Source organism: Meles meles, chromosome 6, assembly GCF_922984935.1.
Source record: "Meles meles chromosome 6, mMelMel3.1 paternal haplotype, whole genome shotgun sequence".
Lineage (NCBI taxonomy): Eukaryota > Metazoa > Chordata > Mammalia > Carnivora > Mustelidae > Meles > Meles meles.
In genome coordinates this window covers 142,353,276-142,637,889 of record NC_060071.1, presented here as the reverse complement: position 1 = coordinate 142,637,889, position 284,614 = coordinate 142,353,276, and the positions used below count along the sequence as shown (strand labels likewise).

General features: G+C 52.0%; 3 protein-coding genes, 1 long non-coding RNA gene and 1 other non-coding gene across 8 annotated transcripts; 3 read left to right on the top strand and 2 right to left on the bottom strand.

Annotated features, from left to right (window-relative positions):
• Positions 1 to 4,239: 4,239 nt before the first annotated feature.
• Positions 4,240 to 7,149, bottom strand: TCL1B (TCL1 family AKT coactivator B). Its single transcript, XM_046007900.1, has 3 exons — positions 6,988 to 7,149; positions 4,472 to 4,642; positions 4,240 to 4,290 (listed from the first exon to the last, which is right to left on the bottom strand). Exons 1-3 carry the CDS (start codon positions 7,147 to 7,149, stop codon positions 4,240 to 4,242), a joined length of 384 nt encoding a protein of 127 aa, XP_045863856.1.
• A 90,238-nt stretch (positions 7,150 to 97,387) lies between these two features.
• Positions 97,388 to 107,121, bottom strand: GLRX5 (glutaredoxin 5). Its single transcript, XM_046007088.1, has 2 exons — positions 106,763 to 107,121; positions 97,388 to 98,035 (listed from the first exon to the last, which is right to left on the bottom strand). The coding sequence occupies exons 1-2, from the start codon at positions 107,055 to 107,057 to the stop codon at positions 97,857 to 97,859; spliced, it is 474 nt and encodes a 157-aa protein (XP_045863044.1). The 5' UTR covers positions 107,058 to 107,121; the 3' UTR covers positions 97,388 to 97,856.
• A 1,218-nt stretch (positions 107,122 to 108,339) lies between these two features.
• LOC123945197 lies at positions 108,340 to 108,613 on the top strand. The gene has a single exon (XR_006819103.1). It is a non-coding gene; the product is annotated as a small Cajal body-specific RNA 13 (non-coding RNA).
• A 14,837-nt stretch (positions 108,614 to 123,450) lies between these two features.
• On the top strand, positions 123,451 to 216,776 carry SYNE3 (spectrin repeat containing nuclear envelope family member 3). Of its 4 annotated transcripts, none has more exons than XM_046007434.1 (18): positions 123,451 to 123,772; positions 157,926 to 158,083; positions 167,997 to 168,169; positions 169,043 to 169,352; positions 177,037 to 177,198; positions 178,799 to 179,146; positions 182,791 to 182,927; positions 184,061 to 184,235; positions 190,118 to 190,300; positions 190,834 to 190,977; positions 192,136 to 192,270; positions 195,205 to 195,366; positions 195,499 to 195,671; positions 196,084 to 196,213; positions 197,345 to 197,503; positions 200,471 to 200,620; positions 204,919 to 204,957; positions 212,224 to 216,776. In XM_046007434.1, the coding sequence occupies exons 2-18, from the start codon at positions 157,940 to 157,942 to the stop codon at positions 212,434 to 212,436; spliced, it is 2,937 nt and encodes a 978-aa protein (XP_045863390.1). In that variant the 5' UTR covers positions 123,451 to 123,772; positions 157,926 to 157,939; the 3' UTR covers positions 212,437 to 216,776. The 4 variants fall into 4 exon arrangements, with proteins under 4 accessions (XP_045863390.1, XP_045863389.1, XP_045863388.1 ...); XM_046007433.1 differs by lacking the exon at positions 212,224 to 216,776 and adding an exon at positions 209,208 to 211,076 and having other exon boundaries at positions 123,658 to 123,772; XM_046007432.1 differs by lacking the exon at positions 212,224 to 216,776 and adding an exon at positions 205,955 to 208,772 and having other exon boundaries at positions 123,658 to 123,772.
• Positions 216,777 to 266,803: 50,027 nt separating this feature from the next.
• LOC123944158 lies at positions 266,804 to 270,492 on the top strand. Its single transcript, XR_006818748.1, has 3 exons — positions 266,804 to 267,099; positions 267,829 to 268,024; positions 268,947 to 270,492. It is a non-coding gene; the product is annotated as an uncharacterized LOC123944158 (long non-coding RNA).
• The last annotated feature ends 14,122 nt before the right edge of the window (positions 270,493 to 284,614 follow it).

Below are 284,614 nucleotides of genomic sequence, written 5' to 3'. Positions count from 1 at the left end.
TTCTCTCTTCTCCTCTGGCTGCAGTGACCACTGCTCTGCTGACTCCGCAGTCTGTGAATTCAGCCCAGATCTTTCTCTGGACCCGGACAACACCTGCTTACAGGAGGCCTCCCCTTGGATGCTCCACTTGCATCCAGAACTCAACAGTCAACATCAAACTGATCACTTCATTGACCCTCGCTCTCAGCTTCCCTGCATGCTCCCCGCTCAGGACCGTCTGGCCACACCAAGACTCTGAGAGGCACCCTTGACCCCCCGCCTCCCACCTGCCAACTTCTGCTCATCTCCAAGCTCTGTCTGTTCTCTCTCCCCAGCCACTCTCACATCTGTTCATTTCTCCCACCCCCACAGCCTCCGCCTGGCCGTGCAGAGGAGGGGAGCAGGGACAGGGACCCTGGGGACAGAGGCTCTGGCCCCCAGGGCTACCACTTCTGACTATAGACCAGTGCTCATGGCTGGGGCTCAGCTTCCTCACCCAGAGTGACAGAGACAGCAGTCTCCCACCTGCCCTTCTCCTTGCTTGCTGTTGGGGTCAAAGTTTTACATCACATTGTGTATTTCATTTACAACCTGTGGTGTAAGGTGCTGTGAAGATGGCAGAGCATCATGTAAAGGTGAGGATTCTGCTACCCTGCTTCTTCCTCCTGGAAGCCTCCCTGGATCACCCCACTGCAGGACCACCACCCCCTCCTTTAGCTGCATTCAGCCCTGAGGCCACAGTCCCTGACTCTGCAGTCAGACTGAGCCCCGTGAAGGTAGAGACTGATTCCTACTCACTTCTCTTCCCCTGATGCTCGGCTTTGGGCCTGGCACAAAGTTGAGGTTCTGTAAATGTTTGCAGAACCTGGCCATGTGCCCACAGGAAGCTCCTATTTTGAGGAAGAACAAATACACAGATGAGCGATCTGGCTCAGGCAGAGACCCGGCACCTGAAGTCTCAAACGGCTCCCACGGAAGAAGACATCCAGTGGGGTGACTCGTTCTGGAAAGAGACAGAGCAGGCCTCACCCAGGATGCAGACCTCCAGGGATGTGTGACCCATGTCTAGAAGCCCGCTGTGGCCCAGGGGGAGCCATCACGGGCACAGGACACGTGCGGTGACACACAGACTTCGGCAGTGCGGGCCACGCAGGCGTGCAGACCCCAGGCAGTGCCTAGAAGGCAGCAGACCCCCAGGGTGCATCCTCAGGGACCAGCCTAAGCCCGGGGACCCTCCCCCCATGCCATCAGACAAGTATAGGCTCTGGGATGCAAGCTGCAGAGCCTTCCTGCAGGGGGCTGGGACCGGAGGCCATTTGTCAGGGGAGAGGCTGCACCCAAGTCCAGCTACCCACAGGACTACTGTCTTCCTCCCCCATCCTGGGGGCCTGTCCAGGTGCTGGACAGCTGGCATTCCCAGACATCGCTAAGTAGCTGGCACCCCAAAGCCAGCCTGCCTGGCACCCGAGAGGTGCGTATATTTCTTGATCGTGACACTGGTTTCGTGGCTGCTGGGCAAGGAGGCGAACGGGAGCAGAGTCCCCTGCCATGGATCACACATGCACTGGGGTCCGCAGAGCCCCCCACCCTGATGTGCCTCCTTTCTCTACCATCCCTGGCTCCACAGACCTCCCCCTGAACTAAAAGGACGGTTTCCTCACTCTTTCCCTGTGAGTCATCATGCAGTCATGCCTGGTTTGTGCCCGGGATATGGGCTGCCTGGCACCCCCCCCCCCAAACCCACACCCAGGGTCCCATCTCAGCCCAGGGGAAAGGGAAGGCTTGCTGAGGGCAGGATGCTTTTCTAAAGAGCCTATTTCTCAGAGCATAGAAGCCCTTAACTGGAAGGGGCTCAGCCCAGCCGCAGCCCATGGGGTCTCCTTTTCCTCAACCCTCCTCCACGGTGGACCTCAGCTATGACCACGATGCTCCCTCCCCTAACCTCTTGTGCCCCTGTGCAAGTGACTTCTCCCCCAGGGGACATTTGGCAACTCCTGGAGACACTTGTCAAAACTTCGAAGGGGCAGAGGGGAGGTGGCGGCATGAAGAGGGCAGGGACCAGCGGTGCTGACGAGCACCCTACAACGTGCAGGGCAGCTCCCCGCCGTAAGGAATTACCCCGTCCCCGAAGCCCGCAGTGCTGAGCTTGGCCCGGGTGCTGTAGGGAACTCTCTGTTCCTGCTGTTTCAGGAACCACCCTCCAGGCCTGCAAAGTGGCTGTGAGAATGGACACGCCCACCAGGCAATCCCAATCAAGCCTTGTCTTCTACCAACACCGAGGATATAGATTTCTGAGTTCTGAAATCTGTACTTCTCCCCTCCAACACCTGGGCGTCTCCTGTTCTGTAAGTTGCTAGTTCCTGGCATGTGCCTCTTTCTCTTAGAGACTTCTAGAAGTTTTCTTACATTCTGCACCCTAGGGTCTTAGTATCCAGTCCCAATGTCCTCCGCCTTTGCCTTCTGGGATGCTGTCCTACAGAAAACGTGTAACTTGAACAACCATCTACACGGTCTTTGGCTTTCTGTGTCTCCCTTAAGGTTTCTTGGACCCCAAGATCATGACCATATTTTCCTGTACTTTCAGGATTCATTTTTAAGATTAGGACTTCAATCCCCCGGTGATCGCTTCTTACGACTGGTGTAAGGAAAGGAGCGCCCTCTTCTTTCCTTGTGGCCTTGGCCAGCGCCTCGGACTTGGCCTCATGCTCCAGTCAGATGGTTCCCTTCACCATCCCGCAGAGACACACGGGCAGGGGTGTCGTCTGTCTCTGAGAGCCAGGGTTCGCCTGCCTTCTCAGAGCTTCACACAGAACCCCCGGGGGAGGCTCACCTCCCGCCTGTCCCCTGACATCCTGTGCCTGAAACGGGCCAGCACAGGAAACACTCAACGGGAAATTAAAATTCACCTCAACCTTAAGTGCCCCTGCTTTTCTGCACTAGAAACAGTTGAAGAGAAGCTCTGATTCAGCACCAAGGTGGACCCCAAGCAATCAAGTTTAATTAACCAGCCCTGGGAGGAGCCCTTAAGGACCAGCATCACGTCCACCAGCATAAGGACAGAAGACGCCGGAGAACCACCGTCCAAGTCCGTCCCTCCACGCGCCCCTGGTACGGGTGGGCCGCCTGGGATTCCTCCTCCTCCGGCCCAGCAGGTCAGCAGAACCCAAGCCCCAAGTCCAGACCTAGCTCCCTCTGGGGCCGTCTCTTAAATTGAGACGCTCCCCACCTGATGGGAGCAAGTTGAGGGCAAGCTCCAATCACGGGTGGGACTGGAGGCCATGGGTCTGGCTGGAGCCCGGCCTGGGGGCCTCGGAGGGAAGATAGCATCAGAGGCACAAAAGGGAAGGAGAAACCATGGCTCGCAGCCAGTGGGGGAGCTGGGCCCAGCACTCAGATGGGGCCCATCCAGGCAGGTCACGCTGAGTGCAGAGCTGAGCAGAGCGGGACTACTGAGGGAAACAAGAAAACCAAAGTCCGCAAAGGCACTGCTGCCTCCCTCCCTCCAGGGAAGCCGTGCTAGGTGCAAACAGAAGAGCAGGTACAGAAAGATCCTCCCGGATGATCCACGGGGCCTTCTGGGAGAAGACAGAAGGAGGCAGAGCATCATGGAGGAATGGGGTCCCCAGGCCAAGCAGGACCAAAGACTGGGAGGGCGAGGACCCGGCTCCAGTTCCTCCAGTGCACGGGGTCCTGCTCCACTCAGTCTCATGGAGAAGGTGTCTGCGGGTGGAGGCGGGGTCCTTGAAGGCCACTGCCAGTGACCAGTGCCATGGTCAGGTCTAGGTAGAGGGCCATGCTCACTGGACGTGAGCTTGATCGCCACTGTTTCCGGGCTCCGGGCCTTGGGGCAATCCTTCCCACCCACAGAGCCTCAGCTTTCTCATCTGTAAAGTGGGACATTAATACATGCACCTTACAGAATTCTTGCAAAAATTAAATGATGACTATTACCTGGTGAGATCTCTTGCGTTGTGAAGGTGGGGGCTGGTTCACAGCGACAATGAGAGACCGGGAGCTGGGGGGGGGTGGGGTGTGTGTGTGTGTGTGTGTGTGTGTGTGTGTGTGTGTGTATGTATGTATGTGTGGTGGGTTGGCTTTGTGAGATGAGCTCAGGGAGCAGCAGGAGGGAAAGGAAACCAGCACCATCTTCCAGTAAAGAGAAGAGGCCTCCTTGCTTTTGTCGGCTCTCCACACGGCGGGACATGGACCCTGCCCGTACCAGCTCGTGAGCATCAGCCCAGAGCAGCTCTCCGCCATCAGTCACTCCCCGGGGGGCAGCTGTGCCAGGATCAGCTGCTCTGTGGAGGCAATCTGCAGGAGAGGGGCCGCGGTCAGAGCCCCCCGGGGAATGCTTGTCCAGCCACCTGAAGCAGAGGGGAACCTGGGTTTGTGGATTTCAGCAGCCCGGCCCCTCCCTCCCGGGGCCCACTTTGCACGCATGCAATCAGCACCCGCTCCTGCTCACCCTCTCCTGGGGCCACCACACACTTGCCTGGCCGTGGTCCACCAATTCCCAGAGCCGGGAGTCCATTGCTCTGTACCTTCTTCCAGGGTAGAGCTGCCACATGAGGGGCAGCTGGGAGAGGGTCAGCCGGCTGGGGGACATGGGCTCCTGGGGGTGCACGGGCATCTGCCACATGTGCACTGTGATGCTGGGTTCATGCTAAAGGGACCCGAGAGGAGGTGTCGCATCAGGGCCTGGGCTCCCGACAGCTGGGCCACACGAAAACACACTCAGTCCCGGATGCCTGGCCCAGCTCGTGAGCTGCCCCTTGTGATGCAAATGTTTTCAGAATCCCAGACCGAAACCCATGGTACCATCTCTTGGAGGTTTGGTCTAGACCTGGGATGACGGGTTCTCTCTTGGCTCCCTCCCAAGTATGGTCCTCCCACCGACGTGCACCCTGCCTTGCCCCACTGTACCCCTGAAAAGTTAGCCACTCTTCCTACCCATCAGCAACCTTGGGTCTGCACTGATTATGCCTTGGGCCTCTGTCTCGGCCATTTCTAGAGATGTTTTAACCTTCTTTTTTTAAAAGTAAGGTGTCCGTACACCTTAGGACTGAGAAGTGATGGGTTTCCCCAAAATATATGTTGTAGTTTTGATCCTGACCTTCATAGACTTATTATAAACACAAAAAATGAAATCTGGCCAACACAGAAAGGTATAAAAGTGAGTAAGCACTCGGCGAAACCCCCACCAACCATAACCAAGCTGCCTTGGTTATGCAAAACAGAATGGAAATTTCTCTACAGCAGCTTTATCTGAGTATCTGTCTTTCTGATGAGCATACTAGCCTTTTATCAATCGTCCATAGGGCAAATAAGTTTTCTCAGTTTGCTGCCTTAACTTTCGCTACCGGCTCTTTTTGCAGAAGAAATGCTTTCAACTACATGGCAAAATCTGCTTCCCTTTGGATTGTGGCTCTAGATAGGGTGTTGGCGACAAAGTATAGGCCCAAGCTGGCCTGTGAGCTCTTTTTGTCAATAAAGCTTTATTGCAGATAAACAGATGCTCATTCCTTTACAAGCTGTCTTTGGCTGGTTGTGCCCAAGGGCACAGTCCAGGAGTCACCATAGGGTCCTTTGGGCCTGCAACACGGAAAATATTTACTATCAGACCCTTTACAGAAAGTTTATAGAAACCACCTTGGGTTCACTCAGGCTCAGAAAGCTGCTTCCTGGGGCACCTGGGTGGCTCAGTGGGTTAAGCCTCTGCCTTTGGCTCAGGTCATGATCCCAGGGTCCTGGGATTGAGCCCTGCATCGGGCTCTCTGCTCAGCGGGGAGCCTGCTTCCCTTCTCCTCTCTCTCTAACTACTTGTAATCTCTGTCAAATCAATAATTAAAATCTTTAAAAAAAAAAAAAAAAGAAAGCTGATTTCCATCCCAAGATTATATGTGAAATCCAGGTCTACTACTAAGAAGTAAGTATTCTCAATAAGGGGAAATGCTCATTCTCCAGATACCCCCCTGCATACCCTGCTACCTGATTTGAATCCACTTTTCCTACTGGGAAAAGTGGATTTTAAAAAAAAACTATTTTTATGCTTCTAAAAAAACAAACCAAACCAAACCAAAACAACTACCAAAATATTTTGTCCAGAATTTTTTTGCATGCTTTATTTGGGGTAGGTGTGGAAAAGACTTTTCAGGGCTCTCCACCAAAAATGTTCTGGATAACCTCTATGAAGAGTGCTAGAAGTGTTCTGTATTGTTTAAAATGTCAGCGAATCGTTTATAATGACCTAAATGGCATTTTCAAGACTTTGACAAGCTTTTACCATATCACACAGAGCTATTTATTGTACACCTCTCCGATGGCTCTAAACCCCTCACCTGGGGCCACTGTTTCCAACCTCAGTGATTACCTTTAACACCTGGGGATCTTTTGAGCCGCAAAGGGTGTTAGACTCTACCCTAGCTTCCGGATCCGGGATCCGTTTCCCAGATGGGATTCCGGAAGGTGATTATCTGTCAGATGCCCCCAAGGCTTTTCAGCTGTGGTCTGTGACTCACCTGTCACAGAGGTATATTATTCCTGTTTTGCTGATAAGGAACCCGAAGCTGAGGTTTCTTTTACCCCTGTGGGCTCACCCGCTGCCTCTAGGTTGCAATGCCTCCTGCCCGGGCCTGGAAAACTCCTACTCATGCTGCAGGGCCCAGGTGATTAGCGACCCCATCTGTGAAGCTTACCCAGCATGCACTGGGAGCAGTACTGGGCCCTGACCTATGGAGCTTCCTCGGCCTCCCAATGAGGGTTGCATCCTCTGATGCTCATAAGCTCACGCTACTGGGGTTCCCGGGGTCTGTGTCACGCACAGACATCACTGCACTTGGACCCTGCATGAGCTGAGTTTTTCAGGACAAGCGAGAATGGTCTCCTCTTGCCTCTGTCCCGGGCTCCCATATTGCTGAAAGAGCCAGGTCCGCCCAGACTGAGGTCCTTGCGCAGGCCTCCCACTTCCCACCCACCCCGCACCCCGCACCCCCGTGCCTGGCAACTCACTGTGCTGCCGGGGTACCCCCTGCCCCGAGCTCTCTGGGAGGGACTGAGCCGCACGACCACGGTCACCCAGGTCCTCCCCTTCTCGTCCTCGTAGATGCCAGGCCTCACGGCCCACAGACGGTGCGGGGGCACCCCAAGCCACGGAGAAGCCCCAGAGGCCATGGCAACACCGCAGCCCACCGGGGGCCTAGAGGCACAAGTGAGGCCTCCCAGGTGCTGAGCCGCCTTAAGTGGAGCGGTTCCCGCGCGGGGCGGGGCCAGAGGGCGGGGCCACACTGGGGAGCAGGGCCTGGGCCACAGCAAGGGTCCACCCAGGGGTGGGGAAGGCAGCTCATCGCAGGGGGCAGGCAGAGGCGGAGCCGAAGGGCGGGGGCTGGAGGAACTGGCCAGTTCCAGATGGCTGGGACAGGACCTTGAGCTAAAGGAGGTGGGAAGCCCCTCCCTGGGTACCGGGACAGACAGACAGACAGACAGACAGACAGACACACACACACACACACACACACACACACACACACCCACACACACCCCTCCCCCCCCCCCCACCAGCCTCTGCGCCCAGGACAGTGGTGTCTCCCTAACACTCTACTTGCCTCCCAAGATCCCTCCGCAGCCTCCTCCCCGCACACCCCCTCCCCGCACACCCCCTCCCCAGTCACCTCCTACTCCCCACCCCTGCCTTAGGGCATGTGCCCAGCCCTCAGGGAAACCTCCCCGCCCCAGGTCCCGGGCTAGCACAGACAGCTTGTCTTCCACCCCTGGGACCATTCCTTCCATGGGACTCCGTGTCAGGACCCTTCTCTGAGCTTAGAAGCCTCCCTCTAAGCAAAGCGCCCTCAAGCACAGTGGGCTCTTTCCCCTGGGGGTATCTGGCCAACGTGCAGAGCACAAATCAAACCCTCCCATCAGAGAATGAGCCAGTGCCCCAGGGACATTTGAGATCAGAATCATGCGGTGACAGAAACCAGGCCTGGGGAGAGAGGGTGTGTGGCCGTCTTGCCCACCCATCTTTGGCCACGGGGTCCGAAGTGTCCACCTGGCCTCGCCGTGAGGCCACAGAAGCAAGAGACGGGCCATTTGGCGGGCACGCAGGCTTTGTTTGAATGCACCACGAAGGGATCATTTTCTTTTTGAAAAGCAGAGGTATGAGTCTTCTAGTTCACATTGCAATAATTATGCAGATGATCTCATTCCTCTGGGAAGACTGAAAAATGATTTCTGGCCGGGTTCCTGATCTGGTATAAATGGCAGGAAGAGCGAGCACCTTTGAAGAAATCACCGGGCGGCTTCTGTAGAGGCCGGAGCCTTTTTCATAGCAATTCCACCGCCTCCCCCGGCGTCTTCCCATCTGGCCTGGGATCGGGGTGGTCCTAAGAGAAAGGACATTATGGTCTTGATAAAGTGACCACATATGTGGGTTACATCTGTTACCGTATTCCATTGGTTGGAGCAGGCCCCACCCACATCCGGAGGGGACCCATCACCCACCCTGGAGGGGACCAGGAGCCAGGAATCATGGGAACCCCCCAGAGCCTGTCTGCTGCAAGAACCAGCCCCCAAGTTGCTATGAGGATCGGACGAATGTGTGTAAAGTGCAGTGCCTGGTACATCGCGGGTCTTCAAGAACTGATGTCGGATAGTTATGTTTGCACGCTGGTCCCTTCCCCAAGGGCAATCCATCAGTCTTGCCCTTGGAACGCAGTTGTAACTAGTACTTACCTCTGTGTCTCCTCTGGTAGTGATATTCTCAGCCTCGCTCCCTGATGAGCAGGTGTGTGGCTGTAGAGCGGCTAGGGGCAGAGTTCGTCCATAGGTACAGAGCACGGTGCCAAGCAAGACAGTTGACCTGTGTCGTCTTATTTATGTCCTCCCAACAGCTCCATGAGCTAGAGATTGTCATCCGCATCTCATAAACCAAGAAATGGAGGCTTGAGCAGTTTCAAAGCCTAAGCATGGTGGGCAGTAGGGGAAGAGGGTGAACCCACGTGCTCCTGGCTTAAGACTCCTATGCACGCAGGCAGGGAACATGGTGGCAGAACCGGAAGTAAAGAGATTTCCCCCGACTGCAGCCAAAATGGCAGCAGGGTCTGCAGTGAGACGAAAAACACCTCCCCATGCGTATGGGGACAAGACGTAAGTAGAGGCTTCCATGAGCAACCGAACAAAATCAGCAGAGGGTATAGGGACCCCGAAGGAACAGACTGCTTCACTGACTGCCCTTCTCCTGCCATGTCCCCTCATCCCTTGGACCTGCCCTAAAGAAAGACCAGGGCTGGCAGGCAATGAGAACAAAAGTTTGGACCTTGTCCTGCAGCTGACTTTTGAGCAGATCATGTCTGAGACATGGCAATGTCTCCGAGCCAGGCTGTCCATCTTTGGGACCGACAACTTGGAGTATTTACGCTCTGGAGTGGATGTCCCCAAAGTCTTAAGACTTTGAGACACAGACCTGTCCAGGATTGCTCTCTGGTCAAGCCCGGTAATAACTGTGTAGCCTTGCCTGGACCCTTTGCTGTCCTCCTCCAGCAGGGGAAGCCCTTCAGAAGCCTCCCCAAGCCCTGTGTCCCAGCACGAGGACCACCCAACCTGGGGGGATGATTCCAGACCCTGAGTAAAGGGAGCACAGAGCAGAGTTCGGAAGGCTGTTAAGAGTCACTGAGATCTCCATATGATCTGCTCAGTTTCTCCCACATGCTGAGCCCAAAACACCCAAGGCAGGCAGGACACCAGAGGCAGATGGCCTGGAAACAGCATGGCACAGAAGGGCTTGTTCCACTGGGAAAGCAGCAGGAATGGACTTGGAAGAGAGAAAATTCAGGGTGCATTGGAAGACCAGGAAATAATGAGGACTAGCCAGGGCTGAGGACACGGGCTCATAAGATGAAGGATGAGAAATGGGACAGTGTAAGCAAGAAGAGGATGTCCATCGTCTACTATATGGATCTAAAGGGCTGCCAGACCAGTTGGTTTCAGCTGAGTTGGTCAGGGGCACTGATGATGCTGGACAAAGGGAATGGTGTCTGAACACACTTGGTAAATGTCTGAACTAATGGTAAGACAAACGAGGGACACGCTAATCAGCCACTACTAGGAAAGGCCTGAGTGGTGATGGCTCAGTTAACAACACACACAAGAACATCTAAATTCCAGCTCTGCTCATGTCCATTGGTGAACAGAATAAATTCTCAGGTTGTTAAAAGAAACTCAACCTCTTGGGGTGCCTGGATGGCTCAGTCTGTGAAGCATCTGCTTTCAGCTCAGGTCATGATTTCAGGGTCTAGGGATCGAGCCCCACATCAGGATCCCTGCTGGGCAGGGAGTCTGCTTCCACCTCTCCTGCTCTCTCTGCTTGTGCTCTGTCTCTCTCAAATAAATAAATAAAATCTTAAAATATAAAATAAAATAAACCCAATCATGGAACCAAAGAAGGATGAGGACAGCTTTGCTGATTCCCCAGCATTGAAGATGTCCTCTGCTTTCTTCCAAGGTTATATTCTTTTACTTACCATAATTAGGTAGGATTGATTTTTGTGTCTGATGTAAGGAAAGGATCCAGATTAATTTTTTTCCATATTGATATCCGACTAACTTAACATCATCTGATAAAAAACTGTTCTCTCTCTCCCTTACGGTATTGTCACCTCTGACATAGCATTGGGACCAAATATGCATGGGTCTGTTTCTGGATTCCCTTTGCTCTTCTGTTATCCTACTTTTCCATCCTTGTGTCAACAACACATTGTTAATTACCATAGCTTTCAAATAGGTATTGATATCTTAGAGCGTAAGTCCCTTAGCCTTGTTCTTTTTCTATAGTGCCTTAGCTATTGTGATGGCTAATTTCGCGTGTGGACTTAATGGTGTTTGAAGATGAAATTAATATTTAAATTGGTGAACCTTGACTGAAGCAGATTGCTCTCCACAATATGGATGGGCCTCATCTAATCAGTCAAAGGCCTGAAAAGAACACAAATACAGATTCCCTCAAGAGAGGGAATTCTCCAACAGACTGGTTTTGGACCTCATCTGATTATTTAGAATCAGACTCTCCTGAGTCTCCAGCCTGCAAGCCTTCAGACTGGAACTCCACTGTTTGTTCTCTTGGGTCTCAAGCCTGCTGGTTCACGCTTGACCCAGATTTTGGACTCACCAGACTCCCAAAATCATGTGAACTAATTCATTATAATAAATCTCTTCCTATTCTACACACGTGCACACACACACACACACACATCCTATTGGTTGTTTTTCTAGAGAACCCTGACTAATTTAACTATTCTCTACCCTCTGCATTTCCATATGAATTTTAGAATCAGTGTGTCAATCCTAGAAAGCCCTGAGAGGATTCTGATTTGGATTGTGTTGCATCTGTAGGTGTATTTGAAGAAAGTCAAACATTGTATATCTCTCCATAATTTAGGTCATCTTTCATTTTTCCTATGTTTTCATTAGATTTATCCTTGGATATTTAATGCCAGTTTCAGTTGTGTCATTTTAAATTCTGTACCAGATTTGTTGCTGGTACATGGAAATGCACCTGGGTTTTGCACGTTGACCTATGTCAAAAGATCTGGATAAAGTCACTGAACACTAATAGCTTTCCTGATACTTTGGGAAATTCTCAGCCATCGTATCTCCAGTTATTCCTACCTTGTTCTCTCCCCTTTCTCTAGGACTCCAGATCTACCTCGTTAGACCTTTTAAACTATGTGCCATGTCTCCTATGCCCTTTTCTGCTTCTTAAAATTATTATTATTATTATTTGTCTCTCTGAACTTTGATTTTGGTGTTTTATAGTGGCTTACCTTACTGGTTATTAATCCTGTGGTTAATTAATCTTACTGGTTATCATTTGCTGTGTCTGATCTGCTCTTAAACCAATTAGATTTCTTAATGGCAGATATTGTATTTATCAGAGCCAGAAAGCCCATTTGATGCTTTTTTATAGATTCATACTTTCTCTGATAATCTGTACCCTTTTAACCACTTGTTCCTTATTCTTTCTATATCCTTGGACATACTAATCAGTTCTTTTCAAGTTCTTTTCTGACATCTCTGGCTTGCCGGGGGGGTCTTCTTCTATTATCAGCTTTTTCTCTTGGAGTAGTTTTTTTTTTTTAATTCTTTTTTTTTTTAAGATTTTATTTATTTGACAGACAGAGATCACAAGTAGGCAGAGAGGTAGGCAGAGAGAGAGAAGGAAGCAGGCTCCCTGCTGAGCAGAGAGCCCGATGGGGGACTCAATCCCAGGACCCTGAGATCATGACCTGAGCTGAAGGCAGAGGCTTTAACCCACTGAGCCACCCAGGCGCCCCAATCTCTTGGAGTAGTTTTTAAAAGAATACCAAATATTACACATAAAAGCCCAGAAAGGTCCTAGATAATGTAATCACCCAGAGGGAGTTAACCCTTTCCTCTGCTGGGCAGGTGGAGTGAGGAATGAGGTATTGAACAGCCTAATTCCAGAAGGACAGAACAGAGGCAAGGTTTGGTTCCAATAATTATCAGCTGATTTACCTCCCATCTGCCCTGTGCCCCTAGTGGGACTTCCGATCGGGGCATGGTAGGTCTTGGTCTCAGCATAGAGAGACTACAGAGGATTCGGTTTTGTGTTGGGGAGGAGGGTGTGTCTCTCTGCTCTTTAGCGTCCTGTCCCAAGCTGCGTCCATTTGTAAAAGACCTTTAGGGATGGGACAGCAGCCTCGTCTTTGAGGCCCCTTCAGGCTCCACATTTGCCCAGCTGCACACAGAATCAGCAGGTGCTCCCGGGAAACAAGCAGCTACAGGTGGCCTATGGTTAATGGGTGATGGCTGGTGTCAGGTCCCTCCCCCCTCCAGGGCCTCCGCTCTTCTCACCGTTGTCTCCATTTTTATGCGGAGGGACAAAGAAGGGTGCAGCTAAACACATTTCATTTTCAATTTGGAAAAACAGGGAGAGCCTCAAATAAATTCACAGAAAAGGAAACGCCAACGGCCAGCCACCATGTGAGAACACACTGAGCCTCACAACCAAGAAAAGGCAAACTTACATAATTGTGCATTTTAAACAGGAATAGTATCGGCACACACCCACACACGAAAGCGCTCAGTAATACAGAACATTGCCAAGTGCACAGTCCACCTCCTTGGCCACTCCCATTCTCGGCGAGGAGGAGGCGAAATGGAACCCCCTATCAGTTTCTACAAAATTAGCTAGGAACTTAGGCCTTCCCAAGGAGAGATCCCCCAGTGGCTTGTTCCTCCAGCCCCTTCTCCCGCCGCCCGACGTGGGATAGCTTCTCACCTTGTGGGCATCCACTTCTCCAGTCTCCCCCTAGATAGACTCCACCCCTGTCCACGGGTGAGCCCTCCCTGCCCATGCCCCTCCTCCCCTGCAGAGTGTCCGCCTGGTCTGGCCCTTGCTCTAGATCACGGTGCAGGCTTTGGCCAGGTGGGAATTCTCAGGTGGGCACTGCCGGGTCTTACAAGCCTGGGGGAGGGGAGGAGCAGTTAGTCTGATGGGCTCTAGCCTGTGGACCCAGGGTGGGCCTGGCCTCTCTGATTTAAGCTTCCTTATCCGCAAGAACTAAGCTGCCAGCCATTTCATTAATAAATCTATAAAGTTGGCATTTCTCCCAAGGACAAACACGTTTCCCGGAGCATAGGACAGTCTAAAGCCAAATCGAAGAAACATTTTCTTCGTTAGCGGGGGCCTGTCTCGCCCTTGCAAATTTGGTCTCTATTATTGTCAGAGAGACTTTGGATTTCTTCTCTGCTCCAGGGGAAGGAGTATGGAGTGGAGAGCGGCTTTCAGCTTTTTTAGGGTGAATGTGTTTAGCCCCACCTTCTCTGTCCCTCCCCATAAAAATGGAGAGAAAGGGAGCCATGGGTGCTGATCCCTCCAGACACAGTAATAGTTTCCATCTGCCAGGGAGCCAGAAAACCAGGGGAACACGGGGTGCAGCCTGGGGGCAGGGACTCCTTCCTGCCTCCTCTTTGATCAGAACAAATGGCTCACACCGTCTTGTCAGACTTCTGTGATGCCCTCCTGCTTCCTTGGCCTTAACTTACAGCATGTGGGTTTATCGTGTCAGGCTAGTATTTAAGGCTTTATATCTTGGTCTCCCCCTTGACTCTGGCTCCCTGAGAGAAAAGGAGCTCAGAGTACTTGAAAGCACGTGGGGTTTGCTGTCAAACATCCCTGAATCCAAAGCTCCATTCCAGCCTTTCTACTTGTGTGACCTTGAGCTGATGCCTTAACCCTCGTGAGCCTAAAGCCTGTCTGGCTTGTGACATGGCTTCAGTCAATAGCAATTTTCCAACTGAGTGTAAGATCTCATTTCTCCTTCATCTCTGTGTTGCAGCATGGAAGCCGGTGCCAGAAACATGGGAAGGCCGCAGCAAATATTTGTTGGACTGAAATGTCCTTTAATCAGATTATTACCTGGTTCAAAACAGCCCCGGGGAGTGACCGGGTGGCTCTGTCCGTTAAGTGCTTTCGGCTCAGGTCAGGATCCTAAGACCCTGGGATCGAGCCCAGTATCTGGCTTCCTGCTCAGCTGGGAACCTGCTTCTCCCTCTGCCTCTGCTGCTCCCCCTGGTTGTGCTCTCTCTCTCTGTCAAATAAATAAAATCTTTTTAAAACAAACAGAAAACCAGCCCCAGTCACGTCCTACAGGAACCTAGAGGTGTGTTGAAACATAACTCAGAGACTCTCTTCCTGCAAATGCCTTGACGCAAGCGCACTCAGAAATGAAAGTCTTCTCTGTACAGCAGAGACCCTGGGTATTGTGAGATTGCAGTGAAACAGAGTTTGGAGGGGTCTGGTAGATGGAGCAGCATGGGGCTCCCATGGCCCCTGGGTCCCTGTAATTGCCAGGGCTTACAGAGGGCTCGCTCTGTGACTGGCCTAGTTAGGTGAGCCCAATTGCAAGGTAGGTCATGCCATCTGATGGGCGGTGGGGCAGCCCTACGGCACCAGGAGCTCTTCCCCACTGCGGTACAAAGCTTCCTCGCGCATGCGTGGGACTCCACCAGCATCGCCTCTCTGCAGCCTCTCCTCTGGCTCGTTGGACTGTGCTTTTAAATGGTTCTTCATTTAATCCGTCAGAACGACCCAGAAGGAAGCAATTGGCTGTAAGTGGGTCATCCCCTGAAGCCCAGTGGCAGCATCTGATGATGGAGAAATTGGGTCTTTGCAAAGAGCAAGCATCTCACCAAAGGCTAGGATGGGGGGGTGCCCCATGGGACCTCTGCTGCTTGGGCTCTTCTCATTTTGGAGATGAGGACCCGAGGCTGAGAAAGTGACCATCACTTGGCCAAGACCCAGAGCTGATTAGCGAGAGAGCTAGAACCTGAACCCCGATTCAGAAGCCCAAAGGGCATGGGGGACACTCTGCAAACTTGATACTTCAATTGATGGAAACCAGGCTGCTATGGACAAGCTGGGCACCTGCAACCCCCAAGAACTCAGCAAACCTCTCTGATTACATTGCCAAATGCTAACCCCTCCCATATTCCTGCGGGACACCTGAGGCCCCGTCTCAGGCTGCACTGCCCTCACGAAGGGCATCATCTTATTGAAATTCGGGACCCATAAGTTCCGGCTTCTCTAGAAGATGTTCCAGGGATGGAGTGGAGAGCACATCCCAGGAATGTAATGGTATGCGAGACTGCCCGGTATGCGAGGCTGTGGTCATGGTTACGGTTGCTTGGAGATTTCAGGTCCTGGGGATTCTGGCCTATGGGTGACTTTCAGGAGGGCAGACGGATTAAGCTATCTCTCCCTCCCCCTTGTTCATATAAACATCATGAGGACCCTCCCACTCTTTAGAATGAGCCTCCCCCACCATGTTTCTGTGTTGGAAAAGAGCAGACTAGGTGGATTTTGAACTCTCTCTGGAGCCACGTCGCCTGGCTCAAATCCCAGGGTTCAAATCCCAGCCCTGCTATTTACTAGCCACGTGACCTTCAGCAAGTACTTTGACCAAGAGGTATAACGAGAACCCTGATCATCTTGTGACCGCCACACCCCTCACCCGCCAGGCCTCCCCATCCTCTACTGAAAATGCTCTCTGGAGGGTCCCCAGGGGCCACCCTCCTAATGGTCAGGGGCGATGGCTTCATTCGGCAGACACAGTCCTGCCTCTCTGCCCCGGCTCACACCACCGCCCCTCCTGCCTTCTTGGAACACTCTGGTTGTCCCTTCGGTTTCCACATCTTGACACTGGCGAGTCTCACCTTTGACAGGGGGAGGCTTAAAGCATTAGGTGGAGACGTAACCTGCCATCGTTCATCTCCCAGAAGTTCCTCCGAAACTTCTGACGGCAGCAGGCATTTGTCCCTTACCGTTCCCCTTTCTCATCGAAGAAATCTGCGCATTTTGATCCGTGATGGGGGATCTGGCTAATGGAGGCTTTGCTCGACCCAGAGCAAAAGATGTCATCCCTCAACAGTTGTGCAAGCCTCCTCCCCCACACTGGGTTCCTGGGCGACCAGGAGAAGGGTGATTTCCCAGAGTTCCGTCATTATCTTGCTACGGGGACCTGCTCCAGGAGATGGGCAGGCACAGGGGCAACGCAGAAGTGAGGAACAACCCCTCAATGTTCCCAGATGCGCAGTGTGCAGCCAAGCCCACTGTGTCATGACCCACAGGGTCCAGTTCTGTCCCCATGGCTTCTTTCTCAGTACTGAGAGTCATTCATCCCCCGCAAGCTCAGCCCAGGCTTGGAGCAGCTCTGTGCCTAGGTGTACCGTGATTTAGAGAAGGGAGTGTAAGGAGAGGCCTGGCCCAGCTACTGTGAGGGAGTATGTCCAGGCTGTCGGCCATAATGGGTCAGAAATGAGGGTCTGAACTCCTGCCCCACCCCCCGTCCTTGCATCCCAGGAGATCTGCCTTAATATTGATAGTGCAGGAAGTACCTTCCAACCCCAATCCTGACCCCCAACACGTATGCACACAACACACGCTCATCTTTTGCAGAAACTGGGGTCCTGCCTCTGATCTAGGGCTTTGCCTGGAGCCCCGCTTCCTGATAACAATTTCCTTGACACTGAGTGGATAAGAGTCTATGAGCTACATCTGTCTGGTGTTTGGAGCTGGCCTGGCACATATTAGGTGCCCAATAAACATCTCAGCTACACTCTGGCTGCCAACGGCCTCCTCCCTGCTGCAAGTCATAAAGAGTATGACCTTAGGACTAAGACAACGAGGCTTGAGTTTGCTTTCTGAAACTTAGCAGCTTTGGGATGGCCAACATGCCGCTCAACCTCTTTCCTCCAGCTGGTAAGGATTAGAGCTGACAAATGGAAATGTGAGCCTGGCCGGGGTCATTCTTAAGGAATGGTGTTATGAAGACCTACTATTGTAACTCCCCAAACCACAAGTGCTTCAAGAAGGGAAATAAGCCCGAAATAGACATTTTCCTTTAGGAGAAGCAGTAGCTGGGATTAAGAAAAACGAGGAAGCAATCACTTGGACCTCTGTCCGGTGCAAAAAAAAAGTCTCTGCTCTGAAATATTTGTGGGACCCTTTGGGTTACAAAGCTTGTGAGCTGGAGTGCTAAGATAAAAGTCTCCATTCAGATCTTTCGTACACTCGGATCTTTCTTCTGGGTGTTCTGCTCCCTAAGCTTCCTGATTCTTGGTTCAGGAATGCGGATTTCTTGGCTGCAAATAGGGTTTGTCTTTATCTATTTTTAAAATACAAATCAGTACTGGGGCACCTGGGTGGCTCAGTGGGTTAAAGTCTCTGCCTTCGGCTCAGGTCATGATCCCAGGGTCCTAGGATCAAGCCCCCAAGCCCCACATCGCATCGGGCTCTCTGCTCGGGGAGCCTGCTTCCCCCTCTCTCTCTGCTTGCCTCTCTGCCTGCTTGTGATCTCTGTCTGTCAAATAAATAAATAAAATCTTTAAAATGGAAATCAGTACTGTATTCTGTATAGACTTCAAGGTTCATGAAACACACTTTCCGTTATAGGAGCTGGTCTGTAAGCATGGCCAGTGTACGAGAGGACTGTTTGTTAAATTAAGATGTGAACATTCAGGATTTGTTTTTGTTTGTATTGTCTTTAAATCCCTTTCCTGCAGTGCCTGGGTGGCTCAGTTGTTTAAGCGCCAGCCTTCAGCTCAGGCCATGATCTCAGCATCCTGGGATTGAGCGCCGCATCAGGCTCCTGGCTCAACCGGGAGCCTGCTTCCCCCTTGGCCTCTGCCCCTCTCCCTGCTCATGCTCTCTCTCACTTTCTCTCTCTCAAATAAATAAAATCTTGAAAAAAAAAATCTGTTTCCTCTTGTCCCTCTTTCCCTGGGTCCTGTGTTCTCCAGCAGCAAGGGTAACTCGTTCTGCCTTCAGGTCTTGGTGAGGGAGGACAGCTTCCTCTGTTGATTCTGCCTGTCATACTGATGGATCACCAGCCTCTATGGATAATTTCAGAACCTTAAACACAACCCAACACACAAGAGGAGCCGTTGCAATTATTGCTATTAATTCCCCGCATACAGAAATGCATCTACTTAGGTGCCGAATTCACCCCTTGGCTGGCTCTGCGTCCCTTGGCCTTCTGTCGCCTGGCTTTCATTAATTCCTTCAGTGAGGATTTATCCAGCCCTGGCTTTGTGCAGGGCATGATCCTGGGTGCTGCAGGTGTAGCAAAGAATGAGACAGACGTATAAGAAAGCAACTGATTTCTGTACATTGATTTTGTATCCTGCCACATTACTGAATTGCTGAGTGAGTTCTAGTAGTTTGGGGGTGGAGTCTTTTGGGTTTTCCATATAAAGTATCATGTCATCTGTGAAGAGAGAGAGTTTGACTTCTTCACTGCCAGTTTGAATACATTTTGTTTCTTTTTGTTGTCTGATTGCCGTTGCTAGGACTTCTAGTACTATGTTGAACAAGAGTGGCAAGGGTGGGCATTCCCTGATCTCAAAGGGAAGGCTGGCAGCTTTCCCCCATTGAGGATGATAATCGCTGTGGGTTTTTCATAGATCGATTTTATGAAGTTGAGGAGTGTTCCCTCTATCCCTATACTTTGAATCGTTTTAATCAGGAACAGATGCTGTATCTTGTCAAATGCTTTTTCTTTGTCAAAAAACGGGCAGAAGACATGAACAGACACTTCGCCAAAGAAGACATACAAATGGCTATCAGACACATGAAAAAATGCTCATCGTTAATGCCATCAGGGAGATTCAAATCAAAACCACATTGACATACCACCTTACACCAATTAGAATGGCCAAAATTAACAAGACAATAAACAACGTGTGTTGGAGAGGATGTGGAGAAAGGGGAACCCTCTTACGCTGTTGGTGGGAATGCAAGTTTGTGCAGCCACTTTGGAAAACATTGTGGAGATTCCTTAAGAAATTAGAAATAGAGCTTCCCTATGACCTTGCAATTGCACTATGGGTATTTACCCCAAAGATACAGATGTAGTGAAAAGAAGGACCATCTGTACCCCAATGTTTATTGCAGCAATGGCCACGGTCGCCAAACTGTGGAAAGAACCAAGATGCCCTTCAATGGACGAATGGATAAAGAAGATGTGGTCCATATATACAATGGGGTATTATGCCTCCATCAGAAAGGACTTTTGTATCAACATGGATGGGACTGGAGGAGATTATGTTGAATGAAATAAGTCAAGCAGAGAGAGTCAGTTATCATATGGTTTCACTTACTTGTGGAGCATAAGGAATAACACAAAGGACATTAGGAGATAGAGAGGAGAAGTGAGTTGGGGGAAATCGGAGGGAGAGACAAAGCATGAGAGACTGTGGACTCTAAGAAACAAACTGAGGGTTTTGGAGGGGAGAAGGGTGAGGGGTTGGGTGAGCCCAGTGGTGGGTATTAAGGAGGGCACGGATGGCATGGAGCACCAGGTGTGGTGCGTAAACAATAATTCTGGAACACTGAAAAGAAATAAATTTTTTTTAAAAAGGAATGAGACAGACTTGGGTCTCCCTGTTCTTATCTGTGGCCATTCTATTGCATAGAGACAGCTGATGTACTTCTGAATGGTGCGGACATAAAGCATGGTAATGGGCTAAACAAGGCCCTAGGTCAGATCCTGTGGTCCAGGCAGAGGTGGGGAGGGGTGCATGCGAGCCGGTGGCCCCTGTGGAGGAGGAGCTGGCTGTGTGATTGGGGAAACACGCTCCCGGAAGACAGATGTGCGGTGTGAAGGAGCAGGAGCAGGACGAGCCGGGACCTGTTTGAGGACCAGAAGGGCCAGTGCGAAGAAGGGAGAGAGAGCTCAACTGAGATTAGGAGGTCGGTGAACAGCAGGCGTCTAGGGCCATGGAGGCTGGGATGCATTCCAGGCAGTGAGAGATGGAAAAGAGCTGGCTCTGTCCACCTGCTGTGTGAAGACGCGAGGGCCGAAACCCGAGAGCCCAGAGAGAGCACAGAGGTGGGTGGAGAAACCCCCATGAGAGACACGATGGCCTGGACTGGAACGGAAGCCAGGCTGGCTTGGGGATATATTTTGGAGGTCAGGGTCAGAGGGCCAGCTGGCCGACTGAGGTGTGGTGCAAGAGGAGGAAAGGAGGGACAGCCGCCCAAATGCCTGCTCTGCCAGCCTTCCTGGCCTTCTCCCAAGTGGGGGAGGGCGGCCCGCCTCCCTGCTTGGGCCCCCTCCTAGCTCCATCCTCCCTGCCTGGACATTCCAGAACCCCTGCCCCTCTGCCCCCCACCGACACCGCCCCACCTTCTCTTCTGACCAACCCCAAGAAGGACAGCGGGATGAGGGGAGCTTGGGGCCGGATTCCACAGTGACAGCTGCTCCTGGCCCAGCGTGAATGTGCCCAGGATGTAAATCTGTTGTCTCCATGGATAATACGGGAAACAATTACTCATGCAGATGAAACCCTTTCATTCCTCTCCTTGACAGCTAGCAGCTCAAGGAGCCTTTACTATGTCAGCCCTCTGCTGGGATAGAAGCTAATATTTTCGATCTGTGGTCTCTGGAATAATATAAGGCAGCGCCTGGTTTAATAATGAGCCTCCAGTTTTTGGCAGGGCCCCGGAGCTCCAATCAGGGGCAGGAGAGAGGCAAAGAAGGGCGAGAGAGTTTCCAGGAAAGAGCATCTGACCGCTGCAGGGGAAGACTTACTTCAAAGTCAGGGGAAGTCAGACAAGGCACCGGCCTGGCCACTGAGATGACAAAGGGGCTCCAGGGAGAGATGGCGCAGCAGAGGGCCGGAGCAAGGGGCGGGGCCCAGAGCTGGGAGCCAGGGCCCGGGGTTCCAAGCCAGCGCCTCGTTACCTCTTCTAGCCAGTCGTTCTAGCGGCAAGCGTCTAGTGCGCATGCACCGCCTCCTGGGTCCTGCGCCCATTCTAGTTGGGCCGGAGCAGGGGTGAGTGAAGAGGGCTGAGCTAAGTAAACAGAGAAATTACAGTGCAGGGTGATCCTCGGGATGGGAAGCCCACACGGATGTGGGTCCTGCCCGCAAGAGCCCAGAGGAAATAACGTCTAAACAAAGGCTTCAGGACAAGGTGGGCGCAGGTAGAGGGGCGGGAATGCCAGGCAGAGGGAACGGCATAGGCAAAAGCAGACGGCAGGGTTCAGGGTGTCACTCGGAGCACCGGGGTAGCTGCAACAGTGATTGTGAGGTGTGGTCGGCAGCGGTAATGCCCCAATACCCGCACCTTTGCCAGATCCCCGCCCCTTGACCGCGGCAGTGAGATTCAGCGTTCACTCTGCAAACGCTGCCACGAGCGGGCCTCTTGACTTTGCGCACCTCGGCCTCCATCTCTGAAAAACCGAGAACGGATACCTTCCCTACTCAGCATGCGTCCATGCAGTGCCTGCTGAGCACCGGTGACCAGCTGGGGCCCTTCCTGTTGCAGGATCCAAATGAGCTGCCGAGTGTGGCTAATAAGCGTACTGACAACATTAGGACAGATTAGGTAGTCATGCTCTGTTACGTAATCCTAGAATAGAGCTTCATTTATCGGGGGTGTCTTCTAGACCAGGTCCTGAACTGAATGGTTTATATCCAGTGTCCTATTATATCCCCAGCCCAGGGGGAGGTAGTATTGCCCTTAGCATGGGAGGAAGGGAAGTCTCAGGAGGGGACTCTGCCCCTGGAAAGTTCTGGGCAAATGCTTAGGATTAGCCCCGGTGGCCGCCCCCTTTGCACGTGGGGCTGGTCATGCTGTGGGTGCCTCCGGCTGGCCAGGAATGACTGGAGGAGGGTGGATAAGTCAGAAAGCCTGCCCCCTACCTGGCAGTGGGACCTTGACCAAGTCACTCCCGGTCTGGGTGTGGGCGTTAGAGAGAGGACAGATGCTAAACATCTCGGGCGAGTTCTCAGAGTGCTGATCAAATTTAAGAAGTGGGTATCTGGGGGAGAGAACTGTCAGGACTCAGAGCCCAGGCCAGCCATGCTCTAGCTGTGTGACCTCGAGTGAGTCACTCCACCTCTCTAAGCCTCAGTTCGACTCCGTTTTCCAGTCTGCACAACAGGGTTGCTCCGAGGGTAAAGGAGACAGTGCAGGCAGAATGCCAAAGCACGGTGCCAGGTGCCTGCTGGTGTGTGATGAATGACGGTGTGATGGAGGAGCAGGTAGGTGTTAGCCCCATTTGCCTGCCTTCTGCTGGCCCCGGGCACAGGAATATGGCCCGGGGAAGAACCTGTGGAATTGAATGAAATCGACCAGCCCCAGGTAACAGCATGTGTGTGGTCGTGACATGAACCCCCGTGCCGTTAGGATAAAACCCAAAGGCAAGAGACTGTGCTTTGCCCACTTGAAGGCAGGAAGCCTAGTGGTGAGCAGGGTGCCACTTGGGGCAGAATCTGTTCTCTTTCCCTCCAGACGAGAGGCAAGCCACATGGAGGAAGCTCTCAATCTGGGGAGGTCACAGACTGGGTCTACAGGGGAGGGGCTGTAGCAGGGAAAAGACCCACCAGGGGTCAGAAGACCCTGGTGACCTCTGGCACTTCACCTCTCCAGACCTCAGCCTCCCCATGTGTCCATCCAGGACCCCATGTCCCCAACCTCCTCCTGTGTGCCCCTCTGAATCCCATCCTGTCAGTGGCTTTGGAGTCAGATAGAACCTGACTTCAAATTCTGGCTCTGCCACTTAGAAACCACAGGAACTGGGGTGAACTCCCTGACCTCTGTGGGCCTCAGTCTCCTCCTCTGTGCAATGGGGTGATGCCGCTTCCCTGGCATCATTTTTTGTGGGAATAGAGTGGGACACTGATGCCTTGGTGGGCAAATATGCCACGGACATAGAAGTTATCATTTTTTACCTTTTGTATTTTCAATCTAGAGCTGAGTTTAATAGGTCACACCAGCTGGGAGGAGCTCTCTCCCCTGAGTCCACCCTAAAGGGTGGGTTAATTAGTATCGAAGGCTGAGTAATGGCCCCCAAGATGTCTCTACCCTAATCCCTGGAATCCCTGAATACGTTAATTTCATGTGTTAAAAGAGACTGTGTAGGTGTAATTACTTGAGGGATCTTGGGATGAGAAATTATCCCAGATTAGGGGAATGGGGCCAGTGTAACCATAAGGATCCTTCTAGAAGAAAGGTAAGGTGGTCAGAGTCAGAGAAGATGTGAAGGAAGGAAGAAGCCACAAGGCAAGGAATGTGGGCACCTCACGAATCTGGAGAAGGCAAGCAAAAAGATTCTCGCCTGAATCCTCCAGAAGGAACTGGCCTTGCCAGCGCCTTAATTTTAGCCTGGTGAGACTCATTTCAGACCTGTGACTTCCAGAACAGTAAGAGAATAAATTTGTTGTTTTAAACCCAGAAGTGTATGCATGGAAGCTCGTTATAGCAGTGACAGGAAACTGAGATGATCAGTATTCATCCAGAGATGGGTACCACTGCCTGAGGTGTGCCTCTGCGGACTACAAGGTCCCATGAATGCCACTGCCTCTCCCCTCGTGGCTCATGTTGGTGTTAGAAGGACAGGGAGCATTAACTAATGATCAAGTGAATGGGACAATCAGAAATGAGGTGAGGAGTCAGAAACAATTCTGTCATACAGAGTGGGAAGCTAAGAGCCGTGGTGTTGAGTAGGACAGAGTTAATGGCAGAGAAGCACCTGTCGTCCGGGTTCTGAACTCCTGGCCCAGAGATTGTCTCCATCACCCACCATCCTCCATCCATCAACCCCACACCTGAGACCAGAGGGATGAGTCAGTTCCAGCCGAGAGAGAAGAGAAGGGAGAGAGAAGACACTGTAGTGTAGGGATGCTCCAAACCCAGCGAGACAGGTGTCATCATTACTCCCATTTGACAAACAAGGAACCAGCACAGAGAGGCTAAGTTACCCCATCCAAAGTCACTCGGGCAATATGGTAGACTGCAGTAATGACCTCACTTAGCGACCGCCTGCATCCACCATTTCTCCCTAACTCTGCAGACCCCTTCCAACTCCATTCTGGGCTTTGGCCAAAGTGATGGGATGTAAGCAGAGGCATGGAAGCAAGTCCACGTCTCTGCTGGCCCGTATCCGTGATGGAGCTGGTTCCCTCTTGGATTCCTGCCGTCACCATGGAAACACGCTCTCACTAACCCATTGGAGGTATGTGAGAGGCATTTGAAAGGAGAACCAAATCAGCCTGCCCTAAACCAGCTAGCCCCAGGCGAGCTGCCAGCTGACCCTGGACACGGGCGCAAACCCAGCCAACGTCCGCCGAGCCGGGCCCATTTGGGCAGAACCACACAACGGACCTAAGGACTTTCAAGTAAGAATCAGTGGCTATTACTTGAGGCCACTGCATCGTAGAGTGGCTTGTTATACAGCAGTAGCTGACTGATACAACCAACAAACAGCAGACTGGTGTCTTTGGGAAATAGAGTAGCCCCACTTGGGAGGAACTTGTAGTACAAGTCAAGAAGAAGCATCAGGAGAACCAACGGCTTAGGAGAAGGGTGGGTGTGAGGTCTGGTGCTGTGGGGCTCGCTTTGTTACCCCGAGAGAAGCCAGCCTGAGGACACAGCAGATGCGGTCAGGAGGAAGAACCAGAGGGCTGGTGGAGACCCCGCTTTCCCACCTGCCCCCTTCTGGGCTTGCGAGTGGCACAGATATTTGCCACCCCGACCTGCATCAGCCATCTTACAGATGTGAAGGAAAGGAGAAATGGGCCACAGAACATCAGCTCAGCACCCTGGCTCGACACGCCAACACTGGCAGCTTCTGTGAAGACCCTATTTCAGAGACATCGGCCAGGTTTTCTCTTACCCGCAGCTGAAGATGCTCCTGGATGACGCTCTGTGGTCACGTGGGCCCCACAACTGTCCAGTGTCTGCAAGGCTGGCCCAGCACAGCGAGGCTCACATTCAGTCTCCACGCCAGAGGTCGGTGCCTCGCTGGTGCATTTCAGATTTGGTGCTCAGCCCAGATGTGGGACAGACATTCTGATTCCATTTTATTTTTTCTCAACTGGTGTTTTTATAAAAAGTTCTTGGCTGGCTGTGTCTTGTCAATTACCCTGTGTCATCTCCCCAGAACAGCACAACCTAATAAGGACTGGAACAACTCCAAATCACTCTCCGCTCAAGGCTCATTAAAAAGTCCAAAAAGAATGTGGGGGAGATAAGCCCCAGGACACAAAATCTACTGCTGCCCCCCCCCACCTTCCTTGGCTCCGCAGACACACCCAGAACCTCCCATTTCTGATTTCAGATGCCTCGCCAGAAAGTGAACAGACATTGAGTATGAAAACAGGGAGCACGGGGTACGGGAAGAGCGTGGAAGCAGAAGCCAGGGCCGTCCAGCATCACGTGACCATGTGACCTTGGACAGGGCAATCCTCCACCGGGGGCTTCAGTCTTCAGCCCCCACCTGCTGCTACAGACATGCTGGGGTCGGGGAGGGGGGTGGAGGGCAGTAGGGCTGGGGATGTTCGGGAGACAGGCAGACCTGAGTGTTAATTCCAACTCTCCTTTCTTACTAAATGTTACATTAATTTTGGACAACTCCTTCATCAGGCTGATCTTCGATGTGTCATTCATAAAAGGGGAATAATGATACAACTTTAATCATTAGCCATCACCCACGGGAGGTTGATGCCCAGAGCAGGTGTTCCATGGATGGCAAATGTTCCTCGGTATTATTAGTGTCTGGGTCGCAATCTCCTGTTATACGGCTGTCATGGAAGGCAGATGGGCGTTTGCCTAGAGGAGGGGCAGGTGGAGCCCATGAGCTCGAGAGACTGAAGCGGCTAGAATGGCAATGGGAAATTAGCGGCCCCATATGCCATAACTCACTCTTGGCTGGAAGTGGTACAGACCTCGGCTGGGAGCATCATTAAAAACTTGGAAAGGACTGGAGATGACGGGCACGGGTGTCCAACCTGACCTCCCTGCACTCGCCCTTGTGCTCCTGACAGATAGAGAGCCGGCGCTCCGGGAGCCCAAGATGTGAGTTACACACGCTTACTCCGTGTGTTGCCATCATAGAGTGATCTCCCAGGCTGCTTGCTACGAGGGGCAGAGACTTTCCAGTCGCCGGGTCTGCTGGGATAACCCCGAAGGACTATCGACTTACGACCTGAGATTAGAGTGTTTGCTGTAGAAGCCCCATTTGTCAGAGGTTTGTGGTAGGAAACCAGGTGTGTTCACTATACGTGGAAAACCACATTTTGTCGTAGGTGGCTGGTCCCACTCGACATTCTTGGGGATCATGAGCTCCCCTCAACCTGCCACCTCCAGCTTTCATCCACTTGCCCTGTAGAAAGGGAGCCTGTGGGTACTGGTAAAATTAGGAACACAGCTAATGGCAATTTTCTCCATCTAAGTCTTCATTTTACAAATAAGAATCAAGGGGCTTAAACAAATGTAGAATAATGATTTGTTTCAACTGCAATAAAGCCCCAGAGAAGCAGCAGACATATAGCCTTCAAGTTCAGGGGCTGTGGCCGCTGGGACTTTTGGTTTCTGAGCCCTGGAAGCCTCTCCTTTCCCCAGCCAGAAAGCCGGGCCCACTGACTTTGGGTGGGTTTGTGCCGTGTCAACTTAGCCACGCTGGAAACATCCTTCAGAAGCTCCTTCCCGGCACAGTCCCTGGTCAGCATGGCCCCATGACATGGAGAGAGACATGGAGCAGGAGATTTGCAAGCGGAAGTGGCAGCCGTACCCGAGCACTCGGAAGGCCGGTGCAGGGCTGGAGGAGCTGAGGGGGCTCGGACTTGTTGGTGCCTCGCTGGCTCCTGGCATGCACGTGGGGCCGCTTGTCCAGCGTGGGCCTCCTCCAATCGGTCAGTCCCTCTGCACACAGCCCTCGGCCGCTGGCTGGGGTCCATCTGGCTCACAGACATAAAATTCTGGAACCATGGGTGCTGTCTTGTTCATTTTCTGCATTGGTTGCTCTTACCAATCATCAATTCATTCATTTCTTTAACAAGATCATAGTGTCCACTCATGTGGAGCTAGCCTGGTCCCAGGTCTGGAGGTGAAGGGGGACTAGGTCAAGTTCACCGGCCTTGCCCTCAAGCTGCCTGCAGTCTCGGGGGCATTCTGGCCTGGGCACAGTCACCCCGACAGACACACACAGGGGAAAGAGCAGAGAGGGGCTGAAAGCCGGCAGGGGTCACACTCACCGCCAGCTGGGCAGCCGAACGCTGCTGCCCTGAGGATACCCAGGATCTTGTCCCTCGGACCTGAGACCTTCAGCTTAGGTGGCAAAATGGAGGTCACAGGTGTGAGTAGACCCTCAAGTTCAAACTTCTGACATCAGACTGATCAGAAAATGGACGAATATCCTTTGCGGGTGCTGGTCTGACTTGTCACAGCAGCTGTAGGAACCGGGCTCAGTGGGTCTGGGTTCCAGGTCCTCCCCCGCCGTGGGGAGCAGGCGCGATCCAGGAGCTGCCTCCCTCTTGCACAGTCATGTTCAGGAAACTCAAGGGAAGCCTTTGGCCAAAGGTGAGCTTTCAGACGCGGGATGTCAAGTGACCTGTCATACAACAGAGCAGGGGAGTCCATGCGTGCGCTAACCAGGACGTCACAAAGCATTTTCAAGATGTAGGGCAACGTTCAGGATGCGGCATGAAATCAGGAGAAGGAAGACTTTCCCAAAGTACATACAGCAGGTGCACTACCGTGTTGGTAAAAAACAACCTGGAGAAGTGGAGCTTACTTACAAGGAAGAAAGCAGCACCTTGCGGGATGTAGACGGCGGTCTCTGGGTGGGGGTCCCCAACTGCTGTTTTCTTTATGCTTCCTGGGGCCTCCTGGGGTGTGGCCAACCTCCTCCTGACTCTGTACCTGAGCTGGAACTCTTCATGCCTGGACGCAGGTGACGCTTCCCTCCAAAAGAACGGCTCCTTCTCCATGTAGTTTTGGTTGAAAAAGCCCGGGACCCAAGGGAGACAGGACAGTGCCTGGGGACGCTGGATACTGCAGTGTTCATCCTGGGCTGACCAGCTGACACCAGGACAGTTGGACCGAGGCACAGGCCTCGTCTGATGGATGAGGAGTAGACGTGTCTCCCACGGTAGGCTCAGAGTAAGAAGGTTGAGGGGTGGGGAGGACAGGCTTTCCCCGCCCAGGTTCTGGGGCCTTACCCCCCACCCCCCGCGACTGAGAAAGGCTTTCCAATCTAGCAGAGCTGTGGCTGAAGGCCCGGAGCAGTGGGATTGTCTTTGGCACTAAAAATTAATAACACGGAAAGCCGAGAAAGAATGAGGCTGTGAGCCGGCCCACCAGGTGCCTGGGCAGCAGGAGATCGGTTCTATTTTTATCTCGAAATGCCACGTTCTATTACACGATTCTCTAAAGGAGATGCTCACTGTAACATGGCAAGGAGGTCTGGGGCAGGGCCGGCTCTGCAGGAAAGGTCCAAGCTGCGGCGTGTTTATGTGTGTGTGCACACACGTGCACGCGGATATGAGTGCCCGCGTATGTGTGCACGGGCATGTGTGTACATGTGCACACGTGCATGTGAGCATTCACAGGGGCTGTTCAGAGAAGCCAGAAAATGTTACTGCGGTGATTTCTAGCACCTGCTGCCAGGTGAGGTGGGAGGCCCTCCCCTGCCGGCGGATTCTCCCAGGCTAGAAAGACAGCCCAGGGTGCTCCCGGGTGCCTGCGTGTTTGCTCCGAACTCCGGAGAAACCCAGCTGAGTCCCTCTCATCCCGGCCCCAGCCTGCCAGTCCTGTGAGTCAGTGCCCATTCAGTCCTACCCCCTGCCAGGGCACGTGCTAGACTCAGGCTTCCTCCTACTCTGCATCCGGACCTAGGCGCAGCCCTCCCAACTCAGTCCTGAGCTCCCTCTTTCCAGCCACCATCAAATACACCCCGCTCCGGTCTGCCACCCTCTCTCCCTCGCTGCACATGGGAGCATGCTCTACCTTCCTACTTTTTCTCACATCCCTGGGTCCAAACAGCCAGCAGGCCGTTTCATCTCTGCCCCTGATGCCCCACAACTGGGGCAGGCTCTGGCCAAACATGGTAGGATGCCAACCACATCCGTCTCCTCTCTGCTCCATAAGCCCCACAGCATGGGGGAAAGTAAAAGCTGCCAAGCCACAGGGAGCAGGAGATGGGGGCTCAGGCCATCACTGACAAGATCCAAGACGTTGGGGAGCAGCCTTAAAAGACAGAGGTGAGGTGTGTGGTAAGGGGAGGTGTGTGGTAAGGTGGGGGCGATGGGTGGGGGCGCCAAGAACAGATTCCCAGAGAGGGTCAGGGTTTGGAAGCACCAGGACCAAGGAGGCCTGGTGCTGAAAGCATGGGTGTAAAGTTAACTTGTCAGACTCCCCCCCCCCCCCATGCCCCTTCCCACACCTGCTATGTTCCACATCTCTCAGGAGACTGGGTGATGCACGGAAAAACCCCAGGTACTGAAGAAGGAAGGGGTGGGTCCCCAGCTGAAAATGAAGCAGCGGGGGATGGGGGCTAGAGAGGTATTAAGTGAAATTTACACCTTCCGGGCAGGCAGGCGCACAAGCCCCTGCCCACAAGAGAGCAGGAAAGATTCATCTCTGGAGCATCTGACAGCACCAGGGAGGAGACGGGATCCCACTGACATCTGGGGGATGTCCCAGCAAGAAGCTCCACTTATCATCCAATTTCCTTCCATTGAAACTCCCAGGTGACTTCCCCACCCACACACAGTGTCTGCTCCTAAAAGTAACAGTCAACCCAGGAGAGGAGAGATTGAGGAACACCTCCTAGAGGAATAAGAAAAGCAAAATTAATTGAAGAAAGTGGAAGGGAGGGAGGGAGGACAGATGAACCTGGAGAAAATTTTAACAAGGAAGAAAAAAACAACTTTCAAAACTTAGAATGAATATCCTCGGAACAAGAAAATAGGAGAGCCCATACACACAGCAAGAACCAGGAGGCCACAAATCAGGAGACAAGGAAGAACTCTCAAATCAAAGGAAAAAAAAAAAATAGGACAACCAGAATGAAAAATTCCTCACCTAGCAAATGAAGAAAATAGCTACCCTATGACCCAGCAATTGCACTACTAGATATTTACCCCAAAGATACAGATGTAGCAAAAAGAAGGGGCACCTGCACATCGATGTTCATAGCAGCAATGTCTACAATAGCCAAACTGTGGAAGGAGCCAAAATGCCCTTCAACAGATGAAGGGATAAAGAATGTGTGGTACCAAAAGAAGAAGAAGGAGAAGGAGGAGGAGGAGGAGGAGGAGGAGGAGAGGTATATAAACACATGGAATGGAATATTACTCAGCCATCAGAAGGTATGAATACCCACCATTGGCATTGACATGGAAGGAACTGGAGGGGATTATGCTGAGTGAAAAAAAGTCAAGCAGAGAAAGACAATTATCATATGGCTTTACTCATATGTGGAACACAAGCAATAGCACAGAGGACCATAGGGGAAGGGAGGGAAATCCAAAGGGAGAGAAATTAGAGAGGAGATGAACCATGGGCGATTATGGACCCCAAGAAACAATCTGGGGGCTTCAGAGGGGAGGAGAGTGGGGGGAGGGTGACAGGATGATGGGTATTGAGGAGGGCATGTGCCGTGATGAGCACTGGGAGTTATACTTAACTAATGAATCACTGAGCACTGCATCAAGGACTAATTATGTACTATAGAGTGGCTAACTGAACATACTAAAAAACAAAAAAGAATTAAAGAATTTTGCACATGCTAAAAAAGACAAAAAAAAAAAAAAAGAAAGAAAGAAAGAATACAAAAGAACCTAGAGAAGGGGAGGGGAAGAAGGGAGACCGGAGACCCAGCCAGGCCCTGCCCAACTCAGCATGGGGAAGTACGTTGTACGTCAAACAACCTAGATGAAATTACAAATTGCTTTCAAAAAACCCCAAACAAACCAGTTTCCTCTTTTCCATTTTCTCTGCTGCTCAGCAGTATAGCCCCTCACTGACTTTCACCTGGATTTTCTCAAGAGCTTCCAGAATCTTCTCCCACACATATGTCCATGCTCTGATCCATTTTAAACATGGTTGCTGCCCAGCTGGCCTCTTAGAATCTAAGACAGGGACGCCTGAGTGACTCAGTCAGTTGCGCATCCAACTTTTGATTTCAGTTCAGCTCATGATCTCAAGGTCGTGGGATCGAGCCCTGTGTCATGCTTCACGCTCAGCACCGAGTCTGCTTGTCCTTCTCCCCTCTCTCTGTGCTCCTCACCCCTGCTTGTGCTCTCTCTCAAATAAAAAAGTAAAATGTTAAAAAAAAAAAAGTCTAGGACGGGTCACTTGAACTCCCCATTGAGACCTGCATCTTGAATGATGTGCAAGTTCCTGAGTCCCAAGCCCCCTTTCTTTGCTTCTGCTCTCCCGGGCTTTTCTCTTGGGTCCTTTAAGAAGCTGACCCCCATTCCCTGGGGTAAGAGGAGGTAGGGAAAATCCATTCCTCAACTGTTTTTGGAGTTGCTGTGTCTGCTGCACTCTACACAGACTCACAATGAAAACAAGAAGCCTTGAGTTCATAGGAAAGGGAAGCCTAACTATCAGGACAGGGTGCTTGCTTTCATGTCCATGGAGGAAGGGACTCTGATGCTGGTAAGAATCGGTGGGGAAAAGCCAGTGGTTAAGGTGGATGGGTAAAGGCAAGTGCTCACAGGACGGGAGCTCACTCACTGCCACTTATCTTATAGGACCGAATGGGAAGGATTTTCCATCGGATTTCCCCCAGTGGACTGTGAGGGTCCTGAGGACAGAGACAATCCCTTTCATTTAACACCGTCAGAAACCAGCCCAGAGTGAGACATCTGGCTGCTGGTGAATACCCAACAAATGAATGAAATGAAATGATTGAATAATGTCTCCAGGTGCCATCTGTGGTGCACCTGCTCTAGTAATACCTGTTCCTGATGCCCAGCTAGCAGTCCCCAGCTGGAGAGCAGGCTAGCATCCTCATTTTCATCTGCCTGAGTTTTCAGCTCTGGAGCCCCTTGTGGGCTGACCCTCCATGATCCAAGACCTGTGGTTCAGAAGTGTTGCTCATCGCTGGGTCCACACGGCATTGATACTACAGGCCATTACTTGGTATTTATGTAGAACTTTGTAGAACCAATGATTCTAGAGATTGATATTCAAGAAGGATCCTACCTGGATGGTAAGTTGCACAGTCCCAATGGAAATCGACTTTTCTGCTCACTATAACTGAGAATTTCCTTATTGTGGCTTCTCCAAAAAGGTCAAGGTGATACTTTCCACCAGGCCTGACCGCCATGGACATGCTCCATATTGGACTCTCCCTCCTGCACTGGAAAGGAAAGACAAAAGCCAAGGATACCACTTACCTATGGCAAGAGAAATGCTAGCCTTACCAGTCTTGCCTTCATCTGGATTGTTTCTAGATATTGGCAGATAGCAAGAGTATCTCTGGGTCTTCTTTGACTGGTCTGTTGTGACACCATCTTGTTTAGAACAGTGTTCTAACAGAAATTCAAAAATCAGCCATGCTTCTGCTCATGAAGTGGGGGTGAACGCTAGAATGCATCCTTTGGAAAGCAATTTGTACTATATATTATGGGCCTTAAAGTGTTTATATTTTTTGATCCCGCTTCTCGTAATTCTGCTTCTGGGAATCCATCCTAGAGAAATGACCTAAGTGCCAAAATTTATGTAAAAAGACATTATAACAACATTATTTATAATACTGAAAAATTAGAAAAAAGTCTAAATAAAAAAAACTTTATGGGATGCTTAAAGAAATTATGGAAAAGCCACCCCATGAAATATTATGTGCCCTTTACAAAAAGATTTTAGTAATATGCATAAATCAGATGATGTATTGGGTTAAAAAAGCAAGACTTAAAGCCACGTGATCGTAACTATGTATAAACATGAATAGGAAAACTACAGTGAAAGAAATATGGCAAAAAGTCAGCATCAATTTTCACCGGGTAGCAGAACTATGAATTTTTCTTTATAATTTTTAAGATTCCCATTTTTACCTAATGACATTTAGTATTTAAAATTATTTTTAAAGAACCAGAACGTCTAGATTTAAAATGGCAACTAGTTGACCGCTTCAGTGCATTATTTCCTAACATCCTCCTACACCAACTCTAGAGGCACAGCAAACATTGGAAATTCAAAATAAAATCCACCCCAATCTAAAGCTGAAAGATGATCTAATGCCAGAAGCTGGGTATCTTCCGGAACCTGGAGACATAAGGGCCTGAGTCCAGACTGCTCTGACCAGGCTTTGCTTCATGACCCAGGAATTGCCTGGGAAAAGTACAGAAGATGGCATCATCCCCACCTCGGAGTCTTCCCCACCCAGAACATCGGCCACTTCTTCTCTCTTGCCTAAGCACGGACTTCCCAGGAGATCAGGAATGTTCTCCTCCCTCCCTTCCGCTCCCTGACAGGATTCTACCACCATTCAGACTCAGCAACCCCGGAAGACAGCTGGGAGGAAGGGACAGGATGTGGCGGGCCTAGCAGTCCACATCCAGGATGTGTTGTCCCCAAGCCAGAAACACGAACAATGCTGGTGGACACTGTTCCCGCTGCACAGGACATTGGAGAAATAGGGGACAGAGGAGAGAGAAGATGTCCCTGATCATCTGAGGGGTAGACCAGAATCAGTCAGGGCGACGGCTTCTAAAATTGGGCTGACAACCATCTGGACCATCCCAGAGGCAATCCACGAGTGGTCGGGATAGAATGTGCCCCACCTGAGAAGGAGTACAGAGAATTTGTTTCTTTTCATTGTTATGGTCTTAATAAAAGTGCTGCAGGAAATGTGGTGAGGAAACATCACCCAAAAGGCTCTGAGAAGGTAGGACCTCTAATCCTCCTCTGAAGGAGCCAGGAGGAAATCTCACAAAACTGACATTCTCAGTGGAATCACAGGCAGAGAACCAGCTGAGACGAGAACAGGTTGAGTAAGATGAAAAGAAAAATGGCAATTTTAGAGAGACATGCAGGGACGTTAAAGCTGCAGGGACAGAAGGATTGCTTACACTGAAGGCAATGAAGATTGGAACTCACGTAGCAGAGACTAACTGTGTCCTGGACAAGTGATGTTGGTATGTTAAAGCTGTCGTCATTTTCAGGGTCATGGGGGCTGAGAAGCCACACCACCTACCTAATGCTACATGAGGAATTATTTGAGGAATTTCTCCAGCCAACCCAGTGAGGAATCACACCTGAGAACTCAAGAAGGTCTAGCAAAATAATGGTTTTCTTCATTCAACATGGACCCCAGTTGTGGAATACAGTTACATTGGGCATTATCTGGTGGATTACGAAGTTCAGGAATCGAGCTTAGATTCCTTGAGAAATGTCATTTATTAGGGTTTTTTTTTTTCACTTATTCACTCATACATCCAGGAACACTTTGCTGAGTGCTTCTGTGGGCTGCTGCTAGATGCTGGAGACACAGAGGAAGAAAATGCTCCTTTACCTTCATGGAGCTTGCAACCTTGTTGGGGAGAGACACATGAACACTCATTCCAGAGCAGGTGATAGAGGCATGGTAGGCACAGGGGCTGCTGATGCACAAAGGATGGGAAAAATATTTAAGAATATTTAAGTAAAGTCTTGAGGTGTGAGCAAGACTCAACCTGGCCAAGGAGGGTGGAAAAGATGGTCAGGGAGGAAGTGAATCAGGGCAATGCTGAGGCGGTGATAGAACGAGGTGCCGTATGTAGCTGGACCATCAGTGTTCCTGCTGGGGTGGACAAGGGAAGGAGCACCTACACATTACGTCGGGCTAAGGAATTTGCAATGTTTCCAAATGGTACTGGGGAGCATTAAAATCTGGGAGAGTGATGTAATCCTGCTTATAATCTGGGAAGATGCCTTTGTTATGAACCATTCACTTACGCAAAAGAGGAAAGGAACCAAAATGTCTTAAGCAACTCTTCTAAGTCAACAATGCCCTTATGATCCTCGTTGCACAGAAAAGAAGCCAAGGTGCAGGGAGATGGAGTTAGAACCCAAAGTTTCCCAGCTAGAAGAAGCTGAAGCAAAGACCTGAGCCCAGTCTGTGGAATTCGGTCATTTCCATGTTGCAAACACAGTCCAGCCATCTTGTCTACCCTTCTCGTTTTCTGAGAATTCTCAAGGAAGAATTCTCCACGGCCTCCTAGTGTCTCGGGTTTCTGATTCTGTGCTTGCAGAACGTGTCTCAGAGATCTATTTCAGTCATTTGGAATTCAGTCCTCAGAGTGACAGCACTCTGAGGCTCTGCCAGGCTGGGAAGTGACTGCAGCCTCCTTGGGGCAGCCCTGTGGGAGGAATCACAAGGGAGAATGGCTCCTGCGCACGTTCTCAGCACGGCACCGGGGGACATCAGCCCTGAGCAGAGGAAGGGGCTATGCCATAGGCATCCAGCCTCTTTCTAAGTTCATGGATCAGGAAGAGGCTCCTCCCATTGGGGAAAGGGAGGAAGAGATGGAGGGTCCTACCAGGAAAATGAGGAGGTGTCCCCATTAATACTCCCTAGCTCTCGTTCTCTGAACACATTGGTCCCCTTCATGAAGCCTGAGGATTTCAGGCTGTGATCAACCCCTCAAAAGTAGAAAGCAGCATTTTATTCAAGAGGCCACTCTCCCAAAACTGACCACCCATCTTTTATGGGTCTTCCTTGAACCAGTTTTGCCAGTTTGGATTTTCCACAAAATGCTCTGAAATGGGTCAAAAGAGCACATTATTTCCATCGACTCTCTGGCTAAAGTTCCATCCCCATTTTTTTAACTTCTTATTTTGAAGTATTTGTAAACGCGCATGTAGTTGGAAGATAGAATTCAGAGAGATCACCTGTCCTCTCTACTCAGCTTCCTTCAGTGGCCACACCTTCCGGAACAAAAATGAAATATCACAACTAGGAAAGGCCACCATACGATCCATCATTTTTATGCCATTCATCTGTTTGTGTGTTCATTTCATTCGATGCGGTTTTACACATGTATACCTTGGTGTGACCACCACAATGCAGGTACAGAACAGCTCATCTGTAGGATCCCCTGTACCACCTGCTTAAAGACAGAGCCACCTTCCCCCCTTCACCTCCCTAACCCCCAGCAAGCACTGTTTAGTTACCATTTCTATAATGTTGTTATTTCAAGAAGACAATAAAGATAGAATCGTAGAGTATGCAATCTTTGGGCACTGACTTGTTTCACTCAGCAAAATTCTCTGGGGAGTCCTCCAAGTTGTTGTGTGTATTAATAATCCATTCCTTTTATTGATAAATTGTATTCCATGGCATGAATGCACTAGTGTGTTTAAGCATTCACCTGGTGAAGGAACTTCAATTGTTTCCAGTTTCTGGTTATTTTGAATCAAGCTACTATGAACATACTTGTGTAGAGGTTTTATGTGAATATAAGTTTTCATTTCTGGGTTGTATGGTGATTGCATGTTTTTTTTGGGTAAGATTTTATTTATTTATTTGAGAGAGAGTGGGTACACAAGCAGGGGGCAGAGGCAGAGAGAGAAGCAAACTCCCCGCTGAGCAGGGATCTGGACTCAGGGGCTCAACCCCAGGACCCCTGGATCACAACCTGAGCTGAAAGGCAGATGCCTAACTGACTAAGCCACCCAGGCACCCCTGCAATATTTTGTTTATTAAGAAACCACCAAACTGTTTTCCACAGAGGCTGTACCATTTCACATCCCCACCCACAATGTTGGAGTGATCAGTGTCTCCACATTCTCACCAGATTTTGGTGGTGTCTCTATTTTTTTTTTTTATCAGAATCATTCTGATGGGTGTGTAGTGATATCTCCTTCTGGCTTTAGTGTGCATTTCCTTCAAGGCTAATGGTGTTGAACATCTTCCATATGCTTATTTGCCATAACTATATCTGTTTGGCGAAATGTCTATTCCTGTCTCTTTCCTATTTTCTAACTGGGTTGTTTGACTTTTTGTACTGCTGAATTTTGAACATTGTTTGTATATTCTAGGTCCTAGCTCTTTCTCAAACATGTGGTGTACAATACCTTCTCCCTGTGTTAATCTGCCTTTCCATCCTCTTCTTGAGGTCTTTCATGGAGAAGAACCTCTCAGGGTTTTTTTAAGTTGTTTTTTTTTTTTAATTTAACAGAGAGAGACAGAGAGAGAGAGATCACAAGTAGGCAGAGCAGCAGGCAGAGGGAGAGGGAGAATCAGGCTCTCTGCTGTGCAGAGAGCCCAGTGTGAGGCTCAATCCTAGGACCCTGGGATCATGACCTGAGCCCAAGGCACCGCTTAACAGAGTGAGATACCCAGGTGCCCCGAACCTCTCAGTTTTGAGAAGGCCCAACTTTCTCAGTTTTTTTCTCCTTAGTGATCATGCCTTTGGTGTCAAGTCTAGGAAATGTTCACCTACCTATAGATTCTAAAGATGTTTTTCCTATTTTCTCTCCTCTGTTTTCCTTACGATTCTGTTTCTTGTGCTAATTCTCTGCCACATTTCTCCTACAAATTATATTCAGCTCCATTTTTTTTTAGTATAGCCCATCAGAAGTTCTGAAAAGAGATAAATGACAACCTAAGGTGCCCGATCATTAAGATGATCACTGCCCCTTCTCATCATTAAGACAATGTGAATGAGGGAAGTTCAAACTCCCAGCTATTGTCCCAATGTCAACGGCATTAGGAACCAGCACAAAGCTCTGGTCCATCCCCTTGGTTGGAAAGGGATCAAGAGTTTGCCTCCTGCACTGACCTGGGTTCATCAAAACAAAGACGAACACATGTAGTTAGCACGTGAATATTTCCATTTCTTAGGACAGAAAACTCTAGACAGTTGGGGGAATATATATGCCTCTCTAGAATTTGCTCATTGGCATTCTCTACAGACTTGAATGACTGGTCAGTGTGTGGGAGAAATCCTTGGGTTTGAACTAAACTGTATGGCTTTGAAGACCTGACTCGACCCTCTGAAATGTTTCCACCTCACCAGAAAAGAAGAAGTGATTACACTTGCCTTGACAGGATTGATGTGAGGATTCAATGAACTCAAAGGCTCATGCTTGGCCCAGGAAATTGGTCTTATAATTATATGGTCAATGAGGAAATGGACAGGCAACTTTCAGGTAAAGGCACAGAGTGGCCACACCTTTCCCAATGAGGGAGGAAGCTGCTGTCCTTTCCAATCAGGCAACTCTGGTTTTCACAAGCTAATCAGAATCTCCAGTGAACTCATGGGTGAATGAACACTGAACTGGAGAAAACAAGTCCTTCCTACAACCCATTAACTTTCTGTCCCTGAGAAAATCTGGTCAAACCTCTTCTGAACTCTGTTGCCATGAGTGTCCCAGTGATCCCACAGACACCCAGTGGTTTTTCCTGCCTATCCCCACATCTGCAACTAACTCACCATTCATCATCCATCCTTACATCCACCCAACCATCCAACCATCCATCCACCATTCACCATCCATCCGTCCTTTCATCCATCCAACCATCCAACAATCCATCCATCCATCCATCTACCCATCCAACCACATACCCATCCACCCATCTCTGCACCCATCAATCTATCCACCTATCCATCCATTCATCCATCCATCCAACCCTCCATCCATCCCTCCATACTGTACACTTTGGTGCCTACTGTGTTTCACGCACTATTGCAGGGCTATGAATGTGGTGGCAAGCATAGAGACCTAAACTCAGCTTTTTGTAGAGTTCACTGTCATTCTAGTGAGACTCAGACAGTGAACTAATAAATAAGAGAATTTAGTGTGGTGAAAGTACTAAGAAGAAGACTCTAGGATGATGGGATACAGAGCTACAGGGGCGATGGAGGGGACCACTGGATGCAGGGTGGTGAGAAAACTCTTCTCTCAAGAGGGCATGAGTGTGAAAGGAGAGGGAGCCAGTCTTGTGAAGATCTGGGGAAGAGCATGTGTGGCAGAGGGAACAGCAACTCCAAAGTCCCTGAGGCAGAAACAGGCAAGGTGAGTCCAGAGCAAACACAGCTGTGTGGGTGAGGCCCAAAGTGGTGTGTGGGGTGGGAGGGGGCTGGGGCCAGCAGCTCACAGAGGGTCTTCTAAGGCATTTGGATTTTAGGCTTCTTATAAACAGAGGTTTTCAAGGGATGTCAAAATTAGATGCAAATTTTGAATGCATCCTTCTGGCTGCTGCATGGTGGAGGAATTGGAGGGGCACAAGCAGAAGCAGAAAACGGGCTGGAGGTGTGGAACAGGCTGGGACAGCAATGACAGGGTTCAGGAGAGAGCACAGCAATGCCCTGAGACCTGGGTCAGCCAGCCTGCAAAGCCCAAGCCTGCACAAAGCTCACCAAATTCCCTTCCTTCGAGCATCTGCTGAGCTTACCACCTTTCATTTTTTAAGGAAGAAGTAATTTGCCATTTTTACGTGTACAATTCAGTGATTTTGAGGATAGTCACAAGATTGTGTGGCCATCACCACTATGTAGTCCCAGAACATTTCATCACCCCAAAAAGAAGCCTCCTTACCTATTAGCAATCACTTTGCTTCTCTCCTCCCCAAGTCCCCCAACCTCCCACCCCTCCCCTGCATACACCACCCCCCCCCCCGCCCCCGCAAGCAACCTGCCACTCTGGACTTACCCGTTCTGGACATCATACACTATGTGGCCTTTTGTATCTCCTTGTTTCACTGCTGATCCCTACTGTAGCAAGTTTAGTGCGTCATTCCCTTTCTGTGGCTGAATGATACTCCCGTGTATGGATGTACCACACTGTGTCTCTCCATTCATCAGGTGATGTCCCTGAATGCCAGGAGACTGATGTTCTTACTGGTGAGCAGGGACTGTAACTGAGACGGACCTACGGGGCTCCTGGAGGGACTAGAGTGGGTACAAACAGATTCATCTTAAAATAATTCACAAAGCGGTACTTTTGTTCTATGCAATTGTCTATGCATTACGTTTTTACACAAATAAGGATTTTTCAGCCCCTTGGCTCATCTACTGAGCCCAGACGTTCCAGGGAGCAGAGCACAGGGAGTGTTGAGACAGGAGCCTGGTTCTCATCCATCAGGTGCCAACAGCCTCGATGATGCAGGGCAGACCCTGACCCATCAACCATCAGCTCGTGACCAGCCCTGATGCCATCCCCCGCTGCCTTCCTTCTTGCACAGGTAATCCTGCCAGGAGTCGCCATTCCAGCCCAAGCACAGAATAATTTATGAGCCGTAGTCCCAAAGCTCAGTTTTGCCAGTGGAATCAGAAATCTGGCTTGAAGGCTGCTGCCGTATTTCATCACCCCACTTCCCTTTGAATGCATTTCAGGGCTGTTAATCTTGAAAGTAAATGACGGACCATGTTCCAAATGAGGCTTGGGGCACTGGGCTACAGAAGAAAGCCATTCTGGGTAGTTCAGACAGCCAGCGCGCCATATGTCTATATACCTGCGTTGTAACACATGTCGCCTGCACTGCGGGGCTGGCCTCCCACCTGGGAGCTCCTCCCCAGTGAGCACAGGACAGCTAATAGAGGCAGAGCACGGACAATGCCACAGCAGGTGTCAGCCAGCTCGGGCTACCACAGAAAAACACAGTCCAGGTGGCTTGCAAACAACAGGAATTTACTCGTCACAGCTCCGGAGGCTAGAAGTCCGAGTTCAGAGTACCTGCGTGACGGGGTTGTGCTGAGGACCCTCCTCTGGGGTGCAGACGGTCATTTTCTGGCCGTGACTCACACGGTAGGAAGAGAGAAGGCAAGCTCTTGTGTCTTTCTCTAAAGGCTCTAAAGTCATCATGAGGCTCCACTTTGGTGACCTCCCCAACTAATATCATCGCCTAGGGGTCTAGGATTTCAACAAGTGAATTTGGGGGGCGGACACAAACATACTTCCCCAGCACCCATGATGCTCCCACATTTCAAATACCACATTGTGGTATCGAATCCAAACACTGCCTTAGAATACAGTGATATCAATCCGTTTGACATTTTGTGCCAACTGGCCTCCATGAGTTTAAGGGAAAGGTTTGCTTGGGGGGTGGGGGGTCAGGCCCCCAAAAGGTATTTCTGATGGGGCCAGGAGGTATCTGTTTCCTTTTCTTTTCCATCAGGACATGTGGTCTGAGCCTGGGTTGGTCTTGACCAAGAACCCGAGAGTGTGGTACTAACCAGGCAGCTTCCCTGCACTTCCAAAGTGGAAGACAGAAGGGAACGGAGCTCCAAGTGGGTGTGTGTCCCAGGCATGGAGAGATGGAGGGAGGCATTGGGGGAACAGGGGAGCCCCAGCCCAGCGAGAGGGCTCTGCGCCTTGCCTGGGAGTTGCCGAGTCCATTCGGCTGCGAAGTAGCGCTGGGATTCCCAGCTGCCCAGAAGGGCATTTCTTATGCCCACAAGATGAGTTTGTTTTTCATAAATAATGTAATATCGCTTTTAAATCAGCATTTTTTTTCTTCTCTAAGAAGCCTCCCAACTGTACCAAAAAAAGAAAAAGAAAAAAAAAGAAAGAAAAGAAATGTTTTCCCAGCGAATGCAGTTTCCAAAAACACTACAAAATCCACAGGAATGGATAAAGCTGCAAGGCAAGGTCTCCAAAATTGGGACCACCGTTGCCTCCTGGGGGGCTTGAGGCAGATGCTCGCCCTGGGGATACCGATCCCCACCCAGTAAGGCTGGTCAGGGCATCCACAGAACCGCACGTGGTGACAGGAAGCTCCCGGCTGGCTTCGGCATCCACAATAAACCTCTTGCCGGAGGGAGGAGAGTCCGACGGTGTGACCTTGGGTCAGTCACCTACCCTATTGTGACCTCAAGTGTCACGCCGGCTGCTGGGGCTCGGTGTAGAAAATAGGGAGCCATGGAAGGATTTTAGGCAGGGAGCAGATAGTCAGGTCCGCATTGTTTAGTTTCCTCCAGGGGTTTTGGCGGGAGCAAAACCACATCAATGGAAAGAACTCTCGGTTTAGAGTCAGAAAGACCTTGGGCTCTCAGGGTGGTGCTTCCCCTACCCCCGCCCCTCCTGCTGGGTGACCTTGGGCAGGTGCTTCAAGTGGGGGATCTTAACATGCAGAGCTGATTCGGCAGGTCTGGGCAAGGCCTGAGATTTGGCATTTCTCAAAGATTTTCCATTTCCTCCCTGGTGGTGCTTCGGCAACCAGAGCCACTGCCCTGCGGGCCACCAGTGAATGACGCTCACCCTTGCTTCCAGGCCACGGACCACACTTTGAGTAGCAAGGCTCTCGGTTTCCTTGCCTGTATGATGGCATCGACCAAACCCTGCCTGCGGGGCTGTGCGGGCATAGATGGGCCCCCCCCGTGTGCCCTGCAGCAGGATCTGTGCCCCCCCTCCCGTTGCCCTGTCTCCCGGAAGATTCTGGTCTGTCCTAGGCTCCGCACCACCAACCTCCTCACTTCCGCTCCCCCCCTCTTGTAATTGGTGTGCCCTGGAAGCTCTTTTGGCGCTAGGTTCACCTTTCAAATGCCCTAGAATCCTTCTTTTGGCTTCTCTCTCTTTTCTATTTAAATTCAAAACTCAATGCTCGCCCCGGGCTCCTACCATCCTGGTGCCATTAGGAGATTAAAATTTCGCAACACCTGCCTCTGCTGCTCCCAGGCCTGGGCTCGGTTTCTGCATGCTCCTAGAGCACCAGAAAGTTGACCTCAGTGTAGCCACAAGCTCCCACCCCACCCCTGGTCATTTACTTTCCCGTCTTCTGTTCCTCATCTCCTCCATTAGACTGTGAAGGGAAAGGTATAAAATAAAAAAGATGAGAGTGTTGATTTAATGAAAGGCAATGTCCAGGGACAAGAGTGGACCCACGTGCCCTTCTTCCGATGGTGCCGCGGATGGAGCAGTGCCCGTTCTGTGACGTCAGTGATCAGGAGGACGATGCTGGTGGCCGGCCCCGGGCCTGGCGCACACCCGGTGCTCCCAGAATGTCTTTGAATTAGAAAGAGAAATGCATGCACGTGGCTGTTGGGTGCGGCCCCACCTGGAGAGCGTCCTGACGGTGGAAGAGTAGGGGTGAGCTGGGCCACATTCAGAATCCTGCCGGGACGGGGCTGGGCAGGCTGGGAGATGACCTTGGTAATGACACATACCCCAGCGGCGGCAGGAGTGAGCCCAGGGAGCTGAGCCATGGGAGCTGGAAAGACAATTCTGGAAAGACCACAGGAAGGGAAGGCCGGGCCCTGCCCTCCTGGGGCACAGAATCTCCAGAGACGGGGACTGGGGAAGCCATGTACCAACCACATGAGGGAAATGAGAAGCCCACTGACGTGGCTGGCCCTGGGGACGGCTTTGAGGGTGACCGTCAGGGGTCAAGCTGCCTACTGAGGACAGAGCTATGTCAAGGCCCAGCACTTGTACTTGAACTTCATGTTAACTCTGCAAGATAGGAATAGGATCCCCACATTGCAGAGGAGGAAACAGAGGGTCACAGGGTCCTGGCCATCTCTAGGAGTCACGAGGATCGAAACAGTTCCAAACCCACCTTTTCCTGCTGTGCAAATCAACAAGTCCACAAGTTCCTGAAAATACGCACAAACAAGGAGGGAAAAGATAACACCCTCCCTACACACACATGCACACACGCATGCACACAACACACGCACACGCACAACCAGGAACCTAGTTGGCTAAGCTAAGAGGCTGGAAGACGTGCCCTCTCTGGGCCACTTCCTGCCAAGCCTCCTGTAGCTGACACACAGTCCAGCCTGCTCCCGTCTGCTGCTTAGCACGTCTCCGACTGCCCCCACCACTCCCACCGCCCAGCCCACCCCCACACACCCCAGGCCAGCCGCATCACCCCCAGCGCCTCCCCACTCAACACCTGTGGCTGCTGCTCAAAGCAGCTGGAAGTCAGAGCATCCCCTGGCCTCGAAGGGGAGCAGACAGGGGATACACAAGCCTGGGGCTCAGGGAGAAGCCTCAGCCTCGAATAGAGAGCAGAGAGGCTGACACCTGGGAGAACAAGGTCCTTTTTATACATGAGAACTTTGTAATAAAAATTATAGGGATAATGACTTTCGGGGTCAAGAGTGATCTTTGGCATGAGCTCCATTGAGCTAATTTAGATCCCTAAGCAATTTTCCACGTAGTCAGAACTGTGTCCAGTTTTTCCTATTTCCATCAGTAATGCTCCAGAATAATTTCACAGGACTTGGGCACGGAGCTGTTGCACGGCACAGCTGAGAGGCCCAGCAGGGTGTGGGTGCGCCATGAAGCTTGGGTTCATCGCCCACATGGTCACCCTATCATGGCTTCACCCCAGCAGGTTTTCTTCAGCAGCCATAATTTTGTTCAAACTCAATGGGGATCTTGCCACACAATGAGGTCAAAGCCGCAGGATCATAACATCCTTGGGGTCAACGATGGTAGAGTCGAAATAGCAGGGAGTTGCCCTTGACCCTGGTTCTGCTCCTAGCACTTCAAACTGCCCTGAGCTGTAGCTCCAAGGTCTTCGGCTTTCCCATGACCCTGGCCTGGTGGGGTGTGTTTGGTAGCCATCGCAGACCTCTGCCCACCTTCTCCTGGCTCCCACCCTTAGCCTCAGCTGTCGCCAACATCACAGTGGGTTCCTCCTCACTGCCATCCCCCAAGGATGCGGGGCATCTTGTCAATGGCCCAACCTGTCCTCGCCTTCCGTGCCCTCTCTTTCCCTCCAACTCAAGGGGTTCCAGCTAACACACACAGTGCAGGTGTCCCCATCCTTGCCCCACCCCCCACCTGCCACCGTGAGGGGATTTCTGCAGACAAGCTTTGCCCAGGGGGACTCGGCCAACGTCCCCTGGCTCCAGGCTGCAACACTGAGTCAGCCAGAGACCCACCACCCTCACGTAGACTCTGTGGCGAACCCTCAGCAGCTTCCCTACCTCCCACCTCAATGTGCGTCCCATGGGACTGCTATCCTAAGTCCTAAGTCCCATCCTAGCACTGTGCCAACCCCCGGGGATGATGGTTGCCCCCTTCCTCCGCACGGAGGCTCCTTCACCGTCTGGTTGCCTCTGCCCTCCCCAGCCTCCCTGCTCACGGATGCCCAGCCCCCCTTCCTGCTCCTGCGTGCTGTTGCAGACGTTCCAAAGCCAGACCTTCCCTGTGGAGCTCTTCCAGGCTCCAAGCCTTGACCCACTTCCTACCCTAGGAATCCTTTCTCCCCTTTGCTCTTCCAAAGCCAGCACAAGGGCACCTCCGCCATCCCTGAGGTCTCCCCGGGCCCCTTCCTCCCCTGCTCCCTGGGGTGGGTGCTAGGGTGGCCACCCAGATCCTCCTCCAAGATGAGGTCCTCAAACCCCAGCCACCAGGGGTATCGATATTGACGGCTCATGGCTGGGGGTTGCCCTAGCGACCTGCCTCTCACAAGGACACACCCTCTCCCCGGTGGTAGCCCAGTCACCATCAGTGTGGGCAGTGGGATCGAGGGCAGAGTCCTGGAGTGGTGGCAAAGGCCCCGCCCCTTGCCTTGATTTGGGAGGACGCTGAAGAGCCATCTAGATCTTCCCCTGTTGCAAATGCATCATAGGCAGCTCTTCCCTTTGCACCGTCCTGCCTCCCTCCCTCCCCCCACACCACACCTCCCGCACACAACCTCCCTTCAGAGCACGCTTGTTGGGAACAGAGCTGCGGCACCCCCTACTTAAGGCAGGGGTGAGGCTTCCTGCCAATCCTGGCCCCCACACCCATTATGCCGCATGGGGACTCTCCAAGGACCTGGTCTCCCCCGACAGGCCCTCGTCTCCTTGCAGTATTTACTCATTCATTTCCACAATGCTCATTGAGGAAACTTGACCCACAGCCTTCCTATCTCCTTCGTTCACGCATCCATTCATTCCACGAATCTTGAATGAGCCCATACTATGCAGTAAGTGTCAGGAGTAAACAACAGGTGTGGCCACTAGAATACACCTTTTCCTCTGTATCCCTTTCTTACGGTTATTGTGACAATGACCACAACCTCAGTGGCTTTGAAACACACAACTCTTGGTTGAAGTCCAGTGTGGGTCTCCTGGGGCTAACATCAGGGGACTGGTGACCACGTTCCTCCTGGAGGTTCTCAAAGGGTATCCCCTCCTTGCCCTGCCAGCTCCAGGACTCTGCCCACCTTCCCTGGCCACAGTCCCGTTCCTGCATCTTCAGAACCCACCAATCTTGCTCTGTCTCTCTTCCCACACCTCTCCCACTGTGGCTAACTCTGCCTTCTTCTTCCCTAAGGACCCTTGTGATTACATTGGGCCCTTTGATAATCCAGAATATGCTCCCTACTTAAAGGTAAACTGATTCACAGGTTTAATTCCCCTTTGCCACTAAGCTAAGGCAGTCGCAGTCTGGGGATTAGACCCTGGGTAGCTCTGCTGAGGCACAGAACAGCCCTCTTTACCCAGCCTGGCACCTGGGGCCGGGGGTGGGGGGCAGGGGGCGTGGCGGTGGGACAGCAAGTACTCGATAAAGATTTCCAAGAAGGGGGATGCCCAGCCCCAAGCTATCTGTCCCAAGAACCACTGCCCTTCCTTCTCTTCCATCCTCTCCCTTGGGCCCGGATGCTCCAGCTCCAGTCTTGTGGTCCACCTCTCACCTTGGCCTCTTTCCTGGGTCTCTAACTGCCCCCCTCGGCCTGAGCCCCAGGAGGTGCTTCCCCTTCTTCTTGGCAGGGAATCCAAGAGGGCTGCCCAGTCTCCTGTGCCTTCCCCTCACTGGCTTCTCTTTCATTACTTCCCCTAGGACAGGGAGGTTGCCACCTTCTCCTGCCCCGAGTCCTTAGCTGTCCACTCTGATCCCAACCCAGTGCTCCTGAGTCTGTCTGCTCATCTGGACCTTCCTCAAGAACTCTGCCTGGTCCCCGTGTCTGGCTACTTGTCGTGCTGCTGTCTCAATGAACAAGCTGTGCCCATCGGCAGGGCTGTGTCCCTTAAAACAACTTAAGATAGCGTGCGTATGTTTTCACGGGGACAAATCCACATCTGTGCCCCAGCTCCCCTTTCCACCATGGCTCTGCAAAATTTACAATCACCTTTTTCAGGAAGAAGGAACCATTGATTCTGTAATGACATTCAATAGTCTACACATTTCCACTCCTGGTAATGTATTGACTCCTTATGCTGTCAAGCCTCAAAGGAAAGCAAAAAATTGCAGTCATCCCCTGGAGAGATTCTGTCTCCTGAGTTACTGACCAGAACTCCTCCAGGACAAAGTTAGAGAGCAGATATCTCTTCTTCACCGGGCGACGCACACCCTCAGCTCCTGCCATGCCCCAGAGAGCGTCACACCTGAGTTGTGTGCACGACAGAACTTCCTTGCTGTCCGGAAAGCAAATATTCTACATAGAATCTATCTGCGGGTTTCGATCTCTGTGCCCTGGAGCTTACGAGATTCCCAGAGGCATCTCAAGGGTGATGTCGACCAGAATTTTCAGGCGCTTGTCAGAACACTAAATTTGCAAAACAGACTCACTGCTGGGGATCATGGGTGGCATGCAACAGCACTCCTTACTTTCTGCCACCTCTGGGGACTGCCCTACAGAAAGGAAGAGAAAAACTAGGGGGAAAAAAGAGCTACTATTTAAGAGCAGCAGCTAGATGCCAGATATGATCTAAATGCTAGCTTGGTTAATCATGGCCACAGTCCTGCAGTGCAGAAACTCTCTCCAGGTTAGAAGTGAGAGAGGCTGAGCAAGGTCAGGTAAACAGCCTGTGGAAGCTCCCCACTGCTGCAATGCTAATTCCTCCCACACTTCAGGACTGAAACAGCAAACCTATGTGTCCTCTCTCCATTTCTAGGTGGCAAGGGTTAGGGAGTCGCTCAGCTGGATGGTTCTGGCTCAGACTTCTCACCAGTTGGCGGGTCAGGCTGTGGGGAGGAGCTGCACTCATCTGAAGGCTTGACCGGGGTTGGAAGATCCACTTTCGAGGGAGGCAGAATGACGGCCCCACGGAGCTGTCCTAGCCTTGATCCCTGCACGCCGTGGATGTGCCAGCTTACACAGCAAAGGGCAACTAAGGTTGCTGCCCAGCCTAGGGGGATAGTCCTGGATTATCCAGGGGAGCCAATGTCATCCCAATAAGAAGGAGGAGACAGGAGAGAAAGGTCAGAGGACGAGAGGTAACAAGAGAAGCAGCATCAGAAGGATGCAACATTGTTGGTTTGGGAGGCAGAGGAGAGGAGGCCACATGCCAAGGAATGTGGACCTTTCCAGAACCTGGAAAAGGCAAGGAAATAGAATCTCCCATGGGGACCCTAGAAAGGAACACAGCCCTGCTGACACCTTGATTTTAGACCAAGGAGACCCCTGTTGGCCTTCAAACCTATAGAAATGTCAGATAAAGCTGCAGTGTTTGAGGCTGCTGGGCTTGTGGTCCATTGTTCCAGCAGCTGTAGGCAATGCACCCAGCTTCCAAGATGGTCCACACACACAGTTGTTGGCAGGCGACGGTAGTTCTTCAGCAGACATTTTCTTCCACAGGCAACTTGAGGTTTCTTCCAATGTGGCAGTGGTCTTCCTCTTGAGCAAGGGGCCCCAGAAAGAGAGCCAGGAGGTGGTCACGATGCCCGTGAGGATCTGGCGTCACCGGCAGGTCCACCACCACCACTTCTTCCGCTACGTCTGGCTCACACTTACGGGGCCGGAGATAGCTCTACCTTCTGAAGGGTGGAGGGTCCAGGCATCTGTGGACTTTGGCACACTGTCCAAGACCACACTCAGTTAAGCAGTAGGCGTGAAATTTTAAAACACAAACACAAACAAAAGCCCAAACCCTCAGGTCTGTGATGTGACAAAGGCTACAGTCTCTCCTGTCACAGAACTGCAGAGCTGGTTCTGAGAGGCAGACGGGCTGGTCTCACCCCATTACCAGGGGACTGAACTCGCATCCCCAGGGGTAGGGATGGACAGAGTGCTTTTCCATATCTGTAAGTTCCAAAGGGAATGTGACACTCCCGGCCAAGAGGAGGTCTCGCCAGCATTTGCATGAAATGACATCAATTCCATTTGCTGATACTGTGACCGGAAGCTCTGGTCGGAAGTTATGGATGTCTTTAATAATACATGGGAAACCTAATGTAATTAGACAAGCTCTAGCTGACAGACAACATCTTTCAAAATTGTGGCCTCACTGGGCAGCCGACAAAGGGTGTCTCCTGTGGGGGTGAGATTGGGAGTCAGCGTTCTGTAGTAGGCTTCTCATTTTACTAATGGGTAAACTGAGGCCCAGAGAGGGGAAGGCCACACCCAGAGGTAACACCCGTAAGAGTTAGATAACTGGGACCGGACCTGGGCATCTTCATTGCCAAGTCTGCTCTCCGCAGCCTGCAAAGGAGACGGTTTTCCTTAAAGGGAGAAGGACAAGCAGAGACATTACTGAAGAATTTCTAAGTGTCCCTCCTGGGCAGCCTTTGGCAGGTTTTAAGGCGGAATGCTGATGAGGAGAGGCCGTTGACGTTCCATGGGAACTGCCACCGGGAGGGAGTTGGATGTGGGGGTTGGAGAAGGAAGAAGGTGGTGAGGTCTGCTGTCTGAACAATTGGGTGGCTCCTGAAAGAGCTGTCCAACAGGCAAGACCTCCCAAAGGCAAGGTGGAGAGTGTCCTCTCTACCCTGGCCAGTCCCTGGAAGAGGACTCAGAAGAATGGATGCTTTGGGTTTCTAGAATAATTCCCAACACTTACCCCTGCACCTGTCGCCAGCCAGGCTCAACCTGCCTGTGTGGATATCTGGGAAGAATCATATACCTGCAAAGATGCTTGTGACTTTCTGACCCTGTCCCCACTCAAATCTCCTCCTCCCGCCTTTCCCCTCTCTCCATGTGGCCACCTGTCCACCCAGCTGCCCAAGCCTGAAGCCTGCAAGTCACCTTGGACTCCTACTGCCCTCCCCACAGCCAACTGAGCCCTGATCAACATCTCCATTAGGAAGGGCATTTTGCTGCAAGCAATGGAAACCTGGCCTGTCTTAGTAAAAGGACGTTGAGCTAAATGAAAGATGGGATCTTGGAAACGATCCTAGAACACAATTAGGTGTATCAACTGGTGGAATCCAGATGAAGCCTACCTACAGTTTAGTCAATGGTAACAGATCAATCTCGGTTCTTAGTTCCAATCAATGCTCCGTGTGGGTATAAGGTGTTAGCAGCAAGGGAGCCAGGTAAGCGGCGTGCGTAGGAACTCAGTACTCTCTTTTCAACTTTCCTAGAAATCAAAATTTATTCCAAAAAAATAGTTCATTTAAACATTTTAAGAATGGGGGCACCTGAGTGGCTCAGTTGGTTAAGCATCTGCCTTCGGCTCAAGTCATGATCTCAGGGTCCTGGGATCGAGTCCCATATAGGGCTCCCTGGTCAGCAGGGGGCTTGCTTCTCCCTGTCCCTCTGCCCCACCCCACCCCACTCATCTGTGCTCTCTCACTCTACTTTCTCTCTTTCAAATAAATAAATAAAATCTTTAAATAAAAAATAAAAATTTAAGAATGAATGAATGAACAAAATGTGGTGTATACAGACAATGATTATTACCCAGCCTTTATTTTTTTTTAAAGATTTTTTTTTTAATTTATTTGACAGAGAGAGCACAAGTAGGCAGAGGGAGAGGGAGAAGCAGGCTCTTTGCTGAGCAAGGAGCCCAATGCAGGACTGGATCCCGGGACCTTGGGATCATGACCTGAGCCAAAGGCAGACGCTTAACCAACTGAACCACAGACACCCCTGCCCAGCCTTTAAAAAACAAGATTCTTACACCTGCTGCAAAATGGGTGAATATTGAAAATCACAATGCTCAGGGAAATAAATCAGAAGGCAGGATGGTGAGGCAAGGGAGGGGAGTGGGGGGTGAGGAGTGTTCAGCAAGTGCAGTTTCATTTGGGGGAGATGACGAGGTTCTGGAGGTCATTGGTGGTGCTGGTTGAAAAACAATGGGTGTGCACTCAAGGCCACTGAACTGTACCCTTAAAAATGGTTTAAATGGTGGGGCGCCTGGGTGGCTCAGTGGGTTAAGCCGCTGCCTTCGGCTCAGGTCATGATCTCGGGGTCCTGGGATTGAGTCCCGCATCGGGCTCTCTGCTCAGCGAGGAGCCTGCTTCCTCCTCTCTCTCTGCCTGCCTCTCTGCCTGCTTGTGATCTCTGTCGTCTGTCAGATAAATAAATAAAATCTTTTAAAAAATGGTTTAAATGGTAAACTTTGTGATGTGTAGTTTACTAAGTTTTTTTTTTTTTTTAAGAAAGACACTGCAGAGGTCAAATCTTGGGGAGGGCTTGGACTGAACCCCAAACTACCCCCACGAAACGGGTTGGGTGCAGATTCGCAGCCAACATTGCCTGGCACAGACCCCCCTGGGCTGGGCCCTGGCTCTGGCCACAGCTGACCCAGAGATCGAGAGGGGCCACCAGCTCCCTTGCCAGCATGTCCCTGCTGCTTCACAAACGTCTGATTCAAAGGGCAGAAGCTTGTTCTTGTGCCCATGGGCTGGATGTGAAAAGAATGTGTGATGTGCATCACTTTCTATTGTGCAAGGTAGTTTCTAGGTCACAGGGCACCAGAGTCTCCCATATAGTTCGGAAATATAGTCTTTCCTTCCATCCACACCCTTCCAGATCAGACCAGCTGTGAATCTTGGCCTAACATTCTTTTTTTTTTTTTAAGATTTTACTTATTTATGTAAGATAGAGTGCATGAGTCAGGGGGAGGGGCAGGAGGAGAGGGAGAAGCAGACTCTCCACTGAGCAGGGAGCCCGATGTGTGGCTTGATCCCAGGACCTTAAGATCATGACCTGAGCTGAACGCAGATGCTTAATTGACTGAGCCACCTAGGCACCCCATTGTCCAAACAGCCTCCCGTGCTCCTGGCTGGTCTGTCTCCAGAGGTGCCCCCTCCCCTTCTGACCTCTCCTGCAGGCTCTGTGTCCCCCTCTTTCTTCCTTGCACACATCTACTGTGTCATCAAGGATGGATAGTTCTGCCCCCATACCTCTTCTCCATGACCTTCTTTCCACTTCTATCTAGAAGCTTCCTGCCAACTCTCATCACTTCCTTGCTGGTCCCAGGGCCAAGCGTGGTCCTGACCACTCTTCACTTGCCCCTGTGATGCTTCTAGAATATAAACCAGACCAAGGCACTCCCCTGGTCCAAACCCATCTACCAATGGCCCTTCCACCGCCTTCACGCTAGAACACCAAGGCCTTAGCCCAACATCTGAGCACCTTTCCCCGCAGCCTCCCCTGCTGCCCTAATAAGAGCGCACCCAGCTGCTGGCTTCATGTCCTCTCTCATGCCCCCAAGGCAGCCATGCTGCATCTTCTAAATGGAACACCCTTCCATCATCTTTGGCCAAGCAAAAGACACCACTCTGGTGTGACCTCATCGCTGAAGACTTCCTCACAATTCAGGGCCAGCCTAGGAGTCTCTGTGTCCCCTGAGCCCCAGCTCATGTACCTCTGGCTCAGCTCTGGCATGGCACCCATCCCTGGACTTGTTCACTTCATGTTACCCTTGACCCTCACTGATCTGGGGGATCCTTGAATATCTGGGGCAGTATCTCGTTCACCACGACATGCTCAGCACCCAGCACAGCAAAGAGTAGGCTCTCAATAATGCTCCATGAATGAATGAGGCAAATGGACTTCTGGACCTTAGAAAACACAACCCCAATATGTGGGGACCAGTCCTGGTGGGACAGACCTGGCCCTTTAAAATGGAGGGATTTTGCTCTAGAATGATGCCACCTCACTTGGCACCTCTTCACCACAAGGGCTCTTCCCTCAAAGCCACCAGGTGGTGGCCTTCTGCCTTCTGTCTGGAACTTCCCGTCTGACTGAGCTCAGCCCAGACTGCTCACAACCAGCCTCCCATCTCCTGAGCGTTAGTCCCGCTCTGTCCAGGCTGGCCTCAGCTCCACGCAGTTGAAATCCAGACCTCCATGATCCACCTCAGAATCTGCCCGGACATCCAACCCCCTGGATTCCCTGTCTTCTTCATCACTCCAGTCCCTTCCTTCCTGCTTCTCTGCCTTCTTTCTCTCCTTTCATTCCTCTCGTCCATCCACAAACATTTCCACATGTGCCTTTAGCCTCTCTGGCAGGAGGAAAATTGATGAATCAATACCTCTTGGGGTAGCCACACTCCTGTGCCAGACACCAAATACAGAGTACCTCCTGCCTCCTCCCCACAAGCTCGGATGTCAGGATTCTGGTGCTCGGCTTACAGAGAGGAACATTTCAACAGGTACAACCATTTGTCCAACCGTACTCATAAGTCACCTGGCCAGAGTCCAAACCCTGATTCCAGAGGACACCCCCTTTTCCTTGCAGCATCAGCTTCTTTGACCCTGAGGTCCACGTCTTTCTGCCGGAGGAGGACAGCCTGATCCTTCCGACCTTGGAGAACTTTCAGCACCACGGCTGGGGGAGAGCTCCCTGCCCTCCAAGATTCAGACAAAACATGGTGGGAAGCCCAGTAGAGGGGAGCATTTGCTTCCAGTGTGGGGAATGGTGGAATTGTGTCTTCAAGAACAGACAGGACTTGGGCTTGGGGGAAGAAAGTTCAAGGGTAGGACAGGCAAGAAGGATGGAGTGAGCTACGCAAACATGCTGACTCCCCAGAACTCAGTGAGGCCTGTGCGTCACAGGGAAGTGATGCCCATCCCTGCAGACCACAGAGGAAATAGCGGCTGTGATAAAAATAGCATCAGGCATGATGTTGACTTTCTTGGAACCACGTGGAAAGTGAGATATGGCTGGAACTCCACTTGGTGAAGTCACTCAGATTGATCAGCTCACTTGCAGTGGACGGGGGTGGGAGGGAGCAGGTGCGGAGGCTTCGCTGCAGAAAGAGGGGAAAAAAAGATCTCCTTTGATATCAAGATATTTTCCCAAGTCATAGCGCCTGGTAATGCCTAAACCTCACCTTTCTGTCTTTAAATACCTGGGGACTTTGCAGCCTCCGAGTGAAAGTCCCTCTGCAGAGAGGGTCATTGAAGGAAATTGATGGTCATTCTTCACATTGTCATGACAGTTAAAAAGAATAATGCAAACCAGGCAGGAGGGCCTTCTCCTGGCAGCCTCTGACAGATGAGGAAGTGCAGGAGGGAAGGCCCAGAGCCAAGTCCGCAGCCAGGAGCCTGCCCCCCTGCAGGAGTTGGGGAGAGGGGTGCTAGCCTTCTCCAGCTTGCTGCAGGCTTTGAGATGTTCCCGAGGTTTTCCTACCAGAGTTCACCTTTTGTGGAGATTCTCAAAGGAAAAGAGAGAATGAGCCCTAGATTAACATGCTAGCCACCCCCTCCATAATTAAATTTATTTTAGTGGACTCCATAGGCTACCACTTGTCAGAAAACAAAAGTAATCTCCCCATGATCCCTTTCCTTGTTGCTTTGGCTGCTGGGACTAAAAATCATATTGGCATCTCCACAAAGGGCATCTGTCGGAGAGGCCCAGCAAAAGCTACGGGGCCCTCTTCCTTTATGCAAATAACCCTAACCACACACAAAAATATGGATACTCCTAAGAATTTTATTCTTCATCCAGCCAATCCTGTGCCTGGCTCTTCTGTGCACTGCCTTCTGTTTAACCCCCAGACAACTCTGGGAGCAGGCACTTTCGTGTTATCCCCATTTTACGGACAAGAAGAGGCACAGAGAAGGTGCGGAGCATTCCCCGAGGCACATGGGCCCTACGTGTCTGCACCAGGATCCGAGTCAGAGTATCAACCCCCGGCTCTTAGACATCATGGTGTATACAACTTGGGAGGGTCTCTGCTTTGATTCTTAAGTCTCTTATTTTGTAAATACCTTAGGCCAAGAGTCCGCAAACGACCCATGTGGCCCCAATCCGGCCCTCCCTCGCCTTTTTTTTTTTTTGTAAATAAAGTTTTATTTAGCCACGCTCATTCATTTACACGCTGTCTGCGGCTGCCTTCGTGCTTCAACAATAGAGCTGAGTACTTGCCACCAAGACTGGCTGGCCTGCAGAGCCTGAAATATTCATTATCTGGCCCTCTGCCAACCCTTGCCTCAGATCGTGGGTCCTCAGGCTTGACTGCACGTTGAAATCACCCTGCAGGGGAGGGAAAGTGAGTTCAAAAAACCAGGCACATCTGAGCCTCACTCCCAGAGATCCTGATTGAACTTGGACGGGGTGCAGCCTGGGCACCTAAATTCTGGAAAAACCCCCCTTCCCCCCAGGGCCCAAGTGATTCCAACAGCAGCCAAGTTCCAGAAACATTGCCTTAGACAGTAAGAGACTTACCTCTTTGAAGTAATTACAAAAGTTTAGTTTGCACATAAGGAACATTTTATGTAGTAATGACGTGTAACCCTGTCTGTCCTTGAAAACGAACAGCAGCCCAGAAGGTACCATGCTTTGACCCAGAGGACATGCCTCCACCGGTGGGCCAGGGAAGGCCAAGTGCCAAGAGCTGTATCACTTGCTCATGTAGACACCAGTGGGGGAACCCTCTTTCTGCTCTCCATGTTTCCACGATGGGGGATAGCAATTTGGGCAACACTCTCGGCTTCCTGCCAACCCTTCACTCACTCTGAACTCTGATCAGAGGAAGGGGTGGTGGGCACACCCCTCTCATTCCCTCCTTCTCTCCCTCTTCTCCAGGACCAAGGTGCATTGGGGTTGCCTTTCTCTGGGTGTTAGGTTAACAGGAGCAGGTGCCCTAGAGGAGGGAGGGCTGCTAGCAGCATTCTGCCCATGCCCAGGCGCAGTGGGTGAGACTTTCTGATAAAGGGTTCCATGTCTCCTTTGTTTCCAAGCACCAAAGCCATGTCTGCACTTAAAGTGTATGATTTCCTTCCTGTCCCTCCCTCCTTGTCCTCGGAATGCTTCACTATGGATGAAACGGCCCCTCTAAGGCTGACCTTGGCCCAGGGATTTGCTTTGGCCAATGAACGTGTGGGAAAGTGTGAGTTCGGGGCAGAGACTTTAAGAGGCATCCCGGGTGACTCTAGCCCCTCGTGCACCTCTGCTTCCTGCCAGGAGAAGAGCATGTGCACCTCTCTTCTGATCCCAGAATCAGAGACACACCGAGCAGAGATGAGCCCTGTCCGCAGCCTGAAACAGGGCTGCCTCCAGGGATCCGGTCCCATCATTAAGAACCACAGGAGCATTTTTGGTCATAAGTCACTGAGATTTGAGGGTTGCCTGATACACAGCAGAAAACGGACACATCGCCCAGCCTAATGTTAGGAGGTGATATTTTGTCCTGTATCCGCAGAACTCAGGCTGGGAAAGAGAGGTGTTATTTAATGACCCGTCAAACCAGACCAAGGTGCAGCATCGTGTGGTCTCTGCTTTGGAGCTACCCCAACCGTGTGCCCACACAACATAAGGTCTGTGATGGAGACCCCAGGGGGTGGGCAGAAATAAACCGATTGGGGAACATCGGACTGCTCTCAGAATGGTAGTTTGGGAAGGAACTCACACCATCCTCTACCTTGTTGGGCCACTGGAGGGCACTTTCGAAGCTTCCAATGTTCTGCAATGCTTATGCCTCCCCTTGGAGTATCTTTCAACCCTGCTTCCCTGCCTGAAGAGCTGTACTGCGATGACCCTTTCATTGGTCCCTCTCCCCTCTGCACGGGGACCTACCTGAGGGTACTGTACCGACCATTGTCTTACTCCCCTTCATATTGCTGGCACCTAGCTCACTGTCTGGCCCTGCCGTGGAGAGTGAGTGACCGAGAGGCTCTCTGACGTTGGCAGGGCAAGCTGGGTGCACGTTGCCGGGCTTGTGAGCGAGGCTTCCTTCGGCGTTCACTTTCCTAGACTGTCACAGTCAAACACAAAGGCTGACAGAAGGACCGAGCCCCAGCTCCCCTCATCTGCTCTACCTGGCATTAAGCAGGAGGTTCCCAGCTAAATGAATGCAGCTGAGCTGCTAGGGACCGTTTGCACCATTTCCTAAAAGGACAGGGCACCGCGATCTAAAATGAATTATTCTTCATGGGAGACACCGTGCTGGCAGCCACTGGAGCCATGTGCCCAAGGCTATGGCAGGCTCTCTTTCAGGGGCAGAAGAGGCATCGAGAATGTGGGCATAGACGTGGCTATTTACCTCTCTCCTCACCGGCCCTGGGACTTTGGGAAAGGAACTGAATCTCTTTGAACCTCTTTCAAGTGACCATCACGCTGCCTGCCTCAGAGTCCTCAGATCATGCATCAGAGATGCAAAATGTCTTGCCCGTAGGCGGCACGCGATAGAATGGAGGGTCTTTTCATTTTTTTTTTTTCCTTACTATTTAGGCAACAGCTGCGCTTCTAGCTGAATGGGCTTTTTATAACCTGTTTGGCCCAGAAGACTTGAAAGGTAATTCTATTTTGTTCCAGTTCATCTTGGATCTGCCTCGTTTGAGGGGATGTGAAGCAGAGAAATGCTGATTTCTATTTTAAGGACTTCTGAGAGCATGACCCATCTTTCGGTAGCAAATGTGAAAGCTTTGCAAATTAGCAATTAAAGGAGTAGCTTTGAACCTGAGTGTCAGCTGGTGCCTGATCTCACTCTGCCTCTCCAGCCTTCTTGACCACTACTGTCCTCTGTCCTTCTCATGTATCTTGGTGGCTGGTGGCCACTCCTGCCCTGAACCACCCTCCCTTTGGGCTGGCAGTTCCTTTTCTCCACTGCAAATAGCATTTCCTCTACGTCATCCCTGACTGTCCATCCCGTGTCCTGTCTTCAAGGTGGTGTGGATGCCACCTCCTCCAGGAAGCCTTCCCTGAAGCCCCAGTGTGTTTACTGTTTCTTCGCGTGTGCTGCAGTGCACAGAGCTTTAGAGGAATATGACCCTGATCCACCTCTCTCTAGTTATGTGACCTTGAGGCGAATAGCCCAACCTGTCTAGCCAGCCCCTTCCTTGTGTGAAAATAGAACAATCACTTTAATTCGTGGAGGGATTGTGAAGATTAAATGACAAAGATCTTTTATATAGAAGTCTCAGTTCATGGGTAGCACTCAGTAAACATTATTCCCTTTCTTCTTCCTTCCCCTGCCTGGCGTTACTTGTCTTCTCTTAGACAGAATGCTCAGGTCTTCTCCTAGGAGTCCCTCGCTTGTCACTCACCCACGAGAAATGACTCACTGATGATCTGTTATTTGCCACGCCAGCATCTGGGTAGATGCGTGAATTATGCAGCCAAAGATCTCTGCCATCGTGGGACTCAACTGCTAGTCTGGGAGACAGGAAGTAAGCAAAACATGTAATAAGCCAGTGCCTTATTTTGTATGTTTGAAGGTCATTAGGTCTCTTGGGGAGGGAGAGACGAGCAGCGAAAGGAGGATCACGAGTGCTGGGGGAGAGCAGCTCGCAGCATTGAGCTGGCGGCCGGGAAAGCCTCTTGGAGAAGGTGCCATCTGAGCACAGACTCTTTGTTGAATGAGTGAATGGAGCAATTAAAGACCCGCAATTCACTTATTTCTAAGGGAAAATGACTCATCGGCAAGAGCTTGAAACCTGACAAGATTTCCACCAGACCCGGATCACATCTAATTAATGGAGGAAAGGAGAATTCTCAAAGTGTTACCCCGAAAAGGCACCACCGCTTTATAAAGAACGGCGTTGTGCTGGGCACGGGGGAGGTTGGGGACAGGAGGGCCTGAGTCAGCCGGGAGAGTTTTAATTGACTTCCTTTTGTAAATGATATTTACAAATTGCATCTGCCAAGAGGAGTCTGTTTGTATAGTGAGTAATTCCTGCAGCTAATTCTAAAATGAGTCTGAGGCCCCTGGGCTGAGCTGCGAGAGCAGCATTCAGGAAAACTCCAGAGCTGGAGGTACATCTGAGAGCCTGGCTGGAATTTTAAAGGTTCTCTTCCTTCGATCGGTTCTGGAGGCCCCATAAAGAGGCTTTAAGCCTGTGACGGTTGCCTCCCGGTGGCCGGCCCAGTACGCGTCTTCATATCTGACATGCGGTAAGACCTCCTAGACCCATCTCCATGAGTCTTCCGGCAAGCCCAGGAGGTGGCAGCCCGGGCTCAGAGAAGGTGAGAATTTCCCCCAAAGTCACACAGCCACTGCCTGCAGGTCTTCTGAGGCCCACTCCAGGGCTCTGTTTGGTCCTACCCACCTCAGGCTGATAGACCCCAGTGTAAGGAGGGGGTGAGATGAGAGGGGGAACATCAGCTTATTCTGCCTCCAAGCCCCCGCTTCCTCCTGCGCCAGACTGGGTGATCACACCGTCATAGGTCATCACTGCCTTGAGCAGCTCCCAAGAGCCACAGGTAGTGTGGCCACTGGGGTCCCCATGGGAATTAGCCCATCTCAGGGGCCAGCTGCCCCATATGTGAGCCTGTGAAGGCAAGGCGGGGCAGGGAGGGCCTCAAGCTGTCAACCTTACTTCGCAAAGTTTTCCAGCAGCAGAAGGAACAGCTTCTTCACCGGTTCAGCTCACGATCTGCAGGGACCAGACATCCGTGCGCAGGAAACTGCAGGATCTTTTCCTCCCCCAGGTCCAGCCACACCAGGAAAACGAAAGACAATACTAAAGCCTCTGTGGGACCTGAAAAGAGCTCACTCCTTTCTTGATGGGACTTGATGCTCATTCATTCATTCATTCACTCACTCATTCCAAACATTTGCGGAGTAACTGCTATGTACTGGGACCTCCCATGGGCATTGGGGACCCAAAGATAACAAGACCCACGGTACCCATGGCCATGTTTGAGGTACTAGGAACAGAGCAAACCCTGAGAATTAAAGGAGTCAGAAGAGGGATATCTAGCTGTGTCTGGGGTGGAAGGAGGTAGTCATGGAAGGCTTCCTGGAGGAGGTGGAGCAAGACTGAGCCAAGCCTAAGGACAGGAGCAGTTATCAGGGTGAAAGAGGTGGAGGGCGAGGGGTGAGTGTGAGCGCATGCCATGAGAGGACGTGAGCGAAGGTCAGAAGAAAAGCCCGGAGTGGCAGGCAGCATGGGGTTTAGATTATTCGAGCCTGAGATTCAGTCATTTCAAGCTGATTGAACCAAGCAATGAAGACCAAGGAAGAAAGGCAGAGAGAGAGAGAGGACCTTGGGAACCGGACTGAAGGAGCTTGGGCTTAATCTCCAAGGAGAGCCGAGAGAGAGCCAATGAAGGGGGTTAAGCAGGAAGAAGCTGGGCCAGACTTGTGTGTTAGGAAGGGCAGGCTGGCTGGCACCCATACCGCGTAGAGAGGAAGGCAGGAAGGAGACAAGGAGACACACAAAAATTCTTTCTCTCCCAGGTCAGCCTCACACACATCCTATGGTTTCCTCCACGCCCTACAAGCTGATGAGCTTGGCGCCGGGAGCAGAATCATCCTGTGGATTCTGGGTTGCAGGACCTGAAGGGACTGGCCAGCACATCGGCTCTCTGCTGCCCCCCGCTGTCTGTAGGGGGCAAACACACCCTCCCTTTGGGCCTTAAAAAGCTTTCTCTTAACCCCTTACATCCTGTCACAGGAGTACCAAAAGTTTTCTGTAAGAGATGGCATAGGAAAATATTTAAGATTTGCAGAACCTACGATCTCGGTCGCAAAACCACGGCAGAGGGTGTGGTGGCACGAAGGCAACCATAGCCAGAATGTAAACCAATCAGCAACTGCTCTGTTCCGATGAAACTTTCATTTATGGACGTTAAAATTTGAATTGCATATAATTTTCATAAGTCACAAAATAGTCTTCTTTTGTTTTCTGTAACCATTTAAAAAAGTAAAATTCTCAACAACAAAAACTCCAGTTTAAAAATGGGCAAAGAACTCAAGACATTTTTTCAGAGATGACACGTGAATGGCCAATAGACACAGGGAAGGATGCTCGACATGTCTAACCATAGAATAGCTACCATCCCAGGAAAAAAAAAAAAAAAAAAGGCGGACAGGAACACGTGTTGACGGGGATGTGCAGAAATTGGACCCTCCATGCACCGTTGGTGGGAATGCAAACTGGGGCAGCCACTCCGGGAAAGTGTATGCAGAAGCTTCAAAAAATTAAAACTAGAATTTTGGTAAGACCCAGAAATCCCACTTCTAGGTATATATCCAAGAGAATTGAAAGCAGGATCTCAAAGAGGTATCTTCATACTTATACCCACGGCAGCGCTATTGACCATAGCCAAGAAGCCAGAGCAACTCGGGTGTCCATCAGTAGACGAACAGATAAACAAAATGTGGTCCATCCAGACAATGGAATAGTATTTCAGCCTTAAGAAGAAAGGAAATTCTTTTCTTTTATTTATTTTAGAGAGAGAGTGTGTGCACACATGAGTCGGGGGAGGGGCAGAGGGAGCGAGAGGATCTCAAGCCAACTCTGTGCTGAGCACAGAGCCCAACCCTGGGCTCGATCTCACCACCCTGAGATCACGACCTGAGCTGAAACCAAGAGTCGATCGCTCAACCAAATGAGCCACCCAGGGGTCGCAAGAAAGAAAATTCTGACGCACGCTACGATATGGACAGCCCTTGCGGACATTGTGCTAAGTGAAATAAGCCAGTCACAGAAAGACAAATACCGTGTGATTCCATTTATATATGAAGTGTCTAGGGTCATGGAACTCAGGGCAGCAGCCAACAGAACTGGGATTGCCAGAGATGGAGGAGGGGAGGGGGAATGCAGAATTGTTTGATGGCCATAGAGCTTCAATGTTGCAAGATACAAAAACTCCGGAGATTGGCCACACAATGCTGTGAATATGCTTGACCCTGGTGACCGTTAAGAGGATCAATTTTATCCTGTGTATATTTTACCACAATTTTTAAAAAATTGTATAAACCATTCTTAACTTGAGGCCTACATGAAAGCAGGCAGCAGGCTGGACTTGGGTCTTTGGGCCGTAGTCTGCTGACTTCTGTTCTAACAGACTAGAAGCTGTTGAATTCTGGAACCCTTCCCCAAGACTCTACTGCACCCCGCCTGAAGTCCTCAGGATGAAGAGTGGTTCCCAATTTCCTACCGGGTATGGGGCAGGGAGGAACCTTTTCTGGCTCTGAGTCATATGTGGCCTGTCAACTGAATCCGGGTCAAGGGCACAGAAGCAGGTCCACGTACCAGCCAGCGAGAGCCGTCAGGTGGAGGCCCAGGGGCCCAGGGTAGGACATCAAGGTTGTGCCGCTGAGGTGGTGACCGGCCGGGCTTCGCCAGCACCCCACAAGGATTAAACAAGCGAGTGGACAGTGCTCAGGACAGTCAGTGTGCTCCTGGCACATCGTAAAGCACTCAACTCACATCATCTGTTACGATTATCCTCCAGGCTTGTGGCTTTAAATCCAAAATCCCACCGAATCTCCTGATTCTGTTGACTTAGCGAATCAGGTGTAAGACATGCCATTATACTATGTACCATTTAGAAGGAAAACGTTTCAGGCTGCTGCCAATTAAACAATGTTGTAATGATTTTTTTGATCATTTGAGTTTGGATTTCTTATGCACAGGAGAGCTCCTTAGACCTATTTTGACACTGACATCAATCACATATCGATCTGGTGCACACATTCCGTGGATATAGACATGCAATAAACCGGGTAAGATGCTCCCCAAATCTTTTTCTATCCAAAGCCCAACTTTTAGGTAAAACCTTACAACTCAGAATAACCTGTGTCCATTTTCTCAGCACAGACTCATCCTCTGGTGCTCCATGAGCATTGGAGAGGCAGAATTTGTTGTTAAGAGTGTTCACGATGGTCCCTGGGACTTTGTGTCTAGCCCTTGACACCCATGACTGAGTGAGGGCAGCTGCATCCCTAAGGCCACCTGACTCAAAGGGACAGTGTGCAGCGTGGTGTTAAAATACGAAAATAGATGCATTTTAGGGTAGGTGAAACATGAGATCATCATCTACCAATGACTCCAAGTGGACACCTCCAGCCCCGATGCCCCACTGAGCCCCAAAGCATCTGCCCACGTAGACGTCTCCACCGGGACGCCCACCAGCGTTCTCAGATGGAGCATTCAGTTCCTCACGCCCCTCCACGCACACACACACTCCGCTCCTCCTCCATGTTACCAAATGGCACCACCAGCTACCGTCGTGGGTAGTCAGAGATTTAAGACCCATCTTTAACTGCTTTCTTCTCTCCGTTGCATCTGCAAGTTTGACTCCTTAGCAAATCTTTGGTTCCACTTCTAAAACATATTCCTGGGGCGCCTGGGTGGCTCAGTGGGTTAAGCCTCTGCCTTCGGCTCAGGTCATGATCTCAGGGTCCTGGGATCGAGCTCCGCATCGGGCTCTCTGCTCAGCAGGGAGCCTGCTTCCCCCTCTTTCTCTGCCTGCCTCTCTGCCTACTTGTGATCTCTCTCTCTGTCAAATAAATAAATAAAATCTTTTAAAAACTAAAATAAAAAATAAAACATATTCCTAAACTGCCTCTTTTCTTTCAGCTGCACAACCTCTGCTCTTCCCTGATCACCATGCCCAGAGTAGTCTGGTTAACACATAAATCAACTCATACCACTGTCTGTTGCTCATCAACCTCCCATCACACTTGAAAGGAAAGCCAAGCTCCTTAACTGATCCTGGGAGGTTATGTAAGCTGGTCTTACCTCTCTGACTTCACCCCCCAACCCACCTGTTTTCTTGTCTCCTTATTGTGTTCCACATACGCTGCTCTTTCTTTCTGCTCTCTAGAAACACCAAACTTATTTCTGCCTCAGTGCCTTTGCACCAGCTGTTTCCCTGCCCAGAATTTTCTGCCTCTCACTCTTCCCTTGACTGGGTCCTTCTCTTTCTTCCATTCCTAGCTTAAATGCCATCTCCTCAGAGAACCTTTCTTCACCACCTTATCAAGGTTTCCTTTTCCACAAACACACATACACGCACACTTGAGTCTCTCTTCATCACATTATCCTGTTCTTTTTTTCCTGATGCTGCTTCATTAATATGTTAATTCCACAGGAATGGGAAACTGTTTCAGCCCCTGGCACATGGGAAGTGCTCAAAACAATTTACTGAACAAATGAATGTTCGATAAATTTTTGTGGTCAAAGATGCAGCCTATATCATGTTATTTCTAAATTACAAAGACAGTGGAGTGGTGGTTTTAAAATATGTCCTTACAGTTTTTGATAATCTTCTCTTCTTCAAAAGGTGCAAACAATTGGCCTCCCCTTGAAATGAAAAACGGAATGTGGTGGAAGTAATATTTTGTGACTTTCAAGTCCAAGTCCTAAACAGGATGGTTTCTGCCAGTTTCCCTCTCTCGCTCTCACTTTCTCTCTCTGTCTCTCTCTCTCTTTCACGTCCTCTGGGAAAAGGCAGCCACCATGTTGTCAAGACACTCAAGCAACTTGAGGCCCATGCAAAGCGAAACTGAGCTTCTCCACCAATATTCAGGATCTGTCCACCAGCCACAGGAATGAGCCCCTTGGAACTGTATCCTCCAGCCACAGTCAAGCCCTCGGATAACACAGCCCCAGTTACAGTCTTGCCTCCAGCCTCATGACAAATACAAGATAAGCCACTTCCAGTCTTCTGACCCACAGAAACTGTGAGTGGTAATAAACAGTGATTGTAGTTTTAAGTTCCCAAAGTGAACTTTGGGACAATCTGTTACATAGCAACAGCTGACAAATACAGTAGGCTTGCAAAGGAGCACATGACATGATTCCTGTATCACAAACCATCAAGGGAGGAAGTTTGTCCAACATGGATTTTCATTCTTGACCAACACATTTTGAGTCCTGATTTCACCACTTCTTTTCATAGTGTTTTGTGATATATTCTAGAACTGTCCTGGAATCAAAATCAAGCTGATGGGTCTATAATTTAATATCACTAAAAAATAATATCTTTCTTCTCTTTTGAGAAGCAGCTCCCTATCCCCCCATCTTCCAAGGATGTCATTCTCGAAAGCAGGCTTCCGCCAAAAACCACGCAGCTGCACCTCAGCCGATGACCCTCAGGTCAAGACCAAGGCTCCTGGTCCCCTCTGCCCTTGCCACACGCCTCTTCTGTGCCCTTGGCCCTGGGTCTTCATTCAGACCTGCCAGCTTGCCGACCCCCATGGTGAATCAGGTCCTCCCCTCGCTTTGTTGTCCTTCCAACCTCACTCCCTGACCTTCCACTCTGAGCCCGGCAAGGGCAGGACCGGTTTTGTTTTTTGACTCTGACATCCCCAGTGCACTGTGGAGTTTGACACACAGTAGGCCCCGGAAATCTAGGGCAGTGACTATATGTGTCTCCATCTTAGCTTTCCTCGCTGTCTCGCAGGCTAGGAACCGATTGTAAAACTCTTCCAGAAAGAGCGGAAGCAGCCTGTGATTTGGGGGCCCCAGGCTCTTGTACAGAATGTGGTAGAGGCAGAATGTGCATTAGGGTCCATCTGGCTCCCAAGGCTAAGAAGGGAGAAGTGTTCACTGGCCCTAAGATCGTGTCTTGCTCCCAGTCCCTAGTGACCCTGGGCAAGCACAAAGCAGGACTTGGCAAACAACTGGGAAGTGGAGCTCCGCTGTGTATGAACACAGAGGCACACGGACACACAACACCCACAGCCCAGGAGATGTTCTGGATTAGCCGAGATGGCTATGATCAGAGGATGGCTTGATGGGGGGTTGGTATATGTGGAGTATTACTGTCATTTATTAGTAATTATTTTGACCTGCCTTTAGCAAGAGGAGAGAAAATCACAGACGACTCTGGCAGTTGGAAGGAAACACAGAGATCACTTTATATTTGTAAGAATCTGCTCTACCAAGGAAGATTCAGTAGCTAAGCTTAGGGCTCTGCTGTTTATTTTTTTTTAAAGATTTATTTATTTGACAGAGATTACAATTAGGCAGAGAGGCAGGCAGAGAGAGAGAGAGGAGGAAGCAGTCTCCCCGCTAAGCAGAGAGCCCGATGCAGGGCTCGATCCCAGGACCCTGGGATCATGACCTGGGTTGAAGGCAGAGGCTTTAACCCGCTGAGCCACCCAGGTGCCCCAGGGCTCTGCTGTTTAAACTGGCGTTTGAACATGGGCCTGTCTGGGGCTCGGCGGACTCTGCCCACCTCTCCAGCCATTCGCAGAGCCCCTCCCAGTTGAGCACCGCTCACCCCAGCCCAGTAAGGAAATCTGATGTTCAAATCATTCTTCCCGGGCCAACCCTCTTTGCCAAATCACTTCTAATTTGACTTTCATCTTTGTCTCTCCCAGTGGAGGGTGGATGGATTCCCCCCGACCCCAAGGCAGGGATGTGTGTCTCATCTGTGCACACCCAACAGACAGGACACTTGCTGGCATGTAGAAGGTGTTCAGAAACATTGCTGAAGGTTTAGCAAGCCATGGGATTCAAGATATCAATGGGAGCCTGACTCACAGCATCCTCAGTACATGGGTCAGGCACTCTCTTTACATTTCAGTATCTCTGAGATCAAGATGCGTCTTACAATCCCTGTGGCCAGTGGCATTTGCCACTCTTGTTTGTGTAGGTCAGAGCTTATGGAATGTGGGTGAGGAGATCAGAAGCAAATCCTTTAGATAACGTGGAGCACTCTTAAGAAATCATGACATATGGTAGACAGAACAATGTTCCACCACCACCACCACCATAACCAAAGTTGTCCACATGTGAATCTCTGGAACGTGAGAATATGTTACCTTCCACGGCAAAAGGAACTTTGCAGTTATGATTAAGCTAAGGATCTTGAGATGGGAAGATTATTTGGATGGTCTGGGTGAGCCCAGCGTAATCACCAGGGTTCATAAGTACGCAAGGGAGGCAGGAAGTTCAGAATGAGAGAAGCAGCTACGACCACAGAAACAGGAGTCAGGGTGTTGTGTTCATGAGCCAAGGAATATGGACGGTTTCTAGAACAGGAAAAAGCAAGATAACAGAGTCCTCCTTAGAGTTACCCGAAGGAACACAGCCCTGCTGACACCTTGTTGCTAGTCCAGCGAGACTGTTTTCAGACTTCTGACCTCCAGTGCTGTGGGATAATAAATTCATTTTGTTTAGGCCACGAAGTTGGTGGTAGTTTGTTATAGCATCTTCAGAAACCAATACGGCGCATCTCATTATTTACCAACCATCACAGTCACAGTGGACTCAGGGAAGGCTCATCAATGGAAGACAAAACTAAGGGGTGAACGTTTGAGGGAAATAGGGTATTTCTACAGCCTCCAAGTATCTGCCCACAAGATGTTTATTAATTACAGAGGGGAACATAATTGCTCGACAGAAGACATCACCTTGACATTTGATCAAAGTTAGCATTACCCCAGGTGGGACAAATGGACATCGTGTATCTCCTGATACAATGCGCTGAGACAAACAAACCATCACGTCCGTGGTATCCACGCCAGAAATGCATAATCTGAATCTAATCATGAAGAAATACCAGACAAATGCGAGTTGAGGGACGTTATACAAAATGAGTAGTCTGTACTCTTCAAAAATATCCAGATGGTGGAAGGAACAGGAAATCTGAGGAATATTCCAGATTATAAATCCAAAGAGGCCCAGCAGCTCAGTGTAGCGCATGGTTCTGAATTGGATTCTGGACCAAAAAATGCATGTTTTTTAAAATAAGTATTTTATTTTATTTTATTTCATATATGTTTTCTTTTGTTACAAAAAACTATTGATAAAATGGGGAAATGTGAGTAAGATCTACAAAATAGGTAATAGAATTGTATCAATGTTAATTCCTTTATTCATTGCGGTAGTCATTGTTCTGTGATGAAAGTAGAAAATATCCTCTCTTTTGGGGGGGATATGTGCTGAAGTCTTTAAAGGTAAAGGGGTGGGAGCCTGAGTGGCTCAGTTGGTTGAGCCGCTGCCTTCCACTTGGGTCATGATCCTGGAGTCCCGGGATCCCACATCGGGCTCCCTGCTTGGTGAGGAGTCTGCTTCTCCCTCTCACCCTCTCCCCTCTCGTGCTCTCTCTCTCTCTCTCTCATTCTCTCTCAGATAAATAAATAAATTCTTTAGAAAAAAAAGGTAAAGGGGTATCATATCTGTGACTTAATCTCAACTGATTCAGAAAAAAATAATGTATGCATCTTCCTCAACTGACAATGCTGTTACCTCCCAATAAACTCATTATAAGTTGAAAATACCATTAAGTCAAACATGCATTTAATACACCTAAGGCTACTGAACATCACAGCCTAGCCTAGCCTACATTACACGTGCTCAGAACACTTACACTAGCCCGCAGCTGGGCAAAATCTTCTCACACAAAGCCTACTTTGTAAGGAAGTGTTGACTATCTCATGTAATGGGCTGAACGCCATACTGAAAGTGAACAACAGAACGGTTGTATGGGTGGAACCGTTGTCAGTAGAGCAGGTTGCTGACTGCGTAATTGCAGGACCCTGCAACGGGGGGCTGTGGCTTGCTGCCCTCACCCAGCACCATGAGAGAGGATTACACCACAAATCCCCAGCCTGGCAAAAGATCAAAATTCAAAATTTGAAGTATGGTTCCCACTGAATATGCACCATCGTAAAGTTGAAAAATCGTTAAGATGAACCGTCAAAATTTGGGGACCTTCTGTACATAGAAAGACACACACACACACACGCACACACTTGTAGGTAATGGTACATAGAATTTGATAAAATGTAAACATTTGAGGATCTGGGCAAAGCACATAAAGGAACTCCTTGTATTATTCTGACAATTTTTCTCTAACTTCGAAATTATTCCAAAATATAAAGTTTCATAAAAAAGGGAATGTTGCATCACTAACATACTTTGCACAGAGGCGATCCACAACTCTGAGATGAAAAGTGACTTAAAGGAATTAGAGCCTGAACGTGAAGACATTTTAGAAGTACTTCACCAATTTATTTCAATTTTATTCAAGAAAATAAATATATTTTCTTCTCTATGTATGCAAAAGAGTAACAAAAGGCCAAAATCTAAACAGTTTAAAATCTAAAATCTAAAACAAGTTTCAAAGAGCTTTTGTGGTAAGTTTACAAAAAAATTCTAAAGGCTGCAGAAATCCTGTGTCACAGTTCAGTTGCTAGCTGTTTTCCTTTCTTTCTTTCTTTTTTTTTTTTTTAAGATTTTATGTATTTATTTGACAGACAGAGATCACAAGCAGGCAGAGAGGCAGGCAGAGAGAGGAAGGGAAGCAGGCTCCCTGCCAAGCAGAGAGCCTGATGCGGGGCTCAATCCCAGGACCCTGATATCATGACCTGAGCCGAAGGCAGAGGCCTTAACCCACTGAGCCACCCAAGCGCCCCTTCCTTTCTTAGTGGTACGTAAAATAATTATAAATCTTTGAATTAAAAAAAAATAAATGTTTTTAACTCTGAGTTTGGTTCAAATGTATGACCTTGGGTAAGTCCATGGGAGCATATTTTCCTTGTTAATATCCACTGCGCAAAGCTGTCAGGAGGATTAATGCATCATTGTAATGATAATGATAATGTCAGTGACAGCGACCTCTAAGCCAGTGTGTCTACCTGTCAGGTGCCGCATTAACTTCCAAAGATTAGCGCAGAGTCCTGCGAAAAATAGTTGCTCAATAAATGGTAGTGTAGGGGAAGAAAAACAATTCTCCCCCTACCTTTCTGAGTTCTTGGCTAAAACCCTTCAGAATATAAAGACAGATTAACAAGAGAAGAATAAACAGAAATTAATTAACAGGTATGCTAATGTGTGTGTGGAAGATACCCAGGGAAACTAATTCCCCAAGATGGCCCAAGCCACCATCTTGAATGCCATCTTCAGCTAAAGACAAAAGACAGATACGAGGGGGCTGGGTGGGGGTGGGGGACAGGTATGGGAGGTAAAGCAAAAGCCGGTAAACACAGGTGAGGCTGTGGAGCCAAGTTCAGGTTCCTTCCTTCTTTACCAATAAGTTTCTCATAATTTAGAGTCATCCTTCTCTTCCAGGTACAGAGAGAGAGAGACACCAACCAGGGGAACTATCTGATTACCTTTAGAGATGCAAACGTCCTTACAAAAGGGTGATTTCTATTCTGTTTCCAGAACATACTCTATGTCTCCTGTTCTCAAAAATAATCCTCTCAAAAAGAAAATCCTTACTTAAGCCAAGGAAGCATATTTTAGGGTGAATTATGCTTCCCTTCAGTAGCAGTCGAATGAGGGTCACAAATGTAATTTGTATTATGATCAGGCTGTGCAGGGGGGAAAAAGTGCTTTGCTTATTTAATGTGGAATAAACTGAATTTTTCTTCTGAGCTCTCCCCACCCCCTGGTTATCAGGCCAAAATACTACTTGGATCCTATTTAGAGTTTTCACAGATCTGAGCCTTCAACCAGTGTCCCAGTCTTTCCTAGGTGCCTGTGCTCTTGGCTGGCCCCTTTCTGCCCCTGCAGGCTCCCTAAGGTAATGTCTGGTGAGTGGGGAAGAGGAGCAGCCAATCCTGGAAGTGTTGCGGGTGCTAGAGACTGAACTCTTGTGTCCCATCAAATTCATATGCTGAAATTTAATCCTCAACATGATGGATTTTGGAGGTGAGGTCTTTGGGGGAGGTCATTAGGTCATTAGGTCATGAGGGTGGAGCTTCAAGAATGAGATTAGTGCCTTAGTGCCATTATGGAAGGGACCCCAGAGAGATCCCTGACCCCTTCTGCCACCTGAGGACACAGCAGGAGGACTGTAGAACTTGAACTGGAATTTGGCTCTCTCTGGATGCCCAACCTGCTGGTACCTTGAACCGTGAGAATCAAACTGTGTCATTCATAAACCCCCTGATATTCTGTTCTAGCAGCCCAGGTGGACTGAGATGGGGGATAGAGGCTCTGACCTGTCCTGAGCCCAGAGAGATGCCCCTGGCATTCATGGATCTCCAAGGTCTCTAACACCAAAGCTTCTGGAGGCCAGGGCTTGTTCAAGGTCAGCGTTGTTCTGCATTGCCCATGGCTGCCCCCCACCAGCCAGCCCACGGACCTGTGTCACCCCTGAGTGCCACCTAGCCTTGCCCAGGATAGGCCCCCTGGCGGTGTCACTCAGGAGAAAGCTAAAACTCAGGGTGCCCTTTAGCTGACCCTCTTGGCTCCTTTCTGAAGGTGAGCACCCAGGGAACAGTGACCAGCTTTCTCTCTCCAATATTCCTCACTGATCCAACATCCTTCCCTCTCTGCCCACCTTGGGCCCAGGAATTATAATCAGAAAAGTGGCTTCTGACCCCTTTACTCTCCACCCGCTCACACCTCCTTTCTTCTCTCCCACAGTCCTCCAGGGCCGGCAGCCTTCTTTGCCCTGTTTCAATGCCCATCCTTTCTCCCTGACTGCATTTGGCCTGCGGGCCTGGCTCCTGGACGCTCTGCCAGCTTTGCCCTTGATGTGCTAATGAAGGAGATAAAGGAATCCTTGCTCATCCTCTCTCCTCAGAGCTTTCAAAACCGAGTTGCAAAGCCTCTCCTGCCTGGGAGCAATAAGCCTTCTGGCTCCCCTGGAGCAAGCAGCTGCCAGGAAACTCTCTGAAAGAGGGAAGTGAAAATGCACTGGTTTAAAAAGTTTACAAAAAGATTATCCTTGGGACGCTTTTATGATAATTCTGGCCCTGGGAGTGGAGGTGAGCTCTCCAGAGCTCAGGAATGAATTTCAGGCAGAGCATTGCATTCACCTGCCACTCATGGTAAAGTCCCGAGGACAGCAAGGTGTGAAGCAAAGTTCGGAGCTGGGGCCTGCCCTGGACTCTCAGGAGCTCCACATCTCCTCTGATTATGAAATTCAAGGTTTTGAAGGGATCACCTGCAGAGGCTTTCAACTCAGAGGTTCTCTGACTAGAGGTTCTAATTCTAGCTCCCAAAGACAATCAAAATTCAAGCAATTTTCAAAATTAAAGGGTTCTTAAGGAGGTGGGCTCCCAGGTTCTGCCCCAGCTGGCTCCCGGCAGGGCTTTGGGATTGCTGATCCATCTGACCCAGAGGAAGAGGGCTGGGCTCAGAGGCAGGAAGCTACCGGACAAGCGGACGTGAGCACGGAACCCAGCGGCAGGGAAACAATGGGAGGTAAGGGAACACGGGCAAGATGAAGGGACTTGAAAAAACCTGTGAGGGTGTTCCAGAAAACCTAGCCCCGCAAGACCTGTACCACCTACTCTGGTCCGTTCCAACCATCAACAGGCCAGGAGCATGGCGGTTCTGCCCCGTCTGCCAAGATGGCCTCCTCCATGGTCTTCCTTCCCCACTCTGGGTTCCTCTACGCCCTCGTTCAGCAGCAGGGAGCCCGCTGCCCTCTGTCTCCCTGCTGACCAGGATAGAGACCAGGCCTGCGTGGTCTGGCCCACTGGTTCTCAGCTCTGACTGCTGTGGAACCTCATGAAACTTCTGGACATGAGGGACTCCATTTTCTGAGAAAAGCTCCATCTCCCTTTCTAAAACCAATGCCTCAGAAACTCTTGAACTGGCAAAAAAGACCTTTGGATGGGGCCAGAAGTGGCAACGGTTTTACAAGCAGCTGCTCATAAGCCAACAGGACTAATGGCAGCCCAACCATACAACTGTTGCCGTGAACTTTGTGAGGACAGAACCGTGAACTCAGGCGTTTGAGGAACGATTCGTGCGCTGCACGGATAGAACAACGGCCAACGTGAAACCAAAGCAGCTCAGCCTCTCAGTACTAACTGACCTCTTTTCCCCTTTCATCCCAGGCATGTGCCTGTACCCCCTTCCTCTTTCTCATCAAGATCCCAAGCTTCTACCCCACAGGCCAGACACTAGTTGAGTTTCTACCTGAATCTGTGCCCTCTTTTTTTTTTTTTTAAGATTTTATTTATACATTTGACAGACAGAGATCACAAGTAGGCAGAGAGGCAGGCAGAGAGAGAGGAGGAAGCAGGCTCCCTGCCAAGCAGAGAGCCCGATGCGGGGCTCGATCCCAGGACCCTGGGATCATGACCTGAGTGAAAGGCAGAGGCTTTAACCCACTGAGCCACCCAGGCGCCCCGAATCTGTGCCCTCTTGATTGCAATTCTTTGATCCCAAATAAACGCTGGTTTGCCTCTCACTGGGGCTCTTTATTTTCGAGTCAACACAGCAGGTAAGACTCCTGGCAGGCCCTATCCCAAGTGATTCTGACTCCGCTAGCCTGGAGTGGTTCGAACACACAGCAAGGATGGAGGAACCTTCATTTGACCTTGCCAACATCTCCAAGCTCATCTCATGCCACTCCCACTCCCTTTCATTGTCTTCGTGGCACTGCACACTGTCCAGGTCCCTAGCACCTCTCATCCGTCCTCGCCTTCCCCTCTGAACACTTGGCCTTGCTCTCTTCTGATGCCCAGAAGTCCTCCTCACTTGTCAGACCTCAGCTTGACCCGTCCCTCCCCAGGGAAGCCTTCCCAACCTACGAGGCTGGATCACATCACCCTCCTTCATGCTGTATCCCTCAAAGTTCACTTAGGAAACAGAGACCACTCCAGGTGTTTCAAATAGAAGGAATTCAAATATGGGAATTGGCTGCACAGGTGGTAGAAATGCTGGGGAGTCCTAACAAGGGGTGGTGTAACAATAGCAGGGAACTGCTACTGTACTTGGGGCCAGAGGGCTAACAGGTGTTCCCCAGGTGCCAGAAGCCAGGGCAGGCTGGCAGGAGCTAGAACGCTGGGAGCGCTGCCTACTGGCATCGAGAACCACAGAGGGAGGATCTGTCTGACAAGAGACGGAGGCAAGGAGGAGATGCTCCTGTTGGAGGAGACGCCACCTGAAACCCAGAGAAAAAGAAAGAAAAGACCCTGGCTCCTCCCCTGCTCCCACCTTCCAGTCTCCCCCAAAGGCCTCCCATGGGCCCAAACTGCCAGGAGCCCAAATGGCAAGAGAGCTTAGGAAATTTAATTTGGTACGAAACAAAGCAGATGTTCTAGTCATCTATTGCTGTATCAAACCACCACAAAACTTCGTGCTTTAAAGCGATTATTCTCACTCATGGTTCAGGGGTTGGTTTGGCTCAGCTGAGTCGCAGTCACTTGGGCTCTCTCACGCAGTTTGAGTCAGATGGTAGCTGGGCTGCAGTGACCTCCACAGGCTGAATCAGGCTAGGCGTCCAAGATGGCTTTGGGGCTGGCTCACGGCATAAGGGCTGGGTTCCCAAAAGGAGTATATCAGGAGCAAGCGTTCCAGGGGTCCCAGCAGCAAGTGTAGACTTCTTATGACCAAGCCCTGGACCCCAACTCTGCCGAACTGATTGGTCAAAGCACAAGTGGGAGTCAAGGGGTTAGAAGAATAGCCTTTATTTACCAATGGGAAAATCGTGTGAGCACACAGGGGCAAAGAGAAGTAACAGTGACCGTCTTTGGAGGCAAGCTCTCACCGTCCAGTCTGCAGTCACAGTTCATGTCCTTCTCACAAGCAAAATGCATTCATCCCCCGCCAAAATGAACTTTCATCTGTTACGAGCCTGGTTGAGGTTCAAGGCCTGTCTAGGACCCCACCATATAAATCAGGTCGAGGTGCAGAGGAGGCTCACTACAGTCTGAATGTTTGTGTCCCTCCAAAATTCAGGTGTTGAAATCTTAACCCCCAAAGATAATATGTGGAGCTGGGGCCTTCGGGAGGTGCCTAAGTCAGGAAGGTAGAACCCTCATGAATGGGACTAGTGCCTTCAAAAAAGCAGCCCCAGACAGATCCATCACCCCTTCCATCATGTGAGGACAAGTGAGAAGTTATCAGCTGTGAACCAAGGAGAGAACCTGCCCCAGAATGTGACCCTGCTGCTGCCTTCATCTTGGACTTCCCAACCTCCAGAGCTGTGAGCAGTCCATTCTGGGTGTTTATAAGCCCCCCAGTCTGTGGTGTCTTGTTCCAGTAGCCCAAGCAGATTGACAAGGCTCCTTTGGTGCCCCTGCTCATAATGATCCTTGCAATCTAAAGGCCTGAAAATTAGAGAGACAATTATGTCTCCCTTCATATTCCCACTCCCAGCAGACAACAGTTAGACAGGCAGAGGATACTTGTAATGATACTCCCAATCAAGAGGGATGGGAAAAGTAAAGCTTTGGGGCGCCTGGGTGGCTCAGTGGGTTAAAGCCTCTGCATTCAGCTCAGGTCATGATCCCAGGGTCCTGGGATCGAGTCCTGCATTGGGCTCTCTACTCAGCAGGGAGCCTGCTTCCTCCTCTCTCTCTCTGCCTGCCTCTCTCTGCCTACTTGTGATCTCTCTCTCTGTCAAATAAATAAAATCTTTAAAAAAAAAAAAAGGTAAGGCTTCGGGGGAGTCGGAAATACATAGGGGTCCCTCATCCGTAGCCATTCTGAAATGCAGCTGTCGGTACACATCCCCAGTTCCTCGATGAAAGCCCAGTCCAGCTCCCTGGGGGTGCTCCTCCATGACTCTGGACCCTTGGCTCAGCTCAGGGTGCTGCCGCCCCACCCCAGTGTGCACAGGGAGTCAGCAGGTGCTGCCAAGGGGCTCCTCACTCAGCCTCACCCCTGCCCACCTCCCCCCATGCCACAACTGGCCCATCCCTGTGTCTTGGAACTGACCTCAGAGAGGAATCTGTACAAGGTCGGCTCTTGGGGGAAGCCAAGTGGGCATATGGCCCCTGTGGAGAGAGGAAAAGGCAAGAAAGTCAAAGGTAGTAATGTCCAAATAAGGACTCCTATTTGCATGTCCCTTACTACCCCACATTGGTTGTCCATTATTTGTCTATCTCTGGGGGCTGGGGGAAACTGGGCATGTCCTGGGTACTCAGAAAGGAGCAGGAAGAGAGCCGTCCCCTATTTCCTGGCTCCTGACATTTATCACTTCGTGCAAACCTACAGCAGCCCGAAGGAAGTGTGTGTGGTCTCTGCCTTTCAAGGAGCCACAGGGAACTCAAGTGACCCATCTGCAGTCACAGAGCGGATTAGTGACAACATTTGGATTTGACTGGCAGCTCCTGCGTCTTACAGGATGAAGAAAGGTGAGAAGCAATGGGAGGCTGCGGAGTTGAGCTCGGGCTTGGGAATTAGTGGGTCCTGGAGTCAAATCCTGAGTCTGCCATTCTGTGCAGCGGAGTGTCTGAAAGAGGAAACGTGCCCAAGCCACCTTGCCTCCAACGTTCCCATATAACTGCAGGGTGGCTAACGAGTGGTAGGCAAAGTGCAGAGTGTGACTTCCGTCAAGTCTTTTAAGATAAGCAGGTGTTCCTTTCTGGGCACCTTCCCCCATCCTCCTGTTGGAAAGTGGATGTGATGAACGGGGCTTTGGGAGCCACTTTGAAACATGAGGAATAGCGTTATACCCAAAAGACTAGAATCAGACAACACTTTGAGGACTTCCCACACAAGCCGTAGACCTTTTTTACACAAGGGAAAAATAAACCTCCATCTTGTTTAAACCACTAATTGTATATTTTTTTTAAAGCAGTTGAATATAATCCTAATACTTCATCTCTCTGATCACCCTCAGAGTGGTGATCTGATCATCCCTCAGTCACCTATCCAGAATATGTGGATCATGTAAGTCATATGAGGGTTAAATGGCAGTTAACCTTTATTGAGCACCTACTACATACCAAGCACTTTTCTAAGCATTTTACATGCGCTGACACATTAAATACTCAAAACAAACCCTCAAGGTGGTGGGAGGGGGATATTGTTGTTATTACTATTGACATACAGGATACCGCAGAGTGCATTAGTTAATTTAGGATCAGCCGTGAGCGACAGAAACCCAGGTAAAGGATGACAATGGTGTTTCTCTCATGTCACAGCATGGCGGTCAGGGGACCAGGACCTGTGTGGAGGCTCTGTTCCAGGAGGTCCTTGTAGCTCACCACATTGTCGTCTCTGCACGGTGGCCTCACCCTCAGGGTCCACACTGGTGGCACCATGACACAGGCAGAATGATGGAAGGGGTTTTTTTTTAAGATCTTATTTATTTGTTTGAGAGAGAGAGAGAGAGTGATAAAGAAAGAGCACAAGCAGGGGGAGCAGCAGGCAGAGGGAGAGGGAGAAGCAGGCTCCCCACTGAGCAGGAAGCCCGATGCAGGGCTTGATCCCAGGACCCCAGGATCATGACCTGAGCCAAAGGCAGACACTTCACCAGCTGAGACACCCAGGATCCCCTAATGGAAGGGATTTTTAAAAATTAGAGAGAGGGGCTGTCTCTGAAAGAAGACTTCCCAGAAACTAACACATGACATTTTGACTTAGATCGCGTTAACCAGAATGTAGCCACGTGGTCACGGCTGCTAGAGAGCTGGGAGATGGGGCTCTATTCTGGAATGCCCCCTTCCTGGCTGAAAGCTCAGTGCTACGGAAAGGGGGAGGATGGATTTTGGAGGAATGGATTAGTCAGGATTGTCAGAAACAGAACCAGTAGGATAGACAGGAAAGGAGAAATTTATTACGCAATATGGCTTGGATGATTATGGCTGACCAGTCTCATTCTCTGCCCTCTGCAGGCTAGAGACCAGAGAAAGAAGGTGACGTGATTCAGCAGGAGTCTGCAGGCCTGAGGACCGGGGCCGACTGTGTAAGCCCCATTCTGAGCCTGAACGCCGGAGAGGGAGGAGTGCTCACATCTGAGGGCTGGAGAACGTGGAGGTCTCCACTCAAGCAGAGGGAGTGCATTTGTCCTTCCTCTGCCTTTTTGTTCTCTTCAGGTCTTCAGTACACTGACGACGACCACCCAGACTGGGCAGCCTCGTCTGCTCTGCTCCATCTGTCGATTCAATCCCCGAGACACCCTCACAGACACACCCAGAAGTAACATTTCACCCGCTATCTGGGCATCCGTACCCCAGAGGAGTGGAAATGAAGCATCACGAGGACTAGACCACAGAGATGTCAGTAACTGACCTGAGGCTATGGAGACAAGAATTGGCAGAGCTTGGATGCGAGTCCAAGCAGCCGAGCTCCGAGTCTGCCCTCCTGGCCATTCCATTCTGCCAGGGTGGCCAAATCCAGCCCACCACGAGTTTGTAAACCGAGTCCACAGGGCACACAGCCACACCCGTTTGATGGATTTGTGGCTGCTTTGCCCCACAACACCAGGGGTGGCTAGTTGCCGTAGAGACCATGCAGCTGGCAAAGCTGCAAATATTCACCCTTTACCAAAAAAGCGTCCGCCCCTTGCACGCGGTGGACTACCTTAAACAAGATGAAGGACAAAAGATGCTTGGCAGAGTTTCAGACCAAGAATACGCAAAAACTAGTACTTGTGTTGTTGTCGTGGTTACAGCTGATCATGTCGGGACTGGGATTGGGATCTGCATCCCCATCAGAGTGGAATCGCTACCAGAATCTCGCCAGGCCGCCTTCCGAAGAGGCAGAAATCCCAGCGTGGGTGCTGGTGCAGAGGTGAGGCTGTCAGGGAGATGAGCAAGCCCTCCCACGGTGGGCAGGTCCCCCAACCAACGCCTCCCCGACCAGCAGGGGTGGGGTCGCTCTCAGATGGTGGAAGAGGAACAGCCTCCTGCCCCACGGAGCTCAAGCTGGTCTGCTGCGGGCGGGGGGGGGGGGGGGGGGGGGGGGGGGGCAGGCTGGGATTGGAGCGATGAGTCACTGCCTGGAATGTGTGTAGGTGAGCAAAAGTTAAAAAGACCCTCTGTTGACAAGATGATTCTGAAGTTCACTAGGAGGAAGAAGCGAGAAAAAATACCCAAGAAAAGTTTGGAAGAGAGAAAAGGAAAACATGGAGGAGGAGAGATCTTCTGTCCAGAGTTTTCCATCCTCCTACCTCCCCTCCTCCTCACCCAGCTCCAGGAGGCGGAGACTGAGGTGAGCCCCTTCTGGGGGGATGAGAAGGCTGAGTTCAGAGCTGATAAAGGATCTTGGAGGAGGAGAGATTTACATGCACTTACCCTCCACCCTTGCCTGCAGAAATGGTCAGAAAAACATTAAATGTTAAGTTGTTTGTAGCAGATCCTAGACACTTTGTATCCCCCTGAGGCCTCCAAGGCTGTTGCAGAAACCCCAGTCCCCTGGGAAATGCTGTGAGAGGGACTAGTGATTATCCCAGATCGCTGAGAACACCTGTCTCCCTGTTGGCGGAACTGGGGTCTCTATCAAGAATGGCTGATCGGGAGACATGCACTGTTTGGGAAATGTTGTTACTGTATTAATAACAACACATACACACACACCAGCTCACATACACACGGGCTGTTTAATGCCCAGGGCCAAGAAGACCTGCATACATCCAGCAAGAAACTTTGTCATCCCAAACCTGAGCCATCAATAGTAAATTCTAAGCCTCTTCTCCCTGCTGTTTATGACTTGGGGGCTTAGAGGCTCTCGGAATGTTGGGTTCGCTATTTGATCCAAATGGCAGGATGGATCAAAGACCTCAACAACACCTGTGCTGATTGGAATCGATTCCCGGCACAGGGGGTGGGGGCGGGGGCTCGTGGAAGCCCTGGAGTCAGGCCGCGCCCACTTCCAACCCCACTCACATGTCTAGAGCGTCCAGGCTGTCCCCGAGAGCCCGCCGGCAGCACGTGGCTCTCACAGCCCACCCACCAGCAGGTCTCAGGTCAAGTTTATAACAAGATGCCAGGATTGACCTCCCTTGCCCCAGCTCCCCGCCGCACCCGCGTGCATGGGAACACCACCCCATCGCTTGTACATGTGTAGATTATTGGTGGTGTCCGTCATCAGGTGAAGGACGACCTGGCCGCTGGAGAAGGCTAGAAACCCCCACCCCCACCCCCACCCCACGCCAGTTCCCAGGCCGCAGTGTGGAAATCTGGGCTTGACACTCGGCCCCTGCTTCATCTCCAGTTCGACCTTCGGGTGTCTCGCAAACCCTTCACTGCTCTCCATCACTCCTGTCCCCATGAGAGGGGAGGGCAGCCACTCAGATAAACGGAAGACACGGCACAGTACAGAAGTGAGGTATTCGGCGTGCCGTTTACTGGGTACCTCCCACGGGCAAAGCACTGTGCTCGGCATCGTGTTCCCAAGCCCCTTTTGTTCCCGCCACAGCCTCTTAGGTGGATGTTATCACATCCACATTACAGACGCGGGACGGAGCCCCGCGGGTGTTACATAACGTCAGTTACTGGAGAGACGAATTCTGGGGATCAGGAGCACAGCCTGGTGACTGGAGTCGTTCATCCCATACTGCGTGCTTGAAATTTGCTGAGAGAGGAGGTCTGAGGCATTCTCACCAGACTTAAAAACATAGTAAGTACGCGAAGCCACGGATATGTTCATTAACCTCGTAGTGGTGAGCATTTCACAGTGTGGGTGTGAAATCAGCACATTGTGTACTTTTTTTAAAGATCTTCTTTATTTGGTTGAGAGAGAGAGGGCAAGTGAAGGGGGAGGGGCAGAGGGAGAGGGAGAGAGAGAATCTCAAGCTGACTCCCCACTGAGCAAGGGGCCCGACGCGGGACTCGATCCCGGGACCCTGAGATCATGACCTGAGCTGAAATCAAGAGTGGGATGCTTAGCCCACTGAGCCACCCAGGTGCCCCCATTATATACTTTAAATATGTACAAATATGTTTGTCAATTACTCCCCAGTAAAGCTGGGAAAAGATGAATGAATGCGTGCGCACATGGACGAATGAGTGGATGGGCAGGGCACGCCCCTCGTCCCGGCTCCGACCCAGCCGCTTCCTCTCCGGGAACATGGTAGCCCCGACAAGCCTGCGGCGGACCTGTGGCCACGGACGAGTGGTGGGCACAGAGCTGGGTGTGGATGTGCCCGGAGGACCTTCGACAAGATGCTCTTCTTCCTGCCTCAGTTTATAAAATGGGCATCGGGTTAAGAACTATGTCACCAGATGAAAGTGACGATTTGCTGTGACTTCCTTTTTTATTCTTGTATTCATCCATCGACTTTCTGAGTACCAATGCCAGGCTTAACACCCGCTTACTGTGTGAACGAGGGAAAAGGGCAGGTGTGGAACTCCCCGTGTTGGGCACTTTCATAGATCATGTCTTTGGTCCTCACAACAGGGGTTATGAGCTCGTCAGACCCTAAAGGATTCCTGATGGCGCAAGAAACTTGCCCAAGCACACAGCTTGTGAGTGAGGGTGTCAAGATTTGAACCCACACACGCAGTGGTGCCTCCCTGGGCTGGGTCCCTTCTTGAAGGCCATATGGCTAGTCGTGTCGAACACACACACACACCCACACACACACACAGAGCAAGCCTAACACCCAGCAGCTTATATAGAGGAACAGCCTTCCAGAGCAGGAAGACAGCATTTTAACATGGATGAATCAGGGAGGACTTCTTGGAGGAAGCAACACAGAGTTCAGTTTCCTGGAAGAGCCAAGGAGAAAGGCCTCCGCCCCACCCCTCCACCCTACTGCTCTGGTCCAGGTCCCCAGTGACCCCCATGTAGCTAAGTCCAATGGGGGGTCCAAGCCCCATCTCACCTGACCCCCTCAGAACTTTGGCCCCAGTTGGCCTCTCCCTCCTGCCGCAGACACTCGGGAAGCACTGGTTTATTCCTGCTTCCTGGCTCTTTACCCTCCTTTGCCAGTTTCTCCCTCTGTCCTCTCCCAGCCAACATCGGAGAGTGCCAGGGCTCAGGCATGCACCTCCCCCATCTGGACTCAGACTCGCTCCCCCACGTTCTGGGACACTCCGGGGGGCATGAATCACCACCCACCCGAGCAGCTCCCTCCTCTCCACTGCCGACCGGGCCTCTGCCTCTCAGCTTGACATCCCTACGGGGGAGCTATATTCATGCCCGGGGCGGCCCAGACCCAGAACCACAGACGTCCTCGCTCATAGCTCAGAGGCTCGAGGTCCCAAGTCGATGTCTCCGGGCACTGCACCCCTCGGAAGGCGCTACAGAAGAGCCCTTCCCAGCCTCTCTCCGAGCTCCCCGTGCCGGCCGGCCACCCCTGACTTGGAGCTACCACGCTGCAGTCTTTGCTTCTGTCCTCACGAGCCTGCCTCTCTGTGTTTGCTCCTGTTCTTCCTTCTTAGAAAGCCATCAGGCATGTGAGCTCGAGGGCCTGTTCTAGCCCAGCATCACCCCATCCTAACGACTTCTGTCTGCAAAGACCTGTTCCCAGATAAGGTCACATTCTGGGTCCCAGCGGTCCCTTCCTTAAACGTATGGTACATAAGTAACCACGTGATGCCTAACAACAAAGGGACATCCACACAAACGTCCCTTCTCCATGGGCACCAGGCACCCTCACTGAGGCCATGTGGGGACAAGCCACCTGCGTGTCCCTCAGGCCTTCCAACGATGTCCCTGAAAGCAGAAAGTATTGCTGGCCTCACAGGGCCCGTCAACCCTGGTCAGGCCTTATGGAAATTATCGGGTCCCTCAAACATGGGGAGGCCCCAGTGGCATTTCTCTGCCCCCTCTCCCTGCTGTGGGGTTCTAGAACTTACCAGCCCTGATGAAACACAGGACACATCTGTTTTGACTTTCTTGTTCCCCTGACACATAAGCGAGGCCCCGCTTTATCCTCTAAACCCTTCCAGGAGATCCAGGCCCCGTCCTGGACCCAGGCCCGCCCTGCTGGTCAGCCCCTGCACCACCGTCTGGAACAGGGGTTCGAAACTGCACCAAATCCTGCCCACCGCCTCATTCTTGTGTGGCTGGTGAGCTGAGAACAGATTTTACGTTTTTCAAATAGTTGGGGAAAAAATAATAATAAAAATGGTATTTCAGAGCATGTGAAAATAATATAAAACTCTAATTTTAGTGCACATAAATAAAGTCTGGAGCAGAGCCACACGTGTACTTTACATATCATGTGAGGCTTCCTCGAGAGACAATGGCAGAGTCGAAGACCGGTGACAGCAACACTCCGGCCTGCCAAGCCTAAAATATTTACTAACGGGGCTTTTGCAAAACAAGTTTGCCAACCCGGGTCTAGAAGGCAGCGCCCCGCCAGCTAGTGACCACGGTCCTGGGAAGCCAGCATGGGCGGGGCCGCCTTGGAGCCAATCCAACGCATGCAAGTCCAGAATGGCAGAAGCAAACTTGGGACAAGTCTTCTCACTTTGCAAGTACACCTGTCCGTCCCAGCCACGCGTCCCAGCCACGCCTCCGAGGCCACGGTCATGATGCATTGCGAATGCAAGTCAGCCTCAGCCCCCTTTGTCAGAAATGGTATTGGAGGGAAGCGGGCACAGGGAGAGAGGGTGCACACGTCTACCTAAGACTTGGAGTGACACCGTCTGAGATCAGCGAGCTTCACCCTGGAGGCCTTGAAAAAGTGAGCTCGGGACTAACATTGACCAGGGTGTTCTCAGGGTGACCAGGGTCAATGTTAGTCTTGCCGGCAACTAGCCTGCCACTGTGAATACTGATCAGCCCCTGATCATGATTTCTGCGTTACAAACCCTTGGCACATCACACATAGCAAAGCCCAGGCAACCGGCAGCCCTAGGGTTTGTATCTACAGCCGGGGCAACGGAGGTGCAGAGAGGAAAAGTGAGTCTCCCGAAGTTGCACAGCATAAGAGAGACAGATCCAGGGCTAGAAGCCAGGCCGCCTGCGTCCCAGCCCTGTGCTCTCTGCTACTATAAATGGTACAGTGCCCCCAACTCTGGGGTCCTATAAAAAATAAGACTCTTTTTTCTACCACTCCAAACTAGTTTTATCACCATTTCTGACTGGCTTCCCGCCCAGGGCCTTTTTAAAGTAACGAGATTGCCCTTCCGTTCACAAATGTCCACGATTCTGACTCGAGAAAGAGTGGACCTCCTCTAAAGAAGCACAGGGCAAAGGATTCTCCCAATAAATCGGCATTTAGTGAGCATCTACTATGCTCTAGGCACTGTGCTGGCTGCCAGAGGGGCTGCAGGGAAGAAGGGAGACATGTACCTGCCCCCTGGGAGCCTATGTTCAGTGGTGGAGGCGAGGAAGAACCCAAGAACTAGCAGCAAGGAAACCGGGGCTCCAGGAGACACCAGCCAGGACTGGGGGGCCATGGCTTCCTCGAGGAAGAAGGAGGGGGGAGGCCCATGGGATGAGTATTTGATCCAGATCCCGAGGGGACAGCATCCCTCGGACCCCAGGAGGAGCGTGAATGGAGGCAGGCAGAGGGCGCCAGTGTCAGGGGGACTCAGAAGTCCTTGCAAGGGACCTTCTGGAGTCCTGCGCAATGGGAATCCCACAGTTAAAACCCCAAGTGTTTTGGAGACCCCTGCGCAAGTCAGACTGCTCCCTCGATGACCCATCTGCAAGCCAAGGGCAGATACCCTGGCTGGCCCTCTGCGATGCCAGCCCCTCAGCATCTCAGCGGAAGATAGACAGACCCTGCCTTTGCCTTGACCCCGTGGGCATCCACCTTCTGCTGTCTTCCCTCGGAGAGAAGCAAGTTCACGTTTAATCGTTACCTGCAGCTGATTTATTCCTTGACGGGAGGCCCCATGATTCTCTCAGTTGACAGGGGAGGAAACGGAGGGAGAGCTGAGGGAGCTGGTCCCAGTTCAGTGGGAGCAAGAACACCCCCTCCCCCCGGTCTTCAGACCCCACATTCCTCCCCACCATCCCCCCACTGGGTGGCTCTGAGCCCGAGAACACCACACCGCCCGCTTCTGGCCTGATGCATGAGGCGGGCCTGGGAGGGGAAGGGATGGGCTCCAAACCCACCGGGCTCCTCTATGGATTGGGCTGCACCCCAAAGGCCCAGGGAAGGAGGCGAGACCCCTTCCGTGGGAGGAAGTGAGGCATACGGGGGACGCAGGGCCGTACCCGGGGACATATGTAAATCTGCCCGATTTGCTTTCCACACAGAGGATTATTTGGGAGGATCAGAATCTGGCTCAGCGTGGGTAAGCCTGAGTCAAGGGACAGCCACAGCCTGGAGCCAGGCCCGGCCACCCCCGGGCCGAGCCACTCAGTCCTGGGGAAATGGCGCCATCTGCTGGATGTCCGTCGTGAGACGCGCTCTGTGACCCACCAGAGACCGAGAGACAACGGCATCTCAAAGACACATCAAAAGCTAACTCTGGATTATTTGCTCCAGCTCTTTGAAAAATATGGGCCCTCAACTCTATGGTCAAATAATCTTCGACAAAACAGGAAAAAATATTCAATGGAAAAAAGACAGTCTCTTCAATAAATGGTGCTGGGAAAACTGGACAGCGATATGTAGAAGAATGAAACTCGACCATTCTCTTACACCGTACACAAAGATAAACTCGAAACGGATAAAAGACCTCAACGTGAGACAGGAATCTATCAGAATCCTAGAGGAGAACATAGGCAGTAACCTCTTCGATATCAGCCACAGCAACTTCTTTCAAGATATGTCTCCAAAGGCCAAGGAAACAAAAGCAAAAATGAACTTTTGGGACTTCATCAAGATCAAAAGCTTCTGCACAGCAAAGGAAACAGTCAACAAAACAAAGAGGCAACCCACGGAATGGGAGAAGATATTTGCAAATGACAGTACAGACAAAAGGTTGATATCCAGGATCTATAAAGAACTTCTCAAACTCAACACACACAAAACAGATAATCATATCAAAAAATGGGCAGAAGATATGAACAGACACTTCTCCAACGAAGACATACAAATGGCTATCAGACACATGAAAAAATGTTCATCATCACTAGCCATCAGGGAGATTCAAATTAAAACAACATTGAGATACCACCTAACACCAGTTAGAATGGCCAAAATTAGCAAGACAGGAAACAACGTGTGTTGGAGAGGATGTGGAGAAAGGGGAACCCTCTTACACTGTTGGTGGGAATGCAAGTTAGTGCAGCCACTTTGGAGAACAGTGTGGAGATTCCTGAAGAAATTAAGAATAGAGCTTCCCTATGACCCTGCAATTGCACTGCTGGGTATTTACCCCAAAGATACAGATGTAGTGAAAAGAAGGGCCATCTGTACCCCAATGTTTATTGCAGCAATGGCTACGGTCGCCAAACTGTGGAAAGAACCAAGATGCCCTTCAACGGATGAATGGATAAGGAAGATGTGGTCCATATACACAATGGAGTATTATGCCTCCATCAGAAAGGACGAATACCCAACTTTTGTAGCAACATGGACGGGACTGGAAGAAATTATGCTGAGCGAAATAAGTCAAGCAGAGAGAGTCAAGTATCATATGGTCTCACTTATTTGTGGAGCATAACAAAGAACATGGAGGACATGGGGAGATGGAGAGGAGAGGGAGTTGAGGGAAATTGGAAGGGGAGGTGAACCATGAGACACTATGGACTCTGAAAAACAACCTGAGGGTTATGAAGGGGCGGCGGGGGGGTGGGGGGGGTGGGAGGTTGAGGAACCAGGTGGTGGGTAATAGGGAGGGCACGTACTGCATGGAGCACTGGGTGTGATGCCAAAACAATGAACACTGTTATGCTGTAAATAAACAAATAAAAATAAATTAAAAAAAAAAAAGCTAACTCTGTTATTTTACTCTTCGGAGTTAAATTTGAGATTATGCAAGAGTTTTATCCGTTTAGCATTGAAACGAAACCAAAATGAGTGTTTGTTAACTATGTGATAAGCACATGTCAAGAACCTAGTAAAAGAAGTCAGACAGTGTTTCTGTTTTGGAAGTTGCGTCTGGTAAAGGATAGCCATTCCATCGCACCCACACACGAACACACACACGTACAGACAGACCTGCTTGCACACATACATGTACACACGTGCGTATGTACATACGTACACAAGCTCGGTTTAGGTATTGGCAGATGCCATGATTGAGACAGAAGGTTGGGACGCCTGGGTGGCTCTGTTGGTTAAGTGTCTGCCTTCAGCTCGGGTCATGATCCTGGGGGTCCCAGGACAGAGCCCCACAGTGGGCTTCCTGCTCAGCCAGGAGCCTGCTTCTCCCTCTCCTGCTCCCCCAGCTTATACTCGCTCTCTCTCTCTTTCTCTCTGTCAAATAAAAAAAAATTAAAAATAGAATCTAAAAAAAAAAAAGAAAGACAGAGGATCAAAAATGAAACTGATGTTGACCAGCATTCTGGGGGAGGGGGGAAAGTAGGGTTCGCCCCCACCCCGGGTCAACGTGGTGGAGATGTCCTCTCTGAGTAGCCACGAACCACGAGAAGGAAGCAACCACGTAGAGAAGAAGAGTTTCTTAAGCAGAAGGAATGGGAAGTGGAGACTGGGAGCGCATGTGATAAGTGTGAGGGACCGCAGGGAGCCGCCGTGACTGGGGCGTAGTCATTGCTTCACCCAGCTGAGTTCCAGACGCAAAAGACCTGAGTTGGTGAGGTTGGTTTTTCTCCACATTATCTTGGAAAATGAAGACACTCCTTATCGTTGACTCTTTCCAGCATGGCAGCCTGCAGGGTCTCCTTCGAGCCACTCTCCTTGAAATCACAACTTCCATCTGGAGAGCCCCAAAACGACCTCACTTGGAGCTAGTTTGGCCGAAGTATTTAAACAGGATGCAGTCACTAGTCCCAGCTGGGATGTTGAACATCGTTTAACCAAGTCTTTTAAAGATCACTTTAAAAGGCAAAACAGTACGGGTTACACCGTGGAGACTGGGGGTAAACACCTACGGGACAACAGGAAAAGCTCAAGTGCCCTACTAGGCTTAAGACCAGATTCCCGGGGTCACACATACATTCAAAACCGCTCCAGCTCAGCTCTCTTAAATGAAAGCCGAGGCAATGCACTCCTGCGACCTGCTCTCACTCTCAGGCCAGCAGCAGCAGCATGGGCCCGGGAACTTGTTAGAAATTTGGGACTGGGGGCACCTGGGTGGCTCATTCAGTTAAGCGTCTGGGTGAGGATCCCAGGTCCTAGGATCGAGTCTGGCATCAGGCTCTCTGCTGGGATGAGAGTCTGTTTCTCTCTGTCCCTCTGCCCCCTCTCCTGTTCTTGCTCTCTCTCTCTCTCTCTCACTTTCAAATAAATAATAAATAAAATCTTTTAAAAAAAAAGAAATTTGGAACTGGCACCTGCATTTAAACAGGATCCTTCCAGAAGACGGTCGGTATGCCCCACGACGTGAGAAGTTCGGCTCTGGAAAAGCTGATACAGAGCTCCAAGCGTGCTCTCACGATGACAGACACATCGATAATGAAAACGTGGAGGGAGTGTTTTAATAGTGTTTCATAAACAGTGGGGGGAAGCAATATTCCTAAATTACTGTGTTTTATAATACATTATATGTCACTAGATTAGCAGTGCAGTGGTTATGATCATGGACCCTGGGGCTGCTCCCCTGGGCTTCTTAGCCAGTTCTTTCACTTTTTTTCAGCTGTGTGTCCCTTGGCCACTCGACTTCTTTATGCCTCAGTGCTCTCATTGGTAAATTTATTTACTTTTTTTAAAAGATTTTATTTATTTATTTGACAGTCAGAGATCACAAGTAGGCAGAAAGGCAGGCAGAGAGAAAGGGGAGAGCAGGCTTCCCGCCGAGCAGAGAGCCCAACACGGGGCTCGATCTCAGGACCCTGGGATCATGACCTGAGCCGAAGGCAGAGGCTTTAACCCACTGAGCCACCCAGGCACCCCTATTTACATTTTTTTATAAAAGATTTTTTTATGGGGTGCCTGGGTGGCTCAGTGGGTTAAAGCCTCTGCCTTCGGCTCCGGTCGTGATCCCGGGGTCCTGGGATTGAGCCCCGTGTTGGGCTCTCTGCTCGGCGGGGAGCCTGCTCCCCCCTTTCTCTCTGCCTGCCTCTCTGCCTACTTGTGATCTCTGTCTGTCAAATGAATGAATAAAATCTTTTAAAAAAAAAAAGATTTTATTTATTCATATGAGAGGGAGAAAAAGAAATAGCGAGCACAAGTGGGGGAGGGGCAGATGGCAAGGGAGAGGCAGACTTCCCACTGAGCAGGGACTTAATCCCAAAATCGTTAAAATTAGGATACTTGTAGTGTATGCATATTTAATATATTTGACTGTTTGGAAACCTAAAGTTATTTCCACTTGAGCTGGCATACAGCAAACTGGGGTCGCTCATGTCAGTTCACAGCTCTGAGCTGGGTTCAGCCCGAGTCCCGGCTCTCAGCGGTATTTACCTTCACCCGCCCGCTCCGCTAACCTCAGCCAACACTTGGGTAAAGTCTTCAAATGCAAACAGTCCATTAAATGAGGAGGAGAAAACCCGGGTGACTTTGAAAAGCGCAGCAAAATAGCAGCTTGCTTAAGGTCCTTCTGCACAACAATCCCCACCCCCTCCCAAGGCCCTTTCCTGGGGGTGGATAACGGGCCAGGGTTAGTGCTGGACACGGAGGCCAGAGGGCGCTCCCAGGGGACACAGCTCACAGAGGAGACTGGAACCCAGACGGGAAATCCCAGCTCAGGTTTTGGCTCCAGGGAGATGAAAGAGAGGGCGTAGAACTGTTTCTCTTTTGGTTCGAACCTTGCAAGGTGCAGAGCGCTAGTGTGAGGGGCCATCGGGGGTCTGGTCCAGGAAGGAAGGCCACCGTGACAGAGGCCAGGCACAGAGTCTGTGCCCATGAGCCAGTCTGTCCACTCTGAGTGTGCCTGTTCTTAAAGGCACTGCCATGGGGGCGGGGGGGTCGTGGATCCACGAGTCTGGAGATCAGGCTGGTCAAGGTGGAGGTCATCTGTAACGAGTTAATGAGATCTGGTCACTCTTCGACAAAAAAGTGTTGGGGCTCCCCAGCCCAGCCGGCTGGAGATCCTCCTCCCTGGAACCACCACACAGGACTCACGGGACTTACAGAAACTGTTATGGGCCTTATACAGTGACGAGCCAGGGACCATTTTGAAAGCAAAGGTAGAAGGCACACAGGACAGAGTCCGTGCAGGACGAGGCAGGAGCTGGCAGCTGCCCTCGCCAGGTCACTGCAGAGACAACGCCCGATTCTTCCGGCAACCATGTGACATGCCCGAGGGCTGCCCGCAGGTGAACTCACTGGAGCCAGGCACCAGGTCTGTGGCGAGGGTGCCTACTCCTCAGCCCCTCAGTCTCCAGCCCCCGGGGCCCCGGGCGCACAGACACACTCCCAGCAGACAGGAGTCCCAGGGGCCTGGAGGTCCTGAGGGCTGCCGGCCGCCGCAGGAGCCGGAGCAGAGCCCCCGCGGGACGCCTGAGCGATGTCCTGGGCTCTAGCAGCGAGGGAGGGAGGGCAGGTGGTGGGCCCAGGCCTCCTTGGCCACAGGGCTACCATCAGCACCATTCATCACATGCGCCCTCCTCTGCCTTCCGAGATGTCCTCGGCTCCACTGGCTCTTGGACCAGCTGCCCCGTCCCAGGCTGGAGCCTCTGTCTGGTCTCCCCAAAGCTCCCCTCTGCTCCCCCATGAGAAGTTGACAGCCATGTGTGGCATGAAGGCTGCACCTGGGACCCCCCACATTCATGTCCCACTACTCCCTGCCTCACCCCTGCTTCTCCCATGCCCCTCAGTCTTCGATCCCCACACACCCATCACCAGGGGGCCCCCCAGACTCCTTGGCCTCACTGCAGGCTACTTTCTGTGCCTGGATGTCCCCCCGGCTGGGGACACTTACTTGTGGATGGCCAGGGAGGACCTCCCAGAAGCCCCAGCCTCCCCCGACTATGGGTTTCAGTGGGAAGCGAAGACCGAATTCAGCGGCTGGAGGCCTTTCTCAGGGCCGACTTCCTAGACACAGCTGGCACCATGCTGAGCACGGGACCATCTGGCCAGGCCTCTGACGTATGATCCAGAGCGAGGACCTCCACTCAAGTCCCAGCCCCGCTACGCGCCAGGCAGTGACCTTGGACAAGTCACCCGACCCATTGAATCTGCTTTGTCATCTGTCGCAGAGACCCTCTCCCACATTTGCAGGCTTTTTGTGACCAGTATATTAGGGGTCTAAATGCCTGGCACAGGGTAGGGCGTCACTAAATGTTTGTCCCCAGACCCCTGGCCACTCATACCAAGTGGCGCCTCCCACACAAATCCAGGTAGCCAGCCGTATCTGTTTCCTGCGACTGCTGTAGCAAATAACCAGATCGATGGCCGAAAATAACCTGAATTTTATTCTCTTACAGTTCTGGAGGTCAGATGTCCAAAATCAGTCTCGCTGGGCCAACCTCAAGGCGGGAGGCGGTATGGGGGTCCTTCCAGATGCCCCAGGGTAGAAGCCGCTTCCTTGCCCTTCCCAGCTCCTGGAAGCCGCTAACATCCTCGTCTCGCACCCCTCGCCATCTGCAGAGCCCACCTCTCCACGTTCTGCCGCTGATATCCCAGCTCCTCTCTGACCGTGACCCTGCCTCCCTCTCCCAGGACACGCGAGACTGCCCTGTGCCCACCCAGATCATCCAGGGTCGTCTTCTTGCCTCAGGACCCTGAACTGGACCACAGTGGCAAAGCCCCCAGTAATACAGTCACACCCTCCAGGATTAGGACACGGGCACCTCTGGGGCTCCCTTGTTCCGACCACCAAACCAGTCTTTCCGAAATTCTACCCAGACTGTGGTGGCTTGGACGGGTGGGACGAAAACCATCTTCTGTTCTCTCCTCCAAAACAGTGTCTGCTCTCCCAAAAGTCATTCTAAGGAGCGTTTGCTAAGGAATTGTGGGGAAAAATTTAAAAAAAATAAAAATGGAAAAAAGCCAGCATGGTAGGAAATACGACGCTAGGTTCTTGGGATTCCAGCTTCCCTGTTCAGGTACTGAGTCACCGCCAAGTTCTCCTTCAGATTCCAAGTACTCTGACACGCGTGTCAGACCCCGGCCCTGCCCCACTTGACCCCCAGCGGCAGGCTCGCCACAGCCGGCCGGGGTCCGGGGCAGGAAGAGCTCCCCCTGCAGAGTTGGGGGCTCAGCATGGGCTTCAGGGGCTGGTGTGTCTGTGGTTGCTAATCGCCAAAGCCCCTGCTGGCTCGGAACCGGTGACAGACACCAATCATCTGTAAATACTTTCTGAACTTCGTCACCTAAGTTCCTATGAGCCGAGGGTCATTTCTTTTCTTCTTTTTTTTTTTTCCTGGAAAAATGGCCCCTGTGAAAACTCTTAACTAGGTACAAGACAATCTAGTATCACGACCCTTGCTGTCGGCAAATCAGAATTGGCTCCAGGTTCCGCGGTGTTCTTTGAAGCATAACTCCGCACAGTAAAAGCACCATCTATGGGTGAAGACGTCCCACAGTAGGAAAGGAAAGTAACACTTTTTAAAAAAATTCTGTAGTGAAATATAAATAGCGAAAGTGCACTGTGACTCTGGGAGAAAAAAAAATCTGGTAGCTACTGCCTGTGGGGTGGGTGTGAGCTGGGGGTGGGATGATCACCCGGAAAGGGCCAGAGAACTCTCGAAGGTAACGGAATGTTGGGCATCTTGATGTGGAAAGCTGCGCCTTGGAGTCAAGGGCGACATTATATATGTTTTACCTAAAAATCCCCACCAACACAACCTGAGCGCTGGTGAATGACGCATGGGCCGAGGCATTTAGGGGAAGGGACAGATTTCCCAACAAGCTCCACAGCCTGATTGGGGCCCTACTCGGGGCTCAACCTCATGACCCTGAGATCAGGACTTGAGCTGAATTTCAGAGTCAGACGCTCAGCCAACAGAGACTTCTTAAAATTTCCCTTCTGTCCCAAAGAATCTCCAACACTCATTGCTTACGTGAAGTGCGATCACATTTCTACAACGACCAATTCAGGAAGCAAAACTGCCCGAAATCATGCAAACGTTTAAGCTTCTAAAATAACTTCCGCTACTTCTAAAGAGTCTATTAACACAGCACTTGGAAGCTGAGACAATAAGCCAAAAAATCACGAGGATACGAGCTGAACGTACTATGCTGAAAGGCTGTGAAGCGGACCTTCCATTTCAAAATAGATGGCGTGCGACACGGCTGTTTGTACAAGGAACTTCGGTGTCCCTGTTCTAATTATCACAGTGAATTCTGATTATGCAGATCGTTAAAATTATTCAGGCTGACAGAAGATAGCATCTTCAATTTTCCACTTGGTAAAGACTCGTTAAGCATATAGAGGAAAAAAGTATTAATTAGCTTCTGCAAAGAACATTTCTGTTTCTGGAGAGCTCAGGGATTCCTTGAACACTGAGGCTCTCTGGCGACAGAGAGCGTGTCACCGTGAGTCACGAGCGTCGGTCTGAGTGAGATTGTTCAGTCGGTGGCCCTCCCCCAGTCCTACTCTTATGGGGAGGTGTCTTACACTAGTGTTTCCCTGATGATCTTCTCGTCGTTTCATTTTTCAGGTGAACCCTAAAGGTGTGTAGGCAGATCTGAGGAAAAGCCAATAAAAGGGTGAAATTATAAGTACCAACTACACGTCAGAGGTGAATGGGAATAAGAGTTGTGCGGTCCTGTGTGTGCCGCACGCTCATCTGGGGACCGTGTGATTTGTCAGTGATGTTCTCTCCAAAGGCTAAGGTTGCAACCTTGGCTCCTGGCCTCCTTATAGCAACTCAGGGGAGACCTTGAGCCTTCCTTCCTTCTAGTGGCCACACTACCATTTGCAAAACAAGGTCACTTGGCTGAGTCCCAGCCTCCCCTAGGGGTCCATGGAATTTTAGAGCTGACACCAAAGTATTGATGGGATGCAGGGCAGAATTCAGGTCATAAAAATCCTTTTTATGAGAATGATCTGCTTTCCTCTCCCTGAAGCCCCGGGCTCTGTGGTGGGCTAGGAGCGGTCCCCTAATCCGACGGGGCCGTCTCCACTGCAGTGGGGCTGGGGTTCCCGCTTGCCTCTTTCCTTTCTTCTGGATCCCAAAACCTCTGGGGGAGGGATGGTAGCAGGAACCCAGAAGATCAGTCCAACTACGTCGGTCTATTTTCAGAGCTTCTTCAAGAGGCACTCAGGCCGACCAAGTACAGGGAACAAGCTTCTAGAACAGCTCTGGGGAGTGAGCCCTCCCTCCTTCCTTGTCACTCCCGGTCTGTTCATGAAAAACTGCATTCTTCCTCCTACTTCTGTCCCTGGGAAGATGCAATTCCAACAGACATCCGGCTTAAGGCCCTGGAGATAGATGAAGGCCTCTGGGGACCCAAAGGCACCTGGTGACAGGATGGGCTTCCCACCCAGGACCTGTAAGGCTTGCCTCCAGCTCCGCCTCCGCAGTCCTGCTGTAGGAACCCCTGGGACACTGAGGCAGTGAAGCGACCCACTCTTGATTTTGGCTTCGGTCCTGATCTCAGGGTTGTGAGATCGAGCCCCGAGTCACCTTGGGCTTGACGCTCAGCTGGGAGTCTGCTTCTCAGCCACGGCCCCTCCTGCCTCCCCTTGCTCACGCTCTAATAAATAAATAAATCTTAACTTAAAAAACAAAGATACTGCATATTGGAAGAGTATCTTCTGTGAGTCCAATTATTCCTTTTGTAAAGACCTTATTATCTATTTTTCATGTGCCAAGTCTTTTTTTTTTTTTTTTTAAACTCCAGCATAGTTCACGCAGTGTTGTATGAGTTCCGGGTGTACAACACAGTGACCCCGCCTTCCATACGACTCAGTGCTCGTCATCCCCTGAACCTATTTTCCCCATCCCCTCGGCAACCACGGCTTGTTCTCTACAGTTAAGAGTCTGGTTCATTGTGTGGTTTTTCTGGTTTGTCGCTCCATACCCACACCCCCACCCCACCCCCACTTTGTTTCTTTTTCTTCCCTTTTTTTTAAGAGAGGACATGGAGTTTTGCATGCTTATTGCTTTTTTGGATCACGGGAACTTGAATCTGTTTAAAGACTTTATTTGTCAGAGAGAGAGAGAGAGAGAGTGCTCACAGCAGGGGGAGCAGCAGGCAGAGGGAGAAGCGGGCTCCCTGACATGGGACTTGGCCCCAGGACCCTGGAATCCTGACGTAAGCCGGAGGCAGATGGTTAACCTTGGGAGCCACCCAGGCGTTCTGCTCCTCCCTCCGCCCCGCTTTGTTTCTTAAATTCTACATAGTAAGATCATATATAGACGAACACATCTATTTCACTTGGCATTATGCTCTCTAGATTCATCCCTGTTGTTGTAAGTGGCAAGATTTCGTTCTTTTTTATGACAGTAATACTCCATTGTACATATACACATCTTTACCCACTCATCCGCCAGTGGGCACGTAGGGTGCTTCCACTGTTTGACTTTCGGAAATACTGCTGCCATAAACACGGAGGTACATACATTCTTTCAAATTAGTGTTTTTGTGTACTTTGCGTAAATGCCCAGTGGTCTGATTATCATAGGGTAGTTCTGTCTTTAACTAGAGGCACCTGCATACTGTTTTCCACAGCGGCTGCTCCCGTTTGCACTCCCACCAACAGGGCAAGAGGGCTCCTTTCTTCACACCCCCTCTCCAACGTTTGTTCTGTCTTGAGCTGTGGACGTTAGCCCTTCCGACGGATGGGAAGTGATGGGTCACTGTAGTTTTGATCTGCATCTCCCGATGCTGAGTGACGTTGAGCATCTTCTCATGTCGTCTGCTGGCCATCGGGATGTCTTCTTTGGAAACATGTCTGTTCATGCCTTCTGCCCATTTTTTAATTGGATTATTTGTTGAGTTGTAGCAGTTCTCTATGTATTTTGAATACTAACCCTTTATCAGACATGCCGTTTGCAAATACCTTCTCCTCCCATTTCAGCAGGCTGCCTTTTAGTTTTGTTGATGGCTTCTTTGCTGTGTGGAATCTGATGTAGTCCCAACAGTTCATTTTTGCTTTTATTTCCCTTGCCTCAGGAGACACACCTAGAAAGATACTGCTAAGGCCGATGTCGGAGAAATTACTGCCTGTGCTCGCTTCTAGGATTTTCATGGTTTCAGGTCTATTTAGAGCCTGAATCCATTTTGAGTTTATTTTTGTGTGTGATGACAGGAAGCCGCCCAATTTCATTCTTCTGCATGTAACTGTCCAGTTCTCCCAACACCATTTGTTGAAGAGAATTTTTCCCATTGCACATTCTTAGCTGCTTTCTTGTAGATTAATTGACCATATGATTGTGAGTTTATTTCTGGGTTTCCTATCCTGTTCGTTGATCTCTGTGTCTACTTTAATGCCAGTGGTATACTGTCATTGACTACAGGTTTGTAACAGAACTTGAAATCTGGAATTGTGATACCTCGTTTTTTTCTTTTTCAAGATCGCTTTGGCTAGTTGGGGTCTTCGGTGGTTCCATACAGATTTAGGACTATTTGTTCTAAATCTGTGGAAAATGCTATTGGTACTTTGATAGGGATTGCATTAAATCTATAGGCTGCTTTGGGGAGCATGGGCATGTTAACAATATTTGTTTTTCTAATCTCTAAATGAGGGATGTCTTTCCATTTGTTTGTGAGGTCTTCGATTTCCTTCATCAACATCTCACAGTTTTCAGAGTACAAATCCTTCACCTACCTGCTTAAGTGTTACTCCTAGGTACTTTATCTTTGGTGCAAGTATCAATGGGACTGTTTTCTTCTTCTCTTCTCTTTCTGCTGCTTCATTAGTAGCACACAGAAATGCAACGGATTTTGTATCCTGTGACTTTACTGAATTCCTTTATCAGTTCTAGAAGTTTTTTGGTGGTCTTTAGGGTTTTCTCTACACAGTATCATGTAAACACTATTTCTTAAGAAAGAAAATGCCGGGGTGCCTGGGTGGCTCAGTGGGTTAAGCCGCTGCCTTCGGCTCAGGTCATGATCTCGGGGTCCTGGGATCGAGTCCCGCATCGGGCTCTCTGCTCAGCAAGGAGCCTGCTTCCCTCTCTCTCTCTCTGCCTGCCTCTCTATCTACTTGTGATCTCTCTCTGTCAAATAAATAAATAAAATCTTTAAAAAAAAAAAAAAAGCTTTAAAAAAAGAAAGAAAGAAAATGCCGTGTGGATTCCTCTTTGCAGGCCTGCCAGTGACTTCTCCCCAGCTGATGGCAGTGTGGCTTGCTGAGCACCAGCCCTCCGAAGTGGGTGAGCGGGACTGCCTCCCCTAGCCCCAGCCACCTCACTTCTGGGCACGACACCCAGGCCTCCAACTGCACCGTCAACAACACTCAGTGTTGACAACACTTACCTCCCCTCGAGAAATTAAACCATAGTCTGATGGCAATTTCTATGTCGAATTTAACGGAAGAGTCTAAGAATCACTCTTAATTTCTAGAAAGAGAAGGTCACAAGCATTAAACATCCTTAGACTGCTGCAGACTGAAGGTCTTGTGCCCTCAACATTCCTGAGCTGACACCTAACCCCCAGAATGGTGGTTTGGGGGGGGATCTTTGGGAGGTGAGCAGATGAGGAGGGCAGGGTCCTCGTGAATGGGATCTGCACCCTTCTAAGAGGGAGCCCACAGAGCTTCCCCGTGAGGACACAGGGAGAAGAGGAGCCTGTGAACCAGGCAGGGACAGCCCTCACCAGAGACCTAATCTGCTGGAGCCTTGAGCTTGGACTTCCGACTTCTAGAACCTGAAGAAGTAAATACGTGTTGTTTACAAGCCAGCCAGTCCGTGGTATTTGTCACAGCAGGCCCAGCAGACTGAGGGACAGACTCACCGCCATTCTGAATTAACAACTCGTACACGGTATCCCTCAGTTGACAGTTTATTTTTAAAAAACAGCACCCCAGTTCCCACATCTTCTTCCTTGGCCATCATTTTTCTTAACAGAAGAAGCTACGAAAAATTGGGGGGGGGGTAATTATCTTTGCCGACTGACACATTTGCAGAGGATTCATGAATAATGACGATTTAAAAGCTCCTGGTTTTACTCCTGAATCAGGCAAAGAGCAGAAGACAACATGAGAACAGAGTTTGCTTACAACAATATCATAATACAACAGTGAATTATTACAGTGCAGTGGTTATAATTACGTTCACAATCGAATATTCGCAGCCCAAACCCCAGACACACCAAACCCCCCGACTGCTGACAAGCAGGGGGACCCGCGCAAGCAGCGGCCGTCCGGAGAGCGAACAGCAGACTCGGTAAGGCTTCGCTGGCTGCGGCTCTCAGCGCCGACAGCCCCCTGCTGCGCGGGGAGGCCCCGGGCCGCCCTCACTTTGAGTCTTGGTCTTTCTTTTCATCCAAAAGGGCCGAGCGGATCCCCAACTTTTTCAGTTCCTCCACCAGGTCCCCGTTCTGGTGCATCTGCAGGAGGATGTCACAGCCGCCCACGAACTCGCCGTTGAGGTACACCTGCGGGATGGTGGGCCAGTTGGAGTAGTCCTTAATGCCTGCGGGGAAGAACACTCAGGCGTCACTGAGATGCTCAGAGCTGAACTGCGCACGCGCAATCCGTCTTCTCCCGGCTCCCAGCAGAACACCCCGGGTCCCCCACCGCGTCCCCCTCCCATCCTCGGGGAACCATGTGTCGGCCACGGAGAGGGAGCTTTAGTGAAAACCGGACCGCTATGTAAACCCTGCCGTTTCCGATTACCAACTGTGAGGCCGCCCCAAGTCGCTCAACGGTCCGCCCGTTTCCAACCCCACCTCCCACCGTTCTCCCGAGCATCGGGGAGGCGAGGCTCTCCCCCGACGGAGGACAGACGGTGAACAGGGACCGAGGGCAGAGAACCCGACCGGTGGATGCCATGGTCCCCCTTCCTCTGCAGTCATGGACTCCGTGCAACAAAGCTTCAACGCTGTGACTTCCTTTCCAAATGGACCGTCAAACGTGGGTCCATCCCGGGAAGTCTGCCAAGCGAGGCAGGCCTCCCTCGGGCTTCTTGTGCCCGTCTGGGTTGGGGAACACCACCAAGATGCTGCGCCGCTGGGTTTTATTTTTAATAATCCTTTTGCCTAGAGAACAATCTCTTTCCTAGGGTGGCCTGCAGCCTTCACCCTCTTCAGCCCCTCGGACAGGCTCTCCGTGGGGTAGGCCGATGGGGCTCGGCCCAGAATTCACAGTCACTGAATCAAAGCAAGGAAAGGCCGGAAGTCCAGCTAACGTCCATGTCCTGGGCCATAGGGTGAGAGAGACCCCCTCCCTGTCCTCAAGGACAAGAACCTCAAGAACCGTGCGAACGGTTCTGAGGACACAGAGATGTGGCACCTCCTAGGACACCCCAGCCGGGCGATCACTCTGTTCAGTTCCGGACCGTAAGGCTGATGGTCTTAACAAGACAGGAGGAAGTAAATGTGGTTTCAGGCTTAAGACAAAAGATTACTCTCTTCCTGTTCTTCCACACCATTCTACCTCCTTCTACAGATGAGATACGCTTTTAAAAATCCATCCACCCGGGGCACCTGGGTGGCTCAGTGGGTTAAGCTGCTGCCTTCAGCTCGGGTCATGATCTCAGGGTCCTGGGATCGAGTCCCGCATCGGGCTCTCTGCTCAGCAGCGAGCCTGCTTCCCTCTCTCTCTCTCTCTGCCTGCCTCTCTACTTGTGATCTCTGTCAAATAAATAAAATCTTTAAAAAAAAAAAAAAATCCATCCACCCATAAAACACCTGTGTTGGTGCCACAAGGAGAGGCTGAGCAAAAAGCATGGCATAGGAGAATTTACCACTATAGACCACAGCTGCTATTTTTATACGTCTAGAGATAGGAAGGTATTTTTAAAAGGGCAAAATGAGCAGACAAAATAAAACAGAAAAGTCAACAGATTCTTCAAACAAAATACCATACTACGCAAATTAAAAATCATTCAAGTGGTGGTTTTCGTGTAAATAAGCTTAAAATACCAAAACTGGTCTTTGATATCCTATCACTTAGGATCACTTGTTTTCCAAATAAAATCACCCATTTGACTCATATCACAAGTCCTAAGATAATGTTTTCTTCTCTTTTAAAAGTCACTGCCTTCTTAAAAAAAATAGTGACTTTGTTCTAAATAGAGCACCAGAGAAGGTAGGCTTATCTTTCTCCTGCAGACTTCCTCTACCGAGATAGGGTCACAACATCATAGGGCCCAAAAAACGTATTTTTTTAACCTTTTTTTTTTTGAGGTGTAATTGACATATGACATTGTATCATTTCAGGTCTACAACATAATGATTTGATATTTGTATATATTACAAATTGATCACCACAGTAAACCTAGTTACCATCCGTCACCATATGCAGTTACAAAGATTTCCTCCTGTGATGAGAACTTTTGAGATCTAGTTTCTCAAAAAACTTTCAAATGTGCAATACAGTATTATTAACTACAGTCATCATGCTGTACACTACACCCCCAGAAAAGGACACTTCTAAGGCACTTTGGATGTCTTTAAAAATAAATAGATAAATCAGCTTAGAGGTACGGGGGTTACTAAAAAAGGGAAAATTCCATTAACCATCCAGAATGTCGTTATAGTACCAAATATCTGGATTTATTAGAATTTCTCAATGAATTCAAGTGTTTATCTTGAATTTTGATATTTGGTGCAACACAGATGACTCAGCATAGAAGTCATAATTCTTGGAAACCTTCGTAAATATCTTCTATATTGTGTGCATAAACCATTTATGTGCATGATTTTCTATCTGCATCTTTTCAATTAGTAATACATTGTGTTAAGCCTTCCAAGACAATGAATATGATTCTTTCAGTGACTGCCTAAATGAAACACAGCAAATTTATGAGGCACACCAAAAATGAAAATAAATTTGCCATCTGAGGTTCACTCCAACCACATACATCCAATCCTTAAAAGTCGTTTTTTATTAAAATCTCTGCAAAGTAGAATACCTTGCTCTCGTCAATCACGTTTACAGTCCCACACTCACTCAAAGCTTTAGGCTTGTCTCGTTCATTTAAGCAGCACATCGCTACAGATCACATGTCCAGACTAGAGGGAAGAGGACACGTCACCAGAATCAACTGTCACCGTTAAAACTACCAAACAAGTGGGCTTTCCAACCACCCTGAACATCGGACACAACACAGCCCCGTGCGAGGGAGACAGACACCTTCCAGACCCTAAGGCCATGCTCTCTTGCCTAATAATTTGTATTTCAAGAATTCAGGAGAACCTGGCCTCAGAGCCCACGATGGCATACAACAGTGGCTACGGTGCCAACTAGCGGACAGTTCATCAAAATTAAACTTATCTGCTTCTTTGGTTTTAGGGGAACAAGCGTTATAGGCAGCTGATATCAAGGCAAAGAGCTCTGGCATCTTGAAAAAATACTATTTTCTATTTTTTTAAAGGTCTGATTCCAGGTTTGAATATTTAAAGAAATATTCAAGTGATTCCTATAGCACGAAGCAAGTCACTTCCAAGAATAAAAGACCGCTGTCACTGTGTGCAAGTTGAAAATGAAAAATGAATCCCATCAATTCGTATGTAATCGTTCAAACATGGCTAACTTCTCTCACTTTTTCATTTCCAGAAACTGTAACATACAATGACAGCTCTTTCAAATTTCACTCCAAATAACTCAGAATCAGAGAGAGAAACTCTGAAAAATTCGGAAATCGTATCCAAGAATGGATTTTAATGGTAATCATATTTTACAGATGACAAGTGACAACGATTCAGTTTGGGACAAAGCATACTGACTGCACGGTTATGTAACGGGGCGACAGTAGAAACTGGGAGGAAGGAAGGAGGCGGTCTCGTAAAATCAGTTCTACAGGCACCTACTGCCCCACTAAAAACACGAGTATTCCAAAGCATCAAACCAGAGTGGGGGGGGGAAATAAGGGTATTAGAAAGTTCCCTTCCAGAACTTTCAAAAGGGACTTTTCAAAATTCATCACGTTTCAGAATATTAGACTTCGTTCCCAGTTTACACAACAAAGGATAGGAGCACCACAATTACAGTTCTCCTTTCTCCCCGGGAGAGTTTCACCATAGGAGGAGCTTCAGAATCTGATGGGGATCTATTCTGCGGTGGGCAAGTCACGTGGCCTCCTCTGGCTTCCTAGAGAGAGAATGACAGCACCACAGGAGATCATCTGAGCTAAGAGCAAGGGAAAGGCAGACCCTCCAGGGACCAGTGCCAGAGTGAACAGAGCCCTGGCTTCCAGTCAGCGGGCTGGGGCTTGGCAGCTTGTAAATAAATGCAGCGTCAGATCAATCTGTTACTCTCTTAGCCTCAGTTTCCCTGCCTGTGAAGTGGGAATAACTATTTCTGGATTTACTGCGAAGATGAGATGAGATCTGACTGGTGATGGGCTTAAACTCCCACAATTCCAGGTACCAGGCGGATATTCTCTCCACCGCAATGTCCTTCCATCATGCTCCTCTGAGAAATACACACAATGGGGACGAATGCAGGAAAAAATACCAACCCTGCGGCCAGGCAGCACGAAAACACTCATTTGCTGAGCTAAGGGTTACTGAATTTCATACTCTTTAAGAATTTTACACACACTTAACCTTTGCAAAAATCCTACAGGGACTGCACAATTTTCTCTGTTTTACAGATGAAGAAACCAAGGCTCAGGGAGGTTGTCTGACCAAAGTCACAGTGCTGGCAAGTGGTGGAGTCTGGATTTCCATCCAGGTTTCCATGAGTCCGAAGGCCAGGTTCTAGACTGGCAGAGATGGCCTCTGGCCTGTGGCTGGCAAGTCACCCTAGTCCACGAACCATACTCATACGGCACGTGTATTCATGACACGGGGGACCATCTCACACCTTTAACACAAACGGCATTGTGCCAGAGTTACTTTTTTTGCAATTTACCTCACGACTAAACACTGCATTTTCTGGGACACAGTCAATGGATGACATCTAGATCCAGCTCGTTTTAGCCACAATTTAGTTTCCCACCACGCGGCTACACTACAGTTTGTTTATCCAGTCTGCTAAGAGACCAAGATCCCCTCTTGCAAAATTTTTCTTTATTACAAGCAACACGTCAATCAATATCCTTTTATCTGTCTTCTAACTCAAACGCAGGGGCTTCCTCTCTGGAGAAAGGGGTGGCAAACTATGGCATTTGGGCCGTCTGTGGTCCACTTCCTGTTTTTGTAAATAAAGTTTTATTGGGACTCGGCCACACCCACCTGTCAGGTACTGTTACAACCGCTTTCACGCCACCGCAGCAGAGTGGAATCCATGCCATGGAGGCTGTGCGGTCCACACAGACTGAAGTATTTCCTCTCTGGCCCTTTACAAAGGAAGTCCGTCAACCCCCACTCTAGACCCCGTGCCCAGGAGTGAAGCAGCTGGGTCTTCGGCCATGTTCACCTTCAACTTGACCCGGTACTGACAGTTACTCCTCCGTGTGTTGGTGCCTTTTTATACTCTCATCTGCGGCGTATAACACATCTGCCCCACGAGCCCAGAAACACCACCTGTTAACGCGGCTTCTAACATTTGCCAGAGTCACAGATTTCTTTCTGTTGCTTAAACTCCCCGATGCTGAGCACAGTTTCAAATATTTCATAAACCCTCAACAATAGAATAATGGCTATTCATTCTACAGATGATCTGAACAGGCAGAAATTTCAGAGTGTTTATGTTTTTAAGAGCATGGGACAGAGTCTAAAAGAAGTATATATAAAAGAAGGATTTACTTATTCATTGAAACAATCACTGAGGGGCATCTGCGTAGCTCAGTCAGTTAAGCGTCCCACTGGTTAAGTGTCTGACTCTTGGTTTCAGCTCTGGTCATCATCTCGGGGTCCTGGGATCAAGCCCCGCATCAGACTCCGCTGGGCAAGGAACCTGATTAGGATTCTCTTTCCCTCTGCCCCGCCCCCTACTCGTGCACATGCGCACTAGCGTGCTCTCGCTCTCAACATAAATAAATAAAAGCTTTAAAAAAAGAATCACTGAAAGCTTGCTCTGCATAAGCAATATACAGGGTCCTCAGGCAGTGGCACAAGACAAGTTCCCTCTTTTTGGGAGGGCAAAATACTATGCCCAGACATGCCTGATTTCAAATGTGGTTAAAAAAAGATTAGAAACTAGATCCAAATGTTAATAATGGTGGATATAGAATTACAGGTAATTTCCCTTTATTGCCTTCAGCATTTCCAAGTTTCTTCAATGAGCATGTCATGTTTAAAACAGAAAACAAAAGAGATTCTTTGTTAGACCAGGATTAGGGTATGCTGACATATCTATCTACTGGGACCCAGTCCCTCTGTGGCCACCTTCTGTGTTCTTCCAGGTGAACAGGAGAAAGAAAAGACCTGAGGAAGACCGCACACTCATCTCTGCTCCCCGCGTCACAGGCCAAGCTGTCTCCGCATCACACTTGAGGGACCCGGCCCCCAGAACAGGAAGACAGCTTCTGCGGGTATTCCTTGGGCTTTGGGCCCTTTGTAAAGCTCTGGCACAAGAGAAAAGGAAAGGCAGTTTTGCAGGAGCCCCTCTCTAGTTACAAGCGGTGACCTTGGATCTGGGAAAGGTGCACAGCTGTTATCTGGGCTAGCAAAAGCAAGCATCAGACAGCCTGTCAGCTTCTCTCGGTAAAACTCAAGGGTGCAGAGAGCAAAGAGATGAAGAGTCTTCGTGTTTTTATCGAGTCTTACCCTGACTAAACTCATCCACACTGCGGGAACGTGCTCACACCACCCTGCCCCAGTCTGAGGGTTAATACCGGCATGCCTGCTTATTTTTCTAAGCCACAAAAGAGGTGTGTGTTAATGTCCAATATATACGCAACACACTCATTGACCAAGATAATAATCTGGTATGAAACAAACTGGGAATGAAAATGATGAAACTCAACGCTCAAAAAATTGAAGGGCTAAATTCTTGTTGCTGTTGCTTGAACACCTGAATGTGGGCCTGAAATCCGAGACGGGAACCTCAGCATTACGTGTAAACCTTCTTACTTCTGCTCCTATTTTCTTCTTACACTTCAGTATACCCCATCTCCAGTCAGGTTAAACGGAAGAACACAGGGCACCTGGGTGGCTCCGTCGGTTGACCAGCTGCTCAGGTCGTGATCTCAGGGTCCTGGGATCGAGCCCTGAGTATGGCTCCTCACTCAGACGGGAGGGGGGGTCTACTTGAGAATTCTCTCTCCCTCTCTCTCTGCCCCCTCCCCAATGCATACGCACGCTCACGCATGCGCGCTCTCTCTCTCTCTCTCTCTCAGACAAATAAATAAATAAATCTTTAAAAAGAATGGTGTTGTGAGTTGAATTGTGTCCCCCGGAAAACTATGTTCGAGTCCTAATTTCCTCTGTCCCTCCCCTCTGCGTTCCCTCTCTAAAATAAATAAATAAATTTACAAGAAATAAAAATAAACAGAATGGAAACCACAAACCAAAGACCCTCAAAACTTTATACTACGCAAGCTATCAACGACATGACTTTTTATTAACAGTCCTACTAGCCGGCCCCGTGGCGAGGTCCCTATTGAAAGGCGGCAGAGTAGTCTCTCCCATCTTATCTTTGAAGCGGAGCAGCCGCCGCTGGGTGAAGACTGCAGCCATCCCCCCCACCCCCCACCTTGAATGAAAAACACACCCCGCAGCCTGGGTGCCGGTGCACCCAGCAGCCAGTGACACTCCAGCAGGCAAACAAACAAGGACCAGGAGGCTACATCACACAGAGCGGGTCATGTTAACCTGCCTTCCCTCCTCCTCGTTTCCACTAATCCAAACAGAGAGTTTCCCAGGATTAATCTGGGGAAAAAAATACTTATTCTGAGAACCATGAGGTCCCAATGATAAAATACCTTCCGCTGAGTGGGTGTCTTCTGTATTCCTGATAAAATGATGGGCACTTTGGAAAAAGATTTACTTTCTCTATTTTTCCTCATCAAATCTTTGTCAAGTTTGGTTTCATTATCGTCCCATTACCGAAAAAGAAAATGCAGTAATGGGATTTGCTTAAGGTTGCCCGGCTGACTGGCTGCAGCGGGATTCCAGCCCCAAGTTTTTCTGGCACACCAGCCCGTCTGGTCAAGGAGGGAGGACTAGGACTGATCATTTCAACTGCAGAATAAGAGTCCTAAGTACATAATAACAAACTCTAGAATTCTACACGTAGAATAACAGGGAACCTGGTGCCCGGTAAAACTGTTTTCAGAACACTGTAACTAAAGAATAGCACTGGGCTCAGAGAGATGCCAGGACCCCTACTGGAGGTCTCTAACTGGAATGCAGGATACTAAGCCACCCTCTAGGAAGTGCAGGCACAGCTTCGCCATTTCTCCACCAACTCTGACCAAGAGCCCTAGCCAAGGAGCAGATCTATGGACTCCACTGGCCCCGTCCTCTTCCCCCACTGAGATACATACAAGGTTCCTGGCACCCTGTTCCGCAGAAAAGGTACTATTAGCTGTCAGGGCCCTCCCTCCTTCCCCTAAGTCAGCGACAAACCACAGGACCTGTTGCCATCTGGCCGCACACCATGATTGGCCCCAGGATCCCTGAGATCCACGCTTGAGTTAGCTAGGGCCCAAGGGTCATTCCTCATCCCTCTCCCCACAAGCCTCTCCAAGCCCTAGACCCCCACAAATCCCTCCCTGGCCTCAAGGATCTAAAAATAAAGTTCATGCCTTTTCCTTCCACACCAAGCGATCCCAACGAAGACCAGTCCAAAAGCTGTGTCTACCCCCTCTTTGCAGCAACACAGGATAGCTCCTGACACCCCCAGCCCTGAGGCACCAGGCTAGCCTCTGACCCCACCGCCTCTGACAAGGGCAGCTCCGGCCCTTCCTCTACCATCAGCAGCACCAGGAGACAGGCCAACTCACTCAACCTGTCCCCCAAAGTGCCTGCCTTCTAGCGGTTCTTACAGGATCCCTCCAGGCCCCTCTTTCCCCACCACTCTCTCGGACCGAGTCTGAGCGATCTGGCCCCAAAACGCCTCTCTCGGCTCCTTGAGGGGACCGGGGAACCGCTAGGACTTCCCCAATGTCCAAGCTGACAAGAGTACCAGATGCCCAGATCCTCAAGACTCACTTCAAGTCAACGACTTGAAGCCCCTACCCGACCCCGAACACAGCGCAGGAGCCGGTGCTCCGACCCCACTCGACCCCCCAGACAGAGCCCGCGCGGCACAGCCCAGCCTCGCCGAACGGCCTCGGCCCGTCGCCCCCTACCCGGCGGGCCCTGACCTTGCCGGAGCTGGGGGTCGTCCAGCACGTTGTAGGCCGCGTAGTCGCGGACGCCGTGCAGCCGGAGGATCTGCACCACCGCGTTGCTGAAGCCGCACTGGGGCTGCTCCGGGGTCCCCTTGAGGAAGACCACCACCTTGTCCTTCTTCACCAGCGCGTCCAGTTGCTCCGCCGAACCGCTCCCGCCGCCGCCCGAGCCCGCCGCTCGCACGCCAGGGCTCCGCAGGCCGCTGCCGCCCGCGCCGCGCCCCGAGCGGAGCAGAGCCGCCGCCACCCGGCCCAAGGATCCACTCATCCCAGCACGCTCGCCGGAGCCCTTGACGGCCAGGGCCCTCGGCTCGCCCTCCCGCTCCCCAGCCTTCCCCCGGCCCGCGGCAGTCTGGCCCGCCCCCCGGAGGATCTCATTGGGCCGGCCCCGAACTGCTCCACATGATTGGAAAACGCTAACCCGCACTTTACTCGATTCTACCAATCATGTGGCTCGGCCGGCCCCCGACAGATTAAAGGCCGTCCTTAAATCAGAGCCGCACCCTACGGCCTTCCTATTGGTCGCTGCCCATCGCTTTGTCAGTTGATTGGAGAGAGTGAATGTCCATCAGCGTCACGCTGCGAGGCGAGGAGAGGCGAAACCAGGGGGAAGACGACTTCCTCCGGAGGGTAGATGGGCCTGCTGGGATACTCCCGGATGATTAGGGAAGGCAGTGGGCGGGTTTCGCCGTTCCGGGGAACGCCGGGAAGGGGTCACATCCAGGCGGTGGTTCCGGTTCCGGTGTAGGCAGTGGTTGAGTTGCCGTGGCAACGCGGTAGCCGGGAGGCTGGTTCCAGCGTCTGGGATGGCGACGGGGCTGGAGCCGGCCGGGTCCGCCTTTCCCAGCCTAGGTGAGCGATCCCTGTGCCTCCGTAAGACCGTGGTCGAAAGCGGGGACGTTCGTGGCGGGGACGGGCCGGGGCCAGGTTCTCGCGGCCGGGACTCCCGGGTCGAGGCGGGGGCCACGTGTCCCGGCCGTCGGTCGGCCCCGCAGGCCGCGTGGGAGCAGAGACCCACACCCGACCCCAAGGCTCCCGTCTCCACCGCACGGTTATTTCTCCAAAATAACTATAATCTTGAAAGTGTGTAAGGTGCCCTCGTGTGCGTGATCCCCTCCGGGTTTGTGGCTTCGTGGGCTTTGCAGGCCTCTAAAGTCCTTGGAGCCTAAGACCCCAGAAGGCTTTGTTGAACCGGGAGCTAAGAGGGAATTGGTTCGCGGGACAGAGGTTTCCTGGGCTGCTGCTGCGTGCCGGGCACGGTGCCAGTGCGGGATGCCCAGAGCTGGCAGTCAGCGGGGGAACTGCGAAGCGGGTTCAGAAGAGGGCTCGCTGCTTCCTCTGTCCCCCATCGTACGCATGACACGTTGACGTGCATTCACTCTCTGGTTTATTGATTTCCCTCCCAGGCACCGGAATTAACTCACTGCTGAGTTAATAACCAGTGAGGGAATAACCCTCACCACGTAGAGCGGTGGTTGGGACGTGGCACGGGTGCCTGCTGGTGGAATGAAGGGGTCCGGAAGCTCGGGACTCCGGTGAAACCCGTGCACCATCTGTGGTCTTGGAGCCGCGCAGGGTTGGTGGTACCCTGGGGCACACCAGACCTGCAGAGAAAGCATACTCCGGAGGAAGCTGAGGCATGACTGCTCAAAGGCCAGCGGTTCTATGTGCAATTTTCCTCGGATAGTCCTGGGTACTGTTGCCACGGTGATAATGACTGTGCCGTGTCGTTATCTATCCACCGACAGTAAGAGAAGCCTCGCAGTCGAGATATTGTTTAACAGACGGAGTGGTTTCTGTTGGACACTAAGTACTGCTACAAATTAATTAAATTTAAAAAAAATAAAGCATTTTAAAAATTGTTGCTGGAGGTAACCTGCTTCTGTTTTGGAGGTTCTCAAATTTAAAACCAGAAAATGAGCCGGAGTGCTTAGCCAGTACTCTTGGAAATACTCATTCAGCATGAAACCTGAACCTTAGTAAACTGGGAATACAGGATATTACTCGGAAGTGCTCCTCAGTGACCTGTTTATTTCAGCTTCTTTGATGTTATGGATGTGTGATCGTTTTCTCATGGGGGGCCCAAAATTGATCAGCTCCTTACCCAATGCTTTTTTTTTTTTCCTCCCCCAGATTCGTGGATTCCAGGTAAATCAGAGGAACAAGTGTCATGAACAGGAACGTGTAGGAGGTGTGGGGGTGCTGAAGCCCAGGCCTTGTTGCAGAAGAGCTGGTCTGGGGCACTTACGTTAGAGAACAGATTGTTTCCCAAATCACCTCACTTGTCCTCGGGCTTATGCTGTAGTAAGTTTGGGTGTGTTTGTTTGTTTTTTTAAATAAATGTTGATAATTCCTGAAAATCTCAAACTGTTCGTTTCCTGCTCTAAACTGATCTGTTTTTGTATTGAGTGGAATCGAGAGAAGAGCTCGCAGACTTACCAAAGGCAGAGACGTGGGCCAGTGACTGGGAGTAAACTGTCTCTTCCCGTAGTGTGTAACAGTGGCTTGGAAGCATAGTTGCCTTTCTTAGTTATCACACGTTATTTATTCAATGGAGAACAGAGCTGCTGTTAAAGATTACGAGCAAACCTGGAGCAGGAACAATACAGACCTTGTGTCCTTCAGACGTACAGTAAGTTGACTTCCTGTGTGCAGTAGAGCCCATGAACATGAGTGAAACCTTAGGATATGGAAAAGCATGTCTGTGCTCCTTCAGGAAGCTCAGTGGGCAGCGTTCGTGGCAGGATCAAAGGCAGGAGGATAAATCAGGTAGCTAAACCAAAGACATGAAAACTGTAGACCTAAATTTTAAGTTTTTACTAAAGCATCCACAAATATAAAATGCTATGTATGTTGAACACATGCCTTTCTGCCTTTAATCTCAAAGCCGCCCTTGGAGTACTGGCACCGAACATGGGATTTAAGGCACTTGGGTGGCTCAGGCAGTTGCGCATCCAGCTCTTGATTTCGGCGTGGGTTATGATCTCAGGGTCACGAGCTCAAGACCCCTGACCGGCTCTATAGAATGTCTGCTGGAGATGCTTTCTCTCTGCCCCTCCCCCTGCTCATGCACACTCTAAATAAATAAATAAAATCTTATAAATAAATAAAGAAGTGGAAAAAAATGGTGTTCAACATATTTCTCCCAAAGCATCAAACTCTTATGTATAATTTGGCATTTTAGTTTTGAGGATTCTCTGTAGAAGTTTTATTATGGCTGAATCTCTATATTGCATACCTGACCCTAATATAACACTAAGTCAACTATGCCAGAATTAAAAGAGAAAAAAGTTCTATAATGAAAACATGATAAAAATACACTTCTTGAGCAGTTGTCAGAGATCTGCACTTACACTCCCGTGTATTTGGGTGTTTTGAACACATAAGTCAGTAATCTTTTTTTTTTTTTTTTAAGATTTATTTATTTGACAGAGAGGGATCACAAAATAGGCAGAGAGAGAGGAGGAAGCAGGCTCCCTGCTGAGCAGAGAGCCCAGGGACTTGATCCCAGGACCCTGAGATCATGACCTGAGCTGAAGGCAGAGGCTTTAACCCACTGAGCCACCCAGGCGCCCTGAACATACGTCAATAATCTTTATCAGTTTGTGATCTCTCCCACCTGGACATTAGTGAGAAGGTGGGGTGGGAAGAACACAGAAACTTTTTTGAATCCTGGGATTTGGGTCACAAAGTGTAATGAGACTCAATAACCATGCATGTATAAACATGCTGACTCAAACATCCTAAAATGTTTTTCTCCCTGTGCTAATTTATAGATAATGTTTTACTATATTTGGCAGAATCTCTCCTTTCTACTCACCCCTCCGAAGGCAAATTCACCGTGACACCTATGGTCAAAAACCTTATAAATGTGAGCTCGTTTCTTCCTATATATCAGCCCTTAATGAAGAGTCAAGGTTGTTGAGCCTAAGACGACCCATTATTTGAACATCCAGCGTTATTTGTGTCTGTACACTGACCTCAGTATTGAAGTCCCTGCTTCATTCCTGCAAAGAGAGTGTGTCTCTGTGCCTAGCACATGTGATACAGACATGGGCAGCCCAAGCCAGCCGGAGCATCCTCAAAGAGTCATTTTAAGAGAGAAGCGCCTGGGTGGCTCAGTGGTTTGGGCCACTGCCTTCGGCTCGGGTCATGATCTCGGGGTCCTGGGATCGAGTCCCGCATCGGGCTCTCTGCTCGGCGGGGAGCCTGCTTCCCTCTCACTCTCTCTGCCTGCCTCTCTGCCTATTTGTGATCTCTCTCTGTCATAAATAAATAAAATCTTAAAAAAAAAAAAATCTTTAAAAAAAGAGAGAAGTAGCTGCTTGGACTCCACAGGGGGTTGAACCACCCAACATTCCTGAGTTAAAATAGCATTTGAGACCCACAGTTCCACAGACATGAGCTGGAACCTGAACCCTTTCTCGGCGCACTTGGCTACTATATATATATAGTAATTTTATAGCATCACCACAATCATGGAATTAGCTCGATTCCCCAGCTCCCCTAAGAATAGTGAAACGTGTGAGAAACCCGGGCAATGCCCAGCCCTCAGAGCATTTTTGCCAATCCCTCGTGCCAAGATAGAAATGCCTTTTGGGTGCTCACTCCCTCTATCTGACAAGACAGCTGGTTTTATAAATCCCACTCGGGCCATGGGAGTGGCTTCAGTCGTGCTAATCTCCGTCCCAGGGCTGGTGGGCTCCGCCTAGAGACAGTAGGGCCCCCTTCCATTGGTCCTGCTCTCCTCGTCTGGGTGAAATGAAGAGAAATGGCGTGCTGTAAATTGGGTTTGCTGAGTTTAGAACAGACCTTGGGAGATCCAGGAGGAAGCGGATTCTCTTAAGAAGCATTTCTGAGAAGCCTGGATGCCACAGCAGCCCCCGATTCTGTCCTGGGATTTGGACCGTAGATGTGTGAGGCCTGGGTTCTAGGGCTGACATCGCTTAGACTTAAAAGTTCCTTCTCTTGGAGATTTTCCACCCCTCCCATCTTCCCCTTCCGGGGTTTGGGAAAATTGTGTTTGTGACATCTGCAAAAGGTTTTGTCTATTTCAAGATGTCTTTATATGAGGGCTGCAGGGTTTTAGGAAAGGTATTTGTACTCCATTCTGCTCCCAAACAGTTACCCCCAGATAATACCATCTTCCTTCTGGCATGTACGGCGTATCATGTGTTCTTGTATGTGAACTCCCTTGAACCTTTCATTAACTCCAGTGGTTCCCAAATTATGTTCTCTCTCCAGCATTTGTTTATAACATCTTTTTGGCAGACTAGAGCCCTTTGGGTTCCTCTGTGTGTTTTGTTGCCTTCAAAGCACTTTTTTTTTTTCTTGCTGAATCTTAGTATCACCAACAAGTCCTGCAGAAAATCAAATATTCCTGAATTATCTTCGCTGCATGTGTATCTGGGGGATACAGATGTGATTTGTAGACTCTGTGAAACTCAAATGGCCACAATTTCAGCCCAAGAACCTTTTGGCAGGGGGGAGGGATCAACATAGCTTTTCACTTTGGAAGTTTTGTGGTCCTTTGTCCCCATGCTGCTTTTCTGCAGACCCAAATAATGCTGTAGGCTTTTAAAATCAGACATGGGCTGCACGATGCTTTGTTGAAAACTTCATTTTATTCAGAGGAAAAGAACTCAAATCATAAATAACCTCCTCAAAGGTAATAATAAGAAATAAATGATAATCAGGAACCATGTGAAGGCTTGATTAAAAGTGATAGAATGGGGGCACCTGGGTAGCTCAGTGGGTTAAGCCTTCGGCTCAGGTCATGATCTCAGGGTCCTGGGATCGAGTCCCGCATTGGGCTCTGTGCTCAGCAGGGAGCCTGCTTCCCTCTCTCTCTCTCTGCCTGCCTCTCTGCCTACTTGTGATCTCTCTCTGTCAGGTAAATAAATAAAATCTTTAAAAAAAAGTGATAGAATGATCATTGATTTTTCCTCAACTGTCTGTTTAATGAAATCTTTTATGTTTTGCATTATGTGGGGGTTGTTTGTTTGCCAGGAGGTAGTTTCCAGAGCACAAACTTACTCTATTCCAGCAGCTTCTGAGAAGGTCCCTAGACCCCAGGGTGTAAAAAGCAAAGAGCTAGTGTTGTGTGTCAAACCTGTTATGAGATTTATCTGTTCGCAGAAGGTCTCCCTCTGATGATCACCCAGGGTTTGCAGCCAGAGGAACATTTAGAAAAGTTTCATTGTTTTCTTTTGAAAGATTGCTAAGATGTATTTCCAAGGCCATAAATACTCTGTAGGATGCGTCAGAATTTCACTTTGTACTTCAGCCTTTGAGTCTGAATAATTTCATGCTCTCAGTTAAGTCTTGCCATCGTGGGGCTCCGTTGCTCCAGCCTTCTGCTCCAGCGAAGGAAGGGAAATCACCCCAGTTTGACAGAGAAGGGGGGTGCTTGGAAATGGGAGGAGACTTTAACTGTTTGTTCTCCTTTACAGAGAAAAGTTGGAGAATTTTTTTTTCTTCTATGGCCAAAAAAATCCCTTTTGTTAATTCTAAACTTTATACTTTCTGAGAATGTAGCCTACTGAGACACAATTAATTGATATCAAATTTCTGTAAATTTCTGTAAGCTGGAGTTGGAGAGTTTAATAAAAGACTATGTTATAAACCAATTATACTCGGTAAAAGAAAAAAAAAGGAAGGGGAAGCGCTTTACAAAAATTGGGTGACCAAGAGAATTGTGTGTGAGAAGCCTTGAGGACAAGGGGAATGTATTTCAGGCCCTCTCCCCACCGCAGATCTGCAGCCACATGGCCTTCTCTTCTGCAGGGACCTCTGTCTAGGAAGCACTGAGTTTCTGGTACGACTGGTCAGGGATGAGAGAGACTCCTGTGGGTTTGTCTCCCTTCATCCCACGCAGCTGCTGCCCTGTGATAGTTCACCCATCCTGCTGGCCGGGGACAGGGCCAATAGTATCTTTTTACTTGAAGGGACTTTTGCTCATGTGCAAAAGTAAAACATGTGTCTTTAAAAATCATTGTCTTTGGAGAAACTCGGAGCACTTCCCGAGTGTCTGCCTTTCCCGGCCAGGCCGGTAGGGGGCGCCAGTCTACTTGGGAAGCCGGGGCAGCGGGCGCCAGCCACAGCGGTCCTGTCCCTCGGTCCTGGTCCTCGCACGCAGCCTCTGGGAAGCCATCAGCTTGCCGGCTTCCAGGCAGAGTCCCTCCGTCCTCCAAGGCCCCCTCTTGCTCTAGGGAAGGGCTAACTTGCTGACTTCTCTAACATGACAGTCACGACGCATGAGCCATAAGCTCAGAAGACTAACACTAAGGGCAGGAAGAAGCAGGGACCACCAGGTTACCCGGAGATTGTACGAACCAAGAAGCAGGCTCTGGGGGTTGGTTTGGTTTTGTTGTTTGTTTTCAGTACAGCAGCATTCTGGAAGCATTTGATGTAAGCAGGCCAACAGCCGTCACATGTCACTATGCCTTGGGCTTTAGAGCCTCGTAAAATAATTCCAGGTCACCAAGAGAACAGAATTCCACAGGGTTTGGTTAGGCAGTCAGGGAAACAACATAGACCTGACTGCCTACACAAATTACACACACATGGCTTCCTTACAGGGGTTGTGTTAAAAAATAAACTTCAGGGGACCCTGGGTGGCTCAGTTAGTTAAGCGTCTGGCTCTTGGTTTTGGCTCAGGTCATCTCACCATCCGGGACCCAAGCCCTCTGTGGGGCTCTGCACTCGGCAGGGAGTCGGCTTGGGATTCTCTCTCTCCCTCTCCCTCTGTGTGCATGTGCTCTCCTGCTCTCTCTCTCTCTCCTCTCTCTCAAACAAAAAAATCGTCAAAGGAATACTTTCCTCCATCATTATGCCAGATAAACAATATTATCCGACTTCTATTAGGTACCTATTAGTTCCTGGCAAGCCCCTTAGAAATACGAAGTTTAATTAGAGGGGGAGGGACTGAATGATAATGGCATACGGTTGGATCTTTGCAAACTGTGAACCATGTGCTGGGTTTGAGAGAGCTCAGCCAGCACCAGGCCTGGAGACAGCCGTCCGTACACTGAACGCTGTCGTGGCGTGCAATCCAGAACGTGCCCTTAGACGCATGGAAGAACATCACTGCACGTCTTATAGCCCAACCCTACGTTGGGAGCCAAGCCCTTCAGACGTTTCGTAGGGATCACAGTTTTATTTTTTTCTGCCCCCCCCTCCCCCCGACTAGACCATTAGCTTCTAGGCCGACAGAATTCATTATTTTGCCCCTGGTCCTTAGCCCTATACCAGGCACTTAGTATGTGCTCTAGGCATCATTCTTGAGAGAAGAGCCCGTACCACTGTGAGCAATATGGGACAGTATCTCCGAAATCCCAGATTGCATGAAACTCCTCACCCCAACCACAGATACCACAGGACGCGAAGGCACATTCCAGCACAGACTCTAAGGGGGACACAGGGTGCAAGGAGGCACTCCCGCTCCCAAGGGCCTCAGGGTCCTACGGTGGGGACAGACATAAGAAAACAGCGCAGCAAGTCCGTGCCTCGGGGGCTGGAGAGAGTTTGTAGAGGGGACTGGACGGCGCTCAAACTATGTCGAAAGCAAGGTGAAGGGCGGCTGTTTAAAAGGGAAGGACAGTCCAGGGCAGGGGCTCTGAGGCCCACACACGCTCCGGAGAGATGACGACACGTAGACACAGCTGAGGGCCTCGGGCTATCCTCCCCAGGGTGGAAGAAGGTCACAGAGAGAGCGTAAGCTGCAGAGCTCTGGAGATCCACCCCTGGCAGGCACGTTGAGCAAGGTGTGTGTGTGGGGTGGGGGGGCAGTGGGCAGAGTGGCAGAGGAGGTCAGGGCAGGGACTCGGGTGGGCAGAGGGCACCCGTGCGAGGCTTCCCTTAGGACTGACGGCATCTGGTGCCTGGCTGGAGGTCGGGAGCTGGCTGGGAAGCAAAGGCGGGGACTCAGGCTTATCCCCAGGATTCTGGCTTGGCGGCTGCTGGGTTCTTCTTGCTGAGGCTTGGAATACAAGGGAGAAGGGGGACGGGGATGGAAGGGCAAGTCGTGAATTGCTTTCGGACATTCTGAGGGGAATCGAAATCATTAGATTGTACCTAAAATATGGGTTCACAGGACACCTGGATGACTCAGTCTGTTAAGCATCTGCCTTTGGCTCAGGTCACGATCCCAGTGTCCTGGGAATTGAGCCCGCTCAGTGGGGAGCCTGCCTCCTCCTCTCCCCCAGCTTGTACTCTCTTTCTCACTCTATCTTAAATAAATAAAATCTTAAAATAAAAAAACGGGCGCATATCACACTCAGATTGTTGCCGCTACAGGTCTGGGCTATAGATTTGGGCAGGAAGAGCGAGAAAAGGAACAACAGAAGAACCCGGAGAACGTGTGCAGTTAGGGAAGGACAGGCCATGGGACTGGGAGGAGGTAGGAGGAGAGGCCAGAAAGTACCCGAGTGTCAACCGGACGATCGGGCCACTGAGTGAAGCCTGGTGGTGGGCCGAAGCGATCAGGATGTTCCTTGGACCTCTCAGGGTCTCTGGAACATGAAAGACCCAGGACAGTGGCGGTGGAAGGTGCTTCTGGCCATCACCTCTGCGTCTGTGTGCAAACCCAGGATCTGAAAGCCGAGCACACAGGGTCCAGTCCTTCTGCCGCATTCAGCAGTGACACAAACAAGCAAACATTTCAGTGCGGATGGTGAACAGCCTTGACTCTTCAGGTGTCCTGCCAGCAAGGACCTTTCAAACACCCAAGGACACCGAGACATGAGTGCTGTCTTCTCTCCCGCCTGTCCACTGGGCTGCTGCTCTCTGCTGAGCAAGGCCTTTTAACTAGCCTGGAGTGCGGTGCATGGTCTTGCCATCCTTCTCCGCGTGCCGACTCTGCAATATCAAAGGAGAAATCGAGGATGAAAGTTCTTTAAAATCCCGGGCCAGGAGCATCTCCTGCCGCAGCAGGGACGTGCAGCCGTCTGTCTGGAAACACCGGATCCGTGTGTCTGGGCTCAGCCGTTTGCGGCAGGATTCTAACACGTTGTGGATGAGGTTCTTGCAGGGAAAGGGCCTCCCTCTGCTGGGGATTCATCTTGGGCCATCGAGAACCGTCCTCAAGAACAGCAGGTGTCACTCAGTCCAGGGACCTGTTAGCCGCAAGCCCCTGGGGCTGGAGCACAGTGCCCCGGCTGCGGGCTTCCCCAGAGAGCAGAGCCCCCCGCCTGCTGGTGCGATGCTGGAGGGCTCCCCACCCCACCCCCCCAATGCCCTGCCCAGGTTCTGCCACCCTCCGGGCGGGGCTCCAAGGCCTCCTGGCTTCCTGGGCACACTGCCTATCACATAGCGTGCCCAGGACTGCCGAGCCTGCCCAAAAAAGCAGAGCACACTACAGCCGGTTTCCAAAAACATGTCTCCAGGGAGCAAAAGAATAAAGGGCTCCTCTTCCTCCTCCGTGGAGAAGTCTTTCTCACTCACCGCCTCTTCCGAGTTGGCGCGGGTCCTGCAGTTGTGTTTGCAAGCATCGCAACGGCAGGATCCAATTTCCCACGGGAGCAAACATTCTCACCAAGTGGGTTTCTAGCCCGTGCTTGTTGTCCTTATCCCGGGGACAGCTCCTACGGGGACAACAGGGCGAAACAGGCCCCACTTCCTAGATGTAGAGACATGGGGAGGAGGGGCACCCGGCTCCGCCAGCTGGAGCAGGCAGAGCCCAGAGATAACCCCAGGTCCTGGTCCGAAGGGTCTCACCCAATAGCTTTTCACTTTGCCTGCCCACCCTAGGGCCGGCAGTCAACACTCTCAAGGCTGCAGTTAGGTTTCAGAACAAAAACAAAAAATAAGCCAGATTGCTGGAATCCTGTCTTTTTTTTTTTTTTTTTTAAAGAGAGAGTGGGGAGGCAAGCACAAGCAGGGGGAGCAGCGGAGAGAGAGGAGGAAGCAAACTCCCCGCTGAGCAGGGAGCCCGATGTGGCACTCAGTTCCAGGACCCTGGGGCCATGACCTGGGCTGAAGGCAGATGGTTGTTTGTTTGTTTGTTTAAGATGTTTGTTCATTTGCCAGGGAGAGAGAGAGAGAGAGAGAGGGAGAGAGAGAGCACAAGCAGGGGGAGCAGCAGGCAGCGTGAGAAGGAGAAGCAGGCTCCCCGCTGAGCAGGGAGCCTGACATGCGACATGATCCCAGAACCCTGGGATCATGACCTGAGCGGAAGGCAGCCACTTAACCACCCAGGCGTCCCTACAGGCAGATGCTTAACCGACTGAGCCACCCAGACATCCGGATATGCTCTCATTTAAACTAAAATGATGAAGCTGTAATGGCCAGCGGCAGGGAACGCTATGACTGAACAGAAACCACACCCCTGGTGTGTTGGGCCGCCACGGAGAGAGAGTGTGGACGTGGCCTTCCAGCTACACAGTCATTCAGAAGACACGAAGCCGCATTCACGAACTGAAATGCACTCAGCCAGCCCTGGGTGTTTTACAGGAGAAAGCTGGAACTTTGACGCTTGTCTCGCTGCGTACGCCGGTGCTCAGCATGACCGGAGTGCTCAGCCCTGCTGTTTATACACTCGCACCACACACATGGGGCAGACCTCCAGGCCGGTGCCCACCCTCTCCCGCACATAGAGTGTACGCGGGCTTCTTGCCTATTGCTAAAGCCGGTGCAGCAATTCGCAGAGTACAATTAATTTTTCATCAATCACCTTGACCCCTAAGGAACTCATCACACCAATGAGGCCAGAGATGAACATTTCAGCTTCAACATAACTCCGTGTAAAAATAGAACCTAAGACGTGGACGGGAGTGGACTCATGACCAGGAGATGGTCTTCCGCGACCGCTACCAGACACACAGAAGGCCTAGGGATTAAACGCAGCCTAAGGCCAGGATGCCTGGGTTGGTTCCCGCTCACCTCATAGCTGTGTGACGATGGGCAAGTCATCACCCTCTCTGTTCCTTCATTTGTAAAATTAGATCATAGTAGCTACCTTGCAGGGTGGTGAAAAGGATTACATGAGTTAATATAAGTAAAGGCTTAGTGCAGCGCTTGGCACATGGTCATTAATGGCACATTAATCACTGTTAACTGTCATTACTCCCCAGAACACCTTCCCCCAAACACTCGGACCTTCATGCCTCCCATTTCTAGATTCCTCTAAGGTTCAGTTCCCTGCCGTGCAGTCCAGTATTTGAAGACAGGCAGTGCTGCCTTGTGATTCCAGTGTTATTTCAATGTTTGAGTCTTAATGCTGCATCATTGATAGGCAAGAGATCCCTGGTCATAGGAAACATGTCATTTACTTCGGCTGGATTCCTACAACGCACAGCCCCATCCTGGGTAACCGCCAGACACATCAGCACTGCTGGAGTGTGGGCCTCACTACAAACAGGCAGGAACAAATCTGGTGGTCTGGCATCAGATACGGGTGACACACAGCAGCTAGCATGCTAAACAGGAAGACTTGGAGAGACCCCAAAGCCCCCACGCTGAATGTCTATTGGGAGACAATAGCCCCCAATCAGAAACCATCCAGATGCCCTTCCACAAGCAGATGGCTAGACCAACAGCGGTCTCTCCACTCGAAACGGCAAAATTGTAGAAATGGAAAAGGATTAATCGTTGCCAGATGTTACGGAGGGACTCAGAGCAGGGGGGAGGAGCAGCTTGTGGGACCCCTGGAGGATGGGGAAGATCCACCTACATTTTGATGGGGTCACTGTCAACATGCTGGTCGTGGTATCCTGCTGTATGGTTTTGCAAGACATCACTGTCGGGGGAAACTGGGCAAAAGGTACAGGGACCCCTCTGTATAATTGATCACAACCGCATAATCTACAATTGTCTCTAAACCAAATGTTTAATTTTTAAAAAGCTACTTACGGCATTCCCAGCAGAAGCAGGACGAATAGATCGGGTTGCCCACTGATGGGAGAAATATGGCAAGTCTCTTCTAGAAGGGTTTTATTTTTTAGGAAGGAAGTTTGTCGATTATACTTAACATTTTTGTTCCCATTAGTACTTAATCCTTGGGATATATTAATAGCAGTGTTTAGTCATGCGAAACGACATTATTGTCTAACACCGTCAGGATTCACATGGTTTTTTTAAACCGGGAGGAGTCATCGAGAGCTAATCTTTTCCGATTCCCTCATTTCACAGATTCAGAAACTCCGAAGTGACCCAAAGTTACACAGCTAACTAGCAGCTAACTAGCTAACTAGTCCTAGCAGGACTAGGATCCAGTCATCCCAGGATCCAGGCCTGTGCTTCCAACTGCTCTGTATTTTTATTTTCTAAATGCGGCACAATGAGTGGATTTAGATCAATATCCTGAATTACCCCGGTGTCCATGCTTAGGGCCTGAGATGACTCATTGCCCTCCAGCAGGGGTGCCCCTGCCCAGTTATGGGGTTGCTGCTGCTGGTGGGGACAGCAACTGACTCTGAGAATAAACCAGGCTGATAGGCCCCTCACCCTACAAGCGCATAATGGGACCAGAGTGGGAAACGACGGAATAACCCTCGGAGGACTGGCTAGAAAGAAAACAGAGAAAGAAGAAGCTGGGAACAGAGCCAGGATGAGAACCAGCTCTCTGCATCCAGATCAGGGCTTCTCTGAGGAGGGACCCCAGAAATGGTCACCCCAGTGTGAGCTTTTCATCACAGTGTGGCCAGTGGCGGTTATTTAAGTCATCACCAAAGGGGGACGCCAGGCTAGGGACAGAGAAATGGAAACCTAAGTTTCCAGAACACCGATTACCACCCCTGAGCCCCTCCTTGCTGCTGTCTTGACTCAGTTTACCCATTCATACAACAAGGGGTTTGGATTAGCCAGGAAAGCCGCTCCAGATTTTATCCAGAGCTTCCCGTGCAGACTGAACACGCGAACAAACAACTAAAAAATCAGCCTGGCAAAATAAGACTCGTTCAGATCGCCAACCAAGGACAAATGTGTAACAGACCTGAGCCATTTCCCGGGCTTATTAAATCAGCCCTGCTTCCCCATGGGTGGCAGTGGAGATACTGGCTGCAGGGAAGGGAAGGGACGCGGGGAAGGAGCAGTAAAAATTTCACTTTTTGGGAGACGTTTTGTATGTTGCACAAACAGCCCCCACTGCCAAATGAGTCAGAATTTCCGAATGGCATAATTTTAGGGCCTCCTTGTGGTTCCCTCTCTGGGCCACTTCTGAAAGGGAGGCCTCAGGGCGGGGTTTCCTGTGCTCAATTCCAGAGATGCTGGAGGGGCTCTCCCCCCGCACTCCCCTGCATCCTTTGCCAGAATTTTCTTTCCAGAGCAGTTTTCGTCTTTACTCCTTTCTGTAGCCATGGGTAATGCTAAAGATAGAGGTGAAGGTTTACAGCGCCCCTAGTTGCAAACTCCCCCTTTCTCCCGCTTTGATTACTCAGCGCATTCCTGGTCGGTGTGGACTACTCTGGAGTGGAGGAAGACTGCCACAGAATTTACCAAAAAATCACGCCCTGTGCTGATGTCGGGCTCGAGAAGAGCAACGGGAGAGTGTCCTCATGAGTCACCCAGCCCTATAAAGCTGAAGAGAATACTAAGGATGACAATAAATGGACTAATATTGGCACAGAAAATATTTTTATCACATGTATTTTCACCCGTGGAATACTTGCTAGGCCCACTGAAGAGATGAACCCATGTTCTAAGAGGTTACATGGCTTGCTAGGGTTCACCAGTGTTGGAACACAGAGCTGGGTCCGAAGTGTGGGTCTCACAGCTGTGAGGTGGCACTCTGTGCTGTGTGGGGAGGGTTTGGGGGTTTGGGGGGGTCGGTGGGGTCGGGGCATCTCTATGCCCACCACCGCCCCGCTCGAGAGACGATCCCCCGGACACAGAATCATTGCACTGTGAGCTCGTCCTCTGGCAGTAGGCCTCCGTTTCTCGCTCTCCATATCCCCAGGGACTCGCACATAGTAGGTGCTTAGGAAATGTCTGATGATGTGTAACAGAACCTGTCGTGGCCATGCTCTGCCCAGAATAGCTCATATGAATGGGGGGGTCTCACACTACCAGGTGCAAAACCATTCAAGATGGATTCTTATTATCGGGCACATGTAACCAAAGAGGAAACCAAGGGTGAGTAATGAGCAGAAAGTCGCCAGCTCGGGCAGTTTGACACCAGCTTGAGTTCTTTACCCCAACTGTGCTAAACCGTCTCTCCCTGCAGGAAGCTGACTTCTGCTGGCCCGCTGCTCCGCGGTACCAGCAATGCTGGTGGGACCATCTTCCTCCTTGTGCCAAGCACCTGACCTCCATCCTAAGACAGACTCGGGAAACGTTTCCTAACCACCTGGAAGACCTCAGCAGAGATGCAACGAGGAGATGCACGTGAAAGTGTTTGGAAAAACAAAGCATGTTTCCAAATGCCAAGAATCATCATCATTGCTCATTGCTGTCTGGACCTTCAGCTTGGCGGCTGTGACCGCAAGGGTTGTGACAGCCCAGATGGAGGTAGGATGATAATGAAAAACATAATAGGGCACCTAAAACCCAAGGGGAAGCGTGGGAGAGGCCATTTGTGGGCATCTCCTAGGGCCCTGTGCATAATTATAGCTTAATGAACAGAGTTCTGAGTTAGAGGGTGTGACTAACGCCACCGGCATTGTGACTCCTGCTAGGTCTACCCCAGTGTTACTTCTGGGCTGTGGCATTCTGCTTTGCCCTCGGTTAGGAAAAGGCACACACACACCCCCTGCACACACACACACCCCCATTACTATCTGGTCCTGTTTTTCAATTTAATCTTTGTCTTCGGACACCGATTTGTTCAACCAACGAGGATAGAGGACCTGCCAGCCTCACTAAGGAACAGAAGAGGAAAATACCGTCTGGGAAGCCGTAGATCTGGGCCAGCTCCCTAACTCCTCAGGCTCAGCTTTCCTGTTTTCTCTGCAAAATGGGCATCCCCGCACCTGAATTGTGAGGACTGGAGTCCCCTGGTACCCAGGTCCACCAGCTGCGTCCTTAGCGGCTCTTATGCCCACGCACAGGAGACAGAACCATCCGCGAAGCATGTAATTAGGCTGACAAAGATCAAGGCTGGGGTGGAGAGACAGTTCAAAGGGCCTTGGTGTGCCGGGAGCTAAAAGCGAGGGGGCAGATAAGATTCAGACATTCGGCGGCAAGGCTTAAGAGTTGGTGAAGTAGCTGAACAAGGGTGAGAGAACCTGTCTTTGGAGTGGGAGTGCGGCGCTGGGAGGAAAGGGAGACACTTCCCCGGCCTTGCTTGGGTGGGAGGTCCCGATTATGCTAAGAATTCACATTCCTTGCGGCTCACGCACCGTCGCCCCCTCTCGGGATCCTGCCCCCCCCCCATCTGAGCCAGGGGCCCCGAGATCCCGTGCGCGGTGGCTCCAGGCGCTGGGTGGGGGAAGGGACCGGATGGGGCGCCCCCACTGTCAGGCCAGCTGATAGGTGTCACTTCCTTCTCGGATTTCTCGCCTCCGGGAGGAGTGCCCTGCCGTTAGCCCCACCGCGGCTCTTGAGGGGGAAGACCTGCCAGCCCCCGAGCCTTCTCCCCCAAATCTGGACGCCAGAGGAACTCCCTCCCCGATCCCACTTTCTCCGGGGGAGAGGCAGCTCCGTGTCATCCCCAAGGATGAGACCCCGGCAGAGGCAGGCAGGGGTCCGGAGATCCGGGTGGCTCCCGGGCGGGAGTGCGCAGCTCGGGGCGCGGGGCCCGGGGTGAAGATGGGGAGCCCCCACGGCCGCGATCCCTCCCTCCGAGGGGTCTGCGATTGGACGCCGGGGGGCTGGGGCGGTGCACCGGGGGCCTCCGCGGAGCCGGGCGCGTCCTTCCTCAGCCCTGCGGGGTGGCACTGCCCGAGGGCGGCTCCCACAGCAGGTCCCCGAGGGGACTGGGCGGGGCTGGGGGCGAGTGTCCCGCCCCGCCCCGGCCCCGCCCCTCTCCGGAGCCGCCCGGGACGCAGGGAGGAGGGCGGCTGGGCCAGAGCTGCCCGCGGCGCCGCGCTCCTGCACGCTCCGGACCGGGTAAGTGGCACGGGACCCGGAGGCCGAGCCGGGGCGGGGAGGGTCGGGGCCGCAGCCCCCCCACCCAGCCGCGACGCTCCCCCAGGGGCATGGGTCGCGGAAAGTCTAGGGGACCCGGGGAGGCGCGCCGGACGCGGGGGCGGGGGCCCTGGCGTGACAGCTGCGGGCGGGCGGGTATTTTTAGTTTAAACCCAACCGTTCCCTGCCGCCTGCGAAGTCCCCGAGCCTTTCCGCTCCCCGAGCCGGGAGGTGCGGCCCCCAGAAAAAGCCCCTAAGCCTTGAGCAGCGTGTCCCCGGCGGGCCGGGCGCCGCCTCCCGTCTTCGCTCAGCCTCCGCTTGGGGCCAGGGGACCTGTCACTGCGGACACGCGCCGCCGCGGCGTGTCCCGGGCCTGGGCAGTAAACGCGGGCGGGAATCCCCGGTCCCGGCGACCACGCGCACTCCTCCTCGTAGTACCTGAGGCAGCCCAGAGCCCGCGTGCTAGAAGGGGGAGGTCGCCCCAGGCTGCCTCGGTTTCCTTCACACACCTCCTGCCGGCTGTGCAGCTCTGGGCAAGCCCCTTGGCGTCTCTGAGCCTCATGCCACGTCTCTCAAGGAGGACCTAGCGAGCCAAAGATCTCTTGCACGGCCTGAGCGTGACCCAAATGGATGCTGCTGACTCCCCTCAGGGTCTTCAGATCTTGAGTCTAGATGGGGCACCTGGTGGAGATAACCAGGTGGTCCGCCCAGGAGCACGTGAGTGCCCCACGCAGCTCAGCCTACCTCTGCCTGTGGTGGCTGATAATGAATGTTACTATTTTATCACTTTGCTCCTAAACCTCTGGCCCGAGGCTGCCCTGAGACCCTCTCCCAGGTCTCCAAAGGGATCACTTCCTCCTGGTACCAGTGGGGGAGACCCATGTGCCCAGGAAGCATGCCCCATCCCAGGTGAGAGAGGGCAGGGGGAGACATGGGGAAGAGAGACCGTTCGCCCACAAAAAGGAGGACGTCACAAAAATCACAGCCCTTCTGAGCGTGGCGGGACAGCCTTCTTCATCCACCCATGAGAGAGAAAGCAGGCCCGGAGATGAGGAGTGGTTTGCCCAGAGCTGCACGACCAAGAACAGAAGCTGGCTCTCTCCAAGGGTCAGGCCCTGCCTCCTGCACAGCCAGAGCCCCTGGGGGTCAGGAGCTGGGAGGCGGGAGGGACAAGCTGGTGCCAACGGGTTGTTTTGCTCAGTTTCCTGTAACCGTGCCCGAGCGAGGCTCTCTGACACGTGTGGGTCTGCACATTCCTCAAGCAGGACCGCACTGTCACAGCTGCGCCAAGCCTGCCGGCCCCAGGACGCCGTTTTCAGCGAGGGAGGCCCTTCTGGGGGCAGCTGGAGGGCGGAGTGGGATGGGGAAGCTTATTTCTGGAACTTCTGTCTTGCTGGGGATCCTGAGGAGGCTGGAGGATTTGCTAGTGGCCCTGAAGGGAGGTCTGAGAATCCAGGCTCTGGTTTCTGCCCCAGGATGCAGGCTGGCCCCCTGTGGGTGCCCGCTTTGGGGTGAGTTTGAACTCCTTGCATCTCCATGGGAACAACCAACCCTCTCTCCCAGCTGCTTTGCATGTTCTGTAACCGCTGAAGACCTGTTCTTGTCTGTGTGGCGGCGAGGCCTCGTCATGCCACAGCCTGGGGATGGGACAGCTGGGGGATCCTGGCGTGGCTGCAGGGTGACCTCCGCTCTGGGGAGGTAAGACTGGACAGGTCCAGCATGACCCCCTAAAAATGGTGGAGCCCCTGAGAGCCAAAAAGGTAACAGGGCCTCCCGTGTGGCCCAGCTGTTATGAACAGGGGTGGCCACGTTAGACCCCCTGGGTCCCGTGCAGCTTTGGCCATGAAAAAGTCACTTCACCTTTCAGAGCTTACATTTTTTTCCCCATGAGAAGGGGGTGACCATAATGTCCCCATCTTGGGTGCTGTGAGCATTAAATGAGGCATTCCGTGAACAGCATTTTGCATCAGTCTGGACACAGCACATGCAAACAGCTGTCACAGTTTACTGTGATGGAGCCCATGGCAGGGGGACACCTGAGTCCCCTCTGCCCACCACAGCTCTGCCCTTTCCTCTCTGCCTTGAAAACCCATGTCTGTCCGGTGGCAGGTGGCCCTGGAGCCTTTGCACCCCTGAAAGCTGGTCTTTGACCCAGGTAGAGAGATTGGAGGGGACCTGCCAGGGGACCCCACGTGTCTGTGGGCTCTCAGGAAGCATTTCCTGTCTCTCCTATGGCCCTGACCGCAGCCCTGGCTGCCACTGCTGGCCCATTTACAGACGAGGGGACAGATGCAGAGGCCGGGAGTGGCAGAGCAGGATTTGAACTCGGGGCCATTGACCTGCTGCTCTTCATTACACCCCGCAGTGGGTCTCAAAGGAAGGACTGTGACCCTCAGGAGAATAGTATTGATGAGGCAGGACCCTGGTTATCACTAAGACATTGGTATCTGCTGGAAAAGAATGGATTCTGAACTTTTTCTCCTTGCAACATCAAAACGTAGCTCAGCAGGGGCCCCCAAGAGAGAAACCTGGAAGGAGGAGATGGAAGTTCTGGAATTGTCTGCTCTGACCCTCTCCACGTCCCCCCCCCCCCCCAGCCAAGGAATCATAGCCTTGGGATCTGGGGACAGCGTTGGTGGGGCTGAGCAGCTAGGAAGCAGATGGGGGACAGTCCCAGGCGCCCAAGCCTCGGTTTGGTCATCTCTAAAGTAGAGATATGAGGCCTCCACACCTCCCTGTGGGGTTGCTGTGGGGGATAAATGAGACAATGGGGGACAAGGCTCAGCAGAATGCCCCGCAGGGTGGGGACACATCGTAGGAGGAATTACCATGGTTTTATCACTACTAATCCTAGTGTCACCGGAACAATGTGCCACGGCCTGCCCCTCTGGCCTGGATTTCTAGTTTGCATACTCTGGGCAGGGAATCCCAGCATCTCCGAAATGCTTTGAAAGGCTGGCAGAGGGCTGCTAAGTACGAACGTCAGCACACGAATGCTAACCGTGAGTTGCTTAGCAATGCGTATATGGCAGGTAGAGCAATGGCGAAGTGGGGCAAGTGATCACCTTTCATGAGTCAGAGATGACCATTGCGGGGGGCATTGGGGTGGGGCTAAGGGGGTTGGGAGGGTCATGGGGTCTGTGAGAAAGGAATGTACCCTGTAATTGTTGGTAAGGACATGTAGGTTTTCGGTGCGCCTCTCTACATAAATCCTGTGCCACAGATTTAAGCAGATTTTATAAAAGGCAGGGGAAAACCAAACCCAGGGTGGTTATCTTCGGAGGGGAAGAGGGCACAGGGCAAGGGAGATGCACCCTCGCTGGCATCCATCACGTTCTGTTTCTTCTGTCGAGTGGTACGTTCGTGGGTACTCTTTTAAAATAATTTTATGCTTCTTCGTTGACAAGTATGTATCTGATTCCACACACACACGCACACACACACATATTCCATTGTGGATATCAAATCTTACATGCAAATAAGATGAAAAGGTAATATGAAATATGAAACGTTTCACGAAGCCCTCTTAGGAAATCGGACTCTTTCCATGGATTCGATGTTAATCCGGCTGGATTTAAGAAATAAAACACAGACAAATCCTAGTGTAGGACAGACACATGGTTTCCTCTTCTGGAGAAATCATCTCCCTCTTCTGAAGTCCTAACAGCTAGAAGATGGTGTGAACACAGCAGTCTCAGGTTGTCAACAGGAGTTTCTAAAGTCTCCGTGTAATGATTTATGCTTATGAATCAGAAAGTCCTGAAATGTTTGAGCTGGGAGGGACCTCGGGTCACCTGGCCCAACCTGCTGGTTTTATGGCTAATGGAAGTGCCCGGCCAAGGTCAACATTAGGCACATCGGCAGGGAAGACAGCTCACTCTGGGCTCCCACACCTGTGTGACTCTCATCAGGACCCCACCTGCCACACCCAGGCCACCACGGTGACAAGGGTCATGGCCGCCTCCTCGGGACAGGCAGAGAAAGGGGTGGCTACACTAACGCGATCATTTTAATTCTTACAAAGTCAGAAAAAACTACAGTGTGCCATGACCACACACATGACCACTTCCAGAACTTCCGTGAACACAGACGATCATGATCATGTCATCCAAGGGCGTACATAAGCAGTACCCACACTCTCCTTCACTACGAAACCCTCCTAGCACAGTCCCTCGTGTTCCTCCTGGTCTTTTGGGGGCACACTTAATCTACTCATAAGTCGTCAAAACAGCTTACTGCGCTGGGTGTGCTTGCCCCCATTTTTCAGTTGGGGGAAACAGGGTCAGAGAGGTTGAATGCCTCGCCCCAAATCCCAGGGCAGGTAAGGCCTGGAGCCGGAGTCCCACCCAGAGGAAGAACTGAAAAGACAGAAACTGTTTTGCGTGTGCTGTGTTGTGAATGTGTCCTTTGCTCCCCACAAGCTGTAGTTCCTGGTGGCCCAGCCCAGCGGGCAGGTCATGGGGACATGCTCTGGTCGAGCGTATTTGGGCGGTGTCTGCCCACCTGTCAGATCGCAGAAGGCTCTGGAGGCTGCTGGCTCTAACTGCCACGTCTTCCTGCTTATGACGGAGCAGGACAGCAGTGTGCTGAGACTTGGGGAATCCATCCCATTTTTGACCCTGGAGCTCCCTTCAATTCCGGGCCACCTTCCTTCTGCCCAGATCACAGCTGTTTTTCAGGCCTTCTCTCTGCAGAGGCCAGTGGGGCTCGAGGTGCCGGGGGGGCCCCAGGACTGATGCGTTCGGTGGTGGTTCTCCTGATCTGCAGCCGGCGCAGAGGCGGCTGTGTGTCCAGCCCGTGCGCTCACCTGTGCAGTTGAGACCAGGGCTGGTCCCCTTCCTTGCTCTGTTTCCTGCGGCCAGTTGTGGCACCGTGAGCCCTTCTGTCATGTGCCTGTCGGGGCTGGTGGTGCCTCCCCACCGGGCAAGGCTTATGCCCCAGCCAGGCGGCTTTCAGAGGCTGGGAAACAAGCCCTGCCTGTCTGTGCCCGCGGAGATTGTGTGTGCAGTGTTCGCGAAGGGTATGCAAGTGACAGCTGCGGCGGAGAATAAGAGCCAGCCCGAGCCCTGTCTTCATCTCCTCTGGGCCTCTAATTTTCCCCATGGGGAAACAGAGTCTCAGTGAGCGGCAGTGCCTGCCCCAGGTCTCTCTGGTGCCTTGGGGCCCATCTGGGATCTGAGATCGCGTCTTCTGGTCCCTGGCCGGTACTCTTCCCTCGAAGCCGCCTTCCCTAAAAGTCTGTTTCGTCTGCATTTGTGCCATAACACCAGGCGGGCTGGGTGGACGATGTAGACAGACTCGTCTTGGGGGTTAGGCCGTCTGGCTCATCACGAGGCCGGCATAGAAGAGGTAGCCCCTGGAGTCACGGGTGGGCCTCTAATTAAGCCAAGAGTTTTCTTTGAGGTCTGGAAAGGGCTGAGCCCCTCCCTAGTGACATTTGGTGAACGGATACAGCAGGCTGACTAACTGCGGGTAGCCTCTTTCCTTGTTCTTTCAAAGAGCTGGCCCTTCTTTGATGATGGGAGGTGCTGGCCAGTCCCCAGGCACACTGACCTTCGCCTGGGCCAGTCTCAGCATCCTGCCCTTCGAAATGGGAGGTTGAAATTAGGAGAGCTCCAAGGTGCCTTGAAGTCTGGATGTCCTCTCATCCAAGAGCCATGGCCTCGAAGGAGGTGTCTAGGGACATCCGAGTCTCCCACTGCGATCTACCCACCCTAGGGGAGACCAGGTTACTTAAGCAGGTGAGTCCACACCTGTCCCCTCCAGGGACTCCCCCTTGCTTTGAGGACTAAGTCCCAGACCCCCAGGCTGCCCAGCTGGCCTTTTGGGCTTTCTACCACCTGGGCTACCTCCTGGTCCCACGAGGCCACAAACCCATCGTGGACTTTCCCCGCCTCCAGACCTGTCCCCCTCCCCCAGCTCCTCCCCACCAACACCTGCTGGATATCTCCTCCTCCTAGAAGCCTGCCTCAGGGCACCCAGCGGGGTTGAGGGTTTGTTTTCCTGTTCCCACTGTACTTTCCATTTGGTGTTTGAATTTCAGCTTTCAGGTCTGATTCCACAAGGATTGTGACCTCCTTAAGGGCAGAGATATGGGTTTTTTTCATTCCCTCATTGTTATTATTTAATTAAAAGGCTCTACACTTCAAAATCGCATCTTACAAACTCTAGGGGTGCTGATGCTGCCCTAATGAGCACCCCCAACTGGAGAGGACAGGGCAGGTCCTAGTAATTCCCAGGACACCCAGGAGAAAGGTGTCCCCCAAGGCTGGGGAGAGAAGGTGGGACACTGGTCGACTCCCTTTGTGACCCTCTTTGGAGACAGTCTTCTTGGAGAGCTGTCCATTTTCCTGGGCTCTCCCGGGCCGGCGCTGGACCTAAGGCCTGTCTGGGATCTGACGCGTCTTAGCAACCCCTGGGGCTCGCGTCTGATGCGCGTTCCCTCTCTGAGTCTCCCTTGCACTTAATCACTCCCTGAAATCACCCTACCTATTGGCCCCTGAGCTTAGCCTCCATCTCCCTGCTGCCAGGTCAACTCCGTGAGGGCAAGGATTTTTTTTTTCTGTCCCCAGAGCCTCACCGTGGTGGTAGCCTCTCAGTCCCTCTTTATGGGATGAATGGAAGTAGAAACTGACGAGGGGCGCCGACTGTCCCCCGAGGGGCCCGGCACACTCGATCGTGATGGCTAGCGTCTGCTCAGCACTCAGGAGTGGCTACGCTGCCCCAAATACCCCCCGGGTTTGCCCCTCCCTGTCCTCCCAGCAGCCCAGGAGGCAGGCTCTGAGGGTCCCCTTTTACGGAGACGTTCAATACCGTGCCCCTTGGCCACTTTGCAGCGTAGTTAGAATTCGGCTCTGACCCTCTGACCCCACGGCCCGTGCAGGGGTCCCCCAGCCTTCAGTGGCCTCTCCACATTCCGTGCCGGGTGCGGGCTGGGCTGGCCGCGGTGAGTCACACCTAGAGCCCAGGCCTCCTCCCCAAGCATCCCGTTCTTGAGTTCTTCCTCGGCAGCCCGCAGAGGCGCTCAGGCTGACAGGCCATTCCTCAGAGGAAATCCTTGCTGTGGGGTGGGTGTCACATGCGTCCAGGAATGCCACACGTTTTCCAGAGCCAGGGCCCACCCCGGGGCGCCCCACCCCGACCACGCCCTTTTGTCCCCGCGGTCCCGAAGCTCCGCCTGCGGCTTGCTCACTCCCTGTTGAGAACCTGGTGACACAGGCCTGCCGTTGCAGGCTGGATGTGAGCCATTTGGGGCTGTCAGGGTAAATTCCTTCATCCGGGACTGGGCAGCAGTGAAGCCTGGCTGATGTGATTTGCCTGTTTATCTGTTTGCTGGTTTCAAATGCAGCTTGGCTCAGAAATGGGTTTAGAAAATGGATTTGTAGGAAAGTCCATCTGTGGCATCTCTTGCCCCCATTTCCTTCTAGGCAAAACTACCAGAATGCCTGGGAGCGGGGAGGGCAGAGGCTCCCAGCAGTCTTTGCTGCTTCGTGTGCTCCTTTGGCCCGGTGAGGGGGTGGCCCTGTAGGTCCCCATGCTGGTCCTCTCTAGGCAGCAGCGGGGTTGGTCGTGCGGCTCCTTGCTGGACCCACTTTGCATGGAGAGCCAGAGAGACATGAGTTCATGGCTGGGCTGTAGCTCTTTGGCGCTGGAAGTCATGTGCCTGATGTCCATTGAGCTGGACGGGGGAGGAAGACTCCAGAGGCACGTCTGTGCCCTGTGGTTCGCAGGAGTCTTGTGGGGGAGTGCCTTCTTGGCAAGTCACATCACCTGCATGGGCCAGGCCAATTCACCTGTTCATGGAGCTGGTGACAGAGGTGGACAAGGGATTCCCAGCTCTGAGTGAGTGCTTGGTCCCAGCTGCATTCCCCCTTTTCCCCAGGGTGCTCCCCATCTGGGGAAGTGACTTTGGTGGCAGCGTGGGTCACGTGCAAGGGACCTGGCCACTTCCGCCCACCTCCGCTGGGGAAGTCCCAGTAGCTGAATCCGCATCTTGCTGATGAGTCAGTTTGGCTCAGGTGTTCCTGGCAGGGGCCCATGCTCCGGCGGGGCCCAGGGGCGCTATGGGCGGAGCTTGCCCCCCCACCCCGGGAATGCTCTTATTGGGGTGTATAGGGCGCAGACCGTGTATCTTGATCACTCACTTTCCTCCCAGCGTCCCAGCCATCCCAGAGTGACGTTTTTCTTTTATAGAATTGACTGTGGGAAAAAGTCAATGTCACCCCACTGGGCCCTCCAGTCTTATCCCAGCCCTGAGCCTCAGGGTCCTCAGTACAGTAAAAGGGTGTAAATGAGGTCCGAGGTCTGAGTTTGGACTGGGGGCTACGATCACAGACAGGATGAATGTGGGGACACATGCTCAGAGCAGGGAATGACCTTAATTCCCTTCTCCATCTTTCTATCTTCCCCTTTGACTTTCCCCCCTAACCTGCAGATTATGCAGTGATTTCCTAATCACCTGGGCTTAGTTTTAGGTCAATGTACAAATCTCTGGACCCAGGGCTGCTTACCTGTGTTTTTTTAAAAGCTCCCTGGGCGATCCTGCCCCTCGGGGTTGTTTGAGAACTGCTGGGTTCTGCCTCGGTGGGGTCCTGTCTGGCTCGTACGCTGGCCCATCCCTAACGATGACCAGGCCTTGGGCACAAGCTAGCAACAGCTTCAGACGGAGTTAAATGAACAGTGTTTGCATGCACTGTGTTTATCCCTTATGAGGTTCTGTGCATGGTAATCGGTCCTCACTCTGGTTGTCTATTTGACGTAAAGATAAAAATTCTCCTTTTAAAAGAAATCTAAGTGTAAGTGGGAATAATAAAAAACCAAAAAAACACTAATGAGAAAAAATAATCAGAGCGGGCATCCCTAGATACGGCCCAAATCACAGATGTGATGCGCAGATGGCTGAGGTATGTAAGAACTGGGACTGTTGACCTACAAGGGACCCTCCAGGCCCCATGTCCTGATGGATCTGAGAGGCGCTCCCTGTGGATGGCCTAGCAAAATGGGCAGATAGCCCGGACTGTTCACACCAGCCGCCTGGCCCCTGGGGAACCCGGGTTAGCAGAGTCCGGGGTGATGGTGCCTGAGGTGTCCCCCTCTTGCTTTACTCAGTGACCCCCTCCCCCGAACAGACCAGCTGGTCCTCTCCGTTGCAGTGGGTTTCCATCTCTTCTGGATCATAGCGGCAGCTCGGGAAGCCCCCTGGGCCAGACTCAGGGGTTTTCTTTTCCCCCGGAGACATTGCTGCGTAAACCCAGTGAATGCAGTTACCAGGATCTGACGCCATAGGACCCTGGCACCCTCACCGGCACATGGGAGAACCAGGTCTTGGAGGGACGTGAGAAATCTGCTGCTTCTGACCTTGACTTTGCAGATGGAGGAGGGCCCCACCCCCGCCCTCAGTGCTTCAACTCTCCAGAAAGGACCTAGAAGCCGAACTCCAGGAGAACAGAGCCTGCCTGGCCTCAGCCCACTTTTCCCGCTTGCATCTGGGGGAGGCACCTCGTGCCACGGGCGAGCTGGCCCATGAGCCCTTCTTTCCTGGCTGTGTGAGGTTCCTGTTGGCTTTTCACTGGTCAGCCCCATGTGGATATCAAGGATTGCAGACTTTTGGCGGAAAGGAATAGTATGGAGTCTTCTAGATTTCCAGACCTCTCAGGAATGCTGTGCTGATCGGAGTGGGTGGGGTGAGGTCTTTGTCTGGAGCTGATAAACAGCATTGGCAAACCTTTTCTGTGACCGGACAGATAGTAACTATCTTTGCCTTATGGGCCACGCAGACTTTGTTGTAATGATTCAGTTCTCCCATTGTATGCAAGGCACCGTGGCTGCGGCCTATAAAACTTTGCTTACAGAGGTTGGAATTAGAATTTCATGTCATTTTTACCCATCATAAAATATTACTCTCTCAGTTTTTTTCCCCAACTGTTTTTTTTTTTTTTTTAACAAGATTTTATTAGAGAGCATGAGCAGGGAGTAGTGTCAGGAAGAGGGAGAAGCAGACACCCTGTTGAGCAAGGAGCCCCATGCAGGGCTCGATCCCAGGACCCTGGAATCATGACCTGAGCTAAAGGCACTGGATCCCAGGACCCTGGAATCATGACCTGAGCTAAAGGCAGATGCTTAACTGACTGAGCCACGGAGGCGCCCCTTCATTTAAAAACAGAAGCATCATTCTTAGCTGGAAAGCTGTACACTGAAACGGGCAGTGGGTGGTCGTTTGCAGGCGCCTGTGCTAGAAGTCCCCGCTGCTGGGGACGGTGGGTTTTGCAAATTGGAGCGAGTTGTTGTTCTAATCATTTTGGTTCTGGACGCTAGTTCTGAAACAGGTCTCAGTCTTTGAAGCCTGCTGCTTAAAATAGAACCATGGGTCCGTGACTTAGTTCCCACATTCAGCTAACCCGTAGGTCTAGTGGTGGGGAAGAGAGGAACCTGCAGGGAGAAAACTTGCCCTGTGCTGACTGTGCAACCTTGGGCAGGTGGCTCAGCCTCTCTGAGCCTGGCTTCTTCCATCCGGAGAGGCAAGAATAGTGGGACCTACCGCAACAATGGCATGATCAGTGCAAGGCTTAACACGTACCGCGCACACAGCACACTCTCTAGGAAGGTCAGCTGTGTCCTCTCCCCCTGCAACGAGTTCAAGAGCACAGGTGGCTAGGCAGCTTTTTCCCTTCAGCCAGCAACCCTGCACAGTAGATCTTACTTGGCACTTTATGGAGAAGGAGGCCCCGAGCAGTTACAGAGCTCATCCAAGGCCACAGCTGATGATAAACAGTAGAACTAGAAGACTGTGTAACTCAAAGGACCTAGCTCCTTCCATGCAGTGTCCTTGCAGTGGACCAGAGCAGGGATTAAGTCTAATTCAGCTAAGTGCTTGCTGAGCAGTTAATGTAATCAGCATCTTTCCCTTTCTAGCCAGGCTCTGTACTGTGCCTCAAATTCTTTGGGGGATGAGCATCATTTGGGGGACCTCACGGACTTCCAGCAGCCCGTGGCAGGCTCCAGGCTGAGGGTTTTCTGTAAATATCTTAGGGGGGATCTTTGTCCTTCTGCAGGGAGTTCCGGTTTAGGAGTCCCAGCCTGGAAACAGGCATCTGGAGGAAGTCTTTAAGTTTACCAGACTCCCCTTGGGCAAGAACATCTGTGGTGTCTGAATCTCTGCAGGGTTAATGGGGAAGGCTCTAGAAGGTTCTAGAAGACTGGATTCAGGGTAGCTGCATTTGAAGAATGGAATCCTTGGGGCCTTAGGAAACAGATACTCGTGGTGAGTTCCTAACCAGTGTTAGGCCTCGGTTTTCCCTTCTGTAAAATGGGGATGGAAATGTCATTGTTAGTGGCCTGTTGCCTGAGCACGTGTTTGTCCGGGTGCCTGCCGTGGACCTTGCTCTGAATGCACAAAAGAAGGCTGGGGAGGAAGCCTCACCTTGGACTGTGAAGGCCACTGGAAATAAAGCCCAGGCAAGGGAGACCGTGGAGGGATCACACATCTGGGCCAGGTGCAGTTAGGCTCCAAGCTGGGGGTCTCCCGCCCTCCTTGCCCTTGTCTGAAGGCAGGACACACGGACATCGTGCTCGCCAGCCAGCTGCCCTGCCTGTAACCTGGAGCATCTCCCTCTCTCGGTTACCTGAGGACAAGCGGCTTGGACACAGGCTGTGGAAGCGCAGCCCCGACCTGTGAGTGGCTGAGAGGTTGGGGTAGGGCCAGGGGTGTCAGGACTGGGGGAAGGGTCTTGGGAGAGAAAGATAGATGGGCACGGCTGGGACCAACTGTCTCCAGTTTGCCCTGGATGGTGGAGTCTCTTGGACTACAGGACTTTCAGGGCAGAAACAGGGAAATTCTGGAGCAAACCGGAATAGTCGGTCCCACTTGGTCAGTCGGTCACACCATCCCGACTGCGGCATTGGGCAGTTTGGGTTGTGGCTGGGCGGTGTAGGATGGGGTCAGCTCTCCCCTGAGTCTCAGTGTCTGCTCAGAGCCCCTGTGCATGAGGAATCACTGGGTCTGTGGGCGCGTGACGGGAGACACCAGTCCCCCCCGCCCGCTCCTGCCCGCCTGCCCCCTACTGCAGGTCCCAGAGCACAGAGCGTTCCATAAATGCTGGCTGGGATTGAGGGGCTCCCCCACGCTGGGGTGAATGACTCCGATGCTCGTTCATGTTTTGCTTCTTTGCACGAGCTCTTCTCCGGCCCTTGGCTCCTCACTACAAGCTGCGTCTCCCAGCCCCACTGTGCGCCTCGGAGCTGGACCTCACTCAGCTCCGTTGCTGGGCTTCTGTGTTCTGCATCTCTCTCCCCATATACTGTGAGCTCCTCAAGGGAGGGCCCCCGCTGTCGTGTCTCCTCTGCTGCACTTGGCACCTGGAGGCCCTGTAAAGGTTTCTTAAAGGAATGAATGACACTGAACGCGTAGAGCAGAGAGTCATTTGTTCCTTGCTGAGGACCTACTGTGTGCCGGGCACTGCCCCAGGAAGTGGGATGGGAGCAGTGGACATAACTAGCAGAGTCTCTGCTCTGATGGAACGTACATTCTAGAAAGCTCTAGAATCCTCTAGATTCAACGAGCAGGCAAGAACGGCATAGGCCGTACCGGAAGGTTGCACGTGCTCTGAAGAGGATGTGAAGGAAGAGGGCAGTCGCTGAGCTCCTGCCAGTTGCCCAGGCCGGGGGATGGAGTGGCTGATGGTTCAGACCTAGTATAGGCGGCGCCTTCCCCTGGAGGCAGAAAGAAGGCACTTTCCCCTGGGTGGTGGTGGCCCTCCTGTGCAGTGTGGTCCACTCAGGCTTGGTGGCACGTGGGCCCTCAGTCCCTTCAAGGAAATCTGTGAAAGCCAGCAATGTGTGAGGGCAGGGGACAAAACACATTTTAGAAAGTTAGATGGTGTCTTGTGCCTCGTGTGAGAGCTCAGTGTGTGTCTGCCTCTCTTCTCGGAGTGGGAATACCAAGTGCCAGGCTCACATGCGTGCCACCCTTGTCCCTCTGCCCCGCTGGGTGGGTGACCTTGCCAGGGCAACAGCCAGAACGGACATGGGCTCACAAAGGGACTGGTGGCAAGATCCCGGGAGCCCAGGCTTTTCCAGGAGGAAAGGGATCAGTCTCACTCCAGCCCTAGGCAGGGAGCTGCCAGGGAGAGGGTCAAAGGGGATATGGAGGGCGACAGGGTCATCAGATGGCATGGGTTGTCCTTGATAGTGGAGTACTATCCTGTGGGACTGACGGGGCACCCAAGCCCAGACACGGGCCCCTCCAGGAGGGGTGTAGGGCCACAGCGCCCTGGGACTGGGACACACGCCATTCCCCTGAGCCCCGGGGGATGGCTTCGACCTGGTGCTGAGGTCCAGGCAATCCGAGTGAGACCTCTCCGCCTACAAGGACGTCACTCTGGGGGTCACACCCTCATGTTGAGATCCCAGAGCACAGAGGAACAGCAGTCAGCCCACAAGCCGGGTGCCCTTGGCTTCCCACAGACATATCCTGAACCTGGCATCTTGAAGCCCTGGCAGGAACAGGCATGTGCTAATTATAATCTGCACAGCCTGTTAACAGTTGACCTTGGACTGCAGAGAGGTGAAGGTTCCCCGGGGGGGGGGGGGGGGGGGGGGGAATGACTCCAGGATGCCGGGAGGCTTGCAAATACGAGGCAGGGGTTAACAATGCAGGGTGTGGACTCTTCTGGCTGGCCCTGTGGAAATCACCTTGCCACTTCAGCAGCGCGGGGCGATTTTAAACCTCTTGGGCTCTGCTAAGAGGAGAGAAGACGGCAGCAGGATTACTTGCTGTGTAACCCTGGGCAGATTATTACAACCCCCCTGAATCTTGATTTTCCTATAAAAAAGGCAATCAGTCGTTCCTGCTGTGGGTCCGACAGTAGGTGGGAGACATCAATGAGCTGAATGTGCATGAACACTGAACACAGTGCCGGACACCTAGTAGGTATTTAGCAATGTTAATTCCTAGCCCACTACCCATTGGAAAATGCTGGAGAGCTTCCTGGAGGCGGTGATGGATAAATGGCCACCAGGGAGAGAAGAGCATAGAGGGGGAGGGCCCCGCCCAGGAAGCTCTTGTTGCAGGGAAGGAAGTGGGAAGTGATGGAAGGTACGGCTGCAGAGATAAATGGAGAAGGACTTTAGCTGTCCTGTTGAGCATTGAGGATTTTCTCAGGGGCTCTGTGGCACTGAAGGGTTTAAGTCAGGAAGGCCCTGACCCCGACCCCTTAAATGCCCTTTTCTTTTGTTTTTGTTTTTGTTTTTAAAGATTTTATTTATTTATTTGACAGATAGAGATCACAAGTAGGGAGAGAGGCAGGCAGAGAGAGAGAGAGGAGGAAGCAGGCTCCCTGCAGAGCAGAGAGTCCAATGCGGGGCTCAATCCCAGGACCCTGGGATCATGACCTGAGCCGAAGGCAGAGGCTTTAACCCACTGAGCCACCCAGGCGCCCCTAAATGCCCTTTTCTGCCAAGAGGAGAGGACTCTGGTTCTGCAAGACTTTCTTCTCTGGAGATATCTGAGGTTGTCCTGGGAAATATGAGTGTTATATAAAGGACTCTAATCTAAGCTTCTGGAATCTTTTTTTTTTTTTTTTTTTTTAAGATTTCACTTATTTATTTGACAGACAGAGATCACAAGTAGGCAGAGAGGCAGGCAGAGAGATAGGAGGAAGCAGGCTCCCCGCTGAGCAGAGAGCCCCATGTGGGGCTCGATCCCAGGACCCCGAGATCATGACCCAAGCTGAAGGCAGAGGCCCCAACCCACTGAGCCACCCAGGTGCCCCTAAGCTTCTGGAATCTTGCATTTGTTCATATGTGTGCTGTTTTCTACACACCTGTCGTTTATATTCCCAGTATTGTATTCCATTATGTAGATGGGAATTTTTATCTTTATTTATAAACCAGCTATCTGTGGACCATGCACTCTATTTCTGAAACTTCTGGGGCGCCTGGGTGGCTCAGTCAGTTAAACGTCTGCCTTTAGCTCAGGTCATGATGCCAGGGTCCTGGGATACAGCCCCGAGTCCATCGGGCACCCCGCTCATCAGAGAGTCTGCTAGCCTGCTTCTCCCTTTCCCTCTGTCTTTACCCCTTGCTTGTGCGCGCTGTCTCTCTCTGTCTCTCTCTCTCTTTTTCTCAAAATAAATAAATAAATTCTTAAGAGAGAGACTGGCAGGCTTCTGAGGGAGGAGTCGAAGCACCCTGATGCCTAAGGCTTGGGAACAGGCATGGCTTTGGCTCTGTCTGGCCTAGGGACTCCCCAGGGTTCAATGAGCACAGCCCCCAGGGCTCCCTCCAAGAACTACCATCTGGAATGAACACTGCCTCCCTGGGGCTGTTCTTCCCACAGCTGGAGTGCCTTTTCTTAATTGAAAAGTGATGTTCAAGTTGTTGTTTTCTAAACCAAACCTGAAAACCACAGCAGAGCATTTTTCTTACCTGGAAAGAATGCTGGGTTTTCTAATCTGCCTTGTTCTTGATGATGACACAGGCCCAGGGGCAGAGGTATCTGGCTAACGCGGATCCTTGTGGGTCTTAGTGGGTCTGAGAGGCAAGCCCTACTGTGCCCCAGGCTCAGTTCCAGGCTTTTGTGTGCTTGTGGGTGCCGTTTTTATCCTCACTTTATAACTGAGAAACACCAAGGAACAGAGAGGTTAATAAACTTGCCCAAGGTCACACAGCAAACAGACGGAGCAGCCAAGTCCAGTCCCAGACAGGCCATACTTCAAAGTCTCTACCTGTTCTGTGCAGCATAATGTGATTGTTGGGCTTAATACTCATGTGAACTTGTTTGGAAAGTCTAACAGAACAGCGAAATCTCTTGATGTGTTATTAGAGTGTGTTACATTAAAGCCCTTCAATTTTTTTTTTTTTAAACGGTGACTACCACCTTAAGCAAATCGAAATTTTAGCACTGTACCTGCGATTCCACTGCTCTAAGAGAAACCCTTGTCTTTTTCCACATTCCTTTCAATCTGTATCTTTTTTTTTGTTTCGCGTTGACACGGCTTTTGCAGAATTTACCAGCAGGAGTTGGCAAACTACAGCCCCCGGCCAAGTGCCAGTTGTTTTTATAAACAAAGCCGCTGGAACCCAGCCATGCTGGGGGTTCACGCGTTGCCCTGGCTGTGTTGACACCACAACTGCCGGTCTGAGTAGCTGTGACAGACACCATACGGCTGGGATACTCCCCGATCCTTTCCAGAAAAAGTTTGCCGACCCCTGGTCCAGAATGGGCGGAGTCTCCCGGACTTAAGCCACGGTGGGAACCGTCACATGTTTTCACTGTGAACGGCCCAGAATACGCCACGAAATGATGCCACAAACTTTTCTCCATCATTTCCTCTTTGCTGCACTGTTACATCGCATCTCGGCTTTTGGTTTGTTTTGTTTTGCTGCCTCCCCCCATTTGTCAGCTTGTTATTTATTTAAAACACTTATGTAACAAATGGCTATCAGACACATGAAAAAATGTTCATCATCACTAGCCATCAGGGAGATTCAAATTAAAACCACATTGAGATACCACCTGACACCAGTTAGAATGGCCAAAATTAGCAAGACAGGAAACAACGTGTGTTGGAGAGGATGTGGAGAAAGGGGAACCCTCTTACACTGTTGGTGGGAATGCAAGTTGGTGCAGCCACTCTGGAAAACAGTGTGGAGATTCCTGAAGAAATTAAGAATAGAGCTTCCCTATGACCCTGCAATTGCACTGCTGGGTATTTACCCCAAAGATACAGATGTAGTGAAAAGAAGGGCCATCTGTACCCCAATGTTTATTGCAGCAATGGCCACGGTCGCCAGACTGTGGAAAGAACCAAGATGCCCTTCAACGGATGAATGGATAAGGAAGATGTGGTCCATATACACAATGGAGTATTATGGCTCCTTCAGAAAGGATGAGTACCCAACTTTTGTAGCAACATGGACGGGACTGGAAGAGATTATGCTGAGTGAAATAAGTCAAGCAGAGAGAGTCAAGTATCATATGGTTTCACTTATTTGTGGAGCATAACAAAGAACACGGAGGACATGGGGAGATGGAGAGGAGAGGGAGTTGAGGGAAATTGGAAGGGGAGGTGAACCATGAGAGACTATGGACTCTGAAAAACAACCAGAGGGTTTTGAAGGGGCGGGGTTGGGAGGTTGAGGAACCAGGTGGTGGGTAATAGGGAGGGCACGTACTGCATGGAGCACTGGGTGTGGTGCAAAAACAATGAATACTGTTACGCTGAAAATAAATTAAAAAAAAAAAAATGTAACCCTTGCTGTTTACTTGCGCTGTTCTAACGGCTTCACAACAGAACTCACCTTTTTCTCAGGTGAGCAATAGGAAGTTCATACTATTATTATTACCCCAACTTTAAAGATTTTTTTAAAAATTTATTTATTTGAGAGAGAGAGAGAAAACAGGCAGGGAGAGCGGGGAGGGGCAGAGGGAGAGGGGGAATCTCAAGCAGATTCCGCGCTGAGCGGGGAGCCCAATGCCGGGCTGGATCTCACGACCCTGAGATCATGACCTGAGCCCAATCAAGAGTCGGTGGCATCACCGACTGTGCCATCCGGGTGCCCCTCTTCTTCCCATTTTACAGGTGAGAAAGTGAAGTCAGAGAAGTTAAATCCACTTGGCTTAGGTCTGAATCTGCTAAGCAGGCTAGCTCCAAAGGCCTGGCCGCTTTGAGGAAGTGTCCAGAAGAGGCAGGCTTTGAGCCTGGGGGGGGGGGGGGGGATGGTGGTCTGGGCAGTGACTCACCAGGACGAGCCCCGCCCGGCCCCACCCGGCTGCCCCACATCACCCAGATTTGACTGTTCTCTGGTCTTCCTTGTCACAAGCCAGGGGGTTAGGACCTTGTGACTGCATGTTTTGTTTCTTTGTGGAAAAGGAAGTTGGCCACCGATGCTTGAGAGAAAGAAAGGGCAGGGCCAAGAAAAAGATGTGTCCCGGTCTGGAAAGTACCGTGTGTGAGACCAGCAAGAGTAGATCAGAGACTCAGTTGTTAGGTAAGTGATACATTGGCCAATTCTCTAGTCAAACTGAGAACACCACCACCAAAAATGCGAAACAGGAATGTCTGAGGATGGTTGTGACATCCACCCGTGGAATGTTCTGGGTCACTTACAATGAGAACTGTTAATGGTTAACAGCACGGGTGGTGTGGGGCAGGCTTGGTGTTCGTCTTCCCCGAGGCAGGGGGCCTCATGAGACCTGCAGACCTCAGCAGGAGGACAGGCAGGCCCAAAAGGCGACAGGAGGTTCCTAGCTCACGGAGCCCTCGGGGGCCACCCCTGAGGGTCTTGGGGGACAGAGACATTCTGAAAGGTGAATTCAGTGAGCGCTTCCCACAGGACGTGTGAACTGGGGGGTTGCAGGAGGTCTCAGGTTGAGAAACGCCATGTTACAGAGATTGGGGGTGGGAGGGAGATCCTGGGAGAACGGTGAGCCCTGTGCCCATCTTCCAGAAGCGGGAAGACAGACTGAGCGGTTAGGCTACCCAAGGGTGCAGGACCTCGGCGGTTCTCTTCCCTTCTGTGATTTTCACGCTGACCCACAACCACAGCGTTTGGTGGAGAGTAGGTGTTGAATCGAGATTTGCCATTAAAGGGACCAAGCCTCTCCCAGGCTTCCGAATGGAGGGAAAAAAGGCCCCGTGTGGTTCTTGCTTAGAAGATGAAATGAGTCCAACCCAAGCACCTGCTTACTCCCTTGGGGTCCTTTGAGAGCCTGGCCTTCATCTTTCCTTGGCCTGTCTGGGTGGAGGGAGAAGGCACAAGGCGGGCGAAGGGAAGAGCTGGGTTTTTCTCAGCCTTCATCTTCTGGAACCCCCGGCCCAAGATCCCTGCAGCTGGGACCGGTGACCTTGTCTGGCCTGATGGATTTGGAGCCACACAGCCAGGACACCCGCAGGGGAGGCGTCCACCAGGCCCAGAAGCCTTCACCTCAAGCTATGCAGCCTTCTCTTGGGCTCGTCCCCATCTCAGCCGCGCTCAGTGTGGGGGGCTGGCCCTTGCCGGGGAGCCGCTGGGGTTCACCCCCAAGCTTGTGTGCCTCTGCAGTCAGTCGGGTGTGTGATGGGAAATCCTGTTCTGACTCAGAAAGGAACCCCCCTTCTCTTGCCTTCCTGACTCACTTCCTCATTTTGCTGGCCATTCTGCAGCCTGGCACGGGTGCTGGGGCAAACGGGCCTGAGCTCGCTCCCACCTCTGTGCCTCGGCCGCCATCTGACCTGGGCAGGACAGCTGGTCCCTCTGAGCTTCTGTTTCCCCATTGGTAAAGGGGCACAGTCTCTCCTGCCTTAGTGTAGGTGGGTACGGGATGCCCGGCACCTGCCCAGTGCCCGGCCCACAGCAGGGGGCCTCCCGTGTACGAACTTCTGCTCCCATCTCCCCCTACCCCATGAGCCTCCTTGGGCATCCAAAGGTCAACGTCCCTGGTCAACTTGACACCCACCCAGGACAATTGTAGTTCATAGATGAGCCAGGTAGGGCCAGCAGAGCAGGCAGGGCACCTGTTACCCGCCAAACAGCATTGGCCACGGTGCATGGCCGGGTGCTTTGCTGGCTGAGGGCCCATGAGGACAGGCTTCAAGTGCAGACGCTGCTGGGGGGCTGGAGGCTGCTTTCTACGGCTCATCAGACATTTGCACATTTGATCAGTTGTCAAGAAAGATCTTTTGACTTGCTCCCTTGCCCTTGTGAGGGGTGCGTTTGTGATGAGAAGGGAAAACAACACTTTAGGAGGCATTTTCCAGCATGTGGCCCGAGGTGCCAGGTTGCAAGGAGCCTGCTCAGTGCCACGCTGTTTCAGAGGGCTGGGAAGATGCTGTCTGCTGCTTGTGGGGCTGTCCCTGACTAGAGGATGTCACTCCCTCGCTCACGGACCCTCACTGGCTCCCTATGGCCTGCAGAGGATAGTCAGTCCACCCCTTTGCATCCCCTGCCGTTCAGACCCCGGAGCCTGCCTCTCTGACACCTGCCTCCTTCTGTTTCCCTTTAGCAACTCCCAAGCCCCCCTACGGCCTGACCTGGGCCTTGCAATATTCCACTTTCTTGCTTTTACGCCCGCTTCTCCGTCCACTTGTCCCGTCTTTGCTGCTTTGCATCTTAGGCAGACCCTGCTTGTCCTCGACGTCTCAGCCAGGGTGTCCCCTCCTCTGTGAACCCCTCCTGGGATCTCCCATCGCTCTGTTCTCTAGACTCCAAGAGCTTCTGGTGTGCTTCTCCACTTGGGCACCTGTAACGGCCCCATTCAGAGTCCGTGCTCATGCAGACCACGAGCCCTGTAACCAGCAGGCCATGCCGGGCTCGGCACCAGCATCCGCATTGGGCACATCTGGGTATGGAAATCAGATGAGCTTGGATTTGACTCCTTATCGCCTGACTGCTAGCCCTGGGCCCCTGTGCAGGCCGTGCAACTTCTATCTCAGCGTCTTCACCTATAAACTGGAACTGGGTATTGAGAGCCGACTCTCAAGCATAACAGAATATTTTTATGATTAACTCAGCAGAAGCTGTCACATCAAGTAGCTTCTCACAGGGAGGGTTTGCTCCTCCCAGGAATTCCCAGTACCAAGTGATGTGTCCTTGAGTTGCGAACCCTGGCAAGCCCGCTGGAATGCTTCCCGGGGCCTCACTCTGCTCCGCTGAGTTTACAGTGGTGCCTGCCTGCCGTGGTGACGCGGTCCTGGCCGGCCACACCGCCTGCTCCCAGGCCCACGCTTTGCTCAGCCCGCCATGCTGCTGCCTTCTGCCCCTCGTTGGGGTGGCAGAGTTTGCTTTCTGTTTGTTCCCGTTTCATGCCGCTCACGTAGTGTCCGGAAGCCCGGTTTGGATGCTGGCGTGGTGTCAGGCTCTCAGAAGCAGTCTGGCCTGAGTGGCTGGCTGGGCTCCAGCGCTGGAGTCTGAGAGACACAGGTTCAAATCCCAGCTCTGCCTCTTGGGCAACCACAGTGACCAGTTCTGAGATTCTATTTTATTTTTGAGAGAGAGAGTGTGTATGAGAGATGGAGCGGGGAGAGGGGCAGAGGGAGAGAGAGAATCTTAAGCAGACTCCAGGCTTACTGTGGAGCCCAACAAGGGGCTTCATCCCACAATTCTGAGATCATGACCCGAGCCAAAATCAAGTTGGTCACTTTATCAACTCAGCTGCCCAGGTGCCCCTGAAAGTTTGAAGTCAAGTTATTTCACCTCTTTGAGACTTAGTTTCCTTATCTTTGTAGTAGGGGCTATCATAAGAACCGTCAAAGTTACCTAAAGGATCAGGCGAGGCCATGTGGGCCAGGAGACAGAGAGGTCTCCTGGTACCTAATAGGTGCTCAGTGGATGGAACGTATAGGTTCACCATTTTACAAAAGATCTCAGGTAGCCCGTTAACTCCTCATATATGAGCATACCACTGGTAGGGTGCAGGGTTTGGATCCCCGGAGGGAAGAACTTCCTTCTCCCCTGAGCTTTGTAAAAAGAGGATGGGCTGCTGTGAAGAGGTAGTGAGCCACCCATCACTGGAGGTGTGCAAGGGTCTTGGAGGCCTTTGGATGGGTATATTTTTAAGGAAATTCAAACAAAGATGGGTGCTTAAACTAGGTCTTTTTGAATGGCCATCTTAGTTTTTGGATTCTGATGGTTTCTTAAAAAACAGTTTTATTGAGATATAATTCACAACATACACTTCACCCATTTAAAGTATACAGTTTGCCTTTTAGTGCATTCACAGAGTTGTACAAAAGTTACTATGATCATTTCTAGAATATTTTTATTCCCCCAAAAGGAAACCCTACACTACCCCCATTCTCCCCCAACCCTTGCCTTAGGCAAAACAAATCGACTTTCCCTGTCTATAGATTTGCCTGTTCTAAACATTTCATATGGGTGGAATCAGGTAGTGTGTGGTCCTTTGTGATTGGCTTCTGTCATTAGCATCATGTTTTCAAGGGACATTTATAGTATGGCTTTATGATGACTTCATTCTCTTTCCTTGCTGAGTAATATTCCATGGTACGACTATAACACATTTATTTACCCATTCATAAGTTGATGGGTGTATTGGTTGTTTCCACTTTTGCGGCCATCATGAACATTTGTGTACAAGTTTTCGAGTGGGGCCATGTTGTAATTTCTCTTGGGTAGACACCCAGGGATTGCTGGGTCCTCTGGTAACTGTGTTCATTTAAGGAACCGCCAGGCCATTTCTCAAAGTGCCTGCATCACTGTATATTCTCACTCGCAGTATCTGGGGTTCCCCTTTTCCACATCTTCGAGAACACTTTGATATTGTTTATCTTTTTGACTCTAAGTGTCCCAATGAGCACGAAGTGGTATCTCATTTTGGTTTTAATTTGCATTTCCCTGATGGCTAATGATGTTGAACATTTTCTGATGTGCTTATTGGCCATTTGTACCCACATCTTCTTTGAAGCAATGTCGTTCAGATCCTTTGCCCATTTTGTCATTGGGTTTTTGTCTTTCTAGATAGATGTCCCTTATTAGATAAATAATTTGCAAAATTTCTTTCGCTCTGTGGAGTTTTCTCTTCACTTTCTTTTTTTTTTTCCAAAGATTTTATTTATTTGACAGAGAGAGAGAGAGACCACAAGTAGGCAGAGAGCCAGACAGAGAGAGGAAGGGAAGCAGGCTCCCTGCGGAGCAGAGGGCCCCATGTGGGGCTTGATCCCAGGACCCTGAGATCATGACCTGACCAGAAGGCAGAGGCTTAACCCACTGAGCCACCCCGGTGCCCCTCTCTTCACTTTCTTGAAAGTGTCCTCTGAAGCACAGAAGTTTATAATTTTGGTAAAGTTTGATTTATCTAAGTTTCCTTTGTTGCTGGTGCTTTTGGTGTCACATCCAAGATAACAGTGCCCAGTCCTAGACCAGGAAGATTTATGCTTATGATTCCCTCTACGAGTTTTATAGTCTGGCTCTTTACAGTTTGACCTTTGATCTATTTCGAGTTACTTTGGTCTATGGTGTGAGGTAGGGGTCCGAGTTCTGTCTTTTGCCTGTGGATATAAAGTTGTCCCAACACTGTTTGTTGAAAAGAGTCTTCTCTTCTCATTGAATTGTCTTGGCACCCTTGTTGAAAATTAACTATAACTATGATACTAATTGTTTCTTTATCAGTGGGTCCCTTTGAAGAAATGTGCATTGCATAGAATGTGTTTATACTACGATAAATCCTGGCCATAGCTCTGCTGTTGAGTGAATTCTTGGGTGGGTCTCTTTCTTTCTGTAAGCCTCAGTCTCCCCATCTATAGAATGGCTCAGTGAGCTATGAGGATTTCCTAAGAAGGGGTTCGATTGTTACATGCTGAGACTCAGGGAGGTCTCTGTAGACTCTTTTGTTGGCTCTTTGGAATATCCCGTCATGCTGTGAGCCCAGCCCTGCAGCCTGAGATCTGGAGCCAGTCTCAGATCTGGGGGCCATTTCAGCGACTCCCTGGCCAGGATGAAAGCCAAGCCTGCCTTTCCAAGATCACTGATGTTGTGCTCAGTTAGTAAGCAGCATTGCCTTTCTCCGCACCAACTGTGCTCCAGGCCTATGTGTACAGAGCAGGTGAGACACGGCCTCCACCCTCGAGGGCCACAGTCTGATGGGAAAGTCGGCACATCAGCAACAGTTATGGAGCCAAGTGGGGCGTGCTGGGTGCCAGGGGTACCCAGGGGTGGTGCAGGGTACCAGGGGCTGCAGGTGCGAGGGGCAGATGGCAAAACACGGCTTTGCTGTTAAGTCCGTAGGCCTAGCCCAAATGCCAACTCTTGCTCTAGGAAATATCTAGAACATTGGGTTGAGCTGTACAGGTCATTCATGGGTCTTTTGTCCGCCACCCAGCTACGGCATTTACTTTATTGACACCCTGGCTTTCCAGCCTTCCCTAACATGCCAGCCAGGTAGTACTGACCGCTTGTCCACAGGGAAAGAGCCGTGGTCGAGGGGAAGAAGCCTCTGGAGTCTCAAACTGTCAGAGTTTCAATTCCAGCTTTGCATGTTTGGGGAAAGTTATTTAAGATCTCTGTGCTTTGTTTCCTTATCTATAACAGGGGGCTGATGATCAGGTCTCCTTGGTAGGGTATGGCCCAGAGAGCTCTCTCTTATGAAGGTCTCCAGCTAGGACAGGTTGGAGCTGTGGGTTGGAACAATGTAGCATTTCCTCCAGCATGGGAGGCGGGCTTCCCAATGGCTTGTTATGGCCCATGGCTGTTGCACGTTGTGACCTGGTAACAAAGTACAATTAGCCTTTCTGTCCCCAGCACAGAAGAAGATCATTACAAAGTCCTGCCCTTTTGGATAGGGCGGGGCTTCTTGGCCACATGTAATACCTTTACTAAGAGTGATTCTGCAGGAAAAAAGTCCCAAGGTGAATTGGGTGTGCCCTTTCCCTTTGTGAAAACCTTCCAGTTTGAAAGTCCAGAGAGGATGGAAGTCAGGTGACGACTATTGCTTCCACTTTGCCAACGAGGAGACTGGGTTTGGGAGCTGGTTGGCGGCAGTCTGCACTGGAACCGGGGTCCCCTAATCCCATTCTGGGGCCCATGTGACCCGCAGGAAGGCTCTGATAACAGGTTAGCAGAGTCGCTGATGTTCCCCTCCCCTGTCCCCTCCCATTCTCGGATTTTCCCCGAACCCACAGCATGTGTACATCAAGGACCAGTATGGCCAGAGAGATGCTCCTTCTGGTTCCATATTTCTTCCTTATAGGAAAAAAAAAAAAAAAGAATTGAACTGATAATTACCAAGTACCAACTTAAGTGACAGTGAGAGTAAATATTATTCTTTATAATTTCCAGATTTACCTGTCTGTTCATAAATATTTGTAACACCAGCCATGTCTCAGTGTCTGTCCCAGGTACCTTGATCAAGGGAGCCGCAATCAAGACAGGCAAGGGCGCAGCTCAGATACAAGTTCACATTCAAAGGAACTCAGTGCGGTTGGGGAGGTTGTCGCTTTTCATCTGGTGGCAGCCACTGAGTAAGCTGAGTTGCTGAGTTGTGTGCGGGCATCCGGGTCCCTTTTGAACCCAACCCATCTGAGAGCTCCAGGAGCACAGAATAGGGCACCCCCCAGAACCCCTGTTTCAGAACTCAGAGAGACCGTCGCATGTTACATGCCTCTGGCTGTTGGTTCAAGGGTTTGGGCCTCAGAGAACCACCTGTTCAAGGAGTCAGCTGGCAGGGCCTTTGGAATTGGAGCAGATTCCTGTTGGCTGCATGTCCCGCTGTCACTCAGCTCCCTACTCCTCTGGCCTTCAGCCCATGGCCAGGCTGGGAGCTGAGCCAGGGACAGCCTGAATGGAGGAGGGGCCTGGGAAGTGCTCTGCGGAGGAGCCCGGGAGCTTAGTAAGGGCGCTCCACATGCAAACACAAGTCAATCAGGTGGTTGGCCTTTTGGGACTACAGATTAAAAATCACAATAAACTATCCCGGCACACCGATTAGAAGAGGCTAAGATGGAAATCCTGGCCGTGGGAGGATGTGCGGGAACCAGATACCTCACACACTGCTGGCGGGAACGGAGCGGGGGTGCGGCCGCTTTGGAAAACAGCCTGGCCATTTCTAAAAAGTGTAAACATCGCACCAACCACGTGAGCCAGCCTCTCCACTCCTACGTATTTCTGCAAGAGAAATGAAAGGGAATGTCTGTGCACAAGTGTTCTGAGCCACTTTATTCGCAAAAGCTGCAAACGGTCCATCCGTGCTGTCTGCGCAGAATGGGGCCGTTATGAAGCGCAGAAAGGAATGAGCCATCGATACAGGCATCCGCGTGGACATATCCCAGCGTAGCTGTGGCGAGGGAAAGGAGCCAGGCCAAAAATAAATACACACATACATAGTGCATCATTCGATTTACGTGAAACCCTCCAGAAAAATGCCAAGTCCCCTGCAGTGACCGCGCACACTTCAGCGTTTGCCAGGGATGGGGTGTGGGCAGAAGGGAGGGACCAGAAGTGGGATCAGAAACCTGCGGCGTGATGGATGTGTTCTTTATCTTGAGTGGGGTGATGGCTTTATGGGTGTACATGTCAAACCCTACCAATTGTACCGTTTAACGATGCCTTTATTCATCAGTTATACTCCCAGGGAAGCTGTTGGAAATGAAGGCGACCCCATCTCCAGTCAGCTAATCAATAAGATGAGTCTGACCCTGCCCTCCTTCAGAGAACTCCTCAGCACATACGAGCAATGGAACAGGACCAGCGCGGTCCAGCGGCAGGGTCCCATTCTGGGTCCGTGGCTTACTAACCATGCTGTGCGCTGCCCTCCCCTCCCCAGGCAAAACCCAACTTTCTTTCCGTGAGATGGAAACCATGATCCTAACTCCCTCCTAGGTCGGAAGGAAAACATGGGGAAATCCACAGATGGTGCTTACTTAGTAAACCTATAATCAACAGCAGCGTACACAGTGTCCACGGGCTGCTGAGGAAGGGAGGGGTCGTTGGGCGGGGAAGGAGGAAGCTGGGAAGGTCAACACCTCTCTCGGCGGCTCTAAGTGGATCTTGGAAAGGAGATCAGAGAAGTGTCCGTTGGAAGGAGGTGCCGAGGGGTGTGGTAGGAAGGGACTTACCAGCCAGAACGAAGCTGGAGGAGGGGGCAGCATCCAGACTCGAAGCTTCTGGAAAACTTGACAGTGTGCCGTGTGCTGCAGCGAAGTGGAGCTAGGGTTAGGGGGGAGCTCGGTCCTTGAGGGTCACGAGGAGCCCTGGCTTCATCCGCCAGTCCAAGGTTTCTCACATTAGGACCTGAGGGAGATGTTTCTGGAGGCCACAAGTTGTATGCCAAATCTCATCTAATAAAAACAAATAAAAAGTTAAAAACTGTACATGTTGGGGCAATGCTCTCCGATTGAAAGGCCAGATTTCCTTCCGCCTAGCAGAAAGTTCTCATTCCTGAAATCCGTCTTGGTGAGAGTGGGCTCTGAGCATATGTCACATGCGGCCACGATTTCCCCTTTAAAGAGGTGTGCCGCTGCCTTCTTCCACGGGGGAGCCGCAGGAGGCGTGGGGCAAGGTGTGCATCGTCGCTGTGGCCAGACTTCCCGTGGGCTACGGTGCAGACCGTGCAGGGAGGGGGCTCCGGTTCTGGGGGAGGTGCTGTGGGAAGTTGGGCCAGAGGGCCAGGCAGGTCTTATGGGTTCGGGAATGACTGTGGGAATTGCCGCTCCCTGGGGAAGACTCCCCCGCCCCACGACCTCCGAGAGAAGGCGTGAGGCACAGGGGACCTGATACGCGCCTCAGCTTTGCAGGGCCAGTGACAGGCCTGGAGGAGGGGCATGGGGACGTCTGTCACTGCCATGCTGTCACAGATCACATGGGAAGGGAGGTCAGGGCAGGTGCAGGGACAAAGGGCTGACACCTCATCCTGGCTTCCATCCCATTGGGCCAGATCTTCTCAGGCCGGGGCCCTGGAGCCTGGGGCAGCACCTGCGGCTGGCCTGACCACCCCGCCCTCCCGGCCCGGAGCGTTAGGGGGTGTCATCACGGTGTCCTGGGGAGTGTGAGCCGTGTTTTTACGGCCGGAGCCTGGATTGAGTCATGGCCCACAGTGTGAAAAACCAACACCCACAATCTCTTCGGAATCAGAAGCCAGTAGGACCGCCTTGACCGGACCGAGCAACCTCGTGCCTGTGGTCTAAGGCTCTCTGTCCCAGCCAGGTCGGACTAGTACTCTGACACCCTGCCCAGTGCTCTCTGATCTGCATCTTTCAGGCCCTGCCTCCTTGACTTCTCACCGTCCTGACGCTGCCAGGAGCTGGCCATGACCCTGGGGCCTCAAGATCCCTACAAGGAGCCCACCCCTTTGAGGCCTCTGACTGGTCCCCGCCTGTCCCCCATCCCGCCTCCAGCCGACAGCCGGAGCTGAGCACACCTGTGCCCCAGGAGCCCCTGCCCTGCCCCAGGGCTGCATTCTCCCCCCATTCTCTCTTGGTTGCCCTGTGCATTCTCTCCATTCCCAGATGTTTGCATTTGACCTCTGACCATACTCGCCGAGGTTAGCGCTCCCTGGGTAGAAATTGTGACATCCTCCGCGCTGTGCCTTTTGACGGAGAGCTTGGCTTCAGTGGATTGAGAGGACTGGGAAACGCTGTTTCAGAATCAGAGTCTCGGGGCAGGAGCTGGGCCAGAGAACAGTGTTCACTGCTAGCGGCCGTTTTTCCATGACGGGGGCTGTTCGAAAATCGTTCTCAGAGCCCTCGTTGTGAAAACCGTAGCTGCCCGGTCCCCTCTGTGGCTGGAATTGTAAAGTGGACCCCACAAGCCTGGTAGGACAAGGGGGGTTTGGTATCAGCAAATGCGGTGGGCAGAGGTTGGGCTGCGGTGGCCTGTCATCTGTGTGGCTTTGGGGCTGTCCCTTAGCCTCTCTGAGCCTGTGCTTCCCTCTGAGATGGGACAGAGCCCAGTGATTGTTCCCGGCTCTGGATTCAGGCCCTTAGAGGCTGTGAAAAGATGAAATAAGGTGGTGCCACACTCTGTCCCCGCTCTTCATGCTCTGCTCTCGGAGTCACCTTCTGGGCATGCTGGGCGCAAGAGAACTGCCCCAGGAACGTCCTGGTGCTCCGAACGACTCTGAACGGTGGCCTGGCCACATCATCGTCACCACACGTAAACAAAAGAGCGCATTCCCAGAATCCACTTGAAATAAGCTTTGGGATTCAAACCAGCTGCCTGAAATTCCATCTGCATCCCTGAGAGCAGCGGGAATGAGTAAGGATGGAAACTGTTGCAGGGCAGGAGGGAGTCACGGGGAGGCTGGGTGAGTCGTGGAAGGGGCAGGCACCCCCATCCCCGGGCTCAGGGTCAGCGTGTGGTGGGGACCGCTGGCCAGGCTGGCAGGGCAGGCACAGAGGGCTGTCACTCTCCATAGGGTCTGCCACGGGTCCAGGGGTTACTGAGGTCTGCGTGCTGAAGGCTTCTGGGTTCCAGAACGAATGCCAGTGGCCAGGCACTGCAGGACCGTGGCTGCCTGCAGCAAGGGCCAGACCTCTGAGCAGAGGCCCAGATTTCCCCCTGGAGTTGCCTTCTTGGAACTTTGATGTTCATCAGAGAGGATCCGCGGGCTCCCCGCACTGCATGGGCAGCCCTCACTGGGGTTGGGCAGCTGGGAGGCATGGGCAAAGGCATGGAAGCTTCGTAGAACCGTGGTGTTTAAGAGCAAAGGCTTTGGACGCAGGCCAACCTGAGTTCAAGTCCCGCACCTTCTACTTAACGTCCCTCTGACTTCGGGGGACGTTCTTAGTATCACGGATCCTTAATTTCCTCAGCAATAATGTGGGGGTAATGCCGAGTCTCTCACTGGGGCTTTGTAGGATAAATGAGTTAATAAGTTAATAATAATTTCACAAATAAGCCCTTCGTCGTAGAGTCAGGCACACACAGAACGCCAGACCCTTGTTGCCTATCGCAATTATTATCCTTAACACTGCGTCCGCCCCTTGGGGCAGGCTCATTTGCTTTCCTGAGTCTGTTTCCATCTTTGTAAATTGGTACCAAAAATGCCAGCCCCATGGCAGCCACTCTGTGAACCTGGCTTTGCCCCTCTCTCTGCCTGGGAGGGGTTGGGTGTCCTGGGGTACCGTGTTCCCCAGTGGAATTGGGCGAGGTCCTAAGCAGGATGGCGACAGCGTCCAGATTATCAAATGGCACATGTATTATAGTGTGCCAAGGAGGGGCCTGCACCTTACTGCCTCAGCTCTGCAGATCCTGGGAAGGGGAGGAGGGGTCTGTGCACCGACGGTCAGGAGATGGGCTTTGAGCCACGGCGGGCAGTCTGTAGTCAGAGTCAGTGGTTTTGTTGCTGCAGTGTTCGGTCCCTGCTGCTCAGTGGCTCCTAGCCCTTTGTCCCTCCAGTTGCTTGGAGAGGCGGATCTCCCGGCTCCCACTGGTCTCCTTGAGGCTTCTCGGCTCCCGCACCCCCGCGTCGGCCGGCCCTGGAGGTTTGCCACTGGACTGAGTGGATTCTGCCCACCTGGTGGGATCCTGTCCCATACGGGGTCACTGCCCGCCCCGGGGCACGTCTGTCAGATGCCCCAGGGGGCAGGGCGCTGGACTTGGCTTTGGAGACTGTGTGATCCGCGGGACGGGCACAGACTGTGGAATCTGACAGAAGGAGGGTGAGCTCTCAGCCTGAAGCTGTGGGTCTGTGTGTCTAGTCTTAGCGGTTTTTTGTTCTTGTTTTTTCCCAAAGATTTTATTTATTTGTCAGAGAGAGCGAGCGCGCAGAGAGAGACAAGCAGGGGGAGCAGCAGGCAGAGGGGGAAGCAGGCTCCCCGCTGAGCAAGGAGCCCGATGTGGAGCTCGATCCCGGGGCCCCGAGATCATGACCTGAGCCCAAGGCAGATGCTTAAACGACTGAGCCACCCAGGCGTTCTAGTCCCAGTGTTCTTACCTGCAAGGGGAGAAGAGGGGGGCAGCGCTGGGCTCGGAGCACCTGCTTTCCTGACGAGTCCCCACGACATTCTACGAGGAAGGTGCTGGTGGGTGGGGGAGGCTGGGCTGCACTCCCGCCGCGGGGGGGGGGGGGGGGGGGGGGGCGGTGTCCTGGGCCAGTGCCTGGCACAGTGTCTGCCGTTTATCATGGCAGCCGTGTTCGTGCCCTTCTCTTCCCTTTGGGCTACATTCCGTTTCCAGCACCCTCTGCCACGGCACCCATATCTACCACGTTTCGGCCCCTCACTTTGCCCCGAGCCTCCCTCCTCAAGCTCTAGTTCAGCTCCCCTGCTTTTGATCCCACAAGTCCTGCCAGACTCCTACTAACATGTCAGCCTCTCAGACCCAGGTTTTGACCCAGGTTCCAGCTGAGCCCCGGATCTGTCCTGCCTCAGCTTGATTCCTGCGCCCTGGCCCGGCTTGTCTGTCTTCAAGGCCAAAATGTCATTTCTCTTCCTGCCATCATTTGCGGTAACCATACAGGAGGCTGGAAACCGGGACCGTTTCCTTTCGCTCTCTCTCCTCCTACGGACCAGCCCCGTGCTCACTCCCATAGCCTTCCCTCAGGGGTGCTCCTGCCCCTGCCCCTCTCGGCCCTAACCCCCAGCCTCCGCCCACTCCTGTGAGGGCTTCCCCTCTCTACCCTCCCTGGCCGGGGTCACCTGCCCGAAGCTCAGAAATAGTCATGTAGAGAAGCCCCGTTGTTAGCTCTTGTGATTTAATGTGTTAATAAAAAATTGTGTGTTTGTGCATGTGTATCTCATTGATTTAGTCTTTTGATATCTATGGGTTGTGTTTTTTTTTTTAAGATTTTATTTACTTATCTATTTATTTATTTAGAGAGCAAGCACAGGAAGGGGACAGAAGGAGAGTAGAGAGAGAACCTGAAGCAGGTTCCCCTCTGAGACCAGAGCCCCATGCCGGGCTCGATCTCACAACCCTGAGATGGTGACCTGATCCGAAACTAAGAGTCTGAAGTTCAACACACTGAGCCCACCCCGGGTCCCTTGATAACTGTGTTTTCAGACGATTGGTTTCCTTTGTAATTCTTTGCACTCTATTGTTGCCATTTCAAGCCTTTCTTCAGAGAAAGCTCCGGGAAGTTTGGAGCTGTCTGGCTTCCCTCAAACCACCCCCACGCCGGCTCTGAGCACCTTCATCTGTAGCCCACATGCGTGCTCAGTGTGCTGCTTCTCTCCCATGAGCTTTTCTAATTTTTTAAAAGGATTTTGTTTACTTGAGAGAGAGAGAGAGCCCATGAGCACAAGCAGGGGCGGGGTGGGGGGGTGTTGGGAGGGAGAAGCAGACTTCCTGCTGAGGAAAGAGCCCGACGTGGGGCTCAATCCTAGAACCCTGAGATCATGACCCGAGCCAAAGGCAGATCCTTCAAGGAGAGAGCCACCCAGGCGTCCCTCTCCTGTGAGCTTCTTGAGACAGGCCTGGCTGCGAGCTTGTGTTGAGTTCCCGTGCGTGCCATGGGGAATGAAACGGTTGCAAAACAGGATAAGATGCCCCCCATCTCCTGAACTCTGCCTGGGGCTCCCGGAGCCCAGCCTCGTGAGGTCCCTCAGTGGAGGCCGATCCAGGGGTCTGAGGCCCACCTGAGCCCCGCCGTACCCGGCTACACCCCAGGTGTCCCATGTAATGTACATCGGGGTCTCCAAACCACCCTGCCTTACAGGCCCTGGGCATTTGCCGCCAGAAGGGCTCTCCCAAGCCTCTCTCGGGCTGTGCGGCAATGAAGAAAGTTCTTGCCAGCAGTCCTGCCCCCAGAAACTCTGGGAGACTCCTTTCTGCCCCTCCCCTGCCTTGCTTTGTAAAGTTACGTAAAAGCTGAGCTTTCTGGAAGCCAATCAAGTCCCACACTAGACGGGAGATTAAAGACACAATGAACCAGTTTAAGCGCCCACACAGTCTACTGTGCTTTTCAAATGGAGCATTCAAAGACAGGGGGTGGCTTCAGGGAACTTATTAAATTGTTAGAAAAAAATCAAAACAGCTCTGAAAGGAAAACAACAGGATGGGCCCCTGAGCTCCAAACTGCAGGCCTAGGTCCCCCTTGTGGACAGCTGCTTCGGCGGCGAGGGCCCGTGGCCGCCCTGGATGGGAGCTCCGAGCCTCAGGCCCTCCGTCAAGGCTTGTTGGACCACAAGCTGATGATCAAGAGGACAGAGCCAACACACAGTTCAACCTTGTGAAGAAACCGTTGTTGGTTTTTTTTTCAATTTTTATTTTTAAAGGGATGGTTGCTCTTTCTAGAAAATTCCCAAAGTGCCTGTGGAAAAATAAGGAAACCGAAGCTTCCAACTGTATGTTTCCACCATCCACAGGCCAACAGTCTCTACCCGAGCGGCCTCCAATGACTGCGCCAGGAAAAGAGAGGCCTGAGGTCACGTGGGATGTGGCTTCAGCCACTGTGGGCCACGCCCCCTGCTGTCCGTCACGTGGACCGGTCGTGGCTGGACTCCCCGACCTTTCCCCAGGAGCTTAGTTTTTTGTGGCTCTGTTTGCTTCTAGTGTAGTGTTGTAACGACTAAATACACAATTTTGCTGAATGTTTTGATGTCCTTATACTGTAAGAATTCTCCATCATCCATTCATTTTAAGCGTACTTTTCGTGGGCTGCATAATATCCTGAAAGGCGGGGAACCCTGCATCCCTTAACTAATGCCCCACTGTTGGGCATTTGGGTTGTTTCCAGTTTTGCTTCATTTGCCATTTTAACCAATGCTACATTCGTTTCTTGGTGCCTTAAACTTTCTACCAGTTCTGGGCCGTCTCAGTATTGGCGGAGGGCTGACTCTGTGCAAGGTGTTATGGGTGGTTGGGGATAAGCTACACACAATCCCTTCACGTAAGATGCAGATATAAATAACTTTAATCCGAAGTCGGTTATCGTGGCGTAAGCAGACAACTAGAACTGGAATACAGAATAGTTTTGCCTGGGTTTAGTGGGATTCTAGGAAAGTTAGGGGCGAAAATCTGAGCCCTGGTGTCGGCAGCTGAAAGGTAAGGGCGAGGGAGTGGAGGGCAGCGTCGGGGAGGGCTGCTTTAGCTGGGGGATCCAGGCCTTAGGGCTTCCCCTAAGGCGGCAGAGCAGGTGGGTCAATTGAAGGTGCAAGGTCATCTCAGGTGCAAGGTCAGTTGAATGTCCGTGGTCACCACAGGCTAGGTGGTCTGTGGCTCAGTGGAAAACACCAGTGATTGTCCCCCGTGGACCCAAGTTTGTGGAGAGTTAGCAACAAGACCCCTGGCAGATGGGGACCGTCTCCAGCCCTGAGACGGTAATATTCAGGTGGGATTCCGGGGCTGACCTCAGCTTGGGTGATGCCAAAAATTATTTCTCAGGGTGAGACTCCTCGATCCATGGAGATCATGATTCATGATGTGTCATGGACATCTCAGACTGTATGTGTTTTGGGATTCTCCTTTGGAGGGGCTTCAACCCACAGAGACAGAAGAGGGTTGGTCCTGAGTCCCCAGCTAGGGTGAGCGGGAGGCAGGGATGCTGAGAGGCCGGGGAGAATTTCTGTGAGCCCGGCGCCTAGGGCCCGCTTTCCCATAGGAGAGACCCCATCTCCTCTGTGGTCCTTTGGAGGACTGTGCAGCCGAGTGGGAGCACCAGGAGGGACGCTGCTGGGATGCGGGTCTGTCCCCAGCGTCGGTTCCACCCCCCACCAACACTACCCGACGTTCTCACCTGCCGGCTGATCTCATGTGATCCTGCCTTCAGCCCCCGCAGGTGCCATGACTCAGCCGCCCCAGGAGGACTTCGACAGGAGCGTGGAGGACGCCCGGGAGTGGATGAAGGCCGTGCAGGAGCGACTGCAGGTCAACGACAACACTCAGGGGCCCCGGGCGGCCCTGGAGGCCAGGCTGCGGGAGACCGAGGTATGCAGAGGCCGTGGCTTCCGTGGCCCCGTGGCTTTGGCCATGTCCCTCCCCCTTCAGGCCACAGGTTTCCGGGCTGATAAATGGCAGGGGTGTGTCTCAAACTTGGATGTGTTGGAATCTCCCGGGGAATTGGGTTTGAGGCTGAATCTGATTGATCTGGGAGGTCAGGGCGCCCCCCCCCCGGGCCCCTTCCCCGCCAACGGTATTGCTAACGCGATCCGGGTGACACAATTGCTGCTGGTCCTGGGACCATGGTTTCACAGTGGCCGTCTGGTTCTTCTGTGCCGGCAGGGGCTCCATGCGGCCAGGTGGGTCCCTAGCGTCCTCCTGCTTCCCTGAGTCCCTGAGCCGAAGGCCCCTTCCAGGTCTGGGTGGGTCCCGATCTGCCTTCAGGAGGGTGGTTCTGCCCAGGGAGAAGTGACGCCAGGGTCAGGGTCTGGCCTTGCTCCCCACAAGGCAGGGCTCAGGGCCTGTGGTGCTATGCCTACGACAAGTGCTGGTGCCCTGGCTGCCCCCATCCGCGGGCATCTGCTCCGGGCCCGGGGACAAGGCAGGAACATCAGCATGAATCAGAGGCCTGGGTCGGACTCTCCATGCTGATGCTACTGTGCTGTGTGACCTTGGCCAAGTCCCTCTCCCTCTCTGGGCCTCAGTTTCCCATCTGTGAGCAAAGCCGTGACAGACACATCTCTCAGGTCACCTCCACTGGGATATCCTGCAATTCTAACTTGTCACCTAACAATGGTCGCTTTTAGGGGAGGCTCACCTTCTCTGACACAAACCGATCTCCCAACCAGGTGAGAAGCCAAGCTGACCCCACACCCGCTGTCCTGGGTTGCTTTCTTTTTTTCGTGCGGTCTTACTGATCTGGTGCATCTTTCTGAAAATATCTAATGCTCTTTTTAGAAATGGATGGTCAAAATGAAGAAATTTATATCACCTTTGTGAGGCTGATCATTTAAGGTTCAACACAACATTGTGAAGGAGGAGCCTCAGTTACATATGGGGAAACTGAGGCCTAGGTCATGTGACTCGTCCACATTGGAACGGTCTCTGGGTGGGACATTCCCTCCTGGAATTCGAATCTTCTGAGTCCTTGTCAGATGAGCTTTCTGCTTCCCTAGAGCGTCATGTGCTCCTCTGATGACCAGGGATGGTATTCACAATAAAACCGTGCCCCACAGGGCAGAAAGCAGGGCATTCTGGTTTCTCCAACATTCTTCTCATAGAACAGCTCACTGGATTTGAGTGAGGCCAGGCTATGGAGTCTGGACATCTTGGGTTCAAATCCCAGCTCGGTTTTTGCTGGCTATGTGAGCACCTGCAAGTCATTTGACCCTGTTGGGCCTCTGTTTACTTTCCTTCTAGAAAGGGATGGTGCTAATTATGCCTTCTCATGAATGGCGCTTCTCATGCCTTCAGTGGCCTGACTGTGGTGGACCAGAGACCTGCCCTTTCGAGTCACATTTTTTCACTAGCTTCCCCTGCGTCAGGCCTCAGATCACGACCTTGGGACTCCCAGGTGACCGACTCGTTCCTGTCCACTGCCCTCAGGTTGCTCCTGACACAGTCCCTTGCCACACACCTGAATTAAACACTGCCCTGTTCCTGCAGGGTAGGTGTGGAGGGGCCCACCGGTCTCCCAGTTGGGGACGTCGCCTGCTTCCTGGGGCAGCATTAGTACTCGCCATCCTGGGCCACCTGTCCTCCTAGGACAACCAGGAACAAGTGCTTGACGGGGCTGGTTAAAGCCCCCCACCAAGTGACCATCAGGGCAGGAAGGCAGGGACACTTTTAAGTCATATGATCAAATGCTTCCCGATTGGACAGTGACGTGAGCGGAGAACCCGGGGCTCTTGGAGAACCCAGGGAGGTTGTGTCTCCCAGCCTGGGAGATCAAGAGAGTTCTCTGGGGACAAGCGACTTTACTGTTGAAGCTCCAGTACAGAGGAAGTAGTCAGGTGGGGGACTGCAGGGGCGAGGCTGGGGAGGAGGGGGCTCCAGGCAGAGGGAACAAGTAAGAAAGGCCTGGAGATGGGCAGAGCCCGAAGCACACACTCGGAGCCCTAACGGGGCTAGTGTTGGGACAGCCCCAAGCGTCAGGCAGAAGCAGGGGCCGGGGCCAGAGAGGTGGTTAGGGGTCAGAGGGGAACAGCCTGGAGCACCAAGTCGGGGGGCTTGGGTGTCTCTTCCGCAACAGGGGGGATGGTGGTTTGGAAATTCGGAGGGTCCGGGATTGAAGGACTCCCCCACTGGAGGGGAGCTGGCAGCCCGAAGCCCCTTGCCGTGTCAGACTTGGCCTTCCTCATCATCAGCACTATTATTGCCACCAGGAGGCACGGATCCAGTGATCCATCCTCCCAGATCACTGAGAGCGGGCACGCGACCTTCATTCACCACCTGTAAGATCCTCCGGGCAGCACTCTCCACTTTCATGTTTATTTTACAAAAGCCCTGTGAATGCTATTTTATTGTGCCCGCTTTTCAATAGCAACATGTGATTCCTGGACACAGTGATGAGTCAAAACTCCAGAAACAGACCTTGTCAGGGCTTGAACCCTGGGCATGAGTCCTGAGCATCACTGGCCATCCCCATGCAGGGGCCTGGAGCAGTGGAGGCAGGAGAGGTCCACCTTACCCCAGGGTTCACGAACCTAAAGGGGGACAGGTGTGCCCATAATCCACGCCACACAGGGTGTCCTGATGTTACGAGGTGATTCTCCTCCTCTAAAACCTTCCATGGCTCCCTGTTGCCCACCAAAGAAAACCCAGACTTCACCTGGTGTCCAAGTCTGCTCTTCCCTACTCGACCCTGCTTTCCGGCCTCAGCTGCTCCAGCCCTCACCCCGAGCAAGCACACGTCCTCCCCTGTTGGCAGACAGCCTAGATGTCCGCTCAGCAGGCCTCTGGCCTGTACCCTTGCCTCTACTTGGAACACCCTTTACTGAGTGTGGGTGTGGGTGTGCTTGTGAAATGAAGCACCATCCCCTCTCCCCGCCCCCCTGCCCGCAGCCTCGCTCCTGATGCTCTCAGTCCTGGAACACTACAGCCCTGTATGTACCCGCTGTCTCAGGGTACTACCCATCGCTTTGGACCTGGCACCCGTGTACCGGCAGGTCATCACCCTCTGGTGGTGTGAGGCAGGGGTGGTAAGTCGAGACGGGGGTGGTCCTGAGGAAGAGCCTGTGCCCACCCCAGGGACTCGGCCTGGAGCCCAGGGGGAGGGGTCGAGTCCTGGGTGCTCTGCCACCGGCTTTCCCACAGGGCTCAGGCGTGCTCCGTTCTGGGCTCTGACATTTCAAAACCAATTTTGCAATAAGAAAGAAAACATTTCTCTCCTGCCATCTGGTGAAGGGAGCTGCTAGGGACTTTTCTACCTCCCCAGTCCTTGGGACCTCTCTCTTGGGGTCTCGGGGTCTCCCTTGTGGCCCCCCCCGCTGCCAACCCCAGCACAGTGGTGTGTGTTCCCGGTTATCGTTTGCTGGAGTGGCCAGGGTGTAAGTTCCAGTCCAGCTGTGACACCTCATAGCTCTGTGGCCAGGAGTGAGTCACATGCCCTTCTGCAACGTGCAGGGAGGGTCCCCTCCCCCTCGTGCAGCTCCAGGACCCCCAGGGTGGTGGAAGCCTTCTGGGAAGGGAGACTGGAGAGTGTCACTCTGGGAACTAGGGCTCTGGCAGGCTGGGGTTCGAATCCCCGCGTGGCTGTGGTGCCTCAGGAGAGTTTCTGGAACACCTAGAGCTTTAGATTGTTGGGGTGGAAGTGGGGTGGAGGAACAGGGAGACGAATGGCTTACTGGGGCCCTTGGCCAAGTGCAGGCCCCTGGCAGAGCCGGCCCTGTGGGTGAGGTGGTTTCTTGTGGTTTCGATGCAGGGATGGGTGCATGCCGACCCTCCCCACCCGAGCCTCCAGGAGCTGGTCCTCTGGGTACCGGCATCTCGTCTCTTTGCCCTCTGGTTCCCAGCCTCCGTGGGCTACTCTGGGCCCTCGCCTCTGCTGGGCTGCTTCCTGGCTGGCTTCCAGACCACCCCCCCACCCCGGCTGTGGTCAGAAACAGGCTTTGTTCCCTAGGACTTGGCTTCCAAATGCCGGACACACGGTGCCTGAACACCTGGTGCTTCTCCACCTCTGCTCAAGCCCCCGTCGCCGAAGCCTGCAGGTCACCAAGAGCTGGAGCCAGCGCCATCTGCTACAAAGCCTCCTCGGGTTTCCCCACGTCCCTCCTTGGAACTCGGGTCATGACCTTGTCATGTCTGTGGCTCCTTTACAGTCCTCTGTGCTCTTGGCTGCAGGCCCCACCACACCCTGCAAGCACTGGGCCGTATTGGTTCATCCTGGACCCCAGGACCCAACACAGTACCCAGCAGAGTACTGAGAATAGTACCCAATATCGTACCTAGCATCATACCCAGCATAGCACCCAGCATCATACCCAGCACAGTGCTCAACTCAGTACCAAGCATAGTAGTCAACACAGTGCCCAGCATATGCCCAGCATAATACCCAGCACAGTACTGCACATAATACTCAATGCAGTACTGAGCACAGTACCCACCCTAATGCCCAACTTAGTACCCAGCATAGTACTGAGCATAGTGCCCAGTATATTACCCACTACAGTGCCCAGCATAATACTCAGCACAGTGTCCAACTCAGTACCCAGCACAGGACTGCACGTAGTGCCCAGCAGAGCACTAAGCATCGTACACAGCACGGTTCCTGTCTCATCCTGGCGGCGCTGGTGAAAGCCCAGACTGACCCCGTTCCTCCAGCTTTCCTGATCTGGTTGTTCTTCTCTCCCCCCCTGAGGTTTTCCCGCCATCCAACCCCCACCAGAATGTGGCCCTCACTGGCTCCTTAAGCAGGATCATTCTGTGGCTGCAGGTCGAGTGCCCCTTCCCAGCTGCCCAGCGCCTCCTGCCGAACACTCCTGGATCTTGCCTGCGATCGGCTGTAAAAGAGCTTCCCGCCAGCCAGAGAGCGACGTCCTGGTCCTGACAGCAGTGAAGGAAGGTGGAATCTGCTTCTTAAAAGCTTAGGCCCCGCCTCCATACCCCACTGCTTGATATTTTGGTTTGGGGACAGATGTTTCTGCTTTGGGCCAGGACGGGCTGGCATTCTGTCTGCCTTTGGGCCTGGCCGGCTCTCCCCCGTTTGGCAGGGAAACCGCAGACTCCTTCCCCTGCAAAAGGCAGGGGTTCAAGAGGGCTCCCGCGTCCGTCCAGCCTGTATCTCTCCGAGCAGAGGAGGCAGGAGAGCAAAGGGCCAGAGGCCTACAGGAGGTCCCACAGTCAGGACACTAGGCCGTGGGAAAGGGGCCGTTATTTCCTGGGGACTTTCCAGGCCTGGCTGGCGCTCTCTCTCTGGGGGTAAGACTGAGCTCAGCATCTTACCCCCCAGCCACTGGCCCCCTGAGTTTATGGAGCCAGATTCTGATGGAGCCTCATTTGGGGGGCAGGTATGAGGAGGCCGCTCCCACCGCTGCGGAGAACTGTCCCGCAAGGCTCCAGGTTTCTGTGGGTTCCCAGTGCCCTCGCCTATGAAACTGCCGTTACCAGGGCACCCTTCTTGTGAGCTCAGGGTGTGGGCTTTCCGTCTACTCCTCAACACTGGGGGGTCAGAAATCTCGGGTCCTTCATCAAATTAGATCTCTGAGATGACAAGAAATTCATCCTGAGCCTCACCGGGACCCCTGCTCCTGAGTGGAATGACATGGTCTGTGCAGGGGGTGGGTAATCTCCCTCAGCCCAGAACATTCGGCAGGGGCCCCCAGATCTTTAGTCCGTGCTAACTACTAGGGAGTCTTTGTCTTCCACATCACAGCCTGGTATGGAGAGGGACCCAGCAACTCTGTAGGGTTCTTTGGGGTCCTGCTATATCCCCCTGCTTGGCCAGGCCCCAAAGCAAACAAAACCTCTTTTCCCCTCTTGGGGTAGCTCCCTGCTCTCCACTCTGCCTGTACCGCCCGCCCGGATGCTCACGGACCACAGAGAGCCTGAGGAAGGAGCTTGGTTAATGTCACTCTTTGAAAACACAGGGAGGAGGGCAGGCCCCTGTCATTGTCATCACCGTCATCGGTAACCATTCTCCTAGCAGGTGACAAGGGCTGGCACCACCGCCCATTCGCACCTGCTGGAAAAGGCCCTACATCGTATCTCAACCTTTTACAAAGTCTATAGCAACCCAGCAGTGTTTTAAGTAACTGTATTTGTTTAGATTCATGGATTAACCCTATGAGGTAGACGAAGCGGGGATTGTTAGCACTATCTCAGGGCGCGAAAGGGAGGCCCAGAATGATCCGTTGACCTGCTTGGGGGGCACACAGCCATCAGTGAAGTGGCATCTGGCTTCCCCCACCTGGCCCCAGTGCCCACCACAGAGAAGGGTCCCAGAAAGCCAGCCCCCGGGACTTCACGCCAAGAAGGCTGGCGGCCAGTCGCCGGGGAGACAGGTGGGACAACAAAGCTACTGCCACGGACCAGGGATCAGAGGTGGGAAGAGTCAGTGCTGACGGTGGACAGTCCGAAGCTGACAGTGAAGCATGGCCAGGGGACGGTGTGCCCGGGGCTCTCCCTGCATCAGGGAGCATGACCATGACCCTGGATGGCATTAGGCTCTCGTTTTACAGGCCTGGAGAGTCTCAAGTACTGTGATGAACGTCACGCAGGTAGGAGGGAGTGGCTTTGGAATTGGAATCCAGTTGTACGTTTATTACAGAGACCACACTTTAGTGGCCAAAGGACTAAATAATGCCCGTCAATAAAGAGACGACCTGCTGTTAATCAAAGGCATGCTAATTGCTACACAGGGTGTGTTAGTCTGGGTCCTCCAAGAGGCCAAGGCCAAGGTGAGATAAAAGCTCAAGATGGTTTAGTACTGGGAGTCCTGGCCTCAGCATCAGACAGCAGAAAGAAGCAAAAGGCGCCCAAACTGGCAAAGAAGAAATCACTCTGTCTGTCTTGGCAGATCACATGATTCTCTGTGTAGAAAACCTGAAAGCCTCCAGCAAAAAATTGCTAGAACTGCTACAGGAATTCCGCAGTCGCGGGATATAAAAGCGGTGCACGGAAGTCTGCTGCTCTTCCGTATACTAACAGTGAAGCAGCAGAAACAGAAATCAGGGAGTCGGCCCCATTTACAACTACATCAAAAACCGTAAGATACCTAGGAATGAACCTAACCAAAGAAGTAAAGGGTCTGTACTCTGAAAACGATAGAACACTCACAAAAGAAATTGAGGGCAACACAAAGAAGTAGAAAAACATTCCATGCTCATGGACTGGAAGAACAAATGTGAAAATGTCTATGCTACCCAAAGCAATCTACCTGTTCAGTGCAATCCCTATCAAAATACTATTGACATTTTTCACAGAGCTGGAACAAACAATCCTACAATTTGTATGGAATCAGAAAGACCCCAAAGAGCGAAAGTGATGTTGAAAAAGAAACCAAAGTTGGCGGCATCACAATTCAGACTTCAAGCTCTATTACAAAGCTGTCATCATCAAGACAGCATGGTACTGGCACAAAAACAGACACAAAGATCAGTGGAACAGAATAGAGAGCCCAGAAATGGACCCTCAACTCTGTGGTCAACTCATCTTTGACAAAGCAGGGAAGAATGTCCAATGGAAAAAAGACAGTCTCTTCAACAAATGGTGTTGGGAAAATTGGACAGCCACATGCAGAAGAATGAAACTGGACCATTTCCTTACACCACACACAAAAATAGACTCAAAATGGATGAAGGACCTCAATGTGAGACAGGAACCCATCAAAATTCAGGAGCAGAACACAGGCAGCAACCTCTTCGACCTCAGCCACAGCAACTTCTTGCTAGACACGTCTCGGAAGGCAAGAGAAAAAAAGGCAAAACTGAACTATTGGGATTTCATCAAGATAAAAAGCTTCTGCACAGCAAAGGAAATAGCAAGACTAGAAGGCAGCCTACAGAATAGCAGAAGGTATTTGCAAATGTCTTATCAGAAAAAGGGTTAGTATCCAAAATCTAAAAAGCACTTATCAAACTCAACATTCACAAAAACAAAAAATCCAGTCCAGAAATGGCCAGCAGACTTGCCCAGACTATTCTCCAAAGAAGACATGCAAATGGCCAACAGACACATGAAAAAAACCATATGCTCAACATCACAGTATCAGGGAAATACAGATCAAAACCACAGTGAGACACCACCTCATACCAGTCAGAATGGCTAAAATTAACAAGTCAGGAAATGACAGGTGTTGGTGAGGATGTGGAGAAAGGGGAACCTTCCTACACTTTTGGTGGGAACGCAAACTGGTGCAGCCACTCTGGAAAACAGCATGGAGTTTCCTCAAAAAGTCAAAAACAGAGCTACCCTACAACCCAGCAATTGCACTACTAGGTATTTATCCAAAGGATACAAACATAATGATCCAAAGGGGCACGTGCCCCCAGTGTTTCCAGCAGCAATGTCCACAATAGCCAAACTATGGAAAGAGCCCAGATGTCCATGGACAGATAGATGGATAAAGAAGATGTGGTGTGTGTATTCAATGGAATACTATGCATCCATCAAAAGAAATGAAATCTTGCCATTTGCAACATTATGGATGGAACTAGAGGGTATTAGGCTAGCAAAATAAGTCACGGAAAGACAAATACCACATGATTTCACTCATATGTGGAATTTAAGAAACAAAACAGGTGAACATAGGGGAAGGGAAGGAAAAATAAAATACGATGAAACCACAGAGGGAGACAAACCATATGAGAGACTCTTAATCATAGGAAACAAGCTGAGGGTTGCTAGAGGAAGGGATGTGGGGGGCCGGGTAACTGGGTGATGGGCATTAAGGAAGGCACACGATGGAAAGAGCCCTGGGTGTTCTATGCAACTGACAGATCACTAAACTCTACTTCTGAAACTAATAATAATACATTATATGGTAATTAAGTTGAATTTAAATTAAAAAAGTTTTTTTTTTTTTAAGATTTTATTTATTTATTTGACACAGAGAGATCACAAGTAGGCAGAGAGGCAGGCAGAGAAAGAGGAGGAAGCAGGGTCCCCGCGGAGCAGAGAGCCTGATGCGGGGCTCGATCCCAGGACCCTGAGATCATGACCTGAGCCGAAGGCAGCGGCTTAATCCACTGAGCCACCCAGGCGCCCCAAAAAAGTTTTTTTAAATCTCAGTATGTTTGATAGGGAAACATTTATGAGCAAAAATGAGTTGGGAGCCCCATGAGGCTGGGAGGGGCAACGTCAGTCTGATGGAGGTCCGGCCCCCCAGTCCAGGAGATGAGGGAGTGTCTGGGACTGCGGTGTGGTTCTAAGGGAGCCTGGCCAGGCTGCGGGGCACCCCGGACCAGTCACCCATCAGAGGAGCTTGCCTTGATGTTCCTGCTTGGTCCCTGGAGGGAGCAGCTGAGAGGCCCTGGGTCAAGCCCACCCCTGCCAGTAGACCTGAGAGGCAGATTCTCACGGCCCCACACACCGTGACATGGGCCTTGCATTTTCTCATTTTCTACTGAAAAACAACAATGAAAGAAAAATCTGGGAGCTAGCTGCTGTGAATGGCCCCATTTTACAAATGAGAAAACCGAGTCCTGGGTTCCCGGGCGCTAATGCAGCTTGTCTGAGCTCACACAGCTGGAAATGTCCAAGTGGGAAAGGGAAGGAAGTTACGCCGTCCAACAGCTCAGGGGGCGTGGTCGGCTCCGTGGCTCCCTGCTTCCGACCTCAGGGCCGCTAGCTGGCTGCCCACGGTCACGGGAGAAGGAGGCAGGGGCTACGGGCTACGGTGAGAACCCAGCCCCGCTGACCTCCAAGGCCCGGTTCTTGCCATCATGCCAGTGTCTTGCCAAGGTTCCATCCACTTGGACTTTCTTTGTCTCACCCCTGGAAACTGGCTTTGTGTCCATGACAGAAACTGTGCCAGTTGGAGCCGGAGGGGCGCGTGAAGGTGGAGCTCGTGCTGCGGGCGGCTGAGACCCTCCTGGAGTGCTGCCATGAGGACCAGAAGCCCGCGATCCTGGCCCAGCTGAAGGACATCAAAGCCCAGTGGGAGGAGACGGTCACCTACATGATTCACTGTCACAGGTAGGGTGGCTGAGGACCCTGCTGGGGACCCTCCTTGTCCACCACTGCACTGTCCTGGGTCCTCTGCCCAGGGGACATTTCTCCAGTCCTGGGATCACTGGGAACAGGGTGTCCTCTGGGGGTTTTGGCCAGACCTGCCTGCCTCTTTCTAATTATAATCAAGCTTAACGATGATAATAGACAGTGGGAGCCAGTCGTGTTTTGCCAACAATTAGTTCTTAGCAGACTTGCCACGTGTTCATCCTCCAGCAGAATGGCAGAGTGAAAATTAACTTGATAGCAATTTAGCCTAGATTGTCCACCTAGACCTGCGAGCCAATGAGGGATTGGGGGGGGGGGTGTTAAACAGACCTGAGATTGCTCCTTGTTCTGCTGGTGACTTGCTGTGTGGTCTTGGGGAAGTTACTTGACCTCTCTGAGCACCAGGTTCCTCCCTTGGATAAAGGTATAATCAAGTGATCCTTGAAGGTGTTTGAGAAGAGGGAAGAGGATGACAAATGTCCAGGGCAAGGCACTGTAGGCCCTCGGTCCGTGGGAGCTAACAGCGTCCCCTCCATCTTCATGAAACCAGACTGGGGAGTGGCTGGGCGACTTGGCCCGGTGCTGTCCGCTTTGCAAGCCCCTTCACTTAGAATTCCAAAGTAGTTCTATGTTGACTGGATCCATGGGACCATCTCCATGTTACAGATGGGGAAACTGAGGCGGGTGAGGAGGCAGGGAAATGCAGCCAGTTCGTGGCCCCTCTGAACCCACATGCAGGCCCCCAGTGCCCTGCCCCCCGCCCCCGAGCCGGGGACAAGCCCCCAGATACTCCTGTACTCTGGACCGCGTTGGGCACGGGCGGTCCACAGCCTCCCGCCGCTCTGTCCGCAGCCGCATCGAGTGGGTGTGGCTCCATTGGAGCGAGTACCTGCTGGCCCGCGATGAGTTCTACCGCTGGTTCCAGAAGATGACGGTGGTGCTGGAGGCCCCCGCGGAGCTGCAGGTGGGCCTGAAGGAGAAGCAGTGGCAGCTGAGCCATGCCCAGGTGCTGCTGCACAACGTGGGCAACCAGGCCGTGCTCCTGGACCGGCTGCTGGAGGAGGCGGGCTCCCTGTTCAGCAGGATCGGGGACCCCAGCGTGGACGAAGATGCCCAGAAGAGGATGAAGGCCGAGTACGGGGCGGTGAAGGCCAAAGCCCAGGTGCGTGAGGTGTGGCGGGCTCCAGCTTCACCCCTGCGTCCCCTTATCCGCTGCCGTTTACCCACACAGCTAAGCACTCGCTCCCTGGACATGCGTCCACCCACCCAGCCCCCGCCCCCGCCCACGTCCCTCATGTACTCACTGTGATGCCGCCCCCCAACACCTGCTCACCCGCCAGCGCCCGCCGTGCAGCGACCCGCCCCTCTCCTACCCACTCCCTGGCTGTCTCCCCACTAAACTGCTCCATCTGCTGTTGGCTCTCCTGCCCCCCACCCCCTGCCGCTGACCCTGCCCCCCCAGCCATCTCCCTGTGTACCGGTCCCCCTGGCCGTCTGTTGACTCACTCGTCTGGTTGTCTCCCAACAGGCTAACCAAGCTCATATTCCGTAATCCCCCACCTCTCCATCCGCGCACTCCCCCATCGGGCATCAGCCCACAGCCTGCTCACTCTCCGCTGTCCGCCACTGCTCACTCCGTGTCTACCTGTCACCCACCATCCCTCCGCGCACTCACCACCTACCCCGTCAGGACCACATACCTGGTCACTGCCCACCTCTCCACCTCCACTCTCCCATCAGCCTCTCCTGCACCGTTGGGACTCCCGGGCTGCCCAGGGCCCTGCACACATGTGGTGCTCAGCCCCTGTGCGCGGACTGACCCCTGGTCTGCCCTCTGCCCGCCTTCTCTCCTCTCCCCCATCCCTCCCTCCCTCCTGCCACCCTCCAGCCCTTCCTCCTCTGCTCTCTCTCGACCTCACCCTCAATCCTTCTGCCCATTCTTTGTCCCCATCCCCACACCTCGTTATATCCTTGCCTTTTTTTAGTACAGATTTGATTGATTGATTGATTGATTGAGAGCATGCAAGCAGGGGGAGGGGCAGAGGGAGAGAGAGAATGTCAAGCAGACTCCCCGCCGAGCAGGGTCCAATGGGCCCATATATCCTTGATTTTTAATCAGTCCATTGAATTACCAATTTCATTGATGAGTATTTCTAAAAGGAAATTGTAATTTTGTTTTATGATCTCCACTGTTCTTTCTGTCGTTGTGTCAGTGTTGCCCTCCTTCCGGATCCGGGCTCTACCTCTAAGCGTTCTCAGTATATGCAGTTCGCAATCGCCATCACGCTGTTCAGGTAGCTGAGGTCCTAGAGCCTGACACTGCTGTCCCGTTGGGTCTCCGAGAGGAAATGGGTCTCATTTCCTTGGGGACTTCATAGTTTTGAGCTGTGAGCTTGCCCCAAGCCGGACTCTGTCTGCAGAACCCCCCGGGGCTGGGACCTGACCCCTGAGTGGCCTGTGTTTGCCTCAGCCAGGCTCCCCTGGGAATTCACCTGCGTGATTCCTCTGTTCCTGTCAGTGCGTTCGCTGGGGAGTTCCTGTTTCTAAACTTGAGCCCCAAGCCAAAATTATGCGAGAGGCTCCTGGCTCCATACTCTGAAAGGTGATTGGTTTTTGTTTGTTTGCTTGTTTTTTCTATTTGTTTGGTTTTATTTTTATCCCAGAGCCCAAGAGGAAACCCAGACTTCTTTCTTGTATTTTGCATACGGGGAGATTTTTCTGGTTCACTCTTAGGGGTTCTGACATTTGGCATTTGCCTCCGCCTCCTCTGGGTCCAAAGTCCCACTTCCTCTTCCAGCCTTTGCACTAACCTCGAGTACACCCGCGAGTTTAGCAGTCTACAATCTTTGCTTGGGGTCCACGTGGTGTCGCTTCCCTTGGTGTGTGCACACATGGGTCTGCGTTTAAACAACGCTTTGTTAAATTACACGCGGCATTTTCGGCTGTCGGTTCTGGGGAGGTATTCAGGCTTTCTAGCCTGCCATATTGCTGGGTCCTTTCTGATTACAATTTAAGGACAACAGTCCTATAATGCACAGGGATCCCGGAAAACCATAGCAAGAACAGGACTCCCGTCCCCGAATGCTTGGGAAAGGACCTGGGTTCCCTCCAGGCTCTGCTGCTTCCCAGTTGCGTGGCTCGGGGCAGCTCACCCTACAAGCAGCCGGGCTGAGGACTGAATGAGTTACGGGTGAGCCCTTTGCAAACTGGCAGGCGGCCTCCCAGCAGGAAGGACACCTCTGCCCTGCTGTCAAGAGCAGTGAGTAAATAGGGACCATAATGGAGCCTGGGACCCAGCAGGTGCCAGGGGCTGTTTATGGAGTGAACAGTGAACGAGAGCCCCGCCCTTCAGCCTGGAGGCACACAATTCCCAAGGCTCCGGAGGGAAGGGACAGGAGGTGGTGAGGCAGCTGTGCTGGGGACAGAATGGACGGGCGGGCCAGGCGGGCAGGGAGCCTGGCTCTCCTAGGTGAGGCCAGTTGGCCCTCCCCAAGTCCCGAGCAGCAAGGGCAGTGATTCTCCAGGTCTGCCCCTGGGGCCCCGGCAGAGAAGGCACCAGCCCCCGTGGCCTCCTCGTTGTGACTCTACAGGAAACAGGTGCTGCTGTCAATCAGCAGACAGCCTCCGCAGCAGGCAGAGGACAGGAAATGGATCGTCGTTAGGTGTGGGGGTGTGTGTTTGTGTGTGTGTACGCACGTGTGGGTGTGTTTGGGGGGTGTGCCAGGGACCCAGTGAGCACCAGTCCACGCGTGGAAATGATCGCCTCAGAGATCCTCAGGGTCACTCTGAGGGCCTTCCCCCTCACCGGATCCGAAAGATCATAGAAAGCACAATTCTTCTTGGCGACGTCTGTCTTTTCTGAGTCTCTTCATGTCTTTGGCCTCACCGGGTCCTTCCAGCCTTCTCTGCGGTGGATAGAACAGGTTGCCTGGGCCCATTGTGCAGACTTAAAAAAAAAACCACCCAAGTGGCAGTCCCCACTCGCCCCCTAGAAAGACCCAGAAGGTTCTAGGCGACACTCGAGGCTCTACCCCAGCGGTGCCTCAGGTCCTGGCCCTGCACCCTTCAGGGAGGAGCCAGTGCCTCCACGGGTCATGTGGAGAAAGTGGCAGGCAGCAGCGAGTGGGAGGTTTGGAGCCCTTGAGGAGGGAACCTGTGTTTCCCTTGATGTCTGGGAGGCAGAGAGCAGCTAGCAAGGTCTGTTGGGCAGAAGCGTGGGGGCTCCCTTGTTTGCAGGGTGACCTGATCCTGCATGGAGAAGTGAATTCAGGTTGGCTTCCAGCTGCTGGCTGAAGCTCGCAGACGCTGGGTTTTCGCTTCCCGGCCACCAGAGCCTTGGGAGCTCTGTTCCCACTCACAGGGAGCCCTGTTAGCCCATGGTCATGGTGGGGAGCAGCTGCCTGTCTCCCCCAGAGCGGGCCGCAGCGGACCAGAGGTGCTGGCTGGGGAGGGCCAGGGCGGGCTCCGCGAGCCGTCCGAAGTTCTCAGCAGAGTGCATGAGTGCATTTGGCTGGGGCAGGAGCTGTAGCTTCCTCCAGATTCCAGAAGGGGCCTGACCTTCCGAAGACTGAGAATTTTTTTTTTTTTAAGATTTAATTTATTTATTTGCCATAAAGAGACACAGGGAGAGAGGGAACACAAGCAGGGGGAGTGGGAGAGGGAGAAGCAGGCTCCCCACTGAGCAGAGAGCCTGATGCGCAACTTGATCCCAGGACCCCAGGATCATGACCTGAGCTGAAGGCAGAGACTTAATGACTGAGCCACTCAGGCGCCCCAGGACTCAGAATTTAGTGAGCAAATCCAACTTTGGTGCTGTCCTTAGAGATTTAACTTCCAAGCCCAAGGTCCTCATTAGTGAAATGGGACAGAGCCCCTGCCACACAGACACCAACCCCCGGGACACACCCCAGCCTTGCAGCCCTAGACCACCGGAACATTCCGGAACTCCGTGCTAAGCAAGGTGGGCAACACTCCATGTCCTGGGGCCCCTGAGGATCCTTTGTGGTCCAGATGCCTCCTGTGCCCCTGCCGTGGATGTTGGAAAAAGGCTACTCCGGCATGAAAGGCTCTCCCAAGGCAGATAAGAAAGCTGTCCTGGGGCGGGCCGCTGAAACGCTCCTAACCCAGGGACGGGACGAGGCCAGGTCAGAATGCCCAGGGATCCAGGCCTATGCTCAGGGTGGGCCTCCGCGGCATCGTCTTCGTTCGCTCGGGCTGCCGTCGCACACCACCACGGCTCAGATGTATTTCGCACAGTTTTGTAGGTGGCGAAGTCCAGGATCAAGGCACTGGCAGGTTCGGCTCCTGGTGAGGGGCCTTTCCTTGGCCTGTAGATGGCTGCCTTCTTGCTCTCATGGCAGAGAGGGGGGACAGTAAGCTCTCTGCTTTCCCTTCTTCTAAGGGCACCAATCCTATCCTGGAGGCCCCATCCTCATGGCCTCAAGTGATCCTGATCTCAACGGCCCCACCTCCAAGGACCAACATGTTCAGGGATTCAGCTGCAACCCGTGAATCGGGGGGGTCACAGCTCCGTCTGTAGCAGACATTCTCTGCGTTAACACTTGCCTTTCCCCAGTGAAGAGTCCATTTCAACATTTCTCAACTAGTCGGTTGCTTTCACCCTCTGAAAATCCGTGTTTGATTTCCGATGCATTCATTAGCAAAGCCACCGGTGTTGAGGAGGACAGGAGGGCAGAGGCACTGTGGGGGCCACTCAGGGCTGTGGCCCTTGGGACCACCCTTGGAGGGAGAACCCGGGACTTGAGTCACTGACCAAGCCCTGAGGTGAGCTGTGGCGGCTGCCAACCCCAGCGCTGGGGAGTCAAGAAGAGAGCAGGCTGGTTGCCAGCGGGGCCCTGCTAGTTTACTACGAGGTGTTTTTTTTAACCACCCATTATGTTTTGTGAAAGGGCCAGGCACCCAGCAGCGTCCTCCTCCCCCGGCTTCCCCAGCCGGCTCTCAAAGGGGGCGTGTCCGTCTGGTATCTGGGCGGTGAATCAAAGCCGTTGGCACAGACCTACAGACATCAGTCCACGCTGCCCTTGTTAATTGGTTGGGTTTTGACATTCCTGACAGCTCCGCCCAGCACAGATGGTTTAATCGTTTGGTCTGATGCGGGAAGGCTAGGGAGGCCCCGTTTGTCACCCCTGTCATCCAGCAACGGGGCCAGCCCAGCCGTGGCTGAATGGTGCCCTGTGACCGTTCTGCCTGGCACAGAGCAGGTCTGGACGCCTGCCCTTCTCGGCCGCGCTGGGCTCTGGGCGCCTGCTCAGTATCACGGAGACTTTTATTGACTCTGCCTTCTCGAGCGTTGGCCAGCACCTCATTGCTCACCTGCAGGGCCGCTGGCCAGCACGTTCGGGGGAAGGGGGGGGACACTTGTCACCATCAGTGTCAACCCGTATTTATTCTCTGTTTGTTATTCCTGACCCAGTTTCAGAAATGAGGCTTTCCTGCAGACGGGGTAGCTCTTGGAGGGTTTTGATGGATGCACACGATCCCGCGGGAGGGGGGAGCCAGCAGGGGAGGTATGGAGCGGGTCACGGTCTCTTGGTCCATGTTTGGAATTTGGGCGCCCATTGGGCACTGCTGGTGATGCACTGAGCCTCGATCTGTTACTAGGAGGCTCCGGGCTCTTCACTGAGGGCCTTGGTCCCGTGCCTTGGTTTCCCCATCTCCAAAATGGGCATAGCTCCTCCTCCCTGTCCTGGTTGTTGCAAAGGTCTAAATGAATTACTATTCCTATTCCCAGGTTTGGTGAGGACTTTCTCAAAGGGCGGGGAAGTTTTCTGAATCCACGGGTCTGTCCACACTTGCTATTTGGGAACTTCTGACTTCGTTTCGGAGAGGGTCAGTGCCCTCCTGGACACTGCCTGCTCCCTGGCCAGGGAAGAGCTGAGGCCAGCCAACGAGGGCCTGTGGGCCCAGACCGCCCCATCTCCTGATTTTGTATAGCCTGCGAGTTGAAATGGCTTTTACCCGCTTAAAGGGAGGAAGACAAAAAGCAGAATCTTTCAGGACATGTGAAAATGATACAAAATTCATATCCCAGCATCCACATTTGAGTTTTATTGGAACACAAGCTTGCTTGACGGGTGTGTCTCTGGCGGGTTGTGAGCCACAGCCTAGCGCTTACGTAACTACCGTACCAGATGCCACGGGGCGGACAAACCAGAAAACATCCAGTGTCTAGTCTGCCCGCCTCTGGACCGGAGCCGGGATTTTGGAATCAGGCACTGGCCATTTAAATCTTGTCTAGAAGGCCCTTCTAGAGTCACATGACCTCCCAGCATCAGACCAGACACCGGCATAATGGGCGGGCTGGGCTCTGGTGGGAAGATAAGATCCCGGGTGCCCCCTTCCAGGCACTTAGAGGGTGCTCATGAGAAGGAAGTCCCCTCTTTCACTCTTCTTGGCTCTCCTTGAAAACGTCCCTCTGCTGGCCGCACTCTACGTTGACTTCTTCCTGCCATTAGGGAAGTGTTCATTCTCACACCTACCCTGCTCGGGGTCTGGAGAGGAAGTCAGCCCGGGGCAGCCTGGTGTGTAGGGAGCCCTTGGCTTGCCCAAGAAGGTGACAAGGTGTGGACAAGGCCAGGAGGGAAGCACAGGCCGGAGGGAAGGCCGCTCATTCAGCCTGGGGGGCGGCCGGCCAAGAGAGGAGGTGGGGCCTGGAGGTCAGCGTATCCAGACAGAGCAGCTTTCTTGCCCGCTCCCGCTCCGCTGGGTGTGACAAGAACACAGGGGACAGCAAGTGACAGGAGTCAAAGGCTCACGGGTATTAGGGGCTGACTAGCCACCCAGTGTGGTTCTGGGGTTCTGTGAGCTCTGACCCATTCAATCCCACTGCACCCCAGTGAGGTGGGAACTGTTGCTAACCACATGTATCGATAGGGAGACTGAGGCACGAGGCAAGCTAGGGTTCAGGTCATGGGCAAGGTGCTCCCGAGTGCAGGGTGTTGACCTCAGGGCCACATCGTGGGGTCCTGCCCTTGACCCATAGGCTATGGCCATGAAATCTGGGCCTACGGGAAATGGGGAGCCATGGAGGGTTTTAGAGAAATGGGGCTGTGATCAAGGGTGTGTTTGAGAAACAAGAGTCCCTGGGCACACAGGTCTTACAGCAGGGACACTGCTATTTCCCAGATGACAGCCGCCCTCAGGACACCATCTTGTCCCCGCCTGGTTAGAACGAGAGTGGGATCGTCTGCAAAGTGAGGTGCATACCAGCAACATCACCGTACCCGGGAGAAACGGGGGGGAGCCTCTGTTTATTAGCATGCCTGCAGACACCGCTGGCCCCATCTTGCCTTCTGGGTTTGAATGTTCAACTTGGCGCTTTCCTACCCAGGTGACCTTGGGCAAGCGCTTTCTGAGGCGCCTCTCTGTGCCTCAGTTTCCCCATCTGTCCAACCAGGATAATAATAATAGTGTCAGCTGATGGGGTGGTCAGGAGAGCTCAAGGAGATAATAATGCCCATGAAGATTCCTCGAGCAGTCCCAGCACCTCAGTGAGTGCTCCGGTGATGGTTCTCTGTAGTAAGAGTTGTTACAATGTGCCTGTCTTGAGGGCCCCCCCAGGACATGACAAGACAAAAAAGCCAGCTGTAGAGTTGACGGGCCCAGTGAAGACATGCTTTGACCAAGAGTCTCTTGGTTGCTAATAAGGTAGAGGAGAGCATCTGGGACCTCTTTGCCTCCAGCAGAAGGACAGAAGGCTGGCTGCCGTATCTCACACCGTCTAAACACACACACACACACACAGAAGCAGGCAGGCAGGCCTTGAAGACCACGGGCAGCCTGCCCAGGGGATCTTCGTAGGGGGTGACTGTCCTCCCCTCCCGCAGGACAGAGTGGATCTGCTGGAGCAGATGACCCGGGAGCATGAGCGTTTCCAGGCAGATGTGGACGAGTTCCAGCTGTGGCTGAAGGCAGTGATGGATAAGGTGAGCAGCTGTGTGGGACGCAGCTGCAAACTGTCCACCCAGCACCGGCTCTCCATGCTGCAGGTAAACTGGGCTGTGTCTCCATCGGAGGGGCCACGGAGGAAATGCTCCAGTACAGGGGTTCTGTCTGGGTTGCCGTGTCTTTAATAGGACGCCCTAGGGGCCACAGGAGATACAAAACCCAGGGCATGCAGACCCCCACATGGGGAGGAGCATGGACGCTAATAGAATATGTGTGGGAACTCAGCTGCTTTCTGGAAATCTCTGAGCCAGCAGGGCATTTGGAAACCCGAGGCCAGGGCAACGTGGTCTCTGGACCAGTGGGTCTCAAATAGGGGACATCCCAGCGATGTCTGGAGATGGTGCTTAGGGCTGGGGGTAGAGATGCTGCTGGTCTGGAGGGTGGAGGCCAGAGATGCTGTGATACATCTTGTGATACACACTGCAGCCCCCACAAGGGAGTGACCCCCCCTGCAGGTGTCAGAATGCCATAGTAAGGAACCCTGGCATAGGCATCAGGCCTCTGGTGGTGAGAGACTTGGTCTGTTCTGGCCTTCCTGAATGGCCGTGACCTTGAATGAGCTTCTCACGTCCTCTGTAAATGGAGTGTTGGATCACTGTCAGAAATTCAAGGATCATGTAAGTTTTGCCACAGATATCCAACACCTGTACCATTTATTTCATATTTGTACTTAAGGTGACTCTTTAAAATAAAAAAAAAATGAGCAATGACTCCAAAAAAATCTTACATGACTAGTATGAGAATATTTGCCAGACCTTATTTGTAATAGTCCCAAACTGAGAACAGAGTCAGATTTTAGTCAGCAGAGTATTAGATGTTGTGGAACAGAAGATATATATATATATATATATATATATATATATATATATATCATAATTTTAAAAAAGAGGTACTCCTATATACAACATGGAAGAATCTGGAGGGTATTTTACTGAAAGAAGCCAGTTTCCAAAGCTGATAGAGTCTGTGACTTCAGATACGTGAAGTTCTAGAAGCTTTGGGGATATTAGAAATTTTGGCAACAGTGTGGACCACAAGGGCATGAGTGTTTCTCCAAACCACCTGAACAGTCATGCTTAAGATCTGTATACTTGACCCCACGTAGTGACACTTCGAAAAACAGTACCATATTTGGAAGGCACTTTCAAACAAAATAGATTGAAAGGTGTTTCTATAAATGTGTTTTTCATTAAAAGTGAATGAACATTGTATTTGAAGGGAAAATGGAGGTCATTGTCATGAATGGAAGGCCAGCCCTCGCTCATAATTAGTAGATAACCATGCAAATGAATATAATGAAACCAAACAGGTCACTAGGCTCTGTTTGCCCCCCTACTTCTGAGGCTGCCTCTGTCCTCATTAAGAACGAAGATCAACATACACCAGAGAGGGTTAAAGACAGAAACACCCAACAGAGATTTTCTCCTAGACTTAACAAATGGGTATAAAAGGCAAGGGAAGGGAACCCTATCATCGCATTGCGAGTCAACCCCATTAAGGCAGACAGCGCACTCCTTGGAAAGGCGCCCTGGACCCTAACCTGGGAGTCTAGGGATGGGCGTTTAACGTGACATTCCCTATGGGGCAGATTCTCTCTCTCCCCCCTCATGTGTTTCTCCGCCTGCCCCCTGCCCCCCGCAGGACATCGCCGATGAGTTTCCGAGGGGTGAGACGTCCTTGAGGCGGCTGGAGGAGCAGGCTGCGGGCGTCATCCAGAACACGTCCCCTCTGGGTGCAGACAGGATCACCGAGGAGCTGGAGGACATGCGCAGGGTTCTGGAGAAGCTTCGAGTCCTATGTGAGGAGGAGGAGGGCCGGCTGCAGGGCCTGCTCAGGTCCATGGGAGCCTGTGAGCAGCAGCGGCAGCGGCTGGAGGCCGAGCTGGGAGAGTTCCGGAAGGACCTCCAGAGGCTGGCTGAGGAGGGCCTGGAGCCCACAGCGAAGGGGGGAACCGAGGACGACCTGGTGGCCCGCTGGAGACGCTACTCGGTAAGCAGAATTTGGCTAAGATATGGACCATCTGGGGGCCGTGTGTGCCTCGGGGCATCACCTTGGGGTATCACCACGTGGAGCTCCCTTACCTAAGGGGGGAGAATCAAGCTAAGCCTTAAGCACACTCACTCTGATTTCCCTGGACCTTCGCGAACCTGGATTCCCTGTGTGTTAATACACAAGTTGGGGGTTCGTACCCATTTTCCAGATGAGGAAACTGAGGCCCAGAGAGATTTCACCTCTCCAGCCCCGACCTGCCCAGGATCACACGATGACCCAGAGGGTAAATAAGACCAGAGGTGGATTGGCTTTAAGTTTGCCATTCCCTTGCCCAGTGATGAGATGTGGGATGGACCTCCTGAGCCCGGAGCAGGGAGAGTTAGGTCAGAGGGAGCGTACGTCCGTGTAGAGATGCTGGGGTTCTGGGGAGACCCCGCAGACAGTGCCCATCCTGGGAGGGTGGGCTGGCTTCCCACCCAGACAAGAGTACGCAGTCAGAGTGCATCCGCCTTCCTCCCGCCCGTGTGCACACTCAGCGGGTCTGACTTCCGCCCAGAGAGATTTTTAAAGGATTCCCACCCTCCGCCGCTCCTGTCTTCACTCACTCACCGGGTCGGCTCCCTGCTAGTGCCGCGACGGGAAACGTCTAACAGAAAAGCTGCCCACATCCCACCTCCAGTCTGCACTGTCGCTCTGTTTGTTTCTCTTCCTCTCGCCCATATTCAGACACATTTTTGTGTGGGTAGAAACAAGGCACATAGGCCTTCGGGCTCGCCGAGCCTCGTAGCAGACCGGCTTCCACTGCGGTGAGCAGCTCTGCCCAGAGGGAACCCCTTCCTCTTTAGAACCCTCTGCCCGGCCCAGGTGGAGGTGGCGAGTGCAGGGGTCAAGGGCGCCGGCTTTCAGGTCAGACCGCTGAGCCTGCATTCTCTTCTTGCTACTGGCGTGGTCTTGGGAGAAGTGCTTTAACCCTCAGTTGTATGCAGAACAGAAATGACCAGGTGAAAACTTAAAAAAATGTTTAGCGTTCACCTGCCAAAGCCAGTGCTCAAGGAGGATCAGCTCGGGAGGAAAGCCCTAGAAAGCCCTGCCACTGTCCCATCATGACGGCTCCTTGCCTGCGCCCAGCTGCGCATCAGGAAGCCTGTCCCGAGGCAGGAGCCTGACCACTTCCCTATGAACTCTCTGCCCTACCTGGTTCCAATGTCTTCTCAATTACAATCAAGTCGTGACTCACCGAAATCAATGAAAAAAGGAAGTTTGGAATTTATGACTCAACACTTCTGTTCTTGAGTGAGCACTCACACAGCTGCTGTTTGCACTAATCTGTGTTCTGTAGGAAGGAGCAGGCACACACACCTGACCTGCTCCAAGCCAGCCATCGGAGTTGGGGCGGGCAGGGGGAGGCCTGCCACGAGGCCCACGGAACCCACCGGGTTTGGCCGGGAGCCCCCGTGGCCCGGCAGAGCACGCAAAAGTTAAAGGCCGCTTGCTACACCTTGCACTAAGAAGGAAATGTGGACTGTTCCCTCTCCTGAGAGACAGGCGAACTTCAGAGAAGCAGGTGGTGTCAGGCCCCAGGTGAAAGGGCGATGTGCTCATCTTCAAACCGATGCGATGTAGTCATTGCTTACCCGGCGTGCTGAGTGCCGGACAGACTTCTGCGGGGGGCACTGCCATGATCCCCTTTTATAAATGGGGAAACCGAGGCATTCAGGAGTTGAATTCTGGCCCGTGGTTATGCCTTCTGCAGGTGGAGGCAGGGATTTGAACGTGAACCTAGACAGTCGGACTCCAGAGCACAGGCTTCTAACCATCAACTCCCGGTTTTAGGAAATTAGCATAGTGAGAGGCAAGGACCAGGAACGAGGACATTGGAGCTCAGATGGGCTGGGATCTCCTGATGTCTCTGCTGGCAGTCCCAAGAACCATCCCCATGGAGAACAGGGGCTGGGAGTGGTCTGCGGCATCCCCAGGAGGACCGAGCGGGACCATTCGTCCACATTTCAGGGAGACTTTTAGCGGCTGAGGTTGAAGTCAGAGCGGTTTAGTGTCTAACCCAGCCTTGACCGCAGCTGCTTCACACGGCCTCCCTGGTGGGCATCCCAACAATCCAGCCACTAAAGGTGCCCTCCTCATGGGTGCAGAAAGGGCACAACAGGGCTGGAAGAGCCCCCCGGCCCCCTTATTTCACAAGGAAGGCAGCTCTGTCTAATGAGGAGCATGGCTGAGCCAGGCCAGCATGTGGGGCGGCAGCCTTCCACCTTGGCTCCTTGTTGGTCGGTCCCTGGTCACTTGACATTCCTTGACCTGCTTGGCCCCACATTGACTCTTGACCGTCATGGGGTCTGGACGGGCCTTTCTCCCAAGGCAGCCCACGGTTCTGCTCCTCGCTGCAGACCCCTGCCCGGCGTTGGCCAAGGCTCTCTGGTCCACAGGCTGGCCGGCCTTCCGAGGAGCTGATGGGCGGGGCTTCCTCGTGACTGGCTGGGAAACTGCAAGTACACACACACCAGCTGTGTCTTCCTTTTCTATGAAAACACGCACAGATTTCATTACATTTACTTCATAACTGACCACAGACAAGAATAATTTGGAGCATGAGTAAGGCTGCCCCGGCCGATTCCACAGCCTGCTGCCTGCACAGCGTTCCCTCCTGCCCCTGGCTGCTGCCTCCCATCCCTCCAGCTGAGCTCGCTCCCTTGCGCTCCCGGCGGGTCCCGGTTCACTTGTGGCTCACCCAAGACTGAGGCTGCCTGGAGCTGCCGCTGGTCCCTGCGAGTGAACGATCTGGCCCAAGGCTCAGGGTTGCGTGTGGGGCAGCTGGGGAGCGGCACGACTAGGCTCCTGCTCTGTACCCAGTGCCTGGTCAAGGGGGTGGCCCCATTTTAGCAGTGAGGGAACAGCCGAGGTTGCCCAGCTAGGAAGGGGCTGAGGGGGTTTCCCGGACAGCCTGTGCCACGCCAAAGCCCAGCACTTTCCACTACCCCATCTCACCTCCTGCTGAGCACGCCCCCCCCCCCCAAGCATCAAGGTCAAGGTCAAACTCCACACTCGGCAGGACAGCAGGAAAGGGCTGTGTCTGCTGTCAGAACGCAGTCCCGGGAGTGGAGAGGTTCCGGAGTGCTCAGGGGACGTAGCCTCAGTCTGCCGATAACGAACCAGATTCACAAAGCACTGCAGACTGTTGTTTTCCTCTAATGCTGCAGAGCCTCAGAGCCGGAGGGGCCCAGCTCCCACGTCAGGTCCACGGCTTACTGGCCCCACGACCAGCAGAAAACTCTTAGCCAGAGCTTCCCTTGGCTGTTCGGTGGGGACCCAGAGAATTACTTCCCAGGGCCTTTGCCCAGCTTCAGTGAATGGGACACCCAGAGCACTCGGCGGGTGCGGTGTTCCTAAGGTGTTCGTTATTGGTGTTGTTAGGTGCGGGTCCTCACGACAACACTGAGGTCCGTGATGATAGAGACAAAAACCAGCTTGGTGAGAGCCAATGCCAAGGTCAGGGCCCAGAGCAGGAGAGCAAAGGCTGAGCTTCTGGAGACCCCAGTCCCTGCCCTGGGTGACGGGCGTCTCCCACCTGCCGTGCTCGTCCCCCGTCGCTGACTCTCCCACGTCCCTCTGGTCTGGTCTGTGTGCCGCAGGCGACGCGGATGGCCCTCGCGGCCGAAGAGCCCCGGGTGGCCCAGCTGCAGACCCAGCTGAAGGAGCTCATCGCCCTCTCCTGTGAGCCGCAGCTGCTCTCCGACAGCGTGGTCGCGGCCCTCCAGGAGTTCCAGAGGTATCCACACCGAGGGAGGCGGGACTCGGGGTGCGCCTTGAACCCCATGCGCAAGGGAGGCTTCTGACTGCATCGAAGGCCATCGCCGGGAAGCCTGCTTGCTTTTTCTTACAGTCTGGTAACTCTAACATAATTCTGGTGCCCCTCAATCCCTGGGATTTTGCTCCCAGAAGGACTGGACTTGGCTTTGTGCCAGGAGGCGTGGCTCATTCACTGATTTCCATCCGGTCTCCCTGTAGCTTTGCCCTGGGGAGGTGTCCACCAAGTCACGGCCCAAAGGGAGGGCTTTTCGGTAGACAAACACCATCCCCCTGCCTGTGGTCGGTGCTGACTCAGCATCCGAGCCTGTCTTCAGACCAGCCTCTACCTCCCCCTCGGCCCGTGGGCTCAGGCAGAGCCGGGGCTCCAGTGTTCTGGCTCGGCAAAGACCAGCAGATCGGAGCGCGCCCTGCACTGGAGCCGAGCACAGTGCCAGTTTGCAGCCAGTAGCTCTTTCCGCTCCTTGAGCCTCGGAGCAGTTGTGAACACAGCACACCGTCCACGTATCCACAGCACCTCGCCTCCCTCTGCCTGACACACAGGCTCCTGAATGAACTCGGGGGGGCTCCCCACTTGCTGTGCATCTACACCTCGGAGCAGGGGCCCCGATCCCCTGCGGGAAGCTCAGGCCACAGCAGGGCCGTGGACTTCCTCTGCACGGCTAGCCGAGGGACTCCCCTCCAGCTTCTGCTGAGGTTTTGTGTGCTGGCTCTCTGAGACTAGATGTCACAGTTGAGAGATTATTTCTAGAAATTATTGGGGCCCAGGATGATGGTCTCTCACTCAGGAAGGGACTTTGCTTTAGCTTCTGCGAGGTGCCTGGGGGTGGGCTGGACCAGGTCAGGGGCTCCATGGTTCCTCTTCAAGGCTTGGGGTTCTCAGGTGGTGAGGCTGGGCTGCAGGTCTGTCTGAGAACTGGCTTCCTTCCAGCGCCCGTTAATCCAGACGGATAGACCCCCGAGGCCCCATAGCCACACCCAGCAGGCTGCGGGAACAGCGTGCGCTGCGCTCCCTGGGAGTCCCAGTAGAGGCCTCAGTTATGGGCTGACTCCACTCTCTCCTCTCTCCGTGTCTCCCCTCTGTGGCCCTTGCAGCCTGAAGGGGCAGAGCGCCAAACTTCACAATGCCACGGGGCTGGAGCTGTGGCAGTGTTTCCAGCGGCCCCTACAGAATCTGCAGCTGTGGAGGGCCCTGGCCCAGAGGCTCCTGGACGTCACCGCCAGCCTGCCAGACCTGCCGTCCATTCACACCTTCCTGCCCCAGATTGAGGTAAGCAGATCCTGCCAGGAGGGCTGACCAGAGCTGGGGGGCAGGGGGAGGCCACACCCACCAGGTGCGACACCACAGCCCTACTTCCAGTGAAAGGCGTGTTCCTGGGTGCTCCAGGAATCTGGACAAAGTTCATCGCACCCCTGCCTGGCAAGTTCTAAGTAGACACAGGAAATGTCATCAGCGACAAAGGTCATCCTCAATTCTTGGGTAGAAGGCAAAGTCTGGTAGCTGGTGTGACCATAGGACTTTGTACTGACCCTCCCACACCCCTTCCATCCAGGATCCTCCTGCAGACAGACCTCTGGGGGAAGCACGAGCAATTTTGAGGGAGGCCATGTGAGACGATTACCTTCACTGCGTGGGTATCAGTTAGGAGGCATGTGACAAGTGACAGAAATTCTGACTAACGGTAGCTTAAAACCCAGAGACTTTCAGGTGGTTCAGGACTGGCTTGACAGATCAACAGTATCTTCTGGGACCCAGGCTCTTTCTAGCTCGAAGCTGCATCTCCCTTCACGGCCCCAAGATGGCTGCCACCACGGCAAGCTTGCATCTTCCCGTGAACAACATCTTGTTCAGGAAGGAACAGCATGGGGGCAAAAAGGCTTTCTCTATTCATTTTGAACAGGGAGGCAAACCTTCCTTCCCAAAAGCCCCAGGGGATTCCTTACAGCTCGGTTGCCAGGTCACATGACTTTCCCTGGGCCAATCACTGGTTGAGAACGGTGGGATTGCCAGGACTGGTTTATACCAAACAGACTGTTTGGTGTCAAACGTGATTAAAGAAGACAATTTAGAGGAGACAAACCAACTTTATTTAACACTTCATGAAGCGGACAGCCTCCTTTTGGAGAACTGCAAAATGGGGCAGACAGCGGGAAGGTTTAATAGGATAAAGAAGAACAAGGAAAAGACAGAAAACCTCTGACTGGATAACGGTCAGCCTTGTTTGGGTTGAGAAGGCCGAGAGTTGGCTTGATGGTTGGGGATTGCAGGCTAGATACACTGTGTTTCTGGTCAAGCTGAGCGTTTACGGGGAATCAGAACTTATCTGGAAGTTTCACTTTGTTACCTTGGCATCCAGGGTGGAGGCAGACCCATCTTGACCCTAGAAACTTATTTCAGCACCCATAACCGGGCACGTTGCCATCCGGACACAATGCTGGTTGTTGGGTGAGCAAGAAGGAGGGATGAGTGTTGGGCGAGCAGACCTCAGCGTCTACTACAAATGCCCATCAACATGGCAGCTCTGATTAGCCCATCAGTGCTGCCCGATGGTACCCGGTGGAGCTCTGAAGTCCATGAAATACTTTCAAGCATTTTAGTCCATAAAATACTAGGTCCGGGGATTCTAAGACACACTGAGTGGGAGGAGACGCAAAAGAATGTCAGATATAAGCCTCACTTTATATTCATTTTCATTCTGGTTATGAAAGTCATGCCTGCTTGGAGATGTGAAAATTTGTGAAAAAGGAAGCAGAAAGCGTCCACAATCCCATGCACCCTAGGACCACTCTTAACACGTGGAGGGACACAACATCACATTTTCTATCCAACCTGGTATTTCTAGGGGCCCTTCAACACACATAAAATTCACCTGGAGGAGGCCTGAGGATCTTACATGTGTTGGAAAAATCAATTTTAGGTCAGACAATCCCAAATAATACGCTTTATATCTGTTGAAAATCTGTCTAGCCATTTCTATGCTATATGGTCACCATTAGACAGAAGCCTTAAATAATTCATGACAATTTTTGTGTATTTGGGATCATGTTATATAGTTGTGTATTCTGATATTTGTAGTTGGCCCATCTGAGCTTTTTCTTGGCATCATTTAAAATGGTTCAGGGACACCCATCATAATTAGAGTGTCAAAACTTTAAAGAAAGAATCTTAAAAACAGCAAGAGAAAAATAATATGTTACGGATAAGGGAAACTTCATGAACTATGGGCAAATTTTTCAGCAGAAACTGGGCAGAGGGTCTGAATGGCATTTTTCCAAAGAAAACAACCAGATGGCCAACAGGCTTATGAAAAAGTGCTCAACATCGCCCATCATCTGGGCAATGCATCTCACAACCACAGTGAGATAGCACCTCTCAGAATGGCTAGCATCCGATGACAAGAGATAACAAGCATCAATGAGGATGTCGAGGAAAGGGAACCCTTGAGCACTGTCAATGGGAGTACAAGTTGGCACAGCCATGGTGGAAAACAGTATGAAAGTTCCTCAAAAAATTGAAAATAGAATTACCCTGTGATTCAGCAATTCCTCTTCCGGGTATTTATCTAAAGGAAACAAAAATACTACTTTGAAAAGATAGCTGCATCTCCATGTTCGTGACATCATTATTTACAATAGCCAAGGCCTGAAAACAACTGAAGGGTCCCCTGATGGGTGAATGGATGAAAGCAGATATGATAGATAGGTGTGAGCATACATAATGGAATGCTACTCAGCCATAAAAAAGAATGAAATCTTGCCACTGAAAGTAACATGGATGGATCTTGGGGCATTATACTAAATGAAACAAGTCAAGCCAAGAGAGACAAATACCACATGATCCCATCTCTATGTGGAATCGCAAAAAAAAAAAAAAACAAAAAAAAAAAAAAACTTGTAGATATAGAGAACAGAATGGTGGTGGCCAATGGGGCGGGGTGTCGGGAGTAGGCAAAATGGGTGAAGGGGGTCAAGGGGTACAAACTCGCAGTTACGGAATAAATAAGTCATGGGCTGTTAGGTCCAGCATGGTGACTATAGTCAGTATTATAGTGCATAGTGAAAGTTGCCAAAAGAGTAAATCTTAAAAGCTCTCATTGTTTGGGTGCCTGGGTGGCTCAGCGGGTTAAAGCCTCTGCCTTCTGCTCAGGTCATGATCCCAGAGTCCTGGGATCGAGCCCCGCTTCGGGCTCTCTGCTCAGTAGGGAACCTGCTTCTCTTCCTCTCTCTGCCTGCGTCTCTGCCTACTGTGATCTCTGTCTGCCAAATAAATAAATAAAATCTTAAAAAAAAAGCTCTCATTGTCATAAAGAAAAAATAGTCATAACTTTCTATGGTGACAGATGGTGCTAGATTTCGTGTGGTGATCATTTTCATAGTGTACACAAATACTGAATCACTATATTGTGCATCTGAAATTGATATGTTATAGGTCTATTATACTTCAACTGAACAAATTTTAAGGAAAAAAGATAAAATGTTCCCCAAAAGTCATCACTTTAAATGGCTGCATAATATGCTTTTCTTTTCTTACAATATTTAGGTTGCTTCCAGTTTTCCTTGTCATCATTTGTATATGTTGAATATCCATGTACAGATTTTGGTCTTCATTTCCATCGTTTTCCTCATGTTCCTGTTGAGGGACCAGAGCCAGAGAGAAGTTAGGGTGTTTGTTCAAGGTCAGGCAGAGACACTCAATTTCAAGATCACTCGAGAGGCAGAGCTGAGGCTAGAATGGTGGATTCTAGCCTCTTATGTTCTTATTCCTGCCATTACATTGGGTCCTGGGAAGATGTTTGTGAAGCAAGCAGGACAATTAAATTATTATCCTTTGACTGTTAAGGAAACTGTGTCCCAGAGAGGGGAAAGCTCTTACTCAAGGTCACATAGCAACTGAGCGTCAGGGCTGGCTTTGATTCAGCGGCACGTGCTTTTCCCACTGGATCCCAGTTGTGTTTCTATCCTGTCCATCTCACTGGGGCAGAAAGCTAATCAGGACCTATGCCAGACCAGAGGGTGAGGTACTATCTTTCTAGAATGTGACTCAGGACCCCCAGGCCAGGAGTTTCGTAGAGCAGTGTATTGGAAAATCGGGCAGGACTGTGGTTTGTCCATGTTTAAATGCTGTTTGCTGGCTGCGATCATGTCTTGGATTACGCTCACCAGCCTTTCCCAGGAAGCACGAGTTTCACGGACCAGGTTCAGGCTGCCAGCCCTATATTTCTTGGCTCAGTTCCTACACTGAGCCCGAGTAGTCTATGGACCCACAAAGTTCTTCTGGAACCAAGACACCAGGCCCCAACATTGGACATGGCTGAAATACTTGTTTCCGGGGGTAATTGTAACAAGTCCCCAAACTCGGTGTATTAGAGCAGTGGAACCTCATTTTCTCATGGTTCTGGAGACAGCAAGGCCATGATCATCGGGCTGCCCAGGGGGTCATGCTGTCTCTGAAGCCTCCAGGAGAGAAGCCTTGCCTGCTGCTTCTAGCACCTGGTGTTTGCTGGTGGTTGTTGGTGTCGCTGGCCTGGAGACCCATCCTTCCAGTCTCGGCCTCTAGGGTCACGTGGACAGCTTCTCCCCTTCTCTTCCGTCTGTGCATGTGTATCTGGGTCCAGATTTCCCCTTTTAGTAATGCACAGGTCACCTTGAATGAGGGTCCCCCTAATGACCTCGTTTCAACGTGGTTACCTCAGTAAAGACCCTATCTCCAAATAAAGCAACATTCGGAGGTAGTTGGGGATGGCGGCCACCACGACTTCTGTTTTTCGGCGGGGGACGCAGCTCATTCCGGAAGAGCTGGTGTATTGACCCCAGCTGAGAAGGGCCGTGTGCTACTGTGTGCCCGCTGTGGGCTGTGCACCGTGTTAAATGCTGGCTAGGTCTCCCCTCGTGTCAGCCTCATCCAGCCCCGTGAGTTGGGTGTGACTACGCCTATTTTACAGATGAGGAAACTGAGTCTGGGAGCTACCCAAGGCCTCCCAGTTAGTACAGAATTCACACTCACAATGGCGACTCCCCAGCCTGAATTTGTAACCCCTGTGGTATGGTGTCCAGGTTTGCTGAAAAGGGAGTGTAAGTCACCCTCTCCCTAAAGAGGCTTGACCTCTCTGTGGCCAATCACCAACCTCAGGCCCTCGTGGGAAGGTTACACCAGTTCAGCTGTGTCGGCCGTGTTTACGCTGTCCTTCCTCCAGCGACTCTCTCTGCCCTCCCGGGGCTGTTAGAAAAACTGCCTCCTCTGGGAGCCTTCTTGGATTTCCCCAACTAAGAGTGTTCAGCTCTGCCTCCAACACCCAGAGGGCTCTACTGAAACTTTCAGGGAAGTGATCACTTCCTGCCTTGGATTAGAGTTACTTACCTGGGGGGGGGGGGGGGGGGGTCTTTGTTCTTCCTTCCCAGCTCTGTGACTAGCTCAGTATCTCAGTAATGTCACAGGTATAAAATGGAAGGACTCTGCCAGCTAACGACAAGACCCCTGGGGGCCCTCCGAGTCCCAAGAGGTGCTTACCCCAAACAGCAAATTAATCAGCAGGAACCTGAGGCTCAGCCCAGGGCTTTGGGGCGGGAGGAGGGAGCACAGGCTGGGGGGATGTGGTCAGGGCAGGCTTCCTGGAGGAGGTGGGACCTGGGCTGTGCTGCGTCCGGCCGCGGCTGCGTGGGAGCTAGCTACTCATCACCTGAGTCTGCTTTAGGCCCTCCCTCACCTGGCGAGCTCTCACACATCACGATTCCACACAGCGGTCACCTGGGGGGGGGGGGGGGCTATCCTGAATTCCCACCGACCACGCTCCCCGAGGCCCCTAGACTTTCAGAATGTCCTAAACAGCGCCCGGGGGGTAGGCCTATTGCTGTCAGCGATGGTGGGGTGGGGGATGGTCATTGAGGAAAGGACCACTGGACTGTGGCAGTGGGGATGGCTGGAGAGGAGGTAGACTTCTCACCCAGGTTTTGGTGATTAGATGGAAGTTGGGGGCGGTCAGAGCGGATTGCGGTGACCCTGAAATTCAGGGCCTCCCCAACATGTTCTGCCATCCCCTCCGCTCCCGGCACAAAAGGCGCACGTCCTATGGAGCCAGGGGGCAGCGGGACACCCTCCCAGTGTGGACCTGTCCTGCCACCCCCTGGGGTTACTGGATGCCTTGTCTGCCGTAGGCGGCGCTGGCCGAGAGCTCCCGCTTGAAGGAGCAGCTGACGGGGCTGCAGCTGAAGAAAGACCTGCTGAGGAGCATCTTCGGCCCGGACAGAGCCGAGGCCCTCCTGGAGCAGGTGGCAAGCTCTGTGCGGGACAGGGACCTGCTACACAACAGCCTTCTGCAGAGGAAAAGCAAGATGCAGGTGGGTGTCCCGGGCCACCCATTGGGCATCAGTCCATCTGGAGAGGGAGGGGGGCAGCCTGACTTCCTGCCTCAGCGGCACCACCGGCTGCCAGTGGCCTGCCCTCTCCCTTTGTCCCCCTGGCCTCAGCTCTTTATCTGTACACCGGATGTGATGAACGAGCGAGCCTTCTAACTGGTGTCCTGGGCACCTACCATCCCCTCCTCTGCCCCCCAAACCCCTGTCTACACTGCTGTCACACAGAACTGGCTTCCCCGTTCTGGGGGGGGGGTGCGGACAGGAGTGTCAAAAGGAGATTTCTGTACTAGAGAGCGGAACAGCTGGCATGTGAGAATCCCCCACAGTGATTCCAGGGAGGGCTTCCAACCCCCACAAGGGCTCCAGGAAGGCTTCCTGGAGGGGGTGGTGCCTGAGTGGGTATGAGGCGGCCAGGAGAAGGCTGCAGAAAGAGCCTTGGGGGTGTGAGGGGCAGGTTGTGCAAGGTGCGTGTGAGGAACTTTAATTTCCGTGCTGCCTGTTACATGTCTCTGCAGAGTTTGCTGGCCCAGCACAAAGATTTTGGGGCTGCTTTTAAGCCGCTCCAGAAGAAGCTCTCGGACCTCCGAGACAGGGTCCAAGCCGAGAATGGGTTTCAGCAGGACCTTCCTCGGAAACAGGCCCAGCTCTCAAGGTTGCAGGTGAGGGCTCGGTGGGGCCCGAGTGGCCCTGCCCAGGGGCTTGGCTGCGCCCAGAAGCAGCTCCCCTCCAGCTGCCACGGAGCCTCTCACCTGAGCTCGGACCTTTCGTCTCAATTTCTGCTGATTTATTTGGCCTCCGCAAGACCTTTAGTACCCGCAGACTGCTGATTCCCGAGCCCAGCCAAGTGGTGTTTACTCTGTGATTCCAAAGTCTACTGTGGGTATTCAGTTTTCCTTAAATTGCTTTGCTAAGGCTTCCTAATGAGTTCAGAGGCCTTCAGTTAAGTAATTGCATTTTGAAAGTGAAAATGTTTTAAAACACCTGCAGGCTGGGTACAGGCTGCAGGTAGATAATTATCGGCTTGATAAGGAGCTGACAAGATTTTAAATGCACGTGATACAAGGATCCTTTTAAAACTCCTGCAGAGCTCATACTTCTGTTGAGAGGGTTCTTAGGAAGACAGGGCTCAGTGGTTTAGGCCACTGCCTTCGGCTCAGGTCATGATCTCAGGGTCCTGGGATCGAGTCCCGCATCGGGCTCTCTGCTCGGCAGGGAGCCTGCTTCCCTCTCACTCTCTCTGCTTGCCTCTCTGCCTACTTGTGATCTCTCTCTGTCAAATAAATAAAATCTTTAAAAAAAAAAATGGTGCATTTGGGGGCTTTGAAACTCAGGTTGGGCTGTGATTCTTGTCCAGGAGAAGTGGTCATCAAGTAAGAATTCACATGGGAGTTTGCTCCCCAGAGAGGCCTTCCAGGCTGGTGTCCCAGAATTTTTTTTTTTAAACTTGACAGAAAGAGCCTAAGAAGGGGGAGTGGCAGGCAGAGGGAGAGGGAGAAGCAGACTCTGTGCTGAGCAGAGATCGCAATGCAGGGCTCGATCTCAGGACCCTGGGATCTTGACTGAGCTGAAGGCAGATGATTAACAGACTGAGCCACCCAGGCGCCCTGCCCCAGGATATTTTTGTCTCCTTTTAAAGATCTTACCAGCTCTGAGAGGGGGACCTGTCAGATGGCCATATGGTGCGGCCTCAGGGATGGGGAGCTCCATCATGCCGGGACCTTCTGGAGCTCCTCCACTCAGAACCTCCCCCCCCAACCCTGATCAGCTCCCATGACAGGAGGCAAACAGGACAGCCACACTTGCTACTTTTCCTGCAGGGGCTGCAGGAAGAGGGGCTGGACCTGGGGGCACAGATGGAAGCCCTGAGGCCTCTCGTCCAGGGGAACCCCAGCCACCAGCACAAAATGGACCAGCTTTCCACCGACTACCAGGCCCTGCAGAGGTCTCTGGAGGTAAACCAGGCTCCCGGGATCCTACAGTCTGGGGGTCTTGCTCTGCCTTTTCTCCTTTTATTCCTTCCAACCTTTCTGTGTTTCTTTTTCCCTTCCTGTCTTCCCTTCCTCATTCACCCAGCAGATGGTTATTGAGCGCCTCCTGTGTGCCAGGCAGCGTTCTGGGCCCCAAGGAGGAAGGCCGCACAGCCCCCCAGCCAAAGGCCCTGCTCCCCGGGGAATTGTATTCTAGTGGGTGAATGGACCATGAGTCAGCGAAATAGCAAGTTCAGATACAATTCCAGGTGTGCCAGGAGGCCAAGGAACAGAACGGGCTGCTCTGATCCCCACAGCAGCCCCCGGGGGTGCAGTGGGCGTTGGCTGTGTTAAGGGCAAGTTGAAAGTTGCGCTGTAGCTGCCCGGGGCTTCCTCTGCAGCGCCCTCTAGTGGCCGCCCTGGGCTCTGTCGGGTCCGCACCCTTCTGCAGGCCCCTGGAGCCCTGGGAATGGAGGGGGTGGGGCGCAGGCTTCTTCAAAACTGGCCTGAGGACAAGTTTCAGTGACTGATTCAGATGGGGGCCCGGGTCTGCCTTGGCCACATGTTCCCCGGGGATTGTGGGATTCTCTCAGGCAGCCATTCCTCAAGAAAACAGTCTAAGGCAGCTTCTCCGCGCTACGGGACGCCCAGCCTATTTTAACATCAAATGTTCCCAACGTCCTGTGTCATCCCGAAATTCATAGAGAGTTTAAGTGACCCACACAATGTAAGAAGGGCATGTCATGCCTTTCCTGTGATACGAAAGAGAAACAGCAGTAGTTGGAATCAAATGCTTTTGGCATGTAAGTGCGGAAGGTGGTCCCAGGAAGGCGTGCCCGCCCCCAACGCCTCTACTTAACGAGATTCTCCGAAAATGTGAACAACATTTGGTGAAGTTTCAATCCCATCAAAGCACAGTCTTCCATCTGCTGACGGAGTAGAGGCATTCCTGGAAAAATCAGCGTGTTTATTAGGACCAGACACCTCCGTGTTGGTCCGTCAGCTGGGGAAAGTGTCCGAGCTGGGGTCATGATCGGCACGTTTCCCAGCACTGCGGGTTTAGGGAGGGCACGAGGAAACCTTGCAGGCCGTGGGGCAGCGGGGTGGCCACACGGGTCGCTCTCACTGTATCGGCAGGTGTCACCCCGCCGCATCACTGTCACAGCAACCAAGCCCCGCCCGCACCCTGTGAGCTTCCAGGAAACACGGATCCACCCGCAGATGCCCACTGATCTGCGTGACTGACTTAACTCCACTTAATAAATTAGCGGCTAGTGGTCTCAAGGTGGAGGCAGGGGGGCGTAGAGAAATAGGAATCACCGTCCCTGCTGCTTGGGAGCCCACAGAGCCCAGAGAAGCAGCAAGCCTGAGCGCTAATGCCTGCATCACGTGATGAGTCTGCTTGATCATGGTAATCCAAGCAGCATTAGCTGAGCCCCGTTACCAATGGGGGACGCAGATTCTCCAATCGTCTCATGCTTCTTCATTTGCTGTCTATGTACTTCTTCAAAGAAGTCGTGCCCCCCCTTTATTACTGGGGTACTCAGGGCTTTTTAAATCTTTTAAGCGCAAATAAGTCCTTCCCCCACAGCCCAGGTGACCCTCCTGTCTCCCCCTGGGCAAGGGGCACTGAAGGCATTGGGTCTGAAGGTGCACAGGGGACGGGAGGGGCGGGTGTGGAGACACTGTGGAGAAGTGGAGTCTTCGGTGACTGTTCGGGCTCTGGTCGCTGGTTTGTTGTGAGAAGATGGGATGCAGCGTCTCTGTGTCCCCAGCTCTAGCGGGCCTGGCGTCCTGTGGTGTCAGCCGGCATCTGGAATGCAGGAGGGCAGGGCCGGTGGTGGCCTCAGCCAGGGCTCGCAGAGAGACCGGGGGGTCTGACTGCGCTGCGGTGGGCCGGCGGGAGGGCTAAGAGGGGCCCAGGTTGGGTGACCAGGAGGACAGACAGACGCCCTCCTTTCCTGAAGATGGAGAACAAGGCGCAGCCTCAGAGAGCTGAGAGGGGCTGACCCAGAGGAGGGGCAAGAAAAAGACCATTTTCAAAAACTATCAGAATATAATCCTCCTAGAAAAGCAAACGTCTAAGTGTTGGATGGATTTTTAAAAACTGTCCACGTTGCTAGCACCCAGATCATGACACAGAATAATAGTGGCTTCTCCCCGGTCCCCAGAGCCCCTCATGCCCCCTACAGTCACTGCCCACCACTCCCGGCACCTGAGGGTTACCCCGACTTTCAACTTGGAACAGCATGGATTGGGTTTGCCCGATTGTAGACGTTATTTTAATTGAATCCGACAGAACGTTATCTTTTGTGTCCAGCTCCCAGCTGCCCACAGGTTGGCTGTAAATTCATTCACAGTGTTGCGTGAGGCTCTTGCTTAAACTGTTCATTCTAAAATAACCCCGTCTGAGGCTACCTCCGCATCCGCACCCGGGCTTCCGTTGCTGGGCACCTGGCTGGCTTCCACGTCGGGGCTCTCACGAGCAGCATCACACGTGGGCGTGCCTTTCGGTGATGATGCTCGTGTCTGTCACATTTACACCCGCGGTGAGATGGTTGGGGCACAGGGTTGCCTGTGTTCAGGTGTAGTAGACACTGACCTGTGGTTCTCCCGAGTGGTGTGTGAGGGTTGTGCACACAGGTGGTGCGGGGAGCCCCGATTGCCCGCACCCTCGTCCGGACACGGTGCCGTCTGTGAAAGTCATACCGGACTAGAGATACTTTAAACCACAGCTGGCCTGTCCAGGGTAAATTCCCTATCCTGGGCAGAAGGGAGGACTCGCCTCTCGTGTTCCTGCTGGGTGGGGAGCCCTGGGGGCCGTCTTACTGGGGGGGGGCTGTAGGATGGGGGGGTGCGCAGGGTCCCAGCCCCCTCTGGTGCTCAGACCACACTGGGCCCCCCGGGGCTGTGCCGCAGGACCTCACGGACAGGTGCCAGCAGGGCGTGCGGGAGCACTGCACCTTCTGCCACGAGCTGTTGGAGCTGCGACAGTGGGTCACCACGGTCTCTCAGAAGCTGCGGTCACACCGGGAGGATGCGGGCCCCTGGGACGCCGCATCCCGAGAGGTCGAAGTCGAGGTGAGACAGACGGCTTACCCAGTTCCCTCCCTTGCCTCCCAAAAAGCAGGCTTGGGAGGCCAAAGATCCCACGGGCGGGGACCGGAGATCCCTGCCCCGACCTCTCACTGTGCGGGGCCGCGTGTCCCGTAGAGGCTGCTGGCTGAGCTGCCGGAGAAGGAGGCCCAGCTGCCCCTGGTCGAAGCGCACGGCCAGCTGGTGATGAAGAAGTCGTCTCCGGAAGGGGCTGCCGTGGTCCAGGAGGAGCTGGAGGAGCTGGTGGCATCATGGCAGGCCCTGAGGCGGCTGGAGGAAAGCCTGCTGAGGTGAGAGTCCCCGGTTCGGAGACTGGTCTCAGGCAACACCCCCTTTCCATGCAGGGGAGAGCTCTGGGGTGCCCTGAGAACAGGAGGCCGGGGTTCTGCTGGGCGCCGAGCACGATGCCAGGTGCAGCTCTGGTCTGTCCCAAGGGCGGTGTCCCAGCCTGGGGCTGAGCCTCAGCCCGTGCTGCCTGGGGCCTCCCCCACGTCTGTGGGTACCTGCACTTTAATGACAGGGTCACGTGGGTCTCCAGTAGGAAACTGGAAATGCATGTGCCAGGGGAGCGTTCCGGCAAACCCGAAGGATCGGCGACCCAGAGGATGGGCTCCTGCCCCGCGGTGCCCCGGTTCTGTTACTTCCGTGACCCGGCGAGTCCCCATCGCATCACCGCGGTGACTGGCCCGTTTGTCTCCTCAGCCTCATCAGAAACCGGCAGCTGCAGAGAGTGGAAGTGGACTCGGGGAAGACAATGATTTTTACCAACAACATCCCAAAGGCCGGGTTTCTCATCGATCCCGTGGATCCTGTTTCCAGGCGTCGCCGTCAGGTGCGTCTGCCTCATGGGGCTCCCCCGGGGGGTGGCCAGGCCCGGCGTCAGGGATGGGAGATGGTCTTCAGCCACGTGCTCAGCTCAGAACTCGGCTGGGTCCCATCTAGGGTGCCCCTGCCCCTGCTGCTTGTGCCATAGTACTGAGGGACCCAGAGACCCCAGACCCAGGACCCAGGGAAGGTCAGAGGCATCCCTTGTGGGGACAGGTCCTCACCCCTCAGACACAAGATAGCCAACCAGCCCGGCAGGGTTGAGGGCTTCCTGCTGGCCCCCGATTGCAAACTGCAGTCATGCAGGGTGGGCCCCTCTTTGTGCCCTAAGCTGTATTTTGTTCGAGAGATCTAACCTAACCACCTTGTGTTGTCTGTCCCTTCTCTCCATGGCCAAGGAGACGCATTAAAAAGACGTTCCTTAAAAAAAAAAAAAAAAAGACGTTCCCTCTTGGTTCTTCAGAAACCAATGCCATCTCTCATTCTCCCCTGTATTCTTGTACTGCCCCTTCCCAAATGACCTGCCGGGGGTCGCTGTGACCGGTCGGGGGGTGGGGGTGGGAAAGGTGGTCCGCGCAGAAAGGTGGTTCCGGCAGAGCCGGGACCTGGGGCCCTCGAGGGCCACACCCACGGCCTCACTGACCACGGCCTCGCATTTAGACATTCCCTCTGGCCGCAGAGCCTGGAGAGGGCCAGGTGTGGTGCACAGGTGACCACTGTTCCAGCCGTCCTGGTAAGGAATGGTGGCGGCTGCCGCTAGGACACCAGCAGGTGGCCGCGATGATCTACTGTCGTAGCTCCAGCAGCTCAGGGCTGAAAGTGCAGTGATCTCAAGTGCCCTGCAGGCACGCACCCACGAGATCCTGTGGCACAGCCCTGGGAGGCCCAGGGCGCCCTGAGCACCAGTCGAGGCAGACCCCTGGGCCACCCCAACCCCGCGGGACCCCCGGAGCTGAATCAGAATTAAACTCCTAACATGGCCACATTGAATGGAGGGACATGCCTCCTCCCGCCCCGGCCTCTCTCCTTCCCTTTGTGCATCCTCATCCCCACCCTCTGCCTCAGCGGAAACCCCCAGGGTTCGGGGCCGATGGGCTGTTTCACCTCTGATGCCTTGATGGCGCTGTGTGCTCTGCAGGCAAATGTGCTCCAGGACGAAGGCGGCCCTGAAGGTTTCTCCCGGCTCCAGAGGGACTTCGAGCAGTGGCTGGAGGAGGAAAATGCCAAGCTGGTTAGAATCATTGCCATGAGAGCAGCCACTGCCAAGGATCTGAGGACCAGGGAGACAAAGCTGCGGGTTAGTTCCCACAGAAAGACCCTCCATCTACAGGGTTTCCCCCCATGGTGTGCTTGCCACCAGGGAGTTCTTAAAAAAAAAAAAAAAAAAGAGAGGACACACTTGGCTTGTGAGCCATTTTTACTTGTGTATAAGTAACAGTTCTTAAACTTTTGGTTTCATGTATTTCAGAAGAACTCTAAAAGAACCACTCATTCCTTCAGCCTAGGGAACTTGGAAAATATCACTACTGATCTCAACTCTGATATCAGTTAGCTGTTGCTGTGTAACAAACCATTCCGACGGTTTGTGGCTTCAGACAGCCCGTTTCATTTAACTCATGATTCTGAAGGTTGGCAGTCTAGGCTAAGGCCATTGGGGCAATGCTTCTGGTCTCAGCGGGGCTCCCTGATTTGCTGTCAGTTATCGGTCGGCTGGGCGGCTCTACTGGGGGTTGGCAGGCTGCTGGAGATGAACCACACATCTGCTTTCCTCCTGTGGGCAGCCCAGGCTTCCAGTAGCAGAGCCATTGCCTGAGAGGGTAAGTGGGGGTGCCCTCCTGAGGCCTAGAGTAGGAACTGGTACATGACTTCCCCTGTATTCTGTTGCACAAAGAAAATCACAAAGCCAAACCAGATTCAGGTGGAGGAAAAAGAGTCTCCACCTTTTGATGGGAAAGACTCAAGGTCATATCACAAAGGGTATGGATATGGTGGGCGGGGGGGAGGTGTGTTGGGAGCATCATAGCCATTTTTGCGATCCTTCTACCACCAGTCTTCTTTCTCCTTCACTTCCACGTCTAAACAGTCCCCCCGCCCTTCTGGATTCCACCTCCTGAGTGTGTTTTGTTCTGTGCCCGCTTGCTACCACTGTGTTAATCTAGGTGGTTACCATTTCTGACCTTGATTATGGTGGTAGGCTCCCAGCTGGCCTCCTTCCTTCCTGTTGGGCCCCCATCCAGGTCCCAGCTCAGTTCTGCAGCCAGAGTGACCTTCAGCATCATAAACCTGCCTTTGTTCTTCCCTTGAAGAGAACTTTTCAGTAGAGAATCCAACCACACCCACGCCCTAAGCATATCACACGAGGTCAGCTCAACCTCAGGCCCCACCATACCTCCCTTTTTCCTTATTTCTCTGCAGTTTTACTGTGATATGTTAGGGTTTGGATTTTTTTTTTCTTTTCATTTTTCTTACCTGGAACTCATCTGGATTCTGGAATCTGTGGTTTAGAGTCTTTTCTGGAAAATTCTGTGATACTTTTACATACTGCCTCTGTTTATTGCCTCTTAACATACTGCCTTGTTCCCCTTCTCCTCTCCTTCTGTGATGCTGCTGAAACGTGGTCTTCCTTCTCACTGGGGGCTCTATGTCTCCTCCCTTCTCTTATGTCTTGTTCATCCTTTGGTCTCTTCCTGTTGCATTCTGAAGACTTTTTCTACCCTACCTTCCAGTTTACAGATTCTCTCTTTAGCTGTGTCTCATTCATTTTACACATGTCTGTTATGCCTTTACCTTTTGATACTATGTTCCCCAGTTCTAGAATTTCTACCCAGTTCTCTTGAAATAACCACTCTGTCACTTTTCGTAGCTTCCAGAACCCTGCTGATCTTCTTAAGCCTGATGTTTAATCCTTCGAGCCTAGTAAAGAGACCTGTCTTACCAAGTGTGTCTAATAATTCTGGTATCTCAAGTCATGTTAGGAATGTTTCTTCTGCGTGTTGTTTCTGCCTGTTCTTGTTGTCAGTGTCTTGCTGGCGTGGGGCTGCTTTGCTTACATGCTGGGCATCACATGTGGCGAAAGAAGTATAGGGCTCATTTGAAATTGAGGATCATCTCTTCTCCAGGGAGGATTTTGTTTGTGGCTTCCAGGCAAGGAGGGCTTTATTATTCTGAAACCAGGGAATCCAAGTTCAGTATTGGAGCCTCCCTGTGCCACCTGATGACTTGGAGCAGACTTCAATCTACACAGGGTGTGAGTTTATTTCCAATTAACCTTTAGGAGTCTCAGCCACAGGGGGAGTGGGTTATGAGAATCACCACTCCTAAAGAGCCTAGACCTTGACCTTTGTCTCCAAAGCCCTGTGATGCTGCCAAAATCATGATCTGCTTCACAATTCTTTCTTCCAGATTGGCAAGTGTCCTGCAGGCCAAAGGAGGCCTGACATGGGGCTTACTTCTCTGGGCTTCATCATTTCCCAGGTTTTAGCCTGATGTGCCTCACTCTCTTGCCAACTCTTGGATGCCTTTTCAGTGTTTTTAATAGTTTGTCCTCGGTGAGAGGTTTGGTCCAATCATCCAGGGGACAATGAGCAGGAAGTCCTTCCCGCGGACCTCCTACTAGACATTCGGCCACAATTCATTTCTTGATTTCTTGCCACCACTGCCCAACCCCAGTTGTATCACAGACAGCTTGCGACTGTCCCAGGTTAAGCCTCACTCTTGTCCAGCTCACGCTCTAGTGGGTTCTGAGAAGCTAGGCAAACTGCCTGTATCACACCGTGAGTAGGATGGGATGAAAGCAAGGCTACAAAGCCAGAATTTAGACCCATGTGCTCTGATTTGGAGCCCTGCCCCTACCCCCACATCACTACAGCCCCAGAGTCCTGAGGATGATCTGCCCAATCCCCACAGTCCACGTCCAGGCTTACCCCTGCCGACAGAAAAGCATGTTCAACAGTGGTAGCTTTTTATACTGAGGCAACTCTGATGTCAAGCCCTCCCGAGGAATCGGTTCTAGAACACTAGAAATGGAAGTTACCGTGGAGATCGTTCTGGATTGTTCCCAAAAGTGACTGCCTAGCCTTGGCTTGAATTTGCCTGATGGGATTCTCACAGTAGGAGGTCTGCAGGAAGGACTTCCTCAGAGCTCACCCTCCCCTAGGTTGGCCTGCTGCCTCTCAAGTGAAATTTGATTGGCTCCCCATGACCAGCCAGGTGGGGTGGTCCGGGCCATTTAGAAGGCTCACAGGACATTGCCTTTTCCCCATAGGAGTTGGAGGCTCGGGTGCCAGAAGGTCAGCATCTTTTCGAGAACCTCCTTCAACTCGGGCCAGCAAGGGAGACCTCCAACGAGCTGGAGGACTTGCGGTACCAGTGGATGCTGTACAAGTCCAAGCTCAAGGACTCCAGCTACCTGCTGGTAGGTGCTAAGGAAGCGTGGATCCCCCAGGCCCTGGGGATGGGACTCTGGCTGAGCCCAGGCTCACATAGGGAAACCGAGCTGGGCCACACACGTTCTGCCCTGGCCCTCCACACTCCAGACTGAGGCGACCACTCCAAGAGAGGAGTGCTCGGCTTACAAAACGTCACATGGTCGTCTTGCTGCCCTGTGTGGCTGGCGCTCTGGGAACTGTTAGGGTCCGTGATCAAAGGAACGAGACTGACACAAAGCGAAAATCAAGCAAAGTTTTATTTCGCGCCATGCATCAGAAACCAAACTACATTAGAAACCAAACTGCATTAGAAACCAAACTACATTAGAAACCAAACTGCATTAGAAACCAAACTACATTAGAAACCAAACTGCATTAGAAACCAAACCGACTGGTAGGTGCCCGAGTCTTGCTGGGGACCACCACCTCCCAGTCGCTGGGGTCCCCCCTGGAGGCTCCCTGCCTCACCCTCACTGTACCACAGACCCACTCCCGGCATGGCTGCACCGTTGGCTCTTGAGAGGCTGCTCCTGATGGCAGCGCAGCCTGAGGCGGCGTGGCTGCTTGCGGTGGTGCTGCTGCTGATACTCTGGCTCAGGGTGGCGTCGCTCGTGGCATCGCAGTGGCGCGGCTGCCGCTGCTGCTCTGGTGCAGTGCTGCTTGCGGTGGTGCTGCTGCCGCTGCTGCTCTGGGCGGTGCACGGGGCGATGCCGCTCGCTGTGGCGCCGCTGCCGCTGCTGCTCTGGGCACTGCACGGGGCGATGCCGCTCGCTGTGGCGCCGCTGCCGCTCGCAGTGGTGCACGGGGCGATGCCGCTCGCTGTGGTGCCGCTGCCGCTGCTGCTCTGGGCGGTGCACGGGGCGATGCCGCTCGCTGTGTGCCGCTGCCGCTGCTGCTCTTGGCGGTGCATGGGGCGATGCCGCTGGAGTTGGCGCCGCTGCTGCTGCTGCTCTGGGCGGTGCAGTGCATGGGGCGATGCCGCTGGAGGTGGCGCCGCTGCTGCTGCTGCTCTGGGCGGTGCGGTGCAGGGGGCGACGCCACTTGAGGTGGCGCCGCCACCGCTGCTGCTCTGGGCGGTGCACGGGGCGATGCCGCTCGCTGTGGCGCCGCTGCCGCTGCTGCTCTTGGCGGTGCATGGGGCGATGCCGCTGGAGTTGGCGCCGCTGCTGCTGCTGCTCTGGGCGGTGCGGTGCAGGGGGCGACGCCACTTGAGGTGGCGCCGCCACCGCTGCTGCTCTGGGCGGTGCACGGGGCGATGCCGCTCGCTGTGGCGCCGCTGCCGCTGCTGCTCTTGGCGGTGCATGGGGCGATGCCGCTGGAGTTGGCGCCGCTGCCGCTGCTGCTCTGGGCGGTGCAGTGCAGGGGGCTATGCCACTTGAGGTGGCGCCGCTGCTGCTGCTGCTCTGGGCGGTGCGGTGCAGGGGGCGATGCCGCTTGAGGTGGCGCCGCCGCTGCTGCTGCTCTGGGCGGTGCGGTGCAGGGGGCGACGCCGCTTGAAGTGGCGCCGCCACCGCTGCTGCTCTGGGCGGTGCACGGGGCGATGCCGCTGCCGCTGCTGCTCGCAGTGGTGCACGGGGCGGCGCCGCTCGTGTTACAGTTCAAGGCGGCGCCGCTGGAACTGCTGCTCTGGTGCACGAGGCGGTGCCGCGTGCTGTGGCGCCGCTGCCGCAGCTGCTCTGGGCGGTGCACGGGGCGATGCCGCTGCCGCTGCTGCTCGCAGTGGTGCACGGGGCGGCGCCGCTCGTGTTACAGTTCAAGGCGGCGCCGCTGGAACTGCTGCTCTGGTGCACGAGGCGGTGCCGCGTGCTGTGGCGCCGCTGCCGCGGCTGCTCTGGGCGGTGCATGGGACGATGCCGCTGGCTGTGGCGCCGCTGCCGCTCGCGGTGGTGCACCGGGTGGTGCCGCTTCCGCTTCTGCTCTGGTGCATGGGCGATGCCGCTCGCTATGGCGCCGCTACTGCTGCCGCTCGCGGTGGTGCACCGGGTGGTGCCGCTACCGCTTCTGCTCTGGGCGGTGCACGGGCGATGCCGCTCGCTATGGCGCCGCTACCGCTGCCGCTCGCGGTGGTGCACCTGGTGGTGCCGCTACCGCTTCTGCTCTGGGCGGTGCACGGGCGATGCCGCTCGCTATGGCGCCGCTACCGCTGCCGCTCGCGGTGGTGCACCGGGTGGTGCCGCTACCGCTTCTGCTCTGGTGCACGGGCGATGCCGCTCGCTATGGCGCCGCTACCGCTGCCGCTCGCGGTGGTGCACCTGGTGGTGCCGCTACCGCTTCTGCTCTGGGCGGTGCACGGGCGATGCCGCTCGCTATGGCGCCGCTACCGCTGCCGCTCGAGGTGGTGCACCGGGTGGTGCCGCTACCGCTTCTGCTCTGGGCGGTGCACGGGCGATGCCGCTCGCTATGGCGCCGCTACCGCTGCCGCTCGCGGTGGTGCACCGGGTGGTGCCGCTACCGCTTCTGCTCTGGTGCACGGGCGATGCCGCTCGCTATGGCGCCGCTACTGCTGCCGCTCGCGGTGGTGCACCGGGTGGTGCCGCTACCGCTTCTGCTCTGGGCGGTGCACGAGCGATGCCGCTCGCTATGGCGCCGCTACTGCTGCTGCCGCTCGCGGTGGTGCACCGGGTGGTGCCGCTACCGCTTCTGCTCTGGTGCACGGGCGATGCCGCTCGCTATGGCGCCGCTACTGCTGCCGCTCGCGGTGGTGCACCGGGTGGTGCCGCTACCGCTTCTGCTCTGGGCGGTGCACGGGCGATGCCGCTCGCTATGGCGCCGCTACCGCTGCCGCTCGCGGTGGTGCACCGGGTGGTGCCGCTACCGCTTCTGCTCTGGTGCACGGGCGATGCCGCTCGCTATGGCGCCGCTACTGCTGCCGCTCGCGGTGGTGCACCTGGTGGTGCCGCTACCGCTTCTGCTCTGGGCGGTGCACGGGCGATGCCGCTCGCTATGGCGCCGCTACCGCTGCCGCTCGAGGTGGTGCACCGGGTGGTGCCGCTACCGCTTCTGCTCTGGGCGGTGCACGGGCGATGCCGCTCGCTATGGCGCCGCTACCGCTGCCGCTCGCGGTGGTGCACCGGGTGGTGCCGCTACCGCTTCTGCTCTGGGCGGTGCACGAGCGATGCCGCTCGCTATGGCGCCGCTACTGCTGCCGCTCGCGGTGGTGCACCTGGTGGTGCCGCTACCGCTTCTGCTCTGGGCGGTGCACGGGCGATGCCGCTCGCTATGGCGCCGCTACCGCTGCCGCTCGAGGTGGTGCACCGGGTGGTGCAGGGCTCTTGCTAAAAAGAAAAAAAAAAAAACCCCTATCCAGTCTTACAGACCATCTTTTATAGAGGTGGCTGAGCCCCGCCCACACACAGGTGGCCAATCGGATTTCAACCTACCACAGTTAATATATGCACACCCCTCTGACTGAATACGGCTATCTGGCCTGGCCCGCCCCTATATCCGGGGTTTACAGTTCCTCTGCCTAATCAGGCCCCTACAGGAACAATGGCAGGAGCCATCACTGTTAATGTGTGAGGACAGCTTTGCTGCCTACTGAGCTAAAACCTTCAGGACCCTATTCAGTCCTGTCTCCAGTTTCCAAGGCAGGGGCTGAGACTCAGAAGTGGAACTCTCAGGGTCATGGAGCCAGGAAGCCGCAGAGCCAGCATTCAGAACCCCCGCTGGGGGAGGCGTGATAGAGGGGAGCACGGCCCTCGGCCCTGGGATCCAGCCCTGCTTCTCCATTGATTTGCTCTGTGATGTGGGACAAGCACCTTCCCCCTTTGTGTCCCCATGTCCCCTTGCACAAAAGAGTAGTAATAGTCATGAGAGCCTTTATGAAATGTGATGTCCATGTAACAACCCTATAAAGGAGGTGCTGTTGTTATTCTCTGAGATGCGACGGGGAAACTGAGGCACAAGGGCTAGCCCGAGGTGGGGGCCGTTGAGGTAGCCTCGTGGGGGGGCCCCTATGGGTCCTCAGATCCCAGACACCAAGCTTTGGCGCTCCAGCTCCGCTGTCCCTGCAACAGCCAGTGCTGGCCACTAGGTGTCAGCAGAGCCCCAGCCAGGGGCCCCCTGGCCAGCGCCTTCCCAGACAGAATCCCACCTGGGCCTGAAGTGCCTTAAAAAGCTCATTAAATCGAATCACCTGCTGGTTCAGCCTATCCAGATGACCAGAAGTTTTAAAGAAACACTCCCCTGACAGAATGAATATTCCATTACAGGCTCTGTTGGGATTTGAGTTTCACTCACTTAATGTCTTTTTCCCCCCCTTTCCTCTCCTTCCCGAAAATAACAGACACAGAGTTCTCCAGGGGAGCCGACTGGATTCCAAAAGGTACCGTGTCTGCCATCTGCTCCACACGCTAGAGGGCAGGGTGTCTGGAGGCTGGTAGGCCTGCGATGCTGAAGCCAGACTCCTGGGCTTTCTGGAAGGTTCCATGAGGTGCGAGGCACATTTTGTGGGGAATGAGCTCTGGGCTGCCCTGTGTGGGGCCCCAGGGCCCTGGAAAAGCCCCAGGAGGGTGCAGAATGTACTCAGCTGTAACACACCCCTGGCAGAGGAAGGAGCCTGGAGTTTTTCATGCAAAACCAGGATGTGGTGGGGAACAGACAGGGACACTGTTGATAGTTATGTGGCAACAACAGGTATACCCCAGGACTGTCCCAGGAAACCCGGACCATTCCGGGCACGCTGGATCGTGTGGCCCCCTGAGTGGTGGCTGGGTGTCCAGGCTCAGGGCAGGGACAGAAGGGGGAGTTGTGCCTTTTCTGGTCCACCAGCAGGTGTTTCCACTGGGGCGCACTGCGAAGTGCCAAGAGCCCCTCCCGTGGTGCTTGCGGGCCAAGACAGTCAGAGTGACAGCAGTAATAATCCTAATGAGTAATAATTATTATTGCCCTAGATGCTAGGTAGTTACTGTCCACTCTGTGCCAGGAATCATGCTGAATCACGATCAGGGCATCTCATTTAACTGTCCCATCAACGCTCAAGAGGCATCATTCCCTCCACTTAAGCATAAGGAAACTGAGCCATGACCGGATTGGAATGACTCGTTCAGCCCAGGCATGCGGCTTCTGGGTGGTCTTTGGCCTCTGGCTCCAAAGCCCACATCTTGGCTTTCCGTGCTGTGCCTTGGAGACGGCATCCCAGGGGCCCGATGGGTATCCCTGTTTCAGGGAAAACCCAATGTAAATTGATGTCACCTTTTCCAAGGAAACACACTTGTTTCCCTGCCAAGCACTGGCCCATAACGAAGGGAGCCTTCAGCGTGCTCTGCTCCAAATAGCTCTGGGTTCCTTGAGATCTCTAATGCCATGGAATCTGTTTCCAGGTGCTGCTTTGCGCACCAGGATTTCTTCTTGGTCTCTGGCTGGGGTTCACATCTCACATCTGCAAGGGAGTGGGTGTCCCCTGGACTGAGTGGGGCCATCACAAGACCAACACCGTGCTTTGGGCCAAGCGTCAACTAGCTTGGATCGAGTTGCTTTGCCTCTTGGGACTTACTTTCCCCATCTGTAAAGTGGAATGATCAATTATCAATTATCAATGCTGACTTTATTTCCTTCGTGAATGAGTATGGAAGATCATGTGAACGGTTATTTGTAGAATTTTTCAGAGAGACTAGAGGCCTGGTTTTCCCCCCAATTTGGAATAACAGAGGGTCTCCCCAAGAAATGGGGAAGAGCATCAGAAAGAACAGGGTGTCTCCCGCAGTCTAGCCTGGTGACTCCTGGTGGCCTCTGCACTGTAAGCCCCTCCATGGGGAACCCTCTTCTGATCTGGAGCTCCCGGGTGGACTCCACGGGAGTCTTCTCTGGGTCCCTGATGCCTTGCACACAGTAAGTGCTCACTGAATGTTTCTGAGTAGGGGGACACGTGGCTGGGGGCACCAGGCTCCCGAGCCCGCTCAGGGTCCCGGCAGCCTGTATTGGCTGAATGTGGAGTGTCCACAGCCCTGTGTTCACTTGCTGTCTCCCACGCATTCACTCATTCATTCATTTCACAAGGGTTTACTGAGCCCCGACTTTATGCCAAGCACTGGTCTGGGAAATTGAGATCCATGGGTGAGCACAAGAGCAGAGACCCGCCCCCCAGGGACTGGGTGTCCCGGCAGGGTGGAAGGCGCCTGGGAGGAGGGCTCACACGTCCAGCTGGTGGTGCTCAGCACAGTGAGTGTCTCTGGGGCGCCGGCTCTGAAGGGCAGCAGGGGACTAGGGTCTTTATAGCAGGGATTGTCTCATCCGCAGCCGGCAGACGTTGGGCACAGTTTTGTAGGGTTTGCAAAACAAGCAGGCTCTATATGGCTAAAAAAAAAAATGTGCTTATTCGGGCTCTGTAGAATAACCGAGTATGCGAACATCTGAGTTCGGGGCTGGCTGGCTGGCTGGCTTTTGTGAAACTGGCTGCGCAGGAGTAAGCAGCCTACAAGCCAGTGTGCAGAGACCATCGTGGGCTCACTGATATGACAGCTGAAACACAGATTTCTGAGTCCCACTCTGAGTGTCTGATTCATAGGGGCTGAGATGGCCCAAGAACCTGCATTTTTAGCAGGTTCCCAAGTGATGCTGAGGCCTCCTGGGACTGCACTTTGAGAACCACGGCTTTGTGCCCTGGATTTGAAAATAGGATCCACCATTAGCGTGTGTGCCTGTCCATGTGTCCCTCAGCCACAGTTTTCCGCTGAACAGAATGAGGGTCAACAGAGCTAATGGTCACAGAGTTCCTGTAACAACCCGCATACAGTAGGTGCTTAATTGCTCTGTCAGTGAGGCCCCGGAGGACTTCTGCAGACTCTGCCCCCGCTTATCTTTCTGAGAACAAAAGGAGCACTGAAGCTCCTGGGGGGGGGGGGGGAGGGATTTCTCCCTTTGGTTCGGTTCTTGCGTGGTTTTTGCCTGTCTGTGTGTGCGCATGCGCCTACCTACGCCAATGCGCGTGCACGTGCGCACAGGCGTGCGCCCGCCTGGCAGAAAGCAGACTCTGTCTTCAGGCGTTGTAATCTTGCCAACTTAAAAACCTTTCATATGTGATTTTTAGTCCAAAAGGAAGGGGGGGAAAAAAACCTGCCCCAAAGCTAATTATTTATGAGCAGTTGGTTCTCTGCACTTTTTTTTCTCTCCATGCACCAAGTCTTTGAAAGCTCCAGCGACGTCAGTGGCTTCAGCCTGCTTGTTTGTATAAACACAATAATTAAGATTTATTAAATTTGCAGCTGCCTACACACTTGGCAGCTCGGTGCCACCGGAGACGCGTGCCTGCAGCATTCAGACACAGGACACGTAATTGCTTTTTCCATTGCAACTGGGCCGTGAGTCGGCTGCATTTTTGCATGGGCCGGGGAAGGGGCGTGTGGCCCTTCTGGAGACAAACTGTTTGTTGAAGAACAGATTGGCAAGGGTTTCTGGTTGCCTGGGTCGACTGGGGCAGGGCCAAGGCACCGGTTTGCAAGACTGGAGAGCAACCCCCACCCCCTCCCGGGCGCACTGTGGCCCCTGCGGGTGTAGCCCCAGACACCGAGCCACCCAAAGTCACATTTTATTTACTCCATCATATTGCATGGGTCTTAAGACTCATGATTTTTCACATTTTCATAATTCTGGAATTTGGGCGACTTACTAGGATCTACTTCTCTCCATGAGGATTTGGGCTTGCTTCCTTCCACCACCCAGGACGCTCACCACCTGAGATTTCTCTAAATGGAAAATCTTTGCTTGCAGGTTGTGTCTTGTTTTGTTTTCCTTCGGCTCACACTGATTGTGTAAACTCAGAGCCCCCCCCCCCCCAAACACCCAGGAGCTGTGGGTCACATTCGCAGGAAAGATGAACTCCCCTCACTTCACCCAGTGCCAAGATAATACCTCGTATTTCCTTGTTTCCCCTTCCTGGGAGGTGGGATGACTTCTCGTTTCCCTGACAGGGAAGGTGAGGCCCCTTGGGGCCCAGATTTAGGTGGAGTCTCCCATCAGATGCCCCATCTTGGTTGGTTGTGTCCTTTCTGAGTGATTTGTAAAATAAGGACACACCTCATGGTCAGTGTCCTAGATCAGAGGAAATACTGAGGCGTCAAATATAAGGAAGCCTTAGTGAGTTCTCTAAGTTAGATGGTAACTTTTAAAAAAAAAAATCTTTAAAAAAAATTTTTTTTTAAAGATTTTTTTTATTTATTTATTTGACAGAGAGAGACCACAAGTAGACAGAGAGGCAGGCAGAGAGAGAGAGAGGGAAGCAGGCTCGCCGCTGAGCAGAGAGCCCGATGCGAGACTCGATCCTAGGACCCTGAGATCATGACCTGAGCCGAAGGCAGCAGCTTAACCCACTGAGCCATCCAGGCGCCCCGCTTTAAAAATTTTTTTTTTTTTAATCTTTGCTATGCACTGGGCACGACACTGTAACACTCGGGTGCCGGCCTTTGTCCCTCACGACCACCTTCTTTGTAGTGGGAGGAGCGTGGCCTCTTGGCCGATTTTCCATATGTGACAAAGGGCCCAGCTGGGGTGGAAACAGAGGAGATATAACGTGGCTTTGTCCTGCTGTGATTCCCTGTGAGATTCTGGGGGCTAACTTTGCCTCTTTCTTGGTCAAAGGGCTGGGCTCGGCTGGGACTGTGCAGTCTCTGACCTTGAAGAGAAGAGAGCCCAGGCCGGGCCTCCCCCCGTGTGCTGTGTTATCCCAGGCCCCTGTCTGTCCATCTGTCCACCAAGCCCGGAAGCGACAGGCTACCACCGATGCAGGAAAGAGTCTGTGCTAACTCTTCAGACATCAAGGTTTTAAAACTTGTCTTTGACTTCAGAAATCCAGACAGGTTCTTCTCTACGTGCTCCTGGTCTCCCCCGTCACCCAGCCCACCTGCCTTCTGCCCGCCTCCCCACTCCTCTGAAGTTCATTCCCAGTGAGGTAATGGTAGCTTCTGCTTCACTAAGCCTTGTGAGTGTGTCTCTGGCCTCCTGTCCCTGGCCTCTGGGCAGCCCAGGCTGGTGACCGCGTTCCCCGCCCACAGCCGCTCGGGCGTCTCTTCTCGCCCTGGGTCATGGGTGCCTCTGTCTTTGTCTTATTTTTTCCAGTGAACGCAGTCAGTGTCGATAAGACTCAGTGTGGGTGAAATTCCATAACTTAATGCGGAGTTGTTATTCAAAATCTTAAAGCTGCCTCGATAGCCTTTTAAAAAATTAATAGACTTTTTTCGGGGAGCAGTTTTAGGTTGATAGAAAAATCGAGCAGACTCTACAGAGGGTTCCAGCTAGTCCCTCTCCTCGACCCCTCTCCCACCTCGCCCTTATTATTAACATCCTGCACTGGTATGGTCTGTCGGTCACAATCGATCTGTCGCAATACCAACACATCACTGTGAGCTGAAGCACGGAGTTTACATCAGGGTTCACCGTGAAGTTTGTTCTTTGGGGTTGACAAATGTGGAATGGCACCTATCCACCTTCCTCGTGCCACACAGAACAGCTTCACTGCCCCAAAAATCCCTGCGCGCCACCTACCCACCCCTCCCCCGCCCAGCCCCTGGCAACCATGGATTGTTCTACTGTCTCTCTAGTTTTGTCTTTTCCAGAACATCGTAGAGTTGGAATCAAACAGTATGGAGCCTTCTCAGACTGGCTTCTTTCACTTGGTAATATGCATTTAAGGTTCCCACCTGGTTTGGGGGTGGCTTGAAAACTCGTTTCTTTTTGTCACTGAGTCATATCCCAACATTTTAATATTCCACTCTGGTCTTTTTTGTAGACCTCTTTCCTCTGTGCAGGATCCAGTCCAGGGTCACCCACTGCGTTCAGTTGGTACATCTCTTTGGTTTCCGCTAGGTTAGAACTTGTCTTCTGTTTTCCTTGACCTTGACCTTGAGTCCAGGTCAGAGATTTTATAGGATGTCCTTCAAGGCACGTTTCCCTGGTATTTCTTGTGATTGGAGTCGGGCTGTGCATTTCTGGCAGGAATGTCGCCGAAGGGATGCTGTATTCTTGGCGCATCTTGCTGGGAGACCCGTGATGTCGCTGGGAACCCGTGCTTACTCGGTGGCTCGAGTGACTTACCTTGCCGCCTCCTCGAGACACTGCTGATACCAGGGCCACCAGGAGGGCCTCTTGGCCGTGTCGGTTACGAGAAGTCTGGTTTTGCAAAATCAGTGGCGAAGGGCTTCAGTGAGTGAGAACACTTGAGGCTGGAGGCACAGGGTCAAGTGTTATTAACCTGGAGGAGATCGTGTGGCCGGAGGTGAGGTGAATCAAGTGTGAGAGCTGAAAGGTCGGAAGTGCTCAGGTCAGAACCTCCCAAGAACACCCACATTTGGCAATGCTTCCTTCTCACCACCATCCCTGCCATTGCCGTCATCACCCTCCCCATCATCATCCTCACCTTCCTCACCACCGTCACCATCCTCACCGTCAACATCACCACCATCTCCATCACCATCATCTCCATCACCATCATCTCCACCACCATCATCTCCATCACCATCATCACCATCATCACCATCTCCACCATCACCATCATCACCATCTCCATCATCACCATCACCCTCACCACCACCATCACCATCATCACCATCTCCATCACCATCATCACCACCATCTCCACCATCACCATCTCCATCCTCACCATCATCACCATCTCCATCATCACCATCACCACCATCTCCACCATCACCATCATCACCATCTCCATCATCACCATCACCCTCACCACCACCATCACCATCATCACCATCTCCATCACCACCATCTCCATCATCTCCATCACCACCATCATCACCACCACCATCACTACCTTCATCATCATCATCATCCTCAGCGTCACTTGACTGTAGCTCTTGGTTCCTGGACAGTGACCCTTTGGTTCTTCAAGGACCCAACAGATACATTCTACAATAGTAGTCCTACTTACGTACCTTTTAAATTGGTATAGAAATAGACTTTGCTTTGACTCTGCTCTACAACCTGACAAATGGGGGGGGCGGTTAGGTGTTTTATCCCCATCTTGCAGAGACTGAAATGGCCCAGAGAGGTTACTGACTCTGCCAAGGTCATAGAGATACTGTGTGACAGAGTCCACATTGGACCCTAGTCGGCCAGGTCCCTGAGAGCTAGGCCTCTGCCCTGCACTGTGCTGTCTTTTGGCCATGGGGCCTCTACTTCCCTGAGTAGCCAGCTCTTGGGCCTGCACTCGTTGGCAGTGAGGACGTCCCACAAGGCCACAACCCAGCCCGTGCCTCTAGACCTTAGGAAATGTGTTTTGGCAGCTTTCATGGGTGTTAGAGCAAGACCGTTGATTAGGCTTTCGGACCCGTGTGTCTGGCCTTTGGGTGATATCAGCGGTGTGGACGGCGACGGTGGTGATGCAGAAGGTGGAGGAGAAGGGGGAGGACGTGGTGCTGGAGGGCGGGGCGCGGAGCACAGCGGTACCTTCCCTACGGTGACTGCCGTGGGAAAACCGGAGATCCTCACTTCCGGCACAGCGGACAGTAGTAGCCCCACTTCCCAGTAGGGCAGACTGAGCCCCAGACAGTCAGCCCAGAGCCGGTGCTTGCCTAGCATCCCCCTCGCCCTCCCCTCCCGCTCAGGGCCCCTGAGCCCACTCACACCTGCCTTTGTTCTGCAGACTCCGCGGTGGCCGTGGCGGTGGCGGGGCCCCCGCGCGCTCTTCCGGAAGGCGTGCCGCGTGGCGCTGCCCCTGCAGCTGCTGCTGCTGCTGCTCCTGCTGCTGCTGCTGCTGCTCCCGGTCGGGGAGGAGCACCGCAGCTGCTCGCTGGCCAACAACTTCGCCAGCTCCTTCCGGCTCATGCTCCGCTACAGTGGCCCGCCGCCCACCTAACCCGCGGGGGACGCAGGGGACTCTCCTCCCTGACCCTCCGCCGGCCCCCGGGCTGCTTCCCAGCCGCCGGCGGGGCTGCCTCGGTATACATACTGTATTAACGCTCCCCAAAGAAAACCACTTTTTATACGGTGTTGTCTTAGTCTATTTATACGGAAGGTGGACTGTGCGTGACCAGGGAATACCGGATGGACTTTTATATCCTCTGTAGATGCTCCGTCTGCATTGTTTCATATAGGACATCTCTTTGTAGGGGGGACATGCCTAGCAGTGTGCGTGTCCGGTGGGATGGGGTGGCAGTTTTGCCCTGGTCTGCGGCTCCCCCATCCCTGCCCCCCAACTCCTGGAAAGCGGGAGCAATAACATGTCACTTACGGCCACCGCTTGCCCAGAAGCCAAGCCCCGAGCCCAGACGTCAGCGAGAAGGCCCCCAGACGTGGACGTGAACAAGCCACACAGGCCCTCGCTCAGCGCCCAGTTACTCCTCCTTTGGGCACAGTGAGGACAAAGGACAGCGGCTTAGACGCTGCGGGTTGGAAGCAGAAATGGTGATGATCGAAGGCGGGGCTGGTGACAGCAGTGACAAGTGACAAGTGATGTGACAAGTGACAAGTGATATGAAGGAATGGAAAGAAGAGCTGGAAGGAGCAGCCCCAGCACCGAAACAGCACACAGCCCGAGGGCTCCGTGGGGGCTGCAGGGGGATGGGGGAGCACGAACCCGCCCTCCTCCGCCTCCCATAGCACGGAGCGGTGGTGGACATCCGTGGCCGTGACAGTGACCTGCCCGCACGCTGAGCTGGGGCTCCACGTGTTCTCTGCAAGAAGAGAAAGAAACCTCATCGCTGGGGTCTTCGAGCACAATGGGGAGCGCTGCGTGCCGCACCCCTGGGGAAGACGCGTCCTTTCTGTCGCTCTCAGGCTGTTTTCCCGTGGTCTGCGCTGGAGCCGAAGGGCCAGAACGGGAGCAGCCGGCACGCCAGGTACCAGGGACCCGGGATCCAGGACAGAGATCAGAGATGGACCTAGGAGCTGAGCCTGTCTGGGGGCCTCTGCCTCTTCCTCCTCCAACAAGGGCCGTCAGAGAGAGCCGGGTCTTCTGGGCCCAGGGTGTCCCACAGGTGTCCTCACAGGGCCCATGGCCGAGGCCACCCCAAATCCCAAACGAAGGTCCCTCTGGACAGGGCTAGACTGTTAATCTCCCAGCAGCCCCTGGGGAGGAGCGGGTGGTGAGGGGGGCTGCTCCGTGCTGGGCCCTGAGGCCGGAAACATGTCCCTTCCTCCCCAGGGAACTCTCCATGGCTCCTAAGTGCATTATAACTGGATCGTGTTTTCCCCTAAATCAACACTAAGTGGCCTTTTAGAAAATGCCTCGTGCCCATTCTTTACAAACTGATTCCATCTGTTCTCTAGGAGGAGACCAAGGTGTGGGGAGTCATACAGGCCTTTGGGGTCATAAAGTGTCCAGACCCAGGAACGCCCTCTAAAGGGAGGGAAACTGAGGACCCAGAAGGGTCCTGATTGGCAGCACCAAGCCCCGCCCCACAGACCTGCACATATGGCCTCTCCCTGTCCAGCAGCCAAGGGCCCAAAGCCAGGTCTCCCTGACGCTCGGAGAAGCTGGACGTTCCCAGGCAGGAAAATGGTATCGCCCAGAAGAGGTCTTGGTTTGCACTCGGAAAGCACACTTTTCTCAGCAGGTGGCTGAGCCCAGGTGCTCCCTGGGCCATGTGGGTCCCATGCTGGAAGGTCAAGGTCAGACTAGGGCAGGGCCTTCGAGCAATCGCCATTTCCACACTCCCACTTTGCAGGGGGGGAGGCTGAGGCCCAGCAAGGAGAGGAACTTAGCTGTGGCCACACAGGCGAGGCCAGACAGAGCCGGGCACCCCTGTCCCCAGGCTCACGGTGGCAGGACACTCCCCCTCCCCAACCACGTCGCAGGCCCTCCAGGCGAAGGCAGCTGTGGCCCCTGTGGCCCCCATCAGGGAGGGGGAGGGGAGGGCTGCCATGTGCAGGGCTGGCTGCGGGGGCCGGGGGGGGGGGATGTCTCTGCATATTTTTTTAAACTTTGATAAGGAGGCCATATAGCCTGCTTGTTGGCATAATTTTTTTTTAAAAAGAATTGATATTTTCATTACTTTCTTATAAATACGGTTGTGAAATAGCAGCTTACTCGCCGGTGCTTTTCAAGTGTAATCTCTCCTGCTTCAAGGGGATGCAGACGGTTATGATTTTTATGACTTTCCAGCTTCCTGAACCACCACCGCAAAGAGCTTTCAAGTGCCCTTTGAGAAAGGTGCCCCAGTGGGACCGGCCTGTGTTTATTTTTCCTCTGTCCCCGGAGTGAGAGTCGTGGAAAGTTATGTGAATATCACAGCCCAGCTCCGCGCGTGCGCGTGCGCGTGTGCGTGTGTGTGTGTGTGTGTGTGTGTGTGTATGAGAGAGAGAGAGAGAGAGAAGGAAAGAGGGAGAGAAGGAAGAAGAGGGGAGGAAGAGGAGGAGGAGAGGGGAGTATAGGAGGAGAAGGGGAGAAGGGGGAGGGCAGAGGAGGAGGAGGGAGTATGGGAAGGGGAAGCAGAGGGAGAGGGGAGCAGGGGAGGAGGGGAAAGAGGAAACAGTATGATCAAAGGTGCTGGTCCCCTCCTCAAGTGGCCCTCGCTGGGGCCCTTTCCCCAGCCTCACCTCCATGGGGAAAGGCCCAGGCAAGACCCAAGGGCGAGGGGTAGAATGTGCAGGTGCGGGGGGCCGAGATGTCTCAGGAGGAGCTCCGCATCGGAGCGCGGGGACGAAGGCCTCCTCCCAAGAGTGCCTTCTACCTGGTGCTTGCGGGTGCCGGGCCCTTGCTCGGAGCCTGAGGAGCCGTATTTCATTTAATTCCTACGACAGCTCTCGGGGAGTGGCCTTAACTCTGCCTCCACCCGCAAGACAGGAGAGCTGAGACTTGAAGACATAGAGACGCTTTGCCCAGGCAGAGGTGGGATTCGAATCCAGGTCTGCCCGTGACAAGCTCACGCTGGCAGGAGAGGAGGGGGCTTGGGGCCGGCCCTGCCAGGGAGCAGGTGGATTTCAGAGAGCGAGCGCTCTGGCCTCCGCTCGGGGGGAGGGCAGCTCCCACGTCCCGGGGCTCTGCACAGGGTCACCCTGTGGGGCCGTGGGGCAGGTGGGCAGGGGGCACAGTCCCCAGGGTCCTCTACAACACCTCCACACCGGTTACTTCCCGCCGCTCAGGGAAGCAGGGCTTTCTGCCCATCGCGGGGCTAGCGCCTCTCGGTCTCCCTGCGCGGTCCCAGGCATGACTGACATGCCCAGTGCCCAGCACCGGGTGGGGACTTCAGCTGTGCTTGTTGCATTGCATGAAAAACCCCAGAGGTGAGTGTGTTTGACACCTCGACCCCCCTCCAGGACTCAGAGGAAGCGGTTCCCGGTGGATGGGACTCACTCCATCGCTCACCACCTCTCACCTCCTTGGTCCGTCTCTGCTCTCACCCCTTGTGGCCGTGGATGTGCACACGCTCGGATCTTACACGTTATTGTCATTTCTGTTCCTGGCACAATTATTCATCGGCAGGCATGGGTCATGGTAAAAATTTGTGGGTGGAAATGCCAGGTTGAGAAGCCCACTTTCCCCCACCGGAGATTTCCTGGGTTGGAAGTGTAGACAATCCGGTGATCGGTTTGGCCAAGGAAGGGTCCACGCTGCTGCAGAGCAACCCCCCGACACACACACCCCGGAGGCCTCAGCCATCTCCCTACAGCCCTTCTGTCAGCCAAGTCCGCAGGGGCAAAGCTGCACCATCTTTGCAGCCGACACTGACTGGCTGTTTAGACCGCTGGACCGGTCTGGTAATGCAGTGTGGACGGGTAGAATGGGTGTGTGCGTGTGTGTGTGTGTATCTGTGTGTGTGCGCACGCATCACGTAAGTGGGTTTTGGCTCCAGAGGCAAACGAACTTCACTGTTTAAAATGTTCTGTTATGGAAACAGTATTCGCAGGGACCATATCCACTCTCATCATATTATTTGTGATTGTAAAACACGCGTTTGCAATAAATGAAGCTTTCTGGGAAGGCAGGCAGTACCAGAGCCAAGTGAGCGTTCTGAACCGTGTGTGCTTTATCTCGGTTCCCATCGAGCCCACAGCCGGCCTAGAGCCTTTCCTGCTCGGGAGGGAGGGACGTGTGGGCTCCTCTCGTCTCTTCTCCGTGCTGTGTTTCAAAGTCCCTTTCTGCTGCTCCAGTTGGAAGGAGCTGTGTTCCCGAAGTCTGCCTTGTTTTTGTTGTTGCTTTATGTGTTTAAAAATGTATCTGCTTTATGTTTGGAAATAAAAATCTCTATTTTGGTCTATGAAGCATTGTGTGGTTTGGAACATCTTTTACTGAGGTGGAGGGGTTTTGTCTGAAGGGGCTCTGAGGAGAAAGCGGGGAGGTGGTGAGGGCTGACTGCGTTTTAAATTCTGACTTCCCGGCGGAGGCAACTCTGGTCAGGTCGACCTCTGACCTCAGGGCAACAGCGGCTCTCAGCTCGACCAGAAGGTCGGGATCACCTGGCAGCGTGCTCACAAACATTGCCAGCAGCTCCCCAGAGCTCGTGGGCAGCCATCCTGGGGGGTAAGCCAAGTGGATTTTGAAAATTCCAAATGCACCGAGGAGAGAGGCGGCCCAAAACAGAGGCAGGCACCAGGCACATTAACAGAAGGCCCTCCCAGCACTTTGCTTTCACCCCTTGGATCAAAACCCCACATTGATGGCTTGTTTAACAAACAGTTCTTAGGTCTGGGGGTCTGGTTTCTGAACCCACAGGGCATTGGGCGCTGTCCCCAGAGAGGGCGCAGATAAGGAGAAGGGGGGGTACCATTCGAGGGGAGGTCTAAGAAACCAGCAGTGAATCCTAGACCCACTGCCTGTTAATGACCCCTCCTCCTAGCAATGGCCCTGGCTTGCCAAGAAAAGGGGAATTTGTGTCTAGAATCTTCTGTTTACGAAGTATGCCCTTCAATTTAGAACACTTTCCAGGGAAGGCTTTGCCTCTTATGTTACTTACTACGCCCCCAAGCTCAAATTTTAGAAATCCGCTGTTAACTTCAATACTGCTTGTCATACTTCTCCTGGTCTGTTATCTGAAGAAACCCTCATCACTTCCTAAGAGGAGAGAGAAAAGGACCTCTCAGGTGAGAAGAAGGTGTCTGTAATCCGTCCGCCTTCAGGGGCTGGTAAAAGGTTGAGACCAGGTTTTAGACTCTCTGTTCCTCTAAGTGGTGTCCAGAATTGTGAGTGAGAATGACTTGGAATCTTCTAGATGCAGGATCCGGTCCCAGAGCACGTGCCCTGGCCCTCAACACCATTCCAGTCGCTCTCTGAGTCCCTGACTTGAGTGGGAGAGGCTGCTGTGTTAGAAGGGGGTCCTCGGTTTCCACCGGCCGGCCTTCCCAGCAAGGGAAGCAACGAGGTCCCCAGTGCCCCAGCTGGTAGGAGCTGGTACCGAAGGATGGAACGATTTTCTACTGTCGGACTAGAGCAAGAGCAGTGTTTGCTCGCTGCAAGGAATATCCTGAAAGAAATGTGCCCACCAGGGATCCTGGGATCCAGGGGCTAACATCTTAGGGGAGCACCCAGGGCCTGCGAAGAAACCCTCGTGATTCTTGTGGCCTGGAGCCTGGGTGCTCCTCGACGTCTAATTGGCTGTCCCCCAAAACAAAATACACGTGGTGAAGAAAGCCAGAACTCCATCCCCCGGGGTGCTGTGCCCTTTAGGAGTATGTAGGTCCTGGGTTTGGTCTGTGTAGTTGCTTCTAAATGGCCTTAATCCGTAGGACGTGTGAGTACGCCACGCATCGTTGATGGTAAGTGTGGGGCGGACACGCTTGTTTCTACAACGGAGGCGTCAAACCCTGGGTCAGACATTTCGGAGTTGGAACATCATGTTGGTGGGAAAACCATAGTTTCTAAATCTTAGCGGAGTTCTCATAGTCCTGGCTGGGTGATCAGGTCATTATTTTTAAGAGAGAGAGACACTATCTCTTCTTTAAAGAAGAGACTTTTCTTCTCTTTTTTAAATTTTATTTATTTATCTGAGAGAGAGAGAGAGAGGGAGGGAGGGAGAAACAGGCTCCCCATGGAGCAGGAAGCCCAACTTGGGACTTGATCCCAGGACCCTGAGATCATGACCTGAGCCAAGGGAAGACGTTTAACTGACCGAGCCGCCCAGGGGTCCCAGAAGAGTCTTCTCTTATAGAAAGTGTTTCTTAAGCCAAAACAGATTTCATGTTCTCCATATCAGAAAGGGTATGAAATGCCAATGTACTAAGTCCCTTCCTGCCACCCCTTTGGGTCCCATCAGTCCCTCATTCTCACCTAGAAGCTCGTTCAGAGCAAAGTCTGCTGTGCCCGAAAAAATGCCAAGGTGAGGAGGCAGAAAAGAAGAACTCCTCCTGTCACGACTGAGTTCCCCGCAGCCTTTCCTTCGAATTCTTCCTGATGGTGGACAGAATGGGTTTGAGAAGTACAAGACTAAAAAGGCAGGGGCTTGTTCCCATGCTTCTCACCTATGTCTCTTTGGGGAACTTAACTTCTTGGTTAATCTGTTTACCATCTGTAGAAATAAAACAATAATACTGCTGAAACAGAGAGAGAGAGAGAAAGAAGGGGGGGAAGGGCCAAAGCAAGAGGCAGAGAGAGAATCTCAAGCAGACTCCACAGCCAGCGCAGAACCCAATGTGGGGTTCGATCTCACAACCCTGAGATCGTGCCCTGCGCTGAAACCAAGAGTCAGACACTGGAACCGACTGAACCACCCAGGCGCCCCAAGTCATTTTTGCAACTGTGTGATTTTTTGCCCCCCACGACCAGCCCTGCTATGGAAGTAATTATCTTCCCTGTTTTCATCTGTGGCGTCCCAGCCTGGTCATGACACATTTAATTGGAGAGATTCATCATCTTTCGTGGAAACCCCTGGGTGCGAACGTTATTCAGCTACTTGGCCTTGGCCCTTCCTGTCACTGTCTCGCCAGTCCTGGCCCCCACCTCTCCTGCGGTGACCTCTCTCCACCCTGCTTCCTTCGATTAGGCTGCGAGGGGAAGGACCCCAGCCTGCTCGGGGTTCCCGGGGCGGGGATTCCGGGTGGTGGTTGCATTTTGGCACATGCCTCCTGCTCGGCCACTGCTTCCAGCTCCCGCTGGGTCTTCGCCGTGGCCTTCTGCTGCCAATTTCTAACAGGGGGCCTCCGCTACCAATGGACAGCAAGGGAAATTGCTCCAAATTGTCCTGCGACCGTCTCTCTCACACATGAGTGTGGGTTTCCTGTCCTTGAGCATGTGCAAATAATTGACGCCCTTTTGCTTTGGAATCAGGTGACAGGATGACAAAAAGTGAAGTTAAAAAAAAAAAAAAAGCTAAATGCAATTCGGTATCCTGGATCGCATCCTGGAACAGTAAAGGGACATTATCGAAAAACTCAATGAAACACAAATGTAGTCTGTGGTCTCCTTAATAACATCGCACGGGTGTGAATTTCTCAGTTTTGACAAGTGTCCCGTGGCTATCTAAGATGTCGGCATCAGAGGAGGCTGGGGGGATGGGATCTGGGAACTGTGTGCTGTTTTTGCCTCTTTTCTAAAATGAGCCCAAATTTTAAAAATTGTTTTTAATATAGGTTGGTGGTTTTTTTTTTTTGGCCTTGGGAAAATCGTGAGAGTGATCTTTTGCCCTTAAATTGCTCCCCTAAAAATGGGGTTGAATCTGTTCACACAGTCGGTAGAGTCAGCCTGATCTCTGTGTGGCTCCCAGCAACCACATAGACAAGGTCCTGACCTTGGGGAAGTTCCTTGGTGTTCTGGAATGATACTTGCCACGAGGGGATGTGGTTGGGAGTTCAAGGGATCATCCGTGGAAGGGGCTGGCACCGTGCTTGGCACAGAATAAACACGGAGCAATTGGGAGCTACTCGTTCAACCCTATCCCAGCCACCTCCTCCGTCGTGTTGGGGAGCTTCAGCAGACTCGTCTTTTTAAAAGATTTTATTTATTTATTTCACAGACAGAGATCACAAGTAGGCAGAGAGGCAGGCAGAGAGAGAGGGAGAAGCAGGTTCCCCGCTGAGCAGAGAGCCTGATGTGGGGCTCGATCCCAGGACCCTGAGACCATGACCTGAGCTGAAGGCAGAGGCTTTAACCCCCTGAGCCACCCCGGTGCCCCCAGCAGACTCGTCTTGTTGTAGCCGTCTGAACTTGGAGTCTGTAGGGCACTGAGGTTGATCCCAAAGGGCTGCCCCACTACAGCTGCTAGGGGTCTGGGTGTCCCCTTGGCCCTTACAGAGTCCTAGGGATCCTTGTTGCAGAGGGGCGTTCTAGAATCAGCCAGGGTTCCACTGAAGACTGTAGAATTCCACCGAAGACGGTAGAATCCACTCTAACTCGTTTAAGGAGAAAAGGATAAATTTCGGGGTATCAGGCGGCTCACAGAATTGCTGGAAGAATGAAGGCGCGGAATCGAGCCTGAGATCCAGGAATGACTCCGGCCCAGGACCACTCGGCAGAACGTCGCCAAACCAGGAAACCAGGGCAGCTGCTGCCTAAGGAGTCTCGTCTCCACTGCCCCCGCCGTGGCACACAGGTCCCCCACGTCAGGCTGTCTCCTGGTGTCCCTCCCTTCCATACCGTGCACCCGTGCAGGAGAATCTGGGCAGGCAGAACCTAGCGCACATCAGAACCTGGCCGCAAAGGAGTCGGGAAATGTCCCTTTAGCTTTCCCTCTCTGCTTTACAGGTGGGCATCTTGCAAGGCTTTCGTGGGTGATGAGGGAGCACCCCACAGTCCACACCTATCGATACATAGTATCCACGCACACCCCTATTTCCGTATCCACACCTCCAAGTGAAAGCAGTAGCAGAAACAGTCGGCTCCTGCTCCTGGAATGCACCTGCCTCTCCTGTAGAAACAGGTGCACACTGAGCACCGTGTCTCACGGGTCGCTACCTCCATTTCTATGCTCTGTCCCTTACCCTCAGGTTCATTCACAACCTTAACTTAGTATCCTGAAGTCTGTAAACTGAATTTTGAGGTTAACGACCCCGTTCCTGCCCCCGTTTCAATGTTGCCCGTGAACTGGCCCTGGGGTGGCCGGGGAGAGAGGCTGCGGGATTGCCCGTCCGACTCTCAGGAGGCTCCTCTGTATAGACAGACTTTGGGCCAGCTGAGAGCCCATACACACCCCTGCGTATGAGATCTACTCCAAAGGGGCCACCCACAAGCCTCTTCCCCAAACCTCCCTGTGATCAATCCCCAAACTTGACCTTTTCAAGCCTTTGACCTTCCTTAAGTCAAGAAAATGACTAAGCTCCTGTGATATGTCAGGGACAGATAAGATGGTGAACAAACACAGTCAGCCTTCGCGGAGCTGACTTCCCAGTGCTGGCCACTGCCCAGCATGCGTGTAGATCGGTACCACCAGCCACGTGTCCTTCCGAGGGCCAAGGGATAGCTCAAAGTCAGCCCGCAGAGGGGCTTCGCTTCCCTGCTATTTTTCATCGCCAGGCTTCAGCAGGACTCTCCTTCTGGCTGGTTCCATGATATCATCCAAAGCCATGTGGAAACTAGGCTCAAAGTCTTGCCTCCGATGATGACTGGTCATGGGGACTTCCAGGTGAGACCGCCGGGCAGGCTGAGGGGGCAGAGGCTGTGAGGCAGGCATGGGTGCCCTGGGACGTGAATCTCCTAGCCATGGAGCTCACAGGGTGACCGAATGAGACGAGGGGCCAAGACTTCACACCTGGGCACTCAGCCAACAACTGGACGTGGTGCTGGGGCCGGGCAGTGTGAGGTTCCCACCCATGGGAAGACTGGACGAGCAGATGGGGGATCCTCTCGGCCACCACAGCTCCGGACCCCACTGGAGCATTGTCCACAACACAGACTTCTGTCCATGCACTGCTCAGGATACTGCTGGGAGACCCTTCTCTGCTAACAGGCTATGACTGAGCTTCTTACACCTGCAACACCAACATGCCCTCCCCCTCCCCCAGACCCCTCCCCCTGGCTAATTTGTGACCATTGGTTTGCACTTTCTCTTCCCCAGCTACTCTTTGATTCCTGCTCTGTCCTCTCGTCCCCTGGCTCTGACCATAAATCCAGAGCTATTTGGATGTTCACATCCTCTAGGACTGGGCTGGCCAGCAAGCCTATCCCCTGCCACCTGTTTGGTGTAGCCCAAGAAGATAACCATGATTTTTAAATGTTTAAACAGTTCTGTGTTTAAATGGCCATATATCGAGTGGTTATCTAAGTACCTCCATAATCGCTTCAGCTTTGCTTCTTAGCCTATAGGGTCCTGAACTACTGCCTGCTTGGCCACACAGAGAAGCATTACCAACCCTCGCTCAGGATGCTGCTTAGGCAACTCCCCGCCCAGCCACTGCGTGTATCCAAGCTGTTCACCCCTGGATCCCAGCCAGATCCTTCGGGAAGACCGGCTCCCTGTCGACTGGTCCTGATCCCCCCCAAAGGGGACCCAGGAGCAAGCCCGTGGGACTGGGTGTCAGGAGAAGTTGCTTCCAGTCCCAGCAATGGCCACCACCTCCCTCTGTGCGTCCAGGTAGCTCTGGAATGGCCGCGCTGCTCCTCCACATCCCTTGCTCTCACGTGGGGGTGGATGGGAATCGCTCTGGAGAATTCCCATGGCGGTGGACGCAGGAGCACGCAGAGAGGACGACACCCAGGCAAAGCCGGGGAAGCTCGGGAAGAACCTGCGCAGAATCCTTCACGCGGGGGCCACGCTGCCGGAGCCAGGCTGGTGCACACGCACACTGACACAGAGGCACACGCGACACACAGTAGGTACACGCACACGCTTGCGCACACGCCCCGACGCAGCTGCACACATGCACGCTCGCGCCAGATACAAACACGCCAGCTCCCCACACACACTGCGCGAGTGCACCTCGTAGATGTACGGACACCTGCACACGCACGCACACGTACCACGCATGCACAAAGACACGCACACCCCACGCAGTTACCTTCCCCCGAACCACGCACAGAGGCGCACCCGCGCACAGCTCGCTGTCCAGCCTTCATGACTGCATTTCCTGGGGCGTTTCCCCCAGGAGCCCCAGCAGAGTTCTGGGGCCCATCCCCGGGGGGGTTCCCTCCGAGACTCTTGGCTGATGAAGTCTCTTCAGAAACCAGAAAATTAAATTTGAGGCCATTTTTCTGTTCCAGATATTGTGCGTAATTTGAGGATTACTGCGGGCAAGGGAAAGAGAATGGATATTTCTCTCTCTCACTCTCTCTCTCGCTCTCTATTTTTAAACTGAGCTTGGAAAGAAAAAAGGCTGTTGTGTGGGTTAATGAGCCTTTGGATGGGCAAGGTCAGGAGGAGGTGGGGCCCCAGAGCAATCCAAGCCAGCGTCTGAACACGCAGCAAGTCTTGCCTTGCGGGGTCAGGGAAGGGGTCAGTAATGCGGGGGCTATAAAGAAGAAGATTGCATTTAATTAAAGAAACATCTTCTTACGATCATGTTTGTGCGGAAAGGCATGTCCGACCCGGGACCCAAGGCCCAGGGGGCCAGACACAAAATGTGCAGTCTGAGTTGCCAGAACCCCTCCCCCAAACTTCGTTTGCGCATGTGTCAAAACCGAGTTTATCCAGGAGTGGGAGGAGACGTCAGGGAGAGGGGCCATTTATTTTATGAGTAATGCACACTGGGCTTAATAACATGATAACATAGTATTCGCAGTTTGCTGGGTACTTATTTCATTTGCTTCTTACAATAGATGTCAAAGGCATTACTGTATCCAACCCCCAAGACTATTTATTGGGTATGGAAGAGAGAACAATGCCTCAAGGTGAAGACTACAGCCAGGCTGGAGAGCGGGGAACAAAGTCACCCAATGCAGAGGTACCTGCTAGGTTCACCTGAATCACCGCCCAAAGCGCTGGGTTAAGAAGGACTCTGAGGCTTGAACTAAGCCAAGAGCTCCGAGATCTCGTGGTGTCGCCCAGGCCAGCGGTGGGGCAAGCTGACCTGGATTCCTTCTCTTAGTCTTGTTTGTCCCGAAGAGTGAGAGGACTGTTCTCCGTCAGGGCTCACAAACTCACATCCTTACAGAACTGAGCCGGGAAACGCAAATCGAGACGGGACCATGTGTGAAAAAATATCAGGAAAAAAAGGATCGGGGCAGGGCTGCCATTTGTCGCCATGTGGGTGTGGGACCTTTAGGTTACTGAATCTGACAGTTCTGAGATCACACAAGATTTCAGATTTTAAGATTAGAGCATGTTTTTTCTCTTTAGTGGCAAGTAGTTTGAATAACTAAAAAGTACCTGTACAAACTGTGTATATGTGTGTTCGTGTGCATGTGCGTGTGTCTTTAGGCTCGATGTGGCCCATGGGTCTTTGCTTCGCACCCTTTAGTCTAAATAATCCCCAAGATTCCTTTCAGTTCATATTTCTAGAATTTTATGTGGGACCCAAATCCAGAGATCGTGCCCATGTGATATGTTTCTTGGTGGGATCCACAGTTCAAAGCCTGGTCACTCGCCCGCTGGGCCCGAAAACGATTTGCACACTTGTTATGAGCCTCTCAGCAGCTCTGACACACACTGTCTCGCTCAAGCCTCACAGGGACTCGCAGCTGGCTCTTCTCGGTCTTCATGCAGCTGAAGACACAGGCTCAGAGAGGTTAAGACTTGCCCAAGATTGCACAGCACACAGCCAAATCGAAGTTGACTCCTTGGTGATTTTTCAAGCTTTCCGGTTTCGTGGGTAGAAATTCCATGACAATCAGCACCAGGGAAAAAGACTCCGTGAACACGGATAACCACGTAAAGCTGAGGAGGACTTGAACCCCAGGCGGCGTCTTGGTCCACCGTGGCATCCCCAGTGAGCCAAAGATTGTAACTGGATCCTCTTCAGTGGATAACCCAGTAGGCGTTCTCGGGGCTGGGCTGGGCCGGTCCCTGACACCCCTGGGCAAGCAGTCCCTTGGCTGCCTTCCAGCCTGTAAATTGTCCTCAAGGGCCTCCTGGTTTGGCTGTTGGGGGAAGGTGGGAGAGGAGAGGTCCTGGAAGGCCGTATCTTTCCCATCTGTTCTGCATTACGACGCTGTTAAATATTTCATGCTCTCCATTGTACCAATAAATAAAAGCAGAACTAATCTCTTTGTTAAAGTTTCCCTGACCGACATGGCTGATGATTTAGCACCATACTTATTTTCTCACAACTGGAGGGGACTGGTTCTGTGGGAGGTTTGGGAAGAGAAGCCAAGCGGGAAGGGTCCTGATGCTGACGGACAGAGAAGAAATGACAGCCCTGGAGATGCGGGTGAGAAAGATGCTTTTCAGTTGTCACAGCCACAGAGATGAGAGATGAGAGCCTGGGAGACAAGACCTTCTGGTGTGTATCCATCCATCCATCTGCCTGTCCATCCATCCCCTGTCTGTCCATCCGTGGTCCATCTGTACATCTGTCCATCTGCCCATCCATGCATGCATCCATCCATCCATCTCTCTGTGTGCCATTCATTCATCCATCTGTCCATCCGTCTGTCCATCTATCCATCCATTCTTTTACCCCTGTTGCCAGAAGGCAGCCACAAGCCCAAAGGTGCACATGGCCTCTAGGAGCTAGAAGAGAGAAGGAATGAATCCTCTCCTAGAGTCTCCAGAAAGAACACAGCCCTGCTGATACCTCAATTTTAGCCCCATTTGGACTTCTTATTAATCTTTTTAAAAGGATTTTGCTTATTTATTTGAGACACAGAGAGAGAGAGCATAAGCAGGGGGCAAGGGGGGACAGAGGGAAAAGGAGAAGTAGGGTCCCCTGCTGAGCAGGGATCCCGATGCAGGGCTCGATCCCAGGACCCTGAGATCATGACCTGATCCGAAGGCAGAGGCTTAACCCACTGAGCCCCCCAGGCACCCCTCAATCTTATTAAGATAATAAATCTGTGTTATTTCGAGCCACAGAGCATGTAGCAGTTTGTTACAGAAGCAATAGGAAACTAACACACCGCCTCCTAGGGTCACTGTGGGCGTCAAACGAGTCAATGTTTAAAGCACTCAGCCCGGGGGGCCTGGCATACAGGAGGTGCTCAGAAATCGTCTTGCTCTGGCTTCAATCACCACTGCTTTTCCCACATCCTGTGGGGACAGGGAAATAATGATGTCTTTTTTTTTTTAATATTTTATTTATTTGACAGACAAAGATCACAAGCAGGCAGAGAGGCAGGCAGAGAGAGAGGAGGAAGCAGGCTCCCCGCGGAACAGAGAGCCCGATGCGGGGCCCGATCCCAGGACCCTGGGATCATGACCTGAGCCGAAGGCAGAGGCTTTAACCCACTGAGCCACTCAGGTGCCCCAATAATGATGTCTTTTTAATTTAAAATGTAATGCATGTTCACTGAAATAAATTTGGTAGGCAAAGAAGGTGCGACGCTGTTACTTTCTAAAAGGATCCCTGTGAAAGATGGATTGATTATATTCATTACCCCAAATCTTCACTCCTCTCCCCTCTCTTTGGGCAGGTCACCAATCGGGACCCCCTCTGTCTGCGTGGGTTGCTCCCCACGCCTTGGTTCTGGGCTCAGCCGGGTGACTTACTGGACCGCTGGCTTGGCAGCGAGCATGACAGTCAGTAGAGGCTGTACCTCTGCCCCATGCAAGAGGACACAGCAGGGCTAGCCGGCTGGGGGAGGGGAGTCCTGTGACCCATCCATCCGTCCATCCATCTCCCCGTGTGGCTCGGCTGCAGTGGACTGCCAGCCGGTGATGGACCTGTGACCGAGCCCAACCAAAGAGCCGTCCCACCAAGCCCAAATCGCTGATATGCATATTCATGAACTAAACAAATGATTCCTTTGAGCGGCTGGATTTGGGGACTGTCTGTCACACAGCACTATTGCTTCGACTGGTGTACAAGAAGGCAGCACTCCATGGACTGGAGGCTCGTGACGTGCTGGGCTCCGTACAAAGTCCTTTGGAGACACGAGGGTTTCCTAGGGACAGACTAGGGTGAGAATCACGCAGAAGCTTCTCAGAAGGTCCCAGCATTCCAGCGTAGTTTCACTTCATTAGAAAAACCGGAGGAGCCCGAGAACCTGCATTTTAACCATCTCTCCCTTGACTCTTGGGCACCATCTCCCCTGGGAACCACCAACACTCATTTGCTCATTTCAGGTTTGCAGCCTCCCAGTAAGGCAGAGAGCCTCGTGCCCATTTTACAGACGAGGTGACTGAGGCTCAGGGAAAAATGTTTGCTCCTTGGAGTTGGGGCCACAGCTTGACCCCAAGTGTCGTGATGGTCAAAGACAAGCTCTCGGTCAGTCCCAGACACCGTCCGCTGTGGTCTGGACGAAGCTTCACCTTCTGCCTGACATTCTAAGCACCTCCCCCCCTGCCCCCGGCCACCAAGGGTCCATGTTTTTCTGGGCCCACCTGAAGCTGGGCCTGCTCCAGGCAGAGGTGAGAAGTATCTGGGGAACGATGAAGTCGGCGTTCTTTACTAAAATGGAAATTGTTGTTAAATAAGAGCATAAATATTTAATTACCCACTGAGACTTCTCTTTGCATAACAACTTTGAGTCCAGATTCAATAGGAAATGGGCTTAAAGTAAACACAGGCTTAAGGTCCCACGCCTCGCCTGCCGAAGTGGCCTCCGCGGGGCCCTCTGGCCAAGGCCGGCTTCCCACGGTGGGGACAGAAGAGAAGCCTTCTGTTCCCTCCTCACCCGCTCCCTGTCCATGGCCTCGGGCACCACGAACGGCTCCAGGGTGAAGAATCCCGGCCCTTTGCTGTGAGGCGCCCTTCGAGGATGGCCCCACGACCTGGGGTGCGCGGTGACAATGGCCCTGAGGGGGGCTCCTCATTGTTCCCCAAACAGCAAGCTTCAAGAAACAGGCGGCGCTGTCTCTTCATGACTCACACCCCTTCACCTGGATTTTTCCCTCTTTTAAACTCAAAGCAGGAACAAGGAGCCCTATCGCATCCCCCCTCTAGTGGGCATGAAGGCCGCACCCCGCAGCCCGCCAAGGCTTTTCCAGGCTGGCCCCCGCTGCCCCCCTTCTCTGGGGGGTCCTCCTGCCCGTGAAACGGTCAGTGGCCACGGATCACCTCTCGGGACTGTTCCCTGCGGGTAGCATGTCGTCACCTCCGTTGAGGTCTGTTTCCCGGGGTCCTTCCTCTTCAAGGCGCCAGACTCATTCTCCATCCGAACCCTTTAAAGATGACATCAGCAGAACCAGAGCCTTGAAACAAATCCCGGGGATGTCCCTCCAGCTGGGGGGGAATCTGGTTGGGAAGCCAAAGGCCAGTCATGAACAGGGAAGTGACACGAGGGATGGTCACACAGGCTGATTCTCACGTGGCGGTCACCTTATGTCAGGTGTGTGCTAACCCCCACACATAACCCCCTCATCACTCCCGTGAGGCAGCGACAAGTATTACCCCCATTACACAGACGAGGAAACTGAGGCTGCCTGCGGCCCCTGTCCAGGGGTCCTGCCTGACTTGTACCCAGCCCTTCACGGGAGGGTCTTCCTTCTGAGCGCCGCCTGCTTTGATTAGACCCTCGAGAACTCATTCCCGCCTCCACTTAAAGCCCACATCCCACCTTTGAGCATCCGTGGTTCTCTGTTGATCCTGACCACGTGCCCGAGCAGCCAAATGCTCCCCGCCACCATGACCACAGGCCACCAACCATGTGGCCCTCGTCCCACCACCCACAGTGCGTCCTTCCCACCCACCTGCCCGCCCACCGTGTCAACCTCCTGCCTTGGGCCTAATGGCATCCAGGTCCTGGCCAAGACCAACTACCATCGTTCCGCCAAGACCCAAAGTGGACCCCCACCGAGACAGGGGCTTCTCGCCCCCAGGACAGTGTCCAGCTCAGACCCAACGCCGCCCACCCTGCTTCCTGTTGCTGCCTTTCAAGTTGCAGGCGCCCGGAGGCCCTGTTCCCTGGGGCTCCAGTGCGGAGGCGAGCCTGGCGGTGCAATGAAAAGATTTGGTGACCCATGCCTAAAAATAAAAATATTATTCAATTGTCATGTCTGACAGAGTGCCTGACGCAGAAAGCAAACCCATGGCAACGGGATAAACACTCTGGAAACCTTTCCACGCGGGTGGATTAGAACAGATTTCCGCTGGGCCTTCTGGAGACCGAATGAACAGGCGTCTTCGAAGCTCTCTGGTTTCTGGGCTCGGATGGGGTGGGCGGGGGGCGTGTGCAAAGGAGAAGGGCCATGGGGCCCCCTCGGCTTCCACTGCCTCCTTGGATGTCCCCTGTTCTTGGGGGGAAAGCAGCCTTGGAAACAATTTCCGCCAAAATGGGAGGGTCCTGGAGGGTAACTATGAATACCCCATTTGCATCCCCAATTAACAAGATCCTCTCTCCTTTTGTACCCATGGGAACATGTGGGCTCTGGACTAGACAGACTCTTCTTTGACCTGCTCTGCCCTCCATCCCTGTGACTCCAGCGCACCCGCCGATCCTGTGCCCTGGCCAAGGGGGTGGTCACGTGACCCAGGCCCGGGCAAGCAGAGCTTCCGGTCTTGCGGCATAGGCAGGTAATCATACAGGCAATGCAGGGGACTGAGCAGGACCTATCTCCTGCTGGGACTTTCAGTGTGGAGGGAGAGAGCGAGAAGGTCTACCTTCAGTGTGACTGAGCTGGGATGTCAGACGCCGGGATTCTCTGCAGGTGTGACATTTGGTCTCCTTGGGGGCAAAAAGGAGAAACTCACCTACAGCAGGAGAAACTAGTTCTACACACAGAGGACCCTGGAGAGGCATGTTGGAGTGTGTGTGTGTGTGTATGTATGTATGTGTCTGAGTGTGTCAGACAAAGGGAAACTGAGGCCAGTGATAATATTTTAGTCTTGGGGCCAGCCCCATTCATGAACTTCCCAGTTACATCGATCAATAAATCCTCATTTTTCCTTCAACCAGTTGGATTTGGGATCCTGACACCCACAGTGAGAAAGTCCTGCCCAACCCAGGAGGGTTGGATGACATGAAGCTCAGACGGGCCCCGGAGAGCAGGCCAGGGCTCTGAGAGGTCCCCAGGGAGAGTAAGTGCATGCCCCACGGAGGGTCTTGTCTGGAGGGCTATTCAGTCTAGACCTAAAGGTGGGGCCTTTTCAGGAATGCCCGTCTGGACATCCATTTGAGGCCTCAAACCCCGACTCTGGACATCCTTCCCGGAACTACCGCCTTCCCTTCCCTCGCTGGGCTTTTGCCCATATCGCCATCTTGGGAAATGTGGAGTAGAAAATGCTGGTTGATTTGCTTTCTGGAGACGATCCAGCGCACAACGGGAGGGACTGGCCCCAGACTAGAGGAGTCACGCCTTTCCTGCTACGCCAGTGTGAGGGAGGGACAAGGACCACTACTGGACATAGGCTGAAGGTGTGCAGAAACCGATGGCTTCTCCTGTGTCAACCTGACTGAGCCGCGGGGTGCCCGAATCTCCTGGGTGTGCCTGTGAGGGTGTTTCTGGATGAGGTTAACACTCGAATCCGTAGACTGAGTCAAGCAGATTGACCTCCGTAATGTGCTGGGCCCCCTCTAATTGGCTGAAGAGCGGCACAGAACAAAACGAGTAGGCAGAAATCCCACCTGCCTTCTGCTTGAGCTGGGACGGCCATCGGTCTTCTGCCCTCGGGCAGGAACTGACACCAGGCCCTCCCGGTCCCTTCGGACTGGGACAGGAACGACAGCACCGGCTCTCCTGGGTCTCCTGCTCGCCCACTGCAGATCCGGGACTTCTCGGCTCCCTCCGTAAGTGCGTGAGCACTTCTCTGTACCAAATCCCATCCCCGCTACGCATCATGTCCTGTTGGTTCTGTTTCTCCGGGGAAACTTGACTAATGTACCAGGCGGGAGGGACACACCCGGGAGCCCTTTCTTTCTTTCTGGGAATTAGGTGTGGAGTCCTCTCTCCGGATGGAGAGCCTGGGTGGGAAGGGGAGCTGGTAGACTGAGGGAAGCTGGGAAGCGTGGGCGAGGGGCAGGAAGCCCGGAATGGCCCAGATTGCTCAGGTGGGGCCCAGGTGACCTGCAGAAGTCTCGACAGTTTTGCCTGCACAGCGGGACAGGGGAGGTGAAGGGGGATGGCCCCTGTGGGCAAGGACCCAGTGAAGACCTGAATAACACAAAGGTGTGAGTGTCCTGAACTCTGCAGGAGGGGATCTGGGGAGGGGCAGGCAGCTGCACCAGGACCCAGGACAGCCCCTCAGTGGATCTGGGTCCCCAGCTCAGCCAGGCACACACCCTCCCCTCACCGGAGTCTCTGCCCCCCCCTGCCCCCTTGTCCCAGAGGCCTTCCTGACCACCCTTTCACATAGCGCTCCCCCACCCCCATCGAACAGCAGACCCCCAGCCTTTACTTGGTCTGTGGGTTTCTCTTTGGGCTGCTGGTGTCTCTGACCTGCAGGTTCACCTGTTGTGATTCTCCATCTCCCCACCAGATTGTAAGTCCCAGGAGGACAGGGACTTCAGTCTGTCCAGAGTGCTCAGCGCCTTGCTCAGCACCTGGCATGTACCAGGCCCCAGGCTTTGTTCTTGGGGGGCTGGCGGGAGGTGGCATGGGGACCTGTAGGCTGCAGGAAGGGTTGAGGTCTCCCACACTCTAGGCCTGAGCCAGGGGAGCGGTTTGAGCAGGGAACAGGGGACACGTGATAGGCTTTATGTTCTGACAAGGTCCCTCCGTCTGTTGCTCGGGGATGTGGCAGGGAGATGTTAGGGGTCCCGGCCAGGGAAGACTGGGGTCAGCTTCAGCTCTGAATTCACAAGAGACAGACTCACAGCTGAAGGGGCGACTAGGACGCCTGCAAACCCTCTTTCCGGGCCAGAGGCCGGGACTAGACCAGCCTCCCTCCCAGCATGTGCAGGGGCCCAGGGTAGAGCTGGGCTAGGGTGCAGCCAAGAAAATGTGAGAGGTGCAGAGTGGGGAAAGGGAGCTCTGCCCCCACAAGCCCAGAACTAAGGATAGAGGCAGGTGGAGGGAGAAGCGGGTTTTTAAATTTTTTTTTAAATTTTTAAAAAATATTTTAGGTATTTATTTGACAGAGATCACAAGTAGGCAGAGAGGCAGGCAGAGAGAGAAGAGGGGAAGCAGGCTCTCCACCGAGCAGACAGCCTGATGTGGGGCGGGATCCCAGGACCCTGGGATCATGACCCAAGCTGAAGGCAGAAGCTTTAACCCATTGAGCCACCCAGGTGCCCTGGAGAAGCGGGTTTTGAGGATGCAAATGGAATCTTATTCCTGGACACTTAAAGGCAGGTCCTTCACCCTGCCTTTTGCTACAGAATTATCCACGCTTCGTGCCAGATAACGATTCTTTTCCTGGGCGCCCCAACCTTCAGTTTATTTTAATCATATGAGAACTATTGGGTTGTTCAGATTCTTCAGTTTATTTTGATCATATGAGAACTATTGGGTTGTTCCGATTCCTTCAAGCCAGAGACGAGTGAGCTGCTGAAAGATTTCTCGCTTGTCCCCAGCCCTTTCGGGGACAGCTGAGACCAAAGATGAGGCGGGTGGCCCCAGGGCATACACCTTCTCTAGGTGGGGGCCATGGACTCAGATGTCCTGGCCCAAGCCCTGTCTTCACCACGGTTGACCCCCAATAATTCTTGGGAGCCCCCACTCCCTCACCTGTACCTCCCTGCGGTTGCCTTAAGGACTGGCAGGAGCTCCACTGGGTCCATGGAAACTGACCAATAAATGTTAGTTTCCTCCCTGCTCAGCCTGCCTTTAGGAGCTGGGAAGGGGTGTGCCTGGGTGGCTCAGTAGGTGTAGCACTTCAGCTACAGGTCATGATCCCGGGGTCCTGGGATGGAGCCCTGTGTCAGGTCCCTGCTCAGCAGGGCACCTCCTTCTCCTGCTGCCTCTGCCCCCCTCACCCCTCCTCATCTCCCTCCCCCACTTGTACACATGCTCTCTCTCACTCTGTCTCAATGAATAAACAAAAAAATCTTTAAAAAAATAATAAAAACTGGAACTGTCTTGGCCCAGCCTGGTGCCTGGCACACAGAGAAGGAAGTGAACAGCGCTCGGTGAGTTGAATCCACTGGGGGAAGCAAACCTCCCAGACAATGTAATTTTATAAACTCATCCTGTTTTGGACTCTCCTGCTTCCCTAATTTTAGGAAAACCAAGATTCTGAACTTTGATGACCCTCCTGTCTTCCCCAAGGGCTGTAAATTCTGCCAACAAGTTCTTGGATAATAAATGTTTTGCTTGTGGAATTTTTGGAGTCTCTTGAACACAGAAAGTGACCCTTTGGCCTTGCTTATCCCATTTCATGACAGTCGGGCCCAAATGATGGGCTGGTCCGGAGGTCATGGAAACGTCTGGGCAAAAGCAGAAGGTAATGCCCGCTCCAGACGAGGGCTCCTCTCCCACCACGGATGCACTTCCTTAGAAACTCAAATCTGATTTGGGCCCCACAGGGGAAAATTAAAACCAGAAACTGAGACACAGGTGCCATATTTTATTTCATTTTGTGTGTTTGTTTTGCGTGTGCATTTTAAAAAAAGAGAAACCCAAATATCTTCCTGTTTGGATTCTACTTTCAAGAAGGTTAAACTCCCTGAGTCATTGCTCCCAAGGGCAGAAATTGCGACTTTAGAGGTTTGGAGATACTTTTATTGGTGCGCATAAAGTTTCGATGTTATGGGCAGGAGGAGAGAACCAGCGTTCCCCTGAGTACACACACTGTTTGTCTTGTCTGTTGCTAGGGCCCAGCCTAGGCCTGTCTGTAACAGATGTTCACCCAGTATTTGCCTCAGAGATGAAAGAAACCACAATCACAATCCACCTCACCAGTCTGGCAAACATTGCGCTGTCATTCCTATGTCAATAGAAGGTCCAGAACAGCTCAAGTCCAGTATGTGTGGGCTTCAGAATGGACATTTGCCTAAAGGACAATGCTTAGACCCTCCCCCACCTCCTGTAAGTCCCCAAGTTCCACTGGCCCCATAGCTAGACAGAAGCTGCCTCCTTAGTTAGAGGGCTAGTTGTCTTCTCATTTCTCATGGAAGGAATGTCGCATGCACAGTGACGCAGGTGCCTTCAATGTATTCTTTTTTGGTTACCTCTGCAGGCATCTCACCAGCAGAAATGTCTCTGAAATTCCTAGGAAGAATTTTGAAGTCAGGGGCCCATACATTTCCAGCTGTGTATTAGAAAGAGCACAGGACTGCTAGAAAGGGGAATTAAATCTGAGTAATACCGGAACAACACGAGAAAAAGATGAAAGTCAGGCAGGAGGAACAGTCAGGACACTCAGTCGGACACCTTATTTTTAAATATTGCATGAAAACAACAGAAGAACGAGCTCTATGAAGTTAAGGTTATCTGAAACAAAACTCTTGGGAAAAGTTCAAGAAAATTACCTGAATATTCAAATAAACACTCAAAAATTATCAGGGACAATCCTATAGTGAGTTATTATAATAAAAGAGGGGGATGCCTGGGTGGCTCAGTCAGTTAAGCATCTGCCTTTGGCTCAGGTCATGATCCCTGGGTCCTGGGATCAAGTCCTGCATCGGGATCCCTGCTCAGTGGGGAGTCTGCTTCTCCTTCTCCCTGCTTGTGTTCCCCCTGCTTGTGCTTGCTCTCTTTCTCTGTTGAATAAATAAATAAAATCTTTTAAAAAAAGAAATAACGTTAAAAAAGATAAGAAAAAAGAGAATAAGAAGCAGAATCATAAACCCACAGGCAACAAGGTATACCAGAAAGACATGATCACAAAAATAGATCAAAATGGAAACCTGTAAGGGCCTGGTTAGCCAGAGGGAGCCATTTCATTGTAAGCTTGGATTGACCCTGCCCCTCCCGGAGGAACTTACTTGCAAACCCAGGATATAGGGGCGGGCCAGGCCAGATGGAGACATCCAATCAATGGGGTGCGCATATATTTGCTATGGTGAATTGGAATTCAATTGGCCACCCATATTGCTGACCGAGCGTGACTGTGCAGTTTTCCCTGTGTGTTGCAATCTCATTGGCCACCTGTGTGTGGGCCGGGCTCAACCACCTCTATAAAGGTTAGTCTGTGAGGCAGGGGGGCAGTAGTAGTCGTTGGGGTAGTCATCAGGGAGCAGCGCCCTTGGGAGCATCATTGTCAGGTAGGGTCCTCCTCAGGGAGTAGAGTCGTCAGGAAGCGGCCTCGCCAGGGAGCAGCACAGTCGGGGGCATTGTGGTCAGGAAGGGTCGTCATCAGATAGGATAGTTGTCGGGAGAGTTGTCTTCAGGTAGTGGAGTTGGGAGTGGCGGCGTCGGGAGCGGCGTCATCGGGGTCGGTGTCCTGGTCATCATCGCCTCTTTGTAAGAGACGGCCCCGACTAGTCGGTTTGATTTTCGATGCTTGACACAAAATAAAGCTTTGCTTGACTTTCACTTTGCATCAGTCTCATTCCTTTGATCACGGACCCTAATATACCTACTATTTTTTTTAAAAAACCAAAAGTCATTAATACAATACATTGATACAAGTCACACAAAAAATATGAACTGTATCTAAAAACAAAAATGAGGAGACCAAATTCAAGAAATGGAAATAAAAGAAAAAATAATTTTAGAAATGAGGACAGACCTAGAAGAAACAATTGCATCAGCAGCACAGAAAATGCCTGAAGAGAAACAGAGGATGAAAAGCAGATATATTTTAAAAATAAAAGTAAAGAAAGTGACAAAGAAGTTTGAAAGGCAGTGACAAATGCTAAAAATTAAAAAACAAAAACAAAAACAAGATCCAACATATGGATAATGGGACACCCTTAAAAAGAAAACCAAAGCAAGAAAATAGAAAACGAACAAACAAACAAACCTTAAAACCATAATTCAAGACCACTTTCCTGAAAGCAAAATATCTGGAGCTTCATCCTGAAAGAGCCCACTGTGTACCTAAGAACATAAACCAGACAGGTCTACTAAAACCACAGACTTTAAGGAAAAAGAAAAAGTCCTTTGGGAGCTTAGGGACAAAGAGCATGTGACTTATAAGGGTAAAGAAAGTTATTTGCTGTAGAAAACTTTTAACATCAACAGTTTATACCAGAAAACGTAATCACCTAGTCAAGATACACAAGAGGAGAAAATGAGAGCCAAAGATTGTACATGCGGGAAAACCTATGTTCAAACACAGAGGGTATAAAATAACACAAAGTGTCATCCACATGCAGGAATCAGGAAATACTGTCTGCATCACTGCTCCTGAAGAAATCTACTAGAGAACGAGCTGTGATCACAAGAGTAGAGAGGCATCCACAGTTGGTTGTGGGGAACATGGAACACGTACCTACATATAGACGTGCTGGCCCCGTGGTCTGATGAGGGAGCTACGGCACAGCAACAGAACAGTGGGCAGAGGAGAAGGAAGCACATGGAAAACATTTTTAACTATGGTCAGTAATCAGAATTGGTGGTAGTTGTGTGAATATTAGCATGGCTGATGTGTCTATGAGATCCCATAAATGAATAGTTATGGAATATTTGAATGCGGACATCTGGGTGTCCTTGATAAGTGGGATGCTCGGTGTGGAAGGAAGAAAGGATGTGATAGAGAAGTTAACTACTGCAAACAAACAAACAAAAACACCGCGGTTTTTTAAAAAGATTTTATTTATCTATTTGACAGACAGAGATCACAAGTAGTCAGAGAGGCAGGCAGAGACAGAGAGGTGGGGAAGAAGGCTCCCCGCTGAGCAAGGAGCCTGATGAAGGGCACACTCCAGGAACCTGGGATCATGACCTGAACGAAGGCAGAGGCTTTAACCCACTGAGTCACCCAGGTGTCCCAACACTCTGTGGTTTTGATTCGGCTTAGAAATAACAGTATGAACTCGTAAGGCACCGTCTGCATATTATGGATATCCTAGCACTGTTCACCAAGAAGAGCAAGAAGCAGTCAGTACCCATCACCATATGCAGACATTAGCTCAAATAAATCACAGACCTAAATGTAGGAGGGAACACTGTCAAACTATCAAAAAAAAAAAAAAGAAGAAGAAGAAGAAAATCTCTGTGACCTTGGGGGTAGGACAGATTTCTTAGACAGGATACAAAAAGTACTAGACGTCAAAGAAAAACTTGACCAATTGGACTTCCCTACGTTAAAACATTTTGCTTTTCAGAAGATACCGTTGGCTCAGGAAGTATATGGGAAATTTCTATACCACCTACCTGCTCAATTTTGATATGAACCTGAAATCATAAAGTCTATTTTAAAAAGAATTTTCAGTCAAAGAAGACCAAAGCTTTGCATCATTTTATAGAAAAACTTCATTATTACAATTTTGTATTCAAATAATAGTGACAACTTAAGGGCTGGCAGAGTGCAGAAAGAGAAGTTTGGGACCATCAGTTAATGGGATGTTTTGTGGCCCCTCCTCTGAGGGGGGTCTCATCTCACCGAGGAGAAGTTCACTTTCAAGCAAGGTTGGGTTCTATAATATCTTGGTTCCCCAACAGGATTTAAGGATATAATGTTTTTTTCTAAAGTTGTCTTGCTAACACGCACTTTCCCACGGACTTTACTGTCCGCTATTCCCCTATTTTAATGATTTGAAAGCTCATAATCTTTTTCATGCCTAAAATGAACAACTCTGACACATGCTTGTCGCAGCACATGTATGGAAGAAAAAATACGCATTTTTCCTTCCGCTCACTGACATCATTTCAGCACATAAAGCACAGGAGAGAGTCTCACTCCGAGCTGCATCTAGGAGGCTTATGGATACTTCAGAATGGGTGTTTAACAGTTAATAAATCTGAATGCCATGCCTTGTTCATATCACTGCTCTTGTTATGATGATTAGATAGGAGACAATCACATGATTGTTGACCACACACAAGTGCAGGGATGCCAGAAATGACATTGAAGTTGGCATCAACTATTTGACCTTCCAAAAGCCAAGCCACAGCTAAGGCCAAATATCAGAGTTTGGCTCACTACCAAAAAGCTGAAGTTGACCTCCAGTGTTTCACTTATTTTTTCCTGACTATAGTGTTCAATTTTTTTAAATAAGAAGCATGTATTTCATTACGCTTTTGAGCAGATATTTCTATTAAAATCGCACATTAGAAACACTAGCAGTCTCCCACTCGCCCAGGAAAATAACTATGGGTAAGAACATTGGATTGGGTCTCTAAATAGTTTGCAACACTTTTGGATGCTGAAAGGAAAAAAAAAACAAAAAAACCCACACACCATTAATGTGCACCAGAAAGAAGTATATTTTTCGGTACGGAAAGTTACTATGATAAAGTCATTAATAATTTTTTAAAAGCAAAAAAAAAATGCTAGAAGAGACTACAGCTCTTTTCTTATTTGTAAAAGCAACAACAATAAAGACACCATTAAGAAACTGAAAAGGCAAAGCATAGACTGGGAGAAAATATTTGCAGAGCATCTACCTGATAAAGGGCTTGTATTCAGTACACACAGGGGACATCTGCAATTCAACAATCAGGAAACAAACAACCTGATTTTAAAAGTAGGCAAAAGTCTTGAAGAGACGCCTCACAAAAGAAGATAGGAATGTACAGTACAGATGAGATACACAGCTGAAATAAAAATTTCTAAAAATACTAAGAGCTGGAAATGACAGGGAGTACCTGGAATTCTAGTAGATCACCTGAAATACACTGGAGGGATGCTTTTGGAAGACAGTCTGGAAATTTCCTACACAGTTAAACATAAACCCACCCCACATCTCAGCAATCCTACTCCCAGGTCTGTACCCAAGAGAATGAAAACGTAAGATTGCATAAAGACTTAGACAAAGGAATATGACTCCATAAAAAAGGAAAGAACATTTATGAAAGAAGCCAGTCTTGGAACAGAACATTCTAGATGCTTCCATGCACGTGAAGCTGCAACATAAGCAAACTCTTCCATAATGACTGAAATCGACTGGAAGTTGCCTGGCTGGGGTGGGTGTGGCTATCTGGCTGAAACAGAGCACACGGGAACTTTCGAGGATGCTGGAGGTAGTCTCTGTCTTGACGGGGTAGTTATCACGTGCATACGTAATTTGTCAAACTATACACTTTATGGTATGTAAAGGATATATCAGTAAAGTTGATTAAAAGTAAGAAAATAGAAAGTCACATATTCATCTGTACAAATATTGGGGCTCGGGGGAATGCTAATTAAACACACCTCTTTTCTGCTTCTTTGTGTTAAGAAACAATTGAGAAACAGAGCTAGGAAACAGACAGATGGAGCTTTTTTTTTTTTTTTTTTAAGGAGATTTAGTACCAAAATGACCAGATTAAAGAATCCAGTTCAGCTGTGTGATCACTCTTCGGGTCCCTGATACTTCCCCTCCCTTGCCGAGGCTGGCAAAGCAGATACACTCAGGATCACAGCGCACATCCATCACACTCATGGGGGACCCAGTGCATGGGACCCTCGGAGACGCATCCACAGCCCCTCACAGAACTGCCAAGTTACTCATTTTAGTATCCCCTGGCGTGTCGCTAGGTTCAAAGCAGGTGCTTGGCATCCGCCGCACAGTAATTAGTCAACAGATTCAGGAGGGAGGGAGGGGGAAGCTTTCCCCCTGAGAGGGGGCTGGTCCTGGGACAACTTCACAGCCTCCACGGAGACTGGAGACAACGGAGCCACCCCCATCCCTAAGGCCGCCCTGGAGAGACATTCCTGCTTGCCCCCCTTTCCCCCACCACCAAAGGTCATCTTCTGTGTCTCTGGCCTGGCCACCTTCTCCTGCAACTGAAGACAATGCCCAGGGTAGCTCTCAATGAATGAGGGATGGTTGGATGAGAAGACACCCTAGTTTCCTGCCCTTGGAGGGACAGTTCTTAGCAGTGCTACAGTGTCCCAGAGGGTCCTCTGCAGGACTGAGGGCCCATTGCTCACAACAGGAACTCACCGGGTAGCTCACTTTTCTTGGCTTTGGGTCCTTCCTTGCCCCGCACAGGCTTCCCAGAACCACCTCCCTGTAAGCCACTTACACCCACGTCTCGGGGTCCACTTCTCGGGCAGCCCAAACCACCGAGTACATGGCAGGAGCAAAGGGCAGTGAGGGTGAGCTGCCCGTGGACTGTTTACAGGTAAGACGAGCACACACGAGCACACATGGCCAATGTCTCCACGTCACACTCAGCTATGCGGTTGCCCCCTCAAGGATCACCAAGTACAAAAAATAAAATTAGGGATGCGTGGGTGGCTCAGTCCATTAAGCGTCTGAATCTTGGTCTCAGCACAGGTCTTGATCTCAGGGTTGTGAGTTCAAGCCCCACACTGGGTTCCATTCTGGGCAAGAAGCTTACTTAAAAAAAGAAAATAAGTTAATTCAAGTTCTACCGATAACTTCCCTCCTGTTGCTAACTGCGCTCGCGTGCTGGGGCACCACAGACTGGGGACTTAAACAACAAAAATCTATCTCCTCACAGTCTGGAGCCTGGAAGTCTCAACATCAAGGGGACAGAGGGGCTGGTTTCTTCTGAGACCCCTCTCCACTGTGTCCTTGCAAGGCCTCTTCTGTGTGCGGGTCTATGTCCCAATCTCCTCTTATTAGAAGGGCACCAGTCAGACTGGGTCAGGGTCACCCCATATGACCTTGTTCTCCCCTAATCACCTGTCTGAAGACCCTGTCTCCAAATACAGTCACATTCTGAGGTCCAGGGAGGGGTAGGACTTCAATATCGGAGTTCAGGGCAACACCACCCAGTCTATAATACTGACCTTGAATCTTTTATGTAAAGGAGGATGGTTGTTCATTCGGTTTGGGGTTCACCAAATGGAGAAAGGACCACAGGATACACAGGTCCCTCTGGACCCAGATGGCAGATTCTCCCAGGGCACTTCCTGCCTGCCTCAGCGCCCACGACAGCCCTGCCATCTGTCCCCTCCTTCTGAGAGGAGAGTGAGCTGAACTCCCCCTGCAGTTTTTTTGTTTTTGTTTTTGTTGTTGTTTTTTTTTTTTTTTTTTTTTTTTCATTTAAATCTCCTGGTAGAATATTGATCCCGCCCGCCTCTTTTTCCCTACTCTGGATCCCAAAGGAGCTGGTAGCAACGGAGACCCAGCCATTTGATCTTCTCTCGCCAGCGAGCTTGGGTCCCCAAGGTGTAGACCAGGCGGAGGGAGAGGTTTTTATTTGCGCCTTAATGTCTTCAAAGTCCAGAGCACTTCCCCTCGGCCCTGGAAGGGCTCGAGCCCTTCGCCTTCCACCTGCCGGCCGCGGGCACAAAGCTCCGTTTGTGTCCCGGCTGTGCGGGGGAGAGGCTGCCCCGCGCCACCTCATCCACAGACAGGCCACAAAAGCCCAGCACGAGGTGAGGATCAAAACAGGCCAGGCCAGGCGCTGCCAAGCCAAACACAGAGGCAAAGGGGTGCGAGCCCAGCCGAGAAACCAGATTCCCCTGGAAATCGCCGCTCCGCAGCGCGTCTGGAAGGCCGGCTCCAATAAAGCGGCTCCGGAAGGCCCGAAGGACCCCCACGGCCCTCATCTTGCTGGAGACGCCAATAAAAATCTCCGAACATCCAGGCTGCAGGCCCCCCGGCGCTGCCCGGGGGCCATAAACCAGGATATGAGCCGCTGGGGAGCCGGGAGGGAAGAGGCCTGATCCCAGAAAGCCCCCGGCCAGCCGGCCTGTAGGCCAGAAGGTAATGGAGCCGCCATCGGGGACACGGAGGCCGAGGCGGCTGAGCCCGAGGGGAAGCCGCCTGCCCGGCCCAGGCCTCCGCTCCCGAGCCAGGCCCGAGCTGTAAAATCCGCGGGACGGGGGAAGGCCCCACGGCTCCCCAGCGACGGCAGCTCTCAGGGAGACTGGGGAGGAGCCCGGCCTCAGGAAACAGCTCCAGGCCCCAGAACGGGGTGGGGGGGGGGGACATTTTGAGGACACCCCGGGGACCAAACGAAGCCCAGCGACAGAGGAGAGGGCAATAGGATGCGCATGCGCCTGTGTGCGAGGGCGCATGCGTGTCTGTGAGCACGCACGGACGCACATGCGCACAGGCCCACCTGAAGACACAGGTGTCCAGAGCACGTGTGTGTTCATGCACACGCAGAGATATTTGTGTGTCCACAGAGAGGATGCCCCCTTACACTTGCATTTTAGTATTTAGTATTACTTTTTTTTTTAAGATTTTATTTATTTTTTGGACAGACAGAGATCACAAGTAGGCAGAGAGGCAGGCAGAGAGAGAGAGAGGAGGAAGCAGGCTCCCTGCAGAGCAGAGAGCCCGATGCGGGGCTTGATCCCAGGACTCTGAGATCACGACCTGAGCGGAAGGCAGAGGCTTAACCCACTGAGCCACCCATGTGCCCCTTTAGTATTACTCTTTTGACATAAGTATCCCCAAATACTGCCTGGGGTACGCTTAGGCTAAAGTTATGCAAGGTTTCTTTGAAATTCAAATGTCGATGAGTGCCCTGTATTTTATCTGGCAGCCCGGTGTGCGCTCGAGTATCCAAATTTAGAGTAGAACAAAGCATTTGAGATTACAGAAGGGGGTTTTTGCGAATGAGGCAAAAAAAATTAATAATTATTTTTATTTATGTATTTATGTAGTTTATGTATTCATGTAATCTGTATGTATTTATATATTTTTATAATTTATATATTTATATTATATAGTTTGTATAATTATTATAGATATGATATGATATGATATTATTAGTATGATGGTCCTCAAAATTCTCCTAACAGGTGGCTGCTCATTCTTTGTAAGAGATAGGTTGTTTGCCATTTATGGTGCAGCTACGATCTAAATGCATGTAACTTGCAAATTTGTCTGCAGGGGCTTGCAGAGAGAGAAGTAACACATGAAAATGGTGCATTTGTATTTCCTGCTATCCCTCCCAGAGGATAGAGGCCCCAAGCAACGAAGTTCACGTGGGGAGACGTGAATCTGGGCTTCCCCACCATCTCAGCCCAGACACCCACTCCCAGCAGTAGCACTTGCCATCCTGGGGTTTTCTATGGTTTAAAGACACACACTTTTTTCTACCTCTGACATTGAAGTATATACCAGCTCCTTCATTCAGAGCGTATCACCCATCCAGACATCTGTTTGAGGGCAATGGAAAGAAGTAATTTGCATCTTCTGCACTCTAGAGGAACTGATCTTCTAATACAAAGACTTTTTCCCTGTGCAAACGGCCTTAGGTTACACACTCCCAGTCCCTAAGAGGATCCTCGTATGAGGCACAGTGGCCTCCCTGCTACATTGCTGCTCAATGGAGCAGACATTTCCGGAGCCGTCCCTTAGCCTGGTCCTGAGTCTGGACATGAAGGACGGATGTGCTTCTGCAAGCGAGGCTTCACCTGGTGTTGGGTGTCTACCCAAGTGCTTTAGCTGAGGGGTCTCCAACCAGCCACCTGCCTGGCAAGTCTGGCTGGTCAGCAGCTCACAATGTATTTCAGATGTTTGCATTTGAATGCACATAGCACGGCGCGCACCCCCATTCTCGCTCTCTACCATCTACCCGCTATGATCTTAGGATCCTTGGACCGTCATATGGATAATACCTGCCTGCTCCTGCTTAGGACTGACCCCCCAAGTCGGGGCTGGAACACAGGCCCTCTGACTCCCAGGTCAGGATGATGGCTTAAGCAGGAGAGCAAAAGCAGGCAGGTGTGGCACTAAATCCTGAGATAACTTTGCAGACTTTGCAGACTCTGCGTGACTTTGCAGAAGGTCAAGCCACAGACAGCTGCACCTTGCAGGTGCGTAGTAGACCAGGGACCAGTGTCTTCCCCTGCCCCGTGCTGTTCGATTGTAACCCAACCCAACTGCCCAAGGGGCTGGACTGTTCTTCCCATTTCCTATGAGGAAGCTGAAGAACTGAGCTCTAAACCCCAGGCATTCTTGGAGCACCTGGTGGAGCACATGACTCTCGATCTCGGGTTTGTGAGTTCAAGCCCCATGTTGGGCATGGTGCCTACTTAGAAATTAAAATAAAAAGCTATTTTAAAAAGAGAGAGAGAGATGCAAACCCCAGGCATTCTTGAACACTCATCACAAATCTGCCGCTTCCATGTACCGCCCATGCTGTTATTTACTGAATACTTATCCTCAAGTCTACTTGTTTACTTTACTAAATTTCATGTTCAAAGGAAGCCATACTTCACTACTAAACATGGGAAAACAGCAGTGCCTGCTATGAAGGACTGTAGCCGCAGCAAAGAACCCAAGGACTGTAAGCCCAGGGTACTAAATTCCAGCCAGATGGGAGATCACGGGTCCATGGCTCTGAACCTGGGGACTGGCTGCTCTGGGTTAAGGAGGGAGATCAGCGAAAGTCGAGGAAGCATTAGAGACAGAGCAGCATGAAGCGGAGGCTCTCTCTCTTTTTTTTTTTTTTTTAAGATTTTATTCATTTGCTACAGAGAGAGAGAGAGAGAGATCATAAGTAGGCAGAGAGACAGGGGGAAGCAGGCTCCCTGCTGAGCAGAGAGCCTGATGCGGGGCTCGATCCCAGGACCCTGAGATCATGACCTGAGCCGAAGGCAGAGGCTTAATCCACTGAGCCACCCAGGTGCCCCCGGAGGCTCTCTTCTTGACTTCACCAGATGGTTGGAAGCAAATAGAAAAGGGAAAGGTTATTTCACATTGTGGTCTGCTGTTCCAGCAACGGTCCCTGTGCCATCAAAATCCCTTCTAGGTTTCCCAAGTCACTGCAGTCTTGGGGAACCACTGACAAATGTGGACCTATGTAGGTCTTGGGGACGCTAAGTGGGCCGCCCAGTGGCACACAGCAGGAGAGCCGAGAAGCAGAGTTTGCAGCTGGCCTCTGGCTGCTCAGCCCCGCCGTTCCTGCTGCCCCCAGGCTCTGGAAATGCTCAAGGAGGGATGCAGAGTACTCTGCTTGCTCAGGGATTCTGTTTCTGGGCTTGGCAGAGGCAGACTCATCCCATGAGTGGGGCGATCCCGAGCACCGGTGGCTTGGCCAAGGCCATCACCTCCCGCGGAGATACACATGTTCCTCATGGCTGCTGATTTAGAACGGGGCTTCTCAACCTTGACACTGATGGTCAGACATTTGAGGCCAGATCCTGTGTTGTTGGAAGGCTGCCCTGTGCATTGTAGGGTGCTCAGCATTAACCCTGGCCTTGACCAAACATATGCCACAGCATCCCTCCTCCAGTGGGGACAACAAGAAATGTCTCCGGGGGTGGGGGGCAATCCCCCCCGACTCCATTTGAGAATACCCCTTTTGATGGAGTGAATGTGATCTTTAGTCCCGTGGGAGATTCTAAGATTATTTGGGGGGGTGGTAAAAATATTTTAAGAGAAAGGATGAGAAATTTTAAAAACAGGCTGCCCAAGGACTGATACGCACTGGAAGGGGAAAGGTCATTTATTATTTATGTCACTTGAGGCAAACTAAAAGCTAATGGGCCTGAGGGCGGAAGAGAGGAGGAGGGAAATAAGGAGGGAAGGAAAGAGGAGCCATGTGTTGAGCAGCCACTGGTGCCGGAACCTTGCCTGACACCCTTTGTCCTCTTCGCCTGTCTCCAAGAATCCTGCAAGGTCGTACGCAGGTGAGAGCAGACCTGGTTCCTCTGTGCGGGGCAACCCACTCCCCCTGCCCTGAGTGGGGACAGAGGACGAGAGCGTCGGTTCCTCCAGGAACTGCCAGGACCTGGAGCGACTTGGAGCCTGGCTGGTCTCACCTCCCAAAGCCCCAAGAGTGAGAGGACCTCCTTTGGGGAATCAGCAGACTATGACCACAGCCCCCTCCTGTCATCAAGAGCAAATGCTCCTCGTCTTCTTGAAGCTTCCCAAGAGCCCACGAGGCAGACACTCTCCTTTCGAGGCTAGGGGAGGAGGAAACAGTGTGTACACCGAGGAGTCACCATGCCGAAGAGGGGCAGTCTCTTCACCCTCTGCTCCAGCCTCCAGCTCAGCCGCATGGCCCTTCTTTCCATTTATACACACACAGGGTGCGGAAAAGTGTCAAGAGAGCAAGGGAACAATCCGATGTCCCCAGCAGGGTCCCAGTCGCTGCAGACCTGGGATGAGGGCATTCCAGACCACCGGGTCTCTCCCCTGCCTTCCCTTCTCCTTCCAACGTAGCACCTCCCTGCTTGGTTGCAGACAGAGGCTGAGGTCTGATGGACCCGCCCCTTGAATTCCGACAACCAGGGATCACACGCAGCTCGCTCCCCAGGCCAGGATACCCATCTAAGTGTGTTTGGCCGTGCTTGGGTGATAAAGTCTGGTTCCCAGAGTGAGAATCACATCTGCTCATTTCATTCAACGTGCGAGGGGAAGTCACGGCTTCTTCCCGACTGGCCAAGCTGACATCCGAGCGAGCAGACAAGGAGCCCCAAGGCCGCCCTCTCTTCCTGTGGGAATGACCAGGGGACCAGAGGGGTGGGTCACTTCCAGGGGAAGTTCTACCTGGGTGGGTTTTGGCCCTTCTCGAGGCTTCTCCGTGTCCCAGATGCCCAGGCTCCCATCTGCTTCATGGCCAGCTTGTGAAGCACTGGCCGGAAGAGATAGATGAACGCGACCCCTGCGTGAGATGGGAGAACGCCGCAGCACAAAAGGCTGTTCACGAGCGTGGAGCTCTTCCCGGCTCCTCGGAGGGGCAGCCCACGGTGGGCGCCCCTGCTCTGTGTGCAGCGTGGAACCATCCCTTACTGTCCTGCAGCCAGGAAGCCAGGGGCCGGGTTTCCCGGAATAACTGAGCTCATTGGTCCGGAGTTCCCTCTACGTGTGTTCCCATGGAGGACAGACGCTACGATTCAATCGGAGAAGCGGGGGAATGAACTCTGTTGAACCAAGCAGGGCAGTCCTTGGCACGGTGGGGCTTCTCCGGCTCACACGGAAGGACTCACCTGGGAGAGGGGCCAGGACGATCTTTGTGAGCAAGTGAGAGGCTCCTTAGTGGGAAGGATCTGTCAGGCCAGCCAGGCCCAGGGCCCCTCCTGCAGGGGCCCCCCTGCCTTGTCAAGGCCACTGGGCCCCTCTCCTGACTCTGCAGACTGTCCAGTAGCGGGGCACTGTTGGCTCCGCAGAGCTCAAACACAGGCCACTGTCAGTGTGGCCCCAGGCCCAGGCGAGCCCCCACGGCAGGCTCCAGGAGCTGGCGTCTGCAGGCTGCCCAGGCCAGTCTCCTTGGCCTGCCCCTGCGATGACCACTTCTGCACCCTTAGAGACGACAGCCGCAATCATTGCACCCGATGTTTACTGAGCGCCTTCTACATTCCAGGGGCTCTGTGTCACCTCACCAGCACGTCGCAGGGACGCCGTGTGTCGGGGTGATTATCTCTCTTGCGCAGATATGAGAAGCGAGGCACAGAGGGCGCCCTGCCAGTAAGCATCAGAGCTGGGGTCTCTGTGTCCCAGGCCCTGTCGTTCCAGCAGGGGCTGCCTCGGCCCTGGGCTGGTAAGCTTCCTTGACTGGTTCTAGATTCCACACCCCACCCCCACCCGCCACAGGAACAAGGCTAGCCGGCTCGAAGTCAAAGCATGACCTTGGACGAGTCCCTCCCCGTCCCTGACCGAGCCCCACATCCCCCGTCTGTAAAAATCACCTCCGAGGGTTGTTGGGAGGCTGGGGGAGAGGATGTCTGGAAGCACAGAGGAAGGCATTCCCCTAGCTAGGAGAACCCGGATGGTTCTTGGTCCTCAGTTCAAGGTGGGGGTGACCACGGCCCACCTTGGACCTCAGGATCTTGGGGCCGGATCCAGGGTCTGGCATGGAAAAGGTACCGGGGAAGGCTTGCAGAATTTGCTTCTTATGTGAATGCTTACTGAATGTTTCGGATCTGAAGATGAGGTCCTCGCGCGCGGGTCATGACCCCTGCTGTCGCCAGCGGAGCACCGAGCACACAGAACCCTCTCTTCACCTGCTCTGACAGGCAAAGAGTATAACATGTAACCTCACCTTTCTGCCGCCAGGGACACCCGGCAACGTCTGAACATAGTTCTGGTGTCGCGGCTGGCGGGGGCAGAGGGGTGGGCTACTGGTATCTTCTGGATGGAGGCCAGGGTTGTTGCTGAGCACCCAGAATGCACAGGAGAGCCCCCCGTGGCAAAGAACTATCTGGTCCCTTGGGGCGCCTGGGTGGCTCAGTGGGTTGGGCCGCTGCCTTCGGCTCAGGCCATGGTCTCGGGGTCCTGGGATCGAGTCCCGCATCGGGCTCTCTGCTCAGCGGGGAGCCTGCTTCCCTCTCTCTCTCTGCCTGCCTCTCTGCCTGCCTCTCTGCCTACTTGTGATCTGTGTCTGTCGAATAAATAAATAAAATCTTTAAAAAAAAAAAAAAAAGAACTATCTGGTCCCAAATGTCTGTCATGCTGAGCGTGAGAAGCCTGTCCTTGCCCAAGGCCTCTGCCTCCTAACATTTCACTGATGGGGAAACTGAAACCCAGGGGGGACCTGCTGTCCCAGCTCTGCTGAGGCCCACAGATGTTACAGTTCTGAGGGTCTCAGCATGAGTCCCCACGCCACCTGGCAACAGCGAGGCCAAAACCAATAGCAGGAGCCCAGGAGCCTGGCTCTGTATGGGCTGGGCGCACGTTGTCTTTCTTGATCCTCAGGGCAAGCTTAGGAGGTAGGTACTATGATAAACCAAGCACAGGGAGGTTAGACAACCTGCCCAAGGTCACACAGCTATAGGAAACAGTGCCAGGATCCAAGCCCTCATTCTTGCCACTACCTGGCTTGCCTCCTGCAAAGGTCCCATCAGAAATACAGGCAACCTTGTTTTCTTTTCTTTCTTTTTTTTTTTAAGATTTTATTTATTTATTTGAGAGAGAGAGAGAGATCACAGATAGGCAGAGAGGCTCCCCACTGAGCAGAGAGCCTGATGTGGGGCTTGATCCCAGGACTCTGGGATCATGACCTGAGCCGAAGGCAGAAGCTTAACCCACTGAGCCACCCAGGTGCCCCAGGCAACCTTGTTTTCTGAAACAACCAAGTATCCTTCCATGATTCCTACCATCATTGCTCTCGAGGTCACAGTTGTTGTGTTTCAGCTGTTTGGGGACCTTGTAATCCTCCTCAGGATTGCTGCCTTCCTGTGGCCTTGGCCAAGCTCTTGGACCTCTCTGAGCCTCAAATTGAAGCCTGGGAACAGGTTTCAAGACCTATGCACCCTGTGTGCTCAGAGCCCCTGCATGGAAGATCCCCAGACATGGTTCTTCCCCAGCAGCGGCCTGGCCCGGGGTCTGTCCCCTCTCCCCAGCCCTCGTCCTCCTTTGCGAGTCCAGTTCTAGCTCTAGGGTGACCGGTGGGGTCTCCACAGCCAGGGTTAGAAAGGCTTTGCATATTTGTGTGGGCGGCTAAGCAGCCCCCACGTGAGCCCCTGAACAAAGAACTCTCATAACTCTACTCTGTGGACCCGCGGTGCAGGCTCAGTGGAGTGCTTGTGGCCAAACCAGTGCGCATTGTGCATTGTCTGAGACCAGCGCAGCCCCTGGCGAGGGTCCCCGATCAAGGTCACACCAGGGAGGCGGGTGTGTGCAGAGCCCACAGCCTGCCTCCAGTACAGCCTCTGCCTCGCTGTGGGTTTGTCCCATGTCCCTCCGCCTGGGCCGTGGTGGATTCAAAAAGAAAGCCTTCCCCTCCCGGGGCACCTCTCTGCCCCGGAGAGAGAGGCATCCATTCTGGGTAACTGCTCTCAGAACTCGGGGTGGGCGACCCGGCCCCACATTCCTGCACGGGACCCTGAACTGAAATGACCCAAGAACCCAAGGTGGAATGAACCCCCAGATGAAGTCAAATGTTCGCTCGTCACTGAACTGGAACAACACTCGTGAGCTTTCCAGAGTCATTCACTCGGAACACTCGTGCATTTGTTTATTCATCCAGTAAACATGTATTGGCCACTGTCCTGTGGGTCAGCCGCTGTTCTGGTCACGGGGGATACGCCAAGAGAAAGGCGTGCGCTCTGTCTCAAGTTGTCACAGCCGTGTAAACAGATACGAGGGCGCATTCAAGAGATGGTGGCCACGTCCAGTCCACGTTCTCAGCGTAAGCACAGCTCTGCTGGGCACGCCAGGAGAGCCTCGCTGTGTTGGGTGGGGAAAGGAAGATGGCAGAAGGGAGGGCGGGAGGGAGGTGGGTGTGTGACCAGCTGGTACAGGAGCAGGAAAGGTGAGTCCTGCTCATTCCCCTGGCAGCCTGACCCTAAGCCCGGATCTCCCTTAACCCCCAGGCCTTTCCATTCCCGTCGGGATAATGAAGCATTACCGGGGAAGCCCACTCGGGCATGGACGCCCACAGAGCTGAGTGCAAACCTCACAGCCAAGGGCTGGCATGAGCAATCTTGTTTATTTAATTTAACCTGCCTTACAGCAAAATTGGGAGAGGAGGGTATAGCAAGTGTGTGGAGCTAGAACTTAGAGATTTGGTCCAAGAGTGTTACAGAGCTTTGTGATGATCCCCAGAGATGCTGAGGACTAGTATTTCCAAAGTAATGAGTCACATCTGACATCTAGGAGAGACTCAGGATCAGACATCAAGCATCTGCTGCCTATTTGGGGCACATTAGTGGCCCAAGGAATGTTCTAGGGGACTGCCTGATGAGACAGATCTTAGTGTCCAAAGATGGCCGCAGTAGTAGCTCCACTCCATGGGCTCTTCTGGACTGTGACTTCCACCGTCCTTTGGGGACAGGGAGTCTAATTCCTCTCTTTGTGTCTGGGCTGTCTTAGTGACTCGCTGACCCATAGGAAGTGGTATTGCTGATAGTCTGAGACCTTTAGGGCTTCGTCCTAAGAAGCTATGCACCATGAACTGGGGCGTCTTGGGTTGATCCAGGAATGGTCTCTCTCCAAAGCAGCCACCATGCTATAAGAAGTCTGCGTGAGACCCCATGTTGGGGTGTTCCTGTTGAAGCTCTAGCTGCCCTCGCAGCATGCCACTCCCCAACGTGAGCCATCTTCAACATTTGCAGGGGACCGTCTTCGGATAATTCCAGCCTCCGCTGAATTCTGACATGCAAACAGCATGGGAGACCCGAAGCAGGAACCCACAAGCTAAGCGTAGACAAGTCCCAAAACTCACGAGATACTGATGCATCCGGGTTTCAAGCTAAAAGCTATGGATGGCTTGTTCCATACAGCCGTGGATAACTGCAACACCCGCGGGTAAGCTTTCAAGGCTCTTTGGCTAAAGAGAACCTGGGATAAGAAATTAATCGGGGCCCTTCCTCTGGGCTCCGAGGGCCCCCAGTGTGATCACAACCAGAGTATCTTTTTTTTTTTTTAAATATTTATTTATTTATTTATTTGACAGACAGAGATCACAATTAGGCAGAAAGGCAGGCAGAGAGAGAGAGAGAGAGAGAGAGGAGGAAGCAGGCTCCCTGCGGAGCAGAGAGCCCAATGCGGGACTCGATCCCAGGACCCTGAGATCATGACCTGAGCCGAAGGCAGAGGCTTAACCACTGAGCCACCCAGGCGCCCCACAACCAGAGTATCTTGAACCCACATTTCATTGCTTGTCTGTCCCACTAGACTGAGACCCTGGCGGGGAGGGAATATTGTTAAGATGCTGCGGTTGCTAGCAGTAGAAGCAAACACTGGTTCACGTAAGCAGAAACAGTTGATCTGGAGAATTTGGGAGAGCTTGAGGAATTCCTATAAAAATCAAAACACTGGATTCAGAAAGGAGTGAGGAGCCGTATGGATCCAAGTATCGGGGACCTAGGTAGGGTCTTCTCAGGGGCTCTAGATAACAACCAACCTTCCATCTTCATGTCACTCTGCTCAGTATTCAAATTCCAGGGGGAAGTTCTTGGATCACAGAAGGAGAGACGCACCTGGATGACAGCCCAATAACCGTTGGGTGGGACTGTCCCCAAAGGAATGGGGAGTGAGTACTGAGCAGGCTAAGCTGGGTTATCACACTTAGCTTAGCAGCCCCAGTACCTTGCTCAATGGCTGGCACATAGTAGGTGCCCAAGAAATTCTTGTTTAATGATTAAATAATCAAAAGACTAAATACACAGGAAGGGATGAATGAACAAGTGAAGGGATGCCTGGACAGTGACCGGGCTGTGGACCAGGCTCCGGAGTCACCTGCCACGCAGCATTTGACCTCTCCTCCTCCCAACCAGCGCTTCTTTTCTCAATGGAGTTTCTAAGCCCAGATTCTGGAGTGTGGGGAATTTCACCCCCCTCATCCTGTCTCCTTGAGAATGTTATGCACTTTGAACATGGCCTGTGGTCATTCCTAAAAACAGTCCTGGAGCAGGGACTCTGTAGCCCTGCTTGATTTAAATTAAATTTTCAGGGCCAGGTGGTGAAGGAGACAGGTGCGAGGGGGAGTTGGCTCTGAGGCCAGAAGCTGGGAGGTCTGGTGTTTCTTTTGCTGAGTCGACCAGCTGTGGAGCAGAAACAGCTGGACAATGCTCAGTTGGCTGGAGGCCACGCACTACCCAAGGCAGGTGTTCATCCACACACCTGCCCAGAAGCTGCCCACAAAGATTCTGGTGCCTCAGCCCTTCCCTGATCTCCTGAGAGTAAATGGTTGGACTTGACTAACCCCCCAACAAGATCCCGCTGCTTCAGTTTGACATGCCCTTGGACGCTCGTCCTAAGTGTTATAACACAAAGTAGAAGCAAAAGGCTAAGTGTTTGCCATATTGAATAAATCTCTGATGCCTTTATAATTCATTAAAACACACACAGTTGAAGAAAAATGAGCAAGCAGATTGGCTTGGAATGTACTGATATCTAGAAATATCCTAATTTAATTATCTGGTGGTCAGCTAAGTTAACAGCAGTACTTCAGACAGGAGGGAAAGGGGATGGGGAGGGAAGGTCATTTGTGCTGAGCACCTACTATGTGCCAGGGGCAGTCATACTGTATCGTGTCCTCTTACTCCTGCCATACACTGGAGGTTCGTAACCACCCCATTTTACAGAGGAGGAAACTGAGTTCTGAGAAGTGAACCCCCAAAGTCGTGCAATAGCTAAAGGGCAGAGCCAGGCCCGGGACGTACACTTTTAAAAAACATCTGAAGGGGCGCCTGGGTGGCGCAGTGGATTAAGCATCTACCTTTGGCTCACGTCATGATCCCAGGGTTCTGGGATGGAGCCCTGCATCTGGCTCCCAGCTCCATGGGAAAACTGCTTATCCCTCCACCCCTCCACCCAGTATGTGCTCTCTCTCTCAAATAAATAAATAAAATCTTTAAAAAAAATTAAAGCACTGGAAAGAAAGCAAAAAAGGAGGCAATCCAACTCTTGAAAAAAAAATAGGAAACATAATTTTATTGCTCTTCTCAAACAAAAAGTACTTGATTTCATTCTCTCTTCTCTTCAGTTTTCAACATCACTGATTTCTAATTTATTTCATTATTTCTTTGCTTCTGACTTTGGGCTTAATTGTCCCTGTTCTTGTTTCTTCAGGTAAGAGCCAAGGTCATTGCTTTCAGAACTTTCCTCTTTTCTAGTGGCAATTAGGGCTGTAAGTTTTCCCCTAAGCGTTGCCTTCGCTGTATCTTACAACCATTGATCTGTCGTATTTTAATTTTCATTCAGTTCAAATAACTTTCTGGTTTCGCTTTTGATTTCCCCTTGGCTTATAGGTTAGTTAGAGGTGTGTTATTGTGTTTCTGATATTGTGGAATTTTCCAGATATCTTTTGGGTATTTCCTTTTTAATTCCCCCACCACAGACCACAGTTGATGTACCTGGGATGCATAGACATGTACGGTGACCTGGTCTGCAGCCCAGAATGTGGTCTGCCTTGGTGTGCGTTCCATGTGCATTTGAAAGGAGTGTGTTTTCTGTCACCCGTGAGTGACATTTCTGTGGAGATCAAGTGTGCCATGCTGGGTCATAGTGTCCCGCTTGTTTTTTTGTTTCCTTTTCCTCTTCTTCTGCCTCCTTTTAGATTATATTTTTTTATGATTCCCTCTTATCTCTTTTCTTGGTTTCTTAGCTATAGTTCTCTGTTGGTGTTAGTGGTTGCTTTAGGGTTATAGTGTACATTTTTAATTATCACAGGCTCCCTTAACATGCTATAACATCACTTCACGTACTGTGTGGGACCCTTCCACCAGTGAACTTCCATGTCCTCTCTCCGGCCTTTGTATGTTAACGTGTCAGACTTTTTTTTTAAAGATTTTATTTATTTATTTGACAGACAGAGATCACAAGTAGGCAGAGAGGCAGGCAGAGAGAGAGGAGGAAGCAGGCTCCCTGCCGAGCAGAGAGCCCGATGCGGGGCTCGATCTCAGGACCCTGGGATCATGACCTGAGCCGAAGGCAGAGGCTTTAACCCACTGAGCCACCCAGGCGCCCCTGTGTCAGACATTTTTAACCTCGATATGTGTTATAAGCTGCATACTATGTTGTTAGTATAATAACTTTAAACAATTATCTTTTTATTTTTTTTAAGTAAGCTCCATGCCTAACATGGGGCTTGAACTCACGAGCCTGAGATCAATAGTGGCGTGCTCTACCAACTGAAGCCAGGTACCCCACAGTCCTTTTTAAAATAATTCTTTAAAAGCAGAAAAATGTATATTTACCTACATATTATCATTTCTGGTGCTCTTCATTCCTTTAAGAAGACTGACTATATCAAGTATTGCCCAGGGTGTGGAGCAGCTGGAACTCTGCTCTGTTGGTGAGGATATAAAATGATGCAACGATTTTTGAACACACTTTGGTGGTTTCAAGCTAAACACATACCTAGGTATGATCTAGCCACTCTCCATGGAATTTATACACAAGAAATGCAGGTCTATTTCCACACAAAGGCCAATACATGAATGCTCACAGCAGGTTGTTTTGTTGCGATAGCCAAAAACTGAAAACAACTCGTGTCCATTAATAGGTGAGTGGATAAACAAACCGTGGTACATCCGTATAACAGAATACAACTCAGCGACAGGAAAGAATGCATTACTGACCCCTGCAACACCGTGGATGCGAGCAAAATCATTACGCCATAAGAAAGAATCCAGACAGAAAAAAAAAAAAAAGTACATTCTGATTATATAAAATTTTAGAAAAAGCAAGCTAATTTTTGTTACAGAAAGCAGGTCAGTGGCTACCTGGGAATGGAGGGCGAGAGATGGGAATGGCTTTCAAAGAAGCACAAAGAAATTTGGGGGGTATTAAGTAAATTGTGGTGATGATTTTATGATGGTTGCATATGTCAAAATTTTTCAAAGTTTACACTTGAAATATGTGTAATTTATGATATGTCAATTATACAACAATAAAGCTGTAAAAATGTATGGAATGGGCTTAAAGCAGACTGGACATAAGAGAAGAAATGGTCAGTGAACCTGAAGAAAACATAATAGAAATTATTCAAACTGGATAAATAGTTAGCAGGACCTAACCAGCAGCTTAACCCATATTCATCCAGATCCTCATAAGAAGAGAGCGATAAGAAAACAGAAAAATGCAAGGACAAATAATGGCCACATTATTTGTGGCCCAAACTGCAAGTCCCAAAAAGGTCAACAAACCCCAAGCAGGAAAAGATATAAAGAAATCCACATCACAAGCAAAATGTCTGAAAATGAAATTTAGAGAAAATCTTAGAAGCATCCAGAATTAAAAAAAAAAAAAAGATACATTAAGTACAGGGCAACAGTAACGGGAGAGACAGCTGCTGTCTCAGTAGAAACAGGATGACCGAAAACAATGGATTTACAGCTTTACGAGTGTGAAGGAAAGTGTCTGTCAACCTAGAATTCTGCAGCCAGTAAGAGTTTTCCTCAGAAACACAGGGAAATGAAGACATCCTCAGATAAACAAGAACAAGAGGATTCACTGCTGGCAGATGCGCACCACAAGGAATAGTAAAAGCAATTTTTCAGGCTGAAGGGAGCTGACGCGGGTGGAAACGTGAATCTCATGAAAGAAAGAACAGCACTGGGAATGTTAAGTATGACGGTAAATACAATGATGATTTCTTTCTTAATTTCTTTAAAAGACACTTAAGCACTGAAAGCAAAAATGTTTTAAGTGTGTTGTAGGGTTTATAACTTATGAAGCAGTAAAATATATGACAGGAAAAGCACAGAGGACAGGGCGAGAGTAAATGGATTTCTGCCATCCATTGCGATGCTTGTATTTTACATGAAAGGGCATAATACTAATTCGAGGTGAGCTGTGATAAATTCAAAGTGCATGTCATAATACCTAACGGAACCACTAAGAAGTAACACAAATGCTAAAATGGAACACTAAAAATATTCTGTTATCTCAAAAGAAAACCCTAAAAGGAGAAGTAAAGACACAGAGGGAAAAGACCAAAAAATAAACAAACAAACAAACAAACAAACAAAAAACAAGAAAAAGGAGAAAATGAAGACCTGCACTGGACCGTATCAATTCCTTTACTCATAAAATTAACACTCCAGTTGACAGAGACCAGTTGTCAGACTGGATCAAAGAGTAAACAGTAAGAAAATTAAAGCAAGACCCAACTCTACACAGTTGACAGGTGAGAACTCTCAACGTAATGAAGAAAGCAGATATGAAATTCGGATGATGGGGAAAATGTGTAACATGGAAATACGAAGCGTAAAAAGGCTGGTGTGGATATACTCATATCAGAGAAAGTAGAGTTCAAGACAGGGTGTATTTCCAGAGAAAAAGAGGAAGATCCCATAACGTGAAAATGATCAATTCATTTAAAAAAAATGTAATAGGGGCACATGGGTGGCTCCCTGGTTTAAGTGTCTGCCTTCAGCTCAGGTCATGATCTCACGGTCCTGGGATCGAGTCCCACATCGGGCTCTCTGCTCCGCAGGGAGCCTGCTTCCCTCTCTCTCTCTCTGCCTGCCTCTCTGCCTACTTGTGATCTCTCTCTGTCAAATAAATAAATAAAATCTTAAAAAAAAAAAAAAAAACCCTAACTGGACTTCCCACGTTAATACTTCTCTCCACTCAAAAAGCTGTATGAGCTCGGGGCGCCTGGGTGGCTCAGTGGGTTAAAGCCTCTGCCTTCGGCTCAGGTCATGATCTCACGGTCCTGGGATCGAGTCCGCACTGGGCTCCCTGTTCAGTGGGGAGCCTGCTCCTCCCCCAGCTCCTGCTCACTCTCTCTCTCTCTTAAAGAAATAAAAAACAAAAACCAAAACCATAATGGTCTTAAAAATATATGCTTAAACTCTAACCTTAGAAATAAAGCTTCAAATCAAGTAAAGCAAAATTCACAGAATTAAAGGAAGAAATAAGCACGTTCACAATCACAGTTGGAGATTTTGACAATCACTCCATCAATAACTGATAGAACCAGGGCCAGGATTAGGGTAAGGCAAGTGAGGCAGTCACCTTGGGTACAACATGTAAAAGTTCAGAACAAACCCTGTCATCATAATTAATATTTTAAGGAAATAAATTGTCTTTTTAAAAAATTTTTTAATTTAATTTTTTTTAAAAATTTTATTTATTCGTTAGAGTGAAAGAGGGAGAACACAGTCAGGCAGAGTGGCAGGCAGAGGCAGAGGGAGAAGCAGGTTCTCCGTGGAGCAAGGAGTCTGATGTGGGACTTGATCCCAGGATACTGGGATCATGACCTGAGCCGGAGGCAGCCACTCAAAGGACTGAGCCACCCAGGCATCCCCCCAAAATTAAATTTTTAAAAAATGAAAATTAATGCCAAAAAAAAAAAAAAATCCCTGAGGAACAAAACACCCAAACTTTAAATAATAGTGGGATCAGTATTTCTGATCTTTCCTTGTACCTCAGGCTACAGTATGGATCTGAATGGCAACATTGCTGATCCTTCTTTATTTAACATTTTTATATTTTCTTCAGCACTTCTACCCAGGAGTCACCAAGGAAATTAGAAAATATTTCAATCTGAATCATAATGAAAAGATAATAGAGTGAGATATGTTGGATGCAGCTAAAACACTGCTTATGGGAACATGTTTACCTTTAAATGTCTATATTATAAAAAGAAAAAGTTTTAAAGTCTGTGACCTAAGCTTTCATGTTAAAAGCTAGGGGGGGGAAAAAAAAGCTAGGGGGAAAAAAGAGCAGACTGAATTTGAACAATTTGTTCATTACAAAGATGCATAGAAATCAATGAAACCAAAAGCAAACAGACAACAGTAAATATCAGCAGGGTCAAAAGTTGTTTCCTTGAAATGATGACTAAAACATACAAATCTCTAGCTAGATTGACAAAGAAAAGATGGGGGAAAAAACCCTATGCAGCTTACCAATACCAGGAATGAAAGAGGAAACATTCCTGCACATGCTACAAAGTTTCAATGAATCATAATGAATAACTTTATGGTGATACATTTGACAACTTGGATGAAACAGACAGATTACTTGGAAAGCACATCCTACTAAAACTGACTCAAGAAGAAATAGAAACATCTGAAATTATTTAGTCCCATTCTCAGATAGAGCTACTTTTCCCTCCAGCTCCAGATAATTTTCCAGCCCCTGTGTATCTTGTATCTCAGGTTTCCCTGGCACCTGGCCCCTCTTCTGGGAAACACAGTAATTAAATGTTGTTATCGGTTGCTATATTTTATTTTATAGCTTTCTGTTACCTAGTATATATTCATTCTTTTGTTGATTCGGCAAAGCTTTACTGAGCATCTACTAGGTGTCAGGGCACTGTACTAATGTATTAGGGACATAACAGCTAATTATATTGATTAATGGTGAATTAAATTTAATCATTTGTGTTCACTCTTATTAAAATCGGGCCTGGATCCTTGGTGAAGAACACAGTCCATCAATATGACATGTTTCTATGGAAAAATCAGAGTTTCTTGATGTTACTTCAGGGCAGTATCTTTGCATTGGAAATCAAGTTTATTACAAACTTGAGGGTTGTCCGTACTCTAATGAAGTGGTAGGGACATGCGTACTATGATTTAGAAAGCTTTTAAACAAAATAAATAAATAAATAAAACAAACAAACCTAAAAAGTGGTCAAGGTTTGAAAAGGAATGTCAGCCATCTGGGAAATAAGGACCCCTAGAGGCTGATTCTTGAACAAGAAGCTCTGTATTGCATCATGTGCTTCACCAGCTGTGGCTTCATCCCTCTCACAGGGGCTGGGAGGAGGGTGCTGTTGATGCAGGAAGACGGGAGGTAGGGGAAGGAGCCAGGGTACTAAGGTGGGCGGGTTTGAAATCCCAGCTCTGCCCCTTACCAGCTACATGAGTCTGGACAGCCCCTCGGGGTGCTCACTGGTCCCAATTCCTGGTACAAAGCCATGTCATTCAGATCTGCCCTGGGTGTGGCTTATGCTGACCCAGCCACCTCCTCTGAACTGGCTGGGGGACCAGAAATTCCAGCCACAAGGGTCCTGAGAACACTTCCCTACAGGGCTCTGGTCCTATACCCATAGACAATGCAGAATCCACTCACACCCACCCAAGAACCACAGTAAAACATTAAGAGGAGAAAGAAGGGCGCCTGGGTGGCTCAGTGGTTTAAGCTGCTGCCTTCAGCTCAGGTCATGATCTCAGAGTCCTGGGATCGAGTCCCACATCGGGCTCTCTGCTCAGCAGGGAGCCTGCTTCCCTCTCACTCTCTCTGTCTGCCTCTCTGCCTACTTATGATCTCTCTCTGTCAAATAAATAAATAAAATCTTTTAAGAGGAGAAGGAGATACTTATAGGTTTAAAAGAGTATGCCTTTGCCTGGGCACGTACTTGTCCACTTGGGAAGCCCTACTTCTTAGCTCACTTGGTTTTCACAGCCATCATCTATGACCCTGAGGTACAAATTGCATGCCCATTTCACGGAAGAGAGAACTGTTAATCAGAGGGACATAGTGACTCACCCAAGGGCCCACAGTAATCGCTCGGCTAGGATTATAGACCTATCCACGTCTTTGTCCTCCCCACCCTGGGCTGCACAGGCTTCCCTTGTTCCTACCTGTAACAGAGGTGATGTGCAAAACTCTTGTGGGTGCTGAAGACCTAGCTGGGGCATTTTTGCTTTCTAATGGACGCTTGTAAATATCCCTGGAGCCAGGTGGGGTCAGTAAAATGTTAAACAAATAAGAGCTATTGTTTGGAATCTGTAAGTCGCTTCCTGGAGTCAAAGCCAAGCAGGTGTGGTGGGGGTGGGGTTATCCCTTCTGCTGTAAAGGGACCCAAAGCAACCTTTGGGGGTGGTGAGTTTCTGGGGATGGTTTGGTTTACTCCCCAAACCTGTGTCAACATCTGAAAGGTTTCCAAAGGCTAGAGTGGTATTTGCCAGGGTGATACAACCAGACAGAGAAGGAACTGGAAGGCAGCTTGTACCACGTGAAAGTGGTGTCAAGTCGCTGTTCTGGGCCAGGGTTTTCCCACTGTGTCTTCTCCCCCAGGTTTTTCTCCCCACCTGCATGAAACTTGCTTCTTTTCAGAAGCAAAATTCTGGGCATCTTTCTACAATCTGTCTTCTCTCCAGCCCCACTCTGGGGTAGATTTCGGACCTTTGGCAGCTCCTGAATTCCACCTGGGATTTCCATCTCAAGTGCAAGGTCTACATACAGACCTACCCCAGGACTGTTGCACTGCCTTGGATCTCACCCAGGGGCAGCCCCAGAGGCAGCTCTGGATTGGGGGGCTTAACCATCTCCAGCCCAGGTCTTCACCAGCCTCCTCCCTCCTAAGCCACTCCAGGTGACATCAAGGAAGACAGCCTGCTTGTCCTGGGAATGGGGAACAGTTCTTACATCCTCCTCCACTGGCAGGGAGACCCATCCGCCTGTCCTATACTGGATTTCCAGAACTGCCACAAGCCCCTCGCCTCTAATCTGCCCTCTCAAAACCTGTGCCTCAGCCCTGTGCCTCAGTTTTCTCATTGTAGACTACTAAGAATAATAGGACAGACCTCACTGGACAACGGGGTCCGGCCTGCCCCTGTCCCATCGCAGGCCCTAAAGGTGAGACTCTGAAGCCACTCGAGCCTCCCTTCCACAGCCTCATCCAAACCTGCTCTTTGGGGCTAGTTTCTGCCCCATGGTGAAACCTTGGGCAGTCCTCCTGACTGATCTGCTCCCTCTGGGACAATACCCCCAATAATAATAGTAATCACAGTGGCCTCCTGTCTCATTTTAATAAGTACTGTGTTGTTCAATACGATGATCAAAACTCCTCACTTCATTCAGAGTTAAAGCCTCTCCTTCCTCAGCCAGGAAGCAAAGGGCTAGAAGCCTCGCGATCTGCGGAGGATGCTTCTGCACCCTCTGTCCCATTTTCAACCCGAGGACCATTGTGCTGTCCCCTCCTAGGCTGCCAGATCCACTCAGGAAGCCTCTCAAAGCCCTTGAGACTTCTTAAAAGTGAGTCACAGCCCAGTCCGCTGTGTCTCTGAGACTGAGGAAGACACATGACAGGCTCTCTGAGCCTTGCTTCCTTGAAGTCGCTCCCAACCGGAGCTGGAGAGAAAAGCACCACCCAGATGCCGCCCCCCCTCCCCGCCACGTGTCCCCGGTTGGAGGAGGGATGAAAGGTGGGGTTGGGGAAGGGCTCACCTACAGGGACTCCTCCATTGAAGGATGACCCCATCTCTGTCTTCCCTTTTGTGGTCCGGGGCAGAGAAGAAGACAGAGGTCCTGAGATCAGTTGTGGGCTACCTTCTTGGCAAGTTCCGCGGAGGCGGTCCGGTACCCACTCTAGAATGTGGGAGTCTGTGCATTGAAGCCATCATCTCGGGGCCTGGATAGAAAAGGAACATAAAATAGCTCTGTCCTTTTCGATAGAAAAGGAACATAAAATAGCTCTGTCTAAACACTGCAGGATACAGTGTTCCCTCCATTGAGAAGCACCTGGCATACCGCAACCACGCAATTAATGTTGCTATTCAGCTAACAATGTAACTGTTACCCAGAGCTACTGTTACTAATAGTAATTACTATCCTTACTTGTCCAGGCTCAGCTCTTGCAAGTCTTCTCTCCATTTATGGTCTAAGTTCTGCAGACGCCTTGCAGTTCCCAGCCTCAGGCCCCCTGGATACTTCCCTGTCCCACTCCAAGTCTCGGGGACTTGACCGATTGGTTCACGCGCCACGCAGCCGCTGGCCTCACAGGTGGGTGGTTTCCACCTGCCCAGATGAAGCTGACCCCTCTCTTATTCTGGTGTTCCCCGCAGCAACTACCCTGCTTCTGTCCTGGCACTAATCCCACCCACTGCATGGTCTTTATCTGCTGTCTGCCCTGCCTCCCCAACACGACTTTGAACTAGGTCTTATGCTTTTACATAGCTCTAGCATGCCTGTCTTCAGCAAGGATGGTTGAATAAATAAGTCATAAGTGAATGAATGAATGAATGAATGAATCAAATAATCAAAAAAAACCAACCAACCAACCAACCAACCAATCAACACACTAGTAGAGGAAGTGAACTCCTCCTCGGTGAATCTTGCCCTAAGCTCCCACCTTCGATTTCAATGAGGCCTTGAAGCTAAAATGGAGCTGGGGATTTGTTCTGCATTAAAAAAAAAAAAAAAAAAAAAAAAAAAAAAAAAAAAAAAAAAAAAAAAAAACTAATATGTTTTGCATTAAAAAAAATGTAGATTTTTCTTCCATATTCACCTAAAAATAAAGACCAGTGAGTGGTAGCAAGAATGTGGTTCACTTCAGGTCTTCATAGCCAACCACCTGAGTGGCCCGGACCCTGACCAACCCCAAGTTTCTGAGGCCATTAAAATCAGTACTTTGAGCAACAGTGGTTCCTTCACAATTCACTGGGGTCGCCATTCCTGCGATTGAAGAGGTATGAGGGACCTGTTCCCTGTGGGGTGCTGGTAACTGTGATCACGAACACTGTCTGACCCTGACCAAGTCCTGCCCTTGACAGTTTATGGAGGGATGCCATTTATCCAGTCTCACTTGGAGTCAATAGTCATTGGACGTCTAGTTTGCCCAATCCAATGGTCAACTTTCATCATTCTTGGCAGCATTTGACATGATTGATCACAATTTCCTCCATTTTGAGATACTTTCTTCACATACTTTCTGAGCCACCATGTTTTCCTCCTACTGAGCAGACTGCTCTTTCCAGATCCTGCCTTCCCCTCGTCTCCTCTCTCCTCTCCTTTCCCCCTCTCCCCCTACAATCCCTCCATCAGTGACCTGTCCATTCTCATAGCATTGAATATGACTTGACCCTAATGACTCTAAACTATCTATCCATAGCCCTGTCCTCTCTCCCGAGCTTCAGATTCACAAACCCAACAGCCTATTTGACACCCCACCCTTCTCTTGAATGTCTCAAACTTCAGACTCTTGATTCCCACGACTCATCTCACTGGACATAAGCCTGTCCCAGTCCCCTGGTCTCACCCATCTCAGTAAATGACACAACTGTTCATCCAGATGTTCAAGGCAACAACCTCGTATCATTATTCTTGCCTCCCATTGGCAAATCCTATTGGCAGTCCCTTTGAAGTGTCTCTGAATTCTGAGTACTTCTCTCTCTGCACCTCGTCCATGTCACTGTCCTCTCTTCCCTGGATGAGCAACAGTCTCCTGACTTGCCCCATTACTGCCAAACTCTGCCCCATTTGTTCTTCACACAGACACCTGAGTCATTTTTCCAAGCAACAAATCATATCACGCCACTCATCTCCTTCTAATTCTCAGATGACGTCCTAGCCAATGCAATAAAGCAAGAAACAGAATTGTCGTAATGGAGTCCGGTCATGAGAAACAACCAACCTGGATTCTGTGTTCATATCTTTCCAGTCTCCACCAATCTGGAATGAATACTCATTCTTTCCCTAACTTTCAGGTCCTCAACAAATCTGTGGGATGATGCTCCACTTGGGCCCATCTGATCTGTATATTGACAGGATGTCCGTATGTTCAGCGTCAGTAGAAACCACCTGGGAGTCTTCCAAAAAGGTTGTATTTAATATGCACTCCTGCCAGGAATCACTACCCATCCTTACCAACACTTGTTGTTTTCTGTTTTGTTTCATTTTAGCCACTCTGGTGGGTGGGTAGTGGAATCTCAAGGAGTTTGAATTTGCATTTCCCTGATGACTAATGATGTTGAACCCCTTTTCATGTGCTTATTGGCCATTTGGGTGTCCTCTTCTGTGAAGATCCTATTCAATAATTTTACCCATTTGAAAAAATAGGTTTCCCCTGGGGGTACCTGTCTGCTTCTATGGGTAGAGCATGTGACTTTTGATCTCAGGGTTTTGAGGTTGAGCCCCACGTTGGGTGCACAGTTTACTTAAAAGTAAAATCTTTTTTAAAAATTCCAAAAACAAGTTTGTCTGTCTTTTTCTTATTGATTTGTGTGAGTTCATTAAATATTTTCAATATGAGTTATTAAATATAATAAAGCCTGCAAAGGAAGCATAGGGGAATATCTTTAGTATTTTTGGGTGAGCAAAGATTTCTTTAATTGAATACAAAGAACACTAACTACAAAGAAAAAGACTGATAAATTGGATTTTATTCAAATCAAGAATTCTTGGTCACCGAAAGACACTTTAAAAGGCGACAAAAGGCAAGCCACATAGCGGGAGACCCTTGTAGTACATATGTCCAATAATCACGTTTTTTGGCCGTATCTATAAAGTAGACTATACATACATCTAATGAATACATATATATACATATTCCTAGGTATGTATCTAACAGAAATGCTTACCTATGTGTGTCAAAAAACATGGACAAAAATATTATTAGCAAGATTTTTATTCATAGCCCCAAGCTGGAAACTACTCAAATGTCCATTAATAATAGGATGGATAGTTAAGATACAGTATAGAATGGAATACTATATAGTGATGTGGGAAAAAGGAACCAAATTTCTACATGGAAGCCTATGGGTGACTCTTGGAGACAAGTTGGATCAAAAGAAGACAGACACAAAGAAATGTATACTGTCTCATTCCATTTATATAGAGTTCAAAATAGGCAAAACTCACTTTTCACTATGTAAACATTTATCACTGATGTGTATATTTAATTTTCATGTACTTTAAAGTATGCAATATACTTTGATTAAAATTAAAATAAAGATAACTAGCCCCCCTGGTGGCTTCTCATCACACTCATTAGTCCACGTTCTTATCAAGGTCATATATGATATGGCCCTACCTGGGTCATTGAACTCAAATCCTACCTCTCTGCTCTTCATTCATTCTAGCCACACTGGCCTATGGCTGATCCTCAAACACCCAAAGGTGGCTCCCATCTGTAGTCAATAACACCACTGTTCCCAGTTTTTTACCCTTCCCTCTCTGTACTTTGCAGGGGCACCCACTAGAGGTAAGGTCTACTACTCTGCCCAGTGGTGTTAAGCTTGACCGTGTGTTATGCTTTCATCCATGAAGTATGGGTAGAAGCCCAGTGTGCTAGATCCAAGCCTAAGCTCTCAGAGAGCCCCCCTCTTTCTGCTTGTCCTATTCTCTCCTGACTCCAAGCTGAGAACCCATCCTCCGTAGCATGCTGATCCGAAGAGGATGATAGACACAGACTTGCAGCTTTTAACCAAGCCTGGATGAGGCCACCCTAGACCATCCAACCACAGATGGATCTGCAGAGGCCACATCAAGAATAAGGAACTGTTTTCTCAAGCCACTGAGTTTGGGGATATTTGTTACACGGCATTACTGTGGCATTAGCAGACCAATCCATCATCTCTGGATCATCACCTTCAGTCAGATACTCTTTCCCCCCAAACACTCACATGGTTCACGTCCTCATTCTCTTCTCAGTTCCAATGTCCCTTCTGCAAAGAGTCCTTATCTAGCCACTCAACCCGCAGAGCCGCACTGATCCTCTCATTCTGCTTTATCCCCTTGCCCTAATTTATATTTTCATAGTTCTTATTGCCACCAATGTTTTATTAATTACGTATGCATTTGTTCGAGCCGCCTTCCCTAAGAGAATATAAGGCCCACGAGAGCAGGGTCCTCATCTTCTCATCACTGATCTCCGGTGTCTAGCACAGGGTCTGGCAATAACAAGGAACTCAGTTAATATTTGCTGTGTCCTTGCCCTGGTCCCCACACGCAGCATTGCTGGCACATGGAGGAAAAGAAAGACTCAAATGTAGTATCCTTTCCCCTGCTTACCCAGGTGGGGCTAACCCGGAAACACAAAGTGACCAGCCACTGGGCTGGTGGAGGGAAAAAAAAAAAACAAACAGAAGCAAAGAATTTTCAAAATCTACAAGCCGTCACTCCAGCCCCTGGGAAAACTTCTCCATCGTGATGGTGCTTGGGTGTGAGTCAGTGGGGCCCATAAGAGGGCACTTGCTCACCTCATCCCTGGGAAGGATTTTCTGGGGCTTTGCTGCAGGAGAACATGCCCCAGGCAGGAAGCAGCAACCCATCAGCAAGGCACTGGCCATCTGCCAAATGCCACCCCCACACCTGATGTTCCCAGAGTCTCCCGGCAGTCCACAGAGGGGGCCAAAGGCCAACTCTGTGTCCGATTCTGCACTCTGCTCATTGAGGGCATTATGCCATCAAGCCTCCAAAAGTCAGGCCAGGGAAACATCAGCCTCATCACTACTTACCAAGGAAACTGCAGCCAGGGCAGCTCAGAAGTTTGCCCAAGGACCTGGCAGAGCCATATTTGAATCCCAAGACGGCTGGTGCTGAAGCCCATATGGTTTCCACCACATTAGCCAGTGCTCCTGCAAGAGAGGGGGCCCCAGGGCCACGGTGGACCCCCACGGCACCGTCAGCACACTGAGTCCCACCACAAGCTCCTGAGTCTGGAATTTGATTATGCGGGAACACCTCATTGAATCCGACCTGCTGGCTGTGAATAATTTGGGGGGTTATTTAGGTGGATAAACAGACAGCTCTTGCTTGGAATTTTTGATCCCTGCCTCCTCCTGAAATGCTGAATATAAAGGCGGGAGCAGAGCACCTACATACAACTATAAATACAGGTGCAGACATAGTTAGAAAGATAGATCGCTATTAAAAAAAAAAAAGAAGAAGGAAGGAGGAAGTGGCCACAGAAATATTTAGAAGGAATTGAAATAGAAGGAGGAAAGGGAATAAACTTGCTTCACCTTCTGCAAGGAACTAGCGCAGCAGAATCTGCAGAATTCTGTGTGCAGAAGCCTCTGGCAAGACAGAAAGAAAGATGCAGAAAGTTTCTTGTTAAATAACTTGTCCAACTGCAGTGCAAAGGTCTCTGGGTGTGTGCCCGGCAGCCGGGGAGGCAGCAGCAGGCGACGGAGTTGGGGGAGGCGCGAGGGCAGGACAAAGCCACGGGCACGAGCCCTTCAGCTCCGTTGGGTGCTCACCCACCTAGAACACCTAGAGGATCAGTCCTGGGAGATTTAAATCCACCTGTGATCTGCTTGCGGCTCTGCAAGCCCCCCAAGTTGGTGGCCCCGTGCCCTGGCTGAAAGCACGCACTAGGGTGAGAAGCTGATCTGGTGCGAGTCTTGAGACTGCTCTTAGCTGGCTAGGACACTGAGCAAGTGGCTTCCCTCTCCCTGGGCCTGGGAAATGTCAACAGCAGTCTGTACCTTGCAGGACCGCACAGGAAGAAGTGGTATTGTCCCATCACACGCATGGGACTCAGAGCCCCAGAAAGCCGACGGTGGCTAGAGCTGAGCTGCTCCTGATTTGGGTTTCTTGCCACTGGAGGTGGAGCTTTTTTAGTTTCAGTCAATATTACGATTTGCAACTTCTGAGCTTGCACCAGCGGATCGGGACGAAGCCGATGCAGGTACTTATTTTTACACACTCGATCATAACACTCTTTCCATGCTCCCCAAGAGCCTTCTCATCTGCCGACTCGCTACTTGTCTGTCGACCCTGCTGGAATATGTTTCAGAAAGGGAGCAAGGATGTTGAGCCCTAAGAACCTGCCCAGCGCCAGTGCACTGGAAGGAGCACGGGAGAGATTTGGCAGCGGGAAGCTATGCATGCCCAGAAGCTGGGTTAGACTCTTTGGGGGGATCAGCCTCCGGGGACACTCACCAGTGTGCCGCCTGCAGGCAGTGCTCTGCCGGTCTCAAGTCCATGACGGTACCCTAGATGGTTTCAGGGTTTGAAGCTTAGCAACCAATGACACCTCCTCCTGGAAGCCTTCCTATACTTTAGTCAGAATTGATCCCCCTATGCTGTGCTTTCATGGTCCACGCTATCATTCCGCTGATGCCCGGCATTATGCCAATGACCCCAGTGCGTCTCCCCATGGGGGAGTGGGAAGCAGCTGGTTGACTGGAGCAGAAAAGCAACATTATCTGAATTAAGGATTTGCAGGATCCATCCAGCTGCTGGGCTGAGCCTGCAGAGCAGTGGGGGAGCAAGGGACAGAATGCAGGAGATTAGTCAGGACCGTTTGGGAGGAAGCCGAGGGCGTCTGTTTGGGACATAGTGAATTGGAGGCGTCAGACACCCGGTGGAGATGGGACATGGGCCGCTGGATGTGTGAGACCGATTGTGGGAGGGGTCAGGCTATGCACGATATCTGAAAGCCAGGAGCCTGGATGACATCTCTGAGAAGTTAAGTGTAAGAGAAAAAAGAAGACAAGGGACTCATCCCCATGTCGACTCCACGAGGCTGGGTGTTTGCACTGTGTCTGGCTCTGTACAGGGAGCTGGGGGAGGCACGGATTCGAATGAGACCCCATTTCTGTCCTCAGAGAGCGCCGAGCCTGGTGGAGAAGAGGGAGCTTGAAGCTGCCCAGAAGCTGGGCGGTGTGGAAAGATCTCCGATCAGAGCTTGGCAGACCTGGGGTGGACCCCCTCCCCACCCCCCACCCACCAGCCACAGCTTTTCTCTGAGCCTCAGCCTCCTCCTCTATAAAATGGGGATAATTATACGTCCCAGCAGAGGCCACGCTGAGAGCTTTAGAGAGAAGCAATGTGCTTGGCACAGAGGTGCTTGGGAACCTGCGCTCTTCATTGTTGGTTGGTACATTTCACATCCTGCCGCCCCCCACCCCCGCCCTCTGCCCTGGAGTCCCACTGTCGCCATCATGTCAGCTGGGTTTCCAGGAAGGTTGCTGCGGACTCCCCTCACCTACTGCCCAGCCTCCCCCTGTGGCTGCTGCTGCCTTGTGCTGGCTGGGGACATGCGGTGGCAAGGTCAAGGCCACGCTGCCCCTTGCAGTAATTGGAGATGACAACGGCATTTTGTCTCTTGCGGAGACGGGTAGAGATCAAAGCCGGCACAAAGGAGCGGCTGCGACAGGCAGAAATGCCCCGGCAAATGCCACCAATTACCGAAAATTGGCTGCACTTAGGACTATTACCATTCAGGGCTGCCTGGCTTCCCCCAGTCTGCCCCAGCAGCTCATTCCTGATGGCAGGGGTGAGAGCGTCCCACAGGGCTGGTGGGAAAGCGGCCTGAATTCCAAGGGTTTCAATGGACCAAGACCAAGCTTCAGTGCAGATTACTGGCCAGGAGACAGGCCAAAGGGGAGCCTGGGAATGTTCTCTGGGCAAAGAGGAAGCAGGGGTCCTGGAAAAGTATGTGGGGAGAGAAGGTGAGCTCTGGAGACCTGTAAGGAGAAGACCCGTGGGCTCTGGGCTCTCTCACACCGGCTACTGCTGTACTTGGCAGAGAGGTGGGCATTAGCCCTCTGCCCTCTGGCTCCCAAGCACAGGGCACAGCTCTATGACAAGCCAGCTGGAGGCCTCCTTTGGGCATGAGAACAAAGCAAAGACAGGATACAGGACCCTGAGCCAAACCCCAGAGCCCTCCTCGTGTCTGATGTTCACGCACTGTCCTCTTGTCCAAGCAGCAACTTCGGGAAGACGGGCAGCCTGAGAGTGGCCCCCAGAGCCACGTGGGGCACATGGAAGAAATCTAGCAGGTTCCAGGGACGATAGGAGGAAGTCGTGAAGAAACGAGTTACCCCTGCGAGAGAGATTGACACGGAGTGGAAAGACCATTGTCTTTCTAGTTGTGAAACATGCATCTCATCTCTGCATCCCATGCTTAGGAGCTGTGTGACCTTTAACAAATTACTTAACCTCTCTGAGCCTCACGGTCCACATCTGCAAAGTGAGGAAAGTCCCTGACATCAAAGTCGTAGAAGGTGGCACTTCGAAACGAGTCATGACAGTGTTATTGCTGTTTATAAAAAGTCCGAGGCTAACTGCTGCTTGGCCATGTGCGCGGGGACATGGCCATCACCCCGCTGCTCGGTGGGGGCCCTAAAGCATCATAAGTAAAAAATAGTAAAAAAAAAAAATTATATTTTACATTTATTTATTTTTATTTATATATTTATATTTATTTATTATATTCATGTTTCTAAAACTAAATTATAAGTAAAGAGTAAAAAAAGTAAAAAATAAAACGACACCACGTTAGGATGCTTCGGGGAGCAAGTAAGAAGATGTCACCTGACAGTGGCTTAAACAGTGAAGAGAATGAGCTCGGCCAGCTGCCGCTGGGGCTCTTCCAGGTCTGGTCCGGTTTAACAGCCCAACTAATAAAGAATCCGGTTTCTTTCTCCTCTCTGTCCCTGTCACCGCACCATCCTGTCCTCTCAGCCAGGGCCAGCTACACAGTCCGCAAGGCCCAGTGTAACGAAAACGAAGGGCCCGTGTTTAAAAAGGAGGATAAAATTGATGGGGAAAGTACTGGAATATAAAACCTTTTCTTTTTTTCTGTTGTCTCTTTCTCGACCCTTCACAGTGTTTTTATTTGCTACTTAATGATACGCACCCTGCAGCCGATGGGGGGGCACTGGCTGCTGGGCCCCTCTCCCGGTGACTGCGGGACTGACATGCGGTGACCAGGCTGCGGCCCCGAGCACCGGGAGGTGGGGGGCCACCGCTGAGACCCCTCCTGAGAGGTGGGGAAAGGCAGCAGGAGGGAGGACCCCGGGTGAGCGAAGGCTCCATCAGACTTCACTTATGAAACACACGTTCAAAGATAAAATTGATTTCATTTCATTAATTGTTAAGAGAGTGACCCCAGAGTTCTAGAAGCCAAGCGCGGGGTGCTTCCGAGTGACGGCACTGTCCCCCCACCCCACCGCCAGCTTCTGCCTCGGCTCTGCCCACCGTCGGGGTCACAGTCATGACACCCACAGGCGGGAGGAGAGGGGCTTTATCCACAGCCCCTCACCCGTCTTTAGGGGCCGGTGAGATACTGCTACCGTCCTCCCCTTGGTCAGGCCGGGCGTGTGGTCACTGATGGCCACAGAGGGGTCTGGGAAGGTGAGGGTCGAGAACTCCGAGTTTCCACTGGAGGAGATCGGCCCGGAGAAGCGGGCAGGCCATAGCTGGTGCTCAGACAGTCGGAGGCGTGGGCCCGGGCTGGTATGGGGAGCGCTCTGGGCCGGCTGCTGTGGCCTTGAGCTACGCTGGGCAGCTGGGTGACCAGATGTCCGGAGTTTAGCTCCATCGACCCACAGGGAATGGGTGCGGGAGACAGGTTGGTGGCCACGCCAACAGGCTTCAGGCCACGGAGCACCCCCTCCCTGACCCAGGCTGCAGGAAGGGGGTGTTAATCCCACTTTCTGCAGATGAGGAACCTGACACGGTCTTCAGGACATTGTCCTGTGTCACACGGGAAGTGAGTTCAGGGAGAGCGTGAGCACGTGAACCTGAGCCTGCCTAACTGTGACGCCTCTGCCCCAGCCCTGGCCTGGCCCGGTGCTCGCTGCGGATGAGGGCATGGGGGCAACTTGCCCTGTGGGGGGGCGGGCAGAGGGCAGGGGCTGGACTGTAAACCAGGCTGGTCCCTGCTACAATCTGGCTGGCCTCCGGTCCCTGCAGGCAGGCTGTGAGGGAGTAGTTTTCTCCCAGAAGGTCACGGCTGAGTCAATGCCACAGCCCGAGTAAGAAGAATGAGGAAACCCCGTGGAGGAAGGTCTCCGCTCTTGCTGGTGACAATGCTGGGTGACCCGGGGACTTGAAGAACCGCCTAGCTTGCTTGATAGGAGCGGTAAAGACATCCCATTAAACACAACTGAAGAAGGTGAGTGACTACCCCATGCTCGTGGCCACAGAGGCTCTCGAGCTTCACGGGACAACCTTCAGAGCTCTGCTCCCGCACCTGAGCCCCCAGCCAGCTCCGCGGCCATGAGGCTGCCCGAATCCGGCCCATTGGTGCAGTAAAGGGCAGGCCCAGGAAGGCCTCGAATGGAAAGGAAAGTGAAGGACCAGACCCTGAGAGCAGGATAAGGCTGCCTGGGGGTGACATGGGGCGAAAGGGGCGGCTAGGCTGTGGGAACCGACAAGGGAGGGGGGCTCCTTGCACGCCCCCCCCAACCCTCTTCCTCAGCCTCAGCCATCGTTAGTGCCTTTGTCCCTGTGCACGAGATCGAAACTCCAGAGAGCAGAGACACAGCCTCTGAGGGGCACAGCTGGGTCCCAGACCCACTCCTGGGCCAGAGGACGTGGGCCCCCCGATTGAGAATCCCACCATCCAGCCCATCAGGAGGAGGAGGCGATTGCCCTCAAGGAAGTCAGGGCACTACTATCAGAAGGAGCAGGAATCAGCGTTGCGTGGGAAAAATGAACACATTTCTACCCCATTGCCCTTTCCGAGGGCTCAGTTTCCTCATCCATAAAATGGAAATGATGATATCCATCTGACGTGAAGATGGGGCTGATTCCATGCAGCTGTGTGTGCCGACATGGCGCCCAGCGGCTGTTCCTTTTACAGCCCAAGGGCATTCCGCCCGGTCAAGACTGTCCCTCATGTCAGGTGCACAGTCACGCAGTGGGAACTGATGAAAGGCTAGATGTTTGTGGCTGCTCCTGGGGGTCCGGAAGGTGTTTCCTCCACCAGGAAAAGGGGCGGACCATATAGGCATCCAGTCTTGTTTAATCCCACAGTCAGCCCATTTTCCAGATGGGAGCTGAGCCTCGGAGAAGCCGGAGAGCTTGTTAGCGGTGGGCACTGCCGAGTCTGGTTCCAGTCTATGCGACTCCAAAGTCGCAATGACAGTCACAGTTTGAGGGCTGTGCGACACATCCAAAATGAGTAGTCTGATTCACAGCCTCCCACCAGGGGTGCTGCATTCCCTCTGGAATCCCTCAATGAGTTTTAGGGCCCCTGAGCTCTGCAGCTTTGCCCCTGGAAGAGTATTACGTGGATTCACTTGAAGTTATTTTTGGGGTGAACGAGGTACCAGATGCTGGCATACGCCACCCCCTCACTCTTCTTGAGAGGTTTGAAGATTTAATTTTTGCTTTTCTTAAGAAATAATGGTTCTGGGGGCAGGAGGACGCGTAAAATGAATAGGAAATTATAGGTAACGTGCAGACAATTCTTAGTTTCCAGATGCATGTCAACCGACGTCAGGAAATAGGCCCTCCTCACAGGTAGGGGCAGCCAGAAACCCTTTCCAGCTTCGGAACATCCCGCCGGAGAATTAGCAAGAACTCTACCTTCTCACCTGGGACCCATTGCTATATTTAGCAGCATTTAAGAAGGAATCCCCCCATCACTGCTGATTAAGAGGAACATCAATTTTAATGGAGCGGTGTTACCGAAGCCTGGGTCACATGCCCTAACTGGAAAGGTCACTTTTCTCAGAGTGTCTGCATTCCTTTCCTTCCCAAATTAGGCACGGGTATGTGGGAGGGGGCCGACCTTTTCTACTGAGTGGCTGGCCTCTGTCACCTCCCAGGGCGGGGGATCGCCCCCACAAAGCTATTGGGTGGCAAGTAGAGCCCACTTGTTTATACAAGGTTGTGGGTCAGGAGTGGGGTTACAGATTTTTCTGGTACTGAAGTCTCACCTAGAAACTCTGGGAAACAGGATCACCCCTCCCCAAGCCATCTTCTGTGTGCTATTTCATGCCTGTGTGCATTTCCAGCAACCCAGCAAATCAGGTACATGCAAATTACAACTTGTAAAAGCAGAGAAGTTGGGCATTTGAAAGGAGACCCAGCTCCCTTGCGCTGCAGGGTCTCTGCCCAGCCTCTTTGCCAAAGCTTTCTGAGGCTGGAGGTAGATGGGATGGGCTTCCAGCAAGCAAGGGAGGGAGGAGGAGGAAGGTCGTGCGGTGCCCATTAGTCTTGATTCAGTTCCATGGAAAGCTTCGTGCAAATTGATCTGATGCATTGGTTATACTTTTGTAGCTTACAGAGCAAAAAACAAGGGATCAATAAGAAGATTCATTCTAGGGGTGCCTGGTGGCTCAGTGGGTTAAAACCTTTGCCTTCAGTTCGGGTCATGATCCCAGGGTCCTGGGATCAGGCCCTGCATTAGGCACTCTGCTTGGCGGGGAGCCTGCCTCCCCCTCCTTCTCTGCATGTCTCTCTGCCTACTTGTGATCTCTGTCAAATAAATAAATAAAATCTTAAAAAAAAAAGAAGAAGAAGAAGAAGATTCATTCTACAGTCAATCTATACACTTGGCCATGGAGCCAAGCTGGGGGCAGGGTCGGGGGCGTTGACTGAAGAGTAAGTCCAGGGCAGGAGATGCGCCTGGTCTCATTTTCCCCAACCAGTTTCAATGCGGGCCTCCCAAGTGCAGGACAGCATTCTATGCATTGAAATCCCGTGATGAGCAGGATGGACCAGATCCCTGCCCTCAGGGAGCCGGGCCTCAGAGTGCAGAAACAGGGGGAGGGGAGAGAACGAACAGAAGCAAAAAAGTAATACCAGCTTGTGAAAGGCGCTAATAAGGATGGCCCCCTAGGGTGGTCTGTCGCCAAGGGTAGATGTTGTCCCGGGTTACTGTCTCTGTACAGGTGGTGAGGTCTGAGTGGAATCTTTTTTTTTTTTTTTTTAAGATTTATTTATTCTGAGAGAGGAGAGAGAGAGAGGGCACAGGCAGAAGGGGCAGCGCGAGAGAATCCCAAGCACGGTCTGCTCAGCGCAGAGCCCGACACAGGACTCCATCTCAGGACTCTGAGCTCACCAGCTTGAGGTCTCCACCTGAGCTGAAACCAAGAGGGCAAGCAGAATGACGTCACTATCCCGACCATCCCCAGCACTCTGCCTGTTCATCCCTCCACACCACGAACCCTTAGCAGCTGCTCATCTTTCTACCTTCTACGTCGTTTTGCCTTTTCTAGAATGTTACACGGTTGAAAGGTACAGAACGCAGCCTTTCCAGATTTAAGTTTCCTCCATGGCTTTTTACGGCGTGATACCACTTTCCTTTGCCTTCTCTTCTTTCTGCTGAACACTATTCTAGTGTATGGGTAGACCACAGTTGATTTATCCACTGACCGAGGTAAATTTCCAGCAAGGTAATGCATGAACGGCATCAAAAATGTCCCTACCACGTAGTAGGCTCGCAGCAAGGACCACTCGCTGTTCTTCGGGGCATCCGGTTAGCACCCTGAAGGCCCATGTTGCTCTAAGGCAAGGACAACCCTCTTCCAAAATGAGGACCCCTCATGAAGGTAGGACCTTCCGTAAAGACAGGGTCCTCGGGTTTCTAGCGGTCTAGTGGGGACGAGGACCCCACTGGAGCTGTGGCGTGAGGTGTGAGACCCCAGGGCTCCCATATCCTTGAACTTGGCTCACGGAGAGAGGAAGGGCTCGCGTGGCCTTGGTCTCGGACCACATCTCCTGCAAATGGCTCATTTTACCAAAGAGAAAGCATTTGCGGCATCTCCTATGCTAATTAGCCAAACCCTTCGGTGCTCATTTAGCAAAGCCATATTTGAAGCTCTCTGTGCTGTGGAGTGGGAGTCACCATCGTGTTCCTTCAACACTAGCCCCTGGGGTGTGGGTTCAAGTTAACTAGCGCACCCACACTCACGCAGCAGTTTCTACCGAAGCGTGCTTCTAAAGATGACAAAGGCTCATGCAGGGTTGTGTCTCAGTCAACTCGCCTTCCCTCCTGGGCCTCGGGAACTGGCTTGTCAGTAACTAGTCTCATCCCCTTGGGTTGGTCACAGATCCAGCTGGGAGCTGGGTGTGGGGCTGGGGAGGGGGGCTGGGAAGGCAGTAAGGAAGGACAGGCTGTGACAGAAAGGATGCTGGCCTCCACTGGGAGCCCCAGGCTGCCCTAATTTGCTGCATAGGATTGGAAGTCCCTTTGCCTCTCGAGAATCGGCTCATCTCTTCTCTGAGCCAGTGGGCTGGGCTTGTCCGTGACCTTCCTTGGAAACTGTGGCCGCGCACTGCCCACAGGAGCATCGCCCTAGAAGCTCAGGTCAGCCCCGGGGCCCCATCATTCCAGGACAGCCCGTGCCAGCCAGGAGGCGAGTCCCCTTGGCTCCCCTCTATCTGCTGTTGCCCAGATACCACAGATATCTGTGGTCAGAACCACAGATCCTCCAGCTCCAGCATCCATGAAGGCAAACATCTCGTGCCCTGACACCCCAGCTCCAAGGCCTCTTTCAGTTCCCATTACACGCCCCCCCCCAAGCCATCCCTGTTCTCATCCCCTTAATGGAAATATAGGTATACCCATCCCAGATTTCTCACCGGGATGGTGCAGTGTTCAGTTGAAATTGTGAAGGAACGTGTTCATGACACTGTGGGCATTGAATACCAGGGACCCCTTGGGCCATGCAGATATCCAGGAGGAGAGGATTGGCGGGGCGGGTTGCTGGAGTGGGATGGGTGGACTTTGAGCTGCCCATGGGAGGATCCAAGGGCTGGGCATGCAGGAGGGGGAAGGTGGGAGGGCAGCCCTGTGGGAGGAATAGGGGGACTAAGATACAAAAGCTAAAAGAGGAAAAGTGAATTTCGGGGAGGGGTGGAGAATATGTGGGTACCTAGCCTCCCAGAGACGGGCCGGTCTCTCCTCTTCCAAAGAAGTGCCTCCGTTTCTCTAGGACTTCTCCCACCTTCCTTCTTTTCCTTCCTCCCTGCTCCCTGTCTCTCTTTTTTCTTCTCTTCTTTTGACTTTCTTCATCCAATATTTATCAGCACCCATCATGTCCCAGCCACTGTTCTGGACATGGACTGTATGCCCCAGTCCTTGTGCGCAGAGTTATAGGGAAGCGAGGGAGGAAGATAATGAACGACCCACTTTACAAACAGTCAGTTACAGGGGGGTGAGTGCGTGGAGGGAACTCTCAGGGAGGGGTAACAGGGAGGCTGTTCTCTGGGAGGAGCTGGGGAGGACAGCAGTGGTTGGAATGTTTGGAAGACACAGCCAGAAGGGTTCCTCTGATCCAGAGCTGGAGCTCCTCGCTTTAGCTCCTAAATCTGGGCTTAGCTTTGTACTTAACCTTGGCCAGTGGACATCAGCAAATATGACACTAGCAGAGGCTTAAGAAGACCTTGGGCATTGAGGCTGAGCTCATGATGTGACAAGGCCAACTAGTCTACTGGAGAGGCCACATGCGGGTTTGAGGGGCCTCCACCAACACTGGACCCGCTGGGACACAGGTGAGTCCACGCTAGAGCCATCCGGCCTGGCCAAGTGCAGAGACTAAGCAGGACCAGATGAGACTCACACAAGACCCCTCCCCCCAAAGCTGGCAACCAGAGAGTCTGCAGCTGGTTCATGACTGTTGCTGTAAGTCGCTATGTTTCGGGGTGGTTTGTTACACAGCCAAGACCGACTGATACAAGAGGAAAAGGATCGCCCAATGAAAGAAGATCTGAGCTAGATCTGAACAATGGGCAGGAATTCACCAGGGAAAGGCTAAGGGAAGGAGGAGAATTCCAGGTGCGGCAAAGAACATGTGTTTTGGCAGGAGGCAAAACTGTGCTTTTATTTTATACAAACTGGACTGTCCATGTAATGAGTAAATACTGTGTAACCAGACCCATACAAGAAACAAGACATGAGCAGCCTCCCAGAGGACCCCCTTCTGCCCTTTCCCAGGACCCCCTCCCTCCCAGGCTGACCACTACCCTGACTTGTATCACCACAGAGAGGAATGGTTTTGAACTTCATAGATTGCACTTGAACTTTTTACCTATGGAATCCTAAAGGACACATTCTTCTGTGCCTGGCTTCTTTTCCCCATCATCGTTCTGAGACTTATCCGTGTTGTTCTTTCATCCTCATTGATGAATTCCGTTATTTATCCATTCTCCTCCCCGGTCGACATTTGGGTTATTTTAGCTACTCAGAGGAAATCTGCTATGAATGCTTTGGGACACATATTTGAGCAGTCTGTACGCATTTGTGTTCACTATAGACCAGAAATGGAGCTGCTGGGCCATGCAGCTTGCATATAGAGCAATTCTTTCAAGGGTGAAAGGAACAGGTGGATGGCACGGGGCAGGATTGCTTTAGGGGAGAAGTGAGACCTTGCCGAGCACTATAGACATAGGAAAGTGACCATCGGATGCTAGCTACAAGCATGGATTTGGGAAGAGCACGTAAAATTGACAGGACATGCTGCTGGCTTGGGTAAGACTTTTGCCCTTTGTCCTTTGGAATCTGCATGTCCAAATCCATTTGCATAGCCTGAAATACTTACTTTTCCAGCAGAGCCACACTGAGGGATTTTTACAAAGATAAGTTGCCATCAGAGCTGCACAGGGGTCGAAAGTGGAAATGCCTGCCAGCATTTCACCTAAACCTAAGAATCGTCCCTGCAGAGGGCAAAGGAGAGCGTATTTTTGTTCCTGACCTACTAGGAAAAATATGTTCCTAGTGGTCTTGTTTCGTTAAGGCCACCAATTGGCTGTACTTTTTTTTTTTACAGTGAATCTCTAACGTGAACAGTTCCACTTAGTGACCTGGGCTAGTTCCAAAAGGTCAGCATTTGCTGACAAGAAACAGAAAGATCAGACTTGATTTCTGCCTAATATCTGGGGTCAAGTCCCTTCTCTGTTAACCTATGACCTGTGTGACCTTGGGGATATTACTGAACTTCTTTTTATCGTTAGTTTCCATCAGTAAAGAGGCTGATAGGACCTCCTTCAAAGGGTTGTGGGATTAAAATAGATGATGCCAAGCCCTTGACACACTCTCAGCAACTGTTAGCTGCACACCCGGGAAGAGATACATAGTAACTTTGTTAAGATCCACTTGCTTGTGCTGGGAACACAGGCATGAGGGACTGGACCTGGGGATCTTACTTCTACCAAGCTTTGGCTTTTAAATCCCCCTTCTTGGGATTATCATCAACAAAGTTTGCTTTGGATTCCAAAATGTTAAAAATTACATATATTTCTGCAGTACTGTTGCAAACAACAATATGGGATGTTTTTGCTCTGTGCATAACATCTCCCCTCTCCCCCCAATTTCACATGGCCGACATCTCACAGGTGCCTTTGCTTTACTGGAAAATCTACTGTCCTTAAATAGTGTTCTAATGCCTGCAAAAAAAAAAAAAAAAAAAAAAAAATTAGCAGTACTGTCTCCAGGGAAGCAGCCTTTGACTATTCAAACCTGGAAGAAATGAAGGGTTTTATTTGTGGAAATTGGGACATCCGGTGCTGTCTACTTAGGGAAGCAGGTTTTTTTTTTTTTTTTAAACCACCCATCAACACCTACACATACCAAAAATTTTAATAAAATCCCAGAGAACACATTAATATTTTATATTGTAGGTACTCTCCCAAGTTCAGGGGCAATTTTTCTTCTGAGTGTGGTTCATTTTATGCCATAGAAATGATCTAAATCTTACTGAAGAATCTTACCAAAAATCTTATGGAAGCATCTCTTCTCTATACCCGTATCTTGGTTCTCACAACAATCCAGATAGGGACTCTGGGCCCCATCTTACAGATGAAATCAGAGGCCCAGAGAGGTCAGAGCTTGCCTGCGGTCACACAGCTCAGGCCATTACTGTCTCCCTACTACCCACCACCCCACACACCTTCCCTCCTTTTTGCTTGAGCCTGATTCTTCCCATTTCTCAGCATCTCTCTCTGCCACCAGCCTTTGCGTCATGTACTGCAGGATTCCGCGGGGCCAGGGAGCAATCAGTGGGGAATATTTAGCAGGAAAAAATCAGCAGGTGGGTAGACACCTGGCATTCCTAAGGCACAGAGGAGACCTCCTTTAGGGGAGCCGGGGCTCCAAAAGTTTTAAGAATTACTGCTTGGTGGAGTTTCAATATAATTTGTTCGCTCATACACACCGCTAACCCTTACTGAGCACCTACGATGTGGCCAATGCACAGACAGCCGCTGAGCTGTTCTGGACCATCCACAGGTGGGGGTTGTTACCTCCGCCATCTGAACAGCTGCCTCCATGGCCACGGCCACGTCACTGCCTCACTGAGACTGACTGTTCCCTGAGCTCCTGCCCCACACCTCTGACCCTCCCTCCACACCACAAGAGAAGGGACAAGCTGACCCGTGAGAGTCCTCCAAAGGCCCCTCTTAGGACAAAGTCCAAACCCTTGAGCGGGGACCCCCCCCCCCCACACACACCCCTTGCAGCCAGATTCTGGATCTTGTCCATGGTTGGGTCCTGGCGCAGGGCCAGGCCACAGGTAGATATTCGACCAATGTTTATTAAGTGCATAAAGGAGGCTGGTTCTGTTCATGCTTTTGGTGGGGCCCCCTACAGGGCAGCCTTGTGACATCATAATGCAGACACCCCCCCCCCCCCCCGCCCCCAGCCCAGGAAGTGGTCTGGGTCTCTGTGAAGAAGCATCATCGGTGAGTCTAGCTGGGATCCACTACAGCCTCTTAACTGGACTTCCCAACAGTTTTTTTTTTTTTTTCCAAAATTTTATTTGTTTATCCGAGAGGGAGAGAGGCAGGTAGCAAGTGAGAGAGAGAGCATGAGTGAGAAGCAGGCTTTCCGCCAAGCCAGGAGCCCGAGGTGGGGCTCGATCCCTGGACCCCAAGATCATGACCTGAGCTAAAGGCAGATGCTTAACAGACTGAGCCACCCGGGTGCCCCTCCCCAACAGTTTCTACATGCTGATGAGCTGTCTTTTTTTAAAATGTCAAATAAACATGACAATACATAAATACATATGACTCATACCAAACTGCTATGTGTTCGGTCCACAGCGTAAGTCCAGCTGTACTTGGGATGGACGCGGGCAGGCAGTGAGAAGGACAGTTCAAAGTCTCCTTTTGCTTTCCTTTGTGACCTTGGGCAGGTATCTGAACCGCTTTAAGCCCCACCAAAAAATGAGCCTGCTTTGTTGGCCTCATGACGTTATTAGGAAGACTGGCTGACACCCGCGGAAGGGCTCTTCCAGCCTCAACGGTCATACACAAATACGGGAACGTGACAATGACCGGAGAAGGCAGCTTCCCGCTGGCTGCGACCCTCATCACACCGCTCTCCTGCAGGGGGCTGGTGGGATACTGGGGTTATCTCAGTTGTCTTCATTCTTTCCCAAAGTGGGTCTGGGATACAGACATGCAAACCTTCTGTCCAGCTCATCTGCATGAGGTCATCCGTCCCCATAAACAGAGGCAAGAAGATAACTGGGCCAGATGTATTAAAAGTCCCTACGTAGGGATGGATGTTGGACTTGATCTCTGAGATCCCATCAGGGATTCTTTGAGATTCTCTGATGCCACGTCCTTTTGCTTGGGAGAAGTCAGTTTTAAACAATGGCACAGATTCTAGTGGAATTGGGTAATTTCTAGAAAATCCGTTTCTGGAAACTCCCAGGAAGCCAAGCCTTCAGGCAGAGTACTTTTCCTTCCCAAAAATAAAAGTGCGAAAGAAAAATAGTACTGTTAATTCAGGCAAGAGGGCAAACAGCCTAAAAACCCCCATGGAAGTCACATGCCCTTCTCTCCCCGCTGGACTTCCAGAACCAGGAGGCCGTATACACCCAAAGGAGGCACAGTGTGGTCTTTGCCTGGGGCCCAGCTTTGCCCATTGCCAGTATGTGAACATTGCTTTGATGGCCACTCCAGAAGTTCCCTTGGGCCCAGGACATGGGGATGAACCATTTGTCATTTGGGTCCTTGCTTTGTGAGTTCAGGACTATAATGAACTCTTCAACCATCCACCCACTCAATATAGAGAACTCTCTCTGTGCCAGGCATTGTGCTGGCGCTCAGATAGACAAAGTCATGAGACAGCCATGTTCTCAAGTACTTCAGCTTTGGCGGGAAACCACCAAGTATACCCAATTATAATGTAATGTGTTAAGATGGGGTTCGTGGGGTATCATGAGCTTGTACTGAATATTATAGGACTCATAGAAGATGGGCACTCAGCTGGGCTTAGGGGTTTTTGAGGAGGTCCTCTGGGGATGAACACGAGTTAGCGGTGGTGTGCTGGGTGAAGGGGAAGTGCAGGGAACAGTGGAGGGAAGGGCATTTCAAAGGGAACAGAATGAGTAGAGGCCTAGAGGTGAGTGGGCTGTGGCCAGACCTCTATTTTCCTCATCCTAGGTAGAAAGCATAAAACCAGGATTGATGGGCAAGGAGGGGACATGGGGACCAGTCTGGGAGGGCCAGAGTTCAGGGAGAATGAAGGAAAGAGGAGTGATACTGACACGTTAGCTCAGTGAATATTCGGGTACCTGTTAGGGGCTGGCCTTATGCTTTGTGCCATTTCGGGTTCCTACTCCATCTTGAAAACCACCTAAAATTCTCTACGCCTTGGTACAAAGAATTTCTCTGCACCGACATTTAGTACACGGTTGGTGCTCCATCAATGGTGATCAGGCTGCTCTCTGCCAGGGCGTTGTTACTGCCCCCACAATGTTCCTCCAGTGAGGCAGCCTTCCATTCACAGGACAGTCATCTTTGTGTCCCAAAAAAGGGCCCATCCCTGCCCCTGACATCCGCACCACCTTGTCTAAAGCCTTCTGCTCCCTCAGACCCGCCTCTCGATGGAGAAGGAAGCTGATTTTCTTGGCTCTTTGCTTTGTAAAGAAAATGATTTTCAGCCTCACTCCCCTCTCCACAGCAATTATGGAAAATAAATTGAAGCATAAAAACGGGAGATGACTAGCAGATGGGGCAAAACCAAGCGATGCCTGGCTACCGGCACCCGGCTCCGGAGGACACAGAAGCGGCCCTGCTCCCCGAGTGTGAAATGAACAGGCGCTTTCAGACCCAGTCAAGGAGAAGGCAGCGCCTGCCTCGAGCCCCAGGGCCTGCACCCAGGCACCTAGGAGCCCCCCTGTTGGCTCCACTGGCCTCCATTGGGCATGTCGACCCGCAGATGAGGAGAGCCTGGAAATACAGAGTCTTGAGAGGTTACAGGAGAACTTGTTGGTTTTCTGCCTGATTATAAAAATACTTGCTCATGGTTAGGAACTTGGCAAACAGAACAAGTGAAAGAAAAAGCAATGCAGAGGTTTGTACCTTGACATTATATTCCTGTTTATCCTTCAGTGAAACTCCCCTACTCTTATGGTCAGCTCGCTGGGCTGCAGTGTCCTGTCCCTGATTATGCCCCTGGCATCTAGAAACCGGCGGCACACGGGACGCCACCCCGGGGCTTGTGTCCACGGACCCTGCCCAAGTCACTTTCCTGGTGGGGGCTCCCTTCATCTTCTGGGTTCAGCTCCAAGGTCAGTCCTCCTGAGATCTCCCTGGACCCCTTCCCCATCTCTGCCACCTACCCCAGTGGATTTTCTCTGTTCTGGAAATCATTTCCATGTGTATTATTTGGTTTCTTGGTTGTCATGTCCCCCCCTCCCCTCCAGGAATCTGAGTCTGGAGCTTAGATTCACTCATCTTAGGGGCACAGGGTCTGTTCACCAGTAGGGGCCGCATAGTTATTAGCTACTGAGGAAGTAGCCCGTGCATCTGAGTTTCTAGCGCTCAGTAGCATGAACATGGCAATGAGGAACACAACTCAACCTGTACTTAAATGCTCAGGGAGACCTGCCCACCATTTTTTATTTTTTGGACTATATAAGCCATTCTGTGTGGAGTCGGGGGGGGGGGGGGGGGGGGGCGTCCCAGCACTCAGGAAAGGGTCAAAGTACTGAGCGAGGGGCTTGGATCTCATGTCCTTAACTCATTCTTCAGCCTTGGGTAAATTCCAAGATCCCAGCACCTCAATTTTTGTGTTGGGGAAACCAGTTAACTTTGCCCGATGTAGTAGCCAGCCCCAAAGATAAGATCCTGCAACTCTCAAGAGTTAAAAGAAACTGTGAAGAACCGCCACCCAACACACACACACACACACACACACACACACACACACACACACACACACACACACACACACACACGCCCCCCCACACCCAGAAGGCCCATACTCATTTTCAGGAAAGCCCCAGAAAGGGTCACTTGGAGATTCAGGGGCCTGGGACTGCCCGGGGTGGGGGTGGGGGCTCGGGCTGCTTCTTCCCTCCCCAGAATCTGGGGTCATCTCCGGACTGGACCCCCAAGGAAAAGGTTTCCAAGCCGGGAAAGAAGTCCTCTCGCTCGAGCTCCCCAGTCTGGAGGCAGAGGAGGGACTGCCCCTGACTCCATCTCTGCGTTCCTTCGCCCCTACCCAGGTGCTCGCCGCTACCCTAAGTGCCCACAGGGGCGCCTGGCCTCGGCCCGGGCCCCTGTCTTCCGCAGAGGTGGCCTC

Excerpts from the sequence above, each read along its gene's own strand:
- GLRX5 (XM_046007088.1), bottom strand. The coding sequence starts at position 107,057 with ATGAGTGGATCCTTGGGCCGGGTGGCGGCGGCTCTGCTCCGCTCGGGG. Across the intron at positions 98,036-106,762 it reads CGACCCCCAGCTCCGGCAAG|GCATTAAGGACTACTCCAAC; the intron begins GTCAGGGCCCGC and ends TCTTCCCCGCAG.
- TCL1B (XM_046007900.1), bottom strand. The coding sequence starts at position 7,149 with ATGGCCTCTGGGGCTTCTCCGTGGCTTGGGGTGCCCCCGCACCGTCTG. Across the intron at positions 4,643-6,987 it reads GGGGGTACCCCGGCAGCACA|CATGAACCCAGCATCACAGT; the intron begins GTGAGTTGCCAG and ends GGGTCCCTTTAG. Across the intron at positions 4,291-4,471 it reads AATTGGTGGACCACGGCCAG|ATTGCCTCCACAGAGCAGCT; the intron begins GCAAGTGTGTGG and ends CCTCTCCTGCAG.
- SYNE3 (XM_046007434.1), top strand. The coding sequence starts at position 157,940 with ATGACTCAGCCGCCCCAGGAGGACTTCGACAGGAGCGTGGAGGACGCC. Across the intron at positions 195,672-196,083 it reads CTGGAGGAAAGCCTGCTGAG|CCTCATCAGAAACCGGCAGC; the intron begins GTGAGAGTCCCC and ends TTGTCTCCTCAG. Across the intron at positions 200,621-204,918 it reads AGGACTCCAGCTACCTGCTG|ACACAGAGTTCTCCAGGGGA; the intron begins GTAGGTGCTAAG and ends CGAAAATAACAG.